Genomic DNA, 288,358 nt, shown 5'->3' on the forward strand with positions numbered 1-288,358 from the left:
ACAGATGAAAAAATGGGTCTATCACCCTGGAATGCAACAAAATCCCCACTGTAGCTTTCTCTACATCTGAGGCAGTCAGCAACTCTCTCCATCAACCTGAAGATTCAGTCAGTTGGTCCTCTCTGGTCCCCAGTTCAGTAGAATATTGAGTGCCCTGATTGGGTAGGAGCTAGGGGGTAGGGGATGGAGGTGAAGCAGGAAGGGGCCTCACTGACTCCTCCATGTTTCGGTGATGTTCCTTATTGAATTTTTAAAATTTTAATTCCATTTTTCCAGTAGTCATGTATGCATGTGAGAGTTGGACCATGAAGAAAGCTGAGCCACTGAAGAATGGATGCTTTTGAACTGTGGTGTTGGAGAAGACTCTTGAGAGTCCCTTGGACTGCAAGGAGATCCAATCAGTCCATCCTAAAGGAAATCAGTCTGAATATTCATTGGGAGGACGGATACTGAAGCTGAAACTCCAGTACTTTGAAGAGGAGAACTAACTCATTGGAAAAGACCCTGATGCTGGGAAAGATTGAGGGCAGAAGGAAAAGGGGACGATAGAGAATGAGATGGTTGGATGGCATCACCGACTCCATGGACATGAATTTGAGTAAGCTCTGGGAGTTGGTGAAAGACAGGGAAGCCTGGCGTGCTGCAGTTCATGGGGTCGCAAAGAGTCGGACACGACTGAGCGACTGAACTGAACTGAATTCAGCTGTGTCAGGTCGTAGCTGCGGCATGAGGGATCTTCCTTTACATCACACAGGTTCTCCCGTTACAGATTCTAGCACAGGCTCAGTCACTGCAGCGGGAGGGCTCCGCAGAACTCACGCTGCAGTAGGTGAAGCACCCAGGCTTAGCTGTCCTGAGGCAGGTGGGATCTTAGTTCTCTTGGGATCAAACCCAAGAACCCTGCATTGCGAGATGAACTGTTAACCACCAGATCACCAGGGCAGTCTCCCTGCTGAATTACTTCCTAAAAATTTCCACCTGTTTCCTAAAAATTTCCACTTGTTTCCATGGTGTTCTTTTCTACTTTGGGTCTCCAAAACTTGTACATATATACCAATGAAGTATATCACAAAATTATATGAATTATACATTTTCAAGTTATTGGATTACAAAAATCCAGTTTTAAAAGCTTATTTCTGGATACTCAATGGAACTCACCCCTTTGTTTACAAATAGCGATTACAATTCAGACATTCATTAACAACTTTTATTCATCTGCATTATTTCTGCATTTTCATTATTTATTATTCAAAATAAAATGTTTGTTTTACCTCAATTCACACAGATCAACTGATACATTAATTCAGACCAAAAGAAGCTGCTCAAATGAAAATAGTATCGTCCAAGATGGGTAGATGTCACATGAACCACTCAGGTCTAATTCTCATCGTAATTAAAAAAAATGGTACTCATCACAGAGCAAGTCCTAGTGCAAGGGACCCACACTGGTCTCCTTGTAATCCTTCCTCCCTATAAAACCCTTTATCACCAGAAACCTGAAGTTATGCAGATCTGAAGTTAACCAACTCTAAGCTGCAGTCCTACCTAGTACTGACCAAGTTCCCAAGTAAACAGGTCATAGACAAAACAGTGTATAATTTATAGTCATGATTTAAAGTAAAAATATGTGAAAAGTCCCTTAGATAGTATTTTTCCTAATTAATAAATGATCATGTGACATTTTCACCCACTATCTAAGACTTTTATCCTTGTCCTATTTTTTTTCTTCCAATCATTACATTTTTTCAAGTCAACTGAAACCTTTACCATTCGATCATACCTGTTTTTATTTTTCCACATTATCTTCTAATTTTTGTCCACACCAAATACATTTTAGTTATAATACTCAATATTTTGCTAACTCTATCTTTCACTTAACAGCCTGTGGTCACCATTTCCACATTATGAAATCTTCACTATTGTTTTTCATGGCTGTCTAATATCCTCTAATTTCCTTAAGCATAGACTTATTTTTTACCTTTGGGGGCATTTATTATTTTTATGCTATTAAATACATTTTTATAATAATTTCTTCAGTCTTTCAAATTGTTTCTTTGGTAGGTTTCTAAGAGAGAAAATAAGGGTCAAAGCATGTGAATGTTTTTATGACTCCTTCTGTGCTTAGTTATTTAATCATTTTACAAAAAGATGGGTTGATTTCTATTGTTCAAGGAGTCTGAATGTATCACTTTTACAAAGACCTCACCACAATTCACTTTTAGCTTTAATTTTTTAAATTATAACAAATGTAAGTTAAGTGTTGCTCTTTAGTAATTATCAATGGAGTTGAACACTATTCCATATGCTTATTCTATAGGATTACAGGCATCATCTATTCATGTATGCACATTCTTAACCCACCATTCTATTTCCTTCCATTTTTTCAGATCTATTTAACTGGCAACTTCAGTCATGAAAACAAATCTCTTACCTGACCTAAATGCAAAAGGCAATAGAAACAGAATTAGCACAAACTTGTCATGTTACCTTAGAGAACTGGGCTGTCACCAGAACCACATTAACAGAAGAATAATCCCTTCCAGGGAAATACTAATACCATCTATTTACCCTAGTCAGTCTGGCGTTGAAAGAAGAAAACGTATTACTCAGGATTTGAGGATCTTGATTAGAAAGTTATAAATCTTACTTCTAAATCACCAAATAGCTTTTCAAAAAACACAGTGATTGGTCATTAATGGTGAAACAGACTAAATATAATCAAGCATCCAGTGAAGGAGCCGGGAACAGTGATGCAATTCACACACAGTAAGATCAACCTGATTTACACAACGTCCATACGGAAGAACAGAGCTTGCGATCGTCTGGATCCTGCATTTACTGGGTGAAGGACATGCCCCACGTCACTTGACATCGCAGAGAAGGGCAACTCCACGCAGCACCCAGTGTTCAGGGGCCTGGGCCGTCCTGAGGTCTACAGCAGCGATGTAGTTCAGGTCTGTTCGGACTGGCTTCTTGTAGATGGGACAAGAGTACAACCGAGGACCTCTCACAGCTACAACAAAAACCATCAAAAATCCCGGTGAATTTCTCATTCATGCAGCCCCCGAACAGAGTGCAGAGCCAAATGTGTGCATCTGGAAGGTCACAACGGGCTGGGCAGAATGAGGGAAATTCCTCCTGAGGTCAGGCAATCCCTAGATGCGAAGCAGATGCTATCAAGCATTCCTAGGGGCGGTGTGACAAGCTACCCAGACGGCCTCACATTTACCCCACCCACCTCGTGTCCCACAGCCTTGACTCTAACCCCAGTCCCTGCGACATGACCACCTGCTACTTCCTCTCCCTCCTTTCCACCTGTCAATTCAACTTTGCACCTCCCCCCGCCCCCGTACCTCCCCCCCAAAATCTTGTGCCCTCACACCTTCTTTGTTTTTTGCATATGGTTTGCCTTTGGCAAAAGGCACCTGTCCCTTCTAGTCACATACCCAGCACCAATGCTCACTGGTACTTCACTATTATTATTGCAAAATCCTTCTTCAATCCTTTTTGCCATAGTCCAAACCACATTGGGCTTCCCTGGTAGGTCAGTCCATAAACAATCTGCCTGTAGTACAGGAGACTTGGGTTTGACCCCTGGGTCAGGAAAATCCCCTGGAGAAGGAAATGGCTACCCACTCCAGTATTCTTGCTGGGAAATCCCATGGAGAGAGGAGCCTGGCAGGCTGCATTCCATAGGGTTGCACAGAGTTGGACATGATGTAGCGACTAACCTACTACCAAACCACATTGGAAATCACAGGACAGAGGATGTTCCCCAACCCTACCAGGTGTTGTGAGTTTTCCATGTGTGTAGAGAAATACAAATGGCGGGAAGCAGAGAGCCGTGGCACAGTTCAGCTCTCTAAAAGTCAATCTACTCTTCTGGAGTAGGTGAAAAATACATGGAATCTCCATGATCACATCTGTCATGAGAGACAATCTCTGTATCCATCCTGTATAGGTCCTCTCTTAGGCATTCTCTCCAGCCCTGGAATCCCCGTGCTGAGGATGGATGCAGATCTTTTGTGACTTCAAACTTATATAGTTTGGAGAAGGGACTTCTTTTAAGAAAAAGAGTATAATTTGCAAATGCCAAATTAAGTTTTGGAAAAAGCCTCTGTGTTGAGTAGCCCTGGAGTTTAAGCTTCAGGAGCTTCCTGTTAAATCCACTCCTACCCATAATAGTTTATTTGCACATCTTGTAACATCCATCTTTGGAGGCAGTATATTATTCCTTTTTCTCTCCCAGACTATAAACTATTTCAGGACAGAAGTTATGTCTGCATTCCTCCATGTACTTCTCTGGAAGGCCAACGTTATAAATGATCCTAACATAACTACTGAGATGAAAACACATTTAACTAAGAGGATAACTTTGGAGAAATAGTGTTATAAATATAGAACTTTCAAAACGCAATATTAATATATTAGTGATATTGAACATATTTCCCAAAAACTAATTTCCTCAATAATTCAGCTTTTCCTAACATCAAAAAACAAGGCAACAGCAACAGTTAAAGTCTCATTTTTAGACCCAATAAAACCTTCAAACTTCTATGCTGTGTGTGTATGTGTGTGTGTATGTTCAGTATTATCCAACTCTTTGATACTCCATGGACTGTAGCCAACCAGGTTCCTCTGTCCACAGGATTTTTCAGGCAAGAATACTGGAGTGGGGTGTCATTTCCTTCTCCAGGGGATCATCCCAACCAAGGGATAGAATTCATGTCTCCTGTGACTCCAACTGCCAATGGGAAGCCACCTGGAAGCCTCTCCACTATAAATCTAATTCATTTTGTTGGAAGAAATTAAACATTTGCATATGATAGCACTTTACAAAAGTTTCAATAAAAGTAGTTTAAAGCCACAATTCTTAACCAAATGTGATTTTTTTACCAGGGTACTAATATCTGGAGACATATTTGGTTATCACAATTGGGAAGGTGCGACTGGCAACTGGTGGCTAGAGGCCAGGGACACTGCTAGCATCCCCATGCACAGAACGGTCCCTCACAAGAGTCATCTGGGCCAAAAGTGTCACCAACACCAAGGCTGAGGAATTCTGTTCTAAAACAATATCACAGATATTTTACAGTACTCTAAAATGAGGCATTTGCTTAATTCCATGAAATTAATTATTAGAAACCATCTAAGTTAATGTAATACCTAATTTTTAAGTCTAGCTACTATTTTTTAATCACTATGAGAATATCATAAGTGATAACAAGGCAAACATATGAAAATTCCAGCTGAGCTATTTCAAATCCTAAAAGATGATGCTATTCAAGTGCTGCACTCAATATGTCAGCAAATTTGGAAAATTCAGCAGTGGCCACAGGACTGGAAAAGGTCAGTTTTCAATCCAATCCCAAAGAAGGGCAAAGTCAAAGAATGTTCAAACTAGCACACAATTGCGCTCATTTCACATGCTAGTATGGTTATGCTAAAAATTCTTCAAGCTACACTTCAGCAGTATGTGAACCAAGAACTTTCAGATGTACAAGCTGGATTTGGAAAAAGGAGAGGAACCAGAGATCAAATTGCCAACATATGCTGGATCACAGTGAAAGCAAGAGAATTCTAGAAAAATATCTAACTTCTGCTTAATTGACTATGCTATAGTCTTTGACTGGACAGATCACAACAAACTATGGAAAATTCTTCAAGAGATGGGAATACCAGACCAACTTACCTGCCTCCTGAGAAACCTGTATGCAGGACAAAAGCAACAGCTAGAACCGGATGGAACAATGGACTGGTTCAAAACTGGGAAAGCAGTACATTGAGGCTGTATATTGTCACCCTGCTTACTTAACTTATGTGCAGAGAACATCATGAGAAAGGTCAGACTAGATGAATTACAAGATACAACCAAGACTGCAGAGAGAAATATCAACAACCTCAGATATGCAGGTGATACCACTCCAATGGCAGAAAGTGAAGAGGAAGTAAGAGGAGAATGTGAAAGCTGGCTGGAAACTCAACATTCAAAAAACTAAGATCATGGCATCCGGTTCCATCACTTCATGGCAAACAGAAGGGGAAAAAGTTGAAACAGTGACAGATTTTCTTTTCCTGGGCTCCAAAATCATTGCAGATGGTAACTGCAGCCATGAAACTAAAAGATATTTGTTTCTTGGAAGGAAAGCTATAACAAACTTAGAGTATTCAAAAGCAGAGATATCACTTTGCCAACAAGGGTCCATGTAGTCAAAGCTGTGGTTTTTCAAGCAGTCGTGTACAAATGTGAGAGTTGGATCATAAAGAAGGCTGAGCACTGAAGAATTGATCCTTTTGAACTCTGGTGTTGGAGAAGACTCTTGACAGTCTTTTGAACAGCAGGGAGATCAAACTAGTTAGTCCTAAAGAAAATCAAACCTGAATATTCATTGGAAGGATTGATGTTGAAGCTGAAGCTCCAATACTTCGGCCATCTGACGTGAAGAACTGGCTCACTGGAAAAGACCCTGATGTTGGGAAAGACTGAAGGCAAAAGGAGAAGCGGGCAGCATAGAATGAGATGGTTAGATAGCATCGCTGACTCAACAGACACAAATTTGAGCAAACTCCAGGAGATAATGAAGGACAGAGGAGGATAGCATGCCACAGTCCATGAGGTCAAAAAGAGTAGGACAGGGTTTAGCGACTGAACAACAATAACTAAATGAAAATTTCTGATTAAATAAGTGAATGACTCAATTTGAGGAGTGCAATTAATAATAACTACACTAACTGATGTATTTAAACCCTTAATCCTAGGGTCTGAACATATAACAGATATTTAACTAATTGTTCTTCTTGATACATATTTCACTAATAATCATTTTATAACCCTTGAAAAAAGCCCCTAGAGTCTTATATTTGAAATAAGTGATAAACATAATAATTGCACCTTGGGAAGTATTTGATTATTTGGGTTTTAATCCCAGAAGAAAAATACAGTGGGAAAAAAATGGCATTCTTTTCAATAAGCAGGTAAAAAAAAGGCAATTCTCTGAAATATTTATCCAATTTTATTTATTTTTAATTGCTTCAGAAGGGAAGGTATCCACGCCAAGTCACAGCATGTAACAACCTTCTGCAGCAGGATTAGAAACTACTAAAAATATAACTTCATTGAAAAAGTGCTGACAGATGCTTTATAAACAAGCACATAAACATCTGAAACTATTACCCCTGGTTAGACAAAAAAAATGAAGGCAAAATAAACATGCTAGGTAGGTAGAACAAATCAGCTAAATATGTTTAAAACCGTGGGGCTCCAGAAAGAGAAGCAGAGAGATGAAGGTGTCTAAATTGGTGAGCTATATGCTTTGGGATACTAAAGGTTTCAATAAAACACCTTGAGGAAATTTCATTTTCTAACTGTATAACTTCTCTCTCTCTAGCCTATGTTTTTCATGCAAATGTCAGTATACCATTACATCATATATTCTTTTCAATATGTAAAACAACCAAGTTACCTAGAGATTCCTTATGTCATTCCTTTATTTAATCCCTCTTTTGCTTCAACAATACGTGAGCCGTGAACTTCCAGAGGTTCAAGCTGGCTTTAGAAAAGGCAGAGAGAGGAACCAGAGATCAAAACTGCCAACATCCACTGGATCACCGAAAAAGCAAGAGAATTCCAGTAAAACATCTACTTCTGCTTTATTGACTATGCCAAAGCCTTTGACTGTGTGGATCACCACAAACTGTGGAAAATCCTGAAAGAGATGGGAATACCGGACCACCTGACCTGCCTCTTGAGAAATCCATATGCAGGTAAGGAAGCAACAGTTAGAACTGGACATGGAACAACAGACTGGTTCCAAATAGGAAAAGGAGTACATCAAGGCTATACGTTGTCACCCTGCTTATTTAACTTACATGCAGAGTACATCATGAGAAACACTAGACTGGATGAAGCACAAGCCAGAATCAAGATTACTGGGAGAAATATCAATAACCTCAGATATGCAGAAAGTGAAGAGGAACTAAAAAGCCTCTTGATGAAAGTGAAAGAGTAGAGTGAAAAAGTTGGCTTAAAGCTCAGCAATTCAGAAAACTAAGATCATGGCATCCAGTCCCATCACTTCATGGCAAACAAATGGGGAAACAATGGAAACAGTGACAGACTTTGTTTTTTGGGGCTCCAAAATCACTGCAGATAGTAACTGCAGCCATGAAATTAAAAGACGCTTACTCCTTGGAAGGAAAGTTATGACCAACCTAGACAGCATAATAAAAAGCAAAGACATTACTTTGCCAACAAAGGTCCATCTTGTCAAGGCTATGGTTTTTCCAGTGGTCATGTATGGATATGAGAGTTGGACTATAAAGAAAGCTGAGCACCGAAGAATTGAAGCTTTTGAATTGTGGTGTTGGAGAAAACTCTTGAGAGTCCCTTGTACTACAAGGAGATTCAATTGGTCCATCCTAAAGGAGATCAGTCCTGAGTGTTCATTGGAAGGACTGATGTTGAAGCTGAAACTCCAATACATTGCCCAACTGATGCGAAGAGATGACTCATTTGAAAAGACCCTGATGCTGGGAAAGATTGAGGGCAGGAGGAGAAGGGGATGACAGAGGATGAGATGGTTGGATGGCATCACCGACTGAATGGACATGAGTTTGGGTAGACTCTGGGAGTCGGTGATGGACATGGAGGCCTGGCATGCTGCAGTCCTTGGGGTCACAGAGTCAGATACGACTGAGTGACTGAACTGAACTGACATCAAATATTCCTTTTGATATGTAAAACAACCAAGTTACCTAGAGATTCCTCGTATCATTCCTTTATTCAATCCCTGTTTTGCTAAAAACATTTGAGTTACTAAATAGAGAACATTTATATGCGGTATTTCTTTTAATCCTTCAACTAGCATGTGATGGCATCACCAACTTGATGGATATGAGTTTGAGCAAGCTCCGGGAGTTGGTGATGGACAGGAAAGCCTGGTGTGCTGCAGTCCATGGGGTCACAAAGAGTCAGACATGACTGAGCAACTGAACTGAAACTAAGCATGTGTTACTGTATTAATAATAACAGTAATTGCTTTTATTATTATCTATTGTATGCTAATTACATGCTGGACATTGTCAGTTTTATTCTGTCAGCAACCCAGTGAGATGGGTAACATGATTAAATCCATTTTACAGATGAGAAAAATGGAAGAACCCAAAGAGGTGAGTTGCCTATCCAAGGTTACAAAGCTGCAGGTGATGAGAAAATCTGGATGGAATGGATTGGGAGCCTAAGCTCTTAACCTCAACAGTGTGACATACTCTATGTATGTGCCTCCATGCTTTTTTGCAGAAAGATGTAAACATGAGCCAGCTATAACTAGATACCTAACTTCCACTTGTGGCGCAGTTGCGATTCCTCCAAAGTCACATGAGTGCTATGGTGGTAAAGCAGGAGAGCACCCCAAATATCCAGGCTCCTGGCTCACTGCCCTTGACCTAAGGACATGTGCCCCACTGTGGGGTGAGGAGGTGACCACCTTAGCCTGCAGCATGGGGAGAGGAGGGCCTAGGGAGTCAGAACTCAGGTTCCTATAGGACAGAGGCCTTTTACTGTGTCTACCTCACTATGTACCTGAGAAAAATTAATTCATGACTTCAAAATACAAGGGACACTTTCCTCATGTCCAATTTAGGCTTTAGTTCCCAGTTTCATCCCTACATGCACAGTCTTGAGTAAAACACGACTACAGAAATTCCCAGAGATGCACATTCAACCCACAACAGACAAAGGTGATTCTGACAGCAGCTTTACTAGCCAGAAATCACCGGCAAATTACATAATATCTCTAACCTATTATTTCCCCATCTGCAAAATAGTCATGATATACCTTATAGAGTCATTGTAAAGACTAAATGAGTGAATATATGTGAATGCCTGGCATAGCATAGTGCTTAGAATGCAGTAGATACACAAGGTGTGTTAGATTTCTCCTCTCTGCCTCTACACACATATAGACATGTGTGCATATACAGTTACCTTTTCACTAAACCTAATTCCCCAGACTCAGGTTCCAGAAGACTAGCAGAGTTCCAGGCTTACAAATGGAAAGTGGATTAAATGCTGTGGGGCTCAGGTATGAGGAGGTCTCCAGTTCTGGGTCAGTGCACGGGGCTAACCCCATCCCAGCACCATGAATGCACAGTGCTGGATCAGGGTGGGTCACAAGGCATGCTTAGACACATGTTTTCTCCTGCAGGAAATATTCTCATTAGCTATAGGGACGCTAAGATGCTTCTCAACCTGCTTAGCGAGTATCACTTTGTTCCCCCAAACATTGTAATCACCACTTTCCCATCACATGGGGTACAGCACAAAAGTTATTAAGAGCATCACTCTCTCTGTATACAGGAGACTTTACTGAAGAATCGATGCTTTGGAACTGTGGAGTTGGAGAAGACTCTTGAGAGTCCCTTGGACTGCAAGGAGATCAAACCAGTCCATCCTAAAGGAAATCAGTCCTGAATGTTCATTGGAAGGCTAATGCTGAAGCCGAAACTCCAATCCTCTAGCCACCTGATGCGAAGAACTGACTCGTTGGAAAAGACCCTGATGTTGGGAAAGATTAAGGGCAGGAGGAGAAGGGGACGACAGAGGATGAGATGGTTGGATGGCATCACCGACTCGATGGACATGAGTTTACGCAAGTTCCTGGAGTTGGTGATGGACAGGGAAGCCTGGCGTGCTGCAGTCCGTGGGGTCGCAAAAGTCGGACATGACTGGGTGACTGAACTGACTGAACAGATGAAAAGAACAATGGAATATTAACTTCCTATCGCTAACAAAACACCTCTTCAACCACAAAGCTATTTGGCAGCAACTTTCCACCAACTTCTAGTGAAACAAACAAAAAAAAACAATAAAGAACTGCAGTTTTCTTTACTTTTTTATTAGCACTTTGGAATTCATAGTCACCTTTTCTGTTGCTTATTTTTATTTCCTCTCTTACCTGCAGCTAATGAGCGTCACCGCTGACTAATGCCCAGCAGGGTGAGTATACTTCTTCCACAAAAATGTGTTCTTAAGTCATAAAGGCCTGCCTGTATTATAAAATTATTGCTTTATTACTACCATGCTGAGATGTTCAATGTCACATGGCGAAGGATTTTTACACATTAGTCACAAGAAATAAAAAAGTAACACCTAACTGAATGTGAGAAAGATTTTTCTTTCACTTTATAAGGGAAATATTTTTGCAACAGTGTTGACTAGATGCAACAAAATTTCTAAAGTATTACTTTTGGCTGAAAGAACATTTGACTATTAATTCTATAAAATAATCAAGGCCCTGGGACTTCACACCACCATACGGATTAATGAATATGAAGATCAGGGCTTCGTTGGTGGCTCAGTGGTAAAGAATCTACCTGCCAAGGCAGGAGACATGGGTTCAACCCCTGATTCAAGAAAATCCCACATGTCTGTGGAGCAATGAAGCCCATGCATCACAACTACTGAACACACACACCCTAGAGCCCAAACTCAGCAACAAGAGAAGCCACCTCAATGAGAAGCTTGTGCAGTGAAACTAGAGTAGTCCCAGCTCGCTGCAACTAGAGAAAGGCCCGTGTGGCAATGAAGACCCAGAACAGCCAAAATTAAATTAAAAAATAAAATTTTTTTTTTTAAATCATGAAGCCACAGGCAGTGTGTCTGCCAAGACCAGGCACACACATGGATCCTTTCAGACACGGCTGGGGCATAAGGAACGACACCCTGCACCAAGAGGTAGGCTGAGCACCCTCACATCTTTTCTAATTTCACAGGGCCCCTTCCGTTGCACACGGTCTGTTCCCCAAACACAATGCCCCCGATGCTAGCTCCTGTCTCTGCACGCTTGCCTTTGCTCCATGGATATTAGTTCAATGTTCTCTGCTCCGCAAACTCTTCCCTGAAAGCCTGAACTCTCTCACTCCCTGTCACACCCTGTGTGTGTCTTCTTTACAGAAGCAAGAGCTATCTGAAATCAGTCTGTTCATTTACACTCCACCTTCATTATCTGTGGGACTAATGTATCTATTTTCCCTGGTGGCTCAGCTGTAAAGAACCTGCCTGCCAATGCAGGAAACCCAGAATCTATTCCTGGGTCGGGAAGATCCCTTGGAGAAGGAAATGGCAACCCACTCCAGTAGTCTTGCCTGGAGAATCCCACAGACAGAAGAGTCTGGCAGACTACAGTCCATGGGGTCACAAAGAATCAGACACAACTTAGCAACGGAACAACAACAATGTATGTATAATTTAATGAAGCCCAAATTACCGATGGCTCCTAGGACAAATAGAGGGTCAGGTTCCTCAGAGACCTTGGTCACAGAATTTTCATCAACCGATCAATACATAACCTTGTTTTCTGTGTGTTTCTGTTTAAAAACCAATCAATACATAATCTTGCTTTATGTGTGTTTTTGTTTAAAGTCATCTTTTTAATATACTCTGTTGATTCATTAACACTGAACTCAAGGCCAACAGCACTGTGACTCACGCCTGAATGAAGCTTGTCTAACACACATGGTTTCTCCATAAGGTACATCGCAGCCTTCCAGTGCTCAGGAACGGCAGACAGCACTTCAACACTATACTCGAGGGCCATTTTCAACAATGAAAAATACAAAAATATGAAAAACTTAGCACTAAATAGACCATGGAAAGGGCACTTGCTTACAGTCTGAGCTGAAACAAGAAGCAGAGACAGGCTTGCTCCACCTAAGTTGGAAACACACATGTCAGGAGGTTCAGATTTTTCACTGCTTTGTACATGTCTGTGAAAAACCATGAAAGTGCCACAAGCATTAACCTTAGGGTCACATATAAATTTTAAGACTGTAGGAAAATTCATACAGAATCCTTGTGTAGCAATGACTATATTTGCCTCTTTTCCAGTTACCCATCCCTCCTTGAGACTGAGCTCCATGCAAATGGGGGTTCTGCGTGGTCTTTCCTCACTGTTGCACCCCCAGAAATAGAGCAGTGTGTGTCAGATGGTTGATACCTTGGCTGACTCAGTGAGTTAGAGCTCTCTCCCTCTGCCCAGAAAAGTCTGACTCTTAACGCCCTCTCATTCCCATCCTTCAAAACACATCTCAAAAGCAGCCTCCACCTCCTACCAGGCTTAGTTATGTTTTCCTTCTAGAGTCCCTGAACATCCCAAGAGCATTTCTTATCATGTGTATCTGTTAGTCACTCAGTCATCTCTGACTCTTTATGACCCCATGGACTATATAGTCAGGCTCCTTTGTCCATGGGATTCTCCAGGCAAGAATGCTGGAGTGGGTTGTCATTTCCTTTTTCGGGAATCTTCCCAACCAGGGGATGGACTCAGGTCTCCAGCATTGCAGGCAGATTCTTAACCACTGAGCCACCAGGGATCTCTATCATAACATGCATCAAGTTCTACTTAAATTATTTGTTTTCTTATAAGTCTCCTTCACTAGGCTATGAGTCCCTTGTGGGCATGATCTGGTTCATAACTACCTTTATCTCTTGCAGGTAAGGTTGTATCTGGTTTGTACTAGGAATTTAGCAAACATTTGCTTAAAAAACAAATGTTCAAAGTTTATACATATGTTTACAAGTGTGGTATTTAAGGGATAAATATACTAAAAATTATCCTTTACAGAGAGATTCTTGCCTCTTCCTTGTTTAAAGAAAAATCTTCATGCTTCTATCATAAAATTAGGACTTCCTTAGGATCTACTATCCTGGCCACCTCATGAATTTACAGCTTTTAATGATCATCTCACCATGTATATCAAATCACCATGTTATACACCTTGGCCAGTCACTTCAGTCATATCTGACTCTTCGAAACCCTATGGACTGTAACCCACAGGCTGCTCTATCCAAGGGATTCTCCAGGCAAGAATACTGGAGTGGGTTGCCATTTCCTCCTCCAGGGATGTTATACACCTTAAACATGTGCAAGTTTATTTTAAAAGGAATATAATTCTTTAAAAGTGAAATGAACAGTGTCTCCTCATACTGTGAACAGTGGTTTATCCCTGAGGAGATGTCAGCTGAGTGAAATGCAAAGACCTCTAGAAGACATCAAACCAACAATGGAAAATAGTTTAGGTGTTTTTAGACTTGTCAAACAGAGCTTTGATAACTCTGTCAAAGGATTCTGCTTTGACGTGTGTGTTTCATAAAAGTGTTGTCACATTCATAGGCTGCAATGTGAACCCAGCATTCTACCATAAGCTACTGAATTAAGTCAATGTCCCTGAATTTAATCCAGACTTCACAGCCTGACTTAAATCTCCAGGCTGGAGGAGTCATGACCTTCGGGAGCCCTGTGCAGTCCCACCTGGAAAGGCTTCTTTCCTCCTCTCCACCACTTGCCCAGCTCATCATTAAAGCCCTATCCATTCTTCCCAGCCCTTCCAGGTCCACCTGCTCCCAAGATCCAGCCCCTGACAGTTTCATCCCACTCTTATCTCACCCTCCTTTCTCACCACTTAGTAACTATTCCAAACCCTTGCTTCTTATCTCATTAACTAATGCTCCATGAGTATCCTTATATATTTTATCTGCTTTATTAGATAGGCAAGAACTATCTAGAACCATTGCCTCCCAGCAGCACTCAAGGAAGAGCCCAGAAGTCAGTAAGTATTCATTAAACACAGGTGTGAATATGAAGCTACCTGATAACAGAGTATAATCCTTATCACATGATAACAAAAATAATGAGATCCCATATTTATAATATCATTCAACCCCATAGTACCAACTGTACCTGAAGGCACAGACAACTTACCATTATTTTCAGCATAAATCCTTATGACAGGCATTAACTCAAAGAGCACTTTGGGCTTGGACTCGATAAGTTTCATGTTCCTCCTGTCCCAGCCAGCACCTTCAAGATACAAGCCGTAGACATAGACACCCTCTGTGGGAGGGGCAGAAATGTCATCCTTCATCCACTTGGTGACTTCATTGCAAAGCACCATATTGTCCAGAGCCCAGCCTTTGTTGGCTCGAGTTATTTCCTACTCAGGGCAAGAGCAAAAGAAAAGGATGACATCAGCAACTAAAGGGTTGTCTTAATAGAAAGAGCATAATTGTGATAACAATGTAGCCCCAGATTCAAAAAAGGTAGGATAGTATTTGAAGGGTTTTAAAAGATCCTCTCATAAGCAATACCCGTGCCCTAATTTAACCATACTTGTACTTCAGTGTCAAATAATTTGATGCTTTCTAATTGTGGTTGTGGAGAAAACTCCTTGGACTGCAAGGAGATCAAGCGAATCAACCCTAAAGGAAATCAGCCCTAGCTATTCATTGGAAGGACTGATCATAAGCTGAAGCTCCAATACTTTGGCCCCCTGATGTGAAGAGCTGACTCATTGGAAAAGACCCTGATGCTAGGAAAGATTGAGGGCAAACGAAGAAGGGGACAACAGAGGATGAGATGGTTGGATGGCATTACCGACTCAATGGACATGAGTTTGCGCAAACTCCGGGAGATAGTGAAGGAAAGTAAAGCCTGGCGTGATTCAGTCCATGGCTTTGCAAAATATCGGAGATGACTTCATGACTAGATAACAATTTTAGAAGAAATATAAAATCAAATCAAATATAAAAATAAGTATTTTTAAATCTAAGCTAGCAGCCTGAGAACAAGTTGCTGAATTTATGTTCAGGACAAAGTTAACTGCTGGTGCCCAAACCAGACAATCATTCTGCCTTATTATAAACTACATATTTAAAACTATAATGAAAGAAGAAAGCCCTCCAGAGGAAAATTGTAATAACACAACAGGTAAAAATCAGTGCTATCACCTGTCGCATTGCAGTTAAAAATCCTTGAGGGTTAAAAAAGCCCGTCATCCAGAAGCAGTGGGGTCGGTCATTGAAAACCCAAGAGGTAAACTGGCAGTTTCTTTCAATAAGTTCAGTAAACCAGAAACCCAAGGTACTTGAAACCCAAGATGCCTGAAAGGCAAACATGAAAACATGAATTTAATACAAGTTTAATTCTACTGTGTAACTGACTATATTCACAGAAAAAAACAATGATGAAATATCAATTTCACTCTTAGAATTTAGAAGTCCCTAAGGCATAAATTTCTGCAGGGTTCTGACCTTTAAGATGTCAAATTATTCCTTTTTAATAATATGAAGTATGTTAGAATCAACTAATCATCATGTGAATTCCAGATTAATCCTGCTTGGCATGCTGTTCAAGACATCTGCTGTCAATAAAGTCTCCTTCCACATACGAATATAGTTAAGATCAATTCTGCCACAAAGCAATTAAAACAATTAATTGAATTAAATTTAACGGGCTCCAACTATTTTTCCTTAGGCTATATTTTCAATAGATACATTATAAAACAGCATTTCTATTTATGTAAATGTGCTTATGGCCTTAACAGCACTTTCTATTCTATGAATGACAAATGTAGAAGACTTTCTCCACTTATTTTTTTATGGGGCAAACAACATTTATTTTCTGAAGTTCCTATCTCTTAGAAGGCATTTTTATATTCTCCGATGAAGGGAATAAAAATGGAAACACAGTTCTCCTTACCACCAACAAATTAATTGCATTCATTGCCTGTAACGTTCTGCCTGAATTCACATGTGGAACTCATGTTATTATAACAGGCATGGAAATGTCATCAACATTATCAGCAGTCACACTAGAAGGTATCTCCAAATCATATTTTATAACATTTCACTGTAACTGCACTATTTTATGTGTGAATAAATGTACTGATCAACCTGAATAGATAAACCACTTGAATTTCAAATAGCTTGAGAATTGATATGCCTATTTTACAAGAGACACTGAGATTCCCAAAGACTGTTAATAAGTTGAGTAGAAAAAAGTCCTATATAGAAGGATTTTAAGTTCCAGGAAGTGGGACTTCCCTGGAAGTCCAGTGGTTAATCCCTAGTTGAGGAACTAATATCCCACATCCTGTGTGGCACAGCCAAAAATTTTTTTAAAAGAGATTCTTAGAGACCCTTGGACAGCAAGGAGATCAAACCCATCAATCCTAAAGGAAATCAACCCTGAATATTCATTGGAAGGACTGATGCTGAAGCCGAAGCTCCAATACTTTAGCCACCTGATGTGAAGAGGAGACTCATTGGAAAAGACCCTGATGCTGGGAAAGACTGAGGGCAGGAGGAGACAGGGATGACAGAGAACGAGATAGTTGGATGGAATCACCAACTCAACGGACATGAGTGTGGGCACACTCCAGGAGACGGTGAAGGACAGGGAAGCTTGGCATGCTGCAGTCCATGGGGTCTCTAAGAGTTAGATCCGACTTAGCGACTAAACAGCAATGTTTAAAACGAGGTAATTCATTCTATATCTTTATAGGTGTGTTAACTGAAAGATATGTGTTTATACAACATTTGATCTGAAGGCACAGGGACCCATTAACTAGGGGGTGTCTTCTGGCGAGGATCCCTGTCCCAGAACTGCAGGTGCTGACCAAGCTGGGTCAGCTGGTCTAGTGGGGAATGAGCCCACAATGGTCAGGGACCAGGTAGGTCACTAGCAAGAGGAGAGTCAGTGCATACAGAAAACTCTCTGGCCTCGGCAATGAATTTTTTGCAGGGGAGGAGAGAAAGGGACCTGGTCAAAGCTGATTCTGAGTTTCTAAGCTGTGTGTCTAGAGGGATGGATGGGATGGTGGTTAATCAAATAAGATGAGAAGATAGTAGACGAGCACTCCCCAGTTACCATATGCTGCTTTCTGTCCCACTGCCTTGGAATCTGCCAAAGCCCTGGGTAAGGATCAGAGGCTCAGCACTAAAGGAGCCTCTCCTGAGAGATTATCAGTTCTAACTCCACCCTGTCCCACCATCTCATTTACCCGACTGACCTCCAAAAGTTCCAGTCACCCGGGGACCCAATCTCCTCTCTGTAAGTTGCCCACCCTGGATAACCCCCACCCTCCTGTCTCCCGAGTCCTCCCACCACACGCTCAGCACCCTCGGTGCCACGATCAGCCAACTCCTCTACAAGGACACTCAGGTTCTCATTTTACTTCTCCCAGTAGAAAAACACCTCTTCAAACCACATCTATTTATCATACTATTATATACAGAATGGGTAAACAACAGGGTCCTACTGTATAGCACACGGAACTACATTCAACATCCTGTGGCAAACCATAATGGAAAAGAAATTTTTTAAAAACCCACATCTTGCTGTATATATACACACATATATATAATATTCCATACACAATGGAATATTACTCAGCCTGGATGGGAGGGGGCTTGGGGGAGAATGGATACATGTATTTGCAATCCTGAGTCCCTTTGCTGGTCACCTGAAACTACCACAACACTGTTAACTGGCTATTCTCCAATACAAAATTAAAAGCTTCAAAAATGATAATAAAGTAAGAAGAATGCAATAATGCCATGTGCAGCAACACAGATGGACCTAGAGATTATCACACTAAATGAAGTAAGTCAGAAAGAGAAAAACAGACTCACAGACATAGAGAAAAGAAATGTGATTACCAAGGAAGGAGGTGGGGGAGGGAAGGATGGGGAGTTTGAGATTAGCAGATGCAAACTATTATATGTAAAGTGGATAAACAACAAGGTGCAACTGTACAGCACAGGGAATTAGATTCAACATCCTGTGATAAGCCACAATGGGAAGAATACAAAACAGAATATACATATATAACTGAGTCACCTTGCTATACAGCAGAAATTAACACAGTGTTGTATTAAATCAACTATATTTACACAAAAATTTTATAAAAAGCCCATCTCTCGTTTAGCACAATTAATAATATGCAATCAGTAAGAATACTGTTAAATTATTATCTTGTTACCTTGAGAGATATATACCCACATATTTACAGAAAAAGCAAGGAAGAAGATTTCTCCTTGGAGTGACTTTTGACATATGTGTGTGTGTCTAGGAACATCCCCTTCTATAAAACTAACATCACAAGCTTTGAAGTCCATGAGTTTGGGTTTAAATTCTGATTCTTGGATTTCTAAGATGTGTGATCTGGGAAAACATTTAATCTCCCCTAACCTAAGATCCTCATCTGTAAAATATGGGTAATAAATTGTAAGATTTACACGAAACAGTGCATACAAATTGCCTGGCAGAGAACCTGAGATGTGGGAGACGTTAAGTCATTTTCCCTACCTACAATGTAAAAATACAGGGCTCTAAAAGGATTAGTCCCTAAGCAAAAGAACACTCTTAAGCACATTATCCGTACATGCTTTCACTTGCCAATTACAATTATTCACAACAATAAAGTGATTAGGCAGGATAAGAGCTGACTTAAACATACTTTCTTCCAACGAGCAGGAATCCTGGCATCAAACATGCAGTTCAGAGCATCTCGTAGATTTTCGCTCATGATGATGGTGCCATCGATGGCAAGTTTCAGCTCGGTCAGGGTGCTTCGGACCAGGGTGAGTACCCTCTGCATCCTGTCTATCTCCTGTCTGAGGAAAATGTTCATTGGTTGGAATGGCCCCATCTTCTGCAGTCTCTCCTTCACCTGCCATGGAGACATTAGCACATGAAAAATTATTTGACAGCTACTAATAGTTCTATATGGGGGCTTCCCTGGTGGCTCAGATGGTAAGGCATCTGCCTGCAATGCAGGAGACCCAGGTTTGATCCCTGGATCAGGAAGATCCCCTGGAGAAGGAAGTGGCAAGCCACTCCAGTACTGTTGCCTGGAGAATTCCATGGATGGAGGAGCCTAGTGGCTCAGATGGTAAAGAACCTGCCTGTAATGTAGGAGACTTGGGTTGGGAAGATCTCCTGGAGAAGGAAATGGTTACCTACTCCAGAATTCTTGCCTGGAGAATTCCTTAGATAGAGAAGCCTGGTGTCCAGAGGAGCCCAGGACCCATACAATCCATGGGCTTGCAGAATAGAACACTATTGAGTAACTAACACTTTTACTTTTCACTTTCCCTGGTGGCTCAGTGGTAAAGAATTCACCGCCAAACAAGAGATGCAGGTTTGATCCCTGGGTCAAGAAGATCCCCTGGAGAGGGAAATGGCAACTCTCTCCGGTATTCTTGCCTGGAGAATTACATGGACCAAGGAGCCTGACGGGCTACAGTCCATGGGCTCACAAAGACTTAGACAGGACTGAGCATACACACAATGTTATATTATATACATGGTACTCTAGGGCTTCTGAAAGGGCCCTAAATTTTACAATTCCATAAACAGTAAGCTTGTTTTTAACTGTCAGAAAACAGAGAAGAAATAAAAGAAATATCTGTTAGAGGACAAGCTGATTTTTCATCCCAGGTGAGAGAAGACAGGCAGCCATTAATTCACAGAAGAATATAAAATCCACGTCCACATCCAAACAACAACAACTGCAATTATTGGGAAACATTCACTCACTGCCAATCTAAGACTTGATTATACACACATGGACACACACAAGCAGATGTGTATGTTTATGCAACAATTCTGAAAGTGAGAGTGAAAGTGAAGTCGCTCAGTCGTGTCCAACTCTTTGCAACCCCGTGGACCCAGCAGGCTCCTCCACCCATGGGATTCTCCAGGCAATAATACTGGAGTGGGTTGCCATTTCCTTCTCCAGGGGATCTTCCCAACCCAGGGATCGAACCCAGGTCTCCCACATTGCAGGCAGACACTTTAACCTCTGAGCCACCAGAGAAGCCCAACAATTCTGAAGGCTGTCTCAAAAAACTAGATTTCTGTTTTTAAAGCTTTTTATTTTTTCCATCAAAGCATCTGTCCATCCACTCACCCATTCATTTCTGTCTTGCAAGTATTTATTCAGAGTCTTTTGTGGATCAGATATCATGCCAGTCTGAATTGTTCTATCTTAAGCAAATTCAGCAAAACGAAGATGACTCTTCTAAACTCCATACATACCACCACATTTATTTATGAAAGTAAATGGCAACCCACTCCAGTATTCTTGCCTGGAGAATCCCGTGGACAGAGAAGCCTGGCGGGCTACAGTCCATGGGGTCGCAAAGAGTCGGACACGACTGTGTGACTACCACTTCACTTAATATATTTTAGGCACTTTCGTTGCTTTATAAATATTTCAGCCACTGCTAGACATGAATGACTGCTTTCCTGATACTATAATGAAAGGCGCTTATGAAAGCTGGTAACAGTATTGATTTTCTCCAAGCAAGTGATCAGAGTTTCTTCCACAGGAAATGATTCCCTTGGTGAGAGTTCTTTGAGTTCAGTCTACGGTGAAAAATTAGCAGCCGAAATGGCCTGCTTCATGGAAAACAATAGGGTGCTAAAGAAACAAAATGCAGAATTCCATCTGAAAACCAAGTGGAAAGGGCAATATATAAAGAAACTTGGTGGTCCTATGACAGAAATGTCATAACATTAGTCCAAGTAATCTCTTAAGACTACAAGGAAAGTAAGCCACTTACTTTTGCTTTTAGCAAAGATTTAAACATGTTATCACGGTAAAGCTTTTCACAATACACGCTAAAATGTCAAAAAAATTAACATAATTGTCAGTTTTGCTTAGAAGTTACTTGATATTAAAAGGACAAATTGGGGGGACTTCCCTGGTGGTCCAGTGGCTAAGACTCCACCCTTCCAATGCAGGGGGCCCAAGTCAGGGAACTAGCTGTCACATCTTGCATGCCACAACTAAGACCCAACACAATCAAATAAAATACATTAATTTTTAAAAAAAGAGAAATCAATTTCCAAACCCCATGTGACAAAGAAGCTGCAGACTTAGTGATATAATTATAGACTCCCTGAAATTAAGAAGGCCTGGATTATTTTTGTAAAATAATTGATGCTTTACTCTAAGAATACATTATTTTCCTTTGAACAAATGACATTATGAAGTGCCTCCAGGAGACATTATAGAAAAGCAATTCTAACCCATCAATACACACTTATAATTTAACTATGAAGATTAACTCTCTCATCAGACTTAATATTTATATTTTGAAATGATTACATCAATAGGTTCAAATACTTCTTTTACTGCTTCTTCAAGAAGTAAAGTCTTTAAATAATTTCTTTAATTTCAGAAAAGTTACTTTTGCCTTCCTTCCTTCTTCCTGAGACTTCCCAGGTGGCACAGTGGTAAAGAATCCACCTGCCAAAGCAGGAGATGCAAAGATGTGGGCTCCGTCCCTGGGTTGGGAAGATGCCCTGGAGAAGGAAATAGCAGCCAACTCCAGTATTCTTTCCTGGAGAACTCCTATGGACAGAGGAGCCTGGTGGGCTACGGTCCCTGGGGTCGCAGAGTCAGACACAACCGAGTGACTGAGCACAACACTGCTTCCTCACCGCCCCCGCACCCAACCACCCTCCACATCCACAGCTGTTTGCCAGGATGCCATCAACTCACTTCAAAAGGACCATAGTCCGGGGGCAGCTTCTCCAGCATGTCATCAGCCAGCCGGGCCACCATGGCCTCCCGGGTCTCATCCCCTCCGCCAGAGCTGTCCTTGGGCTGGATGCCCAGGATGGTGTCCAGCACATCCTTGGCCAGCTTGCTCTGGTAGGTGATGTCGGCGTTGGGGTGCAGCCCGAACACCTCGGGACTGTCGTAGGTGGGCAAGCTCTGAACAATAAATAGCCACAGTGAGCTCAGACTGTTGACACAAGCCCCAGTTAAATCACACATCTTAGCAAACAGACATGATTTTATTAGGATAAGCGTTTACATGATATGTCTTATTTGCGGCAGGCTATGACTGAGCGACTGAACTGAATTGAACTGAACCATCTCAACAATTTCTCTAGGAAAGAATCAAAAGTGGGACTCCCCTGGTAGTCCAGTAGTTAAGAATCTGCCTTCCAATGCAGGGGATGCGGGCTCAATCCCTGGTCAGAGAACTGAGATCCCACACACCTCGGGGCAACTAAGCCCATGAGCCACAACTACTAAGACTGTGTGCCATAACTACTGAGAGCAGACACTGCAACGGAAGACTCTGAACGCGGCAACAAAGATCTTGCGTGCCAAAACTAAGACCCAATAGGGCTGAGAAAATAAATGAATATTTTTTTTAATAGAATCAAAAGTCGTCCTGAAAAGAAAATTAACATAAGCCCATGGTTCTTTAATGTCTGCACTTTAAGCAAATTGATTCAGAGACACTATCTTATTTTATAATATATTTTTATAATATATTTTATATTATATATATAAAATTATAAAATAGAAAGGGAACTATGGAATGGTATTTTGCTTCTCAATGGTCCCATCTAATTCAAACCAGTTGTTTAAATAAATGGTGTATAACTAATCGTTACTAAAAATAACAGTTTTAGCAATTATAGCCCAATAAAACCAGAGGTGGGGAATGTACTCCCTCCAAGGAGGAGAGAGACTAGGGAAAGTGAGAAATATTAAAAGAGCAACAAAGTTAGAAAAACATAGAGCAAGAGACATTAAGATGTAGAAAAGTGAAAGCCTCTCAGTCATGTCCGACTATACAGTCCATGGAATTCTCCAGGCCAAAATACTGCAGCGGGTGGCCATTCCTTCTCCAGGGGATCTTTCCAACCCAAGGATCGAACCCAGGTCTACCCCCAGTGCAGGCGGATTCTTTACCAGCTGAGCCACCCAGGAAGCCTAAGAATACTGGAGTGGGTGGCCTATCTTCTCCAGGAGATCTTCCCGACCCAGGAATCTAACCAGGGTCTCCTGCATTGCAGGCAGATCCTATGCCAGCTGAGCTATCCGGGAAGCCTTAAGAAGCAGAACAGCAGAACTAGCAGATAAATACTACCCCAGCTACTTGAACAAAAGAAAATTTACCTATAATTTGACATATACTTCTATGTGAGAACTGCATACTTAACTTTATTCATGGTTTCCCTCCCTTCTAGTCTATTATTTTATTCCTTTTTGCTTAATGCCTTCTTATGAGCTAACTCAAATTCCTATAAAATGAGACGTGTATAAATAAATATATGTGCAGGCATACCTAAATTTACACCTTCGTATGCACTTCTCCTCTTCACTGAAAGTGATTTAAAGGCACATATAATACAGTTAAGACAAATATATTTGTAGATTTGAATTAATAAAAGTGTACGGCTGATGATATATGGTAAACTCATTACACACATATATCACAGAACCTCTAAATATACTGATAAATTTAGCTCTTTGGGGCTGTTTTGCTTTAGTTGGTTCACCCTGAGATAAATCTTAGAGGCAAAAGAGATCGCTAAATAATGATCTAATGAATTCCAGGTACAGAGACAGAAAATGTAGTTACTTGAAAGCACAAATCAAGTTTTCCTCCAGATTTCCTGTCAAAATCTTATTCCTTCTCAGAGCCAGACTTTAAAGTTGGAAGTGATTTCCCGCCCCCCCCCCCTCCCCAGGGATATTTGGCAGTCTGGAGACATTTAAGGTTGTTATAATGGGGTAGGAAGTGAAACTGACATCTAGTGGGTAGAGGACAAGGGTGATGTCAACATTCTACACAGGACTGTCCCCCACCCCTACAAAAATGTATTCAGCTCCAAATGTAAATGGTGCCAAAGCTGAGAAACTCAGTCTTAGAGGAACCTCTTATACAGAGTGTGTTTCTGAGAATACTCATATGCTGTCCATCAAGTCAGGATTAAGAAACAGATGTCATGGAATAAGGTAAATGCTTTGAAACACAAAACAAAATTGAGTATAGGGCACTGAGTATTATGCCCTACACAAAAGGGCATTGGTGTAGGTTCCCTGGATCTAAATCTCCCCAATCTATCATCTCTCCAAAGAAAATTCCTCACTGGGGCATTAAAAGAGAAGGAAAGTGGGACTTCCCTAGAGGTCCAGTGGTTAAGGCTCCGAGATTCCACTGCAGGGGGGGGCATGAATTCTTCTTGTCCCTGGTCAGGGAACTGAGTTCATGTTGACAAAAAGAGAGAGAGAAAAAAGGGAAGGAGAGAACCAACACAAAACATACACTCAGAACAAATATAAACAGTTTAGTCATTAGATGAATATAAACATATGAAGACAACATCTCTGGTGCTCAGAACCTTCCACGTTCAGTATGTATCGCCATTAAAATTTCTTTTCAAATAAGTATGAAGTATAAATAAATAACAGTAAAAAAGTCACCTGGCTACAGATATTTGCTCTATGCATAAAATTCTGAAGATGACCAACCTGGATATACTGAAGATAGTTATCCACTGTGTTGCATTTTGGAATATTGTAGCCTTGGTAGAAGCTGAAATCTGGTCCAAACATATTTTCACTGAACCAAACCTTAGCAAGCGTGTTCAACAGTCTCTTGTCATAGTCATCAGTGACTCTGCCTCCATACTGAATCTCTCCTATCATGTAGCGGACAGTGGTCCAAGAGACACCCTGGGAAAAGTTACAGAAGGAAGGTGCAGAACTGATTACTGTCTCACCCCCATTTTCCCTGCCAAGTAACACCCATGCATGCATCGTCATCACTGTCATCCATGTCATCTGCTCATACACTCATTCATTCACTCCTCAGTAACTAAAAAGTGCAGAAAGAAAATTAAATAGACAAACATGAGGGGAACTCAAAGCTCATGATTTGAAACAGAGTCTCCTGCATTCATGTACTTCTTGACTTTGATTTCAATAGGAAAAAAATGCTTATTTTTTTTAGAATATTGAGGCTGTTCCTTAAATAGCACACATTCAAGAGTATGTGGATAAAGAAGTGGTATGTGTGTACAATGGAATATTACTCAGCCACTAAAAGGAACAAAATAGGGTCATCTGTAGAGATGTAAGCGGATCTAGAGTCTGTCATACAGAGTGAGGTAAGTCAGAAAAACAGATATCATATGTTAACACATATATGTGGCCTCTAGAAAAATAGTACAGATGAACCTATTTCCAAGGCAGGAATAGGTACGCAGACATAAAGAATGGGCATGTGGACATAGTGGGGGAGTGGAAGGGTGGGAAAATTGGGAAATTGGGATTGACGTATGTCCACTGTGTGTTAGTCACTCAGTCATGTCCAACTCTATGCTACCCCAGGGACTGTAGCCCACCAGGCTTCTCTGTCCATGGGGATTCTCCAGGCCAGAGTACTGGAGTGGATTGCCATGCCCTCCTCCAGGGGATCTTCCCGACCCAGGGATTGAACCCAGATCTCCTGCACTGCAGGCAGACTCTTTATCATCTGAGCCACAAAGGAAGCCTCATACACACACTGCCACATATAAAATAGAGAGCGAGTGGGAAGCTGGTGTATTGCACAAGGTGCTCAGCGCGGGGCTCTGTGATGACCTAGAGGGGTCGGATGGGGGTGGTGTGGGGGAAAGGTATAAGAGAGAGGGGACATATTTATGCACATGGCTGATTCACTCCACTGGACAGCAGAAACTAACACACATTTTAAACCAATTATATTTCAATTTTTAAAAAGTCATCTAGACTCTAAATTTTAGGGGGTTTAGGATTTTAAAAAACAAGCTTCTTCATCCATTGCTCCCTCCCTTCAATAGATCCTGTTAGGTTGTCTTACTTGTAATGTCAACTTGCCTTGGAGAAATAAAAAGATAATTAAAATGTGTTCATTTTTTCCCTGAAATTAAGAGGTTAGTGTGACCCAAGTTGCTACGGCTTAAAGAGGATGACTTTGCCAGCACAGAAAACCACCGCTGTTACAGGATTTCGCCCAAGGCTGGTGGGGGCGGCGGCGGGGGGTCCTGTTAGCTCAAGGATTCAAGCCCCAAATCACCCAAGGCAGAAAGCAGTGTGCACAAAGTACCTTTTTGAGATCCATGTCATCTAGGTGGTTCTGGACGAACTGCACTGTGGCATTAAAATCGGCTTGGTTAAATTCATAGGGGATGTTCCAGCCCAGGGGCCCGAACTTGCGCCTCTCCTGGACCGTGGAGTGCAGGAAAGCCACAGCATACAGCATGGGCTTCCACTGGGCCACGGCACTCACATCCAGCAGGTCCTGGCTCACCCCTGTTGAGGTCAGTGGGGAAAAACTGTCTCATCTCTCAAACATCTTTATTTTCTACCACTTTTAGAAGTTATTAATCATTGCTGTAAATTCCTGATATTAAAATTCACTTATCTTGAATCATCTTTATCATAGTCATGTGGCAGTTGTAATTTAACTTTTGGGTACCCAGAGGACATTTCTCTGAAAAATATATACAGAGATTTGAGGGGAGTAGGGTCTCACTCACACGGATAAAGCTCTTACCAATATAACAAGAAAAAAGTGGGGATAAAAACGGTGGCAAAATAAAATACTGCTACTATTACTACAATGACTATTAATAATATACATTATTATTATTATTATTATTATTATTATTATTATTACTACTACTATGAAGGGCATGTACACAAGTTGCAAATACTTCTATATACTCTATTAACAATTTAATATTAATTAGAATACTGTATACAGTAGTCCATTGCTATTCAGTAGCACAAACCATTAGATATAAAATAAGCAAGAAGGATGTATTGTATAATATGGGAATACAGCCAGTATTTTATAATAACTATAAATAGAACATAACCTTTAGAAATTATGAATCACTATATTGTACAGCTGTAACTTACATTGTACAGAAACTATACTTCAATTAAAAGGAATAATAAAAAATAATAAAATTTAAAAGAAGCCCTTTGAAACCTGAGTATATTCTCCAAATTGTAATTATGATTATTATACATATATATATTCATCACATATACAATTATAAATGTTTTCATTTGCAAACTGTTTTTACAGACATCATCATTCCCCATCTACTCTATGAGCAAAAATGTGAGCCTTGTTAACAACTCCAAAAAATATATTTGTAGATTTTTCAAATTTATATGTAATAACTAAGTTGATGATTTTTATTAAATACACTATTATAATTTAAATTTATCATTTTATTATCTTCATTTTAGATATGAGAAAACTGAAACACAGGTTGTTTGAGTGATGAGCACCCATGAGAATAAAGGCATTTGTTCAGGAAGGACCAGAAGCAGGATTTTCAACTCCAAGCTCATGCTTTTTCTGTGACCATGAGCCTCAGACAGGAAGGTATGACACAGAGGGGGCGAATCTATTGGGAATAATCTTGGCTCCAGTTGGGGCAGGAGGGGCGTTTGGGTCTGATTTGGTTGCTGTGGTCAGATTTCTAACTTCGCTCACATCCCAACATCCTCACACATGAGATAAAGGCAGAGGCCATAATTTTAATTCAGCTTCTTGTCTTGGAAGAGGCTACTGCCCTACTTTAGGTATGGAGCATGAAGACCATAAACAGCAACATTATCCAGTTTAGATGTAACATAAAAGGGCAGCTGTCTAGCAGAGAAGGTTGTGGTTGTTAAGTTGCTAAGTTGTGTCCGACTCTTTGCAACCCCATGGACTGGAGCCCACCATGCTCCTCTGTTAATGGGATTTCCCAGGCAAGAATACTGGAGTGGGTTGCCTTTTCTTCCTCCCGGGTATTTTTCCAACCCAGGCATCAAGCCCGTGTCTCCTGTATTGGCAGGAGGATTCTTTATCACTGAATCAAGTGGGAAACTGAATAGTGTAGGCCAAAGGAGAGTGATACTGGGGAAACAGGAAAAATATAAGGTGGAATCCAAAGATTTGAGACCCTAACATGGCCAAGGATACTTCACGTGCAGCAGGACAGAGGTGGCTATGCCCTCACCATCATGTTAAATCATAGCACCACTTGCTATAACTAAACTTATCTAATTCCTTTTCCATAATGTCTTTAAAGAAAACAATGTAAGCATAAGAACTTCCATAAACTTGGAAGGATTCCTCGACTCACCACCGTATGTTCTTTTCAGTCCTGCCCGGAGGCCCTGGGGGGGCTCATTGGCAAATTTGATGGACATCTGAAGGAGGGTGATGGGAAACTGCTTGTGAACCTCGGTTGTCATCCACAGGCGGAAAGAGTCATGTACAAACTCAGTTTCTATAATTATATCCATTAGCTCATCCATGAAATCCAGTCCCAGATGGCAGTTCTGCAGAAGAGCCCATCCTCCCTAAGTCAGCAACAGGAAACGGAAATTAGTCCATTTTCTGTTTCATCCAGAGATCCAAATTAGTACCTTCTTCAGAAATTAAGTAATTAAAACTTAACAGGAAAACACAGTAACCCCTATAAATTAATCTAGATCAAGTCTAAGAATAGGATCAGATTTAACTGAGATAAGTTACATTTTTTCTTGTCCCACAAGTGTGTCTGATGGGATGCCATTAGCTAGTAATGGACTCCAACTCCATGGTTGGAGTCATGAAAAATCACCAAAGTGAAGCACAAAAAGAGAGTTCCCAGAATACTGGCAACAGGGTTTACATCCTGTAGAATGTGTGAGCACCTTCTCTGGGGAATCAGACTATTCTAACAAGAGTCTTAGACGATAATAAGTCATATCTCTGATACACATTATTCTATGTGCATAAGAAGATTCTTTGTACAAGGCAACACAGGCAAAAATTTAGGTCATGCAATAATTTGTCATTTTAGTTGCTAAGTTACATCTGACTCTTTTACGACCCTATGAACCATAGCCCGCCAGGCTCCTCTGTCCATGGGATTCTCCAGGCAAGAATACTGGAGTGGGTTGCCTTTACCTTCTCCAGGAGATCTTCCCAACCCAGAGACCAAACGCAGGTCTCCTGCATTGCAAGGCGGATTCTTTACCACTGAGCCACCAGAGACGCACCAGTAATATTTATTTCAATATATAATCCATAGAATAATTTTTCTAAAATCATCTACAATACCCAGATCATAATCGTGCTTTATTTTCTTGACTGTACTTTTGGATCATTTGGATTTGATTGGTGTAACCTGAGATATTATTCTTTGCAAAAGATAAATAAGTACTAGATCTAAAATCTTAATCAAGTTACATGTAAAACTGATCCTTTTGGAATGTCACATATCCCCTTAAATTTTCTTCAGAAGTATATAATGAATAAATAACTATGGTGGCTCAGAGGTAAAGCCTCTACCTGCAATGCAGGAGACCTGGGTTTGATCCCTGGGTCAGGCAGATCCCCTGGAGAAGGAAATGGCAACCCACTCCAGTACTCTTGCCTGGAAAATTCTGTGGGCTCAGTCCATGGGGTCACAAAGAGTAGGACACGATTGAGCAACTTCACTTCACTAATTTTGTCCTATGAAAATTTAATTGATACTGTTCACAATTCAAAAAAAGGAGATTTAAATGTGAAACATAATAACAAAAAGGCTTCAGATGCTCTTTCATTCAGAATACAAGTGACTCCTGATCTAAGTTTCTTAGGTGAGAATTTTGATGATTCAACCTCATCCATGGAAAAGGAATCCCTTAGCCAAGTTTGCTTCTTTGGCCTCACTGCTTTCTGTATTAATATTCTGTGTTCTTCTTACTGAGCAGATCTTCCATTTTACTATTTTGGAATAGTTGGCTCATTCTGGCATAAAACACTACTCTCTCTGACAAGTTTTAAACATGCTCATAATAGTAAAAATCTTTTCCATTTGACTAGAAATTAAACTACTAAACAGAAAACACAGATAAATTGAAGGCTAAAAATATTCCATTTAAATTCTAATTTAGCTTCCTGAAACTATAATTATTTAAGTTAAATCATTATTTATTTTAAATTCATGTTAAATAAGGGTCCTGTGAATGTTAGTGTCTTTGTTTTCTAAGTGCGGTACTAGCAGAAGGAAGAAGGCAAGGTTGGGGGTCGGGGAGGCCAAGAGGAAGGAGAGTCCAGGACTAGACCTGGGATTCTGAATCATGGATTATTTTTCATCTCAAGAAAATCCGAGATACCAAGGGAACATTTCATGCAAAGATGGGCTCAATAAAGGACAGAAATTATATGGAAATAACAGAAACAGAAGATATAAGAAGAGGTGGCAAGAATACACAGAAGAACTATACAAAAAGATCTTCATGACCCAGATAATCACGATGGTGTGATTACTCACCTAGAGCCAGACATACTGGAATGCAAAGTCAAGTGGGCCTTAGGAAGCACCACTACGAACAAAGCTAGTGGAGGTGATGGAATTCCAGTTGAGCTATTTCAAATCCTAAAAGATGATGCTGTGAAAGTGCTGCACTCAACATGTCAGCAAATTTGGAAAACTCAGCAGTGGCCACAGGACTGGAAAAGGTCAGTTTTCATTCTAATCCCAAACAAAGGCAATGCCAAAGTATGTTCAAACTACCACACAAATTCACGGCAAATAGATGGGGAAGCAATGGATACAGTTAGAGACTTCATTTTCTTGGGCTTCAAAATCACTGCAGATGGTGACTGCAGCCATGAAATTAAAAGACACTTGCTCCTAGGAAGAAAAGCTATGGCCAACCTAGACAGCATATTAAAGAGCAGAGACATTACTTTGCCAACAAAGGTCCATCTAGTCAAAGCTATGGTTTTTCCAGTAGTCATGTATGGATGTGAGAGCCGGACCATAAAGAAAGCTGAGCACCAAAGAATTGATGCTTTTGAACTGTGGTGTTGGAGAAGCCTCTTGAGAGTCCCTTGGACTGCAAGGAGATCAAACCAGTCAATCAAAGGAAATCAGTCCTGAATATTCATTGGAAGGACTGATGCTAAAGCTGAAACTCCAATACTTTGGCCACCTGATGCAAAGAACTGACTCATTGGAAAAGACCCTGATGCTGGAAAAGATTGAAGGTGGGAGGAGAAGGGGATGACAGAGGATGAGATGGTTGGATGGCATCACCGACTCAATGGACATGAGTCCGGAAGTTGGTGATGGACGGGGAGGCCTGGCGTGCTGCCGTCCATAGGGTCACAAAGAGTCGGACACGACTAAACAACTGAACTGAACTAAAATACATTTCAGTCATGTGCTTTCTGCCCTCCCAACTGCAAACTAAGCACAGCAGCCAGCACAGAGCACAAGAGAGGCCCCTCCCTTTCACCAAAGCTGGCGGCAGGGCATGGCTTGATGGAAGAGGCAAATACAGAGGTTCTAGAACCCAACAGACTCAGTTCTAGACTGGGGGAAGGAACCAGGATGCAGCACAGTGGGAAGGTTCTAGAGTCAGCAGCTGGGACCTAGAACCCTGTGGTTTCATGGTGCACCTCATGTCTGATGGCTGGGGGGAGACAGCCAGTTCTGTCCGAAATGGGGGGGGGGTGTTCCCTGAAGGGCACAGAGGGGTCTTGAGATATTGAGGGGAGAGCTCAGGCTTAGTGAAGGAGGCATGGAGTCTGCTCCAAAATAGGATGGAAAAGCATCTACACCACAACTGCATGTTCTCGAGTAGGAGTAAGAGGCAAGTGGTTCTGCCACCCTGTAGTTGGCCAAAGGGTGCAGGCAGAGGGAAGCAGAGGGGGAGGGAGCCCATGGCAGAGCCAGGAACCCCAAAGAAGACTGTGCTTAGTCACTCAGCCGTGTCTGACACTTTGCCACCCCACGGACTGTAGCCCACCAGGCTTCTTTGTCCATGGGGATTCTCCAGGCAAGAATACTGGAGTGGGTTGCCATGCCCTCCTCCAGGGGATCTTCCCAACCCAGAGATTGAACCCAGGTCTTCTATATTGCAGGCAGATTCTGTACCACCTGAGCAACCAGGGAAGTCCATTAATACATTTTATATGTGGAAATTGAGGTTAAGGTCCAGGGACTGACTACAAATTGACCTGCCAAAATGTACACCCTTTAGAGTCTTACTGTGTGTTGATGGTGGGGTTTTTCTCCCCTTTTCATTAAACCTGTGAAGTGACAGAAAGGATGGTACAGATAGAAGGACCTTCTAAATGACTTTAATAAACGACCGTGCGGATACCAGGAAGACTTCATGTGGCTGGAAGGAGCCTCTGGCTCTTCGAGGTGGTGACCCAAGTGTTCATATCAGTTCAGTTCAGTGGCTCAGTCATGTCCAACTCTTTGCGACCCCATAAATCACAGCACGCCAGGCCTCCCTGTCCATCACAAACTCCCAGAGTTTACTCAAATTCATGCCCAATCGAGTCGGTGATGCCATCCAGCCATCTCATCCTCTGTCGTCCCCTTTTCCTCCTGCCCCCAATCCCTCCCAGCATCACACTATTATAAAACTGGATCCATCTGGACACCTAAGATTAGACCAAAGTAAACACACAAGTGTTTTGGAGCTTGAGTTCCAGAGATGAAATAGGACCTTCTGCATTCAGGTAACTTTAAGTTCCTCAGAGTGCCTCAGCTCTGAACTTGTCCCATTAGCAGGTCATCACGTGGCTTCCAGCTACAATGGCCCCAGACCAGTCCTGAGCATGGCCTACGCTGGATGCTCTTGAATTTGCAAGCTGCCAAGGGCTCTAGGAGCCCACCTGGAAGGCGACAGGCCAGGTTTCCGGAAAACCTCTGGTACTACCACACAGTATTGGCAGATTCCTGGCCTCTGGAATCTGGGCCAGGCCTAGGGGACTCCAGGGCACAAAATATGCATTCTGGATTGTCTTGTGGATTCTAGAGGGCTGTGGATTCCCCAAGCAGATCTACAGGGGCTGGAACTTGAGGCACAGAGAGGGAGCTGTGAACCCCAAAGAAGGTTCGGGACCTGGAGCAGGGTTTAGCACTATGCAAACAGGTCCGGAAATAAGATGCTCTCACTGGGCAAGCTTCCCAGAAGTCAAGGCTCAGCAGAAAACATTTTACATTGTATTCATTTTTTCATGAAAATTTTCTAACAGGTATCATGCTTTTACCTGTTTAGCAAACAGAACACAACACATAAATTTCAGTGCTTTAGGATTTCTAAGTTCTTTCCTGCATTGTTATCCTATAAGCTGTAATGTCAACAACAGAATACAAAAGTAGACATCAGGTCTCACGTTCGCCATGGTCTGCTGCAGGAGCTTGCGAGCATGGATCTCCTGGCCCTGTCCCATGGACACGTAGCGGGTTTCTATTTTTAATCTCTTCCCCAAGGCGATGATGGAGTCTGTGGGGTCTGAGCCCATAGACAGGAGACAGATGAGCGGTGTCCGAGGATCAGATTCCTCCCACGTCCTCTCCAAGTCCAGGATAATGCCCTCTGCATACTTTTCTCCCATGGAGTCCATGATGTACTTACGGGCCTGCCAAAAAGAGTACATGGGTCAACAAAACTAGCTCCAACCCCTAAAATTCATAATTCAGTGTGGTTCCCAAAATTCATTTTCGCAGATCATCTCAATGATGTTCACAGTAACCCCGCCAGGAAAATAGGGCAGAGGGGTTGTTGTTTTTTTTTTCTTGTGGGTTAATCTCTTTATTCCCTTGCTTGCTTATTTGTTTGAATCCTCACTCTATCTGCCTTCAATGTGGGAGACCCAGGTTCGATCCCTGGGTCAGGAAGATACCCTGGAGAAGGGCATGGCACCCCACTCTAGAATTCTTGCCTGGAGAAGCCCATGGACAGAGGATCCTGGCAGGCTACAGTCCATGGGATCTCAAAGAGTCGGACATGACTGAATGACTAACACTTTCAGACTTTACTTGCCAAAAACACAATCATACATTTAAAAGACCAGAATCCAGATTGGTCGAATCCTTGTCTGGGACCTCTTTTAATACACTGTCTGCTTCATACTATACAGAAGGTTTAAAATATTTGGCAACTCTATTATTGAGGATGCTTTAAAGGAAAAGTGTGTGTGTGTGTGTGTGTGTGCGCGTGCGTGCATATGCGCTCAGTCCTGTCTGACTCTGTGCAACCCCAGGGACTGTAGCCCACCAGGCTTCTCCGTCCATGGGATGTTCCAGGCAAGAGCACTGGAGTGGGTTTCCGGGATCAAACCCACACCTCTGCGTCTGCTGCACTGACAGATGGGTTCTCTACCACTAGCGCCACCTGGGAAACCCAAGGGGAGATTTTAAGCATTCAAATAATCAAGTAAGCCGTACAATGCCCGGGATTGAATGGATACTTAACAGATAATTACTGTTAAATGACCACTTATGTGAAGAAATGTATTGAATACTTATTGAATTAATTAATTTTAAAGGTTTAACCCAACTGCACTTGGAGCACAGGATGCCACTTATTTTTATATCTCTTAATATCCAGTTGACCAGACCCACTATGTAATCCTCTAACGTAAGTATTAATATAAACAGTTCCTGGTGGTTCAGACGGTAAAGAATCTGCGTGCAATACAGGAGACCTGGGTTCGATCCCTGGGTGGGGAAGATCCCCTGGAGGAGGGCAAGGCAACCCACTCTAATACTCTTGCCTGGAGAATCCCACAGACAGAAAAGCCTGGCAGGCTACAGTCCATGGGGTCACACTGTTGGACATGACTGAATGACTAACGTTTTCACTTTCACACATTTTTTACAGCCTTCTGAAAGGTACTTTAAAAGTTTGGTTGACGTGTTCTTCAGCATTTCCAAAAGTCTATTTGTGTATACATTCATCACAGCCATTGGGCAGCGTGCTTGGTGATCAGAAATGACTTCAAAGCCCGAATGCCCAGGTGTACCCCAAACTGCAGGTGTTTCTCAGCCACAGGTACCTAGTACATCCATCATGGCAGCATCTCTCAAGATCAAAGTGCTTTCTCCTCTAGCCTAGCAAGGAGCTCAAAAAGCCAAGGTGTCATAGAACTCAGCATTGATCCCACATGGAAATTTCTATCCAAGCTATGAGCTACTATACTGTTCCCTACATCAGGGGCCAAGTAGTAAATAGTATATTTTGGTGGCCATACAGTCTCCGTTGCAACAAATTAACCTATCACTGTGGCATGGAAGCAGCTACAGAGAGTCCATAAACAAATGAGCCCATGTTCCAGTAAAACTGTATACACCCTGGAATTCGAATGTTGTATAATTTTTGCATATCACAAAATACTGTTTTGAGTTTTCTTCAAGCATTTAAAACTACAAAAACCATTCTTAGCTCAGCAGCTATATAGAAACTAGCAGTAGCACAAGACATCCTCTGATATACGTTGTTCTTTCAACCAAGGTTTTGACTGTGTCTGCAGTCACGCTCAGCTGAAATGCTGAGAATAAGCCTAATGCTCTTCTGGGGAATAGGGACTGAATGCGTCTACAGGGTAGACCTTCTCATATGCTCCCTAAGAAGGTGTCTGGTTGAAAAATCATCCAAGAAATCTAATGTGAGAATAAGAACCTCACAGGAGAGAACAGGTTTGCAAGGGGCCTTCTAGATCTTGCTTAAGACTTGGATGTTATCATAAGTGCCATGGGAAGCCATTAAAGGAAGACCATAATGATATTTCCATTTCTTCTATAATACACAAGATGGACTAGAGTGGGCAAGGTGAGAATAACCTAGAAGAGACCCAATGGGAAGACACGGCTGTTGTCAGCCTAAGGATGGTAGGCCAGGATGAAGATAACAAATTTACAAAGGAGTGGGAGACATTTAAATTTCCTCATTAACCCCAATAAAGTGTGAAAAGAATTAAAAGGGAAAGAAGGAAGGAAAGAAGAGAGGAGGGAAGGAGGAAAGGAGGCAGACAGTGAGAGAGAGAAGGAAGAAAAGTCTACTTGAAACTTCTACATTCCCCTTAAATAAGGCAACCGTGTGACCATTCATTTGGGCAAGATAAAAGGAATGAAGTTGAGAAGAAAAATCAAAGGAAGGGTGATCTCAGGGCCCCGAGTTGCAAAACTCATTTTTCTTTTCTGACTAAATCATTGAATTTGGTTGTTTCCAAGGTATCTAGGAGGACTGGCAGTTAGTTACTCTGAATGTTTAAACAGTCCTGGAGAGCAAAGGGGAAAACTCCCTACCTTCTATGAGAAACTCCAGCCTATTGTTATTTTATGACTTATTCTTAAAAGCCCATTAAAAAATCAATGTCTGGGAAGAGTAACATTTAACTTTTAGCTGTGAAGGCAAGACACCACAAGTCTATTTCATGGGTAAACTTCCATGATGGAAGCAGATGAAAAGTCTTTGAAAAGATGGATCTTCTGGAGGCAGGGCTTACATTTAAACCTGAGTATCACTCAAGGAATTTTAGGCAAAGCTTCTTCTCACATCAAGGTTTATGACACATCTCAGGGTAACAACTATGGGTTTGGGAACTCTATACTGCCCTGTAGACATTATCTCTCCCCCCCAGTAACTGATCAGTCTTCCTATTCAACAAATACTACTTTACTACTAGCAAAATGGAGTTCCCTATCTTTTCTGAGTTGATGTAAAAATGATATGGAAGAACAATACATTACCTTTATGTTATACCAATATGCCCATCTTAAAAACGTAGTTTCGACTACCCTACTATTAATATATAGCACAAGGGAAAAAAGGAAGGTTCAATCTGTTTGTAGGACATATATTAAGTTAACATTAAAGATGCATTCCAATATTTGTCTGCAACAGCAGGAGCAGTTAAATTTTCATTCCACTTATGCAAAGTACCTAGAAGAGTCAAATTCATAGAGTCAGAAAGTTACACTGGTAAATGCCAGGGGGCAGGGTAGGGATGACGTAGGGAGGGAAAATGAGGACTTAGTGTTTAATGGGGACAGAGTTTCAGTTCAAGAAGGTGGAGAATTCCAGAGATGGATGATGGTGAGAATTGAACAACAATGTGAATGTACTTAGTGTCACTGAACCATATAGTTACGTGTGGTAAAATAGTATGTTTTATATTATGTGACTTTTACCACAATTTAAAAAAAAAAAAAAAACATTTAAAAAGAAACCAAAAAAAAATTTTTAAAAACCAACATAGTTTCCTCATTCACTCTGATTGTACCACTTAGGTCAAAAAGAAAATTAGTAAATCACTTAGCCACTTGTACACCTCAGTACAATTATTTCTTGTTTATTTTTCCATTTTTCACAACTGCATTGTTGGAAAATTAGACAGAAGCCCACATGAAAATTCTCATGGGGGTTAACATGTTAAATATTCTTTAAAATTTAAAAGGAAATTCTCCTTTAAAATATTCTCTTATTTTTAACATATGCACTTTTTACCTGGGCAATGGTTCTGTCAGGACACCAGGATCTAATAAGAAGAAGACGTCGAAAGCAGTCAAGAGATTTATCATAGGCATTTGGAAGGGCTTCCTCCTCAGGGTTTTCCTTATCAAACCAAATTTTCCACATTTTCTCATTTCTTGATATCTGAAAATACCAGGGGATAAGAAATGTGTCACACCACAGAAAGATCTTTCAGTAAGACTTCACAGATATTTTTCTGACAATTCCAGACATGTGTGAATGATATCCTGTGTGTGTGCGTGCTCATGCGTGTCTGACTCTTTGCAACCCCATGGTCTGTAGCCCACCAGGCTCCTCTGTCCACAGGATTCTCCAGGCAAGAACACTGGAGTGGGAAAAGGAAATGATATCCCTTGACTATTTTTTAAAATTTTATAGCCTGGTACCAAAAAGTTTGAGAGTCGAAAATCAAATGTGATTTGCTCTAAAGTCAGTCTGTATTAACACCAGCCTACAGGCCCCTTTTAAAGGGAGAACCCTGCTGTGTCATTTCTTCTATGCCTTTGTGGTAACAACTATGTAAAGAATAAAGAGATCAATGGAAATTCATTTTCACTATTTTAAGGAAATCCGTTTTGATCCATGAGATCTCCCAGGATCAAGAATCAAGTCTCATTCACTTATGTTTCCTCATTTCCCAGGATCATTCTTGAAAAGACATTTAATACATGTTTATTATTGAAGCTTTCTGGTCAATACTCTTATCAATCTAGAGTCATTTAAAATATAGCACTTAATATCATCAAGTGAATAATCACACTTGCTTCATTTGGGCAATTGATAAAGGGGAAGAAAAAAGACAGTTCATTATCTCTTGAAGCTTACAAAAATTGAAAAGAGATAAGCATTAAACAAACAAACATCCCACAATCACAGAATAAGTCAGATCTGCAGATAAACATGATCTTATGTTCTCTTGTATAATTCCTTTGACTAAGCAACCTAAATGTCCATCAGCAGATGAATGGATAAAGAAGTTGTGGTACATGTATAAGTGGAATATTTTTCTGCTGCTGTTCAGTCATGTCTGACTCTTTGCAACCCATGGACTGTAACCCACCAGGCTTCTCTGTCTATGGGATTTCTTAGGCAGGAATACTGGAGTGGGTTGCCATTTCCTCCTCCAGGGGATCTTCCCAACCCAGAGATCAAACCCACATCTCTTGCATCTCTTGCACTGAGAGGCAGATTCTCTACCAGTGCACCACCTGGGAAGCCCGCAGTGGACTATTACTCAGCCATAAAAAGGAACTGAATTGGGTCATTTGCAGTAATGCAAATGAACCTAGAGTCTGTCATACAGAGTGAAGGAAGTCAGAAAGAGAAAAAGAAATACTATATATTAATGCATATAAGTGGAATCTAGAAAAAATGGTACAGATGAACCCATCTGCAGGGCAGGAATAGAAACACAGATGTAGAGAATAGACATGTTGACACAGAAGGGGAAAGGGAGGGTGGAATGAACTGAGAGATTTTGGAGTGACATATATACACCATCATGTATAAAACTGGAGAAGGAAATGGCAACCCACTCCAGTATTCTTGCCCAGAGAATTCCATGGACAAAGGACCCTGGCAGGCTACATCCATGGGGTCACAAACAGTTGGACATGACTGAGTGACTAAGCATACACACACACATGTGTAAAACAGATGGTTATTGGGAAGCTCTTGTATAGCACAGGGAGCTTAGCTCGGTGCTCTGTGATGACCTAGGGGGTGGATGGGGGTGGGAGGGAGGAAGGTCTTAGAGGGAGGGGATATATGTATACATATAGCTGGTTCACTTCGTTGAAACTAACATGGTTAAGCCATCATACTCCAGTTTTTTTGTTTTTTTTCAAAAAAAAAACAGCTCCAAGTGTATTTCTCAGAGGTGTAATCAAAAGAAAAAGGCATATGGGTTCATATTCAGAAAGTATCATGTAATCATGTAAGAATAAAAAATAACCTGTTTCAATCACAAAAGACTACATTATGTGGAGGAATTTCAGGTATAAAATCTAATTTCTAGAAGACAGTTACTTCAATAACAATGGTACAGGAGTCACTAGGAGTTACCCCATGGGGGAACAAGTTAGGATGCATTCAAATCTCCCAAAGAAAAGCTATTTAACCCAAGAGAATAGCTTGCACCCAAATTACATGGTCATCACCAGGCCTAAGCCAAAACATAAAAATATAGCTTAAGCTTTCCATCAACCTAAGCTGGCAAAGTCAAGGACCAATGTTAGGACAAATACCATATGACATCATTTCTAAAGGCTTCCCTAGTGACTCAGGGGGTAAAGAATCTGCCCACAATGCAGAAGACCTGGGTTCGATCCCTGGGTTGGGAAGATCCCCTAGAAAAGAGAATGGTTACCCACTCCAGTATTCTGGCCTGGAGAACCCCATGGACAAAGGACACTGGCAGGCTATAGTCCACGCAGTCCCAAAGAGTTGGCCATGACTGAGTTACTAACATACACAAACATATCATTTCTAAAATGTGATGCAAATAGATTTACTTATGAAACAGAAACAAACTCACAGACATAGAAAACAAATTGATGGTTACAAAAAAGGAAAGGGGGTAGGAGAGAGAGAAATCAGGGGTTTGGGACTAGCAGATATAAACTTCTATATATACAATAGATGAACAACAAGGTCCTACTGTACAACACAGGGAACTATATTCAGTATCTTATAGTAAACCCTAATGAGAAAGAATATAGTGTGTATGTGTGTATGTCCACGTGTGTGTATAAAACTAAATCACTTTGGTGTACTCCAGAAAATAACATGACACTGTAAATCAACCATGTGTGAAAGTGAAAGTGTTAGTTGCTCAGTCAAGTCCGACTCTTTGCAACCCCGTGGACTATAGCCCATCAGGCTCCTCCTCTGTCCATGGGATTCAGGCAAGAATACTGGAGTGGGTATCCAGGGGATCTTCCAGACCCAGGGATCAAACCCAGGTCTCCTGCATTGCAGGCAGATTCTTAACTATCTGAACCACCACAGAAGCCCAATCATACTTCAGTTTGAAAAAGGGCAAGTATTTGGACATTTTCTGGTCAAAGCCTTCAACCTGCAGCTGAAGAAACCACCTTGCCATCCACACAACTTCCAGCTGGTCATCAGATTTTCAAGAACCTATTTCTTGACTTGCCCCAATTCAACTTTGCATACCCAAGTGCCATAATTCCAATATATACACAATTCATCAAAAGGGGCTGTTTTTATGAAAGGACAACAAGTTATAAAAATAAAAGACCAGGTGTTTGTGTTAGATTCATACCCAGATGCCTAGCTAAGGCAGTATAAACAGGGAGAGAAAGAAGAGAGAGACAGGAACTAGAGGCAAGAAAGGATATTTAACATTCAGAGGCAGGTTGTTCCTATTTCTCGTCATTCAATCTATAGGAAAAAACTATAGGCAAAACTTCTTGACCATATCTAATTTCTCTCTTTTTTTTTTTTTAGAGAAAAGTAGTACTAGAGTTTCATTTAAGTAGAAAAACCAAAAACAAAAAAAAATTGAAAATAGCATAAAAAGATTTTATATTGTAACAGCAATCTCTTTAAACTAATTGAATCTGTTTTCCCATTGGTAGATCTCCAATTGGTGATACTGACACATGGCCCAGGACAACATTAGTTAAACTTCCTGGGCAACTAATTTCTTCTGGAGACCAGCCTGCCATGGGTGGAGTGTGCTTTATCAGAATATGAATGAGCCACGAGGAAGGTCAAGCACTGGTCATTCCATTTTAGGAGTGACAGCAGTAAGAAATCTTTCTCTTCCCCAAACAGCCAGGGATAAATCAGGAAGCTGCCCACTGGGATATTATCATAAGTTTATTCAAAGCACAAGTTACCTGATCAAGGATATCAGAAAACTGTCTAAGTTTGCTGAGTTCCACCAAATTTAGCCAGGTCATGTCCAGGATCCATTTAGACGGTTTAGGAGGACAGGCTTTCAAGTCCAAGGAGGCACCACCTTTCAAGTTAAACATGTTATGTTAACAAAATTTTGTTTCTGTACTGCAAAACAATATCTGTATTTTTTAAAAAATCTTGCTGAAACTAGTTTAGTATTAAATCTTTTACTACCTTAACATTTATTAAACTCAGAAATATAAACCATAGTGATGAACAAACTTTAACATTTAATAGAGAAACAGATGATTTTAGAAAAACACATTTAAGGATCAGTGATATAGGTTTGGATACAGGTAAGTGGTGGATTCTGTCTTAGCTACACCTGGCCAAGGTATGAGACAAGTTAACTCATCTGCCCAGGACTGTGTATTCAAATATATACAATGGGAATAATGACACCGAGGTGTTTCCTGGTGGTTCAGATGGTGAAGAATCTCGCTGCAATGAGGGAGACCCAGGCTTAATCCCTGGGTCAGGAAGATTTCCTGGAGAAGAAAATGGCAACCCACTCCAGTACTCTTGCCTGGAGAATTCCATTGGCAGAGGAGTTTGGCAGGCTATATAGTCCATGGGGTCACAAAGAGTCCAATGCCACTGAGAGACTAACACTTTCACTTTCACTTCAGGTGTTTTGGTAATGACAGAAAATACATAAGGTGAGTGTGAAGCACTCAAAACAGGATCAAGGACACAGCTGAGAGTCACTAAATGAGCAGCTGTTTTCAGCATTAAGAACTGCCGAATATCGACACAAGCTCATTTTAAGGATGTTTCACCGTCAGATGGCATCACCGACACAATGGACTTGAGTTTGAGCAAACTCCAGGAGATGGTGAACGGCAAGGAAGCCTGGAGTGCTGCAGTCCACGAGGTCGCAAAGAGTCAGACACGACTGACCAACTGAACAACATTTTAAGGAGAGAATTTATCTAGATTTGTTTGTAACACTACCTGTGTTTAAGAGATTCTCCTCTATGAGCCAGTGTATTACTGATATCCATGTTGAACACATCCAAGGGCCCTGTGTTATGTCATTTATTCTTGATCAATCTACCCACAACAAACATTTCCATCGGGTACTGACTCCTATCTCTTCTCTGATAATTCATCTAACCTCGTATAACTCATATAATTCTCATCGCACCATGAAATAAATAAATGACAGCTTAAAAATGTTACTGTTGTCTATCCCAGAAAAACTAAATGTGTGGACAATCATATTTTAAATCAAAGCAAGAGCTAGCAAGTCTTCTATAGGATAAAATATACCATTTAATAAATAATATCTATTAAAATGCTTCAAGGAAAATATGGTCTAAGCATAATTCTCCAAAGAATATAACCAACCCATTTGGCTACAATCTTTTTTGGAACAGACCAGGTCATAAACAAGTAATAATACTCAAGATATTTATTGAGGCAATCTCTACTTTATTCAGGTACCATGCACCCCACGAAATTGCTGTCTTTTGCCAAATCCATCTTAGTAGACTTCCAAGGTAAGTGGAATAAGAGGTAAGTGAAGTCATTTCAGTGAAAATATTAGCTCATAAAATCAAAACAGATTGCTTGAACACCAGGGAGCAGTTAAAGACCGAAGTACAACGGCACCGTGTTGAAAAATGTCACGCCAATTCCCATGGAAAATGTCCATTTTCCAACAACCTGAAAAGAATAACATATCCACCACAGGGTTAGAGAAAAGCCTTTCATGGAAAAGAGGATTCCTTGAAACCATACCATTATTCATTGTTTAATAGAGGGTAACTCTGTCATGAATATCTTGGCTGCCTCGGAAAGGTACAATGGGTCACAAAGAATATTGTAGTGGAGGGTGGGGACACACTCCTGGATAACATGGCACCAGATTAGATGGACGCCCAAAGAAGGAACAGCTGGGATGACAATAATTCAAAATAAATTTTAAAGATGATTGAGAATTAAATCTTTATCATTAAACTTTGTAAAACTGAAACATGCTTATAATGATGCATACAAGCTATATCACACAAACATGAAGGGACATAGCTAAGGCAGACTAAGACCTCTAGACTCACCTTTTCCCATCTTAGAGATGAGTAAATTAAAAGATCAGTATCAAAACACTATTGCTATCTAAACATTTTCAACCAAGTGATTTTAAAATCCCTACAGAGGGAGTTGATGTCTCTGGGCAGCTCTCACCAACATAACTAACAAAGGGAAATCTTATGAAGCCCTGTGTCCTAAAGGAGCATAAGAAATAGGTGCTGAATGCAGGAAGTCCACAAAATCCTGTCCAACCTATGCAAGTCTCAGACAAATCAAAATAAACTAAAAAACTAAAGGTAAAACAACAATGCCCATCATCTGCTGAGCATATTCTATGTCCAGGGTTTATATAAATTGTGTGAATTCTCAATAATCCTATTATGTAGATATTACTATCCTTGCTTCATAGCTAAGGCAACTGAACCTTGAAAAGTTTAAATAACCTGCTCAAAACCACTTATCCCAAAGTGGCAAAGCCATTATTTTCCCTTAGAGTCTTTCCAACTCTAAATTCCATGTTTGTTTTGATTATGCCGAACTGTAACATACTTTACAGTATCTCAACCATTCTGGAGGTCAAGGTCAATGTCATTCCCATGAGGAAAGGCCTCTTATACCTAAAATGAGGATTTCAGGAACAACATTCCCATAGGAAGCTCCATCAACTGAAGGACCAGAGTCACTGAGGTCAGAAATCAGTTATATACGAAGGACTCACTGAAGAAGGCAACTCCTATACCTACACATCTACCTAAGGTGATGTCTCTCCAGACTATTCATCTTCCATGTGCTCTGATTTAGGAAGCTTGGAACATAAAAAAACAAAGGCAAGGGTTCAAGGATTAGAGACAAAGAAGAGACAGAAAGAGATATCATCCAAAAATCATACCTTTCTAAGTTGTCATGTCTAAATGATGAGTCTTCATTGCCATTATAAGCTATGTATGCATTGTTGTTCATTCACTAAGTTGTGTCTGACTCTTTGCGACCCCATAGACACCAGCATGTCAGGCTCCTCGGTCCTCCACTATCTACTGGAGTCTGCTCAAACTCATGTCCATTGAGTCGGTGATGCCATCCAACCATCTCATGCTCTGTCATGCCCTTCCCCTGCCTTCAATCTTTCCCAGCATCAGGGTCTTTTCTAATGAGTCAGTTCTCATCAGGTGGCCAAAGTATTGGAGCTTCAGCATCAGTCCTTCCAATGAATATTCAGGACTGACTTCCTTTAGGATTAGACTGGTTTGATCTCCTTGCTGTCCGAGGGACTCTCAAGAGTCTTCTCCAGCACCACAGTTTAAAAGCATTGATTCTTCAATACTCAACCTTCTTAATGGTCCAACTCTCACATCCGTACATGACTACTGGAAAAACCATAGCTTTGACTAGGTGAACGTTTGTTGGGAAAAGGATGTCTCTGCTTTTTAATATGCTGTCTAGCTTGCCATAGCTTTCCTTCCAGTCATATGTATGTAAATATGCATATGTATGTATGTAAGTGTGACTCTGACCTACACACTCCCATTGTGCCCTTTCCTTCTGCCCCCATGGGATCCTCTTCAAGTTCCTCTGCAAATCTACTCTCCATGTAGATGAAGTCATGAAAATTCACCCCTTGTCCAAAGACAAAGTTGTGTTTTACCTTTAAAGATAAATCTCCAGGGACTTCCTTGGTGAGACTTCAAGCTCCCCATGCAGGGACTGGGTCAGCCCCTGGTGAGGGAACTAGATTCCATATGCCTCAACTAAGAGTTCACATGCCACAACTAAGCCCCAGTGCAGCCAAATAAATAAATATTTTTTAAAAAAATGTAAACCTTTGTTTAGAAATGTATAGCACTGGATTGGCCAAAAAGTTTTTGGGGGTTTTCCATAAGATGTCATGGGAAAAACGCAAATGAACTTTTTGGCCAGCCTGCCTGGAAAATTCCACGGACAGAGGAGCCTGGTGAGCCACAGTCCATGGGGTCATAAAGGGTTGGACACAACTGCACGACTAACTTTCACTGTCAATCAGTTCAGTTCAGTCACTCAGTTGTGTCTGACTCCTTGCAACCCTATGGACTGCAGCGCGCCAGGCTTCCCTGTCCATCACCAACTCCCAGAGCCTGCTCAATATTGGCCAGCCTAATAGATTGTTCAGCCTGTGAACAATGCTGCAACAGACACAGAGGAAACACGCATGCGATGAGCAGCATGGTCGCTCACCACTGCTCAGCCGCCCTGCTTGCTATGCTTTGCCTCCATCACACTGGAGACAGTAGGAGGCTCCCTCCCAACAGAGGCACTGATGCCAGCTCCCCTTCCTTCGGCACTTCTCTAAATGTCCCCAGGGCCAGCACCCCCCTGCTCCTCCAGGTCTTGGCTCACCTGTCCATCTCTCAGGAGTCCTACTCCATTAGAAATCCCATTAAATATCCCATTTAAAACCTTAACATTCCCCCTCACTCCACATACTGTGTAACTACCCATCTCCCTTATCTTTGTCTGTTCCCCTACCGCCCCAGTGTTTACTAGCTTCTCACACACTACACAATTTACTTGTTTATTAAGTGTTCCAAGTGTCTATTCTGTGTCCTAGCACAAAGGTTCTCAATAAATATTCACGCAGGGACTTGCCCGCTGGATAAGAAGAGTGAATAAGAATCTGCCTGCCAATGCAGGGGACATGAGTTCGATCCCTGGTCCTGGAAGATTCCGCATGCCATGGAGCAACTAAGCCCATGTGCTGTAACTACTGATCCCGTGCCCTAGAGCCAGCACGCTGCAACTACTGAACTTATATGCTGCAACTACTGAAGCCACTGCACCGAGAGCCTGTTCTCCGAAACAAGAGAGGCTGTCACAATGAGAAGCCTTCACATCACAACAAAGAGTACCCTGCTTTCTGCAACTAGGGAAAGCCCATGCAGAGCAACAGAGTGAAAGTGAACTCACTCAGTCATGTCTGACTCTTTGCAACCCCCCGACTGTAGCCTACCAGGCTCCTCTGTCCATGGGATTCTCAAGGCAAGACTACTAGCAGTGGGTTGCCATTTCCTTCTCCAGGGGATCTCCCCAAGTCAGGGATCGAAGCCAGTCTCCCACATTGTAAGCAGATGCTTTACCGTCTGAGGGCAACAAAGACCCAGCACAATATATATATATATATATTTTTTTAATACAACAAATAAAATTTTAAAAAATTTCATGCAATAAATGAACAAATAAAATATCTCTCATAAGTGCAATCTTCAATCAAGTGCAAGGAAACTACTGCTAAAACACACACACGACCCTCACCATAATTCGTACATCTGCACCCACGCGCAATGCTTTCTAGTCGTATACTGACCTTTAATAAGGGTGAGAAACTCTTCGTGCTTGACTCGGTTCCTCTGGATGTCAATCTTCAGGGTAAGCAGCAGCGTGAACAGGAATTTGTGCTCCTCATACAACCCCCGGGCTGTGTACTTAAAAATCTCGTAGGTCATGTGCTCAATGATATTAGCGATCCTCTTGCTTGTAATTGGGCTCTTGACAGACCTGGAGAAGACAGCATTTAAATCAGGTTTAGCCCACTGCCCTTTTCAATTGTTCTTAGAAACAATGTCTTTCATGGAAAATAAGTAACTCTGGAGGACCAATTCTTATTTTATACACATCATTAGTAAGCCTCCTAAATCTGAAATAACAAGCATTCTCTCAACATGAAATAACATATGAGAATCCTTCACATCGTCTGAATCAATTTTTACCCGCCGAACATTATCACTCACAACAACATCTGGGGAATTTTCTTGTTAAATAGAAACTCGTGAACCCAAAAGAATCGATCAATGGATGAATAGTTGGCAGAGCTTTCTCCAAGCATAAAATAACAAATGAGAATGATTTGTTAACATACTGGTAATTACGCTCAATTTAGATTAAAAAAGAAGACAAGCTTAGTAACAAAGGGGGGGAAGTTATCAACATAATATCATCATTCCATCCCACAGATACTGAATTCAGCTTGGCTTCCTGAGTACAGACGTACCTGGCCAAGGAAAGGTCAAACAAGCCAAGAAACTGGCGGAGCGAAGTCTGATACATCTCATTAACCAAGCGCATCTCCGTGATGAGAAAGTAAAGGATGCTACCCCGGGTGGCGACTGAAAGACAAAGATCAAGGTAGCACTTGCGATGAGGGTGGACAATAAATGACCCATGCACAGATCAGTCTGAACGGTAAACGAAAACAACAAGGTTCATAGTCTTAGCAATGACTATAGCTACCAGCAATGGCGTCTAGAGCAATGTCATCATATACATTTAATTGTTCTTTATAAGATCTGTACAAGTAGTCTGCTGTTTGCCCTCATTAAGTAATCCTTTCCATTTAAGAATCTCTAGATCCCTTGTAAATACATTTTATTACATTTTCTCATAGGTAGAGAAGACAACCAGTGGGACAGCATAGGTTGTAACACCCAGCAACTTGCGTAGGCACTGTAAGGACCTCATTCTTGAGCTCCATGAAGAAGCCCTGACTAACCCCAGCCTCAAGTTGGCAAACCAAGGCATCACAGAGATGATGCTCCTGGCTGTCTACCAGTAGATGTTGTTTTGATTATTTTTCCAGAAGGCATGATAAATTACTAAAGGAAATTGAATTCTCTTAGCAGGTTCCCTTTATAACCCAACACTGATTTGTTGATTTATGTATAAGACTGAAGAGTTCCCACGAGACCAGAGAACCACCTTCCTGTTAGGAAGACTACAAACAAAATACAGGCTTATTGTTACCAATGATAAAAAACTAATGAACAGCCCACAACCGCAGCATGAATTCCTCAGACTTCACTAATTTGCAGTCAGATGTCCTCTAAAAACTCTCCTCTTAACTTTCTGGTTTAAAAATAAGTTAATAGGAACCTTAAGGAATTTGCCAGTAACATAAATTATAAGTGCTTAGAAAATTTACACCATCATAAAACTTCTTCATCTCAATTTTGCTGAATATTTAAAGAAATGGCATAAAACATAAATGACCACCCCACATTGCATAGTCGTTTTCATAACATCCCTACTTCGATTTCTCTAATTCTCATTTCTCGCTTCATTTTCCTGTGACATTTGTCTTTCATTACCAAACTCACCAGGTCTATATTCCTCCCGGGCTGAGTTAATTTGAATTTCTGTCTCGGCTGAAATTTCCAGCTTCTGTGTCACCTCCTCAGCTGTCTTTTTTGTCTTACTCAACACAGGATGAGACTCTCGTCTTCCACCAGGGACCCCTGAGTGCTGGTCAGACGGTAAAGCAAATTATCTTCCAGCTCCTTCATCTTCCTTTTGTTTGCAGTTACATCTTCCATGAGATGAGTTCTTTCTTTCTCCAATTCCTGTTAATTTGCATAAATATATTTTCTTCATTAATTAACAACTATCATTAAGCCATTCCTTAAAAAGTTTACCTACTGGGCTCTCTTGAGTTCCTGCACTATAGTTATCATATTTGACTGCAAGAAATACAGACATCAAAATCAGAGGAGATGAATTCATAAAGGGAAGAACTGGTGGCAAACAACATAAAATGTGCTAAAAATATTACCAATGCTAACAATTTACCATCCATTTATTTCCTAAAGTCGACTCAGCTTTAAGTGACTTTTGTGATCATATTTATTCCTGTTTTGAAACTGAAATTTGTTTGAATATAACATATGCAGCTCAGATTAAATACATTTATCTCTGCTTAGTTTCTTGTTTAAAAGAGCTCTATTGCCATTTGAATGTGATTATTTTCAAATTGCCTGTTGAAATAGTATCCAACTCTGTGACAAGCAAGTGTGCAAAAGTTAGGCAGGTAAACTGTGCTGTTACTGCGGGTACATATAAATTGAAAAATCATCTTGACTTGAAAAGGAAAGATGCTGTTCTCTTCAAGAGAAGGGAAGTTCTGAATCCTTCCTGAAAGGCCTTTGTGGGAAGCTGGGGAGAAAATGGCTTTGGGAGATCATTGTCCTGATTGGCTATTTCCTCCTTATAGGGAGTTTGGAGAAAGAGAGACGGTGAAAGAGAAGGAAAGAAAAGATGGGGTTGGTGAAGTTGGGGGAAGGAGGAAATGGCCATGACACCAAATAAGCCAAACCAGAGACAACATGCTTCAGACACCAGGTCAAACTACATGAAAGTCAAATTGTTTCATGAGCAATGCTAACTGGAGGTTAATAAAAGAATCAAAAAAGGAAAAGACAATGAGGAAATAGAATTTAAAATCTGCGAAGAAGGACTTCCCTGGGGGTTCAAAACTGTAGAGGGCATGCGTGTCTACTGCAGGGGACAAGGGTTTGATCCCTGGTTGGGGAACTATGATTCCCCCATGCCTTGTGGTATGGCCAAAAAAGATTTTTTTAATAAAAATTAAGTGGTCAATCTGCATCAGTGAGAAACCCAAGAATAAGATATCAAAAATTAAAATAAAATTTAAAGAGAAAAATATGCATCTGCAAGTTTGCTTGAAGACCTTTCTAAATATAGTGTCCATTGACAAGGTGCCTACCTACGCCTAGCTGCATCACTAAAGAAGCTATGCACATTTCAGTGAAAATACAATTCGGGAAAACTAGGGTTAAACGCAGGTGCCTTGAATGGGAAAGCACTGTCAGGAGTTTAGGTCCAGCTACCAAGCATGTGGTACCAAGCTCACGTTGACAGAGGGACTTCAGAAAGGTCCATACTCAACTAGATATTCTAGAATGACTCAAAAGGTTTTGTAGATTCTATATCCTATCTAGAAAACTAGAAATCTAAAGTCATATACAGTGATGAATCATATGAAAACATATAAAACATAGTGAAACTATTTACTAACGACACGATTATTTACTTTCTAATATAACACATAATTTACTTAATAGTTATGCTCCAAGGATTTTTTAGTTCATTGATACATTCTCCAACTCTTAGTACAATGCCCGTATATGGTCGGCTCTCAATACTACAGAGTGAATGATTAATCACTTTACCCCTTTTCAAACTGGTAAAGTGAAACATATTAGTGTACCAGAAAATCTAGTCATATCTTAGTGCAAGAAATACAAACATGAAAATTCTGCCTTTGTAACAAAAACCATGAAGTTATAAATAAAGGTCCTGATAACAAAATTGCATGCAGACAAAAAGCAAAGAGCACTGGCCTCTGCTTTACGGTCCAGCTAGTTATTCACCATTGGTTGAACAATTAGGAGGATGGGACCCTACCAGACTCCCAGCTCATACTCTAAGCACAGTGAGTCAGGTCTGGAACATTCTAGAAAAGAAAAATTCTCTCCTTAAGCAAGACAAATGCTCCTTAAGCAAGACAAGCTTGACTCAATTCTTGATTCTTTGAGATATAGCAATGCAATTAAGACTTACTTATCTTTGCTTCCATGTGCTATTTGGTAATATTTGAAAGCTATCTTACTGGTCATTTTAATTCATTTATTCATTAAATAAGAATCTCAAAGCTGAGCTTCTGTAGAAATTACTACAAACAAGTGACATCTAATGACTACTATAAAAATCATTTCCATAAACATTTACAATAAATGCACTCGCAATATGGTTACACTAGGAAATAAAGTGATAATAAAATTAAATGGAAATAATTGAAATATTATTAATGCCATATTCCTAAATTTTATGTACTCTCATTATCAATCCGGAGTCCCTAGAGGTAAGGACTCTAGAGGTAAGTCCCTAGAGGACTCTAAAAGTCCTCACCTGAAGACAGGTAAGAAAAGGAAAGCAAAGCAGTGGGAAGAGTGAGGATTTTGACATCAAGAAGACTTGTTTCAGTTATAACTCCCAGAACTTACTAACTGCATGATCTTCACCATGTTACATAAGACTATATGCCTCAGTTTCTTCATCTGCAAAATGTACAAAAATCAGCTCAGAGAGAGATTGTGTGGGTATCATCAGCAGAATAGCTGAAGCCAGTGCTTGGATCACAACAGCTGCTCAGAATATGTCTCTTCTCTTCCACCCTCTCCCTTGATTTGTTTCCAGCATGGATTTTACAGATGCAGTATAACATTTATTTGGAAATCAATAGTTTGAAAAATAGAATTATAAGTCAATACAAAATAAATCACATTTGTGAATATCATGTAACATAAAAGCATAGTAAAGTAGTTGAAATGGGATTTTTAAAAAGGAGAACTTTCTAATCTTCCACTTATAATGCTAAAGATTCATGCATTCATGTCTGCTGGAGTCAGACCACGGGCCATCAAATCCCGAAACTGCACCAATTCTTATTGAGCCTTTCCATAAAGTAATTTTTCTTCTGTCCATTTTTTTTCCCAATTACACAGCAATTGCCATAATTTGGGTTTTAATTTGTGCTTGGAGGACTGCTCTAACCATGACTGGTCTTCCTGCTGACCTTTTGCTGTCATCACCCCATTTTCTGCCCCAAGTCACTGAGGGATTTCCCTTTACTATTTGAAAAGGTCCAAAATTTTCAACATAGTTTATAAAACCTGTTACAATCTACATTTCCAATCTCATCTGCACTTGAGAACTATGGGACTGAGACTAAAATTATGCTACATATTGCTTATGAAAACCATTATTAATAAATACAGTTACTAGTAATGCATACAATAAGTTGCAAAATTACTCCATCCCTAATTTTAAAGAGTTAAGTAAAAGTTTGAACATTATTGAAATGGTTGTGTTCAATTTAATATCACTAACAACACTAATTACATAGAATTGTCAATTAAAGTAATGCTTATATTCCCAAAGGATTAAAATAAGGCTAAGTAGTGAACAGTATGAGAAGGCAAAATGATAGGATACTGAAAGAGAAACTCCTCAGGTCGGTAGGTGCCCAATATGCTACTGGAGATCAGTGGAGAAATAACTCCAGAAAGAATGAAGCGATGGAGCCAAAGCAAAAACAATACCCAGTTGTGGATGGGACTGGTGATAGAAGCAAGGTCTGATGCTGTAAAGAGCAATATTGCGTAGGACCCTGGAATGTTAGGTCCATGAATCAAGGCAAATTGGAAGTGGTCAAACAGGAGATGGCAAGAGTGAATGTCGACATTCTAGGAATCAGCTAACTAAAATGTACTAGAATGGGTGAACTTAACTCAGATGACCACGATATCTACTACTGTGGGCAGGATTCCCTTAGAAGAAATGGAGTAGCCATCATAGTCAACAAAAGAGTCCAAAATGCAGCACTTGGATGCAATCTCAAAAATGACAGAATGATCTCTGTTCATTTCCAAGGCAAACCATTCAATATCACAGCAATCCAAGCCTATGCCCCAACCAGTAATGCTGAAGAAGCTGAAGTTGAACAGTTCTATGAAGACCTACAAGACCTTTTAGAACTAACATCCAAAAAAGATGTCCTTTTCATTACAAGGGACTGGAATGCAAAAGTAGGAAGTCAAGAAACACCTGGAGTAACAGGCAAATTTGGCCTTGGAGTACGGAATGAAGCAGGGCAAAGGCTAATAGAGTTTTGCCAAGAGAACGCACTGGTCACAGCAAACACCCTCTTCCAACAACACAAGAGAAGACTCTACACATGGACATCACCAGATGGCCAACACCGAAATCAGATTGATTATATTCTTTGCAGCCAAAGACAGAGAAGCTCTATAAGTCAGCAAAAACAAGACCTGGAGCAGACTGTAGCTCGGATCATGAACTCCTTATTGCCAAATTCAGACTTAAATTGAAGAGAGTAGGGATAACCACCAGATCATTCAGGTATGACCTAAATCAAATCCCTTATGAATATACAGTGGAAGGGAGAAATAGATTTAAGGGACTAGATCTCATAGACTGAGAGCCTGATGAACTATGGATAGAGGTTCGTGACATTGTATAGGAGACAGGGATCAAGACCATCCCCATGGGAAAGAAATGCAAAAAGGCAAAATGGTTGTCTGAGGAGGCCTTACAAATAGATGTGAAAAGAAGAGAAGCAAAAAGCAAAGGAGAAAAGGAAAGATATTTAAAAAAAAAAAAAAGGAAAGATATTCCCATTTGAATGCAGAGTTCCAAAGAATAGCCAGGAGAGATAAGAAAGCCTTCCTCAGCGATCAATGCAAAGAAATAGAGGAAAACAACAGAATAGGAAAGACTAGAGATCTCTTCAAGAAAATTAGAGATACCAAGGGAACATTTCATGCAAAAATGGGCTCAATAAAGGACAGAAATGGTATGGACCTAACAGAAACAGAAGATATTAAGAAGAGGTGGCAAGAATACACAGAAGAACTGTACAAAAAAGATCTTCATGACCCAGATAATCACAATGGTGTGATCACTCACCTAGAGCCAGACATCCTGGAATGTGAAGTCAAGTGGGCCTTTTCTCCAAAGAAGACATACAGATGGCTAACAAACACATGAAAAGACGCTCAACATCACTCATAATCAGAGAAACGCAAATCAAAAGCACAATGAGGTACCATTACACGCCAGTCAGGATGGCTGCCATCCAAAAGTCTACAAGCAATAAATGCTGGAGAGGGTGTGGAGAAAAGTTAGATAAAAGTTGGCTTAAAAACATTAAGCAAACTAAGATGATGGCATCTGGCCCCATCACCTCATGGGAAATAGATGGGGAGACAGTGGAAACAGTGGCTGACTTTATTTTTGGGGGCTCCAAAATCACTGTAGATGGTGACTGCAGCCATGAAATTAAAAGACGCTTACTCCTTGGAAGGAAAGTTATGACCAACCTAGATAGCATATTAAAAAGCAGAGACATTACTTTGCCAACAAAGGTCCATCTTGTCAAGGCTATGGTTTTTCCAGTGGTCATGTATGGATGTGAGAGTTGAACTGTGAAGAAAGCTGAGCACTGAAAAACTGATGTTTTTGAACTGTGGTGTTGGAAAAGACTCTTGAGAGTCCCTTGGACTGCAAGGAGAGCCAACCAGTCCATCCTGAAGGAGATAAATCCTGGGTGTTCATTGGAAGGACAGATGCTGAAGCTGAAACTCCAATACTTTGGCCACCTCATGGGTAGAGTTGACTCACTGGAAAAGACCCTGATACTTGGAGGGATTGGAGGCAGGAGGAGAAGGGGACGACAGAGGATGAGATGGCTGGATGGCATCACCGACTCGATGGGCATGAGTCTGAGTAAACTCCAGGAGTTTGTGATGGACAGGGAGGCCTGGCATGCTACGATTCATGGGGTTGCAAAGAGTTGGACATGACTGAGCAACTGAACTGAACTGAAGAAATACATTTCCCCCATAGTTTGTACTGACAAAATAATCTACTTTAAAGTAAATACTACAACCTAAAATAATATTTGGAATTACAAAAGCAAACTATTAACTAAATACCACCCCAGTTGCCAAATATTAGACTAGACCAATAGTCAGAGGACAAAGAAAGATATCTCTGAAAGAAAATCAGACAATTTCTATTTGCTTTCCATGAGATTTTTAAAAGGAAAGCCTACTTTGGGGTAAAGTTTTAGGCATATTTTCATTTGTATGATTGATATAAACAAAGTTCTGTTGAACTACAACTTTATTTCCAAATACTGTTCTTCTTCAAATTAATATGTAGAGGAGAATTAAGCAAAATAATTTTGTCTATAAGTGTTTTTCCCAACAAAGGGATTATCTCAACACACAGACAGACAGACACACACACACACACACACACACACACAGAAGAGTAAACATTTGTGTTATGTATTCTTCACATTAAGGACTTCCCTGGTGGCTCAAATGGTAAAAAAAAAAATTGCCTGCAATGCAGAAGACCTGAGCTGATCCCTGGATCAGGAAAGTTCCCTTCTCCAGGGGATGTACTCTTTACATTAAGGCTATAACAAAAAAAAATTATATAAACTGTGATAATGTGAAAAGTATCCCCAAATCGAGTAAGAAAGTACAATAGTGATTCAGTGCAAGTTCAGGAAATGTACTATTAATTAATTAAACGATCAAAACTTAAGTGGCTCAGGAGCTTTCCTGGTGGCTCAGTCGTGAAGAATCTGAGTGTCAATGCAGGAGACACGGGTTCAAATTCTTGACGCGAGAAGACCCCACATGCTGTGCAGCAGATAAGCCCCTGCGCCTAAACTATTGAGCCTGTGCTCTAGAGCCCAGGAGCTACAACTACAGAGTCCACTCACCACAACTGAAACCCTCGCGTCCTAGAGCCCGTCTTCCTCATCAAGAGAAGCCAGCAAAGTGAGAAGCCCGAGCACCGCAGCTAGAGAGCATCCCCCACCCACCGCAACTAAGAACCCACGCAACGAAGACCCAGCACAGCCAAAAATAATAAATAAATAAACTACTATTTTAATTAAGTGGCTCAATGAAGATACAAATGAAAACAAAAATTCTTTTTGTACATAAAATTCATCTATCGCTAGAGTTTTTGAAACAATCAAAGGAAATAGATGGCAGCCTTCCAGAGTTCTCATTTTAAGGTATCACTCAGGCTTTCATTCCCAAAGATTCTTCTCTCTGTCCCTTGCACTGGTAATTAAAATGAAAGGGTAAACAACTGAACACAGATTTATTTGTTTCTCCACCAAATGAGCTGGTGATAATAATGTCTATTTAGTGTCTTTATTAAGTTATTTTTCATGTCAGTCCCACCATGTTCAGATCCTTCTACCTCCAAAAGAATTAAATCACACACCTGTTTGCTCATCTGAAATTCTGAACAATGATGACCCTTGAGGCTTTGCATTGTATGGCCAGTAGAGGTTGTTAACTGTTTATGAATATTTCTCTCCTAGGAGTATATAGTTCTTTTTGAGTTTCTGTCCTATTCTCTAGGATCAAGATGAGAGAGACCCTAAGAGACTGGGTTTCTTTAAAGGAAAGTTTCTGGAGGGCTACTGGTCTGCTGCCTGTTTAAAAAGGTCTCGATACATCACCTTCTGGTGACAAGAGGAAGCTGTCTAAATCTACTCACAAGAACAACATCGGATCAACAATTGTACAGGACTTTGATGTGAACTTGGACAGCCCATGCATTTAAAAAGACTGCTTTGAAGCACAGAGAAAGTTATAAAGTTGGTTAAAAATCTGCCTTCCTTCCATTCATATGCTCTACGGTTTCCATTTGTTTCTTAAGTAAACAAACCTGAGAGTCTGACAGGCTGGACAGCGGAGCATTCGTGAGACCAGATCCTGCATGATAATATAGCTCCTCCTCACTGCCTGTATTCCCAGAACACTGAACAGCTGGTAGATTTATGGAATCAAAGAAGAGTGGACTTTCCCTTGCATCCTAAGTTACTGTTCCAAGCCTCCTTTCACCAGAAGGATCAAGAGAGCAGTGAAGGCATATCTCATCCTGACTGAAGAAGTTTACCACTGATTTCGATGTTTCCCCACATTTAAGGAATGTCTTAGATTCTTTCCAACATCAACCTCATAGCTATGGGATGTTCTTAACTTCCAACAGCCCCCTCCTTGGCTCAATAGCATTTAATATTGATATTTTTACAATCACTCAAAAAGTGATCATTATAAGGGAGACTGCATTGTTGCTAAAGTCAAAGAAATAATTTAGACTTAAAAGAGTTTTATATCTGTGTCCACAGGCACAGACATAGGCTCTTATCAACTGAGTCACTAGATGACAAAAAATTCCCTGAAAGTGAAGATCAACTTAGACCCACTTGCCCAGGCTGCAAAGATTCAGCAGCGCGAGCAGATTCAGGGGCACAGTGGGCAGAACAGATGCTGCAAAAGGAAAGGCTTCCGGCAGAAAGCAGGCTACTTAAAATCCAGCACCATTAAGTCCAGCAACTCAGAGCGAAGAACTGATGCTTTCAAACTGTGGTGCTGTAGAAGACTCTTGAGAGTCCCTTGGACTGCAAGGAGATCAAACCAGTCAATCTAAAGGAAATCAACCATGAATATTCATTGGAAGGACTGATGCTGAAGCTCCAATACTTTGGCCAACTGATGCAAAGAGATGGCCCATTGGAAAACACTGTGATGCTGGGAAAGGTTGACGGCAAGAGGAGAAGGGGGCAACAGAGGATGAGATGGTTGGATGGCATCACTGAGTCAATGGATTATGAGTTTGAGGAGACTCCAGGAGTTAGTGAAGGACAGGGAAGCCTGGGTGCTGCAGTCCACAGGGTCACAAAGATTTAGACATGACTGAGCCACTGAACAATAACAACAATGAAGCTCACTTCTTGCATGATACTTTGCTTCAGAGAAAAGAAAATAGAGATTTACATGTTGTATTGTAATGTGGTTCAGGGTAAGATGTTCCTCTGTTATTATAACAGAAAGAGTGCCATATTGCTCTGACCACACTTCTATAAGAATCACTTACCGTGAGCCTGGAATGAACTCTGATAATGAGATGATGGTAAGGGAATGAAGTGTCAAAATACTCAGCTTTCCCAGGAAGTAAGGCCAAGTCCAGCCTGGGATCCTTACTGGCCTTCCAAGACTGTTCAAGGTCTTCCAGTGAACTCAAAGCGCTCCTTATTTCATTTTAAACCTCTGCTGCGACAATTAACAACTCAGTCCTCGAGTTGTTTTGTTGCAACTAAAAACCTGGGAAACCAAATTATTTTTTTTTCCCAAGGAGACTGCCTTCATCTCAGCTAAACAGAGGGAAAGTTGAGGACAAGGATAGTATTCAAAGTGCCATCAAAGGCCCTTATCTCCCTGAAGCCAACACCACAGGTAAAAGTAGAGCCTGTGTATAAAACAGACAACTAACGAGAACCTACTGCAGGGCACAGGGGACCCCATTCAGCGCTCCGTGGAGACCTGACTGGGACGGGAATCCAGAAAAGCGGGGATACGTGTATAGGTTTATGTATATGTGCACTCAGCTTCTCAGTCATGTCCAACTCTTTTCGACTGTAGCCCACCAGGCTTCTCTGTCCATGGAATTTTGCAGCAAGAATACTAAAGTGGGTTACCATTTCCTACTCCAGAGGATCTTCCCTGACTCAAGGATTGGACCCACATCTCTTGCATCTCCTGCACTGGCAGGCAGAGTCTTCACCACTGTGCTACCTGGGAAGTCCATGTATATATATATGTGCATATGCATAGCCGATTCGCTTTGCTGTATAGCCAAACCTATACTGTAGGGCAACTCTTGTGCTATTTAGTTGCTAAGTCATATCGGACTCTTTATAAATAAACCCCATGGACTTGGTTGCCATTTCCTCCTCCAGGGCATCTTCCTGACCCAGGGATTGAACCCGCATCTCCTGCATGGACAGATAGATTCTTTACCACTGAGACACCAGGGAAGCCTGTAAAGCAACTATACTCCAATAAAATTAAAGGAAGGAAGAAAGAACCGAAATAAGAAACAATGGGAGAAAGGAAGGAAGTGAGGTAGGTAGGTAAGTAGATAGATAGACAGACACACAGACAGATATAGGAAATGGATATTAAACTGAAGACCCTCAAGGATGCCCAGGCTCCACAGGCCTTGTTGTTGATTAAGAATCCTAGTCCTTTCTGAAGTGGGGCTGCGTCAGCACTAAAGTTCTTCAGCCATCTCGACTGAGACTCCAAAAATAAACAAGTACATATTTGGAAGGCTGTTACTCCAGTCTGTGGTAGGAATTCTAGCATCAGTTCCTACCACATGGAGGTCGCCAACCATGTGAATTGATGAAACTGGATTAAACCCTCTTAATGCAACTTCCAACTACATAACTCTATGATCTGTGTACCATAAATTAAAAATAAACAGAAAAGTGAAAGTCAAAGTGTTAAGTCACTCAGTCGCATCTGATTCTTCACAACCACATTTGACTCTGGCCAACCAGACTCCTCTGTCCATGGACTTCCCAGGCAAGAATACTGGAGTGGGTTGCTATTTCCTACTCCAGGGGATCTTCCCAACCCAGGGATTGAACCTGGGTCTCCTACGTTGAAGGCAGATTCCTTACTGTCTGAGCCACCAGGGGTTTTTTAAATAAATAGAGAAGATTCATAAAAAGAGAAGAAGGGAAGGAGAGAGAGAAATACAGGTACAAGGAAGGGCTCAGAAGAGGACACGTGGTCAGACATAGAGAAGAGGTAATAAAGAAAAGGAGGGGCAGATTCCAAAGATTTTGCCAGTAATCTTAACCTAAATAAATCTTTAGGTCAGTGTGGAAGCGGGCATAAAATAAACTGAACTCCTCACGGCTATCTAACTCAAGAAGAAAATCAATAGAAACTTTCAGAGTTCACACAGCTTCATTGACAGAGTCCCATTAAAACCCTCCAGATTTCTTTCCTTACAACTCAAAAGTTCCCTGGAGAAAATGCTGATTCAGAACAAGGAAGTTTATAAATTATTGGCCATTTCTCATCAAGAGAAAACAGACACAGAATTATGCTTGGAGCGTAGTGAAGCCAGTAGCCTTCAGAAGGTGTACAGTGAAATCTAGGGTAACAAACTTGTCTTCTTGCAAGCTACAGCAAGCACTCTTGGATAACAAATAAGAATTGGCAATGCTGTGCTATCTGGGTACAATGTTCCAATTTTATATTCCAAAAGCATAATAATGAATCAAATGAAATAAAAACCTGGATGTATACTGTGTGTGTGCATGTATGTATGTGTGGTCAGTCGTGTCTGATTCTTTGCAAGCCCTTGAGACACCTCTGTCCGTGGGATTCTCCAGGCAAGAATATTGGAGTGGGTTGCCATTTCCTCCTCCAGGGGATCTTCCTGACCCAGGGATCGAACCTGTATCCCCTGCATCTCCTGCATTAGCAGGTGGATCCTTTACCACTGTGCCACCTGGGAAACCCCAGACATACTAGAAAGCTAAAATTCAATGGGTGACTAGAACTAGGAATAGAACAAACTTCAGAAAATTTAAGGAGTATAAAACCAGAACCGTGATGCTGAAAATGAGACAGATATTCTCATAGTTACATCATTCCCCTATATAAAATCAATTGATGATATATATATTATTTATGTGATACAGATGCAGTGTACCGGGTAGATAATTGGTTAGCTGTTATTAAAGACACTTGAAAATGAATAATGGAAGAAACACGGGAATTAAAAGGGGGGATTCAATCCCATCACAGTGTTCATCATCTTATTTTTGTCAATGAAAGAACCACAATGTGATGCAGAAAGGGGGAGGGCCATACTTTGTGCTGTGTTTAGTTGCTCAGTCGTGTCTGACTCTTTGTGACCCCACGGACTATAGCCCGCCAGGCTCCTCTTGTCCATGGGGATTCTCCAGGCAAGAATACTGGAGTGAGTTACCATGCCCTCCTCCAGGGGATCTTCCCAACCCCAGGGATCGAACCCAGATTTCCCACATTGCAGGCAGACTCTTTACCATCTGAGCCCCCAGGGAAGCCCTGGTGGGGCAGAATACTTTACTTTGCTGCACACTTGACTTACCTGCTTCTCTGTGAGAATGACTCTCCCGAGTAACTGGTCTTCTAGACCTTTCAGAGTGACTGTGAAGTCGATGATGGAGGTCCGAGCACTTATTTCAGGGGTGTAGGCTGGATTGGGCAGCTTGGTGGTGATGTAGAGTCTGAAGCCATCCATCACATCTATCTCTTTGTCACCGACTTTCACCTTTGTTATAAAAAGAAAGTTAAAAGTAAAAAAAAAAAACATAGATACACCTTACTGTGTGTTTTTTGCTTAAGATCTAGTATCACTTTAAATCACTATATACCTAGAGATCATGTGTATACTTAAAAAGAAATGTTCATTAGGCATTCACAGGGCTTCAGGCCACTAGTATGAAAAGAAAGAAGGACTAAAGTAAGAGAGGAAGGAGGAAGGGAGAAAGAAAGGGAAGGAGGGATGGAAGTAGGGGAGGAGGGAGGAAAGGAAGTTAATTCAATATTTGTTGGTTGTTGTTCAGTCACTCAGTCATGTCCAACTCTTTGTGACCCCATGGACTACAGCATGCCAGGCCTTCCTGTCCTTCACCATCTCCTGGATCCTGCTCAAACTCACGTCCACTGAGTTAGTGATGCCATCCAACATACATCATCCAACAAAAATAGAATTTGGGGCTTCCCTGATGGCTCAGTGGTAAAGAACCCACCTGCCAATGCTGGAGACACAGGTTGGATCTCTGATCCAGGAAGATCCCACATGCCAAGGAGTAACTAAGTCCATGTGCCACAACTATAGCGCCTGACTCTGGAGCCTGAGAACTGCAGCTGTGAAGCCCATGAGTCACAACTACTATAGCCTGAGCACCCTAGAGCCTGTGCTCTGCAACAAGAGAAGGCCCTGCAAGGAGAAGTCCATGCACCGCAACTAAAGAGTAGCCCCCACTCACCGCAATGAGACAAAACTAGGAAGCAACGAAGATCCAGTACAGCCAAAAGTAAACAAATCAATAAAACTATAAACAAATAAATATTGAATTTATTGCACTTCCTTGGTGGCTCAGCAGGAAAGAATCTGTCTGCCATGCAGGAGTCACAGGTCACGTGGTTCGATCCTTGGGTCGGGAAGATCTCCTGGAGGAGGGCATGGCAACCCACTCCAGTATTCTTGCCTGGAGAATCCCATAGACAGAGGAGCCTGACAGGCTACAGTCCATGGAGTCACAAAGAGTCAGACAAGACTGAAGTGACTGAGCACACACGCACATAGAATTTATCACCAGAATTGTTGTGATCACACTGCAGAAGTGAGATGGATTCCCCACCCAAAATCTGGTTCAGAAGTCAAGACGGATGATATCAGTCATGTACCAAAAGATATGAAAAAGTTTATTATTCACATGAGAATTTCTGGAGATTCAGGGTAGGCTGCCAAACAGGTCCAAAGTAAAATCACTTGAGAGAGCAGAGAGGGGCAGGTGTTTTAGGGTTTCATAGAGATTACAGGATGTGACTAGGATGTGGCTTCCCACATATGGTCACGAACAGGAAGTTGCATGGTTTGGATTTCCCACTGTGACTCAGCTGGTGAAGAATTCGCCTTCAATGTGGGAGACCTGGGTTCAGTCCCTGGGTTGGGAAGATCCCCTGGAGAAGAGAAAGGCTACCCACTCCAGTAGTCTGGCCTGGAGAATTCCACGGACTATATAGATTCCATGGACTGTATAGTCACTGAAAACAGTGACTTTCACTTTCACCAAGAGAGAGCAGAGCCACGCTTTCTCATCAGCTTGCCCAGATTTGGGATGGCAGGGGAGGGGCATGATGGGGCTTGAAAGCCGTGCAAAGTCTAACATCAGAATGGAGTCAGGCTTCATGATACAAGTGAAGCAGATGTTCCTAAAAAGGTTACTCTTGATCCCAACTCAGTAAGTGCAAAAGACAAGAGCAAATGCCTCCTGCCCCAGACTTGAATCTGAGTTGATGTTTAATGAGAAACTGTTACCTATGTCACATTGACCTGGCCTCCTGGCAATTGCTCTGCACACTGTCATCTGCAGGTTTAACCCACCTTAAAGGTAGACCCAGTCTTAATGAAGTTTCTCTCCAAAACATTATCCAGGGCTGGATCTAGTTCCTCCCCAACATCTTCGATAAGCAAGGGTCTTCCAAGAGAAAGACTGTCCTCCAGGTGGTTTCTGAAGTACTTGTGATTTAGAGATGTGATCTAGAAACAAGATCAAAATGTTGCTTTACACAGTTTCCAATCTTCACCTTAGCAAATCATCATTTCCTTATTTTTATTCACTTAATTGAAGGGGCTCCGGGGGTAAAGAATCTGCCTGCAATGCGGGAGACACAGGAGACACAACTTCAATCCCTGGGTTGAGAAGATCCCCTGGAGGAGGAAATGGCAAACCACGCCAGCATTCTTGCCTGGAAAATTCCACGGACAGAAGAGCCTGGTGGGCTATAGTCCATGAGGTCTTAAAGAGTCGGACACAATGAGCTTACGGCACTCAAAGGCACTAAGAGTTGACTTACAATATTGTGTTAGTTTCAGATGCACAGCAAAGTGATTCGGTTGTAAATATGTTTTTCAGACTATTACAAAACATAGAAAAAGTTCCCTGTGCTATACAGTAGGTCCTTGTTGGTTATCTATTTTATATATATAGTAGTAGTGTGTTTATGTTAAACCTAACCTTCTCATTTATTCCTCCTCCATCACCTTTCCCCTTTGGTGACCATAAGTTTGTTTTCTATGTCTGTGGCTCTATTTATGTTTTGTATATAAGTTTGTTTATATCATTTTTTAGATTCTACTAATACATATAAGTGACATACTATTTGTCTTTGTCTAGCTTACTTCACTCTGTATGACAATCTCTAGGTCCATCCCTGTTGCTGTGAATGATACTATTTCATTCTTTTGTATGGCTGAGTAATATTCCATTGTACAAATATACTGTTATCTTCTTTATCCATTCCTTCGTCAATGGACATTTAGGTTGCTTCCATGTCTGGGCTACTGTAAATAGTGCTGCTATGAACACTGGAATGCATGCATCTTTTTGATTATGGTTTTCCCCAGATATATGCCCAGGAGTGGGACTGTAGGATCAGATGGTAACTCTATTTTCAGTTTTCTAAAGAATCTCCAGAGCATTTGACCACATCCTTTCCTTTCACTAGGAAGCAGGTGAACGCTGTGTGTGACAATACTGCCTTTCCCCCACCGCCACATTTGTGACAAATATTCAGGGAATAACTATAAAGTGTCTTTATTTGCGGCACACCTAGTGTGACATAGCTCTGCCCTGCTGTTTATCAGGGAGAGCCTTAGGCCCTAACAGAAGGGAGTCTGACCCCTTTGATGGACAGCATTAGGAGAGATAAATAAGAATCCAAATAATGCAATTTTAGGCATTGCTTATAAATATTAATATCTAAATATTAATAACAAAATTTTTTTAAATATGAAATATTTCTTCTCAGATATTGTTGATCTGGAGCAAATGTGCCCGACTCTTGTGACTCAGTGGACTGTAGCCCACCAGGCTCCTCTGTCCATGGGATTCTCCAGGCAAGAATGCTGGAGTGGGTTGCCCTGCCCTCCGGCAGGGGATCTTTCCAACCCAGAGATAGATCTGGGTCTCCTGCACTGAAGGCAGATTCTTTACATTCTGAGCCACCAGGGAAGCCCATGTATATTCAAATGAAGATTACCTGGAGTTCATTCTGGTTTTCTTTATTTTTAATCCAGATCTTGCCTTGAGTCTGTGGGTCAATTAGCAAAGGATAGCGAGATGCTTTTGTGACAATAATTCCATTCTGAATGGACAGGTCATCATTGGGCAGGCCTTGGAGGTTCCACTCACTAATGGTAGGAGCATCAATTAACATCTCATTGAGGTTTAGATTGTCTCCAAATGGAATTTCCCGGGCTTTCATTTCCTTCTGCCAGTCATTTAACAGCAGATTGCGAAATTCTTGATTAAAGGGACCAGAATAAGATAGAAAAGCTGTAGCCAACAACACATCCCCTAAAACAAAAAACAAAACACCACTGAAACACTTTATGAACAGCCTAGTAATTCTGCAGAATGTAAGAAGTGGCAAAAAAAAAAAAAAGACAATCATTCTTTTGAATTTAATTTCAGAAACCCAATTGTAACCACAAGTTGCTGTGTCTTGTGAATAAGCAGTAGTTCAGTTCACTGTGAAAAGAGTCCATGTGACCCACAAGTAATAACTGCTGATAGTCAAGCATTGGATTATGTTGATCTTACTGGTTATGATAGGATGACTTCTGACCTCAGAAAACACAGCCTCCATTCTAAATGACCTTGATCTATATGGTCATCCACTCACAGGAGATTTCAAAAATGACCTGATAATAAGAGTCAGACATGATTGAGCAACTGATACTACATTATCTAATAAGGGTTGCCTAAATGCCAGACCAATATTCATCCTTTTGAAACAGCTGGGCGCACACACACACACACACAGGAATTTGAAGTAATGGAATGTTGATGTATATCTTGATTAAAGCTTAAATTTGCTCACTCCCTATCACAGTCAACACATAATCTCATTAACAAAGGGATTTATGTGTGTGTGTTCAGTCACTCAGTTCATTCTGGTTTTCTTTATTTTTAATCCAGATCTTGCCGAGTCCTGTCCGACTCTTTGCAACCCATAGACTGTAGCCTGCCAGGATCCTCTGCCCATGGAATTCTCTAGGCAAGAATACTGGAGTGGGTTGTCCTCGAGAGGATCTTCCCAACCCAGGGATCAAACCTGAGTCTCCTGCATCGCAGGTGGATTCTTTACCACTGAGCCACTTGGGAAGCCAATAAAGGGATTTACGTACCTACAAGTCTTTTAGTTTGTGCAGCAAACTCTTTACTTTGCTCTGTCCACCTTTCCTTTTCTCCTGCCAAGCCTCCGATCAGTGCAGAAGCAGCCTGCATCTTATGTCTGCACCTCTCTGCATCTTCAAGCAAGGTCTAAACCAGAAGAAAGCCTTATTTCAGAAAAATAGAGCCTGCAGCTCAAAAACATGATTCTAAAATATTATATGTTATCTGCCTTTGTGAGAAACGTGTGCCTTTTATTTCACAGGAAGCATTAACTTCCATTTCTATATGTCTGGGTCAGTCCAGCCTGTGTCTTAAGCCCTTCTATGGAACATAGAGAGATTCCTCAGGAGGTGTCCTGAGCCGACAGGCAGACCCTCCCCAGATTTTCATCAACTGAGATATAGTGAAAATTTGCACATTGATGATTTTCCTATCAAAAATTACAAATAAAATATAAGCATACATGCTAATATCACAGAACACAATAAAATGTAAAGACATGCATAAACCTACTTTAAAATAAGAAATGATGTTTCTCCTATTAAAGTTCCAGCATCATTATTGCTTTGTCTAACTCCATATCTCCTTTAATTTCAGGTGAAACTCTAGATTTTCTTCAGGTTGTGGAGTTGTGAAGTTCATTCACAAATTCCAGCCGCATCAACTCAGCAGGCCCCTACCCGTTGCTCTTGTGTCAATAAGAGACCTCTAACTAGACTTCCATACACAGTTGGGCTTCCCAGGGGGCTCAGTAGCAAAGAGTCTGCCTGCCAAACAGAAGACATGGGTTCGATCCCTGGGTCTGGATGATCCCCTGGAGAAGGAAATGGCACCCCACTCTAGTATTCCTGCCTAGGAAATCCTATGGACAGAGGAGCCTGGTGGGCTACAGTCCATGGGGTCACAGAGAGTCGGACACGACTGAAGTGACTAAAGAGCAACAGTCACACACTGTTGCCACTCAGAGCTTTGTTCTTAAAAACAAATGACTCAGTATATGTAATTACAGCTGATTTGCAATGCTGAATGGCAGAAACTAACACTATACAAATTTTTTTTAAAAAATTTTTAAGGGTAATAAAAAGCAAATGGTTCAGTTTCTCAATATTGAAGAGACAGCTGTTAATTCTACCTGTAAAAATGTATACTTATGAAACAACAATGGATATGGATAAAGATTTAGCTATATGACAAACCACTGGGAGTTCATGTAATATTTACATGTATTTATGTAATATATATGGCATACACATATGCTAAATTTCTAACAACAGAGGATTATTTACATACATTATGGTATATTGTGCATAAGAATACTCTGAAGCCATTAAAATATAATAATTATGAAAAATAACCATTAGTTAAATTGCATTTATAAAGCAGTATGTACTGAATGATCTGTTACAGTTTTTTTACATGGATTTAAAATATATGTAAATCAGGCATATGTGTAGATACGAAATTATAAAGAGCAAAATATTTTTAGACTTTATCGCCAGGGTTACCTATGTGTATTTTCTATAAAGAAACACAAATTGCTTGTGTAATAATAGCATTACACAGTGTTTCTCAGAAAGAAGATACCTGTTCCAGTTTGTTCTAGCCTGCTCAGTTTTCCTTCCCACGAGAGCTAATGCAGAAAGCCCAAAAGCCCAGCTCAGAGGCGCAGCCACACCTGGACACCATCCATATCTGTTTGTATCTCCTCAAAAAGAAAGATGTCAGCTGGAAGTATCACACGACATCATTGTTTTCTTGTTGTTGTTTAGTCACTCAGTGTGTCCAGCTGTTTGCAATCCCTGGACTGTAGCCCTCCAGGCTCCTCTGTCCACGGGATTCTCCAGGCAAGAATCCTGGAGTGGGATGCCATGCCCTCCTCCAGGGGATCTTCCAGAATCAGGGATCAAACCCACATCTCCTGCATTAGGCAGGTGGGTTCTTTATTACTGAGCCACCAGAGAAGCCCTTATTTATATCTGCCTACCTTTAAAACAAACTTTTCACGTGAAAGATATTTTTACTATTAAGTTATCCTCCCTAAATTCCCCATCCCCACTTCTGTGTGGCTGAATATAAACTGGCCAACCTCTCCCCTCCCGGTTGCTGCTTTCTAGAAGCCCAGGCTCCTCTGGGGGACTGGGAAAGGGGGGATGGGAGCAGACAGGAGTGAGAAGCGGATTTTCCCTCTGAGCCTGGCTGGGGGAGTGTGCAGAATTCCTCAGCTTCTGTGGGTAGTACTCCTTGCCCTCTCTCTCCCAGTGCCCTAGAATGAGACCGGATCCCTGGGGAAGTGGGCCCTCCACAAAGCCCTGCCCTTGCACAGAGCAGCAGGACACACACTCCCCCAGGAACTGCACACCTGGGTAAGGAGGTCACCAGTCATGACCATGAACCCAGACTTGAAACCCTCCCCTGCCTCCCTGCCGTCTGTAACCCGGGACTCTCACGGAGCCCCATGGAGCAAGAAGCAACAATACCGCGACTAAAGGTCAACTTCACGCCAACCTGATGTGGGCAGACCAGCACACAGCCAGATTTTGTTTTCTTAATGAAAAACACATGACATTTGTTGAAATTCAATTTTTTAAGTTAGAGCCATACCTTTACAGTAACTGTACTTATATGGTCCTTATAATTGCTTACCTAACAAATAGTAGATACTCGAAAACAAAAGAGCTTGAGTGAACAAATGCAAAATTGTTAAAACTGAAAGGTAATAAAATGAGGCTATAAAATATTTTTACTATAGGTAGCAGCCCTTCCCAATGTGAGTGTCCAAATGGTAGAAATTAAAAGGCCTTCCTCATAGTTGTTTCTAAGGTAGACTTGCAAACTGCAAAGTGAATTTTCTCTTGATATTATAAGTGAATTCCATAGATCATAAGTAACAAATCCAAATGATGATACATAATTACTTCTCCAAGATTTCTATAAAGCTCCTATTTTGCTTTCAGGAGACTTATCTTTAACAGAGAATACCATGCATCTTGCATATTGTGCAGCTGATGTTTATCTAAATTCGCTCACTGGGACCCTCCAGAGCAGGAATCTCAATCCAGCCAAGTGACAGCTGAGAAGCAGCAGAGGTTCTAAAATAAATCATCAAGGAAAGCACAAAGAGAATCTAGATCTTGTTTTCCAAATGTAGGTTTTATCGGAGGCAGATAGAGATTTTGTGAGGACAGATGCTTACATAATCTGGGGACCACTTTAAGAAAATCATTAAAGAATTTTTGCAAATACAAAACAGCCAAGTGAACATGTAATGAGCATCAGCAAGGAAAAAGTACTACAAAGTCCTGGTGGTGAAGAATTCAGGTCCCTTTCTCCTGGGATCTCCAGGTATTTTATCTGAATAAAATACTCTCCCCATAGAACTCTCCATGGCTCCCAGTAAACTGCATTTATGGGGCCTGTGCAAGTAGAGAAAATAAAGCTTAAGCTACATTAGGTTTATGTTACATCTGCCTTGATTTCCAGAACGAAGGAGGTCCCAGTGGAGCTAGAGTAGGTATAAATCAATGAAAGAACTTGCTGCTCAGTGGAGAGGAAATATACAAACCTTGATTTTGAAGTGCTGAAGTTGCAAAACATGCAGAGGTTGAGAAGGCTGTGGGTGGTCTCTGTGACTGGGACACAGCCATGTGGTCAGGTTGGTCCAGTAGAGAGGCCCAAGAAGACATCAGAAGATCAAGGTCTAATCCAGCCCGAGGACCCAAGATCAACAGCCATTCTCTTGTCCTTTCTGGACCTAAGTTCTTTCCTTAGTGTTTTTTTAATTTTCATTTTGTTTTAATTTTTTTTGTCGCACCATGCAGGATCTTAGCTCCCTGACCAGGGATTGAACCCACTCTCTTTGTATTGGAAGTACAAAGTCTTAACCTCTGGACCACCAGGGAAGTCCCCTAAGCTCCTTTCTTTGAAATGAGAATAAAAAAAAAATATCTACCCTGCCTACCTTGAGAGATTGTTTAAAGCTTAAATGAGACAAAGTGGGAGGATATGATTTGATAAACATATCAAAAATGCTGCACAAGATGCTGCTTTCATCACAATTTACAAGAAAACTCAGAACATCCATGTTCCAGCAGTGACCTGTTTTGGCTGAATATCCTGACCTCTCACTGAAGTTCCTTAGTGTCTGCTAGAAGCAAACTCCAGGGTTTAATGAGGGCGCATGTGCTGTGTGTATGTATGTATGTATGCACTGTGCATCAATTAAATGAATCCCTGCTGGAAATCAAACCCTTAGAGAAAGAAAGCAGGAAAGGAATGAAGGGCTGACCACAGTGTCAGAGGACAGTGACCTGCTTTTCGGTCATGGCCTGCTCGTACTCAGCCTGCACCACATCCAGCTCGGCTTGTTTGTCATCCAGCTCGGCCTGGGCCTTCTGCAGATCCTGCATGGCCATCACGTAGCGGTTCTCCTGCACCACCAGGTTGGCCTGCATAGGACACACACAGCGTGAAGTGACAGGCAGCAACCCAGATGTCCAGCACGTCGGATCTGAGAACTCAGGGAAGTCCATGCTACACCTTTTCTTTGTTCTTTGGGAGCCTTCTCAAATTACATCATCAAGGCCAAGTCTTCATGTGAACTTGACATGTTTGTATGCAGATGATTATAAATCATAAGAGAAAGTCAGCAAACTTTTTCATAAAATTCCAGATAGTAAATATTTTTGGCTTTGGGGGCCAAGAAGCAAAATCAAGACTTTTGTTTAAGTACTTAATTTAAAATTCTACAAGTTGTACAAATATAGGTGGTAGGTTAGATTTGGCCTGCAGACCATAGTTTGCCAATCCCTAAATTCGAACACTGTAATAGTAAATGCATAAAGGAAAACTGCAGATTATTTTAATATTGAGTTGTAGGGGAAAAGGTGAATATTTAGAACCATCTGCCAAGGCGAGCTCATCACTGTTAATGAGGATGTTAAAATAAGACAAAGAATGAAACACAATTAATCACTGAATATAAAGATCTAGGTTTTTGTGGGTAGAGATGGACTTGACAGTATTCCTGCAATTCTCATACATTACTTGCTTTCAAGCAAATAATTGATTGAGCTGTGACCAAATTAAAAAAAATTATTTTAAGGAAGTTAAATTAGACTCAAAAGACATAATCAAAAGCAATATTGGGGGGAAAAAGCAATATTGGAAAAAGGCGATGTAGAAAATAGCCTGTGCTTACAGTAATTTAAATTCTTTTGAAAAAAATTTAAAATCAAAATTCTCTCTTTTAAGTTTTTAAAATGGTAAAACTGACTTTGATGGGGAAACCCACGACCAGCATCATATTATTTCTGAGGGGTTTCAGAAGAAAAGATTATCTTAAAATTATTCTTTTGAGATAAGTTATTTTCTTACCTGATAACCCCAGGTTCCCAAATTTTGGCAGAATAAATAATTCTTTAAAGGAATATCTAGTTCCATGACTAGAACCAATGACAGCAAAAGCATGGCTTAAAAATTATAGTTTACAGATATTCTGACTCTTGGAATATTTTTCGTCTCTGCTCTAAGAAGAATCTGTTGCCATGACTTAAACAAAGAGGAACAGCAAGACCACTCTGTCAACTTACTATAAAGTCACCCGCTAATGTCAAGCTATCACAGTCCCCCAAATTTTGGATATTTTCAAGGACTTTCCTCAGAAAAAAAAAATAATCTTTTTAATGAAGTACTCAAAAGATACTAATCCAAGGGTATAAGACTCTTTCAAATCCAACTGCTCACATTAGGAGCTGTAGGACTCTACTAAGATTACTTAAACTCTATGAGCCTCAGTTTCTCCATTAAGATATGGAAAAACTACCTGCTATGATTTATGTGAGTGTGTTGTGTGTGTATTAAATATGGTAACATGTAAAAACCCAAGTCTGGGACCTGGTCTATAATAAGAGTTTAATAGATAATAATATATTAATATCACTTTTTAAAAGATTTTTTTGATATGGGCCATTTTTAAAGTCTTCATTGAATTTGTTACAACATGGCTTCTGTTTTCTGTTTTGGTTTTCTGGCCATCTAGGCATGTGGGATCTCTGCTCCCTGAGCAGGGATTGAACCCACACTCCTGCATTGGAAGGCGAAGCCTTAACCACTGGATCACCAGGGAAGTCCCTCCATAAATAGTAGTGTTATTATCTGTGTTCAATATTTAAGGCTCTACTGTTGCAATGTTCTGTTTATGTGAACTCATATTTATTAATTTTCACAGAGTTTCTAAGGAGAAATCTCATTAGAATGAAACTGAACAGAATTTAAATTGCAATTCTTGTCATCAATATTTGTTTAAGTTTACCCACTATTGGAAGTCACTTGGCCTGTCTAGAGGAATTGTAAAATGAAAGAAGAGTCCCTCAGTGTCTCCTTCACTAATGAGTGGTGAAGAGGTCCCCACTGGAGTCAAAGGAGTGTCCTCAACCCCTCTTCACTTGGGAAACGAGAGACGCCCCTGCAGAAATCAATGAAGTTAGACCCTTTGGTCTGTATTTCTTCATATACTGAGCAGAGCTGCCCAATACATTTTCTCTATCTTCTACTTCTCTCTATGCAATGAACATGTGGGATCTATGTAACTATGTTTATTTTTATGACGATGGCAGTTAGGAGGGACGTGACAAGCTGAAGACTTTCAGATGCTGGATGCTACTAAGAGCACAGGGGGGCACCCCCAGAACAGGCGTCTCAGAAGAGAAGCATAGGTCCCAGGTACAACTAGAAGGTTGCCCCTCCTTTGTTCCCTTCACGTCCTACTGCAGGACTTACGTTGTCCTGGGACTGGATGGAGCCTGAATTGTACCAAATGTAATGGAGATGTTGTTCGTGCATAAGCCTTGTTTAGAATGTCCATTATTTTGTACTGATTTCAACTCATTTTATTTTAAGTAATTACAACAAAATAAAAACTCCCCCTTGTGAATTCAACTGTAATTCCCTTGGAGACACTTATGGATGCTTACCCACTGGAAAAATTTGCAAAGGATGCCCTATACTTTTCACTGGATTCAGTGGTACAGTCAGTATCAAAATAGCCAACTGGAGTCTTCAATGGTCCTTAATCCATAATACCTGACAGTGTGATACCTTCAGCTATTTTCTCTAAAAATCTCTAAGCCAAATGAATCCCTTCTGTTTTAAGTTGCCCTAAGGCCCCCAGGGACTCCCCACTGACTAAATGCTCCAGGTATGGTTATAATGAGAAAATAAAATGGAACTTGAAACTCTCTCCCTATCTTCTTTTTATTCTTGATTAATTTTAGCATGATTATTAAATTCCTCATGTACTTTGTAAGTATAAGAGGATTTTAGTTGATGGTTGAAAGAGATCAGACTTACATGAAAGCAAAATAATCAACCAAACCATTAGGTGTGATTTTTGAGGCATTAATATTTCATTCTCAAAACATGTACTTGCCTCTCCATCTGCTAAAGACTGTCACTGAATGATGCAGAGACGTGGACCAATAAAGCTGAGAAATTCAATAACTCAAAGAGAAACAGTGGCATACTGTCAGCCTACATTAAATCAAGCATCCCTAGTCAGTCTCTTTCCTGAGGGTCAAAGGGAGAGGGAATACTAAGTCACCTCTGAAGCCAAGTTCAGCCACCAGTGACTGTGTCCACCCCGCCTCATTCATAGGACTCCCTGTCAAGAGCTCCTGAACATTACTGGTGCGTCCTATGCTATAGTTTTCTGTGTTTCTTTTTCTCAAGTTAACATTGTAGGGGGAAAAATGTCCAGCAGCCCACAGAGGACTTAGTATCCTTGTAGAGTCCATGCTTAAGGCCCATACAATTCCAATGGCAGGAGGATTACAGAGAAGAAAGAAACATCCTATGCTTGGCCAGTCCAGCACCAGCTCTTCCCACAGACGAGACTAATAACATCTGGGACTCCTTTTCTGCAGGAAAGACAAGCCCTGTTGACCCAGAGACTCCCTGCTGGCACACATCCTGAAGCCCCACCAAGGAGGCTTACCTTCAGAGGCAACACCTCTCTGTTTATAGAAAAGAAGGAAGCCATGGCCTTGGTCCAGGAACAAAGACCCGCTACATTCCCACACACTCGTTTAGCGGTTTCGATGTTGTAGTCTGCCATTTCGAAGTAAGGATTCAAAAATTCTATCACTTCTTCATTGATTGTGTCTTTCGGGAATTGCTGTGGGAGAATGGAGTGAAATAAAGTTAAAATGCCTTTGTCCACTAAGTCATAATCACATTATGCTCATGATACCACTGAAACAAATGGCTATTTCAGGATATTAGGCAAATAAAATGATACATATATTTAGTATTGCAAATAAAGCAAATATTTAAAGTGTATACATAGTGTGTGTATATATGTATATAATATTTAGCATTTAGCAGCAACCAAATGCTTAACACATTCAGAGAGAGGTTCTATTAAACTCACCTGAAATGTGATGAAAATCAGTTGGACATTAAGCCTTCAGGGTGACGAATTAATTTTTAATCACTGAACTATCAAGATAATGAGAGAATTTTTCTCTTCTGGAGGGATAAAATTTTAAAATAGTAGCAGAAATGGATTAAGAGTACCTTCTTGCATTAAAAGAAAAGACTGACCAATCGGTGGAACTGGATCGTTAAAAATGGTGTTTGATCATCTCAATGAAGATAATTAAATGTTTTCCAAGTAGAAAGAAATGTAGCACCTAAATAATTCAGAGAAATAAGTCTGCACAGAACATACATAGCACAGAGCAAAACTCACCTTTACCCAGACCTCCTTAAAAATGCAAGTTTCTTTTGTGAGACTCAAAAAAATAGTGAAGCCAGAAGAATATTTGGGAGCAATAGAAGGATGGTGCTGACAAAAGGTAAATAGCAAAGTAGCTTCCAAGAACACTGGCTCTGCAGCAGGTATATAAAGCAAGTCCAATGCCACTGCCACATTTTTTGGTGAGTATTTTTTGAGCCCCACCCCCTACCACCACTGCCCTTCCACACACTCATAACCAGATTAATCGCCACCCCCTCTAAACCCAAATAGCATGCTATTCCTTCACAGGGCACTTACATCTCAGAGGCTCATATTTCAATTATCTGAAACAAGTCTGTATGACCCACTGGTTTCAGAAGCTACCTCTTATAGCTGCTGTAAAAGGCCTCACAAGATGCTCTGGCCACAGTAGCCACACGGGCAACATTGAATTAAAAACTGAATGAAACTGAAAAAGACACATACCCCAGTGTTCACTGCAGCACTGTTTACAATAGCTAGGATATGGAAGCAGCCTAGATGACCATTGACAGATAAATGTGGTACATGTACACAATGGGATATTTCTCAGCTATAAAAAGGAATGCATTTGAGTCAGTTCTAATGAGGTGGACAAACCTAGAGCCTATTATACAAAGTGAAGTAAGTCAGAAAAAGAAAGACAAACATTGCATATTAACACATATATATGGAATCTAGAAAGATGGTACTAATGAACGTACCTACAGGGCAGCAATACAGATGCAGACATAGAGAACAGACTTCTGAACACAGTAGGGGGAGAGAAGGTAGAATGATTTCAGAGAGTAGCATTGAAACATATATATTACCATAGATAGCCAGTGGTAATCTGTTGTATGACTCAGGGAACCCAAAGCTGGTGCTCTGGGACAACTTAGAGCGGTAGGATGGGGAGGGAGGGGGTAGGGAGATTAGGGAGGGGGAGATATACGTATACCTATGGCTGATTCATGTTGATGTATGGCAGAAATCATCATAACATTGTGAAGTAATTATCCTTCAACATAAAGTAAAATTTAAAAAAGAAACTATGAAAAAAATTTCAAAAATAAAAACTGAATGAAAGACAGTGCTGAAGTTACTGTGTGGGGTATGAATGGGGATTGGGAATCCCCAGTCAGTTGTCTCAAGATCTAAATATTAAAGATAAAACAACAAAACTTCTAGAAGAAAAGACAGGTGCATTTATTCTACCCTAGATTTACTAAAGATTTACTAAAGCAAAGATTTACTAAACAGAACAAAGAAAGCACTATTAAGGAAAATATTGATAAGCTGGACTATTCTAAACTTAGGAACATCCGCTTATCAAAAGACACAATTACTAGAATGAACATCTAAGGCAGAGAGTGAAAGAAGATATTTGCAAACATACAGATGACAAATTACTCATATTTTACATATAAAGAAACTCTAAAGCTCTAATGCTTATAATGTCTTATATTTGAAAGAGAAACTTCTACTCTGAGAAGATGCTTAAATACAAATTTTAAATATATATGAAGAATATTACTCAGACTTAAAAAAGAAAGAAATTCTGCCATTCATAACAACATGGACAGACCTGGAGGGCATACACTAAATGAAAGAAGTCAGACAGAGAAAGACAAATACTGCCTGTTATCACTTATACGTGGCATTTAAAATAGTCAGACTCACAGAAGCAGAGAGTAGAATGGTGGTAGCTAGGGGCTGGGGAAGGAGGAAAGTGGAAGATGCTGGTCAAAGGTCAAGGGTCAAAGTGTCAGTTACACAAGATGAGACGGTCCTGGGGACCTAATGTACAGCAATGTGAATATAGTTAACAATACTGTATTATATATTTGAAATTAGTTGGGAGACTAGATCTTAGGTGTTCTCACCACCAAAAAAAAAAAAAAAAGGAAAAGAAAAGGAAAAATGGTAACTATGTGAGGTGATAGATATTTAATTGGATATTTATTGGATTTAATGGATGGATTAAACCCAGAGGATCAGATAATTGAATGGCATCATCAACTCAATGGACATGAGTTTGAGCGAACTCCAGGAGATAGTGAAGGACAGGGAACCCTGGTGTGCTGCAGTCCATGAGGTCGCAAAGAGTCAGACACGACTGAGTGACTGAACAACAAATGGATGGACTGTGGTGAAGGCATTTCACAATGCATTAATACAAACATCAAAACCTCAAGTCATACATCTTCATTATAACACATTTTTATCTATCAATTATACCCCAATAAAGATGGAAAACAGTAAGTTAAAAAATATGCATGCAAATTCATTTTCTGTTAAGGGATCCAGACACTCCAATGAAGTCTGAGTCCCGTCTTAGCCCATCATTACTGAACTACCAACCTGCAAATTCTGTAGAAAGTTTCCTGCTGTCATCAGTTTTAAAGATTCCTGCCAGGAAGGAATGGTGCAGCTTTTTTCCAGGTCAATTTTCACCGCATTGACCTTCCTCTGAAACAGCAACAGCACACAATCCATGATCCTCATGATGAGATGAGGGGGTCGGCCTAGCGTGCGGACAGTAGCGATGTCGGAAGGCTTGATGGTCTGGGGAGGAGAGGAGGTCATCATCCAGTCTCAAGACAGAAAAAGTGGACACAAACATTTACTCTCCAAAGACTGCTACAGGAAGTCCCCCACATATGAACAAGTTCCATTGTGAGCACATCTGTAAGTCCAACTTGTTCGTAAGTCCAACAAAGTTGGCCTGGGAACCCAACAAACCCACTCAGCGATACAGTACTGTACTGTAATAGGTTTATAATACTTTTCCCACAAATAATACATAAAAAGCAAACAGATACAAACCACTTTCAATCCTACAGTACGCAGTACCTTGAAAGGTATAGTAGTAACAGAACAACTGGCACACAGGGGCTGGCATAGAGTGAACAGGCAAGAAGTGTCACTGGCTAGAGGAGGGAGAAGGGGTGGGAGATGGTAGAGCTGAAGGATCGTCAGCAACAGGAGATGGAGGGCAAGCTTCGGTTTCACCCATGCCTGACATTGATCGAACCCACGTTGGCATCTTTGAAAGTTCGCAACTTAAACATTCGTATGTAGGAGACAACTGGACTTCAACAGAGGAACACAAGCATTTTTTAAGTTCGCCGCAGTCATGAGGGCTAGAAGCATATTTAATCCCAAAGAAACACACATCCCCACAAGTTCAAATTTTTACAATTCAAAGTGACAGGCAGAGACACAGTGAGAGACGTGTTGGCCAGCTGATAAGGAGCTGTGACTTCTCTAAAATTGTTAACAGCCACTTAGTGTCAGAAAAGGAAGCAATCTGAAAGGAAAAGAATCATCAGCTCTAAAGCAGGTTCCAGGGATTCTCAACCAGGGAAACTCCAGGACTTGCAGTGCTTTTTTTACTCATTAGTTATGTAGGTCAAGAATCTGCCTCTCTCTCTTACAGCTCATCACAGTGGACCGACACCAGCGGGTAGCCTCGGGGCTGCCAGTTGCATAATTAGAGGTTTCTTAGCTGGAAACTGACCTTTAGAAGATGGAACACGAGCAATCGGAATTTCACTAAGCTCTTAGAAAAGTGCTGCTCCATACAAAGATTCTTATACAGTGAATTACTTAACAGTCACATAGACCTGTTGTGGTCAATAATAATTGTTCTATCAGTCCTATCAATGGAATAAGCATTGGAAACAAAAATAAGCATCTGATACTGTCCTATTTCTAGGACATACTGCACCTTCATTCCTTCTAGGCTTTGCAGACCTTCCGTCTGATTTCCATTTGCAACCCTCCTGTCAACGGAAGGAACCCCATGAACTTCTTATCAAAGCTAATGATCTTTTCTCTGAGAATTTCGGGGAAAATAAGAAGAAAAGAAAACCACTGAACCTGGTAATTAGAAAGGTAACTATCTACTTTGAAAAGGGTTGTTTCAGTACACTAGCATTTGTGAATTCTAGACAGCTGGAAGTGAAGGAGAATTTGTGGATTAAAAAAAAAAAAAAACTGGAAATGGCAGACAGACCTTAATTTGAGATATTTGGCTATAAAAGAGAAAGGAGAGAAACATAATAGCTGCCAATAGGGAAAGCAGGATCAAATTAAAGTGGATATAAAAGAGCCTGACATGCTTACTTCACTTTAGCTTTTTGTTTTAAAATTTATTTTATCAAAGTATAGTTGATTTATAATGTTGGATTAGTTACAGGTGCATAGTATACTGATTCAGTTATAAATATATACATATATACACACACACACACAACAGTTTGCATCCTCTAACCCTAAATCCCAATCCAGCCCTTGCCCAGCATTTTAGCAACCACGAGTCTATTCTCTGCGTCTGTTTCTGTTTCATAGATAAGCTCATTTGTATCCACATATAAGTGATACCATACAGTATTTGTCTTTCTCTTTCCAACATATTGCACTTAATATGATAATCTCTAGGTAGGTCCATCCATGTTGCTGAAAATAGCATATTTCATTCTTTTCATGGCTAAGTAATGCTCCATTGTATATATGTACCACATCTTTTTTATACTTATCTGTTGATGGACATTTAGGTCACTCCCATGTCTTGGCTATTATAAATAGTGCTTCAGTGAAAACTGAGATGCATATATATTTTCAAATTATAGTTTTCTCTATGTATAATGCCCAGAAGTGAGACTGTGGGATCACAGGGTAGCTCTGTTTTTAATTGCTAAGGAACCTTCATATTGTTCTCCACAGAAGCTGTACCAATTTACATTTCCACTGACAGTGTGGGAGGGCTCCTTTTTTTCCACACCCTCTCTAGCATTTATTATTTGTAAGACTTTTTGCTGATGGCCATTCTGACTGGTGTGAAGTGATATCTCATTGCAGTTTTGATTTGAATTTCTCTAATAATTAGTAATGTTGATCATCTTTTCATGTTTCTGTTGGCCATTTGTATGTCTTCTTTGGAGAAACCTCTATTTAGATCTTGTGCTCACTTTTTGATTGGGTTTTTTTTAATTGAGTTGTATGAGTTGTTTGTATATTTTGAAAATTAACCCTTTATTGGTCTCATAATTTGCAAATATTTTCTGTCTGTGGGCTGTCTTCATTTTGTTTATGGTTTCCTTTGCTGTGCAAAAGCTTATAAGTTTGACTAGGTCCTATTTGTTTATTTTCCCTTTAGCTTTAAAAGGGGGGAGTCTCAAATAGACTCAGACTCAATTATGTTGGGGACCCAAGTAAAATGAATTGGGGACGGGGGTATAGCTGAAGTTCAACCTATTTCAGCTAAATATTAGATTCCTCTTTTTCTACAGGCAAAAAAATATGACTATTACATATGTGTGCATATATATATATATATGTATGTATGTATGTATGTGTATGTATATATATATATATATGTTATTACCCAAAACAGTCAGGTCAGATTAGCAGTGAGATAAGAACAGACACATTCTTTGATGTTACTTTATTTGTTTTGTAGATTTGCATGGTTGATGCCAAGACAGAGTTTGAGTGTACCTGGAATTTCTTAGTATGAATTGGTAGTACCGGATTTCAAAACTTACAAGGAGGCAATAAGATGAAGTCAGAACCAATGAAGGAAATTATTGAAAACCTCCCCCACATACCCCATCACCTTACCCCTATTCCCAGATATTTCTGCATTGATGACATTGCTGAATATTTTAGTGGTATAGAGTACTAAATTAGGAGGATATTGGAAAATATTTTATAACATTAAAAGAAATGTCAAGCTTTTGAAATCTTATGAAAATGCAGACCTGTAAGAACTGAGACACCATATGCTCAGTTCCTATAATGCTGTTAGTATCACAAGTCCAATAAAGGTTTAGAAGTTTCTTTACACTATCCTTGTCTTCTCTCTATTGATCAAAGACCCTCAGTGGTGCCAGAGTGTCTTAAAACAAGCAGGGGAAGGATGATGCTCAGGATCTTAAAGAGATATCTGCACTCATGTTCACTGCTGTATTATTCACAATGGCCAAGACATGGAAGCAATGCAAATGTCCATTGATGGATGAGTGGATAAAGAAAATGTGGTATTTACATCCAGTGGAATATTATTCAGGCTTAAATAATGGAAATTCTGCTATTTGCAGAATTTACACCCAGTATGGATGGTCCTGGAAGATATTTTGTCAAGTGAAATAAGCTAAACATGAAGGACAAATACTGCATGATCTCATTTATATGTGAAATCTCAAATAAACTCATTGAAGCAGAGAGTAGAATGGTGGTTGCCCAGGTATGGAGGAAGAAGGAAATGGAAGGTGATGGTGAAAGGGTACAAAGTTTTAGTTATGCAAGATAAATTCTAGAGATCTACTCTACAGCACAGTGCCCACAGTTATCAATACTTTACTGTATACTTGAAATTTGTCAATGGGTAGATCTTCAGTTGTATACATGCATGCCAATGTTCATAACAGCACTATTTGCAGTAGCCAGGACACAGAAGCTACCTAAACGTCTATCAACAGAGGAGTGGATAAAGAAGATGTGGTCACATACACAGTGGAATACTAATCAGCCATAAAAAAGAATGAAACTGGGTCATTTGTAGAGATGTGAATAGACCTTCAGAGTGTCATACAGAGTGAAGTAAGTCAGAAAAAGAAACATAAAAATCATATATTAATCCATATATGTGGAATCAAAAAAAAAACGGTATAGATGATCTTATATGCAAAGCAGAAATAGAGACACAGAACTAGAGAACAAATATATGGATACCAAGGGGGAAAGGAAGGATAGGAGGAATTGAGAGATTAGGATGGACACATATACACTACTGATGAGCAGGTAACTGGTGAGAACCTACTGTATAGCACAGGGAACTCTGCTTAATGCTCTGTGGTGACCTAAATGGGAAGGATGTCCAAAAGGGAGGGTACATATGTAAACGTATGGCTGATTCATTTTACTGTAAAATAGAAACTAACACAAACTGTAAAGCAACTGTACTCCAATAAAAATAAATAAATAAAAATTTTAAAGAAAAACATTAATAAAGGGAGCAGGAGGAAACTTTGAGAGTTGATGGATGTGTCTATGGCCTTGAAGGTGGTGGTGGCTTCACAGGTGTGCACTCATCCCAAACTCACCAAGCCAAACATACTAAATACATGTGGCCTTTTGTGTATCAATCATAACTTCATAAATCGGTCTTTTAAAAGTGGGACTGGGGAAGATGAGGTACCCACCAATCTGAGAGGCTAAGGACCCTGGAAGACTTCATGGATTAAGGAGGACAGTTTAGCTGGTGCAAGAAGGAATGAAGAAACAGTAAGGAAAGATATATCACCTGTATGAATGGTGTTAAACTTTGGAAAGATAAGAAAGGAAGGCAACATCTTCATTGTCTCTAAAGAGTAAAAATTCTTTTATATGATATGTTATATACAAACTCAGAAAGCTTAAAGACTTAACTTGGATCAAAAAAATTTTAAGTGTTTCAGGAAGTGTGCTAAGGTAGCAAAAAGATAGTAACTACATCACATAATAATGCAAGTTCAATTGAGGTTATATAACTTGAATTAGCAATGGACAAGTCAGCAGTGTTCCATTTCTCCAGCCACTTTCTAAGCCAAGAGTCAATAACATAGGGAATAGATGAGTAGACTATGGATTTTATTCCCCTGACCAGGGATTGAACTGCACCTGCTGCATTGGAAGTGCAGAGTGTTAACAACTGGACCACCAGGGAAGAAATAGTAAAAACAATCTTGAGTCCAAAACATCTCAAATTAGACCATTCTCAAAAAGGGCCAGCCCTTGAAGATATGGCCTACTTCAATAGATTCAACATATTTTCCCAGAATCCAACCTCGTTTCTAATTTCATCATTTATGATATTGCCACATAATTGCATTGTGTTGGAAGCCTGGTCAAAGCCTGACCTGAATGCGCAGCACTAGATCAGTAGTCCTTTGTTTGGATAATTTATATGTACACTCAGAGAAAGCTGTATCTTACTAACCTACTCCAACGTCCTCAATGAATGAGTGAAAAAAATATTTTAGAAATTCTGTGTGACTTTTCCAATGTCACACAGCTTATTGGTGACAGAGTTGAAATGAGAAGCTAGCACCCAGACCACTATTATACGGCACTGCCTATCACTTGTGAGTGAGAAGATAACATGTGAAGTGCCACGTGCAATATCTTAAAAAAAAAACAGCAAATAACATCTCCAAGCAGAATATATCACTTGAAATCATTGCAGTAAAGAGAGCTTTGGTCTGAAGCAGTAGAACATTTCTTCGTTCTTATTCATCTTTTCTGCCTAATCTTCCTCCAAGGCCCTAGAAGATGACATCTGTTATATCACAAAGATGTACCTGCAAGGCTGCTTCTGCTTCTTCTAATGCTGGCTTTGCTGCTTCCAGTTTTTCCTCAGCAGTGGCTTTATCCTTCGAGATGCTGTCGACAATGGCCTGGGCTTTGTCCTTCACCTTCTGGACCTCAGCTTTGACCTTTTCAGCAGCCTGTGCTTTCATAGTCACTTCTTTTAAGACCTAATTCAACATGAAAACCAAAAAAAAGTACATCAAAAATCACCCAGCTCAAAATGCACATTTTTGCCTGGATTTGTTGATTTTGTCCACTTACACAATTTTTCATACATAGAATTAAGAGTATGGTACTTTTTAAAATTTTTATTGAAGTATAGTTGCTTTCAATGTTGCGTTAGTTTCTACTATACAGCAAAGTGAATCAGCTGTATGTATAAATACATCCCTACTTTTGTGGATGTCTTTCCCATCTAGGTCATCACAGAGCATTGAGTTCCCTGTGCTATACCGTAGGTTCTCATCAGTTACCTATTTCATTCACAGCATCACTGGTGTGTATATATGGTATTATAATGGAAATAAATCATTTGCACTTCCATGATTACAACTAAGAGAAGAAGCATTCACATTTGTGAATTGGGAATTCAAAACAAATATGGTTCATGTGTCAATGTCTACCCACCGTGTCAGCTTTATCATTGGCCACTTGGAGCTCCTTTTCTTTCACTTCTAGTTCTTTGCTCAGAGCTGCAACAGACTCTGAAGCTTCTTTTAGCTTTTCCAATCCAGTATTCATTCTGAGATTAAAAATCCAAGGCGAGGGGAGTGTTAACATGTGTGGTTCTTGGCCACATTTTCTAAGTACTGGTCTACTGATGTAGATGGTAATGATCATATTTGAAGAATACTGTATATACAATAGCAAGCCCAAGAGGGCTTGACAAAAAGAGTAAATGTCTAGGCTTGATTTCAGACTAAAGTCACATGTCAGTTCTTCATAGACTAAATGTGAAAAGAGTGAGTCTGCTAAGAACACTGCATGATATGAGGAATAACAGTGTCAACAATCTGTCTCATGCAAGAAACATGCTTAATAAACTTTAGCTAAATGACAACAGACTTCAATTTCTTGAAACCCTATCATGGAGGAAGGGAAATAAAAAACTTCTTTTTTTCTAATGAGACCAATGATATTAAAAGAAGGAAGATTTGTGATCAAGGAAAGAAACAAATTTAAAGCCATCGAACTGCCTCGTGAAGGGATCAGCTGCCTGTTTGACTCTAAAATAATGTGATCTTAAAAACAGGGGTTCTTAGAGTCATTTAGTCCAACCACTCATCCAGGGGTCCCTTAGGTAGCAACCTTGGCTGCTTCTTGGCTGTATTCAGGCAGAAGACATAAGTGTTCATAAAACAGCAAAGCAGAGCTGGGAACAAATTTCAGTGAAGTAAGGTATTTGCTTTGCAGAGAACACATGTATCAAGCAGACTCTTCTATCCCAGACACTCAGAACGTGTGGGAACAAAGGGATGAGGGGAGGGGGGAGGGGATGTCTGTATTCTCAGCTTTTTTCCAAGCTCAAGGTTTCTATTACTACCATCCAATACTGTACAAACTGGTAGGCCACAAGAAAACTCGGCAATATTTAATCCTATTGGGCAAAAATAAAGCCACTAGCAACTATGGAATAATCCTTTGAACAAACTTGAAAGGAAGGTTTCTCAACCTCAGCACTAATGGTTTTCGAGGCTGGAAAACTCTTTGCAAGGACTTCCCAGATGGCTCAGTGGTAAAGAATCTGCCTGCCAACGCAGGAGATGTAAGTTCAGTTCCTCGGTCAGGGAGATCTCTGGAGGAGGAAATGGCAACCCATCCAGTCTTCTTGCCTGGGAAGTCCCATGGACAGAGGAACCTGGCAGTCTAGTCCAGGGAGCTGCAACATCAAAATTCTACATGATGAGGATTGTCCGGTGCACTGTGAGGATATTTAGCACATCCCTGACCTCTGACTCTTGATGCCAGTAGTACCTCTCAACCACTCCCCATGCCCCCGCCCTAGTTCTAACAAACAAAAATGTCTCCAGTCATTGCAAAATGTCTCCTTGGAGCAAATTGGCCCCTAGTTGAGAGCCGCTGCTTTACAATAACTTCATATACGACCCTCACACTTACCTGGTGGCCAGAGTTTGCACCTCCACACGCTTCTCTCCATATATGGACTTATAGCCCTGAATAAAGGAGAGGTACGACTTGGGAGTCACGTGGGTAGGACGTCGGAGTCTCTGGAAATAATCCACACACTTCTCGGCCACCCCGTCCTGGAAGGAGCCCATGCACTCAACGACTGCCTTCTTGGTTTCCAAACTGCAGTCAGTGTCACAGGCAGAGAGGAAGTGTTCAGACACTGGAAAGAATAAAGAGAGCTGCATGTGAAATGTGAAAGTGAATGATCACTTTAAAAGCTAACTGCCTTGAGTCACAGACGTAAAAAACAAGTCTACGGCTACCGGGGAGGAAAGAGGGAAGAGTGAATTGGGAGATTGGGATTGACATAGACGTATTACTATGTAGAGAATAGATAATTTATAAGAACCTGTTGAATAGCACAGAGAACTCTATTCAATACTCTATAACGACTTATACGGGATGAGAATCTAAAAAAAGGTGGATAAATGTTTACATATAACTGATTCACTTTGCTGTATAACAGAAACAAACAAAACATTGTAAATCAACTACATTCCAAGAAATAAAAATGTTAAGTTAACTGGCTATTTAAAAAACTTAAGACAGTTCTTAGGAATGCATGCCATGTTTATAGTCCTAACTAGGTAGATATATGTCAGCATTTTTGGCCCCAAGCCTATGACATCAACAATTTTATTTTTTCTTTCACGTACAAAACTGTGACAGACTTTAAGCCTATCATAAGTCTTTGTTTTCTGGTACGTGTACAAAGAAGTCTCATACACAGCTGCAGGTTCTGGTCAGCTGCCAGCCTATTTTATGGTTTACATAAGGATGAAAGTGGTACAAATAACTCAGAAATCAGTGCCACCTGGTGCTCATATTTAACAACCCCATTTATTTTTTTTTTTTTTGCTCAGAACCTTCCATAACCTTAATTCCCCCTGGCTGTGACTGCATTTGGCATGTGCAATGTTCGGCACTAAATTTTTTTATGCCCTGGCCATCTTATTCTTAAATGTGGCACCTGGCCATCTGTAGTCAATTCTAATTTATGGTATCCTTTAAAAATGTATGAGTAAAAATCTTCTGTTGTAGACCTTTATCCTCCCAACAGTGCCGAAGATGGGACCAATTCTAAAACAGCATTTATTATAATAAGACCTGGTCATCAAGTCAGAGCAAATCCATCATCACATACACACAGCATGTGTGCTGAACACCTACCACTATGAAACTTGGTCTCAATCCCAAGGAATTTACAAGGCTTATACATAACATAGTTAAAGTTTATCATAAACACCTTTATTTATCTTAGGAAAAAATGGTCTATGGATTTCCTTTAAAAGTGCTAATAGTATTGAATAATGTACATAAGAATTACAAATAGAAATACAGCCAGCAAGAAGGGAGGAAAAGAGAAGGAATCAAGTGAACAAACCTATCAGGTGATGGTTAGCAAAGAAATGAAAAATGGAATCTTCTCAGTATTAGTGAAAGCTGCTCAGTCGTGTCCAACTCCTTGTGACCCCATGGACTATACGGTCCATGGAATTCTCCAGGCCAGAATACTGGAATGGGTAGCCTTTCCCTTCTCCAGGGGATCTTCCCAACTCAGGGATGGAACCCAGGTCTCCCACATTGCAGGTGGATTCTTTACCAGCTGAGCCACAAGGGAAGCCCAAGAATACTGGAGTGGGTAGCCTATCCCCTCTCCAGGGGATCTTCCCAACCCAGGAATCGAATCAGGGTTTCCTGCATTGGTGGATTCTTTACCAACTGAGTTATCACCAGCTGAGTTATCAGGGAGTAATTGATAGCTAAATTAAGTTCTTAATGCCATAACTGTGAGACCATTTACATCTGTGTAAATAATAGAAACAGTTTATCAATTGGGTTATAAATAGAGTTTAACATATACACTGAAAGGTAATATATTAAGACACTTGGAAGCTATATTTTTTTCACATAATTTAAGCAAACACTATAAAGAACAACTTAAGTTCTAGGAAGTTTAAGTCTAGTCATTGAAAACACATGAACAATTCTTGCCTATGACAAATTGTAGGTTTTAACCATGATGGCGGCATCATTCACTATGTGCCAGGCATGATACCAAGTCTTTCATTTGGCATTAAGGGATATTCTCAGAAATGTTCCCACTTTCTGAAAACTTTCTTGTATTGGGTTAGCTGAAAAGTTCATTCAAGTTCTTCTATAATATATTGTAGAAAAATTCAAGTGAACTTTTTGGCCGACCCAATATTTACCATGTAATAATTTTTAACCTTCTTATGTAAACTGATAGTATCAACTGTTGTTATTGTTTAATCACTAAGTCAAGTCCAACTCTTTTGCGACCCCATGGACTGTAACCCACCAGGTTCCTCTGTCCATGGATTTCCCAGGCAAGAATACTGGAGTGGGTTGCCATTTCCTACTCCAGGATATCTTCCCAACCCAGGGATCGAACCCACGTCTCCTGCATTGGCAGGCAGATTCCTTACTACTGAGCCACCAGGGAATCCCCATAATATCAATAACGATGACTTTTTTCATTATTTAGCAAGTTGTCTTTGTGTCTATCCAAAAAGTCAAAGGAAAAATTGGAATGGAATCTAAGTATATGTTTCCATAGACCCATAATCTCTGATGCAGGGAAGGTTAAAAAAGGAACATTTCCTCTTAGGGTGACCCAAGCCTGCTAAGACTCAGACAAAAGGGCATGGAAAACACTTCTGTTGTCTTCAATGTCCAATTACCAAGGAACCAAGGCCAGTTTGGGGACCCACCTTTAGGCTGCTGTCTGAGGCGGGTGGAGGTTTGCTCACGTCACTTGGTGTAGAACACAGTGATGGGTATGTGGGACAGAAGGGAAGACACTGGCCTCAGTCCCTGAATTTTCCTGACCTGGAAATTTTCAAATTTCCAATTCATTTGGATTCAAAGAACTAAAGTAATAAAGTGAGGAGGGCACATGAGTTGCCTATCCAGTAGCCATCCCCTGTCTTTTAGTAACAAAAGAATCCTAAATTTGCTCAGAGTAGCAATCCACCCAACTAAAAGTCTTTGATTCCCCAAACTCTCTTATAACTGGAGGTGACCCAGTTCTGGCCAAAAACATGCAGACATAAGTCCCTGGGGAAGAACCCTGTCCCAAATAAGAGACAAAGCTTCATGTGTCACCAACAGACATATAGCCCTGAGATGCAGCAGCCCTCTGGGGCCTGCAAGAACAGGAGCCTGACCCTAAGGCTGACAGCAAGCTAGGCACAAGGTCACCAGTTGTATTCTAGGCTGCACATCTCTGTACTTCCTTGGTAGCAGGAAAAAGAAAAAATTAAATAAAAACCTTGTTTACACCAAAAATAAAATTAAAAACTTGCTTATGCCACTACTGCTCTGGTTTTCTCTTACAGCCAAACACATAATTAATGCTACTTTCAGAGGGAAAAGATATCTAATCCTGGCAGATCCTAAATCACAAAACTTTATCAATTAATCCTTAGAATATCCGTAAGTGATGGATATCACTATGTATCTTTTAAAGATAAAGAAAATGAGGCTTACAGAAGTTTGCTTGCAGGAAGGAGCATCTGAATTCAAAGCCAAAGATGATGAATTCCAACGCCTAAAGCACCTTGATTTAGAAATTCAAATACAGCAAAACTTTATAGAGTCTTTAGAGTGTTAAACAACATTTTTTATTGAAGCTCAAAGTTCAACAGTATCTTCTGACTAACGTGCTTCATAAACTAAATATGCTAATTGTTCTGGGAAACAGCAGGGACTATTGCGGTTAGTATTTCTTTCTGAGCGATTATTAAGTGCAGTTGCCTCATTTCTCTTTACGCTCCATTGTTACTTGCAAGCAGTTGCAGAAGCAGTGGTGTCTGACTCATAAGGTGGAAATCTTATACATTATATTAATAAATCAAGTAATATTTTTGAAAGAGGGCCAGTTTATATATATAATTAAAATGGCCTTCTTTGAAAAGAAATATATGCCATATATATGCCATTGACTTCATTGAGACATTAGTTACAAATAAGGATGGCCTATTTTAATAACAATGTGCTTATTTAAAACGGAGCCCAATAGGACATTAATAATTATCTTCACCTTGGAGAAATCCGAGTGAACTGAATTTAGTAGTGACTTTGGAATCACAGACTTTCATTAAAAAACACAATATCATCAGAATAAAGATAATAGGGATACTTAGAAACAATTCAAAACAACTCCATATTAAGCTAAAAACAAAGATTTGCCAAAATGAAGATTACTAAATGGTGGGAAGGCCAAGGATTTTATAATATAAAATAAAGCATATTTTTCTTTAAATGTTTCATCTAGAGATTCAGTCCATTTAAATTCATGCATATAAAGAATTTCATTTTTTTCAGAAGCAATATAATTACTATAAAATCTTGTATTTGTGGTATGTGTGAAATAAAGAGGAAGACACTTGGCTTATTCTGAGTATCTTTAAATTAGAAAAATACTCTAAACAATAAGAATAAACTATTCAAAAAAGAAAATAATACTATTCATAATAGCACCAGAAAATAAAATACTTAAAAATAAATTTCACCAATAATAGTGTGAAAGACTTGTACTGAGAACTATAAAACACTAATGAAAAATTTACAGTAGATATAAATATATAAAAACACATTATACGTTCACAAGTTGGAAGAATTAATATTGTCAAAATGTCTATAGCACCCAAAGTAATTTACAGATTTCATGAAATTGCTATCAAAATTCCAATGACATTTTATATAGAAATAGAAAAATTAATGCTAAAATTCTTATGGAATCACAGAAGACTCCCAATAGCCAAAGCAATTTTTAGCAAGAACAAATCAGAATCACTTCCTGTATCAAAATGTATAACCAACCTACAAAAATTAAAGCAGCATGATAAACACAGGCATGTAGATCAATGGGGCAGAATAGAGAGCCCAGAAATAAACTCACACACATACAGTCATGTGATTTTTAACAAGGGAGCCAAGAATATTAACACAATAGTCCAGTAAGTTAGACAGAGAAAGAAAAATATCATATGATATCACTTATATGTGGAATCTAAAAAAAAGAAAAATTATACAAATGAACTTAGTTACAAAACAGAAAGAGACTCGAACACAGAGAAAACCAAAGGGGAAAGCTCATGGGGAAAGAAAAATTAGGAATTTGGCAATAACATATACATCTGGAGGAGGAAATGGCAACCCACTCCAGTATTCTTGCCTGGAGAATTCCACGGACAGAGGAGCCTGGTGGGCTACATACAGTCCATGGGGTCGCAGAGAGTTAAACATGACTGCACGACTATCGCTCATGCACTCAGTAAACACACTACTACATATAATATAGATAAACAAGGGCCTACTGTATGGCACAGGGAATTACAATCAATATGTTGTAATAACTTACATGTGAAAAGAATCTAAAAAATAATATATAAATGTATATGTAACTGAATCACTTTGTTGTACACCTGAAACTAACACAACATTGTAAGTCAATTATACTTCAATAAAAAATAAAAAGTAGAAGTAAACCACAATATTATATAACCTCATACCTGTTAGGGTATCTATGATCGAGGAAAAAAAGGTAAGTGTTTGCCAGGAAGCAGAGAAATGAGAACCCTTGTATACTATTAGTGGGAATGTAAATTGGTACAGACACTATGAAAAACAGGAAATTTCTCAAAAAATTCAAAATAAAACTACCGTATGATCCAACAATCCCACTTCTGGTTATATATCCAAAGAAAGTAAAACCAAGATCCTGAACAGATACCTGTACTTCCATGTTCACTGTAGCATTATTCACAATAGCCAAGACATGGAAACAGTGTAAGTGCCATCCATGGATGAATGGGTAAAGAAAATGTGATACTTACATACAATGGAATATTATTCAGCCTTTAAAAAAAGAGAAGGAAATTCTGCCATGTGCAAAAACATGGATGAACCTGGAAGGCATTATGCTGAGTGATATAAGCCAGACCACATGAACAAAAGCTACATGATGTCACTCACATAAAGAATCTAAAATGGTCAAATCACAGAAGCAGAGAGTAGACTGGTGGCTGCCAGGGGCTAGGAGGAGAGGGAAATGGGGACGTGTTAGACAAAAGGTACAAAGTTTCAGCTATACAAAATGACTAAGTCCTACAGATCGCCTGTATGCCATTGTGCCTAGAGTTAACCTACTGTACCATACAGTTAAGATCTTGCTAGGAGGACAGATCTTACGTTAAGTGTCCTTATCCCTAAATAATCATTATCATCTTCATCATTTAAGGGAGGAGCACTCAGGGAGAATGGGAGAAAGAGGGTACTGGGTGGGAAGAAAAAGGCCACATTCAAGAATCAAGAAGAATGGAGCAGGAGGAAAGAGTGACCTCACGTGAGGATGGGAAGGCAGACAGAACCAGTTCTTCCCAGCCTCGAAGGCCACACTAGAGAGAGACTGACTGTGCTTTTTCCTAAGGGCAGTGGAAGGTTTTAATTAGAAAGCAGTGTGATCAAGTTTATGTTTTCATCACTGTTCCACAATGTGAGATGGATGAGAGACAGGTGAGAGAGGAGGAGAGATCATTAGAAAGCTATTTGAGTTTTCCAGGTGAGTTACAATGAAAGCTTGGCCCAGGATGCCCCTGAAAGGGAAAGAGTTGGATAGATTCCACCATATTTAGCAGATAAAGTTGGCATAACTTAGTGATGGAGCAGACTTGAGAGCTGAAGAAAGGTGTTAAAGACAAAGAACTCTCAGACTGTCGAGTTTCACAAACAAATGTGGGACTCCGTAAGAGAGACTGACCTGAAGAGACCCAGTTCAGTCTTAGACATTTTGGGTTTAAGGAGCCTATGAAACATCAACGAGACTGTGTCAAGCAGGCAGTTGAGTGCACAGATTTCAAGCCAGGGGACATATGATACCAGAGATAAAAAATTGATGGGGCCTATTACACAGGAGGCTGTGGATGAGCTTGCCAGGGAAGAAAGCTGGAGGGAAGAAATGAGTCTGCCTTGCCCTCCAATATGCCTGGCTCCATAAATGGCATGTGAAGCTCAATAAACATGTTCGGAATAAATGAACAAATAGGTGATGCCTGAGAGTCAGGACACTTGCTAGGAGCTGAGGACATAGAAATAAAAGTTTCCCTGCCCCCCATGCAATCCTGGCTTAGGTTGATGCAAAGAGATTTAAAAGAAGAGGGCAGATTGTGAGAAATCAACAATGTCTTGGGATAGAAGGGATAACTGAAATGAAGACTTGCTAGGAAGGGCTCCATAATTTAAATGACATCATCATAATTATAGTATATTACGGTATTTGTCACCTGAAATTGTTATCTTTATCGTTAGTAATAATACCTTACATAACAGTCTACAAAGCACTTGCATGCCAATTATCATATTTCACAGTATACTTGAATGTAGCTCTTACATACTGTGGTTTTGTGCTCTGCATTTATATCTTACTTCAAAGAATTTTAAAGTTTTATCCTTAGTTGTATTGACATTTTAATAGGATTTAAAATTTTTAAATCATCGGCATTTTCTCAAATCTTATAAGAGGGAACACTGTACATCGGTATTTCAAACATATTAAAGTATTCTATGTTTAAAAGACATAGATCAGAAAACCGTTATTACTGAGAGTAGAGTGCTAAGAATAAAATGTCAGCAGTAAAAGAATCCACCTGCAATGCAGGAGACTCGGGTTTGATCCCTGAGTTGGGAAGCTCCTCTGGAGAAGGAAATGGCACCCCACTCCAGTATTCTGGCCTGGGAAATCTATGGACAGAGGAGCCTGGTGGGCTACAGTGCAGGGGGTCACAAAAGAGTTGGACATGACTTAGCCACTAAACCATCACCACCACTATATATATACTATGCATATATATTGACTATAGCTATTGGCTTCTTGCACCTCTGATAATTCCTTCAGCTCCATTGTCCCCAGTTTTCCATGTATAATGAGTGGGAGATAGTGAATCAGTTATTCTCCCACTGGGAACCGCAGAGCTAGGGAGGGAGGCATTGTCGAAGCCGGTAACAGGGCCATGAAAGGATGAGGCTTCAGAATCCTTCCTCCCCTCTGCTTCTCACTGTTTTATCTATTAGGGCTACCTGCCATGTTTTACTGGAAAATAAGCCTCTTCTTAATTATTATGAAGACACATTAATAAAAAGTCTGAAAACAACTGCCCTGAATCAGGGTTCTCCTGAAGTCTTGATAGGTCAAAGGTGAGGCTCAACTATCTCCACCTTTTAAAATAGCCACAGACACTTTCTCACCAAAAGCTGAAAAAACCATAAACTGAAGGAACACTCTCTAACATCTCCTATACAACTTTCATGTTCAATTGCATTTACAGACTAAGAGAAGCATTCATGTTCCACAGGATGAAGGATTAAACATAAGCAGAAGCAGCAAGGGCTCCAATCATGAAAGTCTCTGTTGAACAATCCTTTTTCAGGCCCAGAAACCATCAGAGGACGAATGATAACATTTTCCTCTTTGATTTCCAGCCTGGCAGCCACAAGAAGGCACTACCTGGCTTAAATTGCTCTGAGGTTGACCAACCCACTTAAAAAAGAACACAAATGCTATTAGAGAGATTAAAACCTCAGTGCCCTCCTGTGATGTCCCGGGACCTGCCCGGGGACCAACTAAGACAAAGCTTTAAACCACACTGAAAACATCAGAATCACCATAAATTAACCCAAGGGGGACAGGCTGAAGATGTCATTCGCTGATAACCACACTCTGGGGAAAAAATTAGCTGCCAAATGAGAAAGAGCAAAGTCTTGCAAAAATCCTCAAACCTCGGACAAAGTGACTTTTGGCTCAATCCAGTGGATGGCATGGAATATAAATACATACACACACACACACTATAAACCAGAAATTCTGATATAAAAAATCTCCCCCATACCAACCAGCAACTAAGGCATCCTTGGGCCATCGGCTGAACCAGTCAATAGTGCATCCTGAAATAAGGGCAGGAAACTTCAGAGCTCGATTTCGAAATTTCTCCCCCACCGGCGAAAAGCAGAGGACAATGTGAAGGTTCTGTCGGACCCGGCTCATGAAGAAGCCATACAGGTTCTCATTAGTAGGAGGGTGCCTGGGACACTCTTTCTTCATGACTGATATGAGATCACTGTTAATTTCATCAGTTTCATCACGAGCAAAGAGGTTGGAGACCTTCGAGAAAAGTGCAGACGTTCAAATTCAATATAGGAATATAAAAAAAATCAGAATTTACAGCCCGATACGTACAAAGCATTTTCTTCATTTGTGTCCTTAAACTCATGTTTAGAAAATCAACCAAAGTCCTCACAATAAGATAGATCACATTTTAATACACATAAATTCTTCTGTTTTAGAGTCAGAGTCCTTTAAGGGAGTGAATGGGCATATCAAAAATCCAACCAGCTTTCCTTGCAACCTTCTTCTGTTTTTCCATCTCTCTCTCTTGGAGTTTCCATTAACATCTTCAACATTTTGATTGGGAGTTTTATTCCTCAAAAACCCAGTAGGAAAAGCCATTCTTCAAACCAATCACCTAATCCCAATAATAGTACTGATTCAGTACTTTAACAGAGAGAAATACAGAAGGAAATCCTCCTAACTCTGGGGGGTATCTGAAGAGACAAAACACATATGTAGTACATATCCACAATGGGATGCTACTCAACCATAAAAGGAATGAAATTGAGTCATTTGCAGAGATGTGGATGGACCCCGAGGCTGTCAAAAAGAGTGACATCAGAAATAGAAAAACAAATATCATATATTAACGCATATATGTGGAATCCAGAAAAATGGTACAGATGAAGCTATCTGCAGGGCAGGAATAGAGGCATAGGCATGAAAAGAATGGACTTGCTGATACAGGGATGTCAGGGGAGGGTGGAATGAACTGGGAGATTGGGATTGACATATATACACTACTTTGTATAAAATAGCGAACTAGTGGGAGCCTGCTGTATAGCCCAGGGAGCTCAGCTCAGAGTTCTGTGATGACCTAGAGAGGTGAGACAGGGGGGACGGTGGGAGGGAGGTCCAAGAGGGAGGGCATATACATAGAGTTAATTCACTTCGCTGTACAACAGAAACCAACACAACATTGCAAAGCAATTACACTCCAATTTAAGAAAAGAATAAGCCCCTACCTCACCCGATGATAAAACATTATTCATATATTCCAAAAATGACTCATCTTTAATTTCATTGTCTGTGAAAATAAAAGTGATGCCTTTGCCTTGCTGACCAGCTGTTCTATACAATGTCTTCAGGTCTTCCATCAGATTTGATGTGTTGTAGGATCTAGAAAAAGTGTCATTGTGCCATTAGCTAAAATATGTTCATGGAAAGGAAAGACCCCTGTAACAATGCTTTATGCCATTTGGTTAACCAAAAAAATGCTGATATTACGCCATCAGGTAGATATTTTGTTGTATGCAACTGTTACTGGTTCACTGTATTTACTTGCAAAAAAGAAAATAATTTTTAAAACTCCACATTTTATAAAACATATTACACACAAAAAACATCTAGAATGAAAAACCAACCTGAAACAAAAGTGCAATTTTTAGCACAACTAAATGCCATCAAAATGAGCATATATGTCTCATTTTGAAAATATTTGTTGGTAAAGATAATGGAAAAGCCAAGCTGGAATATTTACTAAGCACCCATCTGCAATTTATATTTTAGAAGCTACCTCATAAAGTGAATTAAACTAAAGAATTTCAAGTCTTCATTATATGGCATGAGGAAGACACCCTGTTATAAATGGGGCCCTCCTAATCTCCCAACACAACTATTTTCATTACATCTTTGTATCTCACATGAAAGAATCTTCTGAGCAATCAGTGCACTGAAGTAGAATCACTGGAAACATTATTAAATATCCCACTCTTAACTCTTCTCTCATGTCCAAAGCAATCCTTTAGTGAAAGTCAGCTTGCAATCATGAAATGTAAAGAGGTCCCAATATAGAGGAGCCCATGACTGCCAAAAGGGAAAATTAAGATATTCTTATCCTGGAGACTCAGATTCAATAAATTAGTATCTGAAGTTTTCGTCATTAGATAACTCAGAATTCAAGGCACAAGAGCCAATGGCCTTCTGATTTTTAAAAAGCTACAAAATATTTAACTTCTATGCTCTGTGCTTTTTCAACATTTAAAACCTAAACTCTGGGACCAGAAATACCACTACCATGCAGCAAAATTTTAATTTATTTATTTTTGACTGGAAGATAATTGCTTTACCATATTGTGTTGCTTTACAATATTTCTGCCAACTTGAACCAGTCACAGGTATACATATACCCTCTCCCTCTTGAACTTCTCAGTCACCTCCCACCCCATCCCACCCCCCACCCCCCCAAGTTGTCACAGAGTTCCAGGTTGAGCTCCCCCTGTCATGTAGCAAATTCCCAAAGGCTATCTGTTTTGTGTATGGTAATGTGTAGGTTTCAGGGCTACTCTCTCAATTTCTCCCACCCTCTCCTTCCCCCACTGCATCCACGAGCCTGTTCTTTATGTCTGCATCTCCACTGCTGCCCTGCAAACAGATTCATCAGTACCATTATTCTAGATTCCATATATATGCATTAATACATGACATTTGTTTTTTCTCTTTCTTACTTCAGTCTACATAACAGGTTCATCCACCTCACTAGAACTGACTCAAATTCGTTCCTTTTTATGACTGAGTAATAGTCAGTTGTGTATATGGACCACAACTTCGGTATTCATTCATCTGCCCATGGACATCCAGGTTACTTCCATGTCCTGACTATTTAGACAGTGCTCATGCGGCAATATTTTAAGAAAACATCTAGATAAATGAGATCCGAAAGGTGAGAAAAACATGTGCAAAGACACCGTCCCCTGAGAAAGAAAGAAAGAAAGAAAGATGCGGGGAGGGAGCGAGGGAAGGAATGGAAGGGAGAGAGAGAAAAAAAGAGAGAGAGGTAGGGAGAAAAAAGTGCCCGTTTCTTTCAAGACAAAGTATCTTCTTGAGATATAGGGAAAAGTTTCAGCCCAGTCTCCTAGATCTCAAGGACCCCACTGCCTCAAATAACATGGCCTGAGTCCTCTAACAAATAGCTGTGCTTCCAAAGGAGAGTCTCTTACTTCCTGAGCCGTGACCACATGGCTATGTAAAGGCTAACACAGTAGGATGGTCTCCAGAAGCTTCTGAGAAGCCAGAGAAGGCCCTGACCATGCTCTTTCTCAGTACAAGAGCATCCCCAGCACGACACGCAGAGGAACTAATTTATCACAGAGAGAGGAGTCCTAAGGTATTTTTTTCTGAGGTAGCACAGTGTCATCAAAGTCAAGGCAGACCAGAAACATTGTGGTCAATTCCCATGTTTATCTCGGTTTTCAGGCAAATCATAGCCTTTCTGAGCCTCAGCTATAAAATGTTCTGCTAACCCACAAAGCCACAAAGTTCTTTTGAAGATCACATTAGCTTGTGCATGTAAAAGTACTTCGAAAACTGTAAGTTTTATACAAAATATGAGAACAAAAATCTCAGAGTTCAATCCCTTTTCTGAACAGGTTATCTTTTATCTATTGTTGCTTCTAGCCACAAACTAGAATTACACACAATGTAACTAAAATTATTTCTCTCTATTTTAGTACTTGGGAAAAAAAAATAACATTCTAGATTGACTCTCCAAGCAGAATTCAGTAATTTAGACCAAATAAAAGGTGTCACAACAACAACCTGAGTATCTGGCTCTCCAAACCCAGTGTTTAATCATTTCCAACATTTGTCACAGCAAGTGGCGATGAGCCTCCATCTCAGAAATCACGGCCCCAAACCAACATTTAGTCAACACCTGACAGGCAAGACTCATACCTAGAAAAAATTAGCTTCTAATAATTTTCTGCCCAGATAAACTTTCCAAACTGGCCTCTTGCTTCTCACCTTATCTTGGTTCATCCTGAAGTTCTGTTTGGCCTCTCTTTATCTTGGGGGTCGCTACTTTGATGAGCACCAGCACCAACTATCCAGTTTCCCAAGCTAGAACCAAGATGCATCAAGTTCAAAAGTGCCAGTTTCTTGAGGATCTCTTGAGTCTGCCTTCTATGCTCCACTCTCACTGCTTCCGCTCTGGACACAACCATCTTTGGCCTAGATCCCTGAGTTAGCCTTCTAACCTTTCGGTTTCATTCCTTCTGTCCATCTTCTCCGTGTGCAAATCTGACACACCTCCCCTGATGAACGGTTTCCCAGTGCTTTGGTGAAGTGAAAGTGGCTCAGTCGTGTCCAACTCTTTGTGACCTGATGGACTCTACAGTCCATGGAATTCTCCAGGCCAGAATACTGGAGTGGGTAGCCAGTTCCTTTCTCCAGGTGATCTTCCCAACCCAGGGACTGATGACAACTCACTCCAGTACTCTTGCCTAGAAAATTCCATGGATGGAGGAACTGATGGGCTACAGTCCACGGGGTTGCAAAGAGTCGGACACGACTGAGCAACTTCACTCACTCACTCACTCTTGCATTGCAAGCGGATTCTTTACCATCTGAGTCACTAGGATGAAGTCCAAATTCCTTATGACACCTCCAAAGGCTTCCGTTTTTCTTCCTTTCCCACCTTCCACCTTAAGTTATATACCAGCCATATGTAACAGCTTCCAGGGTCTCAAATGTGATTTTTACATGTGCTGATCCTTTTGCCTGGAACATTCTCTGCTGTTCCTCTTCTCTGAGATAATTCTTACTCATTCAGATCTCAGTTGAAGCATCTCTTTCTCCTGGAAGCCTTTGTGACCATCCCCTAAAGTAGGTTAGAAGTCCTTCCCTCACATTTCAATAGACTCCAGTCTGCACTTATTTCCTTAACAGAGATAAAACCTACGTATCACATCTTATTGAATGAGTTGCTCAGCTGTCCCCGTTAAACTGCTATAAGCTCCATGATGACACAGGTCAGGCTTACCTTGCTTACTGTGTACCCCAGCATTGAGCCAGTGCCTGACACATAGTTGGTGTTCAATGAATACTTTTAAACACACGAATAAGTAAATCAACAAACTTTTAATCTATTTTCCCAGTTTACCAACAGTTTACTATTCTTGAAATCTGATTTAACATTTGCTTGCCTGCATGCTCAGTTGCTTCAGTCATGTCCGACTCTTTGTGACCCCATGGACTAGAGGGGGTCACAAAGAGTCAGGCCCCTCTGTCCATGGAAGTTTCCAGGCAAGAATACTGGAGTGGGTTGCTATCTTCTCCTCCAGGGGATCTTCCTGACCCAGGGATTGAACCTGTATATCCAGCATCTCCTGCATTGGCAGGCAGATTCTTTACTGCTGAGCCATGAGGAAGCCCTAAATTAACATTTAGTATGGATATATTTCTTCTAAAATGCACTAAAGGAATATACATAATACTCATATCAAGTATAACATGAAAACCAAGATGAAATGAGAGGCTAAAATGTTTCTAAAGCAAATTATTCATGTGAAATCTTCATGGTCTATGACAGAGGTTGATAGAAAACAATAATGTCAACATTTAAGAAAGAAAACTATTATGGTTCCTTTACATTAAGATAAATGCATTCTTAACTCCAAGTGGCTTCTAAGAACCATTTATCAAAATCCATTTCAGGTTAATTAAAGTGAAGGCGTGTTACCTTGTCAGAGTGATCTGGAAGGAAGTGTAGCCGGCGATGAATGAAGCCAACCTTGTTAAGCTCTGCTTCCCCGATCCGCCCACCCCAACCAGGAGGGCATTTCCCCGGGGAGTACGAATGACTCGTGAGATCTAGAATATAGAAAAGAAAAAGACATCTCATTTAATGTGCAATATTCCACTTTTTTCCTATTTATTAAATACAGGCATACCTAGGAGATACTGTAGATTCAAGTCCATGCCACCATAATAAAACAAATACTGCAGTAAAGAAAGTTACACATATTTTTTGATTTCCCAATACAAATGAAAGTTATGTTTACACTCTACCATTAACTGTGCAATAGCCTTATGTCTAAAAAACCTGCACATACCATAATTGAAATATATTTTATTGCTAAAAAATGTTAGCCATCATCTAAGCCTTCAGTGAATGATCCTCTTTTTGCTGGTAGAAGGTTTGAGATATTGTGAGAATGACCAAAATTTGACACAGTGAAATGAAGTGAGTCAATGCTACAGGAAAAATGACACCAACAGACTTGCTTGGCACAGGGTGACCACAAACCTTCAATTGTAAAAATTGCAGTATCTGCTAAGTGCATTAAAGTGATGGGCAATAAAATGAGATATGCCTGTTTAAGCATTTTAGAAGATGTAGGCATCTTAGGACCAGAATAGATAGATACACTGGTTGGACAAATGAAGGCATTTCTGAAATAGAACAGTGGAGAGTAGGGAGATGTACCTTTTAGGTAACTCAGAGGAGAGCAGTACAGAACAGTAGGCAGAGCCCAGACTGTGTCTTGCTCTGGGTTTTCAAGGGGAGAAATAAAGGGGACTTTGAGGTTTCCTTTTAGTTTGCCAATCTAATTTAGGAGAACAGGAAAGAGAACAGAAAATTTCAAAACAATGTGTATCCTTGGAATACACAACACACGATTAATTAGAATATCCTCCACATTTAAAAACTAATGTAGTTTTAATAGAGGGCAAAAAATTTTCCAAAATATGGTATAAATTATGGAATTTGAAAGGAATAAACATAAACACTCATATTATTTGTCAAAGACAGTGCTACCTAAGGTAGCTACTAAGTGATTATGTGTAGACCAGAAGTCCACTCTGCCAGTCAGTAGTTTCTCACCATCAAAGTCACCTTTTTGGTAAAAGTCTGTGATTCTTTAGTTTTATTGATATTCAATGAATTACTTTCACCCTTAGGTCTCCAGCCCCACCTAGAGGGGATTACTGCAGAATTCTCCTGGATGCATTTTTCACCCCATGTGATGACTATCTCTACCTCCTAACTGCAGTTTGAGCCTGCAGTATTGCCATACTATCAGCTTTTTTCTAAATTAATGGTCAAGAATTACATGGGAGCTAAGAAAGGATCACTTCTCTGTTACCGGTGGAAGTTTTCTGGCGTAGCCTGACCTCTGCATTCCAATAAGGTTTTGTTAAACATCCTTTTTCAGGATTCCCTCCACTGGCAGGGGTTACACTCTATTCCTGTTGGGACTACTCTTGATTTTGGATTTTACTCCCAATTTAGTGTGAGCCCTATGAAATGAAGACCATTTTCCTGTTGTGGACCTGAGAACCTGGTTCCACCAAACCTGGTAGAGCCTTGCTCTTCCAAACTCCTACTCATCTTCACCACGTGATTCTCCCCTAAGTTGCTGCAGGCAGGGGAGAGGTGGTACAGGCAAGAATTCGTAGCATTTTCCCAATGTCTGTTCATATCCTTTCCCTGGAGTTACTTCAAGAGGTACAGACAAGACAGGAAAGAAGTTACTGCAGCCACTCAGTATTCTATCTTTTCTTGGTTAACTTATGCAAAATACATGACTTTTTCAATAACCATTTCCTTTAGTTGATGCTGGTGAATATATCAAGGGTTTAAATAATTATTATTAAGTAGGTATTGGAAACTTTCATCCCAATAACTTTTCCAGCAACTGGGCTTAGGTCTGAAACTAAAAATTTCCATTCCCACCTTCCAGAACTATGTGCATACTTGCTCAGTGGCTTAGTCGTGTCCAGCTCTTTGCAACCCCATGGACTGTAGCCCACCAGGCCCCTCTGTCCATGGAATTTTCCAGGCAAGAATACCGGAATTGGTTTTCATTTCTTACTCCAGGGGATCTTCCCCATCCAGGGATCGAACGCATGTCTCCTACGTCTCCTGCATTGGCAGGTGGATTGTTCATCACTGCACACCACCTGGGAAGCCCCTTCTAGCATATGAGAAACCCTTAAAACACATTTGACAAGCGAACATATATGTGAACAAACAAATAGAATACTTTAAAAGTAATTTCAAAGTCTAGTTAAAAACAGAAATTATAAGAGAAAATACAATGAAGTGAGAACTTCAAATGAGGCTATCTTGTCTCACTATCTCAGACTGTGAGATAGAGATATTCATTTTTTAATTTCTGTAGCAAATATTTTAAAATGTATTAATGCCCATCCTGCCTTGCAGGTGCTCATATTCCAATAGAGGAGAGAGACCTACTAATAGAAACATGCAATAAAGCACTGTGGTGAGTGCTGGGGTGGGCAGGAATGATAGCAACTGGAGTAAAAAATGCAAGGAAACAACACTGCTTGAGAAGCCATCTGAGATGTGGGGCTGGGAATTTTCTCTAGATCTTGAACAATAACAGAAGTTTATCGTGCAAGGTGACACACGGGGCAGCAGTTGGGCGAATTTTAAGAAGAGGGAATGGGATACACACAGGCTCAGAATCAGCAAAATGCCTGAGGGGTCCTCATCAGAGCGGGAACTTCAAAACCAGCTATGGAAATACTGGAAGATAGGGTATTTAGGGCCATACTGGGGATTTGGTTCAATTCTCAACCTATTTATCAAGCATCACAAGGGTGCCTGTCTCAGCAGCACTCTATCCTGTGAATACCGAAGGGAATATATTGGGTATCCACCCTCATAGAGCTTATAGTCTTGTAGAAAAGACAAATACAAGCAGATGAATTCTACACAACAAAACACCTGCTGGGAATGTAGCACTGATAAGATGCTCTGGAATCAGGATGTGTTTAATCACGAGCAATTGATTTCTCTGAATTACACCCTAAATTGAGCACCACCCACAACAGATACGACAAACCATACATACCATGATTTGAACTTTAACCAAAGAGGCAAAAGACATTTTGCAGAAATATTCTTGGTTTCAAACAAAAATCATCATTTTAATAAAGAAAGGAAATAAGAAACACACTTGGTTTCAGACCACATCCTGTTTTGCTGCAGTTTTCATCTTCAATCGTGTCTCTTGGCTTCTATCCTGTCTTATAACTAGGTTACATATTTCGAGGCTCACACTCACATGACAGAGTTAGGATGTAACAATACACAGAAAACGAGAGTGTAGGTGAGAGAGTTGGCCTAGGGAACAGTGAGAAATAAGGCATTTGAGCTCAAAACCTCCAATCACAGATTCTTTGGCTAATCTCAGAGGAGGCATGCTAGAGGCTGAGAGTGAGGGGAAAACACAGTCAAGGACCTGGGCTGCGGCACACATGCTTGAATGTGATTCCCAAACAAAGTGAAGAAATGCATCGTCCGTGGGCTTTGCTGGTGGCTCAGACAGTGAGGAATCTGCCTGCAAAGCGGGAGACCTGGGTTCAGTTCCTGGGTCGGGAAGATCCCCTGGAGAAGGAAGGAGCAACTCCAGTCTTCTTGCCTAGAGAATCCCATGGACAGAGGAGCTTGACGGGTTACAGTCTATGAAGTCGCAAAGTGTTGAACATGACTAAGCGACTAACACACACTTGTGCTGTAAAACCCAGAAAAAGGAAAGGTCTAGAGAACTTCCTCAAGCAAAAGATTAACATAAATAACCTCATTTCTAGCTGTTGTGGAACCCCAAAGCCAATCAGATTTTGTCTCCAATAGATACCTAGTCAGGAAGTTGCTTTTGATATTATTTATTTAGAAAATGTTATTCTTTGGCTCCTTCCTTTCAATTAACTAAACATGAGAGTACCTCTATTCTTCCTGAAACATTTAACTCAACTATAAACTAGGAACTAATTTCAAGATGTTCTTTATATTTGGTTTTGGAATAACATTTGCACTCTTAATTCAACAGAGATGTCTCAGATTCTGAGAATTCAAAGTTTCCAAGCTAAGTGTCCTCAGGCTGGGGACATACAACCCTAGGATTTACTCGCTGTTGTTCTCCTTCTCCCTGATTTAGTCCAGCCTTACAGAAATGTCTTCCTCACACTCCTTAGTTTTTCAGAGGGAGAACTGATTAGATAACCTCTGAAATCATCTCCAATTCTAAGATTTTATAATTATTAGAGGTGTCAATTTGTAATTCTGAGGTCGTTCCTCATGGATAAGCCTAAGAAACGGAAGACAGCCCCAAACTGGCTTCTTTCTAATGAAAAGGATGTATTCTGAAAAAATAATTGCCATCAACAAAGTTGATCAACAGGGTTTTAACGGCATTATCTCCTACCTTCCGTACATTAGGTCAAGTAAATATCTTTTATTTCTATCCTTTGAAAATCCATCATATTCATCATTATAGTGATTGGAAACCTAAGTGACTCATATGAAAGAGTAGAGAGGAAACTGAACTTTCCTGGTGGATATCATTTAACAGAATTTTCATCCCAGCTCAAAGTCAATTATTTATGCATTATTATTAATTACTATTTCCAACTGTGGTAAAATACATGCAACATAAAGTTTCCCATCCAAACCATTTTTAACGGTATAGTCCAATCCCATTAAGTACATTCATATTGTTGTGCAACCACCAACATCTATCTCCAAAACTCTTCATCTTGCAAAAATGAAACTCTGTACCATTAAACACAACTCATTCTCCTTCCCTTGGCTGCTACCAACCAGCACTCTTCCTATCTCTCAATTTTCCACCTTAGGTACTGTAGAAGTGGACTCAAACAGTATTTGTGGTTCTGTGACTGGCTTATTTCACTTAGTATAATGTCCTCAAAACGAATGCCCGACTTTTTATAGTTCTCCTTAGCAGGATGCAAAATAGAAGCAGGCTTTGTGCCTGTGCTTCTGACTCAGATGTCAACCACATTCATTCTATAGAGTGAAAACACTGAGCTGGAAGAAGTATAGCAACACTGAATAAAATTATCATATCACACATTTGAAGTACACACACTCTGATTTTAAACCTATAGGTGTGACATGTTGCGTTCAGTTCAGAAATTAAATTGGAATAGAGCATGGGGTTTATTTTTAAACTGAACTTTCTCTGAGAAGAGGAAAATTAAAGAGGAGGGGAAATGTCTGGTGTAAAGGCAAGTGTCTGTCCCTCTGGGGAGGGGCTACTGGGCGTGGCCACTGACCTTGACTAAGTGAACCATGGCATCTGCAAAGAACACCAGGTCCATGCCCGCACCGCGGATGCTCTCGTTATAGAGCTGCAGGAACATATTCAAACGATCCTTCAGGTGATCAAAAGATTCAACGGGCTCATAAATTTTGGGCATCTCAGCATCAGCCTCCTCAGATGTTTCACCTGGGGTTAGAAAAGAAATATCAACTAAGTTTCTCCAAATCACTGGACTTTACCACTTCCTCAACCTAATTTAATACACTCATAGCTTTACAATTTAGCACTGAACAATACTTATTTTTACCTAAAGGCTGGAGTATATACTTTTAGAAAAGAAAGCAAACCATAGTCAAAGCATTAGAATTTTTGTGATCATATACAGCCTTAATTCTTTCTTGTCTGCAAAGAGTAAATTTCAAATAATGTCCCATACACTGAATTTCATTTATATTCACAATAGACCATTGGCATTTCAAGGATCTTCCCAGAGATACTCGCTTAATGGTCAAAATGAAGATTAAAAAAGTAGGGATTTAATGTCAAAATCCGCAAAAGAGATAGAGAATTAAAAGAGTTTTTAATAAGAATAAAAAGAAAAAGGTCACTGCATCTGCTTAGGAAATTTTTATGATTCAGAAATTTTAAGTTAATAGTGAAGACAGAAGTGAATTTTGAGAGAAAACAGAAAAAAAAATTTCCTAAACATTGAATTATTTCACTGGGAAAATTATTAAAATCACTAAACTATTTTAAAAGAGACAAGTATCAGTTTAACACTTTTCCAACTATGATTATAAAGCATAATGCCAAAGAAAGAGCCAAATTTGGCATATATAAATTCACTATCAGTTAACATTTGAATATATTAATATATATAATATAATATGTTATAATATATATATTAGTATATTAGTTGAATATACTAATAGTATATTAGCTGAATATACTAATATATGAATTTCTAAACAACTTAGAAATTCACTATTAGATGAGTGAGTCTTCCAAATCTTATAGTACATAATTACTTTCAATTGACCCTGTCCTAACATAAACTATATTAACTTTTTTTATGAAAAAGCAAGAAAATTGATTTAGCATAATAAGATTGGTCTATTTGCAAAGCTCTAACAGAATTTCAATAGTCACTTTGTTATTTCATAAATGTTCCATTCAAGCTTTGAGAAACAAAGTGTGCTGAAGTCACAAAAGGTTCTGTATTTGCCTCTAGACATTCACCGCACGCCCACCCAAACCCCCAAGTCTCACCCCAAAATGCTGGAGTTGTACTCTGCACCTTGAACACACAATTACTTATCCTTCTGAATCAGAGGAAATAAAACACATAAATTCTAATCACCTTATAATGCTCCTACCTTTACATGATTTTTTTGCATGATTTTTTACATGATTTTTGGATGTGTGTGACCTGATTTAAAATAAACTGTATCAGCTTCTTTCTCTGAAAAGATCTGTCCAACTGCATAGCCAGCAATAAACATCCTTTTCAGCTGTTACTGAGAAACCTGACAGATCACATACATCCTTATCAAGTCTAGTAAGGGGCTGCCGAGTCATTTTCAATCATTTAAAATGTATAAACAGCATGTGCTTAAACACGACTTTTTCAATATGAAAACTAACTTAATATTCATCCTCAGTATTAGAAGAGGTTTCTAAATGAAAGAAAAATATCCTACTTAAGCTCAATTATTTCTGAGGAAAAAAATTAACTGGAGCACCACTTTTCATAAAAAAATAATACAGTATATCTCAGTTTTTCACAGAACCATAACCACAAAATCTTGCCTCCCCATCACCCACCTCTAATTATATTCAATGACCCTCTCAGGGAAGGTGAGGTTTTCCTTTTCATTTTCAACACCTGGGAATATTCAAGTACTAATCATAGTGTTGCTAGATTTCCTCCCGCAGTGAATGCAGACACAGACGGCCCAAGCCATCTACGGACACCATCTCATTTATCCCCACCGGACCCATGATGCATATTTCAATATTTCCATTTTTATAAAATAGAGGCAGGAGATTCAAGAAAGTTCAGAAGCTTGTCCAGCTAACGTATGGGAGACCCATTTCTCAAATCTATGACAGCTGTAAGCCTTGTGCACTGTCTTCGGCTGCACCCTGCCTCCCAACTCGACCTTTATACTCAGGGCTGACATGTACAAAATGGTTAATCTTAATCCAAGATCACAAAGACACATTTACTTGACACATTGTAGAGGAAATTTACAACAACATGCATACTATATTTATTGAGCACCTACTGTGCCTCAGGCTTGTTGCAGCAAAGTTCACTAGACAGAAATTCAACATCCCTGAACTAAACCTCTGTCATCAGAAACCCCTTTCGTTGTTGTTCAGTCGCTAAGCCAGGTTCAACTCTTTGTGAGCAGCAGCACACCAGGCTCCTTTGTCCTCCACTATCTCCTGGAGTTTACTCAAATTCACGTCCGTTGAGTCAGTGATGCTATCTAACCATCTCACCCCCTGCTGCTCCCTTCTATTGCCTTCGATCTTTCCCAACATCAGGGTCTTTTCCAACAAGTCATCCCTTCGCATCAGGTCATCACTGGGCAACGGATATCCCTTTGGAGGATTTCAAATTCTGCTTCAATAGTTTACCTGTAGCTTCAGGTGCATCCCTCAAGAAATCCACAAAGTAAGTCTCAATTCCACAATCCACCAGGAGTTTTTTCTCTTCACCAAACTCCTCCTCCACCAAGCTGACTAAAGTCCTATCAAACCAGGTCACATCGTCAGATGCCGTGAAACGATCAGCGATAACACGTTTACACTCGTGCTTCCACAGCCTTAACAGTTCCTGTCAAAAGCATCATTTAAATGTGTTATTAATTCCCGTTATGTCAGAGTTGGGAATTCAAGTGGGCAGTATCATAGAGGACCATCCTTCCTGATTTAGAATGTGACATTTTAAAAAGTTAAGGCTTACATTACTGGTTTCCTTTTAATGTGAGCACCTTAGAAAAAAATCCTGGACTAATGGCTTTCATTTGGTATGTGATCACCAAAAAAGGACATTTTTGGTTGCCAAAATGATGTGTGGGACAATACTGGCATTTGTACAGGGATGCATAATCTTAGGATACAAAATTGTCCGTGAATATTACTGTCCTGTTAAAAAATAGGTAAAATAAAATAAAAAGTTAAAATATCCTTAGCTTTACTTCAAATTGGTCTCATCTGTGTTCAGTCACTCAGTCATGTCTGACTGTGACTCCATGGACTGTAGCCTACCAGGTTCCTCTGTCCATGGAAATTCCCAAGCGTGGCCTGCCATTTCCTTCTCCAGGTAGTAAATAAAAAGTAGTGTCTATTCATTTTCAGCCCTTAAATTAAAACAAAATCATTCCTAGATAAAATACTAATTCACTCTGAATGACCAACAAACTAACACTCTTACATAAAAGTCTTATGTTTGTGATCAATTAGTCTGTCTGGATAAGACACCCACATTATGGCCAGAGCATAATATAAAAAGTTGTGTATAAACAACTCTCATGTGTACAACTGAGATAATTACAAAGATACATTTACTTAACACATTGTGGAGGAAATTTAAAACAAAAATCTGGGTTATCTGCACAAAGCAATCACCTCATCTAGATGATCCAAGGCCCAAAGTTAACTGGAAGTTGAGAGAATTAATTGTTCAATATCACTGTCCCAATAGCGAGAATAACAAAATTTGTCTAAGTATCTTATTTTATATGAAAGACTGGTGCAAATTTCTTAACTTGGTAACATTTTGCAAGATAGAAGGTTTTTAAGTTATATTGTGAAAGTGTTAGTCACTCAGTCATGTCCAACTCTTTGCAACCCCATGGACTATACCCCGCCAGGTTCCTCTGTCCATGGGATTCTCCAGGCAATAATACTGGAGTGGGTTGCCATTTGCTTTGCCAGGGTATCTTCCAGACTCAGAGATCAAACCCGGGTCTCTCACATTGCAGGCAACTCTTAACTGTCTGAGTTCCCAGGGAAGCCATTATATTACTAATGTATAAATGTTCTTTGATTGCCAGAAAATAAAAGCTTAGTGAAATATATTTAATGACACAGTTAAGACAAAAGTTCATGACAAACCAATTGCTGGAACTGTTAATGCTGATTTAAAATCAGCACCAAAAAAATAGGTACTCAAAAAGTAATATTGGTGGTACAGTGGTGAAGAACTCGCCTGGCAATGCAAGAGACGAGAGAGACATGGGTTTGATCTCTGAATCAGGAAGATCCCCTGGAGCAGGAAATGGCCATCTGCTCCAGTACTCTTGCCTGGGAAATCCCATGGACAGAGGAGACTGGTGGGCTACAGTGCATGAGGTCTCAAAGAGTCAGACATATGCTGCACAGCATAGTAGCATTCCACGATGCCATGAATTTGTCAATAACTTTGAGGGAAAAAATTAAATTACATGTTCACTACTGCTAAAATGACTCCCAATTCTCTGTAACAAGGAGAGTGCGTTTTCCCCAAAATGTCTTGTCTTGGAGTCAGCCAGTGTGGTTACCTACTTTGTGAGTATCTGGGGTAAAGCTGGGTTTTTCTTATCGTCCACATTTGATGTGCTTGTGACAGTTTGCCTGACATTTCAACTATCTCTCTGCATTTATGCGGAGAAGTCCCTAAAACCTATTTGCTTAACTTCCACCTCACTACCATCAAAGTCTGAAAAAGAAGCTGGTATTGTCTTAGCCTGAGCACATAGGCCCTTCGAGGAAAAAAAAGTACTGCATTTTTACATACTACATACTTTACAATTTTACATATTACAACATACTGACTTTTACATACTAGAATTTCCTTTTAGTTCAAAAAGAATTCTTATAGTGCTAGGAACTGTTATATTTGAGTGTCTGTACAAATGCTCATTTTTTTGTCAAATAAAATTCAAATAAAATTTCTACTCTTCTGCCTATTTTCAGTTTTACCAATATTTGTAATTCTTTCAGTGCATCAAGTTGTATGGAAAAGAAAGATCATGGATGACTAATTAAAAAAAAATGGTTTCACCCCTCAATTTTGAAAGTTTACTTATAAAGATAATTACTAGATTCCATATATATGCATTAATATATGATATTTGTTTTTCTCTTATTTCACACTGGAAAACAGGCTCTAGGTTCAACTAACTCAAATTCATTCAGTCAGTTCAAATGATTCAAATCCGTTCCTTTTATGGCTGAGTAATATTCCATTGTATACATGCACCAGTATATATATAGGGAATCTAGAAAAATGGTACTGATGAACCTATTTGCAGGCCAGGAATAGAATCACAGACATTGAGAATGGGCTTGTGGACACAAGAGGGGAAGGAGAAGGGTGAGGCAAATTGGGAGAGTAACACTGAAATATATACTCTATATGTAAAACAGATGGCTAATGGGAAGCTGCTATATAACACACGAGCCCAGCCTGGTGCTATGTGATGACCCAGAGGGGTGGGTTGAGGGGATGAGAGGGAGGCTTCGGAGGGAGGGGATTTATGTATATTTATCATTGATTCACGTTGTTGTGAATTGACAGAAATTCACATTGGCAGAAACCAACACAACACTGTAAAGCAATTATCCTCCATTAATAATTTTTAAAATTTTTTAAAAGATAGTCACTTTGTACAACCTCTTTAACAAGTGGTGCTGGGAAAACTGGTCAACCACCTGTAAAAGAATGAAACTAGAACACTTTCTAACACCATACACAAAAATAAACTCAAAATGGATTAAAGATCTAAATGTAAGACCAGAAACTATAAAACTCCTAGAGGAGAACATAGGCAAAACACTCTCCGACATAAATCACAGCAGGATCCTCTATGACCCACATCCCAGAATTTTAGAAACAAAAGCAAAAATAAACAAATGGGACCTAATGAAACTTAAAAGCTTTTGCACAACAAAGGAAACTATAAGCAAGGTGAAAAGACAGCCCTCAGATTGGGAGAAAATAATAGCAAATGAAGCAACAGACAAAGGATTAATCTCAAAAATATACAAGCAACTCCTCCAGCTCAACTCCAGAAAAATAAATGACCCAATCAAAAAATGGGCCAAAGAACTAAACAGACATTTCTCCAAGGAAGACATACCGATGGCAAAAAAACACATGAAAAGATGCTCAACATCACTCATTATCAGAGAAATGCAAATCAAAACCACAATGAGGTACCATTACACGCCAGTCAGGATGGCTGCTATCCAAAAGTCTACAAGCAATAAATGCTGGAGAGGGTGTGGAGAAAAGGGAACCCTCTTACACTGTTGGTAGGAATGCAAATTAGTACAGCCACTATGGAAAACAGTGTGGAGATTTCTTAAAAAGCTGGAAATAGATCTGCCATATGACCCAGCAATACCACTTCTAGGCATACACACTGAGGAAACCAGATCCGAAAGAGACACGTGCACCCCAATGTTCATCACAGCACTGTTTATAATAGCCAGGACATGGAAGCAACCTAGATGCCCATCAGCAGACGAATGGATGAGGAAGCTGTGGTACATATACACCATGGAATATTACTCAGCCATTAAAAAGAATTCATTTGAATCAGTTCTAATGAGATGGATGAAACTGGAGCCCATTATACAGAGCGAAGTAAGCCAGAAAGATAAAGACCATTACAGTATACTAACACATATATATGGAATTTAGAAAGATGGTAATGATAACCCTATATGCAAAAAAAGAAAAAGAGACTCAGATGTATAGAACAGACTTGTGGACTCTGTGGGAGAAGGCGAGGTTGGGATGTTTCAAGAGAACAGCATCGAAACATGTATATCTAGGGTGAAACAGATCACCAGCCCAGGTTGGATGCATGAGACAAGTGCTCGGGCCTGGTGCACTGGGAAGACCCAGAGGGATGGGGTGGAGAGGGAGGTGTGAGGGGGGACCGGGATGGGGAATACATGTAAATCCATGGCTAATTCACTTCAATGTATGACAAAAACCACTGCAATGTTGTAAAGTAATTAGCCTCCAACTAATAAAAATAAATGGAAAAAAAAAAAAAGACTGTATTAAATATATGTTATCGAGAGGGGAGGAGAGGGTAAGATGTATGGAAAGAGTAACATGGAAACTTACATTACCATATGTAAAATAGATAGCCAACGGGAATTTGCTGTATGGCTCAGGAAACTTAAACAGGGGCTCTATATCAATCTAGTAGGGTGGGATGGGGAGTGAGATGGGAGGAAGGTTCAAAAGGGATGGGATATATGCATAGCTTCGGCTGATTCATGTTGATGTTTGACAGAAAACAACCAAATTCTGTAAAGCAATTATCCTTCAATAAAAAAATAAATTAAAAAAAAAAAAAGATAGTCACTTTGTAAAGTTAAATGTCAGGTTTATAATGTGAAGTTTATAATATGAAGACAGACATAATAAAATCAACAGGAGTTTTTGCCATTATTTAGTATAAGAAAATTATGATGAAAAACAAAATCAACTTTACCTTTTGTTCTACTCATTAGAAAATAATAGTACACACTGTCTCCTTAAACATAAACCAAATTTAATTGGAATTTTTAAAGAAAACAATCTGGCATAATTTCCCTTTATATTAGTGAAAAGCCACAAAAGAAAAAAATGCCCATGATAAAACATCCCAAAAATATTTTCATGCTCATAAAAATTACATTACTGAGAATATTTAGAGTTTATAATAAATAACAAAGTTACTCATTTTACTCTCTTATGCATCACTTACGTCTGGTTCCTTGATAACCTCTGGAGTAGTGTTCAGCATTCCCTGCCAGATCCTAGAAAGATCTCGAAGGTTAAAAACGTAATGGAATTTTGCAGGAGTCGGGAGCATTTTAATCTTAGTCATTTGCCATAGTCGGCGTGTCAGGGGCACCAACTTCGCCACCCAATCTCTCACTTCTTCTGAGAAACCCCTCTGGGTACAGTAATATCCTACCCCAATCACACCTGAAAGAGGAAAAAAAGTAGTAACATTTTGACTGACAGTTCAAATCAACTAAATTAAAATGAAAAACATAATGTAGAATATAAATACAATGATACATTTTAATAGTTAACCACATATTAAAGAAATTCTGATTAATTAATTTGGGGGGGGGGTTAAACCTAAAACGTAGGTATAGGTTCAAGTGAGTTAGCATTCAAATACTGAAAAGCTGATTAGGAAATGCTGCTGAAAACTCTAGCTGAACTAATTCAGTATTATTAAATGGGTAACAATGATGAATATATAAAGTTGCCTTGGACAGATAAGAAAAAGAAAGGTTTCACGAATCTTCTAAGATTAGTCCCTCCTTTTGTTGCCATTCCATGCTTTATAAAATATTTTAATTTACTTTACAGGTCCAGGCCAAAAAGGATAATTAAAAGTGATAACAGTCATTCATTCTGGTCCATTTTACTTCTCCCAAGTTTAGATAAGTCTGGTGTCATTGGTTTCAAACCTCTGCCCACTGCTGTGATTGAAGGCAGATATTGCCAACTCCACTATCCTAGGGCGCTAAGAAGACCTTCAAGTCTGCCAGAAGTTAATTAGGGTAATCCTAATTAGTTTTTCCTCAGTCTCAATTTCAGCAATGGTAAATTAATACCTAACACAAATGCATGCAAAACTTTACACTCTTTCTCTGAAAAGAGTGATTCCATAATCAGTTTCTAAACTCATTTTCATTACTCAGTTAAATAAATATGGTTATCAATTGTGCCAGTGTTTCCTGGATGATTTCTGAAATACTACACATGTAATCAATCAATAATTTATTACAACCCTATAAAGTACTCTGAGGAAAAGACTCTGGCTAATCCCCATCCTGAGAGATATTATTGATATTTCTTAGGCTAAAATCATTATATGGGTTGGTTAGGTATCAGCTACATAAATTGCTGGTGTGGAATTTATCAGTCCAGACCTGAAATATGTGTATCCATGAGGAAGGCATCTCATCATGTTTAAGATAACTTAATATTTAACCTCCTGGCTTAAGAAGCTAGTGACAATATCTTAAAGAAATACATAGGTAGGGGCTTCCCTGATGGCTCAGTGGTAAAGAATCCTCCTGCCAATGCAAGAGACATGGGTTCGAACCCTGGTCCAGGGAGATCTCACATGCCCTGGAGCAACTAAGCCCGTTTGTCACAACTACTGAGTCTGTGCTGCAGAGATCAGGAAGCCCACACACCCGAGAGCCCACACACCCGAGAGCCCACACACCCGAGAGCCCACGCTCTGCAACAAGAGAAGCCGCCACAATGAGAAGCCTACACACTGCAGCAAGAGCAGCCCATGCTCTCCTCAGCTAAAGAGCCCGAGAAGCAACACAGAACCCGCACAGCCAAAAATAAAGAAATAAAATTATGTTTTTAAAAAAGAAATACATAGGGAGCAAAGATCTACCTTGACACCCAACTCTATATATAAAAATGCTTTTATAAGCAAAATACACTCTTGAAAGTGATGAAGGCAGCAGACTAAGGAACCACGCAATGCTCCCCTCTGTGTGGACCTCTGGGGGGATATTTTCTCGTTGGAACCCAAGCAGGGAATCTCCCCTTCCACGCCCCACTGACATTCATTTTACCAAAGATCTTGTCCACGGAAACATCAGAGGGTAGCGTGCAGTTAAATATCGAGAACTGCCTCTTGAGTCGCTGCGGTATATCATTGCGTCCGCCCCCAGGATGGATCATAGCTGCTAAAAACTGGATGTCCACAATGCTGGTAAACTCCCCAGGCTTCTCCAGATTATAAAATCCATTCTGTTCCAGTAGCTGTCGTACTATCTCATTAGTAACCTAAGAAAGACAACTTTCAGAATTAAAAGGTCATTCCTTTATATCCCAGGACCTAAATAATGGACTTTATTGGAATTCAGGAGTTTCAAGTTGAAAAAAATAGAAAAACATTTACTCATCAAAAAATAAATCAATGATGAACTAGACAAATAAAGTGCCCAACAGGATTGATTTACCTGATCTCCCCACTCATTGATTATTGGCATATTCACATCATCAATGAAGACAGTCATCTTCTTTCCTGCTGGAGGGCCGTATGTGGTGCCCATGCGTTTATCCACATAGCTCTCTACTGTCCTCTGTTAAATGAAAAGGTCAACAGAAACATCTGTGAAAATATCCCCTAAGACATGGTCGATTATTTTAAAATTCCAAGAATGTTTGAAATGATAGAAATTACTCATAAAAACCCCAAAATGTCCCTAATTCTGGAAAACAGAGACTGAGGTACCTAAATTTTCTGGCATAACATTTATAACCTTTGAAAATCCGGTTTAATTTAGAAGTAAATAAAGTGCTAATCAATGTAAATTTTTAGATGAGACTTTTTTTACATTTTTATTGGAGTATAGTTGTTTTACAATGTTATATTGGTTTCTACTGTACAGAAAAGTGAATTAGCTATACAGATACATATATCCAGGCTTCCCTTGTGGCTCAAATGGTAAAGAATCTGCCTGCAATGCAGGAGACCTGGGTTTGATCCCTGGGTTGGGAAGATCCCCTGGAGGAGGACATGGCAACTCACTCAAGTATTCTTGCCTAGAGAATCCCTGTGGACAGAGGAGGCTGGTGGGCTACAGTCCATAGGGTCACACAGAGTCAGACATGGCTAGCAACTTATAAATGCCTGCAAGCATCAAAATATTTGGATGAGGCAGCTAGGCAGTCGGTGTTAATCCCAGAGATGAGCACCTAGGAGTGGGTGCAGGCTGTGTGATGAGGAAGAGACGTCTGTGTTTGGATATGCTAATGTTGTTATGTTCTAGGTCATCTACGTGGGGAAGTGCAGCTGGAGATACCAGTCCAAGGATACAGTTTTCAGTAACTATTTAACAGGCAGCAATTCCAAATTCAGGAAGAAATCTCAGCTTCTAGGTTCACAAACTATTGAATTTTTCTCCCTCCTTTGTTTTTGCTTTTGTCAATTTAGCTTTCTAATGATATATATAGCTTACTAGTAATGTCCTGCTATTTCAAAGAAACAAGGGTCATAACGAAGAGGAAGAAAGTGTAGGTATGTGGCTATTACTCCATGCTGCCTCACTTGTCCCATCCTTGGCTTTTAGCTCTTAGAAGATCCCCCAAGACATAAAATCTTCATGTGCCTATGAGTTCTTATCAACGGATGAGAGACTATCTGGAAGACTCTAGCTTGCCATAGGGAGTTGTCAGGAGATTATTAATTGCTTTATCCATTTAAATTCCTTGAAAAGGAGAGCTAAATTTAGCCTAGTACATTACTTTAAATGGTTTTATTTTATGTTAGGGGATATGAAATTCTTCTTGCCATTGTATTGTTGTCATGGGAAATTTGTGTTGTAATTGAAAGGAGTGTGATATATTTATGTATCTTCCCATTTAAAAATGGTGAAAATTTTTCACATCTTTGGTATTATGCATTAAAACTATGATGGAAACCTACAATTTGAAATGGCTAAACTGGAGAGTTTTACAAGGACAGCTGTATAAATTTTTCTTTCTCCTTGGCCTAATTTCATGGGTGTATTAGGTTGGTGCAAATGTAATTGCGGTTTTGGACTGTGAATTTTAACTCATTATAACTACGTTCAAACACATCTGAATTAATCAAAACAGGAACCATTACAATCAACACACTTTTGCCAATGAGAAATAAGTTGGTTTATTCATGCAGGGTAAAAATCTGTACTTTGGGATTAGACAAACTCTTGGAAAGCATTTTCTGCGTCCTGCTGGTTGTGGAAGCATTTCCCCTGCAAAAAGTTGTCAAGATACTTGTCGAGATACTTCAAGATACTACCTTTTTTAGGTAGTCAGTTGGTGAGAGATCAGGTGAATACAGTAGATGGAGCAAAACTTCGTAGCCCAATTTGTTCAACTTTTGACGCATTGGGTGACATGTGGTTGGTGTTGTAGAGAAGAATGGGCCCATTCTGCTGACCAATGCTGGCTGCAGGCCAGCATTTTCACTGCATCTCATTGATTTGCTGAGCATACTTCTCAGATGGAATGGTTTCACTCGGATTCAGAAAGCTGTAGGGTATCAGACGGGCAGGAGACCACCAAACAGTGACCATGACCATTTTTTTGGTGCAAGTCTGGCTTTGGGAAGTGCTTTGGAGCTTCTTCTCAGTAGTCACTGAGCTGGTCATTGCCAGTTGTTGTATAAAATCCACTTTTCATCACACATCACAATCTGATTGAGAAATGGTTCACTGTTGTTGAGCAGAATAAGAGAAAACGACACTTTAAAATGATGACTTTTTTGATTTGTGGTCAGCTCATGAAGCACCCACTTATCAAGCTTTTTCACCTTTCCAATTTGCTTCAAATGCCAAATGACTGTAGGATGGTCGGCACTGAGATCTTCAGCAACTTCTCATGCAGTTGTAAGAGGATCAGCTTCGACGATTTCTCTTAGTTGACTGTTATCTCCTTCCGATGGACAGCCACTATGCTCCTCATCTTCAAGGCTCTCATCTCCTTTCCAAAACTTCTTGAACCACCACCGCACTGTATGTTTGTTAGCAGTTCCTTGGCCAAATGCATTGTTGATGTTGCCAGTTGTCTCCACTGCTTTACAACACATTTTGAACTTGAATAAGAAAATTGTTTGAATTTGCTTTTAGTCTAACATCATTTCCCTAGTCTAAAATAAATATAAAATAAAGCAATAAGTAATTAGCAAAAAAACATAAAGTGAGAAGTGTGCATTAAAGTGATGTATAACATAACCACATTTATTTTAAAATGCATTCCAATATTAAATGGCAAATTTCAACTATGCAAAAACTGCAATTACTTCTGCACCAACTTAATATCTTGAAGAATTGTTACTGTCATTTTAACTGGTTTGTTCTTCATCATAAAATAAGGAAACTATTTTTTGGATAAAGTGGAGAATACATTTTACCTCAATATACCTCCAGTTTCTCTTATATTTATACATTATCTTTATTTATTAAGATTTTTTTATATGTGCCACTTTTAAAGTCTTTATTGAATTTGATGCAATACTGCTTCTGTTCTATGTCTTATGTTTTCTGGCCCCAAGGCATCTGCGATCTTAAACTCCCCGGCCAGGGATCAAACCCACACTCCCTGCATTGGAAGGAAAAGTCTTAACCACTGGACCAGCAGGGAAGTCCCTGTGTCTTATCTTTAACATGACTTAAATCATGAGTCAGTGGGAAAGAAATGAGGTCTTTAAGACTGAGCTTCTAGAGCACGAGAACCATGAAGCCCTTTCTGTTTTCTCTGCAGTGCTGTTTCTGCTTACTGAGCACATACATTTTGAGCAACTGATTGATTTCCAAACTACGCTGTATTTCCATGCAAACGGTAATGCTGTAGTCAGTAGTCTGGGGTTCTTCCCCCGTGTCCCCATTACCCCTTCCAACACCGTTCCATCAGTTTTAATGCTCCTTTCCACATGGCTAGGGCATTTTTTTATAGAGCAGAGTGCAGTCCCCTCCTGTACCACCTGAGCTTAGAATGTAGGAAAGAGAGGGTGAGGCCCCCACTTTCTGGGGGAGAGGAGTGGTTTAGTGTGACTGCATTTGCCCCACAGCGGACACCAGTTTGGAGGAGGAAATGGCAGCCCACTGCAGTGTTCTTGCCTGGAGAATCCCAGGGACAGAGGAGCCTGGCGGGCTACAGTCTATGGGGTCTAAAAGAGTCAGACACGACTGAAGCGACTGAGCAGGCACAGATGCCAGTGGGCAGACTTCTGAATGAAGAGACAATGGCCTTCAGATCATGGCAGCCTGTGGAGCTCAGAGCACAGATTTGAGAAGCCTCTTAGAAGTAGCCCTGATTAGCTTTTTTTTTTTTTTTTTTGGTTGCACTGGGTCTTCATGGTGAGCGGGCTCTTTGTTGTGACTGGCAGGCTTTTTCTAGTTGTAGAGTGTGGGCTCTAGAGCACAGGGTCAGTAGTTAGAGCACATGGGCTTAGTTGCCCCAGAGAATATGGATTCTTAGTTCCCAACCAGGGATTGCACCCGTGTCCCCTGCATCGGAAGGGGGATTCCTCATCACTGGACTGATCACCAGGGAAGTCCCCTTGTTTAGTTTTGGCTGTGATTACAAGGAGACTGAGCAGGGCTGGACCCTTTGTATAATGGGGGTTGGGATAGTGTCATCAATGTAGACACCAAAAGACAAAACTAAATCTGTAGGAATAAACAGAAGCATCTCTGTTGAGAACAAATGTACAGATACCCATGTGGAAAGGGGAGATGGGATGAGTTGGGAGATTGGGACTGACATATATACACTACTATATATAAAATGGATAGCTAATGAGAACCTACTATACAGCACAGAGAACTCTACTCAATGCTGTGTGGTGACCTAAACGGGAAGGAAATCCAATAAAGAAGGGATGTGTGTGTGTTAGTCACTCAGTCATGTCCAACTCTTTGTGAGCCCTGGACTGAAACCCACCAGGCTCCCCTGTCCATGAAATTCTCCTCAGACAAAGGGGCATGATGGGCTACAGTGGGTGGGTTACCACGCCTTCCTCCAGGGGATCTTCCTGACCCAGGGATCAAACCCGAGTATCTTACATCTCCTGCACTGGCAGGTGGGTTCTTCACCACTAGCACCACCTAGGAAGCCCCTCCAACATGGTTAAGTTCTATTATAATTTAAATATTGTTTTTACTATATCTCTTCCTCTCTTGACAATGATATGCTCTAAATTAGTTACTTGCTTTTCTCATATGAATGAATGAATGGCACAACCTTGTAAATTACCCACCCTGCCCCCAGTCAGGCCTGGAAACTTCTTTATAAGTTATATACAATGTCTACATTGTATGATTTACAAATTTGTCTAGACTCTGCTGTCCAGAAAGTGAAGAGGAACTAAAAAGCCTCTTGATGAAAGTGAAAGAGGAGAGTGAAAAAGTTGGCTTAAAGCTCAACATTCAGAAAACTAAGATCATGGCATCTGGTCCCATCACCTCATGGGAAATAGATGGGGGGACAGTGGAAACAGTGTCAGACTTTATTTTGGGGGGCTCCAAAATCACTGCAGATGGTGACTGCAGCCATGAAATTAAAAGACGCTTACTACTTGGAAGGAAAGTTATGACCCACCTAGATAGCATATTAAAAAGCAGAGACATTACTTTGCCAACAAAGGTCCATCTGGTCAAGGCTATGGTTTTTTCAGTGGTCATATATGGATGTGAGAGTTGGACTATGAAGAAAGCTGAGCACCAAAGAATTGATGCTTTTGAACTGTGGTGTTGGAGAAGACTCTTGAGAGTCCCTTGGACTGCAAGGAGATCCAACCAGTCCATCCTGAAGGAGATAAGTCCTGGGTGTTCATTGGAAGGACTGATGCTGAAGCTGAAACTCCAGTACTTTGGCCATCTCATGCAAAGAGTTGACTCATTGGAAAAGTCTCTGATGCTTGGAGGGATTGGGGGCAGGAGGAGAAGGGGATGACAGAGGATGAGATGGCTGGATGGCATCACCGACTCGATGGGCATGAGTTTGAGTAAACTCTGGGAGTTGGTGATGGACTGGGAGGCCTAGCGTGCTGCGATTCATGGGGTCACAACGAGTTGGACACGACTGAGCACCTGAACTGAACTGAACTGCTGTCTTCCCAAAGAAATCAGTTACTGAACATATTTGCAATATTGTGCCATTCACCTAATTCCTGGTCTCTTTGAACTACTGTCCCACTTCATCCATCCTTCTGGTGATAAAAAAGCCCTGTCCGGTTAATAAAATCAAATGGGTATATTCACTTAATTGAATAGTGTCTGTCTCACCCACTAAAATACAAGAAGGGCAGGCACCTTATTTATCTTATTCATCACTGCCTCCTTGGTGTCTAGAAAGGTGTCTGGTATGATATATTTATCAGTAAATATTTGAAACATAGATCAATAAAGACAAGAAACTCAGGAGTCATCTTTAACTTTTTCCTCTCTCCTATCCCTCTCCTCCAACAACACCCACTCAACCAAAAACAAGTCCTGTCCGTTCTGCTTCTCAGACCCAATTTGAATGCATCCTATAACCACTTCCTCTCAAGTCTCTCTGAATACAGCCCTATCTCTCCCATCAGCAGCCAGAATGAACTTTCTAAGTGGTGATTTAATCCTGCTCAGTATCCCCAAGATTCCTTACTAGTGGCTTACAAGGAACACCATGATGCTCCCTGCTCACTTCTCTAGACTCATTTCTAAACACTCCTTTTCAGTCTTTGTTCCTGCCCATCATGGTCTTCATTCGTTCATATTCAGTTAACCAAAAAAACACATACTATAAAATAACGCTCTTCTCAGACTGATTTACAGTGCTCATTAAGAGATTCTTATTTACATCCCTAAAGTAGCCATTCATGAGCCAAAAAAAAAAAACCTCTCAGAATTAGTATTGTTGTTGTCTAGTCTCTAAGCCGTGTCTGATTTTGTGCGACCCCACAGACTGTAGCCCACCAGGCTCCTCTGTCCATGGTATTTCCCAGGCAAGAATACTGGAGTGGGTTGCTGTTTCCTTCTCTGGGGGATCTTCCTGACCCAGGGATCAAACCTGAATCTCCTGCATTAGCAGGTGAATTCTTTACCAGTGAGTGCCCAGGAAAACCCCAAGATTAGTATTAGCCAAACATAATTTGTGAAGTATTGACTTAGATGGATGATCACCCATAAAAATCACTTCTATCAACCCGGCTTATTGGTAAAAGTTGAAATCTCTAGCAAGGGCCTGGACTATGGGCTGTAAGCTGTTCTCTAAGAATAAACAACAACTTGACTCTGAAATAGCAGAATGATAGTCATGATGACATCACCTTAAGCCATCAGTGGCACCAAAACAAAGATTCTGACCTTGTAGTCTGTCCAGCTCACACACTCGTGGAATGCTTTGGTGAACCCCAGTTGGATATTGCCATTTTAGACATAAAAAACAGACTGTTAGTCATCCACAGACTTAGGCATGGAGTTGAGGAAAGCCATTCTAAGCAACATGTGGGGTCTTCCCAGACCAGGGATTACCCTGCATGGTGACTCAGCTGGTAAAGAATCCACCCACAATGTGGGAGACCTGGGTTTGATCCCTGGGTTGGGAAGGTCCCCTGGAGAAGGGAATGGCAACCCACTTCAGTATAGTCCATGGGTTGCAAAGAGTCAGACACAACTGAGCAACTTTCACTTTCACTTTTCCCTGCATAGCAAGGCACACTCCTAACCACTGAAGCACCAGAAGCCCTACAATTCTCATTTTTAAAAACCAAAACTTAATGCTACGTCAGCATTTATAAGATGGCTGTTGCATTCAAAACACTTTAAGATTGTTTTTTAAAGGAACAAATCTTTTCAGAAATTCTCTCAAGAAATTTTCACTTTCTTATTTTCTGTATTATTCACATTTTTAAAGATATGTGTGAACTGCTTTCAAAAATAAAAATATAATATTTATTGAGAGGAAAAAAAAGAATCATCTCTCTTAAAAGACTAACTGAATTCCTTAGCTAAAAATACAGTGACCATGTAATTTTTGTTCAAACTTCATACTTTGGTTAGTGAGGCAGATGCTATTCATCATTTATCTCAGACAACAGAAGTTAACTGGACGGTCCCTGGCAAAAAAAGGACATAGAGTCTGTCCTCCTACTGATAAAACATGTGAAAGTGATCCTATGGTGAAAACAAAGGAAGCTCAGATGAAAACAATCTGTCCAGCAACAGACATGCGTCCCTGATGTATGTGCCGTCGTGGTAACACGAGAGGGATGAACAATATCTATTTTCTCATCTACAATTTCAATTTGGTTTGGAACCAAGTAAATGGGAGACAAATGCTCAGCTCCAGCACCCCTTGTTTAGCATGAATGGCTGAAAATTATCACGAGAAAGTTAATTACAGCAGTTGGGCTCATTGAAAGCTTTCTAAAACCAATGAGTCTAGCTTACTAGGAAGCCCTGATGCTTAGCAGTCAAAACAGGCACTAAACAGAGCAGACGATCCCGTGATGCCTCTAAACAGAAAAATAAACAGTGAAGCGCTGAGACCCCATTCTTACTGAAGGGTAGGAAGGATCTGGGTTAAAGGTTATTAGTTATAAATCCAACAATGGAACTCCTAGAGAATAGATGCTAATGCTTTGAAAATCTGCTTTATTATTCTTCTGATTACTATACCTCAGTATGGTACTGCTTCTAGAAATTTACTACATGGTTTATGAATTTTATATTAATAATCTGGATGTTTTCTAGATTATGTGTGCCTTTTTCCAGGAAATGAATAAGTATTTCATGTTCAGTTCGGTTCAGTTGCTCAGTCATGTCCGCCTCTGTGACCCCATGAATCGCAGCACACCAGGCCTCCTTGTCCATCACCAACTCCCGGAGTTTACTCAAACTCATGTCCATCAAGGCAGTGATGCCATCCAGCCATCTCATCCTCTGTCGTCCCCTTCTCCTCCTGCCCTCAATCCCTCCCAGCATCAGGATCTTTTCCAATGAGTCAACTCTTTGCATGAGATGGCCAAAGTATTGGAGTTTCAGCTTCAGCATCAGTCCCTCCAATAAACACCCAGGACTGATCTCATTTAGGATGGACTGGTTGGATCTCCTTGCAATCCAAGTTATAGAGATATAAAACACGGGTCTTTACCACCTGAGACGGGTAAATATTACCAAGAAAGATACCAGCTCAGTCATGTCTGACTCAGTGTGGCCCCATGGACTTTGTAGCCCACCAGACTCCGCTGTCCATGCAATTTCCCAGGCAAGAATACTGGAGTAGGTTGCCATTTCCATCTCCAGGGGATCTTTCCGACCCAGGGATTGAACCTGTGTCTCTTGAGTCTCCCACTTTGGTAGGTGGATTCTTTAACCCTAGTGCCACCTGGGAAGGCCCAATACCGCCAAGAGTTACTGGTAAAAATATGTGCCAATTCCTTGCCATATACTAAGGAATGTGGCTAGCCTTTGTCCTGGTCCCTAGGTGGGAGTCTAAATTCGTGGAATTTCCTGAATAAAAAGGATGCCTTTGTTATTCACGGTGGGTCTTTCAGACCACTTATGCCAGAAAGACTAACCATATGATTAGAGTGTTAGGGCTTTAAACCATGTGATACCAGCTGATCTCCCAGGGGGAAGGGGCTTGGAGATTGACTTCAATCACACAGCCAGTTGATCATGCTTCTATAATAAAACTTTAATAAAAACTCCGCTCTGTTCACCAAGGCTCAGGAGGGCATCCTGGTTGGTGAGGCATACAGATGTGCCTGGAGAGTAAATACATCCTGTGACAAAGAAGGTTCACATTCGAGACCCTCCCAAATCTTTCCCTATGCATCTCTTCTTTTGTCAGATCCCAATTCATATCTTTTATAATAAAACCACAATCATAAGCATAGCATTTTCCTGAATTCTGAGAGTCATTCTAGTGAATTATCAAAACTAAGGGGTCACAGGAACTCTTCAATCTGAATATAGAGATACTGGAAGACATAAGTAGAGGATTTATGATGGCTGTGAAACTGCGGGTGAAGTTCAGTGGGTACATCGGAACAGTCGTGAGATTTAAGCCTCCAAAGCTCATCACAAACCTGGGCTCAGTTAGCAGCACCCAAGAGCCAGTACCTGAAACATCAGTGGGGTGGTTGCAGAAGAAAAGTTCAGACTCTTGATCACGTGGCTTTCAGGATCATATTTTGACATAAATCCTTTGATTATGACTGTCTTGGCTGTTCCTTGTTCACCAATTAACAGCACAGCCTACCACAGAAGTTGAGAAAGAAATAAAAAAAATACAGTAAGATTGTCATGGGCTCAACTGTGGATATGAGGATGCCCTAACTCCCAGAACCTCAGAAGGTGACTGTGTCTGGAGATAGGGCCTTGAGAAAGATGATTATGCTAAAATGAGGCCATTAAGGTGGGCTCTTGTTCAGTCTAAAGGGTACCCTTAGAGGAAGCAGACATTGTGAGGCACAGAGAAGCAACAGGCATGCACACACAGAGACCACGGGAGGACAGCCACCCGGAAGCCAAGGAAAGAGAGGTCCCCAGGAAAAACCAGCCAACACCTTCATCCTGGACTTCAGGCCTCCAGAACTGTGCAGAAAGAAACGTGTGCTGATTAAGCCTCCAAGGCTGTGGCACTTCGTTATGGCAGCCCTGGCAAATAGTACAAAAACTAAAAGAGAAGGATTCCTCTTTGGAGAAACAAGTCAAAACTCACATTCTCTCTCTCTCTCTCTCTCTCTCTCTATATATATATATATATATATATATATATATGAGAAAACAATTAATTATGAATTAAAGCTATTCAACTCTAATATTGTTGTATGCTTGCTCAGTCATCTCTGACTCTTTGCAACCCCATGGACTGTAGCCCACCAGGCTCCTCTGTCCATGGAATTTTCCAGGCAAGAATATGGGAGTAGGTTGCCACTTCCTTCTCCAGGGGATCTTCCAACTCAGGGATCCAACCCAAGTTTCTTGCATCTCCTGCATTGGCAGGTGAATTCCTTACCACTGAGTCACCTGGAAAATCCCTAATATTGTTACTGAGGAATAATAAAAGAAGTAGTATACTAATTTGGGTAATATTTTTATTTATTGTAAACAGCAGTATAAAGCATTCTAAAATGAATGCAAGATGTTCCATGTTTTCAAGTGACATTTCTCAATGTGTCATTTTAAATAAAACTGAAAGTCCCATACCTTGCCCTGTTTAGCAATGGTTTTAATTAGGAAGTTGGTTCTCACGTTGTCAACATTTGGCACCAGGATGGAGCCATATTCTGGGGTGGTGTCAGATGGATAGACATATTCCTCAGTACACGTATTCCAGTGCATCCATTTGCCTGAGGTGAACAGAGAACATTTATATCTTCATATTCCTATTAAAAATTTAATTCCTAGTTATAAAGAGCAGACATTTTTGACATCTCATGAAGCCATCTTCCAAAAGCCCCTCAAAAAATAAAAATCATTAAATTCAGACATCTAAGTATTTAAGTACGTGTTCAACTGAGTCAAAAATCCCAGCTATTCAAAAGTGGGAATAGTAAGAATTATCCTGGAATTTTCTTTTTAAATATGTTTTTGTTGTTCAGTCAATAAGTCGTGTCTGACTCTTCAACCCCGTGGACTGCAGCACGCCAGGCTTCCCTGTCCATCACTATCTCCTGGAACTTGCCCAAACTCATGTCCATCAAGTCGGTGATGCCATTTAGCTACCTCATCCTCTGTCGTCCCCTTCTCCTCCTGCCTTCAATCTTTTCCAATGAGTCAGCTCTTCGCATCAGGTGGCCAAAGTATTGGAGCTTCAGCATCAGTTCTTCCAATGAATACTCATGACTGATTTCCTTTAGGATTGACTGGTTTGATATCCCTCTTTATTTGCTATTCAATGGATGCTCAAGAGGTTTTTAATAACATAAACTGTGTGTAAAAATCAGGACAGTGATAGCAGTATGTACCTAAAATCATTTTTCATTACATAGTTTTCTAACTGTAAAACCAAAATAAAACATTCCAGGATGCCATATACAAATATTGCACATAAATGTAGTACATATATGTGTATATACGTACTTTACAAATATGTAGGCACATAAATAACATATATTTATGAATATTCACACCTATTTGATAAAAATATACTTCACACTTTGTAATTTTTACAAAAGTTGCTGATTATATCAAATGAATAACTGAAATGCATCTGATTCGGAGATTTTTTGAATTTGTTTTTAACTCATTAAAAGTTCAGCACACAATATATTTAGCAACAAGAAAATGTGCATCTGGAACCGAACTGAAATAAACATATGAAAAAGAAATCATGGGCTCTCTTTCAAACACACATAAACATTTCCATTTCAATTTTACAGCAAACAGTATTGATTACCATTTGGAAATACAGACCGATAAATAGGTAGGTAGAGAGCTAGAAGGTAAATATTAGACATTGGGGGGAGGGGAGGCCCCACATGTGACGGACGGATAGAAGCCCAGGACTCACCATCCGACCCAACGTAATAGTCAAACATGGAGTCGTCAGGCCCCGCGAGGGGCGGCAGGTCCAAGGCCAGCATCTCCCGGGAGCGCAGCCAATGCTCCATGCGGCGCCGGCCGTCCGGTTCCAGCACCGCCCCCACGCTCCACATCAGCGAGAAGATGTACAGTCTTTCCAGGTGCTCCGCCGTGACCTCCCCGCCTTGCTCCTGCATACGCAAGAAACTTTCCTTTTAATTACTTCATTCTCAAACCAAGACTTGGCTTTGATATCTCAATGAAAATTTAAGTAAAGATCTAAAAGGGATAACAGCTCCCCCCCCAAAAAAAAAGAATAAAACGAGGAAAAGATGAATAAAACTGGAGAATAAATTCAGAACTTATGTCTGGGAATATAAAGCAAGTTTCTGAAATAAATTTAGAATTCTTTTAGATGACTGTGAACCTGCCCCTAAGTGATCAATAGAAACCGTGGCTTGCTTTGTTTAAAAAAAATGAAATGAAAACACACACACACACAGCATTAATATGTGAAGTCCATGATTGAAACCTTCCCCTCCCACTATGGCTCTAAGAATCAACTTCAAGTCTCGCACTCTGCAAAGTGTGGCTCAGCTAACACGGGAGAAATTTCTAGAAAATTGAGGGATTTACCTTGGGAGGGATGAGGCCCTGGAGCATGTTGAGGCTTTGCAGGACCACAAAGGCCTCCAGCATCTCCATCTGATGCTCTAAGTTCTGAATACTGAAGCGATACAGGTCTGGAAACGACCTGGTGTACAGCTGACGAAGAATTTCAGCTTCTTGAGGCGAACGTTTTTTAAGAAAACCCTGTTAGTGTTCAGATGAATGCATTCATTAAATTTATTAGCACACCAGAAAAACGATCTAGTTGAGGTACAAGAGTTTTTTAATATCAGTTAACAATAATAATACCTAATGATTATATTGCACTTGTAATGCACCAGGCCTTGATATAAATTCTTTCATGTGTGACCTCATTTAATGTCAAAACAATTCTATGAGATAGGGATGGTTATTATCCTTCTACAGATAAGGAAACTAAGGCCCAAGGAGTTTAAGTAACGTACCCAGGATCCCATAGCTTACAGGTGTCAAGGCCATCCCCAACCCAGGGATCAAACCCACTGTGTTGCAGGTGGATTCTTTACCAGTGAGCCACCTGGTAAGTCCAAGTCATTTGGAAAAAAATGATCCCAGAGTCTGATTCTAGTATCTGTAAGTTCAGCTACACTACACCTAAGCTCAGGTCTTGAAGTCAAAATAAAGGGAGAAGTCTTAGGCTTTTGGTTAAAATGTGCTCGGAGAAAATGAGGAAGCATGTACGTGGAAATAATTTAGAAAAAGAAAGAGGAATAAAAGATAAAGGAAATCCATTCTCGGATTATTCAAAATGGGAGACAAAGATATATCACAGTCTTACTTCTTCTAATCTAATTAATAACCAATGTAGAAAAAATATCAAGGAATACTCAGGAAAATGGAGAATTTAGTCATTTAGGAAAGCCAGTATTAGGAAATTGCATGTGACTCATAACAAAATACCACTTAACACACAACAATATTTTCTTCAGATGAGGATATTTCCCTTGGCATCAAGAAACCAGGTCATTCTTAGAGACTCTGAACAGAAGCAATAGAACGGTGATTCTCAGTTATCCATAATTTCATGAATTCAACATGATTGCACAATGACAAAACCAAAACATAGCACTTTGAAGTTGATGGAAGCAGAAAATATCATACACAGGGCCAAGTAACCGGCGTGACTCACAGAGGTTCACGGAGTCTCATGAACGCAACGTCTCCATTTTCAGCCCTCCAGTGACTCTCGCAGAGCCGCCCTGCCCTCCTCTGAACATTTCCAGTCAGATTTTTATGAGTCCTGCTTCTTGCTAACCATTTGTAAGCAAATTAGCATTGATATAAAGGTCTTATTCACCCTCAATGTGGACAGAATACAATAGAAACTTATTTTACAAATAGCAAACTGTAAATATTCATTAGCTAACAGTGTAAAAATATTTTCTAAAAGCCGTTGTAAATTTGAAGTATTTGGGGGAAAATCACAAATTCATTTTCACTTGGAGTTTGCTGTATCCCTGGTTACCAAGCCTGAATCCACTGTGGTATTTTTTTAAAAACATTTAGAACACCTTTCTCCCCAGAGATTCCAGTTTGATAGATTGAGGTGTGACACAGTTATCTGTATTTTAAAGAAATGCCATTGGTGATTATTCTTGGAAAGCCAGAGTTGAGAACTCTTGTTCTGAATTCTCCTTGAAGGATGGATAATTTAATTGTGAAATCTGAAATTTTCAGAAGCATTTTTAGTGACATATCCAACTGTACATCAGAATCATTTTTCTTTATAATCCCCTAATTTGAAATATGTATTCATAAGTTTTTAATCAAAATTATCTCCGAAAAACTTATTCAAGTGAAAATAATAATTTGACAGACAGTGTCAAAAAAGATTGTACTGACAGCTCATCTAATAAGCATTCTGCCTTACATTATGGTATTTATTTAGTAAAGTATGTGAGTATGCAAGGCATTCAATTACAATCTTACCATAATCGATATACTCTAACATATACTGGTAGTAATAAAATAATATACCTTATGAGGAATTAAACAGATTATCTGAAATATTATTTCCAGGTGCAAACTTAAAACTAACATTATTACTATTGAATCTCATAAAAATTCTTTATATGTAATTTTAATAAATTATATCCTTCAAGTTAATATTCTAAGATGGTTGCTTAAATTTTCCTTATTCATTTACAGCATGGTAGGATTATTGATTCACCTAGGCCTTGCAATGATTCCTCAACCCGAGCTGAAGAACCCTGAGCACTGAAGAAATCTTAAAGGGACAGCCAGGGCTGAAGGTCGCAAGAGCATTCAAGGATCTCCCACAAACATCAGCATTCAAATGCAATTACACCAGGAAGTCTGCAGGAAAATCAGTGCACACTCTAAAGGAAGGCTCAAGGATCTATTTCCCTCTTTAATTATACCAAAAATGATTCCAATCCTACCTCAAGAATAGGGCTCCAGTCAAGGATAGAAGAACTCATGAAAACCATCCCATTTCTTGAGACGGTAGCAGGCGAAGCGTTGTCAATGTTATGAGGTTCAAAAACAATCTTGCAGTTTGGAGCCATGGGAATCCGATCGCCATTGGCAAGGGTTAGTGTTTTGTTATCATCCAAAACGGAATTCAGATTTTCAATCCAGATGGCATCTACTGGACCATCAAGAACTATCCAAATATGCTCCCCTAAAACATCCCACCAAGGGCAAGGGGAAGAACATACAGACACATATATACATAACTACTATGATTGAAGTAATATTATAACAATGCAATTTTCATTAATTTTTAAATAAAGCTTTGACCTAAATGATTATCTTATTTCTTTGCATAGGAGTCTTCCAGTTCTTTACATAGCAGTTGTTTAAAGCCCACAATCAAAGCAAAAATTCATTTGTTCCCTGAACAGATTTTCATTGAGCACCTTCTCTGTATCAGCATTGTTCCTGGGATAGGGTGATAAAAAAGACAACATCCTGCCCTTCACAGAGGTTGCTTTCTAAGGGGTAGAGATGACAAAGCAATATGCAAAGAAATATGTAAGAAAAATTCAGCAGGATAAGAAGGTGGGGCATTTTAGATAAGGAGGTCCATGAAATATTTCTGGAGCAGAATGAAGTGATGAAGAGATGTAGAACTAGGATTTTTCAGGCAATAGTAGTTGCAAAGGTCCTGAAGTGGGTACAAGCTTAAGGTGATCATGCTCCAGAAACAACAGGAAGTCAAACCTGGTTAGAAAGAAGACGAGAAGGCAGAAAGGGATGTGAGTGACACAGGCAGAGCTCCAAGAATCCATTCTGGTTTGCACAGGCTGAGTTTCAGATGTTCAACAAGACAGCCCATAGAGCTGTTGAGTTGGGAATTCAAAGACTAGAGATTAAAATGTCGAGACCAGCTTAGAAATGGCATTGAGAGCCGAGAACTGGGTAAGTTTCACCCAGATCATAAGTGAACAGCTAAGAAGTCTGAGAACAGAAGCACTTGAATGTCCAGACTTCTGGGTCTGAACCAGGGTCTCCTCTTCTGGTTCCTCCCGCTGGCTGACCTCTCAGTGAAGCGGAAGTGAAGAGGAAGGTGTCCATGATGTCATGTGGTGGAAGAGTTTGAAGGAGTGGTCAACTTTGCCAGACAATGCCAAGAACGGGGCTAGACTGAGAAGTGACAGCCTGTGTGTGACAAGGTGGAGGTCATGAGTGTCCCCAACAGAGCACTTTCTGAGGGACACTGGGCACAAAGACCAACAAATGTCAGGTCAGGAGATATTTGGAGGTAAAGACAGCAGCATCTGCAGAACACCCAACAGAAATGCCGTTGTAAATTTAGATATTCGGTTTCACAGTTGCTCTTCATTTCTTAACCACTAGGTCTCTCTTACCAACCAGCACCATGACCAAGTTTGTAGTTCTAATTTTTATCGGTAATAACTGTGCAGTACTCTACGTCAAATGAAATGCTTAGAAAATCCTAATTATGCTCATTCAACTAGCAGTTTAAGGAAAATGGTGATCTGATCACCAGAGTCCCTGTGAATGTATAAGCATATGTTGCCTTTTTTTAAAGAGTTAAAAAAAAAACACCTCTCTGAGGGCCTATTCTCTGAGTTAACATTTGCTCACTGGATCTGTGTGACACAGGATTACTAGAATAAGTCAGAAACAAAAGTGTATTTAACTCCCATAAAACAGCAGCAGTTTCTAATACAAGTACACTAGAAATGCAACATTTTCTTTTCTCTTTCGCCATTGGTGTTGGGTTGATCAGCCACATTCCCTCAAAGAGAAGATCCGTGGTACCACCTTAAATGTTTTTCAACGGAACACTGTCTCCCAAAGCATGGACTCGTGAAGTGAGCCCAAATGTCTCCGCCCTGCTCCTGTATCCTCCTGTGTCCCTGAAATTGCTTTCACGGTGCTTTCTCCTACTCATTCAGGAGTGAGAGGAGAACTGACCGTCACCTCCTCCATCTGAACTTATTATATTCTGGGATCACCGGGCTCAGTGTGCAGGGTCCCTAAGTAAGAGAATATTCAGAGTGAACCACTAGCCTTTAAGGAATTGGTTTAAACTAAAGCCAAACACACATGTCATCTAAAGAGAATAAAGTATGATCAAAAACTTTCTTTTTGATACAATCTGCTTTCCTAAGAAGCCCATTTCCACCTACAATTTTATAGGAGAATCGGTTTCTAAAGATAGGCCATACTGAGATGAGTACCATTTTTAAAAGAGTTATGGTGAAATCACTTGATTTAATACAATAAAGTTTCCTTAACAGATTTTGCTATTTCATTCTAAGATATCACAGGAATATAGAAATATTTTTTCAAAAGGAAAATTCCTTTTGTAACAAAAAAAGGGAGGAGGTGGGTATTTTAAATACATTAATCAGTCATTCATCAATCATTTCTGTATTTCAACATTCACAAATATCATACTGATTTATGACTTCTTGGTCTTAGATAAGACTTTATACAGAAAATACAGTTTTACTAATTTTATTTTTTTTTTAATATTTATGTATTTGGCTGCATCAGGTTTAGTTATAGCCCACAAGCTCAATTTCCCTGCAGTATGTGGGATTTTAGTTCCCCAACCAGGGTTCGAACTTGCGTTTCCTGCATTGGAAGATGGATTCTTAGCCACTAAACTACCAGGAAGTCCCCTACTAATTTTAAATCGCTGCCAAGGCTTTTATTTAGAAGCACGTGTCAAAAATTATAGCTGTAATTCAGGGACTATGGTGGTCCGGTGGCTAAAACTCCATGCTTTCACCTCAGGGGACACAGGTTCAATCCTTGGTGGGAGAACTAAGATCTTGCATACTGTGTGGTGCTACCAAAAAATATATATATATATATAAACTAATACTCTCTTTAGAGTCATGGATGTGGAAAACAAACTTCTGGTTACCAGAGATGAGGAGAGATAAGGGGTTGACATACACACTACTATATATAAAATAGATAACTGAGGAAAACCTACTGTATAGCACAGGGAACTCTACCCAATACTCTGTAACGACCTGTATGGAAAGAAGACTGATACATGTATAATGATTGGCTTTGCAGTATACCTGAAACTAACACAAAATTGTAAACCAACTTTACTCCAATAAAAATTTTAAAATAAACAAAACATCACACTTGTAATTCATCTCCTACCTTTCTTAGCCCTCAATGTTTTCCTCCAAAGAGTAGAAAATATCCCATCGGTCCAATCATTCGTTGCCACATCAAGCCGACCAAACATCTGTGGGGCTGTAATCGCTTTAGGATTCATCCTCATTTCCCGGTGTGGTTTTCCACAATCTATACCAAGTAAATCCAGATTTTAAACAACTCACATGTAGAATGAACCATCATTAGGCAACACTGCACCAGTTTGCAGTGTACTATCTGTCAGCAGATAGTCAAAACATGAAAAATATGAAATTACATTTAAAATACATATCTTACTGCATCCCAGGTTATCATAATTAGCCTCATTATATTTTATTGACTAAAGCACTTTTTTTTATCATCTGGAAAAGAAAACTGCATGTTACAAAAGGGGGGGAAATGATAAATGCTGGAATTGATGAGGGAATTAATGTAATCTGGAAGTGTTTCAAATGTCACAGCTCAAAATATTTTGGTGTCTGGTCCACTGGGTTAAATCGTGGGTCCCTGGTGGCTCAGATGGTAAAGAAGCTGCCTGCAGTGCAGGAGACCTGGGTTCGATCCCTGGGTCGGGAAGATCCTCTGGAGAAGGGAATGGCAACCCACTCCAGTACTCTTGCCTGGAGAATCCCATGGACAGAGGAGCATGGTGGGCTACAATCAACGGGGTCACAAAGAGTCAGACACAACTGAAGGACTAAGCATGCATGCATGCAGGTTAAATCTTATATCTGAAATTCACTTAGAAGATGCCTGATTCTCCTCATTAACAGCTTTCATTTGCTGAGATATGGTCTTGCCCATTTGGAAAAAATCGGCTAAATTAATGTTACAAAAATCAAGAATTATTTTTCTGTAGTCAACTTCAAAAAAGATACGCAAATCTCTCAAACTCTGAAACTATTCTCGAGTAAGATGATTTCTGTACATAGGAGACTATAGATAGTAAGTTAAAAAAAAAAACAAAGAAAAAGATTTAAAGTATATTATACGTGGAATCTTAAAAAATGGTACAAGTGAATTTATTTAAAAAACAGAAATAGACTCAGAGACATAGAAAACAGGGTTACCAAAGGGGAAGGGCAAGGAGGGATAAATTAAGAGTTCAGGATTAAAGTATACACATATACATATATATACATATAATAGATAATCAACAAGGACCTACTGTGTAGAACAAGGAACTATATTTAATATCTTATAATAACCTATAGTGGAGGAGAATCTAGAAAAGAATATATATACAATGGAATCACTTTGCTGGACACCTGAAACTAACAGAATATGTAAACCAACTATTTCAATAAAAATTTTTTAAAGATTTAAAAGGCAAAATCATAAAAATAGAGGCTAAAATGTTACATATTGTGTGAAAGATTGACAAGCACAGGCACACAAACATGGATATGCACACTGGAAAGGTGTTAAAACTTTTCTAGAAAATTAAATGATAGTTCTCTTTCTCCAAAATCAGAAAAAGAATCAGGGTTAATTATTTGCATTATTTTACAGTGCTGAAGTTCTGAACTTAGGCACAATGCAGGTTTTTCAATAAATGATATTCATAAGACAAGCAGTACATTTTTTAAAAAAATCTAATCACACTTTACAAAAGGCCAGCAAACTCTCCAAATGTCTGACAGTAGCATAGATTAAAACTGGACTTGGTCTGTTGCCCATATAAGAGAAACTATCACAAGTCATTTCTTTATGGTTGTAGGTAGAATAGTATCATTTTCATTTAAGATCCTGTAATATTTTTATACAATCACTCTAAGAAAAAAAAAAGGCTTGATTTTTTAAATGCTGGTTAAACTTATTCCTCTTAATTCTTTCCACCTTCATGGACTCTGTCCCAGAGTAAGCATTCTTTCCTTGCTGTCCACTCCTTAGGTCCTCCTTACAGAGGTCCCCAGACGGCCCCTCCTGTCCACAGTCTGTGTTCTTCATGGCACACGGGGCTAACCACACCATTCCCCAGCTCTACGGCTCCCCATCAGCCACAGGATAAAATCTAAGAGTTCAGCTAAAGTTACAAAGCTTCCCATGCTGCGCCGTTGCTTCAATTTGAGTTCCCCCAGAAGCAAAGCTGAGATAAAGACAGGGGAACTGGGAGTTTGAATTCAGGCGAAAGACAGTGTGACCGGAAAGGAGAGAAAGCCAACCAAGAGCTTGTTGGCGAGCTGATCACAGATGGAGTGTCCCTCGAGGAGACTGGAGGAGATGGGCATTTGCCTTCCACTCTTTCCGCCATATTGGTTGAGGGCATGGCTGCCTCAGGAGCATTAAATCCCACCCAATCCCTTCTTCTAGGCTGAGCCAGTTCCCAGGAACTGGAAAGACATGAGGCTGACAAACTCAAAGATACCACTGGTGTTTGGGGGAGAAACTGTCCAATGGTTGTATCTGTAGCAGGGGAGGGTCAAAGAGAGGTAGCCCTGGGCACCAATAGCATCGGTTACCCCTCTGCGCCTCCCCATGCCCACCCCCCCAACACAAATTACATCTTATCCATACCAGAGCACTTCCCCTGGTGTATCAGGCTTTCACCAGTCCCTTCTGTCTACTCAGCCTCTTCATTCTGCTAAGAATACCTTTGATCCATCTGCTATTTAACCCTCAAACCTCAGATGAAGTAGCACCTGCTCCGTAAGCCTTTCTAGAATTCCTTAGAAAGGTTTCTGATCTCCTTTGCCTCTGCTAACACCATAATTGTCCAAATCTTCCCCACATCCAATCTTCTATGCTGAGTTCTAATTATCCATGTCACTTCACTACACTGTAAACTCTTTCAAGACATGGCAATTTTTCTTCCATGCCTGCTTGGTGTTAGTTCTAGAAAGTCTTGTAGGTCTTCGTAGAACTATTCAACTTTGGCTTCATCAACATTAGTGGTTGGGGCATAGACTTGGATTACTGCTGTTTGAACGTCTTGCCTTGGAAACAAACAGATCATTGGGTTTTTGAGACTGCATCAAAGTACTGCAAATTAAAACCAAGAACAAGTCAATAAACAGCAAGTAGTCTAATGACTTATTCATTCTTGCAAAGACCTTCTCCAAAGCCAGTGATGCCTTATTGATTACACAGTTTAGACATATTATACATAATATATCTATATCATTTAACGTTTAGTACTCATTTTAAGACACCAGGGCTTCCCAGGTGGCTCAGTTGGTAAAGAATCTGCCCGCAATGCAGGAGACCCAGGTTTGATTCCTGGGTGGGGAAGATCCCCTGAAGAAGGAAATGGCAACCCACTTCAGTATTCTTGTTTGTGAAATCCCATGGACAGAGGAGTCTGGTGGGCTACCCCACTCTGGGAATGCAAGAATCAGACACAACTAAACCACCACCACCATTATTTATTTTGTTCAGGTAACTGTACCCAGCACATTTGTAGTTTATTAACAGAAGGTAGCTTCATACCAACCAAAGTGTTATTAAGCATAATTTAATAGAGGGAATAATAATTTAAGAGGAACCAGGGATCAAATTGCCAACATCTGTTGGATCATCAAAAAAGCAAGAGAGTTCCAGAAAAACATCTACTTCTGCTTTATTGACCATGTCAAAGCCTTTGACTGTGTAGATCACAAGAAACTGTGGAAAATTCTTAAAGAGATGGGAATACCAGACCTCCTGATCTGGCTCTTGAGAAATCTGTATGCAGGTCAAGAAGCAACAGTTAGACATGGAACAACAGACTGGTTTCAAATAGGGAAAGGAGTACGCCAAGCCTGTATATTGTCACCCTGCTTATTTAACTTACATGCAGAGTACATCATGAGAAATGCTGGGCTAGATGAAACACAAGCTGGAACCAAGATTGCTGGGACAAATATCAATAACTTCAGATATGCAGATGACACCACCCTTATTGCAGATAGTGAAGAACTAAAGAGCCTCTTGATGAAAATGAAAGAGGAGAGTGAAAAAGTTGGCTTACAACTCAAAATTCAGAAAACTAAGATTATGGCATCTGGTCCCATCACTTTATGACAAATAGATGGGGAAATAGATAAAACAGTGACAGACTTTATCTTTTTGGGCTCCAAAATCACTGCACATGGTGACTGCAGCCATGAAATTAAAAGACGTTTACTCCTTGGAAGGAAAGTTATGACCAACCTAGACAGCATATTAAAAAGCAGAGATATTACTTTGCCAACAAAGGTCCATCTAGTCAAAGCTATAGTTTTTCCAGTAGTCATGTATGGATGTGAGAGTTGGACTATAAAGAAAGCTGAGCGCCAAAGAACTGATGCTTTTGAACTATGGTGTTAGGGAAGACTCTTGAGAGTCTCTTGGACTGCAGGGAAATCCAACCAGTCCATCCTAAAGGAAATCAGTCCTGGGTATTCATTGGAAGGACTGATGCTGAAGCTGAAACTCCAATACTTTGGCCACCTGATGCGAAGAACTGACTCATTGGAAAAGACCCTGATGCTGGGAAAGATTGAAGGCAGGAGGAGAAGGGGACAGTAGAGGATAAAATGGTTGGATGGCATCACTGACTCAATGGACATAAGGTTGAGTAAACTCTGGGAGTTGGTGATGGACAGAGAGCCTGGCGTGCTGCAGTCCATGGGGTCGCAAAGAGTCGGACACGACTAAGCGACTGAACTGACTGACTGAACTGAAAAGAGCAAATATGAACCAGTGAATTTGCTCAGTTGTGTCCAACTCTTTGCAATCCCATGGACTGTAGCCTGCCAAGCTCCTCCATTCATGGAATTTTCCAGGCAAGAATACTGGAGTGGGTTGCCATTTCCTTCTCCAAAAGATCCCCAAACAGAATTTTAATAGCACACATGAAAATCCCATGATAAAGTCCTGCAAGTGAAATCTCAGTTTTGGTGGAGGTAGGTGCTAGTGGAAAGTATAATCCTGTCTCAGTGTGAAGACCCCGATGTAGATTCCTGTTGTACAGAATTCACTTCATCCCATTGCTGAGGAAACAGACTAAATCCAATGCGTGCAGGACCCTAAAACAAATATAGACCATCGCCACCAACCAGTACCAGTGCACTGAGGTTCCATGAGCCGACCAGAAACCCAGCCAAGAAACATCCCTGTGAGACAATGCATGGTGCATTCTAACAGCCAAAGCTCTGTGAACTTTTGGAACTTAACTGCCATGACTAAGGGTTACCAATACTTCTAAGAAGAAAGTCATCAATGTTTAATAAGAACCAAAGAATACAAGGATAATTGTGTACAAGGCAATACCCATTATGCTTAGATGACCCTGGGTTAGGGGCTTAGATGTAAGGCTTAGGGACATCTGGGAACTAAGTGCACTGATTTCACTTCTCAAGAAAAATATCTGATCTGGGCAGGAAATTAGTTTACAGTTAGGGTGATTTTTCAATACATAGAATTTTTTTTTTTTTTTTTTGCTGATCACTAATTTTAATTTTTGGGGTTTTTTAATTTTTTTATTTTTTCCATTTATTTTTATTAGTTGGAGGCTAATTACTTTACAGTATTGTAGTGGTTTTTGCCATACATTGACATGAATCAGCCATGGATTTACATGTGTTCCCCATCCCGATCCCCCTCCCGCCTCCCTCTCCATCCCATCCCTCTGGGTCTTCCCAGTGCACCAGGCCTGAGCACTTGTCTCATGCATCCAACCTGGGCTGGTGATCTGTTTCACCCTTGATTGTATACTTGTTTCAATGTTGTTCTCTCAGAACATCCCACCCTTGCCTTCTCCCATATATGCAAAACAGAAAAAGAGACACAGATGTACAGAACAGACTTTTAGACTTGATACATAGAATTTAAGAATCAGGTTTGGAATTATCTTGTATTTACTGAGAGGTAGCATCTTATATTGGAGCTTCCCTGGTAGCTCAGCTGGTAAAGAATCTGCCTACAATGAAGGAGATCCCAGTTCTATTCCTGGGTCGGGAAGATCGGCTGCAGAAGGGATAGGCTACCCACTCCAGTCTTCTTGGGCTTCCCTTGTGGCTCAGCTGGTAAAGAATCCACCTGCAATGTGGGAGACCTGGGTCTTATATATTAAGCATCTTATATTAAGTCATAATTGTGAAATGGTATGGTATACTGGGAAAATTCTGGGTTTTTCCTTAATGGGCTCTGACCTTAATTCTGAGTCTCATTATTTACCATCTTTTTGATGTTGAGTATTTCTGAAGTTGAATCTTGACTTTTTTGTCCAAAATGGGGATAACAGTAGTCACATCTCAAGACCATTTTGAAAATTAAATGGCATAACATATGTAAAACATATAACACAGTCCATGAAATCACTTTAAAAACATGTTTGCATCATTCAGAAAAGCCAAGATGTAGAAACAATCTTATGTCTGTCCATGGATAAATGAATAAAGAATATGTGGCACACATACACAATGGAATATTATTAATCTAAAAAAATAAGAACATCCTGCCATTTGTGAAAACATGGATGGACTTTGAGGGTATTATGCTAAATGAAATAAGTCAGACATAGAAAGACAAATACTGTGTGATTTCACTTATATGTGGCATCTAAAAAGGTCAAACTCAGAGAAACAACTTCAGCAGAAGCTCCAATACTTTGGCTACCTGATGCAAAGAGCTGACTCTTTGGAAAAGATGCTGATGCTGGGAAAGACTGAAGGCAGGAGGAGAAAGAGACGACAGAGAACAAGATGGTAGGATGGCATCACTGACTCAAAGATGTCAATGTCTCAATGACATTGAGTCAATGACTCCAATGACTCCATGATGTCCAATGACTCAATGGACATCAGTTTGAGCAAGCTCCAGGAGATAGTGAAGGAGAAGGAAACCTGGCATGCTGCAGTCCATGGGGTCACAAAGAATCGGACATGACTTAGTGACTGAACAACAACAAATTGTAGAATTGTAGTTACAAGGGATTGGGGGTGGGGCATGGAGAGATGTTGGAAAAGGGTACAGAATTCCAGTTATAAGATTAGCAAGTTTGGGCACCTAATGTAGAGTATGGTGATTATAGCTAATAACACTGTATCATACAAATATTTGAATATTTCTAAGAAACTATCAATAGATCTTAAATGCTGTCATCACAAAAACGAAATGGTTATTATGTGATATGCTGGAGGTGGTAACTAATGCTATGGTGACAATAATTTTGCAACATATAAATGGATCAAATCAGCATACTGCACATCTTAAACTTACACGTGTCCAAATAATATCTGAATAAAGCTGGAAATGGGGGTTCCCTGGCAGTCCAGTGGTTAGTACTCTGTGCTTCCACTGTGGGGAGCACAGTTTGATTCCTGATTGGGAAACTAAGATCCCTCAGGCCATGCATCACAGTCAAATAAAACTTTTTTTTTAATTTAAAACATAAGCTGGAAAACAATGTTTTTCTCCTCTGGTCTACTAATGTACTGTGTTATCTCTAAAGCATATCCGGTATTCAAAAAAGTTGTATCTTATATGCTGCTGCTGCAGTTTAGTCGCTAAGTCGTGTCTGACTCTTTTGTGAGCCCGTGCTATTCAACTCTAATCTTGTTGCATGCATGCTCTGACTCTTGGCAACCCCATGGACTGTAGCCTGCCAGGTCCTCTGTCCATGGGATTTCCCAGACAAGAATATGGGAGTGGGTTACCATTTCCTTCTCCAAGAGGTCTCCTCCTATAAAATATGTTAATGTACATCTATATTTGCATTCCTCTCGGAGCATTCACCTGTCACAAAACGTGTCCCCAGGGTAATGAGGCTTGACTGTGCCCTTACCTGTCAGGGCTTTCATCAAGGTGTGGATGCAAGTGGTCTTCCCAGCTCCACTTGGCCCTAGGGTCATCATTCCATGCCGCACTCTCTGGGTTTCAAACAGCTGGATGACTTTCAGTTTCCAAGGAGGATGGTTGATTAAACCAGCTTCTTCAACCTGAAAATAAAACAAAATCCCCACATAAACAGCAATCAGGACTTATCGTTGTGTTCAAAATAAGTACAGATACAGAGCAAGGTTAGAGGTATGGGGAGTTATTATTAATACATATGACGTGCCAGTTTGGAAAGATAGAAAAAGTTCTGAAGGCCAACAGTAGTGATGTTTGCACAATACAATGAATGCATTTAATACCACTGAGCTGTACACTTAAGAAGTAGTTTAAAAGGTATATTTATGTAATGAGTTTTACCACAATAGAAAATATATACACCTAGACAAAAAGCAGGCTGAACATAATCAAAATGATATTCCAACCTAATCCGTATCTGACTTAGGGAATTACAAACACTTATATTTACATGAATGTACACATTAGGAGCAACTGAAAAGCAAAGGCTCAAATAGCAAAATTATCTTAGATGTTTCATTTAGAAGATAGTATTTAGGATAAAAGATCATTTCAAGCATACCAAGTTGACTGAAATTCCATACAAATACCAAGCCATCTTTGTAAGTCTAATGGATAGTTTTTATCCATCAAACAGATATATGGAAGCTACTCTGTGAAACATTATTCTAAATTTAATTTCTCCGAGCTTAGTACAAATGATATCTTCATTTTACAGACAAGGAAACTGAGACACAAAGAGACTAAGTAATTTACCCAAGATTATTTGTTGTAAAGTTATGGAGTAAGGATCTGACCCCAAGATTCAGTCCTATGGTTCATGCTCATCACCGTCATGCTATGCTTAAATTAACTATAAATGACGCTTTTATTTTTACTTAAATAATTTTTGGATACTACTTATGTATTATTTTATGCTATCTATCGACTCTTCAGATTTCTCATATGCTACAAATTACAAATGTAAGTCATTTTATAAATTAGCTTATACTTAGCATTTTTAGGCAATGCTACAATTAAGTTGGCCATATGATGAAGAAGCCATTTGCAAAATGAATTATAACTTTTACCTGATTGGGAGATTAAGATTTTTATACACTGATTTTTAAAAGGAAAGTCTCTATAAAATACTACTATATTTAATTTTTATTACAAATTCATTCAAGGAATTGAAATGCATTTTATAAATATGAGCCAGTCATCATTTCTATAAAGCTTTTTTTTTCCAAACGCTTTTTCATAGGAAAGGAAATTGAGGCACAAGATTTTTTCCATTCCTAGGAAGATTATAGGGCTTCCCAGGAGGTGCTAGTGGTAACGAACCCGCTTGCCAATGCAGATGTAAGGGACACAGTCTGTTCCCTAGGGGGATATCTTCTGGAGGTGGCCATGGCAACCCACTCCAGTAATGGGCTGGAATCCCATGGACAGAGAAGCCTGGAGGGCTATAGTTCCTAGAGTCACAAGAGTTGGAGATAACTGAAGTGGCTTAGCACAGCACAGCACGGGAAGATGATTAAAAGTTAAAGCTGCACCAAGTATCATGGGGAATCCAGACACCTCATGATACACTTAACATGATGGATCCCCCAGAGCCCAAGGAAGAAATCACAAGTGATCCTTGGCCTGGGGAGAAAGAGGGACAGCGAAGCAGCCACATGCGATCACTCCAAATGACTCTCGGTAGCAGGAGTCAGGACACCAAAGCAAGATGATAAACAAACACCAGAGCTGCAGAGAGAACCAAGCCTGGCACAGGTAAGGCAGCAGGCCGCACCCCACCGGCCCATGCTGACCCATCGCTTGTCATTGGGAATCTGGTGTGGAACGGTCTCCATCAGCAACACTGCCACCAGCACATGGCTAACTGTGGTTGAACGACATTAGGAGGCCCCCTGGCAGGAAAAACTCTATTAATGGCATGCAGTGGCTTCTCCTAAACCTGTAGTCACAGCCTTGGTGTTGTTCTCAGAATCTGTAGATTTAGACCACACCAGCTCCACTTGATTCTCATGAAATTCAGATGACAGGAACACATAGTTTGATGTCCTGTGAAACATGTTACCTGTCTACTAATTGCCATTTCCAGTTCAGGGTAACCCGCCTTGTCCAGAAGAATATTTGGGAAGAGATCTTCAATCAAACTCAAAAATAAAGGTTCATCCTCATCAATCTCAAAAAGAAAAGAAAGGAAATCAGACCAACTCTTCTGACACAAGCACAGAAATATTAGGCAAACTGAAAATGAGTAACTCATTTCAGATTACTTTATCATAGCTAGTAATAAATAAAATACCTCCACTGAAGTTGAGAAATATTTTCATCATGTTTCCCACGCATTAAAAATTAGTTTTTAAAAGGGAGGGAGGGTAGAGGAGAAGACGGGAAAAAAGGAAGAAAATAAAAGGAAAGAAAATACTGCCTATGTGACAACTTTCTGTAAAACAACCAGTTTAGGGAGTTACTACATAACCTACAATTTCTCATTTAAATGAAAAAGAATTTATCAAGTTAAACAGTGGCAAATTCATGAAGTGAAATTTGTTTAGTTCATACTTTTACTTTGGAAAAATATATCATCCATATAGATATAGATTCACTGTATATAGATTCACTGATAACCAGATGACTGATTGTCAGTCTCAACTGTGAAGTCAAAGAATGTGAAATTTTACACACTTGCAAAATCTTACATACAATTTCCTGCCAAAGTCTACTTTTAAAAAGGTGAGATTATAGCTCTAAAACACAAAAATTTCGAGATATCTGGAAACTTAAGATGTAGATTTTTTTAAAATCCATTTTCATTCTATTGGAATAGACATGTGTTAGACTAGATATGAGTCACCACAGAAATTACTTCTGAAAAAAATGTAATTTAAAGTCATGCTCTATGAAATTTAAAGTGCTTCATCTGATAATTAAGCATTTTAAATGAGCTCTTTAAATAAATATTTCTAAATCTCATTTGCGCTTAAACTGAAATTTAAGCAGGTGGAACAGCTCCATCTGTGAACCTCACCAGTTTGGAAAGATTCATATCTCGCAGCACACGCATGACGATCGTGGACTCCGTATCCGTGGGGCTGGCTCTTTTGGCTGCTCCCAGGGTTCGCAGAACTGACAGAATATTACGCAGACCAAAGTCATAATGTACCTGAAGAATATGAAGAACACTGGGCTTAATTTCAAAATTAAGTTACCCATGGCAACTGTACAAATTTGACAGAGGCATAATGAATAAATGCTGATTTTCCTTTTGAACACATGTACAGTTAGTGGAGCAATAAATCTTTTTAATCAATAACTTTTTAGGAAATGGAGAATACCCAAAAGAGCCCACTCCCCTGTGTCATCACTAATTTAAGCCCTTAGATCATAAAACTATTGATAATACACAGATCTTGACAGGGAGAAAGGAGTAAACTTCTTCATGGAATATACAGGTTCCCTTAAGCCAATTATCCACAAGAAAACGTCCTCATTCTCGAAAACTAAAATTTTGAACCAGAATTAAACTGTGACCTCGCTCATGACCATCATATAAGGTTAAAAGATAAAATATCAAAGAGGGGAATGGGGTAACAATAAGGACAAATTGGAAAGCCAAGCCCCCAGCTTTGTTAACCTCTTGACATATATTTATAAAAGCTCAATCAAACAAAATTTTAGCACATATAAAGCAAATAATTAAAAAACAATTCTCCAACTACCATAGGAAACAGTATCTCTGGCAGTTACTCAAACTTCTTTAAATAAAACCAACATAGGATCCAACAACCCCACTTCAGGGACTATATCCCAAAGAACTGAAAGCAGAGCCTCAAAAATATATTTGCACACCCGTGTTCATAGCAACACTATTCACAACAGCCAAAAGGTGGGAGCAACCCAAAGGCCCATTGGCAGATGAATGGATAAACAAAACGTAGCATATATGGAAACTGGAATGATATTCAATCATAAAAAGGAAGCAAGTACTATCACATGCTATACCATGAATGAAACTTGAGGACATTATACTAAGTTAAATAAGCCAGTCACAAAAAGACAAATACTTGTGGTTCCATTTGTATAAGGTATCTAAAGCAGGCAAATTCATAGAAACAGAAAGTTCAATGATGGTTACCAGGGAACAAAGGGAAGGAGAGAGTGGAGTTTTTTAATGGGTATAGAGTTTCCACTTTGCAAGAGAAAAAAGCTATGGAGATCTGTTTCACAACACCACTGAACTGTACACTCAAAAATGGTTAGGAGGATAAGCTAATGTTATATTTTTTATTGTTGTTCAGTTGCTAATTCATATCTGACTCTCTGCAACCCCATGGACTGGAGCACATCAGGCTCCTCTGTCCTCCACTATCTCCTGGAGTTTGCCCAAATTCATGCCCATTGAGATGGTGATGCTATCTAACCACCTCATCCTCTGCTGCCCCCATTGCCTTTTGCCTTCAATGACTATATTTGTAATCATAATTTATAAAAACCTACAGAAAAAAATTATCTGCCAATTGGAAGCTGCATGCATCACTTAATACCAATCATTTGATGGATAGGGCACATAAAAATATTCAGATTGAGTTTCTGCCTTCAAGGAGTTTAAGTTCTAATCTTCAATAAAATAGAAACATAAGCAAGCTTGCATAAAAGTACCAATGACTTGAAATTGTTGGTGGGTGGAATTAATTTTAAAAAGTTTTCCATAATTAGACTCAGTTAAATATGTGGGCACGAAGCAAGATTCCCAGGCTATTGATCAAGGGATCAGCATGGGGCCAATTGTTTACTACACATGGACTCGTATCCTTTCCCAGTGACCTTGTGAACAAGAGCAATAGGAGTGAAGGAAACAGATGTGAAATTAGAGAAGAGGGCAGGAGTTAGTGATGTGGGAGTTTCTCTACATACAAGATACAGCACAGAAAGAAGACAGAGTGAAGGGGACTTCCCAGTTGGCACAAGAGTAAAGAATCCATTTTCCAATGCAGGAGACTCAGGTTAGATCCCTGGGTTGGAAAGATCTGCTGGAGTAGGAAATGGCAACCAACTCCAGTATTCTTGCAGGAGAAGTCCCATGGACAAAGGAGTCTGGTGGGCCACAGTCCATGGTGTTGCAAAGAGTCGGACAAGATTGAGTGGCTGAGCACAAGCAAAAGACACTAAGAACGTTTTGAGTGAGAATTGAATTTAGCTGAATCTGTGGGTATAAGAAATAATTTAGATTCAAAGAAGCTTGAACTAGAGGTTCCTCAAAACCATGAGGACACATAACACTTTATGATAAATGTGTAGGTGGAATAAAGAGCACACATCAATATGCATATTTCTTTGGCTCTTAAATCAATTCAGATAGTATTCACTTCATTTCTATGCTATAAATGTTCATTTCTTCAAGTGTACTTAATAAAACTATACATGACAAATCATTTTTGCAATGATACCCTTTTCTACCTTATACCAGGGAGATACTTGCTCCACAACCAGTCTATAATTTTCTTGTTTTTCTAATTTTTATTTTATAGTGGAGTATAGTTGATTTACAATATTGTGTTAGTTTCAGGTATCCAGCAAAGTAATTCAGTTTTATATATATACATGTATCTATTCTTTTTCAGATTCTTTTCCCATATAGCTTATTACAGAATATTGACTGGGCTCCCTGTGATATACAGCAGGTCCTTATTAGTTATCTCTTTTTCTATACAGTAGTATGTATATGCTAATTCCAAACTCTTAAGGTATCCTTCCCCCCACTGTTTCCCTTTAATTACCATAAATTTGTTTTCTACATCTGTTAAGTCTGTTTCTACCTTATGAATATGTTCATTTGTGTAATTTTTTAGATTCCACATATAAGTGATATCATACGATATTTGTCTTTCTCTCTCTGACCTAACAGTTCAGTCATCTCTAGGTCCATCCATGTTGCTGTGAAGGACATTATTTCATCCTTTCTTATGACTGAACACCTAGTTCTGCTTCATTGACGAGGCTAAAGCCTTTGCCTGTGCAGATCGCCACAAACTGTGGGAAGTTCTTAAAGAGATGGAAATACCAGACTACCTTCCCTGCCTCCTGCGAAACCTGTATGCAGGTCAAGAAGCAACAGTTAGAATCGGACATGGAAAAATGGACTGGTTCCAAATTGGGAAAAAAGTATGTCAAGGCTATATATTGTCACCCTACTTATTTAACTTCTATGCAGAGTACATCATGCAAAATGCCAGGCTGGATGAAACACAAGCTGAAATCCAGATTGCAGGGAGAAATATCAATAACCTGAGATATGCAGATGACACCACCCTTATGGCAGAAAGCAAGAGGAACTTAATGAAGGTGAAAGTGGAGAGTGAAAAAGCTGGCTTAAAACTCAACATTCAAAAAATTAATATCATGGCATCCGGCCCCATCAATTCATAGCAAACAGATGGGGAAACAATGGAAACAGTGACAGACTTTATTTTGGTGGACTCCAAACTCACTGTGGACAGTGACCACCGCCATGAAATTAAAAGATGCTTGCTCCTTAGAAGAAAAGCAATGACAAACCTAGGCAGCATATTAAAAAGCAGAGACATTATTTTGCCAACAAAGGTCCGTATAGTCAAAGCTATGGCCAGTAGTCATATACAAATGTCAGAGCTGGACAATAAAAAAGTCTAAGTATCGAAGAATTGGTGCTTTTGAACGTGGTGTTGGAGAAGACTCTTGAGAGTCCCTTGGCAGCAAGGAGATCAAACCAGTCAATCCTGAAGGAAATCAGTCCTGAATATTCATTGGAAGGACTGATGATGAAACTGAAGCTCCAATACTTCGGTCACCTGAATCAAAGGGCCAACTCACTGGAAAAGACCCTGATGCTGGAAAAAATTGAAGGCAGGAGGAGAAGGGGACAACAGAGGATGAGATGGTTGGATGGCATCATGGACTCAATAGACATGAGTTTGAGCAAACTCTGGGAGATAGTAAAGGACAGGAAAGCCTGGCATGCTACAGTCCATGGAGTCACAAAGAGTTAGACACAACTGATTGACTGAACAATAACAAATACTGCATTATATATATTTACACACTACATCTTTTTCCATTCCTCTGTGAATGCACATTTAGTTAGCTTCTGTGCCTTGGAGACTGTAAATGGTGCTACAGTGAACATTGGGGTACATGTATCTTTTCAAATTATGGATATATGCCCAGGAGTGGGATTGCTGGATCACTTAGTAATTCTAGCTTTAGTTTTCTGAGGAACCTCCCTACTGTTTTCCACAGTGGCTCCACCAACTTACATTCCCACAAACAATGTAAGAAGCTTCCTTTTTCTCCACACCCTCTCCAGAACAAAATAAAAATTTTCAACATGCCTAACTACATAGGGACCTTCAGAATCTCACACCTGCTTAGAAAGCTGCTCCTCACACAACTTGTAGAGTGTGAAAAACTTCCTGGCCAAAATAATGTTGTCAATGAAGCCACAACTGGCCAGCTTCACCCTGATGATGATCTGCCGGTCAGGGACCATCATGGCCACGGAGCGGAAGTTAATCTTCAAGTTTTCAGGGAGTTCCTGCCGCCCAGCATAGCCAGGATTCTGTACAGAAAATAAAACCGAAGGATGAATGATACAATCATGGGGTAGCAAGCACAGTATATCAGCATAATATTAAAAGATTTGTTATGCACACACAACAAATCTGGAATGACAGCTGGAAAATTCATTTACATATCTCACTCTCCTTTTAACTGGAGAGACTAAGTCATGAGTTATTAATATGAGTTCTGTTTATCACCAAAGGCTTTCAAATAGGAGGGAAAATGACAATCCCAATTCCCATTCATGGAAAATAAATGACAGGACAAGGGAGATACATGAAAACTGTGATAAGAAGGCTGAAGTTCAGTAGCTCTTCTTATGGTTCCTTACCATGGTTAGAAAAAGCCCAAATTCAGGGTTCATAGTTACATTATCTCCATCAGTAAAAATAAAAGATTTTTTACGCTCCTTTTTACATGTCAGAATAATGGAAATCTGCTGGGCTGCGACGGAGAGAACTGGTAGATCAATACGGTTAAATTCATCAAAACAACCCCAGGATCCAGACTGTGCCAGTCCTTAGAAGGGAAATTAAATAGAAAATCCAATTAGTACATCCAATTAGAAAGTCAAAGAAAAGAGCATTATGCAACTGCCAAGACAAGCCAGAGTTATATTTGTTCAAACATAAAGTTGAACAAATAGATCATATATTAAGTGCCCCCAAAATAATTTGCAATGTAATACTTTTTCTGCAAACACCCAACCTGCGGGGATAAGGAACAGTACAAAGGCAAGTGATATTGACATTCAACCCACACAACGCTAGAAAGATTCAGGTTTTTCAAAAGTTTTACAAAGTTGGAAAATGACACTAAAATGCAGCCAATTGTTGAAAAATAAGTCTTAACAAGATAGTCCACCTTAGTTTACGTTTTTTAGCAAATAAAAATATATAATCCTTACCTTTAAAAATCCGTCCAAGTCCTCGGAAATCCATCTGATCTGAACAATTGAAAACCACGACGTATTTCCCAAGGCACCGTCCCATATCTTTGGTAGTTTCTGTTTTGCCTGTTCCTGCAGGACCAGCAGGGGCACCCCCCATGTTCATGCCCAGAGCTTGAGCCAGTGTGATGTAACACCTGGAAGGATACAGGAATCACTAGAACCACACCACTGGCAGCTGAAAGAGGCCTCTGAGGCATCACAGACATGATATTCACACAAAATTTAAAAAGGAAAATCCTGCCCATTGTCGCTACTTAACCTTTCCAGAACCGCACCCTAAAGTACATTTATCCTTGGGTATATTAATGTGTGTTGAGGAAAAGGCAGTAGTCTAAGGTCAAACACATTTAAAAACTCTTAAAGATATTCAACAAGATTCCTTATGATAATGTATATTGACAATTTCCAGTTATGAAAAACAGTACATAGGATTTCCAAAACTTATTTGGCAACTTTTTAACAACTGCCTACCAACATCTAAACAAGAGTATTCTAAGAAACAGGGCCTGGCTTCCCAGGTGTCTCAGAGGTAAAGAATCCACCTGCCAGTGCAGGAGATAGGAGTTCAATCCTTGGGTGAAGAAGATCTCCTGGAGGAGGAAATGGCAACCCACTCCAGTACTCTCACCTGGAGATTCCATGGACAGAGGAGCCTGGTAGGCTACAGTCCATGGGGTCTCAAAGAGTCAGACATGACTGAGTGCACACGCGCACACACACACACACACACCACACAAAGTAGATTAATCCCTTTTTGAATCTAAGAATTTACAATTTGACCAACATGGGAACCAATGATCACAGGAAATTTAAATCACACATTGCTAAATAATCACTCCTTAGTTTATTTCTGGGAGCATCTACTAAACCTGCAAATATCTTCTGCTGTATCTTACAGTATGATATTAACAAACAAAAGATTCTGGTGAGAGAATCGAGAATGCCTGTGAAGGAAAGCAAAATAACTGATAACTTGCCAATGAATCCTTCAATTTCTCAGCATCATCCACTGCTATAAAAGGAGGTAATCTATAATATAAAGCATTTTAGGGCTTTCTGATGGCCAAACTCAAAAGCTTTCATCTGGACTTGAAAAAATTTTCAAAGAAAATAAAGTGATTGTCCAGCAATAAAGAATGGGAATGAGCAGTGAGCACACCCACTGGAAGCCCCTAGGGTCTCTACTTTATCTGATCTGGGTTCATAAAAAGACAAGTAAATGACTCAGTCCTGATGCAAAAAATGAACCTGGATTCACAGAAGGTAATGTGGGTATAAAACCAGAAGGATGCCTGATCTCACTTTGATTCTGCCTTTCAACCCAAGATCTTATCTTTCCTCTTGAACTTTTGTTATCCCTTCAGAGCAGTCTCTGTAATAACCGCTAACATGATGTTATAATAGCTCCGACTGTTAGGGGAAGCACACTGACTGAAACCACCCACACTGGCCAGGCACCACAGTAACCATTTTTGTGAGTTATTTTATGACAGGAGGTTCTGGTAAGGAACAGGGAATTAATAAGCCTCCACCAACCAGAAGAGTTCGAGAAAAGTCAAAAGGAGACACCACGTGTCTGACCACCTCCCAGAATCCTCCTCATTGGAATCCATTTTGACCGAGCAATGTGGGCACCACCGGAAAGAACCCTGAGTCAGAATGATTGGCCGAAGACAACCCAAAAGCTAATCCCATCACCATAAAACAAGACTGTGAGCCACGAGGCAAAGCAGTTCTCCTAGGTTCCCTACTGCTCTCCACCAGGTGTCCCGTCCCAGTAAAGTCTCTTACTTTGTCAGCATGTGTGTCTCCTCAGACAATTCACTTCCAAGTGCTAGACAAGAGCCTACTCTCAAGCCCTAGAAGGGGTTTCCCTTCCTACAACACGACTATACCATGTCATTCAAACCCCACTAAACCCTGTGGGGAAGTCAGTTGTGTTCCCCATTTTATAGATAAGGAGAAAGGCTCCCAGAGATGGAATACTTTTTGTCAGCATCACAGCAGTGGGGGAGCTGAGATTTGAGCCAGTTTTTGTGGGCATAAGCCCTCTTGCTGCCCACTTCTAGGACAGACCCACTCTCTCAGGGTAAGGAATAAATCTCCAGGAACTCTGGCCACCCGGATGCTCTGTCTTGTAAAGCCTCTTTATTATGGGATCGTTTGGGTTTATATTTAAACTGAAGCAGTAGCAAACTGTTAGGTTGTCAGAAGGAAATCATGCTGTTTACATAAAAAATGGGCAGCCATGCTAGGTGATTTCTCCAAAAGGGGGGACTTCAGTCCAAGTGATACTGAGCAGGACCCTGTGGGGTACTGTGCCCAAGAGCCTTTCTGTGTCCCCCTGTCTCGAATACAGGAAATAGTCTTCATTCAGCCTCCAAGACCCTCCCTGAGTTCCAAGGGGCAGATTCAAGCAGTTGTTAAACAGGGAAGGGATGGGGACCAAGAAGGAAGAGTCAAGAGCAACAGGCGTGCAACCTTGGGGCAGGGTCCTGGTTCCCTGTCAACAAAACCTGTTACATATTGTTACACATAACAATATCTTTGAGCTGTTTTGCAAATGTTAAAACCCCTACCAGGCAGAAGAAGATAAAACGGTATGCTGCCCACAAGCACAGAGCCCAGACCAGTTGAACCCAGAAGGCTCATGATGCTGACTTCCACTTATCTTGCCACCAACCAACGAGAAGAAGGTCTACAAACTGATGAGGATCTCTTTGAACCATGAATATAAAACTTCTTGCCAGCCCCTACAGGTTCAGGCACAGTTTTGAGGACATTAGCCTGCTGTGGCCCACTTTGCTTGGCAAAGCAATAAAGCTATTCTTTTCTACCTCATCCAAAATTCCACCTCTGAGAATTAATTAGGTGTTGGGGTATGGAGGCTGAATTTGGCTTCAGAACCACTATGCTGGCACCCAAACCCTCTAGAACTTGCCTTTCAGAGGCAAGTGTGGATCTGCCAGAGGACCTTCATGTACCTGTTGACATGATTCTCCCCAGAGCATCCTACATGTATGCCTACCTCATCCCTCCCTCTGTGCTTTCCTATCTCTTTGGCTGATTTCAAAAATGTCATCATTCATGAAGGGTTTTGGGCTTTTATATGATCTAGTAGTTTTAGCGTCCAGGCAGCACTAGCAATAAAAAGAATCTGCCTGCTAATGCAGGAGATGCAAGAGATGCAGGTTTGGCCCCTGGGTTGGGAAGATACCCTGGAGTAGGAGATGGCAACCTACTCCAGTATTCTTGCCTGGAGAATCCCGCGGACAGAGGAGCCTGGTGGGCTATAGTCCATGGGGTGGCAAAAAGTTGGATACGACTGAGCACATAGAAATACATACACACGCACAGCAACTCTACTACAGTTTCCTGCCTCCCTACTAGAGCACCATAAGCTCTCTGCTGTCAGGAACTAGGTCTAGTTCACACTTTTACTCCGAGCTACTTGCCTAACCAGACACCTCTTATTCTACGAACATTTGTGAATAAATGGCTTGAACTGGTCCAGCCATATACTCATCTGCTTCCTTTTGTCCCAGTAGCTACTGGAATTAGAGGTGCAAAATGTGATCATGGCAGCAAATGAGCGATGATCAACCCCATGACTCAGGGCTCATTAGCACGCAATTGTCGTATTAAGTATTCATAGCTCTCTAGACACATTTCACCACACATAAACCAGAAGTGCTTTCAGCTCCTATTATTAAACAGTATTGATTCTAAAATGCTGAAAAACTTGCCAACACAACAAGCGTCCATGCAGCAGGAAGTCAATTTTCTTTTTTTGAAAACTTGGTTTAATTATAGACTCTTTACTTATAGGACATGCTTAAGGAGACATGAAAGTAAAGGTTCGCAAAGAATGTGTTATCAATGATTAACTAAATATGGAAAACACAACCCAATCAAAAAATGGACAGAAGACCTAAACAGACATTCTTTCAAAGAAGACATACAAAGGGCCAACAGGCACATGAAAAGATACAGCATCGAAACATGTATATTATCAAGGGTGAAACAGATCGCCAGCCCAGGTTGGATGCATGAGACAAGTGCTCAGGGCTGGTGCACTGGGAAGACCCAGAGGGATGGAGTGGGGAGGGAAGCGGGAGGAGGGGATCGGGATGGGGAATACATGTAAATCCATGGTTGATTCATGTCAATGTATGGCAAAAACTACAGTATTGTAAAGTAATTAGCCTTCAACTAATACAAATAAATGGGGAAAAAAAAGATACTCAATATTGTTAATTATTAAAGAAATGCAAACCAAAACTGCAATAGGTATCACCTCACACAGACCAGAATGGCCACCATTAATGATGGCCATTACAGTAATGAATGCTGGAGAAGGTGTGGAGAAAAGGGAACCTTCCCACACTGTTGGCGGGAATGTAAATGGTGCAGCCACTTTGGAAAACAGTCTGAGGTTCCTTAAGAAATTAAAAATAGAATTACCATATGGTCCAGCTATTCCACTCTAGAGCATATATCCTGAAAAGATGAAAACTCTAATTCAGAAAGATACATGCACCCCAATGTTCATAGCAGTCCTATTTACAATAGCCAAGACATGAAAACAACCAAAGTGCTCATCAACAAATGACGGCTTAAGAAGATGTAGTGTATATACATATATAATATGTATATTATATATATATAGATACTGGAATATTATTTATTTATAAAAAAATAATGAAATAGTACCATATGCAGCAATGTGGATGGACCTGGAGAATATTATACTTACTGCAGTAAGTCAGAGAAAGACAAATATTATAGTATATCACTTTTGTGGAATCTAAAAATAATACAACTGAATCTGTATGCAAAACAGAAATAGACTCACAGACATAGAAAACAAATGTATGGTAACCAAGGGGTAGAGAGAGGGAGGGACAAATTATGGGATTAACAGACACATGCTACTGTATATAAAATAGATAAGCCAAAAGTATTTACTGTATAGCACAGGGAACTATATTCAATATTTTGTAATAATCTATAATGGAATATAATCTGAAAAAAATAACTGAATACATTTGTTTGCACTTGAAACTAACACAATATTATAAATCGATTGTACACAAATTGTAAAAATTCTAAACAAAAAAGAAAAACAATAGTCATGGTAACATTATTAATGGTGATTTAGATTTACTCAGTGGCAGGCCCAGTGCTGGGTCCCAACCTACAGTACCTGCAGTCCATACAATGATTCCAAAAGAAGGGAATCAGAAAGGTTAGCTGTTCTGGCCAACATTACACAGTTCAGTGGCCAAGACCCAGATATAACTCAGAGAAGCTATGAGAATATGTCAGAGAAAGACACACATCATGAGGACTGTCTGCCTTTCTTAATAAGAAGACAAAATGCCTCCATCCGTCTTCAATCTCTGCTGCCCTCGGTCTTAAGTGACAGTGGTAGTAAGACTGCCTCCCGTCTTCTCGACTTGTGTTCAGAGGTGAAAAAAGGACTGCTCATGAAAAATAGCATGAGCGATTAGAAAAAGACACTGTATGCTTTTAGCATATTTATTGACTATTTTATCACCGGAAATATTTGCAACTCCATCCACATGACATCAGACTTCCCAGAGACAACTGCTATCAACATTGCTGAATTTTCACAGGGCAGTCAGTGAAAAGCTGAGAAGACATCAAAGCCTCTGGCCTTTGTCTTATTCAAGTATTAATCATAGTGAGTAATTCTTTGTAAAAAGGCAGCCAATCTTGCAATGGACTTGCAAAGAGTAACTCACTTCTACCATAATCAACTCAGAGTAAAAACAAACAAGTGAACATTTATCATGAGACACATTGAAACAAACTTCCGAATCACCTCCACTTATTAACTTATAAATATCCACTTTGCTTTTAAAGTTCTCAAGATACAGAAAGATGTACAAGATAATGAATACAGTGAAAATAATCAAGTCGCAAAAATGTTTATATAATCTAATACCTTTATGTGAAAGTTCAAATTTTGACATATAAGCATTTGAAATTTCTTAGAAAATAAACTATTAATCATTGAAAAATAGAAAAAAATTCCCCTCATACTTTAAACTTTATCTTCTGTACTATTTAAGTTTTTCACCACAAAGATACAACTTTGAAAATAAACATTTTTCAATTTATTTGGGCAATTTTATTTAGTACCTATTATTTAGTACCTATATTTAGTACCTATACTTAGTACCTATAATATTATACCTATCTTGAGAGTCCCTTGGACAGCAATGAGATCAAACCAGTCAATTCTAAGGGAAATCAACCCTGAATACTCATTGGAAGGTCTGATGCTGAAGCTGAAGCTGCAATACTTTGGCCACCTGATGTGAATAGCTGACTCACTGGAAAACATCCTGATGCTGGGAAAGACTGAAGGCAGGAGAAGAAAGGGGTGACAGAGGATGAGAGGGTTGGATGGTATCACAGATTCAATGGACATGAACTTGGGCAAACTCCGGGATGTGATGAGGGACAGAGAGGCCTGGCAGTCCATGGGGTCGCAAAGAGTCAGACAAAACTGAGTGACTGAACAACAACAACAAATGGAACAGAACTATTCTAGGAGCAGTGAATAATTCACAAAAAGTCTATATCTTATAGAACTGATATCCTAAAGGAAGGAAACAAACTATTTAAAAATAGAAAACAGAAAAAATAAAGCTGGGTTAGGGAGTATGGGGTGGGGGTTGCTGATTCAAATGTGTCAGGACCAAAGACCTATGTGCAGAGACATCTGATCAGAGACCTGGAGGAGAGGAAGTGAGCTATGCCAGTATCACAGGGGAAAGGGTTCCAAGCGAAAGCAATAGCAAGTGCAAAGGTCCTGAGGCAGCCGTGTGCTAAGACTGCTCAAGAAACAGCCAGGGAACAAGTAGCTGGAGCTGAATGAGGAAGGAGAGACAGTAAATAGCAGGGACTGATCATGGTAGGTCATGGAAGTCAATGCAAGGGCACTTGCTTTTACCTTGGGCAAGACAGAAAGACAGTAGAGAGATCAAGGCAAAGGGATGACAGGATATGGCTAATATTCCAGCATCTGCATTGAGAACAGACTGTCAGGAACAGTGGCAGAAGCAGGAGACCAGAAATAAAACTACTGCAATCATCTGCCTAGAGATGATGGTGGTTGAGACTGTCATAACAGCAAAGGGGAGAAAAGTGGTCACATCCTAGGTGAATTCTGAAAGTGTCAGTGACCAAACTTCATGACAGGTTGGATAATAAAGTAAGGGAAAAAGAAAGACATCAAAAATGCTCCAAGGATTTTGGCGTGAGCAACTGAAGGATGGAATTGCCATTTGCAAAGATGGAGAAGATGGCAAGAGAGCAGGTTTGTGAGGGGACGATCAAACTTAAGTGTGAATTCCTGGTACGCATTTGAGTAAACATGTCATGTAGGCAAGTGGCTGTATGTGTCTGGAGTTCAAGGGAAGAATCCCCTACTAGGTTCAAGACTGGGGAGTCCACATCTAAATGATACTTAAAACCACATGAGATCATCTCAGGAGTGAGTGTAGATGGAAAAGGGAAGAGCCCTGATGTGCTCTATGCTTAGAAGTCAGGAAACTGAAGAGGACCTAGAGGAGACTATATGAAGGAACGAGGTATGTCATGACCTGGAAGCCCGTGAAGAAAGGGCATCAAAAAGGAGAGAGTGGGACTTCCTGGAGGTCCAGTGGTCGAGAATCTGCCTGCCAATGCAGGCAACACGGGTTTGATCCTTGCTCTGGGAAGATCCCACATGCCACGGGGCCACTCAAGCCTGAGTGCCACAACTACTGAAACTCACATGCCTAGAACTGTTCTCTGCAATGAGAGAGGCCACTGCAATGAGAAGCCTGTGTATAACTAGAGAGTAGCCCCCACGCCTCACAACTAGAGAAGAGCCCACGCAGCAGTGGAGACCCAGCACAGCCAAACACACATAAAGAAATTAAATAATTAATTAACTGGAAAAAAAGAGAGAGTGGCCACCTGTGTAAATGCTGCTGACTGGTCAAGGAAGGGCAGAACTAAAAATGACCACTAGATTCAGCAACACGAAGATCTGGGTGATGGCTCTACCAGGGGAAGAAAGTATGATGTGCAGAATAATGCCTCCCTCAAAAAAAATATCCACATCCTAATCCCTGCAAACACATTCCCTTACACAACTAAAGGGACTTTGAAGATGCAATTAATGTTAAAGCCCTTGATATGGGGAGGTGACCCTGGATTAGAAGTGGACCCTACCTAATCTCATGAGTTCTTGAAAAGGGGAAGAGGGAAGCAGAAGAGTGGGTGAGAGACATGAGATGGGAAAAGGAGATCAGATGGGTCTCAATCCATGGTTGTGGCTGTGAAGAGGGAGGAAGGGGCCAGAAAACAAGGTAAACAGCAGCCTCCAGAGGCTGGGAACAGCCCTCAGCTGACAGTCGGCAGGGAAGTGGGGGCATAGGTCCTGCAACCACAAGAGAAAGAATTCTGCCAAACAACTGAAAGAACAAGGGGCGGGGCCTCCCCAGAGACCCGGGAGAGAGCACACTTCTGCTGACACCTAAGGTTAGTCCAACAAGATGTGTGTCAGACTTCTGATGTATGGAAACCCAAAGTAATTGATTTGTGTGGTTTAAGCTTCTAAATGCTTGGTCATTTGTTATGACAGCAACAGAAACTAATACACAGAGCCTGAATGGAGTGAATTCAAGGTCAGATAGGTGGACAAACACTGCATTTCTGAAATAGAGACATAGAGATGTTTCACTAAGGTGGAAAGGGGGGTGGGGTGAATTGGGAGATCGGGATTGACATATATACACTACTGACGAAATGGATAAAGTAGAAAGCTAATGCGAATCTACTGTATAGCACAGGGAACTCTATTCAATGCCCGATAGTGACCTAAAAGAGAACTAAAATCAAAAAAAGAGGGGCTACGCAGAGCTGATTTGGGGCCTCCCAGGTGGCTCCGTGGGTAAAGAATCTACCGGCAGTGCAGGAGCTGTGGAGGCATGGGTTCGATCCCTGGGTCAGGAAGATCCCCTGGAGGAGGGCGTGACAACCCACTCCAGTATCCTTGCCTGGGAAATGCCATGGACAGAGGAGCCTGGCGGGCTACAGTCCATAGGGTTGCGGAGTCAGACACAACTGAAGCGACTTATCTGATGAAGCAGGCATACTATTTACTTTCTTGTACAATAGAAATTAACACAACATTATAAAGTAACTATACTATACTCCAATGAAATTTAAGTCTTAAAAACTGATTTTGAGGAGTTTTGATGTGAGCACATAAATGGGAAGGAAACCAGAGCTTTGCAGTAGGATTTCCTGCCTGGAAGCAATTACAGCACGCTGTACATTGATGGGAATGATCCCGTAGAAAGTGAAAATTAATGATGCTCCCAGAGACAAAATAGCTACGTCAGCAGGGTGCTGGCTTTGGATGACAGCACAAAATCCATCCATAAACCAAGAGAGGGAGTGGATGGCACAAGGCCAGGTCCCTTGGTTGGCAGACGTGACGAGGAACGAGTGCAGGCCCTTTTATCTTCTCAGTGAAACAGGAAACGAGGACTTGGGTAGAGAAAAGAAGAGAGGAAAAGGTTTGAGGTTTGAAAGGACAGACGGTGTTTCAAGGAATTCTCCACCTTTTGTCACTATTCACCTCTGCACTTCAAAGAGGAAAACTCCAAACGAATGTCTGACAGTATCCAGAGGAAACCGGCTTTGATGAGACATGAGAAGGAATATAGAGCATGAAGACAAGACGACGTGGGGGAAAGGACATAGCGAAACCTCCTGCTACCCCTCCATTCTCTGCTGAAAGTGAGCATTTCATTTGGTATCATGACAGAGCAGAAGGTGCAATCTCGCAAACAGGGTTATGACGTCAAACTTTTATATTTTGTCTGATCATATATATACATGCATGCGTGTTAAGGTGCTTCAGTCACGTTCAGCTCTTTGCGACACTATGGAATGTATCCCCCAGGCTCCTCTGTCCACGGGATTCTCCAGACAAGAATACTGGAGTGGGTTGGTATGTCCTCCTCCAGGGGATCTTCCCGACCCAGAGATCAAATCCTTGTCTCCTATGTCTCTTGCATTCGTGGGTAGGTTCTTTACCACTAGCACCACCTGGGAAGCCTATACACACACACACACACACACACAAACACACATGGCCTGACATGTGGGATCTTAGTTCCCCAAATAGGGATTGAACCACACACCCCTGCATTGGAAGGCTGGAATCTTAATCTTAACCACTGGACCACCAGGGATAATATTTTCAATCTAACAGCTCAGAGGTTCACTCTGTGAAAATCACTGATATTCGGGTCAGCTTCTTTTTAAGCCAAATGTTGATTTTAACACTCACCCATTTGGTCCAAAATAAGTATCAAAGCATCCCTGAACAGCACATATACAATGGATGCCATCAAGTTCAAATCAGACTATTAGCCACGGAGGAAGGACTTCTGGAGATAGATGAAGAAACCAGGTCCAGAGAAGCTACATGGTGGCTCTGGCTAACACAGCGGTTAATTACAGGCAGAGGGCAGGACAGTCAATGTCCAACCCATCACTTCTCACCAGTGCATGCATTCATACTCAGTCATGTCCGACTCTTTGCGACCCTATGGACTGAACCCACCAGGTTCCTCTGTCCATGGAATTCTCCAGGCAAGAATACTGGAGTGGGTTGCCATTTCCTATTCCAGGGCATTTTCCTCTAAACCAGGAATCAAACCTGCATCTCTTACGTTTACTGCACTGGCAGGCAGATTCTTTACCACTGAGCCACCAGAGAACCAGCATTCACATTCAATTTCTTTCCTGCTTAAAAAAAAAAAAAAAAACACCTTTATTGCCTCTGTAATGATAAAACTGCCACAGTCCCCTGATGCAGCCCTCAAAACCCATGGTGATTTGCACTTGATACATAGCAATGAATTCACTTTTTTTTTCCTTTGATATCCACTGAGCTCATTTAGGGCTTTCCAGGTGGCACAGTGGTAGAGAAATCGCCTGCCAATGCAGGAGACACAAAAGACATGAGTTTGATTAGGGAAGATCCCCTGGAGGAGGAAATGGCAACCCGCTCCAGCATCCCTGCCTGGAAAACCCCATGGACAGAGGAGCCTGGTGGGCTACAGTCCATGGGGTCACAGAGAGTCGGACAGGACTGAGCAACTGCGAAGCGGCAGCAAAGGTTATTTAAACTTAGCTTCTGTAAGACGGAAGGCAAAGGAACCAAAGCCTGTTTCAGACACAAACCTCCTAAACCCCCCGTGAAGATACATGGGTAAAGCTCAAAACACTGAATTTCAAAGAGTTTCGTGTAAAAGAGGCCATCAGTCAAAATCGCTGTGCGCCTGGAGAGAATGAAAATGTGGGAGAGAGGGGAGAGAGAGGCTGAGGAATCAGAGAATCATTCCATCACCTGTCTGTGAGCGGCGTTATGACAAGCCTGTCAGTGCAGCCTAAAAATTCATTCTGGTAGATGAATGGCACGTCTGTGATGTGAACCATCATCTTGTCAGAATCTTCGTTAAAATAAAACCTGCACTGTTTCAGCCACTCAAAGTCCGAAGGGCTCTTGATATGCATGTGACACTGAAATGCAGAAGGTGTATATTAAAACCGAGAGGAGAACCATTCATTAACTATACACATCAACATCCAGGCAGATCAGAATGTGAAGTGATGGAACTCAGAGACAACCCAGCTGGTTGGGAGATGTCAACTACATCACCATCCAACCCATTCATTTATTGATTAGCAAAAAAAAAAAAAAAATACTTTCAAAGATATGACAAAAGGAAAATTCAAGAGAAACCCTTAACTGTGCCCCTCAATTTAAATAACATGATCTATTTTAATAGTAAGATGCTCATATCTTAAATTTTCATTCTTCAATGCCCAATGCCAAGTCCGAACCATGAAATAATCTATGAAAACCGCTTTTGGCTTACCAAGATAGAACTAAACAAAATCCCATCAGGGAAAAAAAAAAGTCATCTCTTCTGGTAATAACTAAGTACATTGTTGGGGGTTTTATAATCCATTAATTATCCTCGCTAGGATTTGAAGCAGGCCAAAATTTCTAACATCTAATTGGCAGGTTATTGCCCAGCAATGCTTCTGTATGAAATTTTTTAACCAAAATTTTAAGCTACTTTAATCTTTTTTTTTTACAAGTAAGAAATCTAAAATTACCCTGAGTCCTTTATTTCTCAGAAAGGCCTACAGTGTGCTTAACTATTAGGAGAGGAGATTAGCACATAACAGGCTGAATGCGCCACCTTTATTTCCATTACATCAGAACCAACCTTTCATAATCTTTTTTACATAATGGGGTGAGACACGATCCAGAAAATTATTATGAAAATAAGAGCTTCATACCTCTTATCTAATGTCATATTTTACAGCAGAGGGCAAATTTCATTTCACATTTCCTATTCTCTACAGCTACCGAACTGTCTTTCTCATCCCTGCTCTTTCTTTAAAGGCAAAAGTCTGCATGACAACTGAATGTCACAAACTACATGAGGAAAGACCATTTGCAATCAACAAATGTAGCAAAACTTGTTAAATATTTGATTTATGTTAATAAAAACCCTTAAAACTACTAACCAGTTCTACTAGTAATATCATTTATTATTTCTGCATCAAGAAATTAGTCATCTTCAATTTAATAACCAAAAGAAGCTTAAGACAAGTGAAAGTTCTTGATGATGCTGCATGACATTTCATCATTAAAAATGATCACGTAAAGAATTTCAAAATAAAGCCTAATTGCCTACATAACACCTTAGCTGAGACCATCAGAAAACGGCTGAAATTTCGGCTAAAGACTGAAAAGAAAATCTGACAACTTCTCTTCAAAAAGATGCCTCTTTGCCTGAATTTTATCTTTTCTTTGAATTCATTCACACTATTCCTGGTGGGTAAACACAGATAATGTCTAGTATTTGTTCTTCTGTATATGCCACAGCATTTATAAAGCACTTACCAGGTCATCAAAGATATCTCGTTGGTGCACATGAATAGTAATCAGAGTCTCATATTTAACTCGTTCCACGGAACTCAGGTCCTTGGTTGTCATGTCTATCAACATGTTCAGTAGCTCCAGGAAAGACTGATTGGTTTTCTGCATGATTTTTTTATCAAACTTGGCATTTCTAAGGGCCTCTTCAGAATCCCGTGTCCATATCATTTGAATTCCTAATAATCCAACCTTATGGAAACAAAAAAGGCTTTATGAGTGTTATGGCATATGAATATATTTAAATAGAAATTACAACAGTTGTGATTATTATGCAAATGTCAAGCCATCCTGTATTATACCAATTTGACAGGTTGCTTCAACACCTATGGAAACTCTATGCATATTGTTTACCTGACAATTAAACATATGCAGCCTCATGACATGCCTACAATTTTTTTCTCCTCATTTTAAGTCATTAGTCAGTTCAGTTCAGTTCAGTCGCTCAGTCATGTCCGACTCTTTGTGACCCCATGAATTGCACCACGCCAGGCCTCCCTGTCCATCACCAACTACCGGAGTTTACTCAAACTCATGCCCATTGAGTCGGTGATGCCCACTGAGTCGGTGATGCCATCCAGCCATCTCACCCTCTGTCGTCCCCCCTGCCCCCAATCCCTCTAAGCATCAGGGTCTTTTCCAATGAGTCAACTCTTGGCATGAGGTGGCCAAAGTATTGGAGGTTCAGCTTCAGCATCAGTCCTTCCAATGAACACCCAGGACTAATCTCCTTTAAGATGGACTGGTTGGATCTCCTGGCAGTCCAAGGGACTCTCAAGAGTCTTCTCCAACACCACAGTTCAAAAGCATCAGTTTTTCGGCGCTCAGCTTTCTTCACAGTCCAACTCTCACATCCATACATAACCACTAGAAAAACCATAGCCTTGACTAGATGGACCTTACTTCTCCCTTAATAGATTTTAAAGTTACTGACATGGAAAGAATATGTCTTCAATCTACTTTCATCAAACTAACAAAGGGTTTATACATAGTAATCACAAAATCTTTACTGATCACATCACTAAGGAAACATCATTTTCTGTACTTTATTGCTGAAACGTATGTCTTATTTTTCTAGTAAAAACACACTCAGTACACTTTATGATTTGTGTACTAAAGAAATTCAGTAGGAAAAAATATTTTAAATTGAAGAAATTATATTCACTCCCACTCCTTTGCTGCCTAGCACATAGAATCATTGGTACCATCTTTCTAGATTCCATGTATATACGCATTAATATATGATATTTGTCTCTCTTCCCGACTTACATCAGGAGAGGGTGGGTTGCTTTGAGAGAATAGTATTGAAACATATACAATAACATATGTAACATAGATAGCTAGTGGGAGTTTGATGTATGACGCAGGGCACCCAGAGCCGGTGCTCTGTGGAAGGATGGGGTGGGGAGGAAGGAAGGATGGGGGTTCAGGAGGAGGGAACACGTGTATGCCTATGGCTGATTCATGCTGATGTCTGGCAAAAATCATCACAATATTGTGAATTAATTACCCTCCAATTAAAATTTTAAAAAGGAAAAATAAATAAATACCTCTTACATATTAAAAAAAGTAAATATACCAATATTTCTATAGCACAGATATATATATATATCTATAAATATATATGTACAGATATAGATACATAACAGCAATAATCTGTAGTTGAAATCTTTAAACTTATTTATATTTAACAAATTCTTATGAAAATCTCAATATTGTTCTAGAGTTAAATTATAGTCAGTTGTGTCATCTATAATAGACAATGTATAAGATCTAAAATGACACTTCTGTTAAAAAAAAAATACTTTCCAATTTCAATACACTGACCTGAGCAGGGAAGGAAGAAAGAAATTCAATCAGTTGGAAACCTGTTTCTTGAATATTTGCTGCTGCCTGGCGAATCACAAGATGTAATGAGGCCTGAGATTCCTCCAGGAGAGAATTAAGCCAAACTTCCACATTGCCCTCTGCCATCACGGGTTTATGCAATTCAACCGTCTCACCCTCTCGAGAGGAAATTGACAGAATGCGATCATAGATCTGTGTTAGAAGCCCAAGAAAAGCTATATTTATATAAAGAATGAATTTCTCCATTGCCCTCTTGTCAATGTTATCCTTCCTGTAGAAATTTAAGCTATATATTATAAAATAAAAGGCAAAGTATGATACAAATTCAATTTCAAAACAATTTTTTCAAAAGATAGCCATGAAATCAAAAAGGGAGTACTAAATCAATTTCAAATACTCTATGCTTAAGAGGGAAAATTTTGTTTTGTAAGAGAAATATGCAATACAAATGTGATAATCAAAAAGTCTCTAAAGTTTCCCCAGATGAAACGAGACTCTCTGAGAGACAGCCATCCATACCACCAACTTATAAAGTTGACCTTAGCAATCACCTGGCCAAAATGATCAATGCAAACATCTCACATGGTGATTCCAATTCTACACTAAACATTATGCTCTTTACAGAGGCTGTTGTTTGCACATAATATCTTCTAATGCAAACCCAGCTCCTAGTCTAGTGATATCACTTTCATTTCCATGCAGTACAGCATAATGAGAATGTCTGCAGTATTTGGAGTTCAAAACACAGCTCAGGTGGTGCTGTGCTATCCACTGACCATCTGGTGTTGGAAGACAGATCTCTGAGACCAAACTTCCTGTCTCCAATTAGTCATTAAAAATCATGCCTGTCTTACTTTCCTACTCACCTTACCGGCCACTCATGCCAATTAAACAATATAGTTGGCTCTCCACATCCACGAGTTCCAAATCCAAGAACCCAAACAACCTCTGATCAACAATATTTGGGAAAAAAATTCCAGAAAGTTTCAAAAACAAAATTTGAATTTGCCACATACTGGCAACTATTTACACAGTATTTACATTATATGGTAAATAATCTAGGGACCATGCATTGTTGCTGTTCAGTCACTTAACTGTGTCTGATTCTTTGCAACCCCATGGACTGCAGCACACCAGGCTCCTCTGTCCCCCACTATCTCCTGGAGTTTGCTCAAATTCACGTGCATTGAGTCATTGATGCTATCTAACCATCTCATCCTCTGTGGTCCCCTTCTCTTTTGGCCTTCAGTCTTTCCCAACATCAGGGTCTTTTCCAATGAGTCAGTTCTTTGCATTACATGGCAAAAGAATTGGAGCTTCAGCATCAGTCATTCCATTGAATATTCAGGTTTTTTTCCTTTAGGATGGACTGGTTTGATCTTCTTGCTGTCCAAGGGATTCTCAAGAGTCTTTTCCAACACCACAATTCAAAAATAACAATTCTTCAGTGCTCAGCCTTCTTTATGATCTAACTCTCACATTCATACATGACAACTAGAAAAACCATAGCTTTGTCTATACAAACCTTTGTCAGCAAAGTGATGTCTCTGCTTTTTACTATGCTGTCTAGGTTTGTCATAGCTTTCCTTCCAAGGAGCAATGCATAGGTATATTCAAATACTACTACATTTTATGTAAGAAACTTAAGCCTACATGAATTTTGGTATTCTCTGGTGTCCTGGAACCAATCCTCTCCACAGTTACTAAGGAATAACTATGATGCCAATTATAAAGTAAAGGCAAATGTTTATTTTGTTTTTATTCTCTAATAAATGCAATATTGTTCCCTTGGGCTCAGATTTAGTCTGCATTAATTAAATGCTCCTTGGTTGTCCACAGAAGTTATCTACCAAGAAGCTGATGAGCCTTGAGTTTCAGGGTCCCTCATTGCACAGACCCTGCTAGGTCCTGAATATAAATTTGTGTTTATAATCTTGTAAGATTTACGATCCACAAAACCAGGATCAACTCCTCATTGTTAGAAATCTTATGGCAGAAACAGCAACAAGGAAAAAAAAAGCAACGCTACTTATTTTTAAGAAGTAATTGCAATGAACAGAGGTTGAAAATGAGGAAGTTACAATTATTTTCAATGTACAATCAGACAATGAGAAGCTTTGCTTTGCTAAAGTCCTGGGGCTAAAGCAGAAGGATTTGAGCAAAACAACAAGCAGAACCTCCCAGGTAATTGGATCCCTTCATTCAACCCATAGATCCAGTAGACCTACAAGAAACATTGATTTTTTTTTTAACCATTCAATCCACACTGTCTCCTCCCAACCTCCACTGATGCCTTTTGTTATAACAACTTAGCCTTTTCCATCCTGACTTTGCAATCACTTTCAACACTGATTTCCTTGCCCGTCCGCCCCACCCCCCCCCCCCCCCCCCCGCCCCCCGCTCCCCGTCCCATTCCAACTCCTACCCTGACACAGAAGATCTTTCTGAAACACAAATCAGGCCACTTCTCTGCTGAAAACCTCCCCCGCCTTTTGTTACATTCATGATGAAGTACATTCCATAGTATGATGCACTTGGCCCTTTGGAATATGGCCCACGCCGCTTTCTCCTCCTTTCTCTTTGCTCATCAGCCTGTGTTGTGGGTTCAACTGTGTCCTTCAAAAATATATATTGAAGCCTTAAGCCCTAGTAATTGTGAACAGACCATGCATGGCATCCACTCAGTCATGTCCAACTCTTTGTGACCCCATGGACTGTAGCCTGCCAGACTCCTCTGTCCATGGAATTCACCAGGCAAGAAAGAATACTGGACTGGGTAGCCATTCCCTTCTCCAGGGCATCTTCCCAACTCAGGGATCAAACCTGGGTTTCCTGCATTATAGCAGATTATTTACTGTCTGAGCCACGAAGGAAGCCCCGAGTACCTGTGAATGAGACCCTACTTGGAAATAGGGTGTTTGCAGATGTAATCAAGATGAGGTCACCTTGGATGGCAGTGGACTCGAATCCAATAACTGGCATCCTTAGAAGAAGGAAAGCCAGATGTAGACACACAGGAATAAAGTCTCATGAAAACAAAGGTGGGGATGGAAGCAGTGTGTCCACAAGCCAAGGAACATCAAGGATTGCTGACCAACAGCAAGACTAGGAGACAGGCGGACCCTCCCTCAGAGCCTCTGTTAGGAATCAACCCTGCCAACATCTTAGTTTGGATGTCTAGCCTCTAGAACCATGAGAGAATAATTTTCTGTTTTAATTCATGGAAGCTCTAGGAAAGTAATACACTCCTAACATACCCACACTTCTGACATCCCAGGGTGCCCATACCCCAGGGCCCTTGCACTTGCCCTTGCTCTAAGCAGAGGTCAGGGGGGTCCCTTCCCCACCTGCCTGATATGTTTCACTCCCCTTCAAAAAACCAGTTCAAACATCATGTTCTCCTGCAGGAAGCCTTCTGGTATATCCCTTACACGCAGGTTAGGGCTCCCTGACAGGCATCCCCATGCTTGTACATCACATGAACACATGCATGCATGCTATGCTCAGTCAGGTCCAACTCTTTGCAGCCCTATGGGCTGTAGCCTGCCAGGCTCCTCTGTCCATGGGATTCTCCAGGCAAGAATACTGGAGTGGGCTGCAGGAGCTGCCCTGGTGGCTCAGATGGTAAAGAATCTGCCTGCAATACAGGAGACCCAGGTTCACTCCCTGGGTCGGGAAGATCCCCTGGAAAATGAAATGGCAACCCACTCCAGTATTCTTGCCTGGAGAATCCCTTAGACAAAGGAGCTTGGTGGACTACAGTCCATGGGGTTGCAAAGAGGCAGACATGACTAAGCGACAAACACATGAACACAGCAAATCAAAAACATCGACAGTTTAATGGCCAAATTTCTCTTGAATGTTGTGCTGCATAAAAACAGCTGAAGTATGGGTTGCAATATATTCTTCCTTGGAACCCCAGGACTGACATTATGCCAGTGAGGGGTTAAAAGACTGGCTTCTAAAGGCTTCCAAGAATCCACCTGCCAATGTAGGGGACACAAGAGACACAGGTTCAATCCCTGGGTCAGGGAGAATCCCTGGAGAAGAAAAGGCAACCTGCTGCAATATTCTTGCCTGGAAAATTCCATGGAAAGAGGGGCCTAGTGGGCTAAAACCCATGGGGTGGCAAAGAGTCAGACATGACTGAGCACACACATGCACACAATGGACTAACTCTACCGCTGCAGGAGCTGAACTCTGCAGACCCCACCAGAGCACGAGTTCCCTCAGGGTGGTATATTCCCACTATTAAGCACAATAGCCAGTCTATGGTATTTGCTCAACAGATGTGAACTGCATTCTAGGATGAACAAATAAATACTACTGAGGTTTGTATGAAGCACCATAGAGGAACTGAATATGTTCTCTAGCTGGAAGGGTCATTTTTTAGGGAATTTGGGGTGAAGGGGTGAATTAGATAATCTCTTCTAGCAGCTGTGCAAATGTAGTTTTCCTCACATTGAATGACTTCTTTTGGGTCTCATGAATGTCACCATTCTTGAAACTTATTCAGAGTGTTTGAAAAAAAAATAAAAGTTTTCAGTGGAGCATGATGAAAAACATAGAGGATCATTATATCAAAACTGTCCAAAGCTTCATTAAAACAATTAAATTAGGGAATTTCCTGGTGGTCCAGTGATTAGGATTCAGTGCTTTCACAGCCATGCCCTGGGTTCAGTTACTGGTCTGGGAACTCCCATATGCCATTCAGTGCAGCCATAAAATAAAACAAAAATAAAATAGATAAGGACATAAATGCTGACTATTCACTGGAAGGGCTGATGCTGAAGCTGAAGCTCCAATACTCTGGCCACCTGACTCATTGGAAAGACCCTGATGCTGGGAAAGATTGACAGCAGAAGAAGAAGGGGACAACAGAGGATGAGATGGTTGGATGGCATCACCGACTCAATGGACATGAGTTTGAGCAAGCTCCAGGAGGTAGTGAAAGACAGAGGAACTTGGCATGCTGCAGTCCATGGGGCTGCAAAGAGTCAGACACAATTTATCAACTGAACAACAACAAAGACAAAATAAAGTAATCAAACAACTGTGGCAATTCTGTTCAAAGCACTATTTGATAAACAATTATTAGCTTTTTTCTGCTTTGACAAATTTCTAAACAGTTAATTTGACATGTAAAGCCATGAATGCTACATACAAAGCATTCCTAATTAGATTTAAGCTATTTGTTATTCACATCTATCCTTTAGATATTAAAATATCACAAGGTCTGAAGGCAAACGGGGCCCAAATGTATCTTTTTAGTCACTGGGTGATGTTTAATGGAGAGGGAAGTAATCCTTAGTAAACACTACTGGGGAGCTATTTAATAAAGACAGTTGAGATTCCAGGATATGTAAATCACCGGCCAGCAAAGAGAATTAGGCAAACCTTTTCATGGAACTTGACGGTCTTAATGTTGTCGAACACATTCAGTAAATGGGCTTGTATCGTGTGCGGGTCTGATGCCTGCCCCAGAATCTCCAGGAGAGCGGGGTCCGAGACAAAGAAGAACCGGGGAAAGCAAAGTCGTTTTTTCTCCAAGTATCTAAGTGGGGAGGAAAAGGTAAACTTCACAAACACACAAAACAAACCTTTCTAGGAATATGTTAATCTGGATGGACACAGGGAAAAGACTCTGAGAGAAACTAATTTTCCCACGCAATGTTTTTGCTTTACTCTGTTTTCATTTCTTTTGTTACCAATTTTGCCAAGTGGGATTCCATATTCGATTGGGAGATTGTTTTTTTCCAGAACTGATTAAATTTCTTCATTTTTCACAAATATAATGCATACACTTGACTTAACCTGGAAATGTTTGTACTTTGTAGAGGACAGGAAAAATTACACACAGGGAGTTTTTTTTTGGTTTTGTGTTTGTTTTGTTTGCAAATGTCATGCTATGTCAGCTAAAGACTGACAATTCCAACTTTTAGGGTGGTATCCTTTTATTTTTTTGTTAAATTTAGCTGTGCTGGATATTAGTTTCAGTACACAGGATCTTAGTTGCAACATATGGGATCTAGTTCCCCAACCAGGGATCAAACCCAGGCCCCCTGCATTGGGAGCTCAAGAGTCTTAACCACTGGACCACCAAGGAAGTCACAGGACTGTATCTTAAAAGAATCCAATGAATCAGTCGCTGAAGCAGAAGCAAAATCCAGCTACATGGAAGGAAGGGTTTTGACTCTGTTCTCTGCCTCCAGGAGCTACAAAAACCCAGTGAATATTTTTCGTTCTATTCATCACTCTACTTTTGCTGCACTTTTGTTTCTATATTTAACATATTTCTACTTCAGTGATGTTATCATGATCACCAAAGATTTTATCACCAAAGAGTGAGAAAATTACTTATTACTCTTGGAATTCATCCAGCCTCCACATACATCACTGCAGATGTGTCTGCATATATTGACAGGTATTAGATCAGGCTCTTGTTTTTGTATAATCCTGATTGCTTGTGTATACTACACAGTTCATCCTGTTCTTCAGTCAATCAGTTAGTTCAGTCACTCAGTTGTGTCCAAATCTGTGATCCCAGGGACCTCAGCACACTAGGCTTCCCTGTCCTTCACCCACTTCCGGAGCTTGCTCAAACTCATGTCCAGGGAGTTGGTGATGCCATCCAACCATCTCATCCTCTGTCATCCACTTCTCCTCCTGCCTTCGATCTTTACCAGCATCACAGTCTTTTCCAATGAGTCAGTTCTTTGCATCAGGTGGCCAGAGTGTTGGAGCTTCAGCATCAGTCCGTCCAATGAATATTCAGGACTGATTTCCTTTAGGATTGACTGGTTGAATATCTTTGCAGTCCAAGGGACTCTAGAGAATCTTCTCCAACACCACAGTTCAAAAGCATCAATTCTTTCATGTTCAGTTTTCTTTATGGTCCAACTCTCACATCCAGACATGACTATTGGAAAAACCATAGCTTTGACTAGATGGACGTTTGTTGGCAAAGTATAATGTCTCTGCTTTTTAATATGCTATCTAGGTTGGTCATATCTTTTCTTTCAAAGAGCAAGAGTCCTTTAATTTCATGGCTACAGTCACCATCCATCCTCTCAGTTCTCTATCTTGTACTTAGTTGAGTTTAATGAAATAATTTGCTTCTTCAGATCTTTATCCAAGAAATATATTTAAAAAACATGTATATTCATTTTAAAAACAATGAAAATATTTTTCATTATTTTTCATTATATGTAGGAAAATATTTGCAAGATCTTGTCCCAGTGATGGAAGAAGCTGTTAATCTTATAATTTCAACATCAGAGAAAATCAATTAATAGTAATTCATTGGAGAGTGGATAAAGCTCCAAATGCTCAGTTTTATCTACACCACAGTGTTGGTCATGAACAAAGTCTAAGCAAAAGGAAACCATTGGCTAATTCCATCTAGTTTCTCTGATCCCTTTCATCTATAGGATGCTAATAGCCTTCACAAAGCCAGTGAACTTACCCAGTAAGGGATTTCTGGCAGATTTCCAACTGCTCCAGCAAGTGTGGTAACAGCTGCCCCATGGTCTCATCTCCAACACAACACTGTACCACACTGGGCATCTCATGTGCCCGAGTCATGATCTTCACCCAAGATTTATCGATATTGGAAAAGCGCTTGGCTTCCTACAAGAACAAGGTAACAAGGCACACTCAGACACATCTGTGACCTCAAGGATAGAATGTTTCACCCTCTAAGGCTGGACTTCTGACCAGTCTGGATATCTGCATACACCTGAAACGTCATATGTGCTCTGTTTCAATTCTTCCTGGGCCTTTTGCACCATAGCACCCCTTCAAGTACGGATATGAGAGTTGGACCATAACGAAAGTTGAGCACTGAAGAATTGATGCTTTTGAACTGTGGTTTTGGAGAAGACTCTTTAAAGTCCCTTGGACTGCAAGGAGATCCAACCAGTCCATCCTAAAGGAAATCAGTCCTGAATATTCATTGGAAGGACTGATGCTGAAGCTTAAGCTCCAATACTTTGGCCATCGGATGTGAAAAACTGACTCCTTGGAAAAGACCCAGATGCTGGGAAAGATTGAAGGCTGGAGAAGGGGACAACAGAGGATAAGTTGGTTGCATGGCATCACAGACTCAATGGACATGATTTTGAGGGAGCTCCAGGAGTTGGTGATGGACAGGGAAGCCTGGCGTGCTGCAGCCCACGGGGTCGCAAAGAGTCGGACATGACTGAGCAACTGAACTGAACTGAACTGATCCCTTCTTAAATAAGAATCTTCAGCTCAAACCTGGGACTGACATTATGTTAACTGAAAACAGAAAGTAGATATAAAAATAATAATACAAGATAAGATAATCTGGGAGAAAAGGACCTTCCCAATTGTTTTCAATTATCTCCAAATTAAGTGAATCTTATGCTTTTCAAGTTTTCTAAACTGAGCATTGAATCATTTGTGTATTTAGAAAAATAGACATTTTAAAATTTTATAATTAAAATTAATTATAATATAACCTTAATATTTTGAAATATTTTTGAATAGACTTTTTTGGGAAAAATGGAAAATGTAGAGTTTATTTTGAGAGAGTAGGAATACTTTTTATTTCTTAAAATTTTCTGAATTTTACCAACGAGCACATATATAAAATATGAGACCAAGAAACTCCACCTAGCTCCTCCAACATTATATGTGAAAGTTTCCATTATTAAGTCCAGTTTGAGACTCTTCTTCACTGATCAAGAAGAAAAACATGCCCAAATATAAGTGCAATAATAAATATTTAAAATTTTAATGAATGGATATATTTCATTGGTAGCCACACACACACACACACATCTGCTAATAGATCTGTCCTCTATAATTAAACTGAAAACTAACCAAAGAGAAAGCTAAGGAAACTGAAGTGAACACTCAACATTATCATGCTTCTAAAACTCTTATTGTTAAAATGTTATAATTTTGAAACAATTTAAGGTAATTGGATAAGACTCCTTGAAATTTGGTAAAAAAGAAAAAATTTTAATCTCAAAATATACTCCATACGTACCTAGTGATATGATTATAATTTGTTGAGAAAAACACTCAACATCTTGATAAAAGGCCCGTGTTGTTTGGGAGTTTTTCCTTGCAGATTCCCGCCCCTCAATTTTACACTACAGATATAATTGGGTATATTTTATAGTGTGAGTTATTTTAAGCTGTCAGTAATAGAACAAATTATCCTACCATTGTCAAGATAACAACTGTAATTCCACAGTGTTCTAATTTCTACCTTCAAATTATCTGAAGAAGTATATCAATTATGCAGGCATTCATTCTTTGATTTTTAACCCTCCATTTCCTATAAAACTTCACAATTTTAAAGCATGCTTACTCTTATTTCCATGCCCCTCTCTTTCACAATTTCTCTCTCTCTCTCTCAAGAATAGTTTGACAACAACAACAAAAAGATGGAGAAGGGGTGGTTCAATAGAGGTAGAAATATTTTTGCATTTTTAAAGGGATAATGAGCTATTAGTTCTCGAAGTTAAAAACCTAATGAAATCAAAGAGAAATTTCTAAGACCTTGGGAAGTTGCTTGGCAATGTCCCCTCCCACAAAGACGGCTTCTAGGTAGATCCACAGGTTTTGCACCATCATCCAGTTCTCAATTATGTCTGCTGAGTTGGAAAGGTGTTGTACCCACTTTTGAATCTGGGCTTTGAATGGCATATTGTACCTAAGATAAGAAACACATTAAGAATTTGGGGATTTGGGGTATTTCATGTTTGTTGTTTGCAAACTAAGGAGGTTTTTAAAACTCTTGATTTTCACATATTTCATTTCAACTTTGATTATGTGGCTGCTTTTTTTTTTTTTCATTTATTTTTATTAGTTGGAGGCTAATTACTTTACAATATTGTAGTGGTTTTTGTCATACACTGACATGAATCATATGTGGCTGCTTTTAAAATGATGTTACCATATTTGTGTAGGATATAAGATTAATATAAGTAGAAATCTATTACATTATTCATTAAATGACATCATTCACGATGCTCCTACTCTTATTTTTTCTGCACTTGATAAAATATTCTCAGAGAAATGTTAACATGTCTCACTGTGATTTTATGTTTTTCTTTTCCCTTATTTTTCTTCTGATTTTTGCTTTATGTGTCTTTGTTTCTTTATTGTTAGGTGTCTAATGGTTTATTCTGTCTATCTTCTTAGTGAATTGTACCTTTTATCATTAAAGATATTCATCTTTAATGAAAATAAATAAACTTAAAATAATTTTTAAAAATAAAGCTATGGTTTTCATATGAAAAATATTAAAAATAAATAAATAAAATGATGCTACTGAATGCTTAATTCATCACTCCATGCTGGGCATTGTTAAACTGACTTTTCCCCCTTTTGATTCAGAGCATAGAGTGGTGCCCTGCAGTAGGAAATGGCAACCCACTCCAGTATTCCTGCCTGGAGAATCCCATGGACAGAGGAGCCTGGTGGGCTACAGTCCAAGGAGTTGCAAAGAGTTGGACATGACTGAGCACACACAACCTAGAGGTGGGAGATGTGCCATCTGAGGATCAGATCAGACCTTAGACTGGACTCCACTCATTCTAGCCTTTGTTGCTGCAGTCACGGGAATAACTTTCTCTCCGCTGACCTTCGGTGCCTTTTCCATGGAGTCTCTGGTTTTTCATGCAGTATGGAACCATTACAGAATCATTGGAAGGGACCAAACAACTAATTCAATTTTCAAGTCTGATACTGTCTGGACTCTCTCTCTTCAGCCTGCCCTCTTCTGGGCCTCTTTCCAACTTCCCATCCACTCCTGTCTACCTCACTCATATCTGTGTGTACACATATGTTTGAGGGTTTCTTCATGTCCACACATGACAGCTACTTCTCTGCTTCTCTCATAGTTAATCTATCTTCCCATTTTCCTCTTGAGGCAGAAAATGACGGTGGTCTTCCAAAGTCTTTGATCTTTTTCTCCTTCTTCTTTAGATATACAACCCCATTTCTACCTACACTCACAGGTGCCTGGTTAAAATATTGAATTTCCCAGCCTCCTTTGCAGCAATGTACAGTTGGGAGATTAAGTTCCACATCAATACTTCTCAACCCATGCTGCATATTCTAATTATCTTATAAACATGAAAAACTATCAATGTCTGCCTAGACCCCACCCCCAGGAACTCTGATTCAATCAGTTTGGGATGCAACACAAACACTGAGTTTTTGTTTTTTTTTTCAAGTTCCCTAGAGGATAAGACAGTTGGATGATATCACCTACTCGATGGACGTGAGTTTGAGCAACTCCGGGAGATGGTGAAGGACAGGGAAGCTTGGCGTACTGCACTCCATGGGGTCGCAAAGAGTCAGATGTGACTGAGCAACTGAACAACAATAACAAAGCTATGGCTAGTGTGTAGCCAAATCTGGAAACCACTTTTCCAGATGAGAAGTGAGCAGCAGCACTGGATAAAGAATAGATGGAGGAGAAGGGCTACACCTGGAAAACAGAGTGAGTCGGACAATGCTTGGGGCCCCAGTGAGGTGGCAGAGCCCACACTCCCACCTGAGCCCTTGACCTTGGGACTCTGTACGTGAGAAAGATACAAACTTCAGTCTTGTTTAAGCAATGTTGCATATGGCGCTTCTGTTATTTGCAGACAATCTTAATCCTAAATGATTGTACTTCCTTTCATTGCTTTTCCTCTTCTCTTTCTTCTCTGTTTATTGGTCTCTCTAGTCCAACATTAAATGGACTTGAAGTCATCTCAACTATTAGTCATATTAGTGAATAAAATTTTCATTTCCATATTCTTATGTGCTAAACAGATTGCTTTAATATTCTACTCATCTTTCTGGGGTTTTTATTCATGTATTTCACAAGGATATAGGTCCAGAGCAACAGAGATATTTGTTCCACTCACTGTTCTATCCAATGCACTCAGAAGACCATATGGCACGTGGTGGTGATGGTGCTTTAGTCCCTAAGTCTATCCAGCTCTTTTGCAACCCCAGGGACTGTGGCCTGTGAGGCTCCTCTGTCCATGGGATTTTCCAGGCAAGAATACTGGAGTGGGTTGCCATTTCATTCTTCAGGGAATCTTTCCCAACCCAGGGATCAAACTCGAGTCTCTTGCATTGCATACGGATCCTTTACCACTGAGCCACCAGGGAAGCCCATGGCACAGGGAAGGTGTTCCCTAAATTTCTGCTGAACACGTGTTCCTCACACAACTCTGTCTGTGGGTTCAGTGCTGTCGGTAAGAAAAGGTTACCCATTCCTAACACTATGTTTACTTAAGGTATATGTGTACTTTTTCTACTTCCATAGGGTAGGTTATCTTCCATCTGTCCTTAATTCTGGTTGGGTGTAAACAGTAACCAAATTCATTTTTTAAAAAAAATCACCAAGTTCTAATTAATCCATTGGCCAAAAAGTCCATTAAGGTTTTTCCATATTGGCCAACCCAACAGTGCAGACTCAAGGTTACCAACGGTCTAAATCTCTAAGACCTAATTTTATACTCTCTATTACTCATTTCAAACACTTACACAATCACCCTATATTTGAGAAAATCCTGGTAAACAAAAAAAAATATTTCAAACAGAGCAAGAGGAAGCACTGAACCAAAGAAATTATGAGTCTCTGGGTCACATGTCCAAAGTATGGCAGCTTTCCCTACTGCTGTTGTCTAACAGAAATGTTAGGTTGGTATCGGTCTGTGCTGTTTTAATTCTCTTTATGAATCACATTCATTCTCCATCTTAATCTGTCACCTCATTAAAGCATGTACACAACTAAGGGTTTCTAGTCCGTAGATGTTGACGAAAAGGTTTCTGAAGTAAAATAATTATTCTAAAATTCAGAATAATTTTCCCTCTGGAATCTAGAGCCTGTCGAGCTGTCAGCTGTGCAGTGAGGCTTGTCAGCAGCAAAGCTGAAATACTCTGCAAAATCCAAGTGGCTAATTACATGTTGCATTATTTTGCCCAATTGAGAGTCTCCAACACATCCCCCAAAGAGAGGATAATGAAATAAAAACAGTATTATCCATGCTGTGTCAAGGGCTAAAATTAAAACAAGTACTTCTGATGTTGAATAAATTAAATGGGGGGTACTGTTGTGTTTCTTAATTAATCTCCCTTGAAGTGTTTGGTATTACAGTTCTCAAATCTCAGGGGAAAGACTGTCCTACCTGTTGCTCAGGAGGGAACCCAGTAACATCAAGCTGTCTTCCATGTTGGCGATGATTTCTGACGTACTGTCTCCTCTCAGGAGGAGCTCTCCGCGGGTTTTAAAGCTGCCAAATGTAAATGTTTTGTTGTCCCATTCATTAATCACTTGCTTCAGCTTTTGTTCAATGTCCCTCTCTTTCACGGCACTGATACAGATGTCCTATTTAAAATGAAAGCTCTCATTTAATCACACGAAAGTCACACATCATTCTTGAATAGTCAGTTCAGCAGAGGTCCTGTCTTCACTCCTTCTTTTATATGCATCTATGCGAAGAGTTGACTCATTGGAAAAGACCCTGATGCTGGGAGGGATTGGGGGCAGGAGGAGAAGGGGACGACAGAGGATGAGATGGCTGGATGGCATCACCGACTCAATGGACATGAGTTTGAGTAAACTCCGGGAGTTGGTGATGGACAGAGAGGCCTGGTGTGCTGCGATTCATGGGGTCACAAAGAGTCGGACATGACTGAGTGACTGAAATGAACTAAACTGAACTGATAAATACTATATATTTCCAGATCTAGACTATAGTTTGTCCTCCCCCATGTGATGTAGCAGTTCGGATGCCTGATTTTCCCCTAGGCGGGCCAGGTTCGACTCCCAGTGTGGAAAGGAAGATCTCTGGGGGCTTCCAGGTGGCACTAGTGGTTAAGAATCCACTTACCAATGTAGGAGACATAAGAGATGGGGGTTCAATCCCTGGGTAGGAAAGATGCTCTGGAGGAGGAAATAGTATCCCACTCCAGCATTCTTGCCAGGAAAACCCCAAGGACAGAGGAGCCTGGTGGGCAACAGCCCACGGGGTTGCAAAGAGTCGGACACGACTGGCACCTGAGCACACAGCACAGCACAGACGATAGTGTAAGAAATGGTGTGTGTGTGTCTCTAGGGGCTTTCCTGGTGGCTCAGACAGTCAAGAATCGGCCTGCAATTTAGGAGGCCTGGGTTCAACCCCTGGGCTGGAAAGATCCCCTGGAGAAGGGCATGGCAACCCCCTCCAGTATTCTTGCCTGGAGAATCCCACAGACAGAGGAGCCTGGCGGGCTACAGTCCATGGGGTCACAAAGAGTCGGACACAACTGAGCGACTAACCACAGCACATAACATAGTATCTACAGATATATATGTAGATATAGATTTACCCTAATTTGTAAAATTTTCCACCCAACTATTCCAGAAAGAAGGATGACAGAAAAGATGTGCAGAAGTGAAATACTATCCAGCCATAAGAAAGAAGGAAATCCTGCCATTTGGGACAACATGGATGGAACTTGAGGGCATTGGGTTAAGTGAGACAAGTCAGACAGAAAATCAAATCCTGTAGGATAGCCCTTATACATGGAATCTTAAAAAAAAAAAAAAAAAAAATCTGAAAGAAAAGAAAGTGAAATGGTAGTTACCAGGGCTAGAGGTATGGAAATGGCAAAGATGTTCTATCTATTTGCAAATAATAGATAAATCAGTCCTACAGATCTAATCCACAGTTCAGTGATTACAGACAGCAAAACTGTATCCTAAACATCAAATTTCCTAAAAGACTAGATCTAAATTGTTCCCACCAGTAGAAGAAATGATAATTGAGGTGTTAGCTAACAGTGAAGATTATATTGCAATATAAATGTATCAAATCATTATTCTGAACACCTTAAACCTACACAATGTTAAATGTAAATGATATCTCAATTAAAATTAGGATTAAAAAGAAATGCAATAACATTTTAATTTTACAGCTTTAATCAAAGATTAAAAATTTAACATGTCTCTCCTGAAATTACCACAACATTGTTAATTGACTATATCTCAATACAAAATAAAAATTTTAAAGTTTGGGGAAAAAAATTTAATGTGTCTCTGATTTAGCTCTAAAGTTGAATCAATGCAGTACAAAATGAAGGAATGAACAGAAACCTGCCATCTTCCTAGTTCTTGGATCCCTTTCCCCATCTTCTCTGCAGCCTTATCTTCTCCTGGCCCATTAATCAAACTCATCCTTGCTGACTTCCCACCTCACACTGCACTCCCTGTCTGGATGAGTTCTTCCACCACCACGCAGCCAGCAATCTTCTGTATCTCCAGGAAAATCCCACATCCATTTGCCTACTGGGCTCCTCTGCTTGGATGCATCAAGGGAACCCAAAACACAATCTGTGAATATCGAACTCAAGCCCACATCAAGCTCATGGTCTTTGCACCTTATCATCCTATCTGATTTCCTTTCAGTTTTCCCCGTCTCAGTCATAAGCACCATCATTCGCCTAGATCTCTCAGCAAGAAATCGAGGGTTCGTTCTTAGCCCCTCCTGTCTCCCTACCATGTTCCCTCCATCATCAAATTCTGCTCAGTTTTACCTCCTAATCACCTCTTCATCTTTTCTCATCTACTCCAGCTTCACTCCCTGCCCCCTCAGCTGATGGATCATCTCTTGCTTGGGATATTCGTATAAGCTCCCAATAAGTTTTCCTAGGATTGTCCCTTGGCGTCTTCCAATCCTTTCTCCTGACAGCTACCAGAGTGATCTTTACAAAATGCAAATTTAACCACACCATCCCCTAATCAAAATATATCTCCCAAGGGGCTTGCGATTACTCTCAAGATTGAAATCGACGGCATGTTCTAGCCCCCCTCCACCTCCCCATCTCCAGCTGTCTCCTCTGTCCCCTCCCTTCACGCCTCAGCCACCCTGGCCTTTCAGTCCCCTATGCCTACACCTCAGCCCTTCACACCTGCTGTTCCACCTGCGCCACACTGCCTTCTTTGCATTTTCCAAGCCCCTCACTCCCTCACCACACAAGCACACCCCTTTCACCCAGAAGTCATGCCCATGCACCCCGGCCTTGTTGATTTTCATCACCCGCCCTCCACCCCCATATATGTCCACCCCATTATTAGAGGCTCTCATAGAGCAGCACACTTCCACTGCATTTACTGAAGCTTGTACCTACACCTTCATTTGTACGATTATTTAATGATACAAATGTTTAATGGTCTACGAAGGCAGGAATGCGTCCTTCTGTCCCCAGCACTTAACACAGAGTGTATCATATAAATATTTGCTGAAGAAGTAAAAGCTGACTCACAGGAAAAGAGTTTTGATTGTCCTCACCTGATTTCCTTCTCCAACAGTCCATAAGGTAGGAAAATTATGAAATAACCCCCCTGGGACCTTCCAGTCTCCCATGACATCATATCCTCTATCATCATACCTCTATTTCCTCCTTGTATCTCAGAAGAGGGGCTTCCATGATATTTCTTAACTTGAAAGTTTCATTCCCCACATCCAGACGGTGCCCAGTGACAGTCGTTATCCTTTCCCAGTGCCGTTCCATCATGGCCTTACTGGCCATGCGCTCCAGCAGTGGGCAACACTCACTAAAGTCATCAATGGTCTTCTTCAGATCCAAAAAAGCCTGCCAGTCCTTCAAGGCTCGGGGCAGCTTCCGACACCTGCAAAGAAAAGCCAACATGAAAGGCCAGTTGAATATAAGCCTGGATGTCTCTAGTCCAAGACTGTCTGCTAGCATTTCTATCAAAAACAGTCACCCAGAACAGCCACCACATTGTTAAATCTCATGACTCAGAGGAGAGCTGTAAGATTTACATTACAGAAAACTGCTCCTCCCAATCAGGGCTAATATTTTCAATTCCTTCATAAAAATTAGGTAAGAGGCATTATTTTAAAGAAGGTGCTTCTCAATTCAATTCAATTCTCCAGACACATATTGAGACCCTACAAAGTACAAAGCACAGCAGAATGTACCAGCTTATCAACTGAAAATTACAACCAATAACCCTCCATTTTCTTTAGATTCAGTACTTAAAGGATGTAGAAAAATCAAAGGGCTCTTGCTTTTATTCCAAAAAAATCATCTAACATAAACTTCAAATGCTTGGTAAGTGTAATATAAATAGCGATCAGCTCTAAGCTGCAGAAAAGCCCCTGGAAAGATTCATCTGGGTTTAAAGGATGCACTTGTCTCACCAGCTACACACAGGGGTAATTAATAAGTAGTGTTTGACAAGGGTGATGTCAACAGACAATAGCAATGAAGCACAATGTGCTCTTGAAACATCTAGGTGAAAAGAGAACCCAACAACCTATCAAAGAAGAAAGCATTTGAGGTTCAAAAGCTCTGGGCATGCTAAACATTAGTATCTCACCTGTTCTGGAACTCTAAAAGTTCACTGTTGATTTTTTCAATATTTACTTCTGACCACAGGATATCGTGATAGCTATTTACAGTGTCTATGACACTGTTGTACAGAGTGTATATTTTCTGAAGAAGATTTAGTTGCTTCTTGATTTCGAGAAGCTTAGGATACTGCGTGACTGGCAGACCAAAAAGCTCCTCTCCCCCAGTATAGGTGATGTATTTCCGATAGATATTATCAAATTGATTCTAATAAAGATACAAGTGAAAATCCATCAAAAATGGTTTACACATGAATAAACATGCAAATGAAAAAAAGACTGACCAATAAGCAAACATGCATGATCTCTGATTCCATGTAAATAAGAATACTGAGGAGTACCATTAATTACATGGGAACCAATTCTAATTATAACCATACCAAATCACAGTTTTTAAAAGGTAAGTAAGCATATACTGTATTCCACAATGAGCTTCTCTATATTAAGGTGGGGGGGGAGTATGTGTTTAAAATACATTGAGCTCTTTCAGCCACCTTGGACCCTGTGGAGGCCTGCTGGGAACAGGACCTCTAAAACAACAAACATGTCTGGCAGGCTGTGGGGCAACACCATTTTTGCTGGCTATAAGCAGGGTCTACAGAACCAGAGGGAGCACACAGCTCTCCTGAAAATTGAAGGTGTATGTGCTCGAGATGAAACTGAATTCTATCAAGGCAAGGGATGTGCTTATGTGCACAAAGCAAGGAACAACACAGTAACTCCTGGTGGAAAACCTAACAAAACCAGGTAATCTGCGGAAAGATAACCTGAAAGTGGCTCAGTCATGTCCGACTCTTTGCAACCCCACAGACTATGCAGTCCATGGAATTTTCCAGGCCAGAATACTGGAGCGGGTAGCCTTTCCCTTCTCCAGGGGATCTTCCCAACCCAGGGGTCAAACCCAGGTCTCCCGCATTGCAAGTGAATTCTTTACCAGCTGAGCCACAAGGAGAACCCAAGAATACTGGAGTGGGTAGCCTATCCCTTCTCCAGTGGATCTTCCCGACCCAGGAGTCAAACTGGGGTCTCCTGCATTGCAGGCAGATTCTTCACCAACTGAGCTACCACAGAAGCCCAACCATAACTTGTGCTCATGGAAACAGCGGTATGGTTTGTGCCAGATTATGAAGCAACCTTCCTGCTAAGGCCATTGGACACAGAATCCACGTGATGTTGTATTTGAGGATTTAGACTTGCTGAAAAGTAATTAAACAAAAATGTGGAAATAAAACACATTGAGGTTTTGGTTGTATAGGAGGTCAAAGAAACTAAAAAGATTACCTGAAACATGATAAGTCTGTCACTGGCTTCCTGGGGTTTCAGGCCACTAGCCATCGGACCATTCTGAAACAAACAGTTGAGAAAGACAAAATAAAATGAAGTATTTGCATACAAATTTCATAAGCTCAATGTATTTGAATATTATATTTTGTTTTCATGCATGTCACATATAGGATAGGAAATGTTGCTTTTTATTTTTTTTAAAAAAGGAGGGGTACTCAGGAAAGTGACTCATTTGGAAATATTTTCAAGGCCAAAAAAGCCAAGTTAATGCCAGAACTTTCATATGTCAAGAAATTTTGAAAATTAAAAATATGTGCTATTCATCTACTAGGCAACACAGACAAAGAAGGGTCAATAATTGTAAGAAGCACAGTGTCTGGTTTGAACTAAAGCACTAATGCCACACAACCTACAGAGTTCACCACTCTAATACCTATTTCTAAAGTGACTTGTAATATTAACATTCTAACCAGGTTTTCCTACATTAGACCACCTTAAAAAATCTGGATATCTGTGCTTCCTCAACCATGAAGTTGATGCTTGAATCCAGTCTCCTAACTTCATTCATTTTGGTGTGTAACTGATTAATAGATAAATATTTTACCCTATACTTTACATATTTCCCCTCTGTAGCACATTATAATTGGTTGGAAATGGGTCTCCTTAAACAACATATTCCCAGTTGAAGATTCTGCACCAAAACTCATATACATACAGTTAAAATATGGACTCAATCTGTTTTGTCCACTTTTGTATCTTAAGCACCGAGGGCAACTCTGCAATATTTGCAGAATGTGAATGCTATGAGAAGGATGATCACAATAACTATAATTGAGTGATATTTGTCTACACAAATCTAGAAAGATACAAAACACTTCAGTAAGAGACCAATGATACAAACAGCACTTTTTAATTTCCACTTACTGTTGAAATTATCCTGGATGAAATCAAAGGAGAAAGGATTGTGAAAGGGAAATACCTTTGGTCTCATAAAAATAAAATTTCCATTTCTGGAAGGATTTCATTGAATTTGACATGTGAGCTTTAAACAACATTTGGTATGCTGTATTCACTCTTCCCCAAAAATAAACAGAGTCATACCACATCATAGTCCTGATAGAACTGGTGACAGTCTTGGAGGAAAACCTCCACGGTACTAATAAGCTCTTTCCTGAAACCAGGTTGTAGTGAGACTAGTTCATTCTGAACTTCGCTGGCACGTGCCAGAAGCTTCTCCCAAGAGTAACGCAGGGTATCCACTTTGTCCATCTCCTCCTTTGCTATCAAAAGCCCATATTTGTTAAGCAGGGTATAGGATTCCTACAAAGAGAAGAACAATTCAATTTCTGCCAATCAGATGCATTCTACACACAGTCATCTTTTTAGGGCATCAGAATGAAAAAAAATCAGCAAGACAGAGCAACTGTCCAGAGTTCTAGTTTCTCTACTTGCAAACTTGGAAAAGCTTAAGCAAGCAATGGAGCCACTGAACTTCAGTTCCCTCATCTGTAAAACAGGAAAATTTCCTGGATGCATCACAGGATTTTCATGAATATGGAAGAGATATCATTTTAAATGCATTTTGAAAACTATAAATCATTATACAAACAAATGGTATTTTTACTTAGGCCCCTAAATTGCATTTGAAGACTATAAAATTAGGTAGATGAAAAATGTAGAACAATTTAACTGCTAATTTTAGAATAACAAAATGAATCAGTTTTAACTCTATCCTATTTCACTTTGTTTGTAAAAGCTTCCAACAGTAAGACATAGGAGGCCATTCTTGAATCACACCCTGAGCCAAGTCATTGCCCTAAGGATGAGAAATCCTGGACTATTCTTTTGTCTAGAAGATTAAAATGAGGCAAAGTTTGGTTTTCATGTGAAAAAAAATGTCCTAAGTATCCCTGGCCTCTTCTCCCACCATTACTCTTCCTCTTAGACATAGAATAAACACCTGATTGTTGACTTGAGGAAAAGATTATTGATCTGGGCATGTATAGCACAGGGTCTTTCTCCCTCCCTCTTTCTCCTTTAAGGCATGCCTCCAGTCTACACTTCAGTACCAATCAAACGGAACAAAGTAACACAGATTGGCAGTTTTCCAGTGTTGTCTTTGATGGATGAGAAAGTACAATTCTGGGACTTCATTCCACAAGCCCATTGCAAGTGTGCATAGGATGGGAAAATGGGGGAGGTGAGACACAGTAGGAATATAGGAGCCAAACACCAAACCAGATCTTCCAAATAACTTCTCTCAGTACTAAAGATTGCATCTTGATCTTGATTACTTGACAAGGGTTTGTCTTAACTCTCAGGTCAGGGGTAAGAGTTGGCAATTGCTGGATCTCTTCAAAACCCTTCTCCAAACTCCCCTGGTCCTATACCACATGGGGAGTCTTCGCCTTGATGTTTCAGTTCCCATGAACAGCACAGTTTGAAATGTTATTTTCCTGACCCAATACAATAAAGGCACAAACTGAAGTCATCTCTGCCATTTTCACTGTAAATTGAAATTTTCCAAAATTCAAAGTGCAGAAAATATGATACAAAGCTATGATCCTGACTATCAAAGTTTAAGTCCAGACATTTAAGTTACAGTATGATGAAAAGAGGCTTCCCTTGTGGCTCAGATGGTAAAGAGTCCACCTGCAATGCAGGAGACCTGGGCTCCATCCCTGGGTTGGGAAGACACCCTGGAGGAGAGTATGGCAACTCACTCTAGTATTATTGCCTGGAGAATTCCATAGACAGAACAGCCTGGTGGGCTACAGTCCATGGAGTCACAAAGACTTGGGCATGACTGAACAACTAAGACACATGATGAAAAGACAATGTTTTCTACATAGAAAACCCTAAAGACTCTACCAGAAAATTACTAGAGCTAATCAATGAATACAGTAAAGTTGCAGGATATAAAATTAACACACAGAAATCTCTTGCATTCCTATACACTAACAATGAGAAAACAGAAAGAGAAATTAAGGAAACAATACCATTCACCATTGCAACAAAAAGAATAAAATACTTAGGAGTATATCTACCTAAAGAAACAAAAGACCTATACATAGAAAACTATAAAACACTGATGAAAGAAATCAAAGAGGACACAAACAGATGGAGAAATATACCGTGTTCAAGGATTGGAAGAATCAATATTGTCAAAATGGCTATACTACCCAAAGCAATCTATAGATTCAATGCAATCCCTATCAAACTACCAACGGTATTTTTCACAGAACTAGAACAAATAATTTCACAATTTGTATGGAAATACAAAAAACCTCGAATAGCCAAAGTAATCCTGAGAAAGAAGAAAGGAACTGGAGGAATCAATCTGCCTGACTTCAGACTCTACTACAAAGCCACAGTCATCAAGACAGTATGGTACTGGCACAAAGACAGAAATATAGATCAATGGAACAGAATAGAAAGCCCAGAGATAAATCCACGAACCTATGGTCACCTTATCTTCGACAAAGGAGGCAAGGATATACAATGGAAAAAAGATAACGTCTTTAACAAGTGGTGCTGGGAAAACTGGTCAACCACCTGTAAAAGAATGAAACTAGAACACTTTCTAACACCATACACAAAAATAAACTCAAAATGGATTAAAGATCTAAATGTAAGACCAGAAACTATCAAACTCCTAGAGGAGAACATAGGCAAAACACTCTCCGACATAAATCACAGCAGGATCCTCTATGACCCACATCCCAGAATTTTAGAAACAAAAGCAAAAATAAACAAATGGGACCTAATGAAACTTAAAAGCTTTTGCACAACAAAGGAAACTATAAGCAAGGTGAAAAGACAGCCCTCAGATTGGGAGAAAATAATAGCAAACGAAGCAACAGACAAAGGATTAATCTCAAAAATATACAAGCAACTCCTCCAGCTCAACTCCAGAAAAATAAATGACCCAATCAAAAAATGGGCCAAAGAACTCAACAGACATTTCTCCAAGGAAGACATACAGATGGCTAACAAACACATGAAAAGATGCTCAACATCACTCATTATCAGAGAAATGCAAATCAAAACCACAATGAGGTACCATTATACGCCAGTCAGGATGGCTGCTATCCAAAAGTCTACAAGCAATAAGTGCTGGAGAGAGTGTGGAGAAAAGGGAACCCTCTTACACTGTTGGTGGGAATGCAAATTAGTACAGCCACTATGGAAAACAGTGTGGAGATTTCTTAAAAAGCTGGAAATAGAACTGCCATATGACCCAGCAATCCCACTTCTGGGCATACACACCAAGGAAACCAGATCTGAAAGAGACACGTGCACCCCAATGTTCATCACAGCACTGTTTATAATAGCCAGGACATGGAAGCAACCCAGATGCCCATCAGCAGACGAATGGCTGAGGAAGCTGTGGTACATATACACCATGGAATATTACTCAGCCATTAAAAAGAATTCATTTGAATCAGTTCTAATGAGATGGATGAAACTGGAGCCCATTATACAGAGCGAAGTAAGCCAGAAAGATAAAGACCATTACAGTATACTAACACATATATATGGACTTTAGAAAGATGGTAACGATAACCCTATATGCAAAACAGAAAAAGAGACTCAGATGTATAGAACAGACTTGTGGACTCTGGGAGAAGGCGAGGGTGGGATGTTTCAAGAGAACAGCATTGAAACATGTATATTATCTAGGGTGAAACAGATCACCAGCCCAGGTTGGATGCATGAGACAAGTGCTCAGGCCTGGTGCACTGGGAAGACCCAGAGGGATTGGGTGGAGAGGGAGGTGGGAGGGGGGACTGGGATGGGGAATACATGTAAATCCATGGCTAATTCATTTAAAATAAAAAAAATAATAAAAAATAAAAAAATAAAGAAAGGAAAGAAAAGACAATGTTTTATATCTGAAATTGTTTCAATGCTACAGTTATAGTAGTCTCATATAGAGGAATATAGCAATCCATTCCTAATCAAGAATGTTCATCTAGAAAAGATATGATAAAAACAAAAGTAATGCACAACATTAATAAAACTGATGACTTCTTTGACCCTCATTTTCCATGTGTGTATGTAGGGGGTTGTAGCAAGGATGAAACAAGTTAATAAGGAGTAAACTCATGAATAGGCACCATCAGTGCCCCATCCAGGTCCTGTTTACCAGCTGACATTTGCATCCCAGCTCTTGGGCATGTTGGCTGTAGGAATTAAGCTGCCTTCTGCCCTTGAAAATTGTCCTCAGCTGACAGGAGCCTCCTCATGGGGAAATTATGGTCAAGGACCAACTCTTTGGGGGAATAAAGACAGTCCCCCTTGCCTCAAGGTGGGGTCAACTGAGTGGTACACTTCATGCTCCAGAACTGCCTCTGGGGTCAGGCTGACGTTAGTCTACAGCTAAGATCACACCCCAGCCTGGCTTCCTCCCACACCCAACCTGGCCCTCCCTTGTTTCTATCACTCTGCTTCTCTCATAAGCACTCGTCAATAAATTACTCATGCAGAAACCCTCATCTCAGGCTCTTCTCTTAGGGACCTCGGATGCCACACAAAGGACAAGATCTGACCCCTCACGGGCACCCTATAAGGTCAGGTATCAACACTACTGAATCATCATTCATGGGTTTAGCATCCATCTGTAACTCCAGTCCAGACCTTGTCAATACTTCCTCTAATAGCGATCAACATCTGGAGATATTCCTACTGACACATAAACAAGTGATTATCAGTTACCTCAACGGGTCCCACTTGAAAGTCAATGGGGATTTGCTGCTCCCTAATTTCCTTCAGTGCCGCCATGGCAATTCGAATATCATCCAGGTCTTTAATGGGGCGATTCAGTTTCTTACTGAATTCTTCAACAAGTGTAAATATGTTTTCCATTTCACGTCTGTATTTTTGGTTACAGTGACGGCCGATGACAACCATCCAGGCCTTCGTCTCAGCAGTCAAGGTGAACTTCAGGTCAGCTATAAAACCCAAGTGTCCATGTTCAGTTTGAAAACCTTGAACCAGTATGAGGAGACCCAATGCAACTCTTCATCAATAGTAAATATTTTGCAGCCAAGAGCCCTTTAACACATGAAAAATCAAACTTGAAAAAAAAATTAGTCTTTCCTAATTATTATATGGGCTTCCCTGGCTGTTCAGTCGTAAAGAATCCACCTGCTAATGCAGGAGATGCAGGTTCAAACCCTTAGTCGGGATGATCCCCTGGAGAAGGAAATGGCAACCCACTCAGGAATTCTTGCCTGAGAAATCCCATGGACTGAGAAGCCTGGTAGGCTACAATCCATGGGGTCAAAAAAGAGTCGAACACGCGACTTAGCAACTAAACTACAACAAATTATTGCATATTCATTGATTGTATAAAGCCTGTTTTGCAATAATTGAAAACACATTCCAAAATGCCCCAAAAAAAGTACCTAAGAAAACTGCTGGAGATAAGCTTCCAATGTTTGATATTGTTATTTATTAAAAACAGTACATTTTAATTCCAAATATGAGAGACTCCTCCCTTCTCTTAATTAGCCTTTATTTTCAAGGTTTACCACCAAAGCGTCCCAAAACAGTTCAGAATAAATAATTATGCAGAAGAGAATTAAAAACAAATCTACAAATTGGCCTTGAAGCTTGAGGCCCATAAAAGGAAAGTCAATCTTTAAGAAAGCTAGAACTCTCTGGAATGCTAACCTAGGTAAAGAGACAGAACAATACTGCTGAATTTTCATGACTGACTGAAAAAAAATGAACCAACCTGTATACAGAGCGATGGCACCCACACAGATATACTCAGGCTCAGCATTAATTTCTTGCTCTAGTTTTTGGAAGTAGAGAATCTGAGATTCAAATTCAGAAAGTGAGGGGTTTTTTATAATAAACGTCATAATAGTTTCTTCTTTATCCTTTTGCCAAATGTGATCATAGCGTTTGAAGCAGTCCATGGATGTAATAACTTCCTAGAATATAAGTGACAGATTTGTGTAGAAAAGGAAGAATCAAGAACGACATCACGCTATAAATGGATATTTGCCAATTGCTAGGGGTTCCCATCAATTCATTAAAATGCTTAATTAGTGAACCGTGTGACTAGTTCACATGTGCCATAGAATTGGACCCAGATACAACAGTGAACATAGTAATCCAGGACTGGTAACAATAGAAATATCACCCTAGCCAAAAACGGAGGGAAACAGTTTTTGGGAGGGTGGGGGGGCAAGTTGAGTCCATGAAATCTCTCGTGGACAGGGCCCAGTTGATTGGGGCTGGACCTCAGGTCAAAAACCATAGCTCAAAATCATACCACAGAGAGGGTGATGCTACAGGGGAAAAAAAAAATACTCTGAGGTCACTTTCTTCCACTGCTCAGAGTTCCTCCAAGACTCTCATGGGCGAAATCCACTGGAAATCTCAAAGGAAACCCATTGATTTGTTCCCTAAGGTCAGAGCACGGGTATTAGATATAGAGAGACAAACAAATACATACAGCATCCAACTCCATTGAAATATTACATAGAATCACACAAATTGCATAAATATATTGGATAAGGATTGATACCCATACAGTATTAAGTATTTCTGTATGTTGCTACATCTTCACACCTTTCCTTTCTAAATTCCTTGTTAAGTTTTAGAGAAATCTTCATAAAGATTCTACAAACTTCCCATCATGTATGCTCCTAGGTATTCTTCAGATCAGTTCGGTTCAGTTCAGTTACTCAGTCATGTCCTACTCTTTACCACCCCATGAACTGCAGCACGCCAAGCCTCCCTGTCCATCACCAACTCCCAGAGTCCACCCAAATCCATGTCCATTGTGTCAGTGATGCCATCCAACCATCTCATCCTCTGTCGTCCCCTTCTCCTCCTGCCCTCAATCTTTGCCAGCATTTGGGTCTTTTCAAATGAGTCAGCTCTCCTTATCAGGTGGCCCAAGTATTAGAGTTTCAGCTTCAACATCAGTCCCACCAATGAACACCCAGGACTAATCTTTAGGATGGACTAGTTGGATCTCCTTGCAGTCCAAGGGACTCTCAAGAGTCTTCTCCAACACCACAGTTCAAAAGCATCAATTCTTCGGCCCTCAGCTTTCTTCATAGTCCAAATCTCACATCCATACATGACCACTGGAAACACCATAGCCTTGACTAGACGGACCTTTGTTGGCAAAGTAATGTCTCTGCTTTTTAATATGCTGTCTAGGTTGGTCATAACTTTCCTTCCAAGGAGCAAGAGTCTTTTAATTTCATGGCTACAATCACCATCTTCAGTGATTTTGGAGCCCAGAAAAATAAAGTCAGCCACTGTTTCCCCATCTATTTGCCATGAAGTGAGGGGACTGGATGTCATGATCTTAGTTAGTTTTGATCTTAGGTATTCTTCAGAGATATTATTTTCATAAAAGTGACCTTTTTCCACCATTCTTATAACTGTATGAATGGCATATAAGCTTTTTTTCTATCGGTTTTTTCATGAAAGGTCCTGTTAGCTACAAAGTGTGCTTCTGTAAGATGAACTGGCTCTCTTGCCATTGGTAAATAGGAAATGATGTCACTATAACACATTATCAGGTGTTACTTTCCCAGTACTTTGGTACTCACTGAAGCAGCAGACCACAGAGGGGCACAATGCTTTGGCCCCTTCTTTCTTTTGGGTTAATTTGGTCTCCACTTTGTTTTGAGAATGTTCTTGGCACAGTTAGACCTGATTTTTGCATATTTTATCTTTGCTTCCATAACTCAGCATTTTTAACTGTTTTCTACATCACCTTTTCCCAAGTTTCTTTCATCTTTGATAGTAAAGTTTCATACTCATTACAGTATTATTAAATGGGTTAGTATCTTACTATGATTATTACCATTTTTGTTAACTACCCTGGTTACAGAATTTCTTATGTTTTGTATGTTCCTCCCAACCCCATTTTTCTTATAACCCCTATTTTATTAAAGGTGCAACATTGCAAATCAGGCTTTTTAGGAACATATTTACTGTATTTCAGCAGAAATGCCTATCTTTCCACTTACTACTAACTTAACTCTTTACTAAGCCATATTTTCTTTTCAGATTAGCATGTTCAGATTTACTTGGTAGATAATTATATCATCTCCAAACAATTAAGATTTGTCTCCTCATTCTAATGTTTACAGCTCTTGGCAATCAACTTTTTCTACTGGCTAATATTATAATTTCAGAGTTACATAATGCATGCGAAAAAAAAATTTTAAGCTGAGAGTGAAAATGCCATTATTTGAAAGAACAGAGCATTTCCAACTGCACTCTAAATGGTCCAATTAAGTAAATTTCACCAAGTTGTACCAAACCAAGGATAGCTTTACCGCCATGCCCAACATGAAGCTAATGTGTCACTCAAAACCTCAGGCTTAATGAGTTGAGACTTCCCACCCATTAAAACGCAGAAAGGTAAGCTGGCCGCTGAGTGTCCCAACCACAACCAATCCCCTGGCATGGGCTGAGATGCAGACATACACACCCAGAATGCATTGCAACAGCATGTGGACATTCTCACAAATGGATGATGGTTTGGAGAATGAATTACAGATCATCAAGGACCCATGAATATGGGTAGAAATTCCAGAATCCCGCTCTTTCAACATCCAAGAGTTTATATTATTAAGAACATATCCTACCTAAATAAGCTTTAGACTCTCATTTATTTTATCTGAAAGTGTCTAACTTGATTAAACTGGGACTTTTGAAAGCAGAGATAACCAGAATCTAAAGGAAAATTATATGAACTACATTTGTAGGATTGATTTATTTAAGATATTTTAATTGCCAAGGTTATTTTGATTATTTGGTCCAGCTCATCTTTTCAAGTCAAGCAGCGTTATAAGTTGATGGCCAACCTTTGGATGAACTGAACATAGGTCAAGTTTACATTCTGATTCAGTTAGCTCCTATAAGAGGAAAGGGGCTGAGATCAGAAGATTTTCTGTGGTTGAGGAAAGGTCAATCACACAAAATTCAGAAGGGTCAATAGCTATAGAGGGCCACATTTAACACTGTGACCAAGTGTGCATATATACTTTCACAAACAATTTGGCCATCCTATCAATCTGCATAAAGTCCTTCAAGTTATTCTAAGTGCCAACTTTTTCTATTATTTTAAGAAAGACTAACATCTGTACATTTCCTTCATATAATAGAAAGGCAAATGTAACAAAAATGACACAGACATAAGTATTTTGGTGCCAGCAGGGTATTAATTTCAACTACTAGGCCTTACTCAGATTTTCATAATAGTGGCTGCTTACATTCAGAGAAAGTAATGACCTTTATTATTGATCTATTTTATTGTGTTTTCCACAATTACTGAGACATTTGAAAGGATCCTTCAATGCTTATTATCATCATAAAATACTCTACTTACCTTTACATTTAGTATAGAGCTTGATAAACTAAGCACTAGACAAATATTTGTTAAATTGAAGATAAAATAAATGAGAGTCTAAAACTTATTTAGGTAGGATATGTTCTTAATAATATAAACTCTTGGATGTTGAAAGAGCGGGATTCTGGAATTTCTACCCATATTCATGGGTCCTTGATGATCTGTAATTCATTCTCCAAACCATCATCCATTTGTGAGAATGTCCACATGCTGTTGCAATGCATTCTGGGTGTGTATGTCTGCATCTCAGCCCACGCCAGGGGATTGGTTGTGGTTGGGACACCAGGGCAAAATTAAATACAGGACCTTCACCATATTAAGAAAGGAAAATAGAAAGTACAGAAATGCAAAAGCTTCCAGTTCCCTCAGGAATACATTAAAATTAAAGTTAGTATTTCCTCACATGGTTACAGCAAAGACAGCTTTTCAAAACACTTTCAAACAAAAGAAGCTCATCCTATCAATGCTGAGTAATAGAAAAGATACATTTACTGAGTGACAGCTGTTCCCTCAACACTGAGAAACATTTTTAAAGAGTCAGCAGGTCTTACTGGCAATGTGAATATTTTCTTTTAAGGAGAAATTGACTTCAGAATTTTGAGTCTTTTTGACCACGAAAACAAATTTGCCTGAACATAAAAGGAAAAGTTGAGAGAAGAAGTGGTTGGAAGAAAAAAATTAACCTGAATTTATATCCATGTCCAATGCAAGTTTGTGCTGATAATATTTTCAATATTCTCAGTATTATCTCGTTTCCACATTATAATATATATAAACTTTCATCTGATATACACAAATACAAAGTTATCATCATAAAATTAGAGTGTAAATATTACTCTATTTCAAATGATACAAGTCAGTTCCAGCATCACTGACTCTTTGAAAGTAAAGTGTGACTTGGGCTTTAAGATGTATCAAATTTTTTCAACAGACTTATTTGTATTATTGATATATAAGTACATAAGTAGTTTAAGGCATGAAACAGGATACAATATAAAAAAACAGAAAAGATAGTTCTCTTTCACCTTGCAATCTGGAATGAAAAATCTTGAGTTAAACATTTGCTGAGCACATACAAGATTCCATAAGTTGCTCACTGAAGTCACAGTGCTACCAGGCTACGTGAAGGACAAGCTTTAATGCTGGACTTCACACAGGTACGTGTTGCAAAGCAAAAGAGCCTGGCTGCAGATCCGCTTGGCATACCTTTTTGGTGGAGCTGATGATTGTACTAAGCACAGAGACTAATTTTGCAATCTCTTTGTTGTCAGAAACATTCTTATAATAGTTCCTGGTTTGCACGGGAATGGGTAAGTTCACAGATGCTATCTCAAGAGTATCTAAAGGAAAAAAAAAGAGAGAGAGAAATATTTATATCAACAGTATAGAAACGTGCTTTAGAAAGATGAGTAAATTTCTATAATAGTGAAGGGGGCTTCATGGTGGCTCAGACAGTAAAGAATCTGCGGGCCGATGCAGGAGACCCATGCTCCATCCCTGGGTCAGGAAGATCCCCTGAAGAAGGAAATGGCCACCCACTCCAGTATTCTCGCCTGGGAAATCTCTTGGGTAGAGGAACCTGGTGGGCTGCAGTTCACGGGGTCACAAAGAGTCGGACACGACTGAGAGACTAACACTGTAATAGTAAGGTGAGGACTTCTGAAAGTCTTCTTTATAAAAGCAATAGAGGGGACTTCTCTGTGGTCCAGTGGTTAAGGACCCACCTTGCACTGCAAGGGACGCAGGTTCGACCTCTGGTTGGGGAAGTAATATCCCACATGCCTCGGAGCAGCTAAGCCCGTGCACTGCAACTACTGAGGCTGGGCACTCCGCCTTTATCCCCTTTGCTAACAGATTATTTTAAAGAGGGACTTGGTTCAGTGCCTTCCTCGCAGTGAGTTTATTTATCACCTCAAGGGATACGAGCACTAATTGAAAATTACACAAGCTCTGCCGTTTGCTCAGCTGCTTTGAAAGAAGTTTGAATAAATAAAGACTGCATTTATCATCTATCATTAGCAACTTGGATGTCATATACTCCCTAATATTACCTCGGATATGGGGATGACACCATCCTAATGGTAGAAAGCAAAAAGGAACTAAAGAGCCTCTTGATGAGGGTGAAAGGGGAGAGTGAAAAAGCTGACTTAAAACTTAACATTCAAAAAACTAAGATCATAGCATCCAGTCCCATTATTTCATGGCAAATAGAAGAGGGAAATGTGGAAACAGTGACAGATTTTATTTTCTTGGGCTCCAAAATCACTGCAGACAGTGACTGCAGCTATGCTTGCTCCTTGGAAGAAAAGGTGTGACAAACCTAGAAAGAACATTAAAAAGCAGAGACATCACTTTGCTGACAAAGGTCCATATAGTCAAGCTATGGCTTTTCCAATAGTTATGTATGGATGTGAGAGTGGGACCATAAAGAATGCTTTCGGATTGTGGTGCCAGAGGAGACTCTTGTGGGACTGAAAGATCAAACCAGTCAGTACTAAAGAAAAACAACCCTCAATATTCATTGGAAGAACTGATGCTGAAGCTGAAACTCCAATACTTTGGCCACCTGATGTGAAGACCCGACTCACTGGAAAAGACCCTGATGCTGGGAAAGATTGAGGGCAGGAGGAGAAGGGGACGACAGAGGGTGAGATGGTTGGATGGCATCGCCAACTCAATGGACATGAGTTTGAGCAAACTCTGGGAGATAGTGAAGGACAGGGAAGCCTGGTGTGCTGCAGTCTGTGGGGTCACAAAGAGTCGGACACAACTTAGCAACTGAACAACAGCATAAATGAAAATCATAACATATACAGCAAAAATCACATCGTCTTAGCAAAACAAGACATATAATAGGCCAAAATACAAAAGATCTCTTAAACCATGAAATATTCATTGTGATAATGACAAGCTTTTCTTTAAACTATGAGACTAAAATCCTTCTTGTCCCCCAGTATGTCTTTGATACATACATTTAAAACACACTAGTTAGGGGCTTCCCGGGTGGCTCAGTGGTAAAGAATGTGCCTGCCAGTGCAGGGGACACAGGTTCGACCCCTGGTCCAGGAAGAGCCCAAAAAACATGGGACAACTAAGCCCGTGCGCCACAACTACTGCCTCTGTGCTCTAAAGCCCAAGAGCGGCAACAACTGGGCCCACATGCCACAACTATTAAAGCCTGCAGGCCTAGAGCCGGTGCTCCCCAACGAGAGAAGCCACTGCCGTGAGACGCCCACACACCACGGTTAGAGAGCAGCCCCCACCAACTGCAATCAGAGAAAACCCAGGCCCAGCAATGAAGACCCAGTACAGCCATAACTAAATAAAAAATCTTTAAAAAGTAATAATAAACTACACTATCAAGGTGGTATTAAAATACATGAATTTTCCAAACATGAAATTGACTCATAGATTAATATTACAATCTGATCTGAGGATTGCACGGGGCCCGGGGGGGATGGAAATACCTTTAAGCTCAACAGGTTTTGAATTAGAATGACTAGTTAGAAAGAACTTAAAGAACATTTACCTTGAGGTTCGTTTTCTCCCACTTCAGTATCAGAATCACTGTCTTCATTATGCTGCAAGGCAGTCGGTTTTCTTTCCTGCATCTTTTTCTGCAAAGGAAAAGGAGACTTTGCAGTGTCCTATCACCTGTAAAAGAAGCAGCTTCCACATGAAACAATTTCCTCACGCCCCACTCACCTTGGACACTGGCTCACCACTCCACTGTCTAACCCCCTTGCTGACAGTGACGATGCACTCCACGGCTTTGTTCAGCGTCTGCTGTATGTCTTCGAGAGCTGGAGCCATGCTGATGTTGGGGATGGTCAGAGTGACACTTGCCCGGAAAATGGGCAGACCGTTCTGCTTCACTTTAGAGGCACTGTTACTGTCTGAGTTAACACAGAACAGGGAAGCTTTCACCCTTTTCATTTAAAAAGATTCTTTTTTTAATTAAAAAGATAAAATCTCATTTTTAACTAGAAAAATGAAAGCACCTAGATAAATACATAATAGGTATATCATCAGACCATATGAATTTGCTGAACATATGAGTGAATGAATAAAAACTAATAGAGGATCTAGTTTTGCTCAGTGGAGCACAGTAGTTCAATAGAACCCAAGCCATCTTCTGCTGATTACAATCTATGGGTACACGCTCCATAAAGGAAATTTGCTGCATGGAGTCAGCAGATTATATAATTATAGAAACTCTTACCTAAAATATTGAAGATGAGACTGTCTGAATAACAGGATGACAGCAAATTAAATATAGAATAAGGAAGGAAGGAATAAAACACAAGACTATCAGAACAAATGCCAGCTTGGAATTTCAAATAAAATATATGTCTTTCTACCATCACTATCGTCACTCTGATATACCTTAGAGTATATCACACTGGGAGCAGTTAAAGAGCAGGGACGAAATAAAGTGTAATTCACCATTTATATCCAAGGGACTTTTAAAGTTGGATATAGGTATAGTTATGAGTATATAAACATGGATATTGACTATATGGATATTGACATATGGATATGTATGTGTGCAACTGTATACAATTGGAAATACCTGTAATATATAAAGTTGGGGAAGACAGGAGACAATATCCAGCATATCAACAGTTGATAAGTTCAAATATTAGCCCCATGTCAAAGAAAAGGACTATCCTCCACTATGAAGTGAAATAAAACATAATAAACCAAGTTGCCAATCAAAAGTTCTTTCAATGTTTCCCCTTCTTTTCATCCACTTTTAATTAACTATTAGATATGCTTTCCTTTAGGTGCCCATATTCAAAATAAATAAAAAAGGTTTATTATCCTATTATTTTTTCAATTTTAATTAATTATTGTTACTTTGTTTTTATATGTTTTCAATTTAAAGGTTAGTTTCAGGATGTCTCTAGATTTGAATGATTTTTGTGGCCCATCTGGGAAACCAATTTCTGAATGGTGCTGAAGAGAGATGATTGTTTTAAGAATGAAGAAAGGAGCTGGAAAGTACTAAATTGACATGAAAATAGCAAAAAAATAATAATAATAATTTTCTGCTTTGGAGGTTATGACATTAATAAAATCTTTCTTTATAAGACTGGCTAATAATCTAATGATTTAACAATGAAAGTATGTTTCTATATAGCTTTTTTTTTAAGTATTTCTTCTTATACTAGTTAAGACAATTCATTTCACATGCTTTCACCTTATTACAAAAAGATTAAATGTGATGCTGATTATTATGTTATTAACAAAAGCTAAGTGGCCTTAAGTCAATTACTTAAATTTCCTGGACTCCAGTCTTATCAGTCTTAAATGAGAGAAATGATAGTGTCTACTTTATCAAACTGCTGGGATAATCCAAGCTCATATTATATAAATGTACAAGGAGGCACTGAGGAAACAGTGAGGGTTTTGATTATTTAAATTTAACAGGAACACACACACATGCACACACAACCAGAGACCAGGCTTGGCGAGCCAAGAGGCAAACCCTGTGGGACCATTACCCCGGAAGCTCGTCATGTTGCAGAATTGAATGCGCCTACGGATGGCCTCTAGTGTGTTCCTTGTAACTTTCAGAAGAGCATCCATGTTTTGGTGATTGAAGTGAGAGAGCAACTCTCGGGCTCCTTCCTCTAACACCTCGATCTCTTTCTTCTTTCTTGAGATTGTCATCAAAGGAAGGAGGCCTGCCCCGGCATTAAGGGAAGAAGTCAAGGCATCAGAATTTTCTTCTTCTCTTTTTGCTGTTACAAAATGAGAGAAATTGAAAGAGATGGGGGCAGAGGGGCACCTATTGCAGTTAAAGAAGAAAATTAAGATTAATTGGTGCAATGGTAAAGAACCCGCCTGCCAACGCAGGAAACACAAAACACATAATCGATTGATTCCTGGGTCAGGAAGATCCCCTGGAGGAGGAAACTGAAACCCACTCGTGTTCCTGCCTGGAGAATCCTATGGACAGAGGAGCCTGGTGGGCTACAGTCCATGATGTCGCAAAGAGTCAGGTAGGACTGAGCCCGCACATATGCACATACACACAAGTTTAATAACACTCAGATGTCATACTTCTCATGAAATGAGGCCATCAGAGGATAGGAAGAGGACACTGGGGGAACAAGGTGGCCTGATGGAACCTCTCATCCTTGATGTGTGGGAATAGGAGGAAGGGCAGGAAGTATGCAAAAACAAGACAGGGCCTGGGTGCTAGGTGCTGGCTTTCTGGGTTCTCTCTTTCACCAACAACCACAAACCCTTGGGGAACAGCATCCCTTCCCTGCCTCTTGCTGTCTTCATCTGTCCCAGAAACTACTTGCTCTGGTGTAGAAATACTCCAGTGGGAATTCCAACCCATAATCCATCCTACTTTACTGATAAAGTGAAAAAACACACACACCTAAATGCAAAGAGAGCTAACAGGGCCCAATGTGAAGTACACGTTTGTAGAGCTGAACAAAAAGTAATGGAAATTAATGACATGCCATCATTCAAGTGTGCCCTGAATCCTAATTTCAGATTTATTAACATCCTTATAAAATTGGGAGCGTCTTATTCGAGTGCGAAATTCACTGCGAAGTAGAAAATTAAATTTTGGTTTTCAGGCATGTCCTAGAAAAACAAGACCCTTCCATTACCCCCCTCTCTTACCTGAACTTTCATTTTTCCAGTCATCACTATTCACATTGAATACTTTCTCTCTTTCTTCTTTAGATGGAACTTCCACATCCAGCAACATATTTATTAGCTCATTGACTGCTTCCTCCACTAAAGAGCTTTTAAAGTGCAGTATCTGAGCACCATTTACACAAAGGTCCTACCAAAAAAAACAGCATCATGTCATTTTTATTTATCTAGCTATTGATAGCACATCAGTAATGGTAGCAACATGACAGGTCCAGCCTCCAGATGAGATTTTGGCCTCCAACAGTGTTTGGCCACACCTCTCACACTATCCCAGGCCAGGTATCCTGTAAAGGACTGTATTAAAGATGAGAGAACCAACTGGTGAATAGATGGACCACAATTACTCTAACTTCTCCAGCAGTAGAGGAAATAAGTCCAAAAGCCATGAAGAGCCTCTCTTCCCACGAAGCTTCTTCTATTTCATATAAATCTGCTCTAGTCAGGCTCCCTTCCCTCTTCACCTTTGCCAGCAATCCATTATCAACTCCTAACTAACTTTAAGTATTCTCCTCCCCTCCAACTAGATTATACATTTCTCAAGAGTGTAATAAATACAAATGAATATACTGGGGCACTTTAATCAAGACAAATAGACAGACAGGGAGATGACATAGTCCGGGATTTACCACCTAGTTGAAAAAACAAGCCCATGAAGCAACAGACTCTGAGGGGGTCATGGTCTCCAGTTTCAACCCACCATGGTTCAGCTTGAGACACTCTAATGTCCTCATGGACCCTCCACTCCAATAGCTTCAGGGTTCATTTACCTCCTCATCAGCCATGACATTCACCCTTAAACCCTCTGACGCTGCACACCCTCCCCTAAGGATGATGTCTCACATCAATCATTCTTTTGCCAACAGCCTTTACTCCATCAACCCCTCAGCCTTCCAGGGCCCTACTCAGGAGAAGTCCAACCCAAATGATCAGATAATCTATGATCTCTACTTGCACACACAGGCCATGGCAAGGCAGGCGCTTGGCACTGGGAATTCATGGCCTCCAAACTCAGTGCAGCTCCTAATGCTACCCAGGAATCATTTTACGTGACTCCAGTCACATATTCCTACCAGGCCCCGGAACTGCTGTGTTCTCAAATCCTTGTCCCCTCAAATCCTTGCACCATCCTCCCCGTGACCTGGCCCTGACCCCATGCCCTCATCCAGAAGACTAACCAGCATCCATCATTAACTCTCTTTCCTCTTTTTTCAGGAATACAATGTTTATCCTTCTAGTTAAGAATACGAGGGACTTTCCTGGTGGTTAAGTGGTCAAGAATCTACCTGCCAATGCAGGGGACACAGGTTCGATCCCTGGTCCAGGAAGATCCCACTTGCCATGGGGCAACTAAGCCCACATGCCACAGCTACTGAAGCCCGGGCACCTAGAGCCCGTGTGAGGCAATAAGAGAAGCCACCACAATGAGAAGTCCATGTACCACATGAAGACCCAGCACAGTCAAAAATAAATAATAAGTAAATTAAATAAAATGTTAAAAACTAAACAACACAAGCAGCTGCTTTAAAGAAAAAAAAAAAAAATCCCACCATCTAAGCTCTAAGCCACACTCTCCTGCTTCCCCAGTACTGTACTTACCAACCATTCCCTTTTTCCCTCTCTTCTTGATCTCCCTCACCCCAGCATATGAACATAATCAGTGAACTTCAACTACCATAAGAAAGAACCATAAGAACTTCTTTCTACCATAAGAATAAGCCTCAGGACTTTGCACTAGCCATTCCCACTGCCTGGAATGCTTTTCCCCAGAAATAGTCACATGGTTTTCTCCCTCACTTCCTGTGTTCAGATGTAATTACAGAGGTCATCCCTGACCATCGACATAAAATCACTACTCTCTTTCAGGTACTCCTTTTCTCCACTCTCCTCTTAATTTTTCTCCACTGAACTTGGTATGTTGTTCGCTCACTGGCTTTTTTGGCTTGCTTGTTTTTCTACATCCTCCACTTGAAAGTGAGCATTGCAATGGCAGAGATTTCACTTGTTTTGTTCACTGTTTTATTCCCAAGCTGCGTTTCACACAGAAGCTCCATAATAAAAATTATTGAAGGAAAAAATGAATTATAAAAACTAAATGAATTCAAGAGAAAGCATTCTTTTATATTGGTAATCATTCACTTTGGTAATCAAAATGCAAATTAAAATTAGGCTCTATGATTTTGCTACTTAAGGTAAAATTAATAATTTATAATTACTTGTAATACATTTATTGTTGTATTTTATTATAATAAATGCTTTGCTCTATTATGTACCTTATTCTAACAAAAATTTTTTTATAATTTACAATAATTATAATAAAGCAGTGTTTGTTGGAAGACAGTGAAATTGGTACTACTACATTGCTGATGGCATTTTAAGTTGATATCATCAGTTTGAAAAGCAATTTGGCTACAAATATTAACAGCTATTAAATGAAGACGCATTTTTTTTTGGAGGAGGAAACACTCCTAAAGGGGAATAAAAAGCATGAAATGTATACATATATTCACTGTAGCTCTTGGCAAAACAGCAAAACTTTAGAAACCATCTAACTATCCAACAATAACGAAGTAAGTAAATTAGGATACATCAACTCAGTAGAATATTCTGAAGGCATCCTTAAAATGGTGGCCATGTAGCAACATGAGAAATATTTTCTGAAGAAAAAGTAAGTGGGAGAAGAAAAAAAAAACACCATTACAAACCTGCAGTCTGTACAAAAAGGATCACAAATGTAAATAGGCAATATACCAAATTATCACAATGGCAGTGTAACAGGTAAAAATGCTACTTTTCCCATTTTTTTAATATTTTAGAATGGAATGGCTACCCACTCCAATATTCCTGGGACTTCCCTAAGTTGCTCAGACAGAAAAGAATCTGCTTGCAATGCAGGAGATCTGGGTTCAATCCCTGGGTCAGGAAGATCCCCTGGAGAAGGGAATGGCAACCCACTCCAGTATTCTTGCCTGGAGAATCCCATGGGCACTCAGATGTTCAGAAAAATAGAAGGTTACATTCGAAATGGTAAGATTTCTGATGTTCCAGAAATCATTTTAAACCAAATGCTACAGGAGCTTGATTATCTTCAAGCATCACTGAATGTTCTTGAGAAAAATTTTAAACTCAACAGAGTCCATTTAAAATTTTACTCTATATTAAAAAACTGTTGGTTTAAACTCAAAAAAAAAAAAAAAAAAAAAGAATCCCATGGGCAGAGGAGCCTAACGGGCTACAGTCCATGGGGTTGCAAAGAGTCAGACATGACTGAGCGACTTACACTTTCACTTTTAAAACTTGCTTTTAAATTTAACTCTTTTAAAATTTTGCATTTTTATAAAACAATCATAAGAACGTGGGTAAAAACCATTAAAACCCATGGATCCCAGTAATTTCTCAGATCGGGAGTACAGCTAATGAGCAAGAGAGAAGAGGTACAGTTTGGGGTCTACACACAGATAGTGAGTTTAAGAGAAGAAGGATGGAGAAATTTTAAAATGTGAACATTTAATTTTGACTACATAAAAATTTAATATAAACTGAAGATGACTATATATGCAGAAAAAGGTTAACACAGCAGGCCCGAGACTATTCTCCTATTAGTGAGGTGGATCTCTAGCTGGTGTCTAGGAGCCTAGATTTCAGGAAGGTTCCTACAGGCTGTAAAGAGTGCCTCTCTGTGCTCAGACTATCTGGGCAAACAGTGTGATTTATGATGCCAACCAGCTTTCCGTCTGGGTGTCTGGAATTTTGGTGCTTGCTAGGCAGAGAGCACCTGTGTGATGAAAAGTGAAAGGGAAAGTGAAAGTTGCTCAGTTGTGTCCGACTCTTTGCAACTCCATAGACTATACAGTCCATGGGATTCTCCAGGCCAGAACACTGGAGTGGGTAGCCTTTCCCTTCTCCAGGCGATCTTTCCAACCCAGGGATGGAACCCAGGTCTCCCACATTGCAGGCGGATTCTTTACAAGCTGAACCACAAGGGAAGCCCACCTCTGTGATGAGACCCAGTAAATACCTTTGGCATGAAGTCTCTTAAAGGACTTTCCTGGGCAGAAATGTTGCATACCGGTGACTGCATTTCTTTTGCTGGGGGTGAGCAGGCAGTGGCGGAGTAGGGGGTTGGGGAGGGCAGGGAGAGACAGTGAGCTCTTTGTGGCCCCCATGAGAGGAAGAAAACATAAGGAATCCCATGCGTGCATTCCTCCAAACTCTGCCTGTCTTTTCCCTTATGGTCTGACTGTGTATCCTTACTGTGTGTGTTCTCTCTTGCTCAGTTGCATCTGACCCTTTGTGACCCCATGGACTCTTTGTAGCCCACCAGGGTTCTTTGTCCATGGAATTTCCCAGGCAAGAATACTAGAGTGTGTTGCCACTTCCTTCTCCAGGGGATCTTCCCAATCCAGGGACTGAACCCGAGTCTCCTGCACTGCAGGAAGATACTTTATCACTGAGCCATCTGAGAAGCCTGTGTATCCTTATTACATCACTGTAATAAGTCTTAGCCTTTATTGCTACTAGATTCTGAGTTCCACGAGTCCTTCTAGTGGGGATGGTCTTGGGGACTCCTGACACACCATATTAAAGTCACCACTGATGAGTTTTTATAATCAGGACGCCCATTGGAAATGTAAATGATGCTAAAGTGACTTTCTCAAAGGGACACTTCATGGAACACTGTTCCCAGGATCCTAATTGTGGCACAGAGAAGTGTCCCCTTTGCAAATGTTTGAGAATAATGGATTAAAGAGAGTTAACTAGACCCTTTCCCAGGAGACCATCCAAAGGTCTTTATTCTAAACCATTAATGTGAACAGAATCTGAAAGGGAAAGGAATGCAGTCTTTACTCCAGGCCAACTGAACACAGACCTCGTCTTTTCCAAGCTCCCCAGCAATGGATCCAGAACCATGCACCACAGAACACCAGTTTGGGAAACGCTGCTCTATAGAAATTTCTAAAGAAGAAATTCTATCCAGAAGCTATTTAAGACAACTGTTTTATTAATGAATGTAACTTACTAGAAGCTCTTCAGCAAAATAGCTCTATGGGCTTCCCTGGTGGCTCAGAGAGTAAAGAATCTCCCTGCAATGTGGGAGACTTGGGTTCGATCCCTGAATTGGGAAGATCCCCTGGAGAAGGAAATGGCAACCCACTCCTATATTCTTGCCTGGAGAATCCCACTGACAGAGGAGCCTGGCTGACTATGGTCCATGGGGTCAGAAAGAAAAGGACACGACTGAGTGGCTAACACTTCAAAAACTGTGGGAAAATGAGAAATGTGTTCCATGGCAATTTCTGTCTTACTGATCTGAAAACAAATGATTTGTTCTTCATGTCTACCTGACCCCTCGGGTACATTCCTCTTCATTTTCAAATTATTGTCGGAAGGCTCCTCGTTTAAAGAACATCCATCACAGACCAGTCATGGGAAGAGACAAAAAATGCAATTGATGTTTCCCAAATTTTCCAGTGGTCATGTATAGATGTGAGAGTTGGACTATAAAGAAAGCTGAGCACAGAAGAATTGATGCTTTTGGAGAAGCAAAACTGTCGTTCTGGAGAAGACTTTTGAGAGTCCCTTGGACTGCAAGGAGATCCAACCAGTCCATCCTAAAGGAGATCAGTCATGGGTGTTCATTGGAAGGACTGATGTTGAGGCTGAAACTCCAGTACTTTAGCCACCTCATGCAAAGAGCTGACTCATTAGAAAAAACCCTGATGCTGAGAAAGATTAAGGGCAGGAGGAGAAGGGGACGACAGAGGATGAGATGGCTGGATGGCATCACCGACTCTATGGACATGAGTCTGAGTAAACTCCGGGAGTTGATGATGGACAGGGAAGCCTGGCGTGCTGTGATTCACGGGATTGCAAAGAGTCGAACACAACTGAGTGACTGAACTGAACTGAACTGAACTGAACTGAAAATGCCCTTTATAGAAAAATGAATCACAAAATAAAGTTTAAATAAAAGCATCAATCTTCTAATAACCTTTGTCATCTGGAGAAACTCTTCGCAGGGAACTGGCTCTTCACCGGGGAGCTGACAAAGAGGAGTGCTGCTCATTTCCTCCAGAATGGCATCAACTCGGAACTCGATCAAATCATTGACCCTGTTGAGCAGCAACTCCAGGTCCCCTTTGGAAAACAATAAGAGTGGATAAAAGAAATTAAGCATTTTGCCATTGCTTTTTTTTTTTTTAAGATTATATTTCAGCAGTAAATTCAGGATTAAAGGTGCTCCACAGAGCTGTTGCAGGAGATATGAGAGACCCAGTTTTGATCCCTGCGTTGGGAAGATCCCCTGAAGGAGGGCATAGCAACCCACTCCCACTATTCTTGCCTGGAGAATCCCCATGGACAGAGGAGCCTGGCGGGCTACAGTCCATGGGGTTGCAAAGCGTTGGACACAACTGAGCGACTAAGCACAACACACACACATATGGTTTCCAGGAAATTGATGATTTCATATATTTGGTAAAATTCCTTCAGTTCAGTTCAGTCACTCAGTCATGTCTGAATCTTTGCGACCCCGTGGACTGCACCATGCCAGGCCTCCCTGTCCATCACCAACTCCTGGAGCTTGCTCAAACTCATGTCCATAGAGTGGATGATGCCATCCAACCATCTCATCCTCTGTCCTCCCCTTCTCCTCCTGCCTTAAATCTTTCCAGCATCAGGGTCTTTTCAAATGAGTCAGTTCTTCGCATCATGTAACCAAAGTATTGGAGTTTCAGCTTCAGCATCAGTCCTTCCAAAGAATATTCAGGACTGATTTCCTTTAGAATGGGCTGGTTGGATCTTCTTGCAGTCCAAGGGACTCTCAAGAGTCTTCTCCAAATCCTTACGGAGCAACTTAAGAATACCTTCTCATTTTATTATTTATATCATAATATCTATAAGAAATTAAACAGAACTCAAAAACTCAGCTTTTCGAACTGAAAAATAATAATCACTTAAACAGACTTACTGATCTTTGCAAAAGCGTTTTTCAAGTACACCTCAATGTTCAGTGATGTCCAGGTCAGTGCAGCCAGGCCAGGCTGGAGAGCTTCATCCACTTTCGCCAAATGAGGGACCATCAGTTGCTCTATGATGGGAGGCATTTTTGACTTCACCCTCTGATATTCAGCCAGCATCATCTGCAGTGAAACAGGGGTGAAATTATCAAATAATATCTCACTTTTAATGCCTATTAATATCCCATTTTTATCCAAAATGATTACTTTTATTTAGGGTCCAGCTATAGGGCTCCAATAAGCAGCCTGACAAGGAGAGCAGCCAAAACAAAACAACAGTAGAACAGACATGAAATCTCTCCATGAACACAAACTCCTCATCCAATAAAGAACACCTAAGGAGGAGAGGAAAAGAACTGAAAAGCAGGAGTTTTTCACCCCCTATTCAGCCCTGTATACAGATGTGAGAGTTGAACCAGAAAGAAGGTTGGCAGCAGAGAAATTGGTGCTTTTGAATTGTGGTGCTAGAGAACACTCATGAGAGTCCCTATGACTGCACAGAGATCAAATGAGTCAATCCTATGGGAAATCAATCCTGAATAGTCATTGGAAGGACTGATGCTGAAGCTGAAGCACCAATCCTTTGGCCACCTGATTCGAAGTTCAGTTCAGTTCAGTTGCTCAGTCATGTCCAACTCTTTGAGACCCATGAAGCACAGTACGCCAGGCCTCCCTGTCCATCACCAACTACCAGAGTTTACCCAAACCCATGTCCATTGAGTCGGTGATACCATCCAACCAACTCATCCTCTGTCATCCCCTTCTCCTCCTGCCCTCAATCTTTCCCAGCATTAGGGTCTTTTCAAATGAGTCAGCTCTCTGCATGAGGTGGCCAAAGTATTGGAGTTTCAGTTTTAGCATCAGTTCTTCCAATGAATATTCAGGACTGATTTCCTTTAGGATGGACTGGTTAGATCTCCTTGCAGTCCACGGGACTCTCACAGTTCAAAAGCTTCAATTCTTTGGCGCTCAACTTTCTTTATAGTTCAACTTTCACATCCATACATGACCACTGGAAAAACCATAGCCTTGTCTAAATGGACCTTTGTTGACAAAGTAATGTGTCTGCTTTTCAATATGCTGTCTAGGTTGGTCATAACTTTCCTTCCAAGGAGTAAGCGTCTTTTAATTTCATGGTTGTAATCACCATCTGCAGTGATTTTGGAGCCCAGAAAAATAAAGTCAGCCACTGTTTCCACTGTTTCCCCATCTATTTGATATGAAGTGATGGGACCAGATGCCATGAACTTAGTTTTCTGAATGTTGAGCTTTAATACAACTTTTTCACTCTTCTCTTTCACCTTCATCAAGAGGCTTTTTAATTCCTCTTCACTTTCTGCCATAAGGGTGGTATCATCTGCATTATCTGAGGTTACTGATATTTCTCCTGGCAATCTTGATTCCAGCTTGTGCTTCCTCCAGCCCAGCATTACTCATGATGTACACTGCATGTAAGTTAAATAAGCAGGGTGACAATATACAGCCTTGACGTACTCCTTTTCCTATTTGGAACCAGTCTGTTGTTCCATGTCCAGTTCTAACTATTGCTTCCTGACCTGCATACAGGTTTCTCAAGAGGCAGGTCAGGGGGTCTAGTATTTCCATCTCTTTCAGAATTTTCCACAGTTTCTTGTGATCCATATAGTCAAAGGCTTTGGCATAGTCAATAAAGCAGAAATAGATGTTTTTCTGGAACTCTCTTGCTTTTTCGATGATCCAGTGGATGTTGGCAATTTGATCTCTGGTTCCTCTGCCTTTTCTAAAACCAGCTTGAACATCTGGAAGTTCACAGTTCACGTATTGCTGAAGCCTGGCTTGGAGAATTTTAAGCATCACTTTACTAGCATGTGAGATGAATGCATTTGTGTGGTAGTTTGAGCATTCTTTGGCACTGCCTTTCTTTGGGACTGGAATGAAAATGGACCTTTTCCAGTCCTGTGGCCACTGCTGAGTTTTCCAAATTTGCTGGCATATTGAGTGCAGCACTTTCACAGCATCATCTTTCAGGATTTGAAATAGCTCAACTGGAATTCCATCACCCACACTAGCTTTGTTTGTTCTACGGCCCATTTGACCTCACATTCCAGGATATCTGTCTCTAGTTGAGTGATCACACCATTGTGATTATCTGGGTCACGAAGATCTTTTTTGTATAGTTCTTCTGTGTATTCTTGCCACCTCTTCTTAATATCTTCTGCTTCTGTTAGGTTCCTACCATTTCTGTCCTTTATTGTGCCCATCTTTGCATGAAATGTTCCCTTGGTATCTCTAATTTTCTTGAAGAGATCTCTAGTCTTTCCCATTCTGTTGTTTTCCTCTATTTCTTTGCACTGATCGCTGAGGAAGGCTTTCTTATCTCTCCTTGCTATTCTCTGGAACTCTGCATTTAAATGGGTACATCTTTCCTTTTCTCCTTTGCTTTTCACTTCCCTTCTTTTTACAGCTATTTGTAAGGCCTCCTCAGACAGCCATTTTGCTTTTTTGCATTTCTTTCTCTTGGGGATAGTCTTGATTCCTGTCTCCTGTACAAAGTCACGAACCTCCATCCATAGTTCATCAGTCACTCTGTCTATCAGATCTAGTCCTTTAAATCTATTTCTCACTTCCACTGTATAGTCATAAGGGATTTGATCTAGGTCATACATGAATGGTCTAGTGGTTTTCTCCACTTTCTTCAATTTAAGTCTGAATTTGGCAATAAGGAGTTCATGATCTGAGCCACAGTCAGCTCCTGATCTTGTTTTTGCTGACTGTAAAGAGCTTCTCCATCTTTGGCTGCAAAGAATATAATCAATCTGATTTCGGTGTCAACCATCTAGTGATGTCCATCTTCCTGATGTGAAGAGCTGACTCTTGAAAAAGACCCTGATGCATGGAAATATTAATGCTAGGAAAAGGAGAAGAGGGTGGCAGAGGATGAGGTGGTTGGATAGCATCACTAACTCAATGGATGTGAATCTGAGCAGACTCTGGGAGATAGTGAAAGACAGGCGAGCCTGGTGTGCTGCAGTCCATGGGGTCGCAATCAGTTGGACATGACTGAAGGGAGTTAGCATGCATGCACACAGCAGTACTTCCAGCCTACCTTTTATGGTTATGTTAATATTAATTATAATTAATTCTAAGAAAACAACCAGCTGATTCATGTCAATGTATGGCAAAAACCACTACAATATTGTAAAGTAATTAGCCTCCAACTAATAAAAATAAATGGAAAAAAAGTATAAAATGAATTTAAAAATAAAACAACCTTAATGCACTTCTTAAATACAATTGTTATGCTCATCTTTAGAAGATGCATGTTAGTATTACTTTGTCATTACATCAGTGTTTCCCAAAATGCTTATGTTGAAACGCTAGCCACAAGAGATTCTATAAGAAAAATGGCCCCTGGATGGGTAAGTTTGGAAAACGCTGTACATAATACCTCCTCTCCCTGACAGTCACAATTAATATTAATGATTCTGACAAAACTGAAATAAGGAAATAAAAAGCCCAACAGTCTTTGTGAATTTTAAATTCAACATTTCCCAGTGGACAACATTATCCTTTCTTCATTTAATACTTTTCCACAATTTCTGTAATATCTTTTCAATTTCCATGAAAAATCTAAATTTGATGATTCTATTAGCAGCTACTTAACACATTTTCTGAACCATTTATCTACTGCTTACCTTTCTTTCAGAGTTCATCACTTATTCTATCTGCAAGGCAGGTCTTAAATCAGCCTCCAGTAGCCCTTCCACTTCCCACCTTAATCTTTTAACCCCAGAAGGTATTATTCATCCATTTTAAAAATGAAAAACTGAAGCTTAGAAGGGTAAAGTAATTTGCCCAAAGATAGTGCTTCAAATCCCAACTGGCTTCAGAATCTGTATTTCTAGCAATTAGTCTATGCTGATTCATCTCTTTCTAGTCTGAACTGGCTTCCAAGGAATAGATAAAGAAGCAAACTCTCAGCTACTTCAGCTTCTCAGGCTTCCGTAGACGCCTACAAACTGTTAAACATTTAGCACAATAACTCAGCAACACCTGAGATGGTCTCCAACCATGCTAGTTGATCTGCTTTTACCAGCTACTCAGGTTGAGTGGGAACTTTTAACTCTTTCAAACTCAAGACACAGTAAAAATTACCCATCAGATGATAATTCACTTGGAATTGTCATTTACAGCTGTGGTGATTCTAAAATATTATGTGAAAGATAAATAAACTTTTTAATCAAATGAAACATTCTTTGACCCTCCTCCATTCATAGGGTAGGGTTATGTTCCCTCTCCTTCACGCTGTGTGGGCTTATGGAGCCCAACAGAGGACAGCAGAAGTGATGCTATGAGACCCATGTGAAAGTGCTAGTCGCTCAGTCATGTCTGACTCTCTGTGACCCCATGGTCTGTAGCCCGCCAGGCTCCTCTGTCCATGGGGATTCTCCGGGCAAGAATACTGGAGTGGGGTGCCATTTCCTTCTCCAGAGGATCTTCCTGACCCAGGGGTCGAACCCAGGTCTCCTGCATTGCAGGCAGATTCTTTACCATCCAAGCCACCAGGGAAGCCCATATATACATATATATATATATATATATATATATATATATATATATTCTTTTTTCAGTTTCTTTCCCATTATAAGTTTTTACAAGATATTGAGTATACTTCCTATGCTATACAGTAGGTCATTGTTGTTTATCTTATATATAGTAAAAATAACTATTTCTTTACAAATATGAATATTGACTTAGCTATTTTCTAACACCCAAGAAAAATATAAAAGAGAATTCCAACATGCTGACTAGTATTTGATGAGCTTATATCTGAGGAATGTCTGTGCGTTGCTAATATTAACTTTTTAACATAACATGAAACAGTGGGGAAACACTAGACTACAAGCTTGGGTTCTGGTCCTACTTCAGCCACTTGCTAGCTATGAGACCTTGGCTAAGTCATTTAAGTTCTCTAAGGCACAGTATTGTCACCTCTAAAATAATATAACGGTACTCTGTACCAATTACCTAACATGGCTGTGGAAAATATCAAATGGAATAATGAATATGAAAATGATTTAAATGTAAAGCATTATGCAAATATGTGGCCTTATTGGACTTGTCCTATGATACTAGCCACTATGAAGTTGTAACAATGGTTTCCATGTTGTCAAATATAATGGCAGATCTCTGACTTCATTTGAGCATCCTCTGGGCAGTATTTGTCACTGGTGACCAGTCCTTCTATCATGAAGTTTTTCTTATCCTTGGCTTTCTTTTTTTTTAATTATTTTATTTATTTTAATTGGAGGCTAATTACTTTACAATATTGTAGTGGTTTTTGCCGTACATTGACATGAATCAGCCATGGGCGTACACGTGTCCCCCATCCTGAATCCCCCTCCCACCTCCCTCCCCATCCCATACCCTTGGCTTTCTTGACACTTAGCTTCCACCTGCCTCAAAGGCCAATCCTTAATTTCACTAGCATATCTGTCCTCTTCTAGCAGACCTGTTAATATTGGATCAACTCAGAGTTTAATGAAGACCCTTTACTCTTTTTTATATTCTCCTCCTTGGAAATCTCATGCAGGACAGTGACTTTAAAGAGCAACTCTATTCTGATAGGGCTTCCCAGATGGCACAGTGGTAAGGAATCTGCCTGCAATGCAGGACACACCAGAGACATGGGTTTGATCCCTCAGTCATGAAGATCCCCTGGAGTAAGAAATGGCAGCCTGCTCCAGTATTCTTGCCTGGAAAATTCCATGGACAGGGGGGCCTGGGATGCTACAGTCGATGGGTTGTAAAGAGTCAGACATGCCTAAAAACACACATATATACTCTGATGACCCTCAAAAATATGTCTTCAACTTTGACTTCTCCACTCAACTCCAGACATACATAGTCTGTCTGTATGGACAACACCTCTCCTTCAATCTCTAAAAAAATCCTCTTATACTTGAGATGGGAGTTATTGACTCCCTTCAGCCCCCCAAAACAAACTAGTTCCAGTCCTTACCATCTCCATGAGTGGACTTTCCATTCGGGGCCACAGCAGGTTATTGAACATGTGGGCAGAACACAAGCAACACAGTAAAGAAGTTGGACAGAGCTTAGCGACCGAACAACAACAACAGTAAATGTTAGCCCCACTTTGAGTAAATCCATCGAGTTGCTCACACTAAAAACAAAGGTATCACCCTTGAGGTCTCTCATAACCTGCCTGTCGACCTCATTCTCTAATCCACTGATCTGCGACTCAACTGCATCTTAGTTCAGCCACCAACTTCTCCATCCTAAATCGGTACCACAGCCTGCAAACTGGCTTCACATTGACCCTTTTTTGTTGTTCAGTCACTAAGTCGTGTCTGGCTTTTTTTCGATCCCATGGAAAATAGCCTGCCAGGCTCCTCTGTCCACGGGATTTCCTAGGCAAGAATACTGGGCTGAGTTGCCATTCCCTTCTGCAGGGGATCTTCCCAACCCAAGGAAGTCTCCTGCCTTGGCAGGCAAATTCTTTACCACTGAACCACCTAGGAAGCCCCCACAGTGACCCTCCTGTCCCTTAAAAATCACCTAGCAGCAAGAATGTTTTTATCATAAAGGACGCCACGCCTTTTTCTCCTGCCCAGATTCCTCTAACGGCTTCCGGATGCACTCAAACATGGACCCTTAGTTTACAGGCTCTATAAGGACCTGGCCTTTGCCAGCTCTACTCTCTGGCCTCAGTCACTCCACTACAGTCATCCTGGGCACTTTCTGTTCCTCAACAGTGACACACCACTAGATTTTTTTTTTTTTTTAATGCACACTGGAGTTGCATTAAATGCATTTTGTAAAAAAAAAAAAAAAAAAATGCATTTTGTAATGAACCCAAGATGGGAAAAAAAAAAGTACCATACCTTCATGTTACTGAAGTTCTTCTTGTATGTGTCTCGTTTCTGGAAAAGAGCAGCTGCAAATGGTGAAACTTGTAGACCCATCTGTGACATACACTCTATTTCTCTAAATAAGGTTAGTATCTGAGGATCAAAGTTTACGAACAGTTCCCCTGTGCCAGGAGCCTTCACCAATAAAGAAGCCTCAAGTCCTATGTGAATTTCTTCAGTCTGTGAGGAAAGAGCAACATTACTATTATTAGAGAGTTCAGTGCATATACAGGGTATCTAACTCGTCCATTTCTGGGAATAAAGATTATTATGCGTCCTTTCATGGGTTTGAGCTTCGCAAACTAAAGACGATGGGGTCTCTTAACTCTTCTCCTAACTTCACTTTCAGGGGGGAAAAAAAGCCTTAAAACTCTTGGTGGTGATGTACAGTAAGTTCAACAAAATGCTTTGGTAATGAATCTCATATTTGATAAGTGGATACTGCAATAGAGGTGACTTCTCAAAAGTCACTTTGCTCCCTGATACCTTCATGCCAACTCAGTTATTTTTCCTAATAAAAATTTCAGGAAACCAACTAAACTCAGTTTTCAGTTATCTAGAAAAGCAATGAAAAACACTACAGAGACATCTCTGTTATTGATTGGGACACCAAAAGTTGAACTAGGAAAGTGAGATACCATTTTAGAGGCCTTGTTAGGCTGAATTTTATCCTCCAAAATACTTCCTGCCAATCTACCAAGAAATATAAGTGTTGGTAGGGTATGAAATATAATTTGATTAACCTAGTATGACCAAATAAAAACTAAAACTTTGCTTAACAGGCATGCTGGTGTTTATGGACACTTAATGGAGAAAAAAAGAGCCTAATGGAAAAACAAAAAAAGAAGTCCTAATCAACCAGGTAAAGAAACCAATAAACAAGACTTTCTTCCTTAGGAGTTTATAAATTAAATAAAAATAAGTTTCTGTTACCTGGCTTTATGATCTCTTTTCCAAAATTAAAAATTGTTTTCCTTCATGGATATATTATACCCTTTGACTGATTACTTGCAGTCAACCAACCCTGTCTTATAAAATGGACACAAAGTCAACTTTCTACAGGAGTAAAACTGCCCAAGGTAGCAGAGGATTCCCCAGGGATCTGACAGCAGCATCCTAGAGCGTTAAGTCCGACTCACTTGCTGAAGCCACGCCCTGTGGTATAGAACCTCAAACTCCAGGAGGACCTTGGCCAGCCTGTTGTAACCGCGGATCACTGGCTTCGCTTCCGCAGTCTGGAGCACGGATGGGTGCTTCTGGAAAAGCTGCATCGGTTGCTGAATCCTGTGGAAGAGCTGCCTGGCCCACAGAATCTTCCCAGCAATGGGAGGCTGGTCTCGAGCCAAAGGCGGGTCGTTTTTCTGCTTTGTATACAGCTTCGAGATCATATCAATGTCAGCCCCGGTAGTTTTCAAGGATACGCTGGTATTTGTCATCAATACCAAGATTAGGTATGTTCAATCTGTTATTTTTTTAAAAAGTGAAAGGCTTGAATTAATGGGATGATATTGAGAACTTCTGTCTATTAAGACCTATTTTAAACATATGCTGACATATTTATTATCTTTTTAACTGCATGCCAGGAGACTTGGTATCTTGTCTTTTCATTATTGTTTAGATCTAAATATATTTAAATTTCTAGGGGTTGTTTTATTCAAAAGAGGAGACTTAAAAGTTCTAAGCATACATTTTTGAGGTCTAATTTAATTGCATTGTGGTTAAAAAGCTTGGTCCATATGATAATGGGTATTTGAACATTTTAAATTTTTATGTCTCTTCCATGGTTATTCTTCATAAATATTGTTGTATGGAATCTATATATGTCCTGTAAGTGAAACTTGAAAATTGCATTTTTATATTTTTACTAATTTTTTGTCCTATCAATAAATAAAAGAACTACCTTTAACAGCCAAAAAAAGAAAAATATATATATATATATATTTGCTGATGGAAGAGAATGAAGTATTTACTTGGCATGCTAAAAAAGCAAAATGGGGACCTCCTTGGCAGTCCAATGGTTAAAACTTCCCATTCCAATGCAGGGAGTGTGGGTTCGATCCCTGCTTGGGAAACTAAGATCCCTCACGCCTTGTGGCCCAAAACCAAAACATAAAACAGAAGAAACACTGCAACAAATTCAATGTTTGTGAGTTGTTCAGTCACATCCAACTCTTTGTGATCCCACTGACTGTGGCCCACCAGGCTCCTCTGTCTACAGAATTCTCCAGGCAAGAATACTGGAGTGGGTTGCCATTCCCTTCTCCAGAATCTCCCCAACCCAGGGATTGAACCCAGCTCTCCCCCATCACAGGCAGATTGCTTACCATTTGAGCCATAAGGGAAGTCCAAATTCAATAAAGACCTTAAAAATAAAATTATTTTTTAAAAAATCAAAATGGAATCTGTCCATCAATCATATGGCAATAGAGTGGCTGTGAGGGGTTTTGTGTGTGTGTGTGTGTGTGTATTTTCTTTTTTATGTCTTGTGGGATCTTAGTTCCCCAGCCAGAAAGTGAACTTGGGCCCTTGGCAATGAAAATGCAGAGTCCTAATCACTGAACTGCCAGGGAATTCCCTGAAGTGTTTCATTTTTTTTTTAATATAGTATCAATAAATAGTGTCAATCCTTAAAACCTAGTCAAAACTATTGGTAAGAGTTTCTTCAAATTACTTAAACATTAACTGCTATTATGATAGGCAATCACAAGGTACTTCAAAACTGAGAGGAAATAAACCTGTAATCCTCTGAAGAACTTAAATCTGTGGTCTTGTTATTCAGATTATCAAGAGAGGATTTTCTTCCCATTAGAATATGAAATAATAATAACAATAATAATGTAAGCTAAACTATGTTTGTATTATCCCAATTTGGAAAACAGAATTTAGAAGTCTTTCAAATTTTTACCTTTCAAATTTCTTTAACATACTTAGAGCTTGATTTGTGTTTTGAATCTTTTCAAATGTAACATCCATGAACTTCTGCAACTCTTTCTGAAATACAATGAAGTCTGACGATGAACAATGAGTTAGCATCACAAAGAAATCTTATTTAGCAGCAAAGTAAAAGAGCTTCCCCATTCTCTAAAAACACACACCCTACAGGACAAAATACAGTAGCAAATGTAATGCTCATCTAAGTTTAAAGAAAGATAAATGCCCAGAAGTCAGAACAAAGAGGGACTTGAGAGCCAGAGCAGTCAGGGGGTTGGTGCCATGGCAGGACCCAGGGATACTGGACCATATATTTCCATGGCAAACATCACATCTTAGGACCATGAAATCTTCCTGAACTGAAGAACTGCACAGTTAGCCTACCTAAATAAACCCTCAGATGTTATCACTATAAAAAAGTATCCAAGTATAAAAACTATGCAGAACTAGCACATTCACAATGCTTCCACTCCCTCCCTTTAATTTATACAAAGATACACAAATAGACAACAAGCACATGAAAAGATGCTTAGTATCACTAATCATTGTGCTCAGTCGCTAAGCCATATCAGACTCTTTGTGACGCTGTGGACTGTAGCCCACCAGGTTCCTCTGTCCCTCTCTCTAACTTGTGACACAGTAAATCTTTATGGGGCTTCCCTGGTACTTCAGATGGTAAAGAATCCACCTGTCCTCCTTATAAGTTCTCTAGGACTTGTTTGGAACATGTCAACTTATCTTTGAATCCTCACTTGCTGGTACAACATCAGATTATTATACTTTTATAGTTAGTCATTTTAGCCACTATTTTCCCTTTTTAAGATATATTCATTACTTTGTTCTAACATATATGTACTTATATTTCAATCATGTTACATGTCAGATATGATCTTTGAGGGCCAATCAACTCTATGTACTTCTATACCCATAACCTACAGCATAGAAGCCTAATATGCATTTAATGTACAGTCAATGCATGTTTAATTACAATAAATCTAATTCTTATGTTTTGCTATCATATCCATAATTATCTTTCTTTTCCATTTTTTCTTAAAACAAACATCTCATTGTGCCATTTAGTTTATGTGCCATTTAAAGTAAAAGCTGTGGTTTTTTTCAGATCTGATGTCCCTAGTATATGTGGGACTTGGATGTGATTTCCTTAAAGGTTCAGTTCAGTTCAGTTGCTCAGTCGTGTCTGACTCTTTGCGACCCCATGGACTGCAGCACACCAGGCCTCCCTGTCCATCACCAACTCCCAGAGTTTACTCAAACTCATGACCATTGAGTCAGTGATGCCATCCAACCATCTCATCCTCTGTTGTCCCCTTCTCCTCCTGCCCTCAATCCCTCCCAGCATCAAGGTCTTTTCAAATGAGTCAGCTCTTTGCATCAGGTAGCCAAAGTATTGGAGTTTCAGCTTCAACATCAGGTTATGCTCCACTTTTTAAAGGTTATACTCCATCTATAGTTATCATAAAATATTGGCTATATTCCCCATGTTGTACAACATATCCTTGTCGCTTATTCTATACCTAATAGCTTCTACCTCTTAGTCTCCTACCCCTATCTTGCCTCCCCTTCTCTCTCCCCACTGGTAATCACTAGTTTGTTCTCTGTATCTATGAATCAGATTCAATTTTCTTATATTCACTGCTTTATTGTGTTTTTTAGATTCCATATATAAGTGATGTCACACAATTGTCTTTCTCTGCCTGACCTATTTCACTTAGCATAGTCTGATGGTGGTGGTAGTGGTGATTGAGTGGCAAAATTATATCCGACCCTTTGCCACCCCTTGGACTGCAGCCCACCAGGCTCCTCTGTCCATGGGGATTCTCCAGGCAAGAACACTGCAGTGAGTAGCCATTCCCTTCTCCAGGGGATCTTCCTGACCCAGAGACAGAACCTGCAGCTCCTGCATTGCAGGTGGACACTTTACCACTGAACCACCGGGGACTAGTTCTCATTAATTCACAAATCATAAGCTAATTCAGCAAACATTCTTTGGTCTCCAATTATATAAAGTCCCACCCCCTAGGGCCTGGAGACATAGATAGGAATGAACACAATTCCTGCCCTCAAGGTGTTCACCATCTACCTATATCCAGCATATGGACTACTCAAGTACTATGTGATCACAAAGTGCCAGGACACACAAACGAAGACTGGACAAATCAACACTGATCATGGAACACAGGCTCAGGATCTACCATTACTCATCAGCTTCCAGCAAGAGATCAAGAGCCACAGACCTTATGCCTGAATCAGCCCCCAAAGAGGTCATTGCTTAGATTATTACAGGCACTCTATCTTTCCATCACCTGAAATTTGTCTTATAATGGTTAAAAACCTGAATCCTAGAGCCAGACTGCCTACCACTCAACATCTCTGTGACTGTGGGCAAGTCACTTAACTTCACTATGCCTCAGTTTCCTCCTTTCCAGAAAGAGTGTGATAAGAGGACACATTTTATCAGATTATTGTGAGTATTAAGTGAATTAACACCTACAAAGTGCCTAGAACAGACCTGACATACAGTTAGTAAGTTTTATTATAATGCCTTCTCCGCTGAACCCATCCCTCCAAAAATGACTCAGAGCTCTTTCTCCCTTGAACTATACAAGCATATTTCAAGCCAAAAATTCTGGAAAAGAAGGAACAGAACAGCCATTTTCATTTTATCACCTGAAAGCATGGAAAGAAGTCTGCACATTGATTAAGGTGGACATCCATTAGTGTGTCTCCCAACCTTACCCTCCCTGGTTCTCCTCATCTGGTAATAAATACACCCAGCCACAGAAAGGAGTCCCATGCCCTCTGCATTTACCATATGACCCCACAGGAACAAGGCATAACACTGGAACTCTGACCAACCCAACCCATCCTTAGACACTGGGAGCTAAGAGTGGGTCCATGGTATGTCCTCAGAAGCTGCTGATGGCTGTAACCTGCTCCTGTGGGCTGATCTGCAGTGAGCGGAGAGAGTGGGGGAAGCAGGAGGAAGGGCAGGAGAATGAAGAGAACGGGGCTTTGAGACCAAGAGGGGTCAAGGTACTGAGTCAGCCCTAGTACCACTGTTTCAAGGCCAGCTAGACTCCTGCTTTTGGGATCCGTCAAACATCGCTGACCATTTGCTCAAGCTATCGTTGGTCATAATCACTGCTATAAAGTAACAAACAAATGGAAACGAATTTCTTTATTCTAATAACACTACATTTCAACAGAGGATAACAGTTAATTTTCTAAGATCTAAAATGAAATACATGCAGAAATCTGTGATTACAGCTTGTTATCCAAAGCTGTATTTATAACCCTTTAATCCATGAGAAAGAACCTTCAATTATTCATCTGAAATCATAAAATGCAGGCCAAGCTCGCTATTGGTCACCTCCGTGATGAAGATGCCTCTTCCTTCTGAATGGGTAATGATTAGCAGCAAGACACAGAATGGAAAAAGTAAACACCAGACTGCCAACAGGAATTTTATTATACAACCTACATGAAGGTCATTAATCTGCTTGCAAAACTCTTCATAATCCTGCTCGAATTCCATTTTCCGCTGGTCTAAGAAATTATACTCCTTTTTCTTTATGGTAGCAACAACACCCTGAAATAGTAGGAAACAAATAAGACAATATCTCAATGTTCTTGCATTATTTACATAAATATGACCTTTAGAGTCTGTGCAATCATCCCCCAAAAATCAACTTAAAGAGGAGCCATATATCTTTAACTATTCTTGTTGCATCATGCATATTATAGGTAGTACAGTGTTGCCTGGTGCATTCAGAGAAACCACTTGGAAGCATTTTCATGAGACTTTATGTATTTCTGAAGAAAAATTTTAAATCAATAAAAGCACATCTAAAAAGTAGATGTTCTGTCTAAAAATTTCTTACAAATTACATCAGAAATAATAAAAAAAGAAGCCTAAAGTAGAATTTGCTAAAATATTTTTCATTAAAAAGTTTGTCTTCTCAGAAAATAGACTTTAACAGAATGCAAACAACTTAGGAAGAATGCAATTATATTATAGTAGCTACAGGTGAAAAACTACCTTCCAAGCTTCAAATGTCCTAAATAAAATATCAAACCACAATCTACCATTTAAAGAATCTCTAGAATTAATTGCTTCCTCCTGCCCTGAAAAGCTGCAGTCTGTGACTATAAGAGTACAAATTAGGTAACTCATCTTCTTGAAAATACTATTATCTGAAGTTTTGTTTACTCTGAATAATGAGCTCTAATGCTCTGTGATCATTCTTAACCAGGTACTAAGCCATTCTCAAAGTCGGGTGCCCACACTGTTGACAGAGGCATATAATTTTTATGAAGAATGTTGGACCAGCTTCCACAAAGCCCTCTTCAAAGCCATTTTCATTTAAACATTAACTCAAACCTCTCAATAGACAAAAGTGCCTAAGTTGCATAAATTCCTGAATCAAGTTTACTACCGTATATACAATTTATAATTGTATAATCAAGTTTACAATTGCATATACAGTTATATATACATACAATTGTATGTACATATATATGCACATAGTAGTACTATATGTAGTACTTAGTCACCTAGTCATGTCTGACTCTTTGCTACCCCATGGACTGCAGCCCACCAGGCTCCTCTGTCCATGGGGATTCTGCCATGCCCTCCTCCAGGGGACAAGCCCAACTCAGGGATCGAACCCAGGTCTCCCACATTGTAGGTGGATTCTTTACCGACTGAGCCACCAGGAAAGCCCCAAAGATACAGGCTGCAGCTTGGTGGTGGTGGTTTAGTCGCTAAGTCATGTGTGACTCTTGTGACCCCATGGCCTGTAGCCTGCCAGGCTCCTTTCCCCGTGGGATTCTCCAGGTAAGAATAACGGAGTCGGTTGCCATTTCCTTCTCCAATATATGTATACAATTGCATGTGTATATATACATATATAATTGTATACATAAAATATATGTATGCAATTGCACGTGTGCTATTGCATGGAAATACCAGTATTCTTGCCTAAAGAATTCCTTGGACAGAGGAGCCTAGTGGGCTACAGTCCACAGGATCACAAAGAGTTGGACACAACTAAGCGCAGCATGCAATTTTATACATATACACACAATTATATATAATACAACTACATATATATAATGATACCCATCATTTTATAGGAAATGTATAAAAGAAGCATGGAAAAGCTATATTCCTACATGTTCAGGTGGTATTTTAAAGGATTTGGGGCCCTTAGAAAATTCTACTCTATAAATGGATTTAATGGTCCACTTAAAAATACTGAGTAAATAAACTGATCAACCACGACCTTTAAACCATCTAATCAAACTCAACCTACTAAATCATTTACTTGTCAGATATTTATTGCACACCCATTATATGCCAGTAAACTATGCAGATACAGGAATGAACAGAACAAAGAAACATCCCCGCCATCAGGAGCTTTTATATCTTCAGTGGGGAAAGGGGAGATCTAGGTTTATCACAAAAAATGAACAGGATAGATTCAGACAGTGATAAGTAACATGACATAGAGTGAGGTAAAACAGAGATTAAGGAAAACTTAACTGAGAGGGTATTTAATCAAGATCTGGAGGCCAAGGAGGAAAGAATCATGCGATGATTCGGAGGCAGAACTTTCCAGAAGAAAGGCTCTGCAAGCCCGAAGGTGGGCTGAGGTGGCCTGTCCTGTGTCCGGAGAACACTGAATGAGGAGACGAGGAGCAGGGCAGGCGGCCGGGGGTGGACAGGACCCTGAAGCCATACAAGGAACCTCAGGGTCATTTCCATGGCCACCATTTTGAGCTTCTTCCATTGGTTGTAACATACAAAAATCTCACCTTACACTTTCACAAACCATCTACATTTTATCTCAATACACTCTGATACATCCGCTTTAGATTCTGAAAGCAATTTTTCTTCCCAGTATTTTTATCAGATTAGAATGGCCTTTATCTGCATTTGGCTATACAGTTCAACTTCTCCTTCAAAAATAAACTTTGAAATATGCTCCAAAGTTATTTTTTCATTAAGAATGAAAACTAATTAGATTCCAAACTGAAAAATAAATGGATATAGTCCATCTCTGTCGTGCACAACTGTCAGTTTCAAAGAACAGATTATCCACCTTGAAGATTACATAAAGCTCAGCGAAAATATTTCCTGGTAGGTAGAAAAGGTTTTTCTTTTTCCCCCTGAATCTGATATACTCAGGAAACGAAAAGATTCCTTATACTGACCTAAACTGTTAGAGGAGAAAAATCAATGAGTGACAGTAAATTATATGATCCTTTTCAAATTCAAGGACAAAAAGAAAAACTAAGGTTTAGTGTCACTGTCCCCAAACAAGAAAAAACTGACTATATTCATTATTAAATTCATGTTAAAATTCATGTTAAAAACATGAATCCATATAAAATGCTTAACTGCAGATATAATCAGATATCACTCAGAATTCAGTGTCAAGTAGAGCCTAACACAGTATATGTTTGATTAAATATTTCTTACATGAATAAATGAAATAATAAGTTATATTTAAACATTTTTCTTGTGCTACTAATGAAAACGCTTTTACTAATGATGATTAATTTTAGACTATTGGGAAGTCATTCTTATAATCACATACCTGAAAAGAATATATTAGCACCATTGCACAATGCTCAAATAAATTTAACTGCTTTATTGTTTAAGGGCCATAAGCTTATCTTTTGCATTAGAGACTATAATCTGAAGCATTCTAAATGGTCATTTGCATAAAAACATTAAAATTTTATTCATGGATAAGAGTAGCAAATTGAGTTTTGAAGTACAGTACCTGGTATTTAGTGATCATGTTTTCCAGCCCTTCAATTTTAGAATCTTGCAGGACTGAGTATGTCTTGAAGGTTGTAAAGATATCCATTATCTTGGCAAGACGTCTGTGGAAAGTTTCAAATTTCCCAAAAATATACATCTCACTGAATTCAAATTGTTTTTCACTTGGATCTTGTTTAAGCTTTTGTTTTGTCTTGTGAAAGCAGCGCTGGTATTCCTTAAAATTAAGAACCAAAATACAAGAAAGGGAACACAACAAAGACATCAGCCTTATTCTCTTAAGTGAAGGTGATAGCAAATTTAGGGTGGAATTACAAAATCTTTCCATTTCATACCTCTGTAGTCACTCACTCATCAGCCTGGGATGTCATCTTTTCCTGGCCCCCAGCCTAGCAAACTCCTAATTTATTTATTTATTTTTTCTTTTGCCATGAGGCATGCAGAACTTCTCCGACCAGGGATTGAACCTGTGCCCCCTGCATTAGAAGCTCAGAGTCTTAACCACTGGACCACCAGGGAAGTCCAAACTCCTAACTATTCATAATATATCTCAAAGATGCAAGCCTTTCCACCTGGGTCTCACTGTGTTAGGAGAAGCCTAACTTCATCTAGTTCCCTGTTTGTCTATAAGAAGCTTAAGGAAACAACTTCATCTTTGTATCTCTAGTACCTAGTGTGGTGTTGGGACATAGAAAGTCCCCTAAAGGGTAAAGTAAGTGAATAAATATGGGGGGCTGATTTACTAACATTCAACTTTTCTTAACAGTGAAAGATTACCATTCTTTTTAGCAACCACTAATATGATAACTGGGCTTCCCAGGTGGCACTAGTGGTAAAGACCCTGCCTGCCAATGCAACAGCCATAAGAGACTCGTGTTTGATCCCTGGGTCGGGAAGATCCCCTGAAGGAGGGCATGGCAACCCACTCTCGCATTTTTGCTTAGAGAATCCTATGGACACAGGAACCTGGTGAGCTACAGTCCATAGGGACGCAAAGTTGGACACAACTGAAGCAACTTCATATGCAACCACATGATATGATAACTGATAGATTATTTAACTGGTGGGACTTTCACGGTGGTCCAGGGGTTAAGAATCTGTCTGGCAATGCAGGACACAAGTTCGATCTCTGGTAGGGGAACTAGGATCCCACATGTTTTGGAGAAACTAAGTCTGCACGTCGCAACTAGAGAGTCTGTATACAGCAAGAAAATATCCCACACGATGTAATGAAGATACCCCATGCTACAATTAAGACCTGACACAGCCAGATAAATAAATACTTTTTTTAAAAAGGTATATTGGCAAAAAACAATGTAAAAATAATTTTAAAATTCTAAGTATATTATTAAGTTGACTGTTACCTGCTTAAGTTTAATTGCAGATAGTATTTTTTCCACAACAACATCCTGTGGCTGGCTCCAGATTGAAGCAGTTCCGTTGTTGGTAATATAGGCTTTACATGCAGATATCATCTGATTGGTCACCTGGAATTTTTCAATGAAATGATGTCAAGTATAGTAAGCAGGCATCAAGCATAAACTGGGCTAGAGGATCCTCGGCTCTTCTAACCTCTCCGAATATGACATCTGTGAATAAATCTTTGGGTTTATGTTTTTCCTTCACAACTGTGATCAAGCACTAACTCTATTTTTTCCAGCTTTACTGAGGTATAATTGACAAATGAAAATTGTATACGCTTAAGGTTTACCAGTGATGCTTGGTATACATATTCATAACGGAATGATTAGCACAATCAAGTATTAACACATCCAACACCTCACATAATTACTATTTGTGTGCATGTGTGTTGAGAAAACTTAAGATCTGCTCTTTAGCAGATTTTCAACTATACAATAACAGTACTAAGCATAGTCACCAAGCTGTACATGGGGCTTCCCTGATAGCTCAGTTGGTAAAGAATCCGCCTGCAATGCAGGAGACCCCAGTTGGATTCCTGGTCCAGGAAGATCCCCTGGAGAAGGGATAGGCTACCCACTCCAGTATTCTTGGGCTTCCCTTGTGACTCAGCTGATAAAGAACCTGACTGCAATGTGAAAGACCTGGGTTCAATCCCTGAGTTGGGAAGATCCCCTGGAGAAGGGAACGGCTGCCCACTGCAGTTTTCTGGCCTGGAAAATTCCATGGACTGTATAGTCCATGGGGTCACAAAAAGTCAGACTTGACTGAGCAACTTTCACTTTCACTTTCAAGCTGTACATTAGACCCCAGAACTTGGTCATCTTACAACTTTAAGCTTGCAGCCTTTGACCAACATCTTCCCATTTTCCACACTCTCCCAGCCCCTGGCAACCACCCTTCCACTCTCTGCTTCTAGTCAACCTTTTTAAGTTCTACACATCTATTATCAAAATGATTCGTAAAGTCGCAGAGTTGGAGGTCTACAGAAAATCAACAATTCAGACCATCATGTTAATGCAGGATGAACATCTTAACCAACGAAGAAAGGATTCACTTCCCTACCTAAAAGCTATCAAGAGCTTTCTTAGTCTTCTTCAGCAGCCTTCTCTAAAATCTAACTCACAGTTTCCAAGTGCCATGAAAAGAACTGTCCACCCTGATCATTTCATGACACCATGATCTGTAGCAGAAATGTCAAAAGCAGAAGACAATAGAAAAAAGAGTAAATATAAAGTATGTAAAGCCAACGCTTTATCCCTTTAAACCTAAAAAAAAACTGTGGAATTCTACTGGGGATTTTTTTAATTAATTAAAAGGAAAATGGGATGACCGTACTGTATGTATGCCTGGGATTGCAGTGCAAAGGTTAGGTGAAACATGACTGGGCATGTGTTGATAGTGGGTAATCTGGGTGATACATACAAGGGGATCCAGTATACAATTATATTTCCTTTTGTACCTGCTGCAAATTTTTCACAATGAAAGGTTTTCGAAAATGAGAGAAATGGTGCTTTCACAGTTATGTTCTAAAACAAGCCTTGCAAATAAAATGCATGAAACCTGGACATGCATGGGAACACAAATTGACTTTTGAGTCTTCTACTCAGGGAATACCCCTCCTGACTCCAAAGTAACATTAAAGTGTGAGGAGGATGGAAAAGGGTCTTGTGGGTTCCCCTCCTTTCAACCCAAATATGAGAGCAGATGAGATGGTTGGATGGCATCACCAACTCAATGGACATGAGTCTGAGTAAACTCCAGGAGTTGGTGATGGACAGGGAAGCCTGGCGTGCTACAGTCCACGGGGTCACAAAGAGTCGGACATGACTGAGTGACTGAACTGAACTGAACTGAACACAGTCCTGAGGAGTGGGAAATGCCTCTATTTTAATACAACATTTAAATTTTTCACCTTGGTAATGAAAAAGTCATTTCCTTCTTAGAGACTGTTCAAAAATGGGAAAAGCAACAATGTTCACCATAAACACTTATGAGTTAGGACGTAAGGTTTAAACATCATTATATTTTCTGGCAGAATCATTATAATTGCTTTATGGATTACTGGAACGTTGCAGTGGCTTTTATTACCATGATTACTGTTCTAATAACACCAAGTAAACAACCGTGGCATGAAATAAATTCGGAACAGCAGCACATAAAATATGAAACTGAAGATAGCCAGTTATATATAGCTTTTCTTAATTAAAATTTACCCAATAGGAAGAAATCATGTGCTAAATAACATAGGGAAAGAAATTCTAAAAAGAATCTTTTTCCATTTTTTATTACATAAACAATATAATATCTTTTACAATTATTACTTTGGAAAATAATGCTTTATGATTTGCCAAAATCAGCTTCTCATGCATGTTTAATTCTATTTCTATCAAGAGATTAAGACTTTTTGGTAAATTGTAGGATACACAGACATTGGATTATGCCAATGTGGTAATTTCTAATTATAAAAAACAAAATTAACCATTGACAAGGAAATCTAAGTGAACATGGACTCTATGCTAGGCTCTTACCTTTACAAACAGAGATGTGATCTTCTCAGAGGTGTTATAGTAATGAGAGATACTGTAGATCATTTTAATTGCATTTACAAGAGTAGGAATAGCATCAATCATGGATATCTGGAAGATAGCACAAAACTTTTCAGGGAAACATATCAAAGTCAGCAAAATTCTAACAGAGTAATCACTGTCCTCATTAGAATAAAACTTAGGTAAAAAACTTTTATTTAAATTTTAAAATATTATCTAACATGTTCTATAAATATAACACATTGAGAGGTAATTTCATCTTAATTATTTAGCTATATTCAGTGAATCAAATTTTGTCTCAATGCAAGAAACATTAACATTCTGTTAAGGTCAAGGAGGTTGTGTTAACAGTTAATTTTGTAATAAATAAAACAAGGCACATCCGAAAGTTAAAAGATTTTTTTAAAAAATCAGCCAATAATTCTTCCCACCATTGTTTTGAATGTAGTCTAGGATGTCAATTGCAATATTTAATGGGAAGTGGGATATACAATAAATTTTTTAACAATATAATATATATCTCAGAAAACATTGGGAAAATATATATATTTATGTAGAAAGAGATACATAGACATGTATATGTATGTATATATGTATGCATATAGATGCACATATAATTTTCTTGATAATAAAAAGAGGTTTCTAAGACTTTTCCAACAAACTGTAATATTCATGAACCAAAATTCCACACTCATTTCAGCTAGTATAAAAGGGTCCTGAGTAGACTAAAGAGGCAGAAATCTCAACTCACAGGGTCACTACTGTACAAGGGGTCACAGCACTTCTCAAGTGTATACAGATACTTGACATTGTCCTTTGCTTCATTAGCTGCATCAGTGACTCGAATGTCCGTCTCCCGCCACGTCTAAGCACAGTACAGGAAGGAAATTTTAATGCAATGATTAATAGAGAAAATTCCAACTAACGACTGCATAAATGTCATCACAAGTCCCAGGGGTCCAACTTTCAGTCTGTCCTGTGCCTCTTACATAGAACTCAGTCCAGAGGGGTGAGGGGCCCTGCCACGCTGGAGAGGAATTAAAACTTTTTGACTAAATGTTTAAAGGTATCTCTCCCAAGCCTTTGCTCATGAAATCTAGTCAATAACTAGGACAGAACATCAGGGGGTGGGGGCAGGGGCAGCACTTTCATTTTCACCTACACTGTCTTCTCCACAGCCTGCTGAATTCATTTTGCACCGCACTCTGACATCTTCTATGACCAAGAACTGAAGGAAGCCTCTAGCCATCAGACAGCAAGGAACTGAATCCCACATGGGCAACCTGGAGGAAGATCCTCCCCCAGTCAGGCCTTCAGATGAGCCAACATCCTGACAACAACCTTAAGAGATCTCCAGTCAGATGATCCCAGCTAAGCTGCACCAAAGGCTTCCCAGGTGGCCCAGCAGTAAAGATTCCGCCTGCTAATGCAGGAGATGCAGGTTCAACCCCTGGGTCAGGAAGACTCCCTGGAAAAGGAAATGGCAATTTGCTCCATTTCTTGCCTGGGAAAGTATTCTTGCCTGGGAAAGCCCATGGACAGAGGAGCCTGGTGGGCAGCGGTCCATGGGGTGGCATAAGAGTTGGACACAACTCAGTGACAACAGTCAGCCAGTTCAGTCGCTCAGTCGTGTCCGGCTCTTTGCGACCCCATGAATCACAGCACGCCAGGCCTCCCTGCCCATCACCAACTCCCGGAGTTTACTCAAACTCATGCCCATCGAGTCGGTGATGCAGTGACTACAAGCTGCACCTGAACCCCTGACCCGCAGGCTATGAGATAATATTTATTGTTTCAGGTGGTGAAGTTTTGGAATAATTTGTTACACAGGGATATAAAACAAATACACCAGTTCTAAAAAAAAAAAAAATTAGAAGAGTTTAGCCTTCATTATTACTACTCTTCATTGGTCTGAATTCATAATATATAATCATGTTATTATGTTACATATTAATGACTTACAATGTCCTCTAGTAATACAGATACATACGTGTGCGTGCACATGTGTTCATCACTAAGTTGTGTCCAACTGTTTGTGACCCCCAGGGACTGTAGCCCACCAAGCTCCTCTGCCATGTGATTCTCCAGGCAAGAATACTGGAGTGGGTAGCCATTCCCTTCTCCAGGGGGGTCTTCCCCACCCAGAGATCAAATTCAGGTCTCCTGCATTGGGGGTGGAATCTTCACCATCTGAGCCACCAGGGAAGCCCATACATACATGTATACCAGCCAATAAATACCTTTCATTCAAAGGCTATTTCTATAGTTTGCAAAATTACAAAAGGGTGGTATCATTTAATCTTAAAGTTACTTTTTCATTAAGGTAGAATAACGTTTTTCTGTTCCTAATTACTCTATGACATATGTGTAAAGAACTTCCATTCCCACTTCATAAAGCAAAAGGTAACCTTCAGAAGTTTCGACTTGGCAGCAGCAAGCACTGCCAATACAGCCTTCACATCTGGGCTCTTCAGTTGATCCAAAAGGTAGTTAAATTTAGACAGTCTTTTTTTCCAGTACTCCAACTCTGCTCGAGGCCCAAGGTCATCTGCCTCCTTCCTCAGCTGGTTGTTTTCAGCAAGGACCTGTGAATGCACAGGAGAACCGTGAGCCAGTGACTCAGCTGGAGATTTAAAAGTTACACATGAGCAAAATATCAGGAAAGAAGTAAATTCTGCTCTCTGAGTTATGATATATTTATATTCATTTGCCTGCTTCGAATGACATCCTTTTACTAACCTGAGATGTATCCATTTTTTAAATTTTAACAAGAATTTGGTTTACTCATTCTAAGTGAAAACTACTTGTTTAAGGAGCTTTCATAAACTTTTGGAGAACCTGACCTCAGAAACTTTCTCTGGCTTATTCACTTAGAACCTCGGAGAAATACAACCTTGCAAAGTTCGCATGCCTTCAGTTGGTTAATTTCCATTATGCTTCCTTACTGATGTAACACCCAGCTTTCACTTTTCTGAAAATATTTTTTTAAAGATTAAGTCTCAAGCTTTGTTTTGGAAGACCCATTGAATTAGAAAGTTTCCTATACTACAGGCATTCTCTCCAAACTACATCTTGAGAGAAAAAACTGGCCAACTGCAGGCTTTTAGGTAGATAAGTATATAAAGTCATTTACTGTCATCTCCTAGAATTCTTATTATCTCTTCTTAACTAATGATGACAAATTAACATTGCAATGAACCTTTCATCTCTTTTAGGGACTTGCAGCAAAATACTTAGACAGATGGGACTGGGATGTGATCTAACCCTCTTCCACTGGCTGGTTCAGTCACATGGCAGGTGAACTAGTCAATGTTCAGAGAGCTAGTTTCTGATGTTTGATTTCTGAAAATTACCTGTTCTGTTTGTTTGATCCATACTTTCATACAACCTTCTATTTTTTCCATAGTCTCAGGGTTATTAGCTAGAGTCAAGAAGTCTATGGGTTCCTTCAATGTTTTCAGTTCAAATATGTCACACTTTTGAAGGTTCACCTAATTACAATGAGAGTTAAAGAATAAGATGATGTTACTTTACACACTACACACACACATACACACACTCTTTCGGTTGATCCAGAAGGATCTTAAGGAGATTCTAACTGCCCTGCTCCCCGGGGAAATGCTCATGAAATCAGTGTGGGAATCCTCCTTAGGCATTGAGCACACCAGTAAACCTGATTGGTCTGAATTAAAATTTGGGGTCAAAAAAATAGAAGAGTGAACTAGAGACAGACAGACACAATATCACAGAACTCAGAAATTGATAGAAAACTTAGAAATTAGAGTCAACCCATGAAACCAAAGAAAATGGGGACCTTCAAAAAATGACTGAGGGGAGGGTAATCTATAATCTATCACATCTTTTTTGAAACTAACCAGAGGGAAAGACTCTCATGTCCCTGTCCAGGGGAAAAAAAAAAAAAAAAAACCCTTATAGTTAGCAAGTTCAATGGCAAATACACAGATTCATTTGGGGATGGAGGGGTGAGGAGGGGTGAAGAGTGGTAGGAAAGAAGGTGTGTCTGATTTTGACTTAACAGAGAAAGTTAAGGGGACTTCCCTGGCAGTCCAGTGGTTAAGAATCCATGTTTCCACTACAGGGGAGCTGGGTTTGGCCCCTGGTTGGGGACCTACCCCATGCAGGGCACAGCCAAAAAAAGAAGAAAAGAAACCCACGGTTTTTTTAACTCCCCTCATAATTCAGTTGGTAAAGAATCCACTTGCAACACAGGAGACCCCGGTTCAATTCCTGGGTCAGAAGATCCGCTGGAGAAGGGATAGGCTACCCACTCCACTATTCTTGGGCTTCCCTTGTGACTCAACTGGTAAAGAAGCAGTAAAGTTGCTCTGTTGTGTCCGACTCTTTGCAACCCCATGGATTGTAGCCTACAAGGCTCCTCCATCCATGGAATTTTCCAGGCAAGAGTACTGGAGTGGGTTGCCAATATGCCTGCAATGCAGGAGACCTGGGTTTGATCCCTGGGTTGGGAAGATCTGCTGGAGAAGGGAAAGGCTACCCACTCCAGTATTCTGGCCTGGAGAATTCCATGGACTGTATAATCCATGGGGTCACAAAGAGTCGGACACGACTGAGCAACTTTCACTTTCAACTCAAAAGCCTGGAGAAGGCAATGGCAACCCATTCCAATACTCTTGCCTGGAGAATCCCATGGACAGAGGAGCCTGATGGGCTATAGTCCAGAGGGTCACAAAGAGCTGGACACGACTGAAGCGACTTAGTATGCACACACGTGATCCAGAAGTACCTCAGTATTTGATAAGGGCATCTTCCTCCTGGGAAAGGTGCAGCTAGCCCTTTGAGCCTCTAAATTCAGGTTTCAGCAGCACCCCCCAACACTGCACCCTCCACCTGCCGTGGTTCCTAGACCTGGCCTTGGTTTTATGGGGGAGGCTTCTGCGTTTCACAAAGTGGCACCGCCTCCCTCCTGGGTGAGATCCAGCCACTTTTTTTAATACCTCTACCACAATGTGAAATGCAACCTGGAAAAGCAATACTCTTTTCAGGAGAAGAACTATTGAATTTGGTTCAACTTGCATTTAGGTGGCCTGCATCATAGTCAACTGCGAATATAACTCAAATGTTCGCTGGAACCGTCTCCCCATGTCTGGCTATCATTTACTCAACTCCCTCATCCCACATCATTAGAAAGCCTACTGTCTGCCTCCCTGCCAACATCCTAATGGGTCCCAAAGGGTCTCAGTATTCCCTGGAGAGCAGTGAGCACTACCTTGTCGTTGGTCTCACGGGATCCGTTTCTGTATCTCCCACTCATGCCTGATCAGGGCTGTCATCTGTCATGGTTTTGCATTCACCATGCAAAAGCATCTACCCCACCTCCTACCCCGAGGTAGCACTAACACAGGCTCACTATAGGCAGCACAAATATCGACGCCAAATCCCACTAATGCCAAACGTATTCTTTGTGTGTGTGTGTGTGTGTGTGTGTGTGTGTGTGTGTGTGTGTGGTTGTGCTGGGTCTTCGTTGTGACACGCAGCACATAGGCTTAGTTGCAGTATATGGGATCTGAGTCCCCTGACAGCGGGGCTTCACCGATGGCTCAGACAGTAAAGGATCTGCCTACAGTGAAGGAGACCTGGGTTCCATATCTGGGTCAGGAAGATCCTCCGGAGAAAGAAATGGCTACCCACTCCAGCATCCTTCCTCCTTATTATGTCTTTAAAAATCAAGTAGTCTCTGCTTCACTTCAGACAGAAAAGAATCCATCTGCCAACACAAGAGACCCAGGTTCAATCCCTAGGTCTGGAAGATCCCCTGGAGAAGGAAAAGGCAACCCACTCCAGTATTCTTGCCTGGAGAATTCCATGGACAGAGGAGCCTGGCAGACTAAAGTCCATGGGGCTGCAAAGAGTTGGACATGACTAAGCGATTAACACTTTCAGTTCCCTGACAAGGGATTGAATCCAGGCCCCCTGCATTTGGCACATGGAGTCTTATCCACTGGACCACCAGGAAAGTCCGTGCCTAACTTACTCTTAATGGCCATTTTGATCACTGGCTGGACCACAGGACCCAACCCACTGTCTTCAGATATATCCATTCCTCTCTCCTGCCTCTTCAAAATTTCCTCCCATCCCTACCATCATCACCCCCCAACCTCCCCACTACCACCACTACCACCCCCAAAACACACACCACACTCTGGCTCCAAATTTCTCCTTCTAAGTTGCAAAGCAATACCAGAAGCACTTCATATTCTTCTTGCAGTCCAACATCTGACATGACAGAGTAAAACTCTCCACCATGGCCAATATTTCTTAAGAACCCACAAAGCACTCATTGCTCCAAATGACAGGAGTTTAAATCTAGTCACCACCACATCTTCAGGGGACAATAAAGCACGCAGAATACATTTTCAAGATTTGCAAAGTAGTGGAATCAAGACCCTCTAAGAGAAGTTCTACACACCTAGGTGTTGATTTGTTCACCATCAGATACTTTTTGAAGGAATAACACAGTTGTTCTTACCTTCTCCTTCAAACTCTCCTGCGCACTGGCCAGGATGCTCACGAAGCCTTCCAGGGAGCCCAGGAACTCCTGCTGAAGGCTGGAGGCTTCCGGAAGGCCCTTGAGCTCGCCCCAGCCATGGCTTGTGGCTCTGAGAGCAGGAATGAAGATGTCAGACAGCAAACGTCTCATGCTGTTGAGCAGACCCCCGTCTGCAGTGTCAAGCATGTTGAAGCTCACCTCCTGCAAAACAATGGGGACTTTTTACCTTTATCGTAAAAAGTATCTTCAACTGCAACCTAGCTACTATCACTTGTAAATGAAGACATGCCAAATGAGTGAAGCAGGGGCTTCCCTGGTGGTCCAGTGGCTAAGACTCCACGCTCCCAACACAGGGGGCCCAAGTTTGATCCCCAGTCAGAGAACTAGATCCCACATGCCACAACTAAGACCCAGTGCAGCCAAATAAATAAATGTGCCATGCTGTGCTTAGTCACTCAGTCATGTTTGACTCTCTGCGACCCCATTGACTGTAGCCCTCCAGGCTCCTCTGTCCATGGGATTTCCCAGGCAAGAATACTGGAGTGGGTTGCCATTTTCTCCCCAAGGGATCTTCCTGACCCAGGGATCAAACCTGGGTCTCCTGTCAATTCAGTAAATTATTATTCTGACCCCTAGTTAAGACATAAGCTTTATACTAAATTGCAATCATTGAAATAAAAGCATGAAATAAATAGAACACCAGATGTTTACCAGTTAATTTGCTGCAAGCAGACAAGGCCCCCGTTGAGGGCAGAGGAGACTTGTATAGATGCTCTTTATTCTACACAAAAAAATAAAGTTACAGAGTTGACCCTTGAGCAATGTGGGAGCTATGTGCACCCACCCTCCATGCAATCAGAAAATCCAAGTATAACATATACTTGGACCTCCGTATCCGAACTTCCTTATTCCTGGTTCCGCATCCTCAGATTCAGCCATGGACCATAAAATACTATAGTATTTCTAACAAAAAAAATCCATGTATAAATCAACCTGAGAAACTCAAACTTGTGCTGTTCAAGGGCATATCTGATTTAATAAATCTTAATTTAAATGTATGAAATTTGCCATTAAGTAAATTATGTACAGGAAATTCTTGTTTAATATTCATTTATTTATTTGGCTGCACTGGGTCTTAGCTGTGGCACTCAGGATTTTTAGTTGCAGCTTGCCAATTCTTAATTATGGCATGTGGGATCTAGTGCCCTGGCCAGGGATTGAACCTGGGCCCCCTGCAGTGGGAGTATGGTGTTTAAGCTATTGGACCATCAAGGAAGTTCCAGGAAATTCTTTTTAAAAGAAAAAATTCTCCCTGTATATTTTACATGCACATAGATACATACAATGTTATATCAATGTTCATTAATAAACTGAATATTAATTCCTCTTATTCAACAGATTTAAAGGGACTGTCCTATTAACTGCTTGCTTTAAGTGCATTTAAGATATTTCTGTGAAAGAAGTTTTAAATATTTAATGAATACAGTGGTAGCCTCCATGGGAAGGTATCTTGGGGGTAGAATTTTTGTGATCTTTGGTAATTCGGAATAAAGGATTGCTGCTGCCTCTTACCCGATGGATGTTCTCAGGGGTGATGGCTTTGGCAGGGTTGGTCCTGATGAAGAACACACACACCCCAGTAAGAGCAACATCTTTTCCCTCGGTCACGAACACCTTGGGTTTTTTCATCTTTCCAGAAACAGAATTTACTCCTCCTGGAGAGCCAACTTGCCCTATAAATGCAAAAGGATTTTAGTCCCACAAATGCTATACTGTGTCCATGTGATCGCCTCTTAGAATGAGGCTTCCTTGTTAAAATATTGTCATGTTGACTCATCCTGGTGCCCCACAAGCTCCACCCCTTGGACCACCTCTAGCCTGATCCCTAAAGGAACCTCAAAGGACCTGCTTTATATAGTGATCATTTTGTGACAGACAATAATATCGAATCTCTGCACTGCACATCTGAAACTAATCTAATACTGTAAACCAATTATACTTCAATAAAAAATAAAGAATGAAAAGTAAATAAAAGAATCTGCTTCATTCCAGACCACAAGTTCACTTCAAAATTGGTGCTCCAGGGAAAAGCAGAAATGGAAGAAATAGAAATAAGAGAGTTCAGTCCAGAGTGAATTCTTGCTGGAGCTGCAAGTCATCCTTCATGGGGCCAGTGAGAAAGGGTAAGGGAGGAGACAGCATCTATTGGCAAATGTTGTGTGTCAGGGCCTCCGCTCAGTACCATGCATGTGGTCTAAGTCACTTCAGTCCATGTCTGAGTCTCTGCCACTCCATGGACCACAGCCCGCCAGGCTCCTACCTCCATGGGATTTGCCAGGCAAGAATACTGGAGTGGGTTGCCATGCCATGATCTTCCTGACCCAGGGATCAAACCCACGGCTCTTGTGTCTCCTGCACTAGCAGGCGGGTTCTTCACCACTAGCACCACCTGGGAAGCCCCAGTTGGTACCATGTCTACATTTTCAAAACTGCTTGCAAGCCTGAAGACAGCTGTGACCCGCCTCAAGTCACACACCAAGACAGCCAAGATCCAAACCCAGTTCTGACTACAGAACCTCTACGTCCTGTTGTTCTGGTCCAGCTGGCCCTTCAGATCACCAGAGTCAGGAAGGCGCAGGGGAGGCAGGACAGCACAGTTATGGCTGATGTGGGTTCCACAGTCAGTCTCCCAGGGTTTCCACCTCCAGCTGCACAGCCTAGCCATTGGCCTGGAGCAAGTTAACTTCATCTTTCTGTTCCTCTGACTTCTCATCTGAGCAAGGCCCAGAGAATTCCAGGTCAGCTTGCTCACGACAGGTGCCAGCCAAGTGAAAACTTTGCTGCTCCCTCTTCCCTCTCATCTCTGCCCTGACACACTCAGAAACTGTGGCTAACAGGCTGTGGGAAGCGGGTGGAAGGGTGAGTTGAAGGAGAACAGGAGACCATCTGCTCCCCTCCCACTGCAGACACTGACCCTCAGAGGCTTCTGCTGCAAGGGTGGGTGGGATGAAAGGCAAGGGGGAGGGCCAAGAGTGGAGATTTGACTTTAGATCGACTAGTTTTGATCAACTGGATATTTTTACTTTCTGAATTGAGGCTGTGTTTCTAAGTGGAAGCAACCATGGGAACTTTAATTCTTTTTTTTTTAATTGGCTTATAGTTGCCTTACAATGATGTGTTGGTTTTTGTTGTACAATGAAGTGAATCAGTTATATGCATATATATGCCGCCTCCCTCTTGGGCCTCCCTGCCACTCACCCACCCCCCCATCCCACCCCTCTAGGTCATCACAGACCACCTAGCTGAGCTCCCTGTGCTAGATGGCGGGTTCCTACCAGCTGTCTATTCCACACGTGGCAGTGCCTATAGGTCAGTCCCAGTCTCCCAGTTCATCCTTCCCCTCCCCATGTCCATGGGTCCATTCCTACATCTGCGTCTCTATTCCTGCCCTGAAAATAGGTTAACTGGTACCATTTTTCCAGATTCCACATATATGCGTTAACGTGTATTTGTCTTTCTCTTTCTGGCTTACTTCATTCCGTATTTTTATCCAAAAATATCCAGCAAAGGTCATGGGGCTGTCTGAATTGCAATTTAAGTTCAGAAGAAAAGCTGCTCCTCCTGAAAAGGTTTCAAGGGAGAGCGGGAAACAAAAACAAGCTTGCACTTCTGTTTACATCCCCTGAGCCCTCTGTGTTCGATGTAAGGTTGACACAAAGGCCAGCTTCATCCCGTGCATAGTTCATGGGTGAACCTAACACTCACTCAGTTAACTTAACTGAGCGTATGCTTTGCAATCTGGGACAGGACTCAAAATTTCTGTCTTGTTTTGATTTTTTTTTACTCAAAATACAATGCCCTTTCTGACACAAAGTATAAAACAGATAATTTGGGGAAAATGCCAGTCACTTATGCATGCACAATTTTCTCAGTTTTTAAACAAAAATGCATGGTCATATTCTATGCCAAGAGCAACAACTATCTTCTCTTTCATCAAAAAGGTCACAAAGGGATTGCATATGACATTTTAATATAATCATAATATATTTATGTCCCTAGTTTGGCTTTAAAATTATATTAATTCACATAAAAGTAGAAGGAGATATATCAATAGAATCCATATAGAGATTTGCAAGTTTATCTTAAGTGAAAATGACTAAACTTGCCATTCAATATTATTCATTTGAGTCACAGTCAGTAGAAAATAAACATGATGTGATATTTAACTTAAAAAAAAACTCCTGTTATGCATCTTGGCAATAATTCCTATGTTCAAAAGAAATAGAGAAGAAGCAGATGCCCAATGGAAGTTCTAGAACATAATGGTACAGAACGAACTAACATGTAAGGAAAGGAAATCTCAAAATGTAACTTATTTTATCATTCTCCAGCTACCAGCACAGTCTGAAAAGGAAAATAAAATATCCCTACGGAAGTCAGAACAACCAGGCTACAGAGCCACCATCATCTGTCCTTTGCTTGAGGTAAAAACAGGACCTGTTCCACCGGGCCTCACCCCCCACTCCTCACCTGTCCCATCACCCGGGATAAAAGTGCTCACAGTGGCCTTTGCTTCATGCCGTCCTTCGGTAAATCTAACAACACATTTCTGGGTTATGTGACATCAACTTTAAATACCTGTTTCCACTACCTCCACATCCTGATAGTAAAACATGAGGTGACGAAGGCCTCCAGCAGCAAAAAGCTGATCGATTCTTTCAATCTGGGAAACAGGAAAGGCAAGGTAATGACTTTGTTCTGAATCAGAAACCAGGTTTAAATCAGCATTTACTATCATCTTTCTTATTCGGGTAAGACTTCAGTATACGCAAACCATATAGAGCATATTTCTTATAACAAAAAACCACAAAAGAATAAACATCTTACCATAGTAAAGGCTAAATTCAAAGAAGGATTTGATGAATCATAAAAGTATTTGCTACATACACATATCTGAAAAGAGATTGTCCCTTAATATTGGCTAATTTCTTAAAGTGCTGATATAAAGGTAGATATAAATATATTTAATTTTTCACCCAATTATAGATCAGAAAGAGAGACCACACCTTTCAAAATACAGTCTAACACACTATAAAAAAAAAAACATTAAATTCCAATAACCTTGGAAAACCACATGATGAGAATACATATGACTATGGAATGCTCCACCGTCTAGCAACTTAGTCCCATCCATGAGGTTCTGTGTACATCTGGAGGTCTGCCAACTGGCCGGCTACTTGGCAGAATGTGGAAGTCAAGGTCAGAAATGAAAGAAAGCAGATTCAGCTGCCAAACCAAGGGCAAAGCCAGGGAGCTATGGCACGATTCACTCTCCCAGGACAGAACAGAATAAACTCAAAAAGCAAAGATAGATTGGCAGCTGAGAGGAGATTCTGTTCTCCAATCTCAGATTCCAAAATGGCGCCCAAGCCCAACTCCACTAGATGTAGAGAGACACAGACATCTCTGTCAGAATCATGGAACTCAAATGATGAGTTTAACATGGAGAGCTGGAGAGCCCCAAGCTCATTCCGCCATCACCTGCACCAAGTGAGGATGGGGTCCTGTCCATGTTGAAACAGACACCCTTCCCTAAGGCCCAGCACAGACCCTGCCATAGGACAACATGAGCTGTGCCCTCCATAATCAAGTCAGTGAGAACTCAAATGCATCGCACCTGATTCCCCTCAAGAATGGCATCCTCCACTTCAGTTTTGTTTAGGTCCACACAGGAAGCTACAATCCCAAACAGGTAGTCATGTCTCCCATCCAGACGAGCCCGCTTGGCTTCCTTCTCTTCCTTCAGTCTTTGCTACAAGAAGGGAAGAAAAATGTGATGTGACAACTACTGTTCTCAAATGCATTCACTCTGTAATTCATTTTGTAACTTCATACTACCATTGCTTTTTCAAGTCTTAGGTATTCAGATAATACACAGCTTACTGGTACCACTTTTTATGTACTATCTTCTATTTTTAGAAATAATGTTATTTCTACTATGGAAATAAGATGTGCTCATTGTTTTGAAATTATGTAACACAGATAAGCCAAAAGAAGAAGCAAAAGTCACCTGCCAACCAGATAATATTCCTGTTAACATTTTGTTCTAAATCTTTACAGACTTAATTTCATACATATATAAGCATTCAAAAGACCTTATATATAAGACACATAGCAAAATTTTTAAAATCTCTATTTTTGTAAACATTCCCTAGGCCACTAAAGTAATACATATTCTTCTATATTATTCTCTATGTTTCTTGCTTGTCTAAAAGTTCATATCCGGTCTTGAAATTAATTTCTGAATAGCATTGCTTACTTTTTACCTGTTGACTGTTAATTACAATAATAAACAAGTTTACTGTCACCAGTGTTGCAGTTTGAAGCATATCTTTCCATATGTGCTCTGTTCATACAAACATATACAAACATATATACAGATTTCTATTTACACTATACTATAAATGTTTTTCATGCATTTTACCTTAATAATACATCATAGACTTCTTTTTAGTTTAATACAGACTATTCTAACTTGCTTAATAGCTGCAAAATATTTAACAACATGGATAATTATTCAAGCATTTCACCATCAGTCAATATTCAACTTCCAATTAATCTTAAGTAAGTGCATTATCTTTAATGCTAACCAGTAGCTCTGAATCCTTCTTGTTTTTAACAGTTGTTAAACCCCAAATATGTATAAACACTATAGAGGCAAACACTACCCAGTGACCTCAAAAAACTAACAGCCTGGTTTGCAGAATATGAGCAGAAACTATAAATAGGACAGGCTGGCATTATGGTTGATACAGGGGCATGAGATTTATGCAGGGGCATTCATGGGTCTTCAGAGAAGGAACCAAAGGGAGGATCCCCCTCTAGCCCAGTGCTGAGGAGGGGTGGAAGGTAAAAAAAAAAAAGTTTCAGGAAGAGTTGACTTAAGCCTAGAGTTGAAGGAGACTTGACCACACTACCTGGGACAGAGGCATTTCTGCAGATTCAAAGGCCAAAAGGCATAAGAAAGCATAGCAACTCTGGAAAGCACAAGGCAGCCAGGATGGCTGAACTTGAACTAGAAAAACATAATAGGAAATGAGAGAGAAGTCAAATCACAAAATATCTTATGAGCCATGAAAGAAAGTATAAACATTATCTGAAGTCCATGGAGAATCACTGATGAGTTTCAAATCAGAAGAGATGTTTAGCTGTCCATGCTGCATCAAAACATCAGTCATTGTGACAGCAGTGTAAAAAGTGGATTGAAGTGATGCAAGTCTGGAGACAGGAAAGCCAGGCAGGTAGATGTGTTTGCAGAGCCTGGGATAGACAGGCCCCTGGGAATGTGCATCTGGAGCCCAAGGGGAATTCGCACTGCAGAGACAGACACTGGTTCTCAATATAGCACAACAGACATTATGGGCCAGATCTTCCTTGCAACTGCATTTACAAGATGGCTTCAGCATTCCACAGCTCTTCTGCAATGTGATTGTGCCACTAACTGATCAAGAGGTGGTCTCTCTATACCCTCCTCTTGAATCTGGCTGGACCTGTGACCAGTTTTCATCCCCAAAAATATGGAAAGAAGTGAGAATGTAAAACTTCCTAGGCCAGTCCCGCAGAGAACTTCAGCTTCTGCCTTTGCATTTGCGAATACTCCCTCAGAACACAGCTACCATGCTACAAAATGTCCAAATCACACAGGGAGACCAAATGGGGAAAAACCAAGGCATTCTGGTCAACAGCTCAACAGATCTCCTAGTTCAGGGGTCCCAAACCTCTGGGCTGCAGACCAGTACCTGCTGTCAGATCAGCAGCAGCATTAGAGTAGAAATAATAGGGCTTCCTTGGTTGGCTCAGTTCAGTTCAGTTCAGTCGCTCAGTCGTGTCCAACTCTTTGCGACCCCATGAACTGCAGCACGCCAAGCCTCCCTGTCCATCACCAACTCCCAGAGTCCACCCAAACCCATGTCCATCAAGTCGGTGATGCCATCCAACCATCTCATCCTCGGTCATCCCCTTCTCCTCCTGCCCTCAATCTTTCCCAGCATCAGGGTCTTTTCAAATGAGTCAGCTCTTCACATCAGGTGGCCAAAGTATTGGAGTTTCAGCTTCAACATCAGTCCTTCCAGTGAGTACTCAGGACTGATCTCCTTTAGGATGGACTGGTTGGATCTCCTTGCAGTCCAAGGGACTCTCAAGAGTCTTCTCCAACACCACAGTTCAAAAGCATCAATTGTTCGGCACTCAGCTTTCTTTATAGTCCAACTCTCACATCCATACATGACCACCGGAAAAACCATAGCCTTGACTAGATGGACCTTTGTTGGCTCATGTGGTAAATAATCTGCCTGCAATGCAGGAGATCTGGGTTTGATCCCTGGGTCGGGAAGATACCCTAGAGAATGAAATGACAACCCACTCCAGTACTCTTGCCTGGGACGCCCCATGGACAGAGGAGCCTGGAGGGCTACAGTCCATGGGGTTGCAGAGTCGGACACAACTGGGTGACTAACACTTTCACTTTCAAGTGCACAATAAATGTAATGCACTTGAATCATCCTGAAACCATCCCCCCACTCCTCAGCCTGTGGAAAATTTGTCTTCCACAAAATCGGTCCCTGGTGCCAAAAAAGTTGTGGAGCACGGTTCTAACACTCGAGCACCAATTTGAAAACTACCTTGGACATTCCAATCTAGTCAAGCCTACAGATGACTGCAACCTAGCCAATGACATGTGATACAGAAGAACCATCCAGCTGAGCCCAGCCTCCCACAGACTCAAGAGAGACAATAGATAGCTATTGAGAGATAATAGATAATTGATATAAGATATTTAAGCCATTAAGTTCTGGTATGATTTGTTATGCAGCATGAGGCAACAGAGTAATTCTTTTAGAATAATTTCATTAGCTGGACAGAAAACAACTGCATGCAGAACCACAGAAAAGAATGATTGGGAAAAGAGAAACATAAAGGTACTAAAAATAAACTACTCTTTCTAGAAACTTGACTATAAAGGAAAGAGAGGTGGTTACTAGTAGAAAGAGGAAAATTTAGAGTCTAAGGAGAATTTTTTAAGATACAATAGAACTACTAAAAAGTAAAGAGGAAAAAGTTGGGAATTTCAGGGTTATTGAAAGACTATCACTAGACGTATGCAATTTATGTTCATTTGTCCAAAACTGAAGGAACTGTTTGAGAGACAAATTAGCTGGGGGTGGGGGTGAGGGTGCAGGGCAAGATTAAGGTTTAAAAAACAATCTACCTATCTTCCTGCCATTTCCCTAAAGAAAAGAACTGACACTAGTCTTAACCCAAAATGCACATTCCATAAACATCATATAGAAGTTAATTTAAATCTCTTTTCAACTATGGCTAAAACCAGGAAAATGTCTGTTCTCTGACTGTTTTCCACATTCTAGGCAGGGAGGAATAAAAGACTTTTCTCAGGTGATCTTTCTGGGTTTATACTAAATGTCTCCAGCAGCATGAAGGTACAGTGGGCAACAAGGAGAGCCAGGGACCCAGCAACAAATCAACCAGATGGCAAATGCTGGGCAGCCAAAAACACATTTGAAAACAAAAGAGCCAGTGAAGTCAGGATGTAAACCAACTGAAGGCTTCCAAATAATATAGAAATTTCTATAGGATTCTGCCATGGCAACACATTATTCTATGACCTGATTTTACAAGATTCCAACAGAAAAAAAAAGAACATATTCTAGTGGAGGAAAGGAAAGATTAAACACTAGTTATTTTATTTTTACTTAAATATCACAGGGAAGGACTTCTAAAGCAGTCTTATATATAAAATCAAATTATCGATGTGTTTTTAAAGTAAATGTTTTCAGCGCTATATTTAAAAGCATGTTAAGCACTGAATATGTTCTTAAATAACTAGCCTATCTCCGAATGACAAGTAATGTGAAATAAACCCTAGTGCCATGTAGATGAAAGAGCACAATGTTTATCAATCTCAAGTTTCTCTGCCTTATACTAAGGTATCCTGATACAAAGAGGGATTTTTTTTTTTCACTACCACAGAAAGTCAACAGTCTCAAATAAATATTTGGTGATTGGATCAGTGTGTTGTCAGTCCCTAAACTTGAACCTGCAGCTTTCTGGCTGCCAAGGAAATGCAGGAACAAGAAATCAGATGATTAGTTGGAGGTGGTTTGTCCTGTTGGCCTTTGGAATGTCTTGGAAACAGGATGACAAAGGCGAGAGATGAACTATGGCATTATTTTTTTTAAAGGGTCACATTAAAATTGTCTTCTCTGCGTGAGAAAGCTCCAACTGATAGAGGTGGGGAGGATGTATTCAGAAACCTATTCAGTGTTCAAGGAAATCTAGAGCAATAGTTAAAATATTTCTACAAAAGCAAAACTACAATGAAGTATCACCTCACACCAATTAGAATGGTCATCATCAAAAAAATCCATAAACAATAAATGCTAGGATGTGGAGAAAAGGGAACTCTCCTATACTTTTGGTGGGAATGTAAATTGATTCAACCACTATAGAGAACAGTATGGAGGTCCCTTAAAAACTAAGAACAGAGCTACCGTATGATCCAGCAATCCCACTCCTGGGCATATATCTGGAAAAAGCTCTAACTCATAACAATACAAGCAGTTTATTCATGGCACCATGGTTTTGCAATGGCCAACACCTGAAAGCAAGCTATATGTCATCAACAGATGAATGATAAAAAAGATGTAGTACATATATACAATGGAATGTTACTCAGCTATGAAAAAGAATGAAGTAATGTCATTTGCAGCAGCATGGATAGACCTAGAGACTGTCACTGTGAGGGCGATAAGTCAGACAGAGAAAGACAAATATGATGATATCACCTATACGTAGAATCTAAAAAGACGATGCTAAGCAACTTACTCGCAAAGCAGAAATGGAGTCACAGATGTAGAGAACAAACTTATTGTCACTGGGGGGATAAATTGGGAGATTTGGGGTTGACATATACACACTACTATATAGAAAACAGATAACTAAGAAGGACCTACTCTACAGCACGGGGAACTCTACTCAATACTCTATAATGACCTATATGGGAAAAGAATTTAAAAAAGAATAGATGTATGTATGTGTATAACTGACTCACTTTGCTGTATGGAAAAAAAAAACTAACACAACATTGCAAATCAACTATACTCCAATAAATTTAATGATAAGCAATCTAAGGTTTGCAGAATAAAAAAAAATATTTCTGTAACTTGTGACAAAGAATGTTACTACCATTTTAAAATGAAAGAGGGAGTGAAGAAACAAGTGCTGATTTCAAGGTAGAGCAACGTCATGTACACAAATGAGCACTAGTACCAGACTGGGGTCCAGCCCCGGGGTGGCCCTTAATTGTAAGACCTTGCATCTGTCTTTTAACCCTTCCAGACTTCAGGTTCTGCAACTCCAAAATCGAAGTGTAGGACTATGTGACAGCTAAGTTCCATTCCATCTCTTAACATTTGCATTACTTCTCACTGATTCAAAAATTAACACAGGGACTTCCCTGGTGGTCCCGTGGTTAAGAATCTGCCTTGAAATGCAGGGGACTCAGGTTCAATCCCTGGTCCAGGAACTAGGATCTCACATGCCACAGGGCAACTACTGAGGCCACAACTAGAGAATCCATATGCAGTAATGAAAGATTCCACATGACACAATGAAGATTCTGATAGAGTTAAATAGAGAAATTAAAAAAAAAAAACCAACAATGTGTGCTGTTAAAAAAAAAGGTAACACAGACAAGAGACTCAAGGGTAGGTTTTTTCTATGTTTTTCTTTGGTTGGTTGGTTGGTTTGGGTGGGGTCTTGGGGTCTTTTTATCAGATCAGGAGAGGTCTGGGGTAAGACTTGAGATTTTAAAATGTGAATCCCAACAAAGACCCAATGCCATGTGTCTTCATAATAAAGCTCTGTGAGTTTTTCTCATGACAAACCCATCCTTCCAATTTTTTTTTAAATATACTAAGCTTTGCCTTTAACTCTAAAGAACCAAAGCCCAGGTCTACATGTTCATCTACATAAACAGTGCGTGAACTACACCCATTTCATTTTGGCTTCAGGTTATAATCCCCAACTCCACGAGAAACTTTGTTGTTGTTCAATTGCTAAGTCATGTCCAATTCTTTGTGACCCCAGCGACTGCAGCATGCTAGGCTCCTCTGTCCTCCACTATAAACTGAAGTTTTCTCCAATTCATGTCCACTGAGTCAGCGATGCTATCTAACCATCTCACCCAACTCAGAATACACCTTGATGCTGGGAAAGATTGAAGGCAAAAGGAGAAGGGGGCAGCAGAGGATGAGGTTGAGATGAGAAACCTTACTCTTGTTTATAAAATGGAGATAAAAGTTCAAACTTGAAAGGTATTTGCAAAGATTAAATGGTCCAGTTCCTGTGTCTCAGCAAAAGGTTAACTCCCCACTGGCTCCTCACATCCAGAAGTGCCTAGGACTTAAGCTCCCTGCCTGGGTAGCCAATAGGCCGGGCTCCATGCATCCCCAAGCTCATGGGCAATTTCACCTTTATCCATGTCACACTGTTCACACCGGGTCCATAACCTATCCTTTCTACAGCCTTTATATAGATCTATATGCCATGTGGAAAAAAATGCTTTTCTAGAAGACACGATTAGCCTTGTTGCCCATCTGAGTCTGAGAAAGAGATGTTTCAATGAAAGTCTGTTGCATACTTTTTAATGAATATATTTTCATTTTGTATTTGGGTGTTTTGTTCTTTTATGCATATGTAAAATCATTCAGTCATGTCCAACTCTTTGCGACCCCATGAACTATACAGTCCATGGAATTCTCCAGGTCAGAATACTGGAGTGGGTAGCCTTTCCCTTCTCCAGGGGATCTTCCCAACCCAGGGATCAAACCCAGGTCTCCTGCACTGCAGGCAGATTCTTTACCAGTTTAGCCACCAAGAAGCCCATGCTTATAGCAATGTAACAAACATAGCAGGAGAGAGTACAACATAGATTTAAATCCCCACTGGAGAGTATCGTAAATAACGAGGAGTCTATGAATTACAACTGAAACTCCTTATCTTAAATTACCAGGGTAAATACCTCTGATACCCATTCCACTTTGGCTCTCAATATCAGTCTCAAGTCCAGAGATAATCACCTGATGAAGCAATGCTGAAGAGGCCAAGGACATTGTTTGATCGTCTTAGACCAGTTAGCTTCCCTTTATTCCATTTTCCCCATCTGTAGATGAATCAGGGCAAACCCATGAACAGAAGGGAAAATTACCCAAAGCGTATGTCTAAGTAAAATGGGGTGGGAGGGAGGCCCAAGAGGGAAGGAATTTATGTATACAGAGAGCTGATTCCCTTGATGATAGTCCCTTGGACAGCAAGGAAATCAAACCAGTCAATCCTAAAGGAAATCAACCCTGACTATTCATTAGAAGAACTGATGCTGAAACTGAAGCTCCAATACTTTGGCCACTGGATGTGAAGAGCCAACTTATTGGAAAAGACCCTGATGCTGGGGAAGACTGAAGGCAAAAGGAGAAGGGGCAGCAGAGGATGAGATGGTTAGATGGCATCATCAACTCAACGGACATAAATTCAAGCAAAATTCCAGGAGATAGTGAAGGACAAGGAAACCTGGCATGCTGCAGTTCAAGGGGTCACAAAGAGTCGGACATGACTTAGCAACTGAACAACAACAACAATAGCTGATTCACTTCATTGTACAGTAGAAACTAGCAGAACACTGTAAAGCAATTATACTCCAATTTAAAAAATAAAGTAAAATGCCCAGTTACTGGTAAAATAGGCATTTATTTTTCTTTGTTGAAGGGAGAGATCCAAATGGGTCAGGCTGGTTTCACTCATTTGTGTGCCATGTATTCAAGCTGATCCTTCCTATCTCCTAACCGGTAAAATAAAATAAACATCACCTGAATCTCATCATTCCTACAAGAGCAGCAGCTCCACAGGGAGGGACGTTTTCTATTTTGATTTCCACACCATCTCCAGTACCCAGAACAGTGCCTAGCACTTAGCAGAGCCTCAATTGCTATCTAATCAGGGGATGATTAACCAAGTTTATCATTCACAAGTCACTCTCATGTAATTAAGGGCTGGTGCAAATTATTCTAGCTCCATGTGAGTCCATGGCAGGTGCAGAATTCAGTCAATAAGCTCTGGGTCTTGCACGTTGTTATGATTTCAGCAGAAACCACTGCACGGAACTCCATCATTAGTATGGATTACGGCTCCCCCTCAATTCACAGCCACTATAACTAACCTCACTTAGCCTACATCCCATTCAAACGTGCTGAATTACAGAAACAGACAGAAGCAGTTCTGCTTCTCATTTCTACAAATGAAAAGGCCCTCTCCAAGTTAACCCAATTTCCAAGTCTTCCAACAAAGAAAAGCCTCCCTTTTCTGTCTCCCAGCATTTTCACCGTAACCCACAGGGCCCGGCTTCCTCGCTGGGAGAGGCTGCTCGGTGACGATGCCTCCTGGACCATCCGAACCTGCTGGAAGATTAATAATTGGCTGGAAGAACCGCAAGGGAGCAAGGCTCCACTCCCCACTGCGCTTCCGGCGTCTTAACGTCCCTTCCTCCCCTTTCATGTCACTTCTCCAGGTGAAGGGCCACAGCTGCAGAGGAAGTGTGACACCCCCTTCCCGCGTTAAGAGCACTTGAGCAGAGTGGGTCCTGGGAGGCAGAGACACTCCACGCTGACTAATCCACTCCCAGCAGGTGCTCCAGGGAAGCCCTCCTTTATCTAAAAAGAGTTGCACTCCCCCTCCATCGCAAAGAGCTAGCTAGCACTTCAACAGAGAAGGTCCCATCAATTTTCTTTCCACCTGAGAGTAAGTTCTGGAATCTTATCTATTATTACTGGAGTTTTCAGGGCCCCTAAATCTCCCCATTTACCAACTCCCTTACCCGTCATTCTTTCCAAGCATATAGAAGACCCCTCCTTACCCGTCACTGTATGTGGATTTTTCACCCAAGCCAACCCAAAACCTGCTTAGAGGCGTGTCCCCATCACCACCTTACCTCCTCTCCCCCCAGCATTCCATAATCCAAACTCTAACACCAACTCAATGGACATGAGTTTGAGTAAACTCTGGGAGTTGGTGATGGACAGAGAGGCCTGGCGTGCTGAAGTCCATGCGGTCACAAAGAGAGTCAGGCATGACTGAGCAACTGAATTGAACTGAACCGAACTTAAGAGTCCATTTTCTACACCCCAAATGTCCGAACCTGACCAAGATTTAGTGAGACTATGGGATGGACGTGTACCCACACATATATTTAAAATAGATAACAAACAAGGACCTACTGTCTAGCACAGGGAACTCTGCTCAATGTTATGTGGCAGCCTGGATGGGAGGGGAGTTTGGGAGAGAATGGATACATGTATATACACAGCTGAGTCCCTTTGCTGTCCACCTGAAACTATCACAACATTGTTAATTGGCTATACCCTAATACAAAATAAAACATTTTCAAAAAAAATTTTTAAAGGCTTAGCCTTCACATGCCCATGTATTCTTTCTTCCTCCAAACCTACAGAGGTTTTAGTCCAAAATCAGGAATACCACTCTTGTACAATTCCAAGTCCCCTTGGGCAACAGACGCCATATAATTCAAGTGGTTTTCACTCACTTGCTAAAAAAAAAAAATACATATATAATGTCATCATTCACTTTATCCATGACCATGGGATTTCCTAGTCAAGAATACTGCAGTGGGTTGCCATTTCTTTTTCTAGGGGATCTTCCGGACCCAGGGATTGAACCTGAGTCTCTTGCATTGCAGGCGGATTCTTTACCAACTGAGCCACCAGGGAAGCCCCATTGTATATGGTATGGGGCTGAAGTCCCAAAACCTCCCTTATTCATCAAAGGAACCAGGATGCTCAGAGCTGATGCTCGTCAGAATCACCTGGAGACTTTAAAACACTGATTCCTTTGTCTCCCCAGAAACTCTGACCCCTCTTGTGTAGAGGTGTGTTTCCCAAAAGCTCCCCTTGTGATTACAGTGGTGGCCCAGCCTGAGAACACTGTCTCAAAGGAAAGCATTTGATGACATGATCATAATTTACGAACACCACAAGGTTTTGACTTGAGTTAGGAACTTAGGAAAGTCCGAGTGCATAAAGCTGGGATCGCTGTAACTCTAGATCTTTCCTTTCTCTCATTATTTGAGTCGTGCAAGAATTGATAGGAAGGATGGGTTTCAGCTCAACTCCACGAGGCCCAAAAGTGTTGTGGAGCCCAGTGGCAGGCACAGAGTAGGTGGTCAACGATACTTGTGGAGTGGGTGGATTCTGCACCTCGAGTCACATTCTCCCGGGGTCTAGAGGTGGTGTAGTGACTACGTGGCCACGTCGAGCTGTGACTCCATTAGGATTGGGAGCCTCCACCTAGGCATTAACAAGCAGCACTTGCCCACTCCCCACAGTTACATCCTAAAACAAGGGTCCACAACCCCCAGGATCTAATGTCTGATGATCTAAGGTGGAGCTGATATAATAAAAATAGAAATAAGGTGCACAATAAATGTAATGAGCTTGACTCATCCCAAAGTCATTCCCCCTACCCAGGCCATGGAAAAACTGTCTTCCACTAAATCTGTCCCGGGTGCCAAAAAGGTTGGGGACCGCTGTGACCTAGAGCCATTCACCTCCCAAGGTTCCAAGGAAACTGTTTTGATCCATGCACGTGAAAGGTGCTCACAGGACCAAACACGCCTGGGCCTGATTAAGAGAACACTGAAATCAGCTTGGCTATCTTGCCAAAGAATAACAACACTGACATCTTTTCAGCCTTCAAGAGGAATCTGAGAGCAAAGGTTCCTTTCTTGGCTTGGCTTCCATTGTGTATTCCCTGAGTAACAGTGGCCCCTCCAGGGGAGTTTCTCAGCAGTGGAAGGAGGTGCCCTCTCTCCCCAACCAGTCTCTACCTCCCACCCCCTCAAGAATCACTGTTTAGAGAAACCTAGCAAGCCCAGGAAAGTCAGTGAGCAACAGTAATCCCTAGCATCAGGACATAAGTGGAAAACATGAATGATGCATATTTCAGTAGCAGGGAGAAAACTTGCCCCCATTTCAAAACTAGGTTTGCAAGTAAATGAATTTAGGTCAAGAGGACTCTCATAAATCTTTCAGGTGTTTTTTTCTAAAGGTTAACAAATCCCAGTTTAATTTTAGGGAAAGAAAGAAAAACAAAATCTGTTGAGTCTGGAATTCATGTCCATGGTACTCTTGAAAGTAGGTACTAAGCATTCTTCATCTTTGAGAAAAGCCAAAAAAAAAAAGAGGGGTGGGGCAGGCATCATGATGCCTGAGTCAATATATACAGAATTATTTCAAGTTTTTTCATTGACAAGCATTTGTGTTTATTATACAATGAAAAGGATACATGGTTTGACTTTTCTAAATCCAGAGAGCTTATGGTTTATTCTGAACAGAGTCAATTATTACATTACAATAATCTAATGACAATATAGCATCACTACAGTAATAGTTGCAGACTAAGATTAAATATAGAGGCTAAATTTTGTACCTTAAGCAATTTGGGAATCTCTGTCATTGATTATTTTAGGTGATGAAGGTATTACTTAATAAACCATCAAATGAGTGCACTAAACAGAAAATGTGTAATTACTTACATAATACACTGCAACATTATTAAGGTAATTCTGTTAATATCATACATGGGGGGTAAACAGAACCAGCACCCCAAATGTATAGAAACTTCCAAAAAACTTAACATACTTCTAAAAGGTAACTAACTAGTGCCAAGAAAGAATCCAATTCATTCATTATACTCGCGATGTTATCAGCAATTTTCATTTTTGTGATTTGGTAGTGAAGCACGGAAAAGTGAAGAACAGGAAAAATATTCAGACATGTGAACATTTAATTAATTCAATTTATTGCAAAAACATAAACTAGGGTGTTTTAGTACCAGGTTCTGAGCCTGGCAAGCTGAGGTCCATGGGGTCACAAAGAGTCAGACATGACTTAGCAACTGAACAACAAGTACCAGGTTCTGGGTTAAGGGAAGGCTATTAGAGATGGAGGAAGCAACATCTAGTCATCTGGGAACTCACAGCAGACAAATGCCATCTCACCGCAGTGATGTGATGAGAGCTCGCACATCACAGTGCTGGGAGGACCCAGGGAAAGGAGCCCCCACCTCCTCCTAAAGTGTCAGGGAGGCTTTGCAGAGAAGGTGGCACTTGTACTTGGTCTTAAATAATAAGCGTTTGCAGGCCAACAAGTTCAAGGGCTTGGCTGGAAGATGCTGACCTTGAGAGAGATGCCTCAGAATGGTGGGGCTAGGGAAAGGAGGGTGGCTGGTGGCAGAGAGTTTAGGAAAAACAGAGACAATGTTTCTGTGTTTTGCAGTGGAAGACATGAGCTACAAGGCTGGCCAGAATCATCCAGGATGCTAGGGGTGCATAAAAGATACAGCAATCAAGCCTTGAGGAAGCATGGGTCAATGTTGGCAACAGAGTTCTGGAGAAACCTCAATTTTTTTCTGACATTAATCATCAGTGAAAGAGGCTCCAAACACCTCTTTATGCATCTGCCTAATCCAAAGCTGCTGAGTTGAGTCCTAGGCTAAGGGAAGCTCATTCCTCATCCTTGTAGCTCACAGTCTGTGACCACATTTCTGGGCCCATAGAAGGTGGTAGGGGACAGGGTAAGTGGCAGGGTGTCATTTTAAAGAAGGCTGCCTTAATAAATTCTCATCACCAACAAAAGCTTATGGGTCTAGGAGAATGCAGTCACCAAAGCACTCATCAGGCAAGCGGCTTGAGAGTCCCTTGGACAGCAAGATCAAACCAATAAATCCTAAAGGAAATCAACCCTGAATATTCATTGGAAGGACTGATGCTGAAGCTGAAACTCCAATACTTTGGCCACCTGATGCAAAGAGGTGACTCAATGGCAAAGACCCTGAGGCTGGGAAAGACTGAGGGCAGGAGGAGAAAGGGGAGACAGAGGATGAGATGGTTGAGTAGCATCACTGACTCAGTGGACATGAGTCTGAGCAAAGTCCAGGAGACAGTGAAGGACAGAGGAGCCTGGCTTGAATGCCCAATGTGCTGCAATCCATGGGGTTACAAAGAGCTGGACACAACTTAGCAACAGAACAACAAGCATTATCCCAAAAGATGGAACCTGTATTTCTACAAGAAGCCACAGTTTAGGTGACAAGATGCAGAAAAGCCTAAAGATGCAACTCCTTTTTAATTTTAAATTTGAAATAACATATAGCCTTATGCACTATCCAAAAATTAGTAGATAAGCATGTTTCTCACAGGTTCATCAGAACACGACTTTGAACTTGTTTAGGAATTTTTGCACACAGGTGTAAGAGATGATGTTCTAAGACACGTGCAAGCTCATAGACAGCAGCTCCTTACCATTAAAACGCGTGTGACACTCTGCTTCCAGAGCTGTCGCCTGCCGATTCTAAACATCCCAGCAATCTGTTCAGCTTACAGACTCTTCCAGAATGATCTTCTAGCTCCTGGGGGACCAATTCATCATCCAACAGGCTTTCAGATGAAAAGTCTTTTGGAGGACCAGAAGTTCACATGTTTACATGTCCAATTTGCATGTATTATGCACCATAAATGGAATAAAAATTAAAACCTATACTTGAATTCAAGTTTTCCTTCTAGAGGCTCTCTGCCTTGGCCTCTCCTCTCTTCCAAAGCCCTGTGTTGTTAGGGCAATACTGTTTACACGCTATACAGTTGAACCGTGTTTCCCATTCATGCTTATCAACCTATCAATGCATTTGAACAGCTGGGTTGCAACACAACCGCTGAGGTTCGTTTAATTCTAGACACTTCCCAACAGTAAGCTTGAAGTCAACAGAGACATTTGAATCATTTCTTTGAACAGTGAGTAACTTTAAACCGTATCAAAACAGAAAACAGAGAAGGCACAGCCCTGAATCAGTTGCACAAGACATTCAGTCCATCTTTGTCTAAACAACTTTTGTGTGCTCGATTAACTGCCAGGCTTGTGACTAATTGTGATTGTCAGGTAGGCTAATTGTAACCCAATGGAGCCATTTTCTCCCCATAAAAAACAAGCCTACTTCATATGCAAATAGCAAATGATGTCCATAAATTACTTGCACTCACAGAGCTGTACTTACAAATAAACCAAGGTTATTTATTCTCTGTGACTAAAGATCTTGATCATCCTTGCTGTAAAGACATGATGGGGAATCAGAGCCAACGTGATCTGAGAAGTCTAGTAGGTGTGATTTCTCTCATCAAGATAAATGAATGGCAGGACATTTAAGGTTGGACATGTTGAATCCAGGTTTTAGTCCTTAAAGTTCAAGTTTCAGGAACGCAAATCCAGTCAGGTAATCCAAGGATAAATTGGGAACCAGGGGACCCATCCTACCAAGATCCTGCTAATTACTCTCACATGAGACCCAGTTGAAAGCCAGCATGCTAATTTGGTATTGATACCTACTGCTAATTTGGACGTCAGTTTGGTACCTGAACTTGGGAGATTCACTCCAATAGCCAACATTAGGGAAGGGGCCTCCATACATAGCTTCCCAGGTAGCGCAGTGGTAAAGAATCCACCTGCAGTGCAGGAGACGAAAAAGACACGGGTTCGTTCCCCAGGTTGGGAAAATCCCCTGGAGAAGGAAATGGCAACCCACTCCAGTATTCTTGTCAGGAAAATTCTATGGACAGAGGAGCATCGTAGGCTACAGTCCATGGGGCCACAAAAAGTTGGACCCGATTGAACAACCGAGCAGTGATTTCATTCCATGTGGAGAGTTAACAGAGAGACAACACTTAGACCTAAATACTGTTTGGTAAACAAAGCACTGGAGATGTCCCTGGCAGTCCAGTGGCTAAGACTCCACCTCCCAATGCAGGGTACTGGGGTCCCATCTCTGGTCAGAGAACTAGATCCTATATGCCCCAACTAAGAATTGGCATGCTGCAACAAAGATTGAAGATCCTGCATGCTGCCCAATCAATAAATAAATGTTTTTTAAAAAGAAACACATACACAAAAAACACAGGAAGTTAGAGTTGGTTTACGGGATAGTTTTTTAGTCAGTCTCTGGGTATAGGCAAGCAACAGTTTTCTGTCCTAACCATGAACGAAGATGGTATCTAGACTAGCCCTCATTCTCCTCTGTGCCAGGATGAAAGGTCAAATCGCAGTATTTTCTCATCCTCCTTGCTCTAAGTATCTAAGTATCAGTCCCAAGAATCCTCTGTCAACACATGACCTCAGGACAGAGATGAAATTCACTATGTCACCCTTTATCTTTCATTCATTACATTGAAATCGCAGCTTCCCTAATGGTATTTTAGGCACCATCATCATTTCATCAGCAGCTCATTTATTAATACAAGAATCTCTCTTGGGAAGAGTTACTTTCTGGGAAGATTTCCACAGATGGCTGATGGCATTCATCCTGGGTTTGGCAGGCATCACCATGGCTCTCTCGAGGCCCTGCAATAAACGGCAGTCTTTCAACCTCTGGGGCTGAATTTCAGACTCAAGACAGTAGGTGTCTTAAGGAATCCCCTTGAGTGAAGGAGGTTCACTGAGAATTGTCATCAAGCAGCACAAATGAGGGGCTTTCCTGGAAGCTCAGTCGGTAAAGAAACTGCCTGCAATGCAAGAGACCGGGGTTTGATCCCTGGGTTGAGAGGATCCCCTGCAGAAGGAAATGGCAACTCACTCCAGTATTTTTGCCTGGGAAACCCCATGGACAGAGGAGCCTGGTGGACTACAGTCCATGAGGTCTCAAGTTCAGTTCACTTGCTCAGTCATGCCCGACTCTTTGCGACCCCATGGACTGCAGCATGCCAGGCTTCCCTGCCCATCACCAACTCCCAGAGCTTACTCAAACTCATGTCCATTGAGTTGATGATGCCATCCAACCATTTCATCCTCTGTCATTCCCCTTCTCCTCCAGCCTTCAATCATTCCCAGCATCAGGGTCTTTTCAAATAAGTCATTTCTTCGCATCAGGTGGCCAAAGTATTGGAGTTTCAGCTTCAGCATCAGTCCTTCCAATGAACATTCAGGGCTGATCTCCTCTAGGATGAACTGGTTGGATCTCCTTGCAGTCCAAGGAACTCTCAAGAGTCTTCTCCAACACCACAGTTCAAAAGCATCAGTTCTTCAGTGCTCAGCACAATTTAGCAACTAAACACTACTAGAGCACACCAATCAAAGCACATGCATGCATCTGACCCCCTGCCGCCTAATTGCCAGCCGACAATAGAGTCGGTTTCCATTGGAGAAGGGCATCAAACGCCACTCAGAGGGAGACTCGGGTGAGTTTCTCCATGAGTACTTTCTACCAGGCGATGGCTTCAGCAAGCGAGACACCTCGCCGTTTCTGTTTTTCAGTCACATCCAGCTTTCTGCCACCGCGCGGATTGCAGCATGCCAGGCTCCTCTGTCCTGCACTCTCTCCCAGAATTTGCCTAGATTCATGTCCACTGAGCTAGTGATGCCGTCCAACCATCTTATCTGCTGCCACCCCCTTCTCCTTTTGCCCCCTCCTCCTACAGGAACTTTTAAGCTGAGGAGTCCTCCAGCCCCATCTTTATGGGCCATTGTTCCAAGCTGAGTATATTGACCATTTCACAAATCTCAAGTCAGACATAATGAGAATACAAGAGTGGACAATGAACTTCATATAGGCAGGAGACTTCATCCAGAAATCCAAGTACCTTCAGGCAAGGTTTAAAGTTTCACTTTCATTCATTCACTCACTCTTCATTCAGCAAATGTGAGTACTTTTTATAGGACCAGGCACTGTACTATGTATTAAGCATAGAGCAGCTAATTAAAACACAAGCTTGGGACTTCCCTAGCGGTCCAGTGGTTATGAATCGGCCTTGCAATTCGGGAAGACAGGTTCGATCCCTGGTCAGGGAACTAGATCTTGCATGCTGCAGAGGAACTAAGCCTCAGTGCCACAACTACTGAGCCCTCGTGCTCCAGAGCCCATGGGCCACGACAAAAGATCCCACGTGATGCAACAAAGGTCTCGTGGGCCAGTGATTATGTAAGACTAAGACCCAAAACAGCCAAATAAATAAGTCAATTTAATTTTAAAAATCACACTTAATCAAACACTAAAAAAAAACGTTCACTGTAAAATGCATAACTATTTTAGAGGACCTCCAAAGAGAAAAACAAAACACTGCCAATTATACTTAAAAACAACCTCAATTTTAAGCTGCATTCTGAATTCACAGACATTAAAATGTAAAACATGTAGATCTCAGAAGCAACGAAAAGCCAACATGCTGGCCTTCACTGGGGGAAGATGTGAAATAAACAACATACAAATGTATACATAATTATAAATAAAACATGATTACAAATTGTGCAAAGTGCCATAAAAAAGGAAATCTTGATGCAGGCTTCACTTGGATTGGTGTTCTAAATTACTGCCATTTGTAATTAAATTCCAAAGTGTGAAATTTCCTGAACTCATTGCTAAATCAGGAAGAATTACCTACTTTGAACCTTGCAGCCCTGTACATACAACCTACTGCAGTTGAGTAACAAACAAGCTCTGGGGTCAGACACATGCATGCTGTGAGCAGGTTAAGTTGCTTCAGTCATGTCTGATCCTGTGCAACCCTATGGACTGCAGCCTGTCCATGGGATTCTGTCCACGAGATTCTCCAGGAAAGAATACTGAAGTGGATTGCCATTTCTTTCTCTAGGGAATCTTCCCATCCCACGGATCGAACCCACATCTCTTACATCTCCTGCATTGGTAGGTGGGTTCTTTACCACTAGCGCCAACTGGGTCAGACACACCTGGGTTTAAATCCCAGATTGGCTCTCTTTCAGCTATATGACATCAGAGCTTTTGTTTCCTAAATTATGCATTAGAAATAAACCCACCTGCCTAACAGACTTGTGATTATGTAAAATTCCTGGATCCTCACAGGTACCTAACACATGAAAATTAGGATAATATTTTTTATTTGCAAAAAAAAAGTTATGACTACAATTAGTAACAATACCAACATAGGGATGAATTCCCAAGGAATTTAACCCAACACATAAATTTCAGTGTAGAGCTACTTCAAAATTTTGCTCTTGATTTCCCAATATATCCCAAGAGAAAAAGTAGATCCAGGTTTTAATGGTTACCATCTACACATTTTTCACAGATTTGTGCTTCTAAATGTCTCAGCGAGGCCCAGCAGAATTAAATACATTCATCAGTTTAATGGCCTTGTAAACAATGATACAAGGGGGCAGAATAAAAAATGGTAAGTGGGATGAGAAAGTACCGTATCTCAATCCATTCTGAGTAGCACATTTTTTTGCACTTTTTACCATATTGAAATTGGTCACATCTGCTATTCACTTTTAACTGTTGGTTGACAGAAATCATGGCCAGAGTTTGTGCAGACTCAGTTGTCATTCCAGGTGTCGGGATAAGGCCACTGGAGCACCTCGATAACACAGTCAACAAACTACTGAAAATCCATCTGAGGGAGGAACGTGTGTCCTGGTTGTTTTCTGAAACTCTTCCACTGACACCTTCTGGGAAGATCAAGAAAACACCAGCATCACAACTTACAGAATACATGACAGGAGATGTAACAAAAACCCCAGGAAAGTCAGACCCTCGATGAGAAGCAGCTTTGGAAATTTCTTAACCAATTCATTACATTTATATTTGTATAGATGCACAAGAGTGACATATGATTAAACCTAAATCTAGGTTTAATCAAACCAGTCAATCCTAAAGGAAACCAACCCTGAATATTCATTGGAAGGATTCATGTTGAAGATGAAACTTCAATATTTTGGCCACCTGATGCAAAGAGCTGACTCATTGGAAAAGACCCTGATGCTGGGAAAGATTGAAGGCAGGAGGAGAAGGGGACAACAGAGGATAAGATGGTTGGATGGCATCACCAACTTGATGGACATGAGTTTGAGCAAGCTTCGAGAGTTGGTGATGGACAGGGAGGCCTGGTGTGCTGCAGTCCATGGGGTCGCAAAGAATCGGACATGACTCAGTGACTAAACAACAACAACAAATGTTTAAGTCTATGTTCAGTTAATTAAGTTGAATAAAGAGCTTTTTCAATTAAAAAAAAATTCTAGAAAGCAGTGTAGCCTAGATTAAATGACAGTTGTTTTTCTATCTTAGTGGTTAAGGAAACAGTGGTGTGTCTTATATCTGATGATGGCTGAGATCAGATGAAATACAATATAGTGATACCTAATGATCAAAGACAACTTCTTGGAGAAGGTAGATTCAAGTCAAGCTCTGAAGAAGAGTAAGATTTAAATAAGAAGATGTAAGGGCATAACATACAAGGAAAGTATCACCAGCAAAGCACAGAGGTTGGATTTCAAAAGAAAGCCTTTCTGGTGCTACAGTTGTACAGAAATATGTATGATTAAACTCTGAAGAGTATGTGAGGCTGAACTGTGGGTGTCAACCTATGGTAGGTGGCCCTCACCGGCATTAGGGAGTCACTGAAGAATAAACTGATTAAAATCTTGATTAGGAAGCTTATGCTGTGTCTACGGCCATACCACCCTGAACACGCCCGATCTCGTCTGATCTCGGAAGCTAAGCAGGGTCGGGCCTGGTTAGTACTTGGATGGGAGGAAGCTTATGCTGAATAATGGGAGGGAAAAAAGATTGAAGTCAGAATCCTAGGCATGAGGAAATAAAGGATTTAATAAGGGAGTGGAGACAGTGGTCACCTGATCCACTCAAAACCAAACAAGCTAAGAGACCTCCTCAACAGTCCAGTGGCTAAGACTCCACTCTCTCAATGCAGGGGCACAGGTTCACTTCTTGGTGGGGGAACTAAGACCCCACATGAGGCATGGCACTGGCCAAAAGCAAACAAGCTAGGTAAAAAGAGGCAAGTTCTTTTATCCCATCCACCATGTTGCCACCCCTAAGCTACCCCCATATAGAAGTCCTGGCTGAAGAAGAGGGGAGAAACAGATAGAACTTGACAACTGGTAATGGGGGATTGGAATTTGTCCAAGGTGAGTCCATGCTGTGTCAAGCTTGGTAAAGTGAAGAATAACTCAACAGGAATGGAAGAATCTAGAGAAGGAGTGCAAGTTGGAGAAAAGAATACTAAAGAAATGGAAATAAAGCTCTGGTTCTTTGCTTTTCCTATTGGTCTTTTCATCTTCAAAACATGAAGTTCAGTAGGCTTGTGCTTGGTCATTCAGTTGTGTCCGACCCTTTGCAACCCTCTGGAATGTGGCCTGCCAGGCTCCTCTGTCCATGGGATTCTCCAGGCAAGAACACTGGCATGGGTTGCCATTTCCTCCTCCAGGGGATCTTCCTGACCCAGGGATTGAGCCAGTGACTCCAGCATTGGCAGACAGATTTTTTACCACTGAGCCACCTGGGAAGCCCAAGACTACTGGTGTGGGTGGCCTATCCCTTCTCCAGGGGATCTTCCCGACCAAGGTCAGTATATGTGAGACCAAGAACATCCAGTATCTTTCTCTTTACCTCTAAATTCATAAAAGAAAGAAAAAACTCACAATTAAAAGAAAGACAACTAATCATATGTGGATTCAATAAGTACTTTAGCTGTCTTCCCTCAAAAAATTTTTTGAAAACTTTAATTAAGTGGTGCAGGATGTTGGTTTTGCTATGATTGCCATGAGTTCAAAATGTACAGCAAAGCTAAAAAAGATGCATAAGTTTTCTGCAGCCTCATCTGCCAAAATTCAAAAGAGGAAGGGAGAAACACAATTGAAATCCCAAAGAACAATACAGAAAGCTGATGCATTTAGAGTAAAGTATCCACTAAACCGAACACCCATGGTTCCTCAGATACAGACTGGAAGAATAGAGATGCTCAGTGTTAATGCTCATTCCAGATGCTATTTTGTATAATACCTTTTGAGCGGAAAGTGTAAGAATTAGGAATTTTTGTGCAACCTTCTGATTTCTTGTCTTTCCTCTGGTGACACTTCAATGTATTCATAGAAACAGCATTGTCCTGGCTTTGGGAAGCCATGTTTTCGATGTTGACACCCAAATACTGGTTGAGTGTACAATGTTAATAAACCAGCGGCCACTCCAGTCCCAATTGCCCATAAACAACAGGAAGTAGGTGGCCAGATGATCTTTTTTTTTCCATTTATTTTTATTAGTTGAAGGCTAATTACTTTACAATATTGCAGTGGTTTTTGCCATACACTGACATGAATCAGCCATGGATTTCCATGTATTCCCCATCCCAATCCCCCCCTCCCACCTCCCTCTCTATCCAATCCGTCTGGGTCTTCCCAGTGCACCAGGCCCAAGCACTTGTCTCATGCATCCAACCTGGGCTGGTGATCTGTTTCACCCTAGATAATACACATGTTTCGATGCTGATCTCTCGAAACATCCCACCCTCGCCTTCTCCCAGAGTCCAAAAGTCTGTTCTGCACATCTGTGTCTCTTTTTCTGTTTTGCATATAGAATTATCGTTACCATCTTTCTAAATTCCATATATTTGTGTTAGTATACTGTATTTGACCAGATGATCTTACAGGCACCATCCTGTAAGCATCTAAGCAAGATGCAGGAAGTAAGTGACTAATCTCTGTCACTTGCATCCCAAGCACACAGCATCTTAAAGTAATCAAAACATTATCTTAACATGAATTTTTCAAGTACAATCTTACAACACAGCAAACAAAACACTGGAAAATTATGATATCCCTGGAATCATCTGAAATGAGGTTGATGACTTTAACTTTGCAGGGCTGTGACATTTTTGATAATATTGTTTTCCCATAGAAATTTTTTCCCATTCTAGATGCCCAATCTTGAACAAATGATGCTCCCAGGACCATGACACTTGTTGTGTATAAAGCTATAATGCTTTCAATGGACTACCCTCAGCCATGAAAAAGAATGAAATAATGCCATTTGCAACAATATGGATGGACTTGGAGATTATCATACTCTAGGTGAAGTCAGCCCAAAAGACAAAGACAAATATCATATGGTATCACTAATATGCGGAATCTAAAAAAGTGATACAAGTGGAATTTATTTACAAAACAGAAATAGGCTCACAGACAGAAAAAATAACTTATTGTTACCAAAAGGGGGAAGGGGAGATGGAATTAAAATAAATATACTACTATATATAAAATAGATAGCCAACAAGTACCTATGGTATAGCACAGGTAACTATACTCAGTATCTTAAAATAACCTATAAAGGAAAAGAAACTAAAAGAGAATAGATAGATACATATATGTATAACTGGATCACTTTGCTGTTCCCCTGAAACTAACACAACATTGCAAATCAACTATATTCAATAAAAACTTTAAAAAAAATTAAGTTGTAGTGCTTTTTAAGATTCTCCTCCCAAACCTAAACACAAGCTGAGGGGCTCCAAATGAAGATATGAAAATCAAATTTTAGGCGCAAATCACAGAATTCATGGTAGTAAAGTCCATCCAGTATTCTGCTCTTCAGTTAGCTACTTAGCCTGGTTATAATTTTTTCATATTAGTCCCTTCCAGATCATACTGCCTCATTCAGTTACCCCATTTGCTCTTTATTTAAGACCAAAATTTTGGCACTATTTCGCACACCATTGAGAAAAACAACACTTCTTTAATTAGCATCTGGTTTGTAGTTATAATCTAAAAGATAAGCAACAGCTTGGGAATGATCCTATGCCTTAATTACATGTTCTTTCCGAAAGGCAAGGTCCAAACAATAAGGCAAGTATTAACTAGAGAGATGTGAAAAGAATCCTTGTTTAATAATTTTTCTATATCTACGCTTTTTAGCTGTGCTGGGTCTTCACCGCTGCGTGGACTCTTCTCCATTTGCAGAGAGTGGGGGCTACTCTCAAGTTGTGATGAGGGGCTCCTCATCGCTGTGACTTTCCTCGTGACGGAGCATGGGCTCTTGGGCGCGGGCTTCAGTACTTGCAGCTCATCAGCTCCGTCGCTGCGGTGCGCAGGCTTGGTTGCTCCGAGGCACGTGGGATCTTCTTGCGTCAGGAATCAAACCCGCGTCTCCTGCATTGGCAGGCGGATTCTTTACCACTGGGCCACCAGGGAAGCCCAAGAGTCCTTATTAATGGGATAGTTCTTGCTTTGTGAAAGCTGTAGATACAAATGTACAAATGATCTTGACCTTTATGTTACCTGTCTGTTGCTACTGTCCCACACATGGGCTTGCTAAAGCGCTGAGGCATGATCCTTTTCCCAAACATAAAGCAACAGAAACGCCAACTCATATTCCATCTTTTTTGGTTCTGATTTAGTTTATCAGGTATTTATTTAGGAGGAAACTATCTTTCCTTACATAAGTCTGATAATGAAGATGCCAAGATCTGGTTCTGAAAATGACGATGCCAAGGACCGGTGAGTAACACTGAGACATGAGTGTTATTTCCACATCCCCCATCCACCGGCTCCCGCTGATTCCACCAGCAGACACACACAGCCCTGCAGGAAGCCAACATAACAGCAGCAGAAATGAGGGTCAGGGGCCCAAGGGTCACTGCAGGGCCATTTTGAGGCTGCTCTGCCGTTACCACAGCTGTGCTTATTTAACAGGGAAAGAAGAAAGTAGAGCGTCAGCTTCACAAATAAACATCAGAATTCTTAAGGAATCCTGCATCTCTCTGCTTTTCTCTTGTGGTAAAATGTCATGAAATGGTAATCTCAAAGTCTTGTCCCTTGCCTCCAAAGAATAAAGTCAGTCAAACGGCATTCAGTGTAAAAATCAAATCTTATTATTAGGGATGATCAGTTGATTCACTCAAGAGACATCTTCTAAAGGCAGCAAAGAACAACATCCCAGGCTTCAGAAGCACGTTACTTAGCCACAATCATGGGGAACTTCCTGGGGTATGATAGCGTGACTTTGCAAACCCTTTTAATATGATATTTAAGGGAATGGCTACCCACTTCACTATCCTTGCCTGGAGAATTTCATGGACAGAGGAGCTTGACGGGCTACAGTCCATGGGGTTGCAGACAGGCAGAAATGACTGAGCAACTAACACTATCATAAACAAAAACCCATGAAAATAACCAAGACATATTTATAAACTCGGTGGTTAGCACTCACATCCACGCCAAGGGGTCTGGTAGGAAAGTGATGCATTGATTCACGAGGCAGAAAAACTTTTGATTACAAGAATGTGATCAGATACAGAAAATCTATTTATTTGAAACCAAGCAGTGATTTCTAGAAAGAATATTCTGTCTCTCTTTGAAAAGGTTAAGGATAAACTTGGGGAGATATCAAAGGAAGATATGTCCAGTCAGAGCCAAGAATGATCACTTCAGAAAGAAAGCAGCTGATGGAAGGTCAGAGTTCAAGGGGAGGCTCAGATGCTTTGCTTTTGGTGACCTCTGACCTCCACCAATACCACTGCAAACTCTGAGATCAGGGATGGATCTGTCCACATCACAGCTATATTTCTGGATTTTTACACTGTCCATTAAGTGAATGAAGAACAGTCCCATCTATAACGTCATCCAGGAACTAATTAAGTTTTAAACCCCAAATAACCTACAGTTACAAATGAGTTACTCTGCTACCAACAAAGCAAAATTTATTTTGCCAAAGAAAACAAAACTAACCCAATTTATTTACCTGCTCATGTTTACTAAACTTCACCTTTCTTAAAGACCATAACATAATTTGTAATAAATGTCATTACTGCCTATAGATTTCACAAGGCAAATCTCAAACCCTGCTGTTTCCTTCAACTGCAAAAATTTGAAAACATCATTTCAGAGAGGAAGCATAAACTTCATTATTGCATACATACAGAAGATATTCCAGCCATTAAATGGAATGAATTAGAGTCAGTTCTAGTGAGGTAGATGAACCCAGAGCCTGTTATACAGAGTGAAATAAGTCAGAAAAACGATGTAAATTAATGCACATAGATGGAATCTAGAAAAAAGGTACTGATAAACCTATTTTGGGGGCAGCAAGAGAGACTCAGACATAGAGAGCAGACTTGTGGACACAGTGGGACAAATTGAGACAGTAACACTGAAACATACACATTACCACATGTAGAATAGACAGTCAGTGGGAATTTGCTGCATGAAGCAGGGAGCTCAACCAAGTGCTCTGTGACAACCTAGAGGGGTGGGATGCGATGAGAGGTGGGGGGAGGTTCTAAAGGGAGGGGACACGGGTACTCCTGTGGCTGATTCACGGGAATGTATGGCAGAAACCGACACAACATTGTAAAGCAATTATCCTCCAATTTAAAAATAAATCAATTAAAAATCATTGTAAACTCATTTTATCGCTAACAAACTAAATTATAAAATTGCTATGCGGATCAAATGTTCCTCCAAAGCTTCTTTAAGATGAGTGTCAATGCTTACATCTTACCAAAACCAGCATTACAACTTTTCTGACAGAGCAGGGGCACCCAATATTAATCTTTATATGTAAACACACACACACACACACACACACACACATGGTTCCTATCCATAGAGTCAAAGCTATGGTTTTTCCGGTAGTCATGTACAGATGTGACTTGGACCATAAAGAAGGCTGAGTGCTGAAGAATTGATGCTTTTGAACTGTGGTGCTGGAAAAAGACTCTTGAGAGTCCCTTGGACTGCAAGGAGAACAAACCAGGCAATCCTAAAGGAAATCAGTCCTAAATATTCATTGGAAGGACTGATGCTGAAGCTGAAGCTCCAATACTTTGGCACCTGATGGAAAGAGCTGACTCACTGGGAAAAAAAAAACACCCTGATGCTGGGAAAGACTGAGGGCAGGAGGAGAAGGGGGTGACAGAGGATGAGAGGTTTGGATGGCATCAGTGACACAATGGACATAAGTTTGAGCAAACTCCAGGAGAAAGTGAAGGACAGGGAAGCCTAGCGTGCTGCAGTCCATGGGGCTGCAAAGAGTTGGACATGACCTAGAGACTGAACAACATACATACGATCCTATCGTAAGTACACTTAACAGTGCTTTACAATGCAATATCTAGTTCCGGCTACTTAATTGCCAGTTCCCCGATTTTCCATCAATTATTAACCTTTCCACTGAAAACAGCTGACACTGGGCCTTGTATTCAAAGGCAGACCCCAGGTAGATTCAAATATTCGAGTGAAGTGGAACCATTAATTTAAACTCTCATTGATTAAGTTCCATTATTATGGGGACATAAATGTACAAAGTATGAAAACATGAAGGCTGAAACAAGGCAAAGATTTTGAAAATGTAACCTTTACCTGGTGATTTAGCATTTGACATGAAATTAATCTGAACAATTAATTTCATTGGATTGTTTTAACTTTCAAACATGACATCATCAAAAATACGGGATTATTGTTTAAAAGGAACCAAAGATACAGAGAAAGACTCTAAAGAATAAAGCTAGGTTGTATAATTCCTTTCCTATTTCCATATTTTAGGTGTGATTATATATTTTAAGAAAATGTTTTAGTCTAGATCATTAATCTCATCAAAGTCAACTACTATTATGTTTATTGAGCTTCTTGGATACATCCACCATGATGTTATTCAGATATAAGATACAAAGAGTTTATAATCTAGCAAAGGAGACAAAACCACAATTAGTCAATAATAAAGCACTAAGTTGTGAGAATCTGTCAAAGTTTATTGGAATACAGCCTACAATATCAAGTCGATATATCTAAAATAAACCCTTAATATTCAATAAGGTTTAAAAGATAAGAAAACTTTTCATAAAACTCAGTTTTGAAATTAGCCTAAATCACTTAAAGTAGGAACCACAGGATACCTAAAAACTAAAGGAAAAAATTTAAAAGCTCTAAGAAAGTCTGTACCATTTTTCTTTCATGTGTTAGTTGTTAATTGTGTCCAATTCTTTGTAACCCCATGGACTGTAGCCTGCCAGGCTCCTCTGTCCATGGAATTCTCCAAGCAAGAATACTGGAGTGGGTTGCCATTTCCTCCTCCAGGGGATCTTCCTGACCCAGGGATCAAACCCAGGTCTCCTACACTGCAGGCAAATCCCTTACCATCTGAGTCACCAGGGGAGCAGAATATAAAGATGTTCTCACAGTAAGTGTTCTCAGAGTAAGCTACAGTGAGCCAGGAGAAAATACTTTCTGCTTTTCCACTTCCTTCCTCGCCCTCTACCAAAACAAAGCTTTAACATTTGAATCTTCTCCCAGAGAAAATTCTAGAAGGAAGACACTGTCTCCCTGTTCCCCGTGAAGTCACTCCAGCATTCATATCACTGTCAATTTCCTGAATGAGGCCCATCCCACCTTGTACATCTAGGTCTTCCTCATTCTCTTTAACCTCCCCATCTGCTTCAGTCGCCCTCCTTTCTTATCCTAAAGCCTAAAGGAAAATGATCTCTCAAGCAAATCTCACATCATCACCAATTTTCCCGCCGTCCTGAGCATCATTTTGAAGCAAATCTTGATCACGCCATCAACCTAAAGACTAAGGCAGACCACAGGCACGTTGCTTGACAAGTGGGTTTTTCAGCCAAACAACAGAATGAAGGAAACATGGTGTGCCGAATGTCTTATTACATTATAATAACAAAGCACAGGAAAACAAAATTGAAGGTGTTAATTCATTGTGTGATGCAGAGCAATAGGAGAAAATCTATTGCTTTTCTAATCCAGAAAATGCACAGAGCTGAAAACAGCAATCTCCTAGGAGCAAAAGCAAGGCAATTATGACTAAAAGAACCACAGTTGAAGGTAATTTTCCTCCAAACGGTTATCCTCATTGGGGAATTACATGTGTACTTTTTAAAAATAAATAAATAAAAGAAAATCAATGAAATGGAAAACATTTTTTTAAGTCCCCAAAGTTTGTCCTTAGAGAAAGTTTTCTAAATGGTAAGCACTCTATCAGACTTTTTCTCTAATTAGTTCCATTTGACACTTACAGTAACCCCAGGTGGCACTAGTGGTAAAGAACCCGCCTGCCAATGCAGGAGATGTAAAAGTTCAATCCCTGCATCAGGAAGGTTCCCCGGAAGAGGACATGGCAACCCACTGCAGTATTCTTGCCTGGAGAATCCCATGGAAAGAGTGGCCTGGCGGCCTATAGTCCATGGGGTTGCAAAGAGAGGAACACAACTGAAGTGACTTAGCACCCACACAACTCTCACAGAGATTAAAGCTCATTAAAATCAGGCTCAAACTCTCATTTAGATATACCTATTTTATTCTGATATATATGGAAAAGCAAAGGGGAGGGGAGGTTCTGGCCAAAATGTGCAACAGTGAAGAAAAAAAAGCTTCAAGCCACCTCCTGCTCTTTCCTCAAACCTCATCCTTATGCAAGGACATCAACCATTGCCCACTCAGGAAATGGGGGTCCATGTTCTTCTCCAGACATACTTTCAGAATCTGTCTGAAATCCACTCCTGTCCTGGGCAGGTCAAAGTCCTATTCATGTGTCCCTTCCTCTGTTTTATCCTTTCTGAATCTCAGGGTTCCCTTCTCTGAAATTCTATTGCTCATTCTTTAACTCAAATGGTTTTCATCCTGAATACTAATTACACTTTAGAAATATAAATTGTACTAGGATATTTTCGGAAGCAAATATTTTGAATATTGTGAATCACACAGCATCTCACACATAAGTGATCGTTTTTAAATTAACCTATAGTCTATAGCATCCAAGGTGGCACTAATGGTAAAGACTCACCTGCTAATGCAGGAGATGTTAGAGACTCTGGTTCGATCCCTGGGGCAGGAAGATCCACTGGAAGAAGGCATGGGCAACCCACTCCAGTATTCTTGCCTGGGAAATTCTATGGACAGAGCAGTCTGGCAGGCGACAGTCCATAGTGGTACAGAGAGTCCAACATGATTGAAGTGACTTAACACGCACACACATGTAGTGTATATAGTAATAAACCAAAAATGATATTTCTTTCTGTTAAGTCATACCTCTATATTTTTAGCCCTCTTGAAGGTGCTGTTTTTCATGCCCCTGTTGTTCTCATCCTTGCTGTTGTTTTCGTTGCGTTGGTAGTGATAGTGTTATTTGGAGTATGTGACGGAAGGAAGCATTGATAAACGTGAAAGGCAAATTCCAGCCCCTCCTGTGTCCGTTTTCTTCCTCTTTCTGTGTCCTTAATTAAATAGAGGACATATACTCACTTATTCTGCATTTCTACTTTCCTTAATCAGCCTAGACTGAAGCTTGAGGATTACACGACAATCAACTCTAACATTTCTTTCTGGCACTGAAATATACAAACAGGTGTTTTTTTTATTATTATCATTTTACTGAGAGATTATCAAATGGGATAGAATTGCAAACTGGAATTTTGTGAACTGAATTATTCATTAGAGTGAATTTCAATATACCGAGCATCAACTTACCATTGCTTCGAGCCATCCACTAAGGTTTACAAATATTTTCCTTACGGGAATTGCTGTTGCGATAGTATTTGCAGTAGGGGAATGTCAAGTTGGTAAAACTCCACTATTAATAATGGATTCGTAGATGCATGAAAGGAGCTTCGTGCCTGCAATCAACAGGTTTAGGCTTACCAGGCTTTTTTCCTTTTCTTTTTAAAAAGAAATCCTCAGAATTCCAGTTACAAGATTTACGGCATTTCAGTCTTATGCCCTATAAAATCTTATGTTCAAAGGTTAATAAAATAAGATTAATCCAGAGATACTACATGTTGGGTTCTTTTCTTTTTTCCTTTCAAGCACAGTATGTTAGATGATGCAGCCTAAACTGTGGAGAGATGTGGAAACAGCCAACCACTAGTGGAGGTTAGCTGCCATCCAGCGGCTGGAAGTGAAATTCACCCAAACCTGATGAGTTTGGAATTCTCCCTGCCTGATGAGCTAAGGAACTGCAGAACAGAGCTGTGCATCCGAAGTACATCAAAGACTCAATAATTTACATTTACTGTCTAGTTTTTACATAAAGACCACAATGATGGGGGAAATTATAGAATGCTATAATGGAACTGAAGCCAAAGTCTCCTTCTTTATAATTTTACATTATAAGAAGTATCTTTTTGTTCAAATTGTTTCCCTTTCAAAAACTCCCAATCTAGAAACTGTCTCTTTATGTCATATGAACCAAACTAAACAATGAAATAATTATCAGTGATAAAACAGATCTGACTGCATGCAAGGTAGCACATTGAAGAGGTAAAAATTTTTATATCAATCTCTAAAGAAGAAAACCTTGCAAATATATCCATAAAGTGATCTCAATATTTATACAAGTACATAGTGAATTCCCCGTAAACGAGTCCTAACACTTTCTCTTATGTAAAATGTAGTACCATTCTCTTATTTAAAACCTCCAACCTCTTTTAAACAATTACAATACTAAGGTTTTTAAATACAGTTTTTACACTGATTTATTCTAAAAATGATGCACATTTATTGTGAAAATGTAAAAAAAAAAAATCACAATAATCTGAGCACTATTACAGTCTGTTTTCTATGAGAAATGCTCTACCATTTCCCTTTTCTTTAAAAAAATTATTTTATATGCACGTACATATTTATATATATATATATACACCCATATAAACACATATATGTATATGCATATATGTTAGTCAGTTGTATATGACTCTCTGTGGCCAGATGGACTGTAGCCTACCAGGCTCCCCTATCCATGGAATTCTCTAGGCAAGAATACTGGAGTATTCTGTATTTTTACTCAGTACTAGAGTGGGTAGCCATTCCCTTCTACAGTGAATCTTCCCAACCCAGGAATTGAACTCATGTCTCCTGCATTGCAGGCAGATTTTCTACCATCTGGGTCACCAGGGAAGCTCTTTATGCATCTGTACATCCTGATATTCAGTCTACAAGATACCATGAAAATGTTCTCATATTACAGAATATTCTTTTTAGGTTGGTTCCAATTTTTTTACTGTTAGGAACAACAATATAATGAATAGGTCTGTGGTCAAATCCTTGTATAGTCTGCTTATTTACTTTAATAAATTATTAGAAAACATTATTCCTTAAAATTATATCCATTGGTTTGTGTATTCATTTTGTTTCATCTCTGCCTGTATGATAGATAAGAAATGGCTGTTATCTCATTGCTGGTTTAATGTGCAAGTCTTTAACAATCATGAAGCTAAATATTCTTAAGTATTTATTGGCCATTTGCAGTGTGGTTGTGAATTGCCTATTCATGTCCTTTTCTATTTTTTTCCTAGTGATTCTCTTTCTATTGATTTGCAATTGCTCCTTTAAGATTGGATAAAGATATTGTACACATACAGAAAATGAGCCGCTTCGATATTACTATCCTACAAATAGAATTAAAGACAAAAGTCTTAAAGATTTGTACCAAGATAAGCATTTTATGTGTAAATCACAAAAACTGTGGAAAATTCTGAAAGAGATGGGATACCAGACTACCTTATCTGCCTCCTGAGAAACCTGTATGCAGGTCAAGAAGCAACAGTTAGAACTGGACATGGAACAACAGACTGGTTCAAAATAGGTAAAGGAGCACATCAAGGCTGTATATTGTCACCCTGCTTATTTACCTTATATGCAGAGAACATCATGCAAAATGCTGGGCTGGATGAAGCATAAGCTGGAATCAAGATTGACAGGAGAAATATGAATAACCTCAGATATGCAGATGACACCACCCTTATGGCAGAAAGCGAACAGGAAATAAAGAGCCTCTTGATGAAAGTAAAAGAGGAGAGTGAAAAAGCTGGTTTAAAACTCAACATTCAAAAAACAAAGATCATGGCATCTGATCCCATCACTTCATGGCAAATAGATGGGGAAACAATGGAAACAGTGACAGACTTTATTTTCTTGGGCTCCAAAATCACTGCAGATTGTGACTGCAGCCACAAAATTAAAAGAATGCTTGCTCCTTGGAAGAAAAGCTATGGCAAACCTAGACAGTGTATTAAAAAGCAGAGACATTACTTTGCCAACAAAAGTCTGTCTAGTCAACACTATGGTTTTTCCAGTAGTTATGTATGGATGTGAGAGTTGGACCATAAAGAAAGATGAGCGCCGAAGAATTGGTGCTTTCAAACTGTGGTGTTGGAGAAGACTTCTGAGAGTCCCTTGGACTGCAAGGAGATCAAACCAGTCCATCCTAAAGGAAATCAGTCCTGAATATTCATTGAAAGGACTGATGCTGAAGCTGAAGCTCCAATACTTTGACCACCTGATGTGAAGACCTGACTCATTAGAAGAGACCCTGATGCTGGGAAGGATTGAAGGTGGGAGGAGAAGGGGATGACAGGGGATGAGATGGTTGGATGGCATCACCGACTCAACAGACATGAGTTTGAGTAAACTCCGGGAGTTGGTGATGGACAGGGAGGCCTGGCATGCTGCAGTCCATGGGGTCACAAAGAGTCAAGACACTACTGAGTGACTGAACTAATGGAAACATTTTATATTTATAAAAAGTATAATCCACTATGAGTGTATGGTAGCTATGTACTAAAAAACAGTCCTAAAGTAAAATAAGCAAAACCTGTTAGAAAACCAGGCAACATTAACAGAAAAACCATAATAAAAAGATGTTCTAATAGAATGCCTTAATAGAAATACGTTATACCTTATACTCCCCTAATAACATCAGTCTTTTAAAGTACTATAAATGGTCAACAAAATTAATCATTTATTAGAACACAGAAACTACAAAAGTCACAACTGATAATAATGTTGTAAACAGGAAATTAATCATGAAGGAATTTTATGTCTCTCAACTGCTTTGAAGTTTAGAAAAGCTTCTTTTAAATTACTACTAGATCCTTGCAGAACTCCAAACTGCAAACAGAGGCCATTTGGAATGTAATAAATCCCACCAAAGATACCAGAGGACTGAAAAACAGAGAGATGTAAGAGAATGCAATCACTCCCTGCGTCCCCCAGGCACGTAGGACAGAGAAAGTTAGGAGGGGGTGCCCTAGTCAGGCTGAGTTGGCCAAACCACCCCCAATGCAGGGACAGGGCTCTGCCTCTTCATGCCTGGAGGGCAGGTCTTTTCAGAGCCCACAAGTCCTTGGAGCCCACAAGTCCTTGGATCCCACAAGTGCTTAGGAGAAGAGATGGGGCAAAAGAGGCATCCAGGGCACAGAGAACAGGTGAGAACTGGAGGTGATATTACCACCTGAAGTCTTCTCATTCATTCTTGACTTGGTTTCTCAGCTCCCCTTTCTGGAATTCTAGATGTGTCTTATCAAGATTCTTCATTCCCCTCTCTAGCCCCCAAACCTGGACTCACCACATGCTACAGTTGAATACAAAGGTCAGAGTAGAAAATAGGGGCTCAAAAGAGGAAACATAGTCAGAAAGGTAAAGTGACTTGTCAGAAGCCTGTGGACAGAGTGTCCATGTCCAGAACAGAGCATCATAAGTCCTCTTCTTAATATGCTTCTCCCATTATTTCTACTAATCCTTGACTCTCAACTCCTTTGCCAGCTGACTCACAAATTACCTCCTCCAGGAAAGCTGACCTGATTGACACTGACCCTGAGTATTCCTCTATAGCGAAGTCGATTCTTAAAGACTTTACTATTTGTATCTGTTTATGTTTTACTTTGAATTCAAAGCATGTGGCAATACATAGATTTTTTTTCTATAACAGATAAGCATCTGAATTCCTTTGTATGAATGGAATATTAGAACATCAAATAATATTTTCTAACTTATATGTCATCATTTAAGTTTTTCACAGAAAAAGTGAATCCAAGAAATAACAAAAATAAAATGTTTTGATTCCTTGACAAAAACCACTACAATATTGTAAAGTAATTAGCCTCCAACTAATAAAAATAAATGAAAAAAAAAAGAAAGCAATAAGTTGGTAATAAAACAGTCAACATGCTTAAATTTTAATATTACAAAACATTTGTGTTTTTCAAGATACTTTTTGAATTGCAAGAAACAGAAAACACTCATAAACACAGGTGTTAATAAGAAACTTCAATGGACACTTGTTAAAACGACAAGACAGATTTTATTCAAGCTACTGCAGTAAGCAAGCAAGATTTCAGTATAGAAGGAGCTTAACTCTAAATATAGGAATGGGTAGCTGGCAGTTTATAGGCAATAGTCAGGGGTCACTGGATAGAAAATTACTAAGAGGAACTTCATTAGATATCCAGGGTGGGGGATTCTTTCTATGCTGGCTTAGCAAGATTCTTGCTAAAACTGGGCTTTCCAGGCCAAACCCTGGGCCAGGAATGAGGCAGAATCGCAAAGAGGGCTCAGAGGAGCCTGACAAAAGTTTGGTCAAGGGCACAGTCTTTGTCAGAGGTAATGGGAGTTTAAGAACAAAGGAACAAATGAAAAACTGTCTCAGCAGCTGCTTGGCCAGCCTCCCAGAGAAATGCCACATCCATCACAGTGGCTCTGGTAGTGCATCCATCACGTCAGTGGTCGGACCCCAGAGCAGGGAGCCCACATGTTCTGCCATTTTGATGACATCACAACCTTCTTCTTCTCCTTATGTTTCAACTGTTCCAATTACTCCTTGGATCAACCAGAACTCCTGGTTGCAAACAACTAGAATGAACTCAATAAATGACAGAAAAGGAATCTATCAGAATAATTTAAAACCTACAGAGGATAGACAGGAAGACTAGATGATCAGGCTGAGAAATTAGATGGGAACCAAGAGATGCCGGAGGTCAAATATCAGCCAAGATATGTTACCTATGTGACACAGTCTTCAGAGGTCCCCTGACTCTCACTCTGCCTCGGTACCACCACAAATAGGTTGTAAACACCCTTGACCTTGTATTGCTTCCCCCAGATTTCAAGTCCCAAACTAGGGCACCTGACTGAAGGCCCTGAACCAAGGCAGTGTCCACAGGAATGAAGATGAGACAGAACTGACAGAGCCTGGTGGCTGAGTAGAAGTGGAGAATAAGACGATCTGAAGGAGACACTAAAATTTCTCATTTGAACAATGTAGTAAGTGGTAAAGCTATTATCTGAGATAAGAAATCAGTGAAGATGAGTAGTTTGGAGGGGAAATTGGTGAGCTTCACTTGGGGGCATATTGAATTTGAGGTCTCTAAAAAAATATTCACGTGGAAGGAAATGGTCCAGTGAAAATTGGGAAATGTAAATCTGTGTTTCATAAAAGAAATACGGGCTTAACGATATGGATCTAGGAGTCATCAGCATAAAAATCATAGTGATGTGAATTAGTTCCCCCAAGAAGAAGGTAAAAAGCGAGACTAGAGATGACGCAGGGCATGGGGACAGTGAGATTCAATGTGTGAGCTGAGGGAAGGGATCAGATGAGAGAAACTGAGAACAGTCGGAAAGGCAGCAGGAAAACCAAGAGAGAGGAATGTACTGGAACTCAGAGCAAAAAAAGTTTCAAGGAAAGAATAAGGAGCCAAGAGTGTTAAAGCTCAAACCAAAAGTTCCCCAACACAGGACTAGTTTGAATAAACTATGACTCAGCCATACAATGGTGTGAAGAGGTATGGGGAGACCTCTACATCCTGCTGTGTCTGATCTTGCAGACATAGGTAAGAAAAGCATGGTGCAGAGCAGTGTGTTGTATGCCACTTTCAGTGTAAAAAGAAGGAAATGCACAAATGCATGCATGCACATGTATTTGCTTACATTTTTAAAATCAAACTATGGAAGAATAAGCCAAAAACCTAAAGTCAAAAAGTTACCTGTCAGGGGAGGAGAGAACAATAAAAAAAACTAGAACTCTCTAGTGCTCACTCACTTTGGCAGTACTTATGTTAAAACTGGAACAATACCAAGAAGATTAGCATAGCCCCTGCACAAGAATGACATACAAATTCATGAAGTGTTGCATGTTTTTAATCTACAAGATACTAACAAAAGAAAAGACAACACAAACAAATGGAGAGTTAAACAATGCTCTTGGTTTCAAAGAGTCAATATAGTGAAAATGACTGTACTACCAAAGCAATCTACAGATTCAATGCAATCTCTATAAAATTACCAATGGGATTTTTCACAGAATTTGAACAAAAAAAATTTACAATTCATGTGGAAACACAAAAGACCCCAAATAGCCAAAGTAATCTTGAGACAGAAAAAACAGAGTTGGAGAAATCAGGCTCCCTGACTTCAGACTAAACCACAAAGCTACAGTAAGCAAGAAGGTATGGTACTGGCACAAAAACTGAAAAAGACAGAAAGACAGAAAGCCCAGAGATAAACTCACGCACCTATGGTCACAAGTGACCATAGGAAGCACCTCTGTCTATGACAAAGGAGGCAAGAAGATACAATGGAGAAAAGATAGCCTCTTTAATAATAAGTGGTGCTGGGAAAACTGGACAGTTGATGTAAAAGAATGAAATTAGATACTACCTAAGCCCATATACAAAAATAATCTCAAAATGGATTAAAGATCTAAATATAAGACTGGATACTATAAAACCCTTAAAGGAAAACATAGGCAGAACACCCTTTGACATATATTGCTGCAAGATCTTTTTTTAATCCACCTCCTAATGAAAATAAAAACAAAAATAAACAAATGGGATCTAAATAAAATAAAAGTCTCTGCACAGCAAAGGAAACCATGAACAAAAGAAAAAGGACAACCCTGAGAATGGGAGAAAATATTGCAAATGAAGCAATTGACAAAGGATTAATCTCCAAAATATATAAAAAGCTCATGCATCTCAATATCAAAAAACAAATAACACAATCAAAAAATGGGCAAAAGATCTAAACAGACATTTACCCAAAGAAGACATATGATAGCCAAAATTCACATGAAAAGGTGCCTAACATCACTAATTATTAGAGAAGCACAAATCAAAACTACAGTCAGGTATCACCTCTCATCGGTCAGAATCAGTTCAGTTCAGTTCAGTCGCTCAGTCATGTCCGACTCTTTGCAACCCCATGAATCACAGCATGCCAGGCCACCCTGTCCACCACCAAATCACAGAGTCAACCCAAACCCATGCCCATTGAGTCGGTGATGCCATCCAGCCATCTCATCCTCTGTCGTCCCCTTCTCCTCCTGCCCCCAATCCCTCCCAGCATCAGGGTCTTTTCCAATGAGTCAACTCTTCACATGAGGTGGCCAAAGTACTGGAGTTTCAGCTTTAGCATCAGTCCTTCCAATGAACACCACTGATCTCATTTAGGATGGACTGGTTGGATCTCCTTGCAGTCCAAGGGACTCTCAAGAGTCTTCTCCAACACCATAGTTCAAAAGCATCAACTTTTCAGAATAGCTATCCTCAAAAAACTCTACAAATTATAGATGCTAGAGAGGGTGTGGAGCAAAGAGAACCCTCCTACAGTGTTCATGGGAATATAAATTGAGACAGCCTGTTTACAGGATGGAGCTTCATTAAAAAACTAAAAATAGCACTACCACATGACCCAGCAATGCTACTCCTGGGCATATACTCAGAGAAAAACCATAATTCAAAAAGATACATGTTCACGGCAGCACTATTTGCAATGGCCAGGACATGGAAGCAACCTAAATGTCCATCAACAGAGGAATGGATAAAGAAGATGTGGTACACATATTCAGTGTAATGTTACTCAGCCATTAAAAAGAACAAAATAATTTCTGATGCTGGGCAAGACTGAAGGTGGGAGAAGGGGACAACAGAGAATGAGATGATTGGATGGTGTCATCGATTCGATGACATGAGTTTGAGCAAGCTCGGGGAGTTGGTGATGGACAGGAAAGCCTGGCGTGCTACAGTCCATGGGGTTGCAAAGAGTCAGACACAACTGAGTGACTGAACTGAACTGAATGTCATTTGCAAAAACACTGATGGACCTAGATATTGTCTTACTGAGTGAAGTGAGTCAGACACAGAAAGACAAATATCATACAATATCACTTTGTGTGGAATCTAGCAAAAAGGGAGGGGTACAAATGAACTTATCTACAAAACAGAAGTAGAGTCATAGACGGACAAAACAAATGTATGATTACCAAAGGATAAGGGGCCAGGGTAAGGAATAAACGAATTGACACACACACACTGCTGCTGCTGCTAAGTCACTTCAGTCGTGTCCGACTCTGTGTGACCCCATAGACAGCAGCCCACCAGGCTCCCCTGTCCCTGGGATTCTCCAGGAAGAACACTGGAGTGGGTCGCCATTTCCTTCTCCAATGCATGAAAGTGAAAAGTGAACGTGAAGTCGCTCAGTCATGTCCGACTCTGTGTGACCCCATAGACACGCAGCCCACCAGGCTCCCCCGTCCCTGGGATTCTCCAGACAAGAACACTGGAGTGGGTGGCCATTTCCTTCTCTACACATACACACTACTATATGTAAAATGCACGCATGCATGCTCGGTCACTCAGTCATGTCCAACTCTGCAACCCTACAGACTGTAGCCCACCAGACTCCTCTGTGCATGGGAGTCTTCAGGCAAGAATACTGGTTGTTGTCATTCAGTTGCTCGGTCACGTCCAACTCTGCAACCCCATGGACTGCAGCACACCAGACTTCCCTGCCCTTCACAATCTCCCAGAGACTGCTCAAACTCATGTCTATTGAATAGGCTATGCCATCCAACCATCTTATCCTCTGTCGTCCCCTTCTCCTCCTGCCTTCAATCTTTCCCAACATCAGGGTCTTTCCCACTGAGTCAGCTCTTCAGTTCAGGTGGTCAAAGCATTAGAGCTTTAGCTTCAGCATCCGTCCTTCCAATGGATATTCAGGGTTGATTTCCTTTAGAATTGAACTGGTTTGATCTCTTTGCAGTCCAAGGGACTCTCAAGAGTCTTCTCCAACACCACAGTTCAAAAGCATCAATTCTTCGGCACTCAGCTTTCTTTATAGTCCAATTCTCACATCCATACATGACTACTGGAAAAACCATAGCCTTGACTAGATGGACCTTTGTTGGCAAAGTAATGTCTCTGCTTTTTAATATGCTGTCTAGGTTTGTCATTGATTTTCTTCCAAGGAGCGAGCATCTTTTAATTTCATGGCTTCAGTCACCATCCACAGTGATTCTGGAACCCCAAAAAAAAAAAAAAGTCTGTCACTGTTTCCGTTTTTTTCCCCATCTATCAGTCATGAAGTGATGGGACCAGATGCTATGATCTTCGTTTTTTTAATGTTGAGTTTCAAGCCAGCTTTCTTACTCTTCTCTTTCACCTTCATCAACAAGCTCTTTTAGTTCGTCTTCACTTTCTGCCATAAGGGCAGTATCATCTGCATATCTGAGGTTATCGATAATTCTCCTGGAAATCTTGATTCCAGCTTGAGCTTCATCCAGCCCGACATTTCACATGATGTACTCTGCATAGAAGTTAAATAAGCAGGGTGACAATATACAGCCTTCACATACTCCCTTCCCAATTTTGAAGCAGTCTATTGTTCCATGTCCAGTTTTAACTGTTACTTCTTGACCTGCATACAGGTTTCTCAGGAGGCAGGTAAAGTAGTCTGGTATTCCCATCCCTTGAAGAATTTTCCACAGTTTATTGTGATCCACACAGTCAAAGGCTTTAGCGTAGACAATGAAGCAGAAGTAGATGTGTTTCTGGGATTCCCTTGCTTTTTCTATGATCCAGCGGATGTTTGCAATTTGATCTCTGGTTCCTCTGGCTTTTCTAAAACCAGCTTATACATCTGATTTAGAATTTCACATACTGCTGAAGCCTAGTTTGAAGGATTTTGAGCATGACCTTGCTAGCATGTGAAATGAGTGCAATTGTGTGGTGGTTTGAATATTCTTTGGCATTGCCTTTCTTTGGAATTGGAATGAAAACTGACCTTTTCTAGTCCTGTGGCCACTGCTGAGTTTTCCAAATTTGCTGGCATATTGAGTGCAACATTTTAACAGCATCATCTTTTAGGATTTGAAATAGCTCAGCAGGAATTCCATCAACTCCATTAGCTTTGTAGTAATGCTTCCTAAGGCCCACTTGACTTCACACTCCAGGATATCTTTGGTTGCCATTTCCTCTTCCAGGGGATCTTTCCAACTCAGGGATCGAACCCATGTCTCCTGCATTAGCAGGTGGATTCTTTACCACTGAGCCACCTGGGAAGCCCTGAGTGCAAAATAGGAAACTAATAACAATAACCTTCTATATAGCACACAGAACTCTACTCAGTACTCTGTAGTGGCCTAACTTGGAAAATAATCTAAAAAAGAATAGATCCATGTATATGTATAACTGATTCACTTCGTTGTACATCTGAACCTAATGCAACATCATAAATCAACCATACTCCAATTAAAACTTTTTTAAATAATTAAGAAAGAGGGACAATAACACCAATGATATAAAACACTAACAACAGATAACCCTAAAGGACATGAGGATAATCTTTGAACTATTCTTGAAATTTTTTATTTCCAAATAAAATAACTTTTAAAGTTAAAAAAAAAAAACTAGAACTCGAAATGCACCAGTTTTATAGTCTGGACTTTACCATGATTCAACATATAATCATAAAACACAGTGTATCAAATTCTTTTATAAAACAATCTCTAAGAATGGAAAAGAAATTTTAAAGAAATGGCCCTGTTTCTCAAGTTGGTGGTTTAACCACAAACAGAAGAATTATTTTAAACAACTTTCTTTTCACTGTTTCTAAAGTAGAATCACTTTTATTTTCCCTATCTAAATGTTATTAGCAAATATAAAATGTCATTTTAAATACAAAAATAACAGAGTTGCTGATAGATTTGAGCATACTTTAAGACTGTATTCCTATGTATTTTGCAGACAATTACATAAAACGTGTGAATTCATCTGTCATTATTACCAAAATATTGCCAAAAAAACAGGCTGGTAATTTCTTCAGGTTGAACTAGCCTAGAATTAAATATACTGTCCAACCACTGTAAAGTAATTTTTCAAAAATTGACATTTTAATTTTTACAAGTTAATTTTAATTTTCACATTTTTCTGTGTGTCTAAGGTTTCAGGGTCACGCACTTGATAAAAGCAACTTTAAAATGGAATGGTTTTTTTCTGCTTATCTACCCTGCTGGTCCAGTGGTTAAGACTCCATGCTTCCATTTCAGGGGACATGGGTTCGATCCCTGGTTGGGGAACTAAAATTCTACATGACCTGCGCCTCTCCCACCCACCAAAAAAAAAAAAAAAAAGAAGTGGACCAATGACAGAACTGCTTTTGGGTGAGAAGCACCAAATGACCCAAAATAAGCTTAATCGGGAATTGACTTTAAGCACAGCTGCTGTTCCAAATATAATTTCCTGAACTAGAAACAAAAGCGCAGGTTTTGTTGAGCCTCTTTGGATCTTGGAGGGGATCCCATACTGGGGTTCACTGCTCCTGCCACGGACATAGTAATATACAAGACCTCCAGTCGGGATGTGGGGAATCTCAGAACAAGACACAGCGCCATCTGGTGGAGCCCCTCCTACCCCGGACCCAGCTTGAAGTTTTTGGGGAAGATGCTATGCAGTTCATGGAGCCCTGGGAAGAAAATCATAGCAGAGTTCCCCTGCTCACTTTGGAAATAAGCCAGTTCCTGGCTTACTAATGGCCGGTTAGAAACTCCAAGTGACCACAGGACCTGAAATTCCTATCATAAATCCAGTGTTCTCTGATCCTTCAGGTCAAAAATGTGGCATTTTTGCACTGACAGTCCACCGGGTCCTGACAGCACAGATAGGTTCCGTGAGCAGGGAGGTCACATCCCCACCTACACCTGGGCACCCGGGCACCGCCTTGTCTTCCGACCCACAGGGGGGCCTCTTGGGAAGCAGGGGTCACTTTCGCTTCTCCTCCTAAGCACCCGTGCAATGCGTCTGATTTGCTTCCACTCTTCAACCTGTAAGGCGGCATCTTACAAGGTCGATTTCCTCACAGAACAGATTAGGAAACTGGTACCTGGAGTCAAATCAGTTCCTCCTGATGAGGGAGGCAGGTGGTGACTGGCCAGGATGAGAACTCAGAGCTCCTCGTATGCAGTCTTTTTGCACATATAAAGATAAAGAGTTGGTCTCAGATTTTTCTAGCAAGAAGTGATTCTGCATCCTACCTCAGCCCTTTTCTTCACACTAACCACACCTAGAGAAAGAAAATCTAGCCATCTGCTGCATTTCCAGAAACACAGAGGAAGTTTCAACCACGTAACACAAACCTTCTCATCCATCCCGCTCTTTCATTGCTCTATCCTTAGATGTTTTATCCAGCCTCTTCAAGTTTATGGGCATCTTTAATCATGTCCAAGGTAATCATGAGCACTTTCAGCCTCTATTTGCTTAAAAGTCACATGATTGAACTGAATAGAATCTTGATAATAATGCTTTTCACAGGAAATTAAAGGTAAATCAGCCAGACTTTTTTTTAAAGATGTGATTGCAATTAGACTCAGTATCACCGACTACAGTGACTTCATCACCTATGAAAAATAAGTTTTACACAAAACGGACTGGTCTGATTACATAAAATATCATGGCATTTTCCCAAAAGGGTGATAATATTATAACTCAAATGCATTTTGCTTCAATTCCTTAGCCTTGAGCAGTGTGACACTGAAATATTGGATTGGCCAAAAAGTTTCTTTGGGTCTTTCCCTAAGATGTTACAGAAAACCCAAAAGTTTTTGGCCAACCCAATATTTTTAGGCTTCTCCACAAGATGGGGCTACTCCCCAAGCAATTGTGTTGCTAAGCTTGGGGGGCAGTCTGAAAATGTTTGATTATACAGTGTCACTCACGTTAGCAGTCTTAATAGGATGGCTCATTCACTGCAACTGTGTGTACTCGAGCTCAGTCGCATCCGACTCTGAGGCCCCCTGGACTGTAGCCTGCCAGGCTCCCTCGTCCATGGGATTCTCCAGGCAAGAAGACATTAGTAACCCAGGGTTCACAGGGCTCAGTCTAGCCATGGAATCCAGTGTAAAGTATCTGAGTCCTGGATCAGATAACCAAATTGAAAACCAAATGTGGTTTTCAAAAAGTCTTAACTGTTGCTTGCATTATCTCCAGGAATATGGAAGAGGATTAGATTTATAACCCACAGCAACATTTCTCAAAGCCTCTCCTGCTGTTCCACTTGCTTCCACCCCAAAGCTGTTTCTGGATTTCTCACACACAGATCTTCCACAGCCTTTCTCTCTCCCCTCCTCATTTCCTCTTCCCTGGCTAAATCTTTCAGTTCAGTTCAGTTCAGTTCAGTTCATTCACTCAGTCGTGTCCGACTCTTTGCGACCCCATGAACCGCACCACACCAGGCCTCCCTGTCCATCACCAACTCCCAGAGTCCACCCAAACCCACATCCATTGAGTCAATGATACCATCCAACCATCTCATCCTCTGTTGTCCCCTTCTCCTCCTGCCCTCAATCTTTCCCAGCATCAGGGTCTTTTCAAATGAGTCAGCTCTTCACATCAGGTGGCCAAAGTACTGGAGTTTCAGCTTCAACATCAGTCCTTCCAATGAACACCCAGGACTGATCTCCTAACCCTAAATCCTTCCACCCTTTAAAATAGACAGCTAGTAGTAAGCTACTGTTTAGCACAGGAAGCTCAGCTCGGTACTCTGTGATGACCTAGAGGGGTGGGATGGGTGGGGGTGGGAGAGAGGCTCAAAACGTCGGGGAGGGAGGGGGATATATGTAGACATATATCCTATGTATATAGCACTTATATGTATATATGGCTCATATATGTATATACTTTGCTGTCAGCAGAAACCAACACAACACGATAAAGCAATTATACTCCAATAATAAAAGAAAGATGATAGTCAAAGGAAAAAAAAATTCTTCCCACTTTCTTGCCTCTCTGGCTCATAGCCAGACGAGTAGCTCCAAACTCTCCTGTGAAGGTAGGGAAAAATCTCAGATCCCCACATGGAAATCCCAGGTCTCAGCCCAGGCCATATGGGATTCAGACACACCTGAGCCCATGTGGATGTCCAACATGAGCTGGGGAAGCCCTCAGGAAAGGTGATTCCATAAGGATTTCAGGGGTTTTCTTCCCATTATCTTATTTTGGTCAACCGAGAGGAAAGAATCTTGTGTAGGATAGCAGGGGAGAACCAGGGAGGGAAGAACAGAAAGGCAGCTCTTCCAGATGATGTTTCAGGCTCTGAATCATGGCTCAGGGCTGTCTCAGGGGAAGGGGCCTCCCACGAACTCCAGGGGAAATCTGTGAGAACTGGGGAGAAAGCTGGTGCTGCTCTGATGCTCGTGGGGCCAAGCACCATCCTTCATGAGAGGAGGATATCAACTCCTTTCCCCACTGATGGATGGTGAGTTTTATGTGTCAATGTGGCTACACACAGAACCCAAATATTTGGTCAAATGTTAGTCTAGATGTTGCTGTGGAGATATCTCTTCGATGAGATTAACAATTTAATCAACAGACTCTGAATAAAGCAGATTACCCTCGTAATGTCAGTGGGCCTCAACCAATCAGTTGAAGGCTCTAAGAGACAAAAGAGGGAGGTTCTCCCTGAAGAAGAGGGAATCTCCTCCTCTGCAGAGATAGGAGTCCGGGGAGAGATATTTGCTGGTCCTGGCTCTTGCCCTTTTTTCAGATCCAGTCCGCGTGCTGCCCACACTGTGATTCCCCAGGGCCACCCCGGCTACTCAGGCCCCTCCTGCTTCCTCTGATTTCATTGCTTTAGGTTTCTGCAACCAAAAAGATCCTAATCGACACATGATTAGGAATGATAAGAAATTCTGCAGGAAGCATTTACTAGAAAATATATTAAAATCCCTGGTGGCTCAGTGGTAAAGAATCTGCCTGCCATTGCAAAAGACACGGGTTTGATCCCTGGGTAGGGAAGATGACCTGGAGAACAAAATGGCAATGTGCTCCAGTATTCTTGCCTGGGAAATCCCATGGACAGAAGAGCCTGGCAGGCTACTAGTCCCTGGGGTCGCAAAAGAGTCAGACACGACTTAGGGACTGAAAAACAACAACAATATTAATGAAAATCCATGACCAATATTTACGGAGTTCCCTGATGGGCTCCTGTGAGCAGGGCCTGGGGTAAACACACTACACAAGAGCACCGCGCTCCACGCCTCCCTGCAACACCTGTCGTGCATTCAGCCTCGCCCGTCTCTGCGGCCCTGGACCACTGTCCTGCCCCCACTGTGGCTCTGGGCCATCTCTGGTGAGCACTGACCACCTGCGCGTACACACAGCCGGCAGCAGCCCTGACTGCATTTCCAGCCAGTGTGCCTCTCACCTCCTGCCTGGGGTTTCCTGTTGCCACAAGACACCTGGAATCTGCCTGTCACCCATAACGCACAACCGGAAGAGCAAAGGAATTCATGTCAGCGAAGCAAACGCCCACCAGCGGGAAAGTGTAACTCGAGGGAGCCCTCCCTCCAGTGGTAAAGAACCCGCCTGCCAACGCAGGAGACGTAAGAGACGCGGTTCAATCCCTGGGTCGGGAAGGTCCCCTGGAGGAGGGCATAGCAGCCCACTCCAGTATTCTCGCCTGGAGAATCCCATGGACGCAGGAGCCTCGCAGGCTACAATCCATAAGTTTGCAGAGTTGGACATGACTGAAGCAACTTATCATGCATGCATGCATTGATTCTCTCTTGCCCTACCTCACTCTCCTTTCTCCTCACACTTGCTTTCCTGGAAAACATTCCTAAATAAACTGGTAACAACAAATCCACAACCGAGCTCTGCATTTTTTTGAGAAACCATTCCAAGATGTTCTTGCCTTAAATGAGGTCTTTGGTCAAGTTGGGCTTCCCTTGTGGCTCAGTTGGTAAAGAATCCCCCTGCAATGTGGGAGACCTGGGTTCAATCCCTGGGTTGGGAAGATCCCCTGGAGGAGGGAAAGGCTACCCACTCCAGTATTCTAGGCTTCCCTGATAGCTCAGTTGGTAAAGAATCTGCTTGCAATGCAGGAGACCCCGGTTCAATTCCTGGGTCAGGAAGATCCACTGGAGAAGGGATAGATTCACACTCCAGTATTCCTGGGCTTCCCTTGTGGCTCAGCTGGTCAAGAATCCTCCTGCCATGCAGGAGACCTGGGTTGAGAAGATCCCCCGGAGAAGGGAAAGGCTACCCACTCCAGTATTCTGGCCTGGAGAATTCCGTGGACTGTATAGTCCATGGGGTCGCAAAGAGTCAGAGACGACTGAGCAACTTTCACAACATGGTCAAGTTAGAAGCTGAATATGTCAGAGACGAAAAATTTCTGGCTGGTTTCCTTTCTGGATAACTGAAACTGCAACAGACACAACTGGATACAAGACACATACAGCAATTCATCCCCCACGAGTGGGCTACACCGACGGCTGCTGTAGGAAGGTATCAGCAATCGACCTCACACAAGAATGAAAGGAAGGGCCTATTAGCAAATGAGCGAAGTTTAATGCCTCATTATCCACAAAATATGAGAGAATTTAATAGGATGCTTCAGTGGGAGTTCTCAAATAGTGACTGCTTTTGCCTGGAGAGAAAAATGCACACACAGTGATCAGCCTGTCTGTCACAGGGAAAACAAAACCGGAAGAGGCCAAATTCAAGGAAGCTACTTCCTGGGCAGTCACTAGGTGGCGAGCTTAACCATCTTTTGGATTCTTGACCTACTCACTCCAGCATTGGCTCTGTTCTTATTCTGATAAGAATTTGCTAGTGGACAAAGATGTTTTGTATTTGCAATAATCTGAGCGCAAGGACCCTCTAAATTTAAAAAGTTGAGAACTGCATTATTATAGATAATATTATATATTATTATGTACATCTTTATATTTATATAAATGTATTGTTTATATTAATATAATTATTATAAGTGTATTGCATATAAATTATATATTATATGTAAATATAATATAACAATTGTAATATTACAATAACTATAATATTAATTATTACATTATATAAATAATATATAATAACACATAATGAAACAATTCTCAACTTTTCTCAACTCAGTCATGTCTAACTCTTTGCAACCCCACAGACTAGCCCACCAGGCTCCTCTGTCCTTGAGGATCTCCAGGCAAGAATACTGGAGTGGGTTGCCATGCCCTCCTCCAGGGGATCTTCCCAACCCAGGGATCGAACCCAGGTCTCCCGCATTACAGGCAGATTCTTTACCAACTAAGCCACCAGGGAAGTCATAGATAATATAAAGGTAAGATAAAAGTGAAGCATAGAAAAACTACTGTAATGATGTAAAGTAATTAGCCTCCAACTAATAAAAATAAATGGAGAAAAAAAAAGTGAAGCATAGAGACCATCTTAGTTGTCTGTTGGTTGTATTTTGTTCTTGCTGCTCCTTTAGCTACCTGGTCTCAGGAGGGAGGCATTATTACAGTGTTTGATGAGGCCTTTGGCTTTGTTTTACTTTACTTTGCAAGGATATGGGTGTCTGCTGTTTATTTTTTTAATACTTTGATTTTATTGGAGTATAGTTGATCTACAACGTTGTGTTAGTTTCAGGTGTACGGCAAAGTGATTCAGTTACACAAATAC

The 288,358-nt window shown here is 40.4% G+C and overlaps 1 protein-coding gene, 1 non-coding gene and 1 pseudogene across 2 annotated transcripts; 2 read left to right on the plus strand and 1 right to left on the minus strand.

Annotated features, from left to right (window-relative positions):
- Window positions 1–1,193: 1,193 nt before the first annotated feature.
- Window positions 1,194–240,807, minus strand: DNAH5 (dynein axonemal heavy chain 5). Its single transcript, XM_070476407.1, is given in 81 exon segments — window positions 1,194–3,013; window positions 14,760–14,991; window positions 15,785–15,937; window positions 19,297–19,509; window positions 22,351–22,566; window positions 25,129–25,332; window positions 26,726–26,931; window positions 28,770–28,989; window positions 33,803–34,048; window positions 37,918–38,067; window positions 41,811–41,932; window positions 47,240–47,430; window positions 47,924–48,038; window positions 49,026–49,133; window positions 49,136–49,268; window positions 61,279–61,461; window positions 63,304–63,459; window positions 64,962–65,278; window positions 66,112–66,247; window positions 70,408–70,545; window positions 74,091–74,270; window positions 77,217–77,420; window positions 83,201–83,377; window positions 83,838–83,952; window positions 85,329–85,560; window positions 94,317–94,584; window positions 95,556–95,709; window positions 100,049–100,179; window positions 105,415–105,587; window positions 108,048–108,246; window positions 113,165–113,388; window positions 115,020–115,233; window positions 115,410–115,532; window positions 125,049–125,183; window positions 126,138–126,280; window positions 127,444–127,645; window positions 128,091–128,267; window positions 130,505–130,746; window positions 133,722–133,868; window positions 141,466–141,619; window positions 143,599–143,706; window positions 144,556–144,690; window positions 148,927–149,121; window positions 149,455–149,642; window positions 150,031–150,209; window positions 161,525–161,697; window positions 163,097–163,321; window positions 164,957–165,169; window positions 170,375–170,531; window positions 172,443–172,606; window positions 174,512–174,665; window positions 178,147–178,346; window positions 181,391–181,631; window positions 182,346–182,584; window positions 183,658–183,720; window positions 184,762–184,980; window positions 189,379–189,614; window positions 190,403–190,604; window positions 195,263–195,396; window positions 197,586–197,673; window positions 197,762–197,952; window positions 199,564–199,803; window positions 200,705–200,870; window positions 206,730–206,875; window positions 207,708–207,879; window positions 214,641–214,847; window positions 215,807–216,070; window positions 216,072–216,129; window positions 217,573–217,658; window positions 221,101–221,208; window positions 224,411–224,626; window positions 225,774–225,896; window positions 228,360–228,467; window positions 229,129–229,242; window positions 230,786–230,962; window positions 231,731–231,868; window positions 234,886–235,107; window positions 236,479–236,639; window positions 239,545–239,629; window positions 240,584–240,718; window positions 240,802–240,807. Coding segments are annotated over 81 exon segments (13,821 nt in total). The 3' UTR covers window positions 1,194–2,861.
- Window positions 182,921–183,567, plus strand: LOC110141411 (large ribosomal subunit protein eL33 pseudogene; annotated as a pseudogene).
- A 35,850-nt stretch (window positions 240,808–276,657) lies between the features above and the next one.
- LOC139038333 (U6 spliceosomal RNA) lies at window positions 276,658–276,768 on the plus strand. Its single transcript, XR_011491326.1, has one exon. It is a non-coding gene; the product is annotated as a U6 spliceosomal RNA (small nuclear RNA).
- The last annotated feature ends 11,590 nt before the right edge of the window (window positions 276,769–288,358 follow it).

This window comes from Odocoileus virginianus, chromosome 14, assembly GCF_023699985.2.
Source record: "Odocoileus virginianus isolate 20LAN1187 ecotype Illinois chromosome 14, Ovbor_1.2, whole genome shotgun sequence".
NCBI lineage: Eukaryota > Metazoa > Chordata > Mammalia > Artiodactyla > Cervidae > Odocoileus > Odocoileus virginianus.